Here is a 288,358-nt window from a genome sequence, read left to right on the forward strand (position 1 = left end):
TTGGGGGGCATGAGCTCTAGCAGTTATGCTTAGGGGGCATCAAGCACAGTTTTATCTCTATTTCAAGCTTGTGAAAAAATGAAACTGCTTTGAAGCACAGTTTTTCTCTGTTTCAAGCTTTTGTAAAAATGAAACCTATCTCGAGTCAATTTCGGTTATTTTCAAGACTCGTTAAACTCATGAAAATCTCGAGATTATTTTGCTATTTTTTATTCTCGTAAAACAAATGAAAATGCCGAGTTCTTTCTGTCTTTTCCTACTCGTAAATTAAATTGAAAGTCGGCCATATGAGTACATTTTTTATCATTTTTTCGAACTCATTAAAACTTACGAAAAAATGAAAACCATGAGTACATTTTTATCCCTTTTTCGAACTCGTTAAAACTTACGAAAAAGTGAAACCTTGGAGTTCTCTTTTAAGCCCTTTTCAGACTCTCAAAATATGAAAAGATTGTCGAGCGTTTCTTTTACACTCGTTAAAACGGAATTAAAAGACGGTCCCCTTATAGCCCTTTTCTGACCGTAAAAAACAGGAAAAGATTGCCGGATTTTTGTCGTTTCAAATTCGATACTGGAAATAAAACGACGTGTCCTTGATCGCTTTTTACTTTTCAGGTCAGTGACACTAATCATGAAAGTACTCCTTGGTCGCAAGATCGAGCGGTTCCCCCAGGTATTATTTTATACTTTTTCGGGCTTGAGGGACACAAATCTACGAAAAAGTTCAACTTGGAGTCTTCTTAAGTTTTTCAGACTCTCTAAAATTGAAAAACACCGAGTTTCTCCTATACTGGACTCGTTAAAATTTCACAGTAAAGGACCTGTTCAATCACAAACAGGAACGAACCACTCCTTCCTAGGGTTCGAATCAAAACTAGGTTGGACTCATCCGAAGGATGAGCTTATAATCAAGCATATGTTATCCTCCTCAACCTTGTTAAAAATAAAGAGGTACTTGCCAGAAATGGTGGGGGAAAAGAGAGAAGAATGAGCCTATTTGTTATCTTTTGTCTTAGAAGAAACTTTATTACCACTCTTGAACACGACACTTTTTCATTCACCTGGGTTGGGAAATCTTTCACCTCACAGTTGATCAAACCACTTTGAAAGTCTTCAGTCGGGTTCCGGGGATTAACTTTGAGTTATTCATCACCAAGCCATCTGTCATGTCGTTATGTGTTCAAGAGGTCTGCAAGCAAAATTTTCATCTGCAAAATACTTATCATCCATTTGACCATCCCTGAGTCAGTCCTTACAGCAACATTTCTTCAACTTGAACAATGATTTCGTGTTGTGGGCTTGCCTGCAACGGGTCGCTTTCTATCGACATCAGCACATTATCTAGAGAGATGACTTAGGAATCGTCAGTACCTTGAAGTCTGCATGCATCAATGGCAGGTTTCTCGCCTTTGACGTCAGTTTACATCATTGACTTTCGATCGAAGGACTCCGTGAAATGTTCGACATCAACTCATTCATTCACATCTCATGGATTGTACTGGGTACTTTGAGAACCATTGACATTACTGGTGGTTTCTCTCACACTTGTTAACAGTTTACATCATCCACTGGTAATCAAGTGGTTTCTACCATGTTCGACATCAGCTCATTTATTCGCATGGATGGAATCGTACCAATTCGGGAAGTAGAAGTGAAGATCCTGGATCTAGTTTCCACCATCCAGGCTGCAAGGAGTTTTGTATTCATTATCTAAGTAGACTAATCATAAACAGATGGATGCACCCATACTGTGTCTACAAAAGTCTATGATTATGATGTACTACAAGATCATTCTTGTATCAGAGTAGTTAGTATGTTAGTTAAAGTTTTAATCTGAGAATGGGAATGCCTACCTCAGTGATGATATAATCTTATACATGTATTTTGTGTTGAAAATTGCAGGTTCTGACCAGGCTCTCCACGAGATAATCCTTGAAATGATAAAGGGATTCACCCTTCCTAGATGATACAAAACCCTAATCTATTTCAGGCTTCACACTTTAGGGGGCAATCTGTTACACTAAAAAATGTCACCATGACTATTTACAATTAGTATGGCCCTATCAACAGTCATGCTACCCTCTTAGGCAAGTCTTATGCCTCTGCTCTCCATGTCAAACTCCAAAAAAGAGAGAAAGTCTTTACAAATGTATTTATCTCTGGGTACGCAGGTTCTCTCAACCTTACCTGCGGGTACGCACCCAATGTTCACAAAAACTGCGTCTTTGGACGCTCTGTATGTAAAGGGGCAGGTGCGTCCCCCTGTAAAGGTCAAAATGCGCAAGTTTCATCTTTAAAAAGTTACTTGTGGTCATTTCTAGAGCATTCTAGAAGGTTGTTCGACGTGTATTGAGCGCCTCCAGATGGTTCATGTACCCCTATCAAAGAGGAACTTATCCCATCAATAAGGGAGCTATCCCATCCAAAGAGGGGATTATCCCATTGATGGTGGGCCTGATTAACTTCCTCTTGAGCACTATAAATACAGGCATTGGGCCAGAAGGAGGGGAGGTTGGAAGCTATACATTTCTAAGGGTAAATGCTGCAGGAATTAGGACTCCCATTTAGAAGCTTGTGAGGAGAGATTGCCATCTTTGCTTGTTCTATTTGGAAGTGGGTGAGCTTTGTCAAAGTAAAGGAGAACTCTTGATGGACCCTGGGAGGGACTTGCACAACACCAAGGCTCAGGTTGTATTTGTTCCTTTTGTTACCTATTAATGCAAATGAGTCCATTCTTCTCAATAACTTGTTATTTATGAGTTGTTTCATGTACTCCTTGGTCTATGTGTTACATATGTTTTATTCTATGAGATTATCAAGTGCTATTTAATCGTTTGATTGTTAGTGTATGCAGGTTTCAAAGTGAAGTAGGAGCTCATCCAGATCAGCGGAGCTGGACTGCTACAACAGCGTTGGACTACAGGTAGGATCTAAACACTTGATTTCCCATATAGTAAATGCATGTTTAGAGAAGGATTGCTCTTGTTTGTCTTGTTTGTCACTAGAGAGTCTTAGGCTCCTAGGGAGGTTGGTTGTGTCCGCACAATCGACTCCTTCCGCCTGACACATAATGATTCTCCATCAAAAAGCATTGACAATTTTCAACACATATATAAAGTAACAAGATAATATTAATAATATGCTCGTCATCTTTAATCAAATCAACTAAGATTCAAATGTGTGATTATCATATCAAAATCTTTCGTGAACACCATTATTCTAAGGTAAATTCACAACATCCATCAAAAGATAGTAATATCATCATACATAATAATTCTCCATCAAAATAATGTTGATAATTTTCAATATATACATAAAATAACAAGATAAAAATGATAATATCATCATCATATTTAATCAAATCAACTAAAATTCAATGTATGATTACCAAATAAAAATGTTTCATAGATATCATTATTCTAAGGTAAATTCACAACATCCATAAAAAAATAGGAATCTCATCATACACAATAATTCTTCATAAAAAAAATGTAAACAATTTTCAACATATTCATAAGGTAACAAGATAGTACCGATAGTATCATCATCATTATTCGAATCAACTAAAATTCAAATGTATGATTACCATATTAAGACATCCCAACTAAATATAAAAAATAACACATGGCTAGCTAGCACCATGAAAATCATAGTCAAGATCATCCTCATGATCATTTCCATGATCATCATCCTGACCATCCTGATAATATCATCCACATAATCATCACCAACGCCATCACCATCCTTGTCGTCATCATCTTTGATATATGATGTAATCTAAACATAGTCTGTATCATCTTCTTCGTGGTCATTACATGTAGCATTCTGGGAAAAAAAATCAATATTACATGTTAGTACTAATTCTATAGCACAATGCATATTTTTATTACAATGATAACCATAAAATGAGGTGGGACATAATAGCATTTAATAGTACTAAAAAATAAAACGAGAATATGGCTTAAGATATATTGGAGATCCAACTAAGATTACACTTGTAATTCACATTAAGTAGTAGAAGAATTTTTTAATGCATATGAAGTAGGTACCCATTTGTTCTTCATATTATATTGTGAATGTTTCTTATGATTTCCATGCACGATTGGTAAATTAAGAGTTACTAGAAGCTTTGTTTCAAATTACAATTGTAATTCAGATTAGAAATAGAAAAAAAAAAATAACAAAAAAAGAATGTCACATGAAAAAGTAAATTGTTTTTAATGAAAATTTAAGTCACATATAATATGAATGTCACGTGAAATATTGAGTTGTTTTTAATGCATGTACTTTTCTCTATGATAAAATGGATCCTAATGTTCGTTCAAGAATAAATGCTCACAAATAATTACTTCATTTTATCCATTATCACACTTAATCCATTATACCTAGTGACGACAATGATTCCATTCAAATTGCTTTGAACTCCCTAAATATAATGTAAAAGAGAAAACTCCACGACCACGACCGCAACCCCCTCCCTTGCCTCTTGTCCACCATCAAAGGCATTGAACTTGGAATTAAGAGTACTCATATTTTCTTTGCTCTAATTAATCTCCAAGGAATCAAAACTTGATCAATATATCAAGGACTCCATCAAGGAATAGATATATCACATGCAAAGCTCAATAGGCTTTGCCAAAAGAGTGTGAAATAACACTTATCTTTGTTTTATGAAATAACTCAAGTGAGTGGAATGAATGGTGGGAAACACTTACTAGGGAAAGGAATTTTTTGGTTCATCCTTATTTCTATTATTATTTTTTCTTCTTAGAATGGAGGGAAGTGTTTAAAAAAAATTATAAAAATTAATATATATGTGTGTGTGTGTGTGTGTGTGTGTGTGTGTGTGCTTATATTTTAGTTTTTTTTAATATATATTTAGTTTTAGTATTTTTTTATTTTCTAAAAAAATATATTTAGTTTTTGGTATTTTTTTATAACAAAAAATATATTTTGTTTTTATAAAAATGGATTTTAAACATTCCATTCATGCTAAATTTGTGATTTTATGATAGAAGTTTAAATTATATATATATATATATATATATATATATATATAGATATAGATATAGATATAGATATAGATAAGTAACTTAATGCCATGTGTTGTGTCGCTGAGATGGGTATGATACATCTCTTCCTTGCTAAGTTATAGAATGGGCTTGGGTTTTCTTATTGCAATAAAATTAATTATGCTCTTCATTATACCTTGAGATGTTCAACTTGCACCTAATAAAACAATAAAGTTAAAATAGGTTTTCCTTTGTCCTTTGTAGATCTTTGTCCCCATTAATCTTGGTCTTAATAGATTAATTGTCTTATGGTGGCCTTGACTGGTCACTCCCATTATTTGCATGGTTTTTAGTTTTCTGTTAGTGACATTTCTTAGGCTTGATAACATGTTATTTAATTTATGAAAATGTGTTATTGTCCATATTATTGTTAAATATTAATCTTAAATGTGTTGGTTTTGAGCATGGTTTAGCAAAAAGTTCCCAAAAGGTTTATAGATTATATTTTATAATGTAATGATTCATTGCTTGATGAAATTGTTTTGGATATATATTTTTAATGATTCATTGATTGATGAAATCATAATGGATATTTTTTTTAGTATATTAACTTGTATGTGATAAATTGAAGTCACCTCTTTTTGAGATTTTCATTGATCAATTTCCCGTAAGTTCATCAAGTTCACCATTCGGTCCCAGGTTAAAGAAATATAGGAGTCATGAAGTGGCATTGTCCAAGCACTCAAATCTTGAAACATGTTTTTTTCTAGTCACATTATACTTCCTTTCTATGTAAATTCTCCATGAAAATAGTCTCATGGAACATAAGAGGCCTCAGTAGTAAAGGAAAACAAAGACTCCTAAAATAAAAATGGTATGAAAAGCACCCATCAATAATGTTTATATAAGAAACAAAATTATTAAGTGAGGTTCTACCTCATATAATTAGAAAATGGGGAAGGAATTGCCAAGTAATAGTGATTGATGCTTAGAGATACTTGGGTGGAATGGTTATTATTTGGAATGATCAGGACATCAAGGTTACCAATATGTTTACCTCTATTCGCATTATGACAATACAATTTTAGTTCATTGACATCGAGGACTACTACCATGTATCCAATGTCTATGACTCCAATATTGCAAATGGAAAACCTCTATTTCTCAATTCTGTTTCCAACACAAGTAATTTATACTCCCCATCTCCATGGATTATTGGGAGTGAATTCAATATTATCAAGTGTCACGAGGAAAAGAAAGGATGAATCACAATGTTTACCAAGATATTTGTAAGCTATACCATCAAAGCCCTAAAGTAGTCTCCATTAAAGTTCTCAAGCAATGAGTCTCCAACTCACACATGTGGATCAATGAGATGTAATACATGTGTGTGTGGTGACTAGCTTAATACATTTTTCTGATAACTCCACAAACTTAAGTATTTCACTTCGTCACACAAATTTACCATAGTGTGACATAAGTAAACCAAGAGTATACATGAAACCCTTAGGAAACAAACATTCCCTAGATCCTCAATTAGGTGCTTAAATGATGAAGTGAAAATTCAAGGGGAAAAGAGGACTTCATAATTTAACCATCACAAACATGTGATCAAGTGTGACTAGGAGTGTATATATTCATATGTTTTCCAAAGAGGGAGTGAATACATAAGTTACCATTCATTGGGCCTTATTTTTCTTTCTTTTTATTTTTCTTATATATAGGACTTAGGGAATAAGGTTTTCATAAGTTTGGCACAATTCATAGATATAACATTTACATGAATTTTCACTTTAACCTTAGAGTTTAGACTTAGATAAATAATTATAGTGTATCTTTAATGATTTTGGCTTTCAATTTTTTATTTTCTTTCATCACAAATGACAAAAAGGGAAATATTTTTCCACAAATCTATGAATGCTTAATCATAAAGTTGTCATGCGATGAAAATAAATTAATATTGTTATTCTCTATGAAAACAATGGGTATTCTTGAGAAAAGCTTATGCTTGTGGATGTCTCCTCCCCAGTTGAGAGGGAGTGACTGTGGACACCATAGTATCTATGTGTCATGTACTATGGCCAGGATTAACAGTCATAAGCCTAATAAAGACACTAGTAGGGATTGGTGGATTGGATAAAAATCCGGGACCAATATTCTTTGAGAATTTGTACTTTGACTAGGACTAACCTCCATAAGTCAAGTACATTAATCCAAGATAAGAATAGTCATGAGGATCAACATTTCCTGGTGTCAAATATTAGGATAGTGGATTAGGAAATGATCATGTGAGGACATACCTAGTAAACATCCCGGTGGGGTAAGTGCCTAGAGAGGCAGTGGTGTCCAAATGTATGCCTCCCAACATTGTGTTCTAATCTAATGGAGAGATAGAACTTGTTAGTCAAGGCCTTGCTATTTTGACAATGTTGGCTATGATGATGTAAATCATCGTTGATGCTTGTCAATCCAGATCCCTTCTTATATGCATATTTCAACTTGAGAGTACCTTTTTGTCTCATTGTGAGTACCTCCCTAGTTTAGAGGGAGTGTCATCATCTTCATTATCATCATCATCACCACAATCATCATCATCATTATTGTCATCATTGCATTATCATCATAATCATTGTTCATTTCGTCATCGTCATCATCATCATAATGATGATTATGGATATTGTCATCAATTATTCATAGTTATAGGTGTCGTAAGAAATATCATCAACCTAAAAAATGTTACAAGTGCTCGAAAGGGTTGTTAGGACACATTATATATGCAAGAGAAATAACAACTTTCTTTTTGAGAGATGATTGATGATCATCATCATCACTGCCATTATCATATTCATTATAAGTTTCATCATCCCCATCATCATAATTAATGTAATTTCTATCATCATTGTTGTCATCTTCATCATGAACATCATAATCATCATTCATGCCATTATTGTTGTTGATGATGACCAAGATTAAAATAATGATAATGATGACTTAGAAGACAATGCCAAAGATAATGATTATGACTATGACCATAACAACATTTAAAAATTGGGAATATTGGCCAAGGTCATTAGCATCATCATCATCATTGTCATTGTAACCCCCATCTTATTTATCATCATTGTCATTATCATAATAATCGCAATTCATGTCATCATCATCATCTTCATTATCGTCATCATCATAATTATTGGCATTGTTATCAATTGTTCATAATTTTCAATGTCATAAGAAATATCGTCAATGCAAAAAATATGATAAAGTGTTGGAAAATGGATGCAAAAGTGAACAAAAAAAATGGGGGAAATAATAAATGTAAAATTGGATGAAGAGTGGACACAAAATAAGTAGAGGAAAAACAAGATTTAAAAAAAAATATAATAATAATAATAATAAATTAATTTAAAAAATAATAATAATAAATAAATTAAAATAAAAATAAATAAAAAATAAAAAATAAAAAAAATTGACACAAAAGTGGATGAAAAAGTAGATGCAATAGTTGATGCAAAATTGGACACAAAATAGGATGCAAACATGGATGAAAAAGTGGAAGAAAACATGGGTGCAATAGTAGGCATAAAACTTAGCATGAATTGTGGTGAAACAAATGTGGATACAACAACAAACACAAAAAAGGACACAAACTTGGATGAAAAAAGGAGGAAAACTTGGATGCAAAAAGGGATGTAAACATGGACCAAACATGGGTGCAATAGTGGACACAAAATTAGATGCAAAATTGGACGTATTAGAAGTGGATGTAAAAGTGGATGCAAAATGGGATGCAAAAAACATAAACAATATTTGATTCAAACTTGGACACAAAAGAGGATGCAAATGTGGATGCAAAAGTGGAAGAAAATGTGGGTTGCAATGATAGGCACAATATATGGCACAAATTGTGGCACAACAAAAGTGGATAAGAAAGTGGATGTAATAATAGACACACACACAAAAAGATAAAAACTTAGATGAAATACAAGATGCAATAAGGGATGTAAAAGTGGATGCAAACATGGGTGCAATAGGAGAAACAAAATATGGATGCAGTGGAAGTAGATGCAAAAGAAGATACAAAATGAGATAAAAAACCCAACACAAAAGTGGATGCAGAAATAGATGCAATATTTGATGCAAAAGAGGATGCGAAGAAGGATGCAAATTTGTAAGCAAATGTGGGTACAACAGTAAGTACAAAACATGGCACAAATTGTGTCACAACAAAAGTGGATGTAATGATAGATGCAAAAAAAGAAGAAAATGAATATGCAAAATAAGATGCAAAAGTGGACATAAATATGGGTGCAACAATGGATACAATATAGGATGCAAAATTTGTTGCAACAAAATTCGAGGCAAAAGTAGATGCAATATGAGACAGAAAACCTAATGCAAATATTGACGCAAAAGTGGATACAAAGAGGGATGCAAAAATAGATGTAAAAGTCGATGAAAACCTAGATGTATATGAGGATGAAAGCGTGGATGCAAATTTAGAAGAAAAAATGGGTGCAAAGGGAGGTGCCAAACTAGGTGCAAATTATGGCACAAGAAAATTGGATGCAATAGTGGACACAATAATAGATGAAAAAGAGGATGTAAATATGGATGAAAAACAAGATGTAAAACTGGATGCAACAAAAGTAGATGCAAAACTAGACACAAATCTCGATGCAAAACTTGGCGCAAAGGGGATGCAAAAAATGATGCAAAAACGAATGCAAAAAAATATTTAAAGAATGATGCAAAAGAGGATGCAAGTGTAGGCGCAAAAAGTGGATGCAATAGAGGATTCAATAGATGATGCAAAAGTTGGTGAAACAAAATTAGGTGTCAAACTTGATGCAAAACATGGTGAAAAGGATGGCACAAAACTTGGCATAAAACCTAGTGTAAAATCTGGTGCAAAACCTATTACAATACATGGTGCTAAACTTGGTGTAAGACTTGGTGCAAAACTCGGTGAAAATTTTGCATCAAGTTTTGCACCATATTTGAAAAATGGACACAAATAGAACGAAAAATGGGCTCTGAAGCAAAAAAGGAAGCAAAAAGGGATGTTAATGACAAGGTTTTGTTGTAGTGTAGAGTTTGAAATTCTCCACATTCATTATTGAGTAAATGCACAAGTTTGGAGGCAAACCGAATATAGAGGCATTATCTCCTACCTTTTCCAATATATTGAAAGGACTATATTATACAACCTTGGTCTTTTCATCAAGACCCTATAATATTCCTTGTGCTAAGAATGAATTTTTTGTTTATGTGTTGATCTTGTCTAGCCTTATATTTTCCTATGACTTCTTTAGCATCTCCTGTACTTTTCTACTCTCAATGCATCTCCTATGAAGTCATCTCTCATTCCTTCTTGTTGTCCATTTACAACATCCAAGGATAAAGGTGAAAAATATTCAAATAAAGTTTCAAAAGGTGACTTACTGGTATAAATGTGGATTACTTTGCTATAAGAGTGTTGTATGTAGATGATATTTTTATCTCGGCTCTTCAAATGCTTTTGATTGTAACCATTCAAAGGTTGCACCAAAGGCCTATTGACTACTTATGTCTACCTATATGTATGTGGATGGAATTTTGTAGACCTCTTCTATTTAGTGTCCATATTCTCCCACAATGTCGGCTAAAATGCCTTAAAAAGCCTGGTATCCCTTTCTTGATACGACGCTTCTACATATCCCAAAATGCACCCAGAACTATTCAAATAACATGTTTTTTTCTTCTTGTCCTTTGATGGTATTTTTATATTAGCATGAGAATGCACATCTTACTAAAAACCAACATAAAAAGATAGTCATGCCTCTTCATGGTTGTTGGTAAACTTCACACAAAATCCATGAAAATGCTTTCCCAAGGTTTAGAGGGTACCAATAAGGGATGGTATAGACCTTGATTCATATTACTGGTCTTGTTGGAAGAACATACTATACTTCCTCTAATATATCATGATACATACTCTTACATTTTGGGTTAATACACATACCTCTTTAAGTTGGAAATTATCTTCCCAAGACCAAAATGTCCTGCAACCTTGGAGTTGTGCACCTCTCTGATAATCTATAATGTTCCACCTTTAAGAAGAAAACGCTTGTACATCTTGTAAAATAACATATTCTAGAGATGATAAATAATCTTTCTATCACCATTATCTACGTGAATCTTTCCATGTGGTTGTTGAAACACATTCGTGAAGTCCTCATTTTCTATGTATTCCTCTTTGTATGTATCATGGGTAAATGTATCCACGTGAATAAAAGTTCCAATAGCTATAATATTTGTTGTGGGTAGCCTTGAAAGCATGTTTTCCAACCTATCCTTGATTCCCTTCTTATACTTGATGACTATATGATTTTTTTCTAAAAACCCCATCCACTTGTAATGTCAACTAGTTTATTGTAGCTTATTCTAGGCCTGAAAATATTATAGCAACTAGTGATCTATGTGGATGATGGTCTTGTTTCCCATAATATAGTGCTTTCTTTTCTTAATAGCTTTAATCAAGGCATAGATTTCCTTGTCATAGGTAGGGTAGTTGAGATCTACCCCATGATATTTCAAAATGATAACATACAAACCTTCCTCCTTGCATGAATATTGATTCCATTACATACCCAACTGCACTTATCTCCACTTCAAAGGTCTTACGAAAGTTTAGTAACACAAGAATTGATGCTTATATATATATATATATATATATATATATATATATATATATATATATATATATATATATATATATATAGCGAGAGAGAGAGAGAGAGCTCATCAAAAACATTTTGTTGTTTCTTTCCCTAACATAAACTCTTACCACTCCTTGTTAGGGCATGTATTGGTGTATATACTACAAAAAATAAAGCTATGAGCTTCCACAAGTAATTTTTTCCCATAAAAAATCCTAACTTCAGTAACATTTGTAGGAATTTTTCATTTCATGATGGCCTCTATCTTTGTAGGATTTATCTTGGGATCCCCTCCATTGATCACATAACCTAAATACACCAAATACTAACATTTCTTGAGGTTAGCTAGCAATTGGTGCCTATTTAGAGTGTTTAACACCAACATGGGATCTGAGAGGTGCTCCTTCCATGTAGCACTATAAACCAATATATCATCCAAATAGAATATATTAAATGACTCTAGATATGGGCATAATACATCATTCATCAATCTCATAAACATATTTGGTTTTCTTGCATAAAGAAATTGGCATTATCAACCATTCAAACAAACCTCACCTTGTCTTGAAGGAAGTATTCCAAGTGTCAACTTCTTTGATTTGAACTTGGTGGTATCCAAATTTCAAGTATAACTTGGTGGAATACCTAGCATGCTACAACTAGTCCAACAAATCATCGATCCTAGGTCGCAGGTACTGATGCTAGAGTGTAATCTCATTCAATACCACGTAGTTGATACACACCCTCCAAGTCCCATGATTCTTTGGAACAATGATAATAGGTCACCCACCATGTGAGGTACTTGGTAAAACGACTCCATACTCTAGTAATTGCTACACCTACTTCTTCACTTCATATCATTCCAGGATGGATTATCTATACAACCTAATATTTAGTAATGAGGATTCATGAAATAATTGTATTTTGTGATTTACTTCCCTCTTAGGTGGTATCCCTTTAATCTCCTAGAACACTCATCTGCATACATATAACAACTCAACTGAAGTTTCTGCTCTTTATTACACCCCTCCAAGGATGCCTTTACTCTTACCAATTCACTATCTAACTGATTTTCTCTTAATAAAAGTAAAACATATTTCTTACTAGAACTAAGCAACTTATTAACTTGGTTGGCACCTACCAGTCAGATCTTTGACTCTCCCTTGTGTGCATTTATGATGTAGGATTTCCCATCCTTGATCATGTAGTATCGGTTTTCTCTCTACATGAATATTTCATCCCTTATATACATGTAGATGCTTACAAGCACTACTCCATGTACGTCAAGGGGTATTACATCCAATTCCACTTCATCATAAAATAAAAAATTACAAAAAATTTATTCTTCCATTGTTTCATTATCCTAATCTCCACATCCATGTTTATCCATCCCAATGGATATGGGCTAGGATGATTATAAACCTATAATGCAAGCTTGTTGATTAGATCAACTCGTATGATATTAGTCCACGAACTAGAGACGAAAATAGAATTTACCTTAGTCTAATTGACCTATATCTTAATTTAGAAAAGTTTGGTCATCTTCTTCTCTTATTGATGATAAAGGATATTTATATTCACCTCCTTCTACATTGATATGTAGGGAATCTTCTCATCCACATCAGATCTACTTTCAACTTGATTGCTCAAATCTATGGCTAGAAGATTCTTTTTCTTTGCATCCTTTTTGTGGGTTTTCAAGTTCATATATGGATGTAGTTTTTAATATTTTTCCTTAATGTGACCATCAATATTGTAATGGTTATAATGGTTGCTCGTATATTTACAATGATATGTGATTGATGCCCACTTCTTATCCTTCCGCCTTCCAACATTTATTCCCCTTCCAAATATTGTGCATATACACATGCCCATTCATTATCCTTGGCTTAAGAAACACCACTTGAATTTTTATATGGCTATGTAGGCCTCCCGTATACTTAAAAAGTACATATAGGTTCTTGGGAAAGATACCTAGCATGATGGCTATCATTCTAAACCCATAGGTGTACTCCTATACACATTTTCCTTGCCTCTATTTGAAGCGATTCCATTATATCCATTGCGTGAAAATTTGGGGAACCCCGAATCCTACTGCAGCAACTGATAATAGTTCTCCTATTTGTTAAATTTACTTAAACAAATTATTTACAGTTTTCTACGGAAAATATCGAAATACATACACTACATCCTTCACAAATAAAAATGTTGCGGAAGAAATAAAACACTGAAGAATAGATGCACACACATATATACAGAAATATTTTTGAATCAATGTCCCCGGAAAAACCCAACTTGGGAAAACTGGTGCAACAACTGAGGGTTTGATTATTATGCAATAGTAAATCTAAGTAAAAATCTATGGAAACTTAAACTAGGTTTCCATACAGAGAAAATGACTGACATAAACCTAATGAGAAAAAACTCGCTTCCACCGGTGATCTGACATTGACCTTGGCTCAAGATGAGTTGTTCCTTGTTGCTTTTGTGTTGCCTCTACATCACACTACTCAGTTCTACATCACCCAGTTCAAACCAGTGTCTCTCTCATTGAATGATCAGATGCTACTCTGGAAACTCGATCCTCCTAGCCTCCAGGCTGCCACTCCAGCTTCTGGCTTTGAATTTCAACCTCTCTTCAGCAAATAACAAATTTTCGTATGAAGCATTGTGTTGCCTCTTTGCATTGCATCAACCTCTCTATGGAGTTCTCTGTATCTCTGCTATGCACTCACTGGACTGGAAAAAATTCCTTTCGACCTTACTATCCTTGCCCCTCTCTTACTGCTTCGAAATTACTAAATCACTCTGTCAACTAACTGTTGCTACTTTGGAGTTCGATTTCCCGGCAATATCAAATTCCTTATCTCTCAAATGCTTTTCTCCAACCCTAGCGACTTTCCTCTTATAATCTCTCGTTGAGGCATCAACGACAAAGATTAAAACATAATCGATGGCCAAGGATAACTAGAAATTGGTCCATGTCATTTTATAGAAGATTCCCACCATGACTTAATTAATACCCTTTAATTAATCAGTTTTCCTAAGTTTAGACTTAGGTGCCTTTAAAAAAAGATTAGTCATTTTAATTAAGTCGTCTCTAGCTGGAATTTCCAAAAACTATTTCTGGGTTTTGGAGAATACATGTATTCTATCCTCTCCACAAAATTTTGTGGCTAGAACACATCTGATGCTACAAAAACTAACACTCCCTCTTAGCGAGGAATGTGTTCTAGTGCTACAACCAACTGAAGCAACACCCTGCCTCTGCACCACCTCCTGTCACATTGTTGATGTATGGCTCTACTTCCCACCAACTACTGTGCAACTTTGATATGAGTTACATCTGTGCTACTGCTAAACTATTGTCAACCACTGCATCTGCACTGCAACTCCTCCAACTGTTGGTGTTGCAAATACAACAACTGCAATGGAAAAGTATCCAAAATATTGAACCAATTGTGGTCAGTATGATGCATCTGTCACCTGATTCCTGACTACTTCTAGACTCTACACAATTACTGAAGCCTCTGGGATGTTGTTGACTCTGCTATATGCCAACTGCATTGCTGCCAATTCTGCTCTATGATGCTTAATATCTGACCGCTACTAGCTACTACATCTATCACCCTGGCACCTAACTACGCCAACTGCCACTAGTCCATCCTACTACTCTGTGTTATGGGCTCTGTAGCAAGGTATTGATTCATGAGGTGGACCTCCTCAAGAATCTTTCCCATCTTGTAGTTCTCTGGAGCTACAACACCAAGTCACCCCACTTGACTCCTGGATGTATGTTTGTCGTCATCGTGAAATCCGATCTACTCATACTGCTATTGTTACTACTCTATTGATGGATCTGTAGTGTTGTTGCAACTGCTGCAATAATGAGTCAGATCTCCCCAAATCATGAAGTATTAGATTTCATAGGTCTGCTCCCTCTGAAACTAGACTCCCTCTGAGTCTTGATCTCCCTATGGGAAATCTCTTTGCTCCCTCCTAAAAACTCACATTGTCCTCTTACGCTAGAAATTGGACTGCATAGCTTTGCGTTAGGAATCTCCTAGCTGGAACTGCACTTGCATACTGCAATTGGGCAATTCACACTACTTGTGTCACTGCAACTAGTTTTGCAACTATACCCCAAGTGCTGACTGCAACTACTTATGTAGTTGTCATAAAAATGACTGACTACACCTATTGACACTATGATCCTCTTTCTACTAATTATGTTGGGCTCCCATGGCAAGGATATTGATCCATGTGATAAATCTGCAGCAATTGGATTTAATGTGCTACTCTTACATAGATCTTGCCCATCTGTGTCCATCTCAGCAAAATAAGTTGAAATCCTCCTCTTCTCTTCTACTCAACTATTGCTAGGCTCTACGCACTCCCTGCTGGAGTGAGTAAATCTGCTCACAACAGATGCTGACCTGCAAGAGAAAATTAAAATTCTAAAGCTAGAAGTCCCCTGAGGAAAATTTCCCTCAGTATGTGCTCTTTCTTCCTCCTGATCTTATTTTGCACTAGCAAACCACTGCAATATAATTGCTTCCCAGCTGAAGATCTGCTCTGCAAGGAAAATATTGCTTCTCCCTCTTCCTCTAGTAAGATTTGAACTGGAAAATTAATTCTCTATCGACTCTCTCAGAGAAATAATTTTTTCCTCAAAAATTGACTACGTTGGCCAAAGGAATTATGCTGCCTCTTAGGGTTTCGAACTATTGCCTACACAAAGATTCAAAATTCCTCTTCCCTTCTGCAATTGTGCTCTCCAGCTTCTATCTGCACTCTGATACCATGTGAAAATTCGAGGAACCCTGTGATCCGGATTTAAACAGGAACGCAACAAATTACAGAGATAACCATAAATACTGAGATGCAGCGGAAATAATACTTCATTTCATTACTGTAAAATACTGAAATGTGCTTACAAACAGAAATGGAAATAAATCAGCTAGGGCGATGGTAGCTTATCTCTGAGAAGAGATGTGGCGGCTACATGCCTCTGAACTGTGTTACAATGAGGCTCGAAGGCCTATTTATTGTTGAGAAACAATGGAAAACCTTTCACATCCTGAAACATAACCATAGAAGATGAAACGCCAAATTGTGGGCCCCGTTTGGGTAAATTGGTACATCAATTTCCCGGGGTTGTAACTTTGGCATACGAACTCCGTTTGACGCGTACAATAGCTCATTAGAAATATATATCCGAGCACTACCACTTTGGGGCCATGGAACCATGTTGCCCCAGATTTCCCAAAAAACGTCGTTTAGGGCCTCAAAACAGCTCCAGAAGTTTAGGACCCGAAAAACTGCTAAAAATAATATATTGTGCTACAATTTAGGAAACTGAAAAAGCTGAAAGAGACAGTTGTGGGGGGTCCAAATGGGATAGGTGGGTGGCCACCAACATCCACCTGGATCATTCCTCCCCACTTAGGAAGCAATGGTCCCCATTGCATTGAGTTCCTCGCTGAGATGAGGAAGCTTCTGCTGAGTTGGGTCTCTGGTGAGTTGTTCTGCAATCTCTGATGTGTCCAGAAATGGTGGGAAGCATGGTCGACGATGGTCCACATTGAACACTCGGTGCAAGCCAAGGAATGGAGGAATGTTGTGCTTCAAAGCATTGCTGCCCATAGCCTTGGTACTGGTATAAGGACCATGTCGGAGTCGCCTGAGTTTCTGATGGGTTCTGGTAAGGCGTTCTCTCTGTAGATGTAACCAAACTTTTTCGCCCACCTGAAACTTGTGTGGTACCCCTGTGGCTGAGGGGAAGTTGTTCCTGTGCCTTGTCATGACTGTATCCCTTTGTTGTTGTTGCTGCATGGAGGAACCCTTCGCGGGGGTCATGGATGTGATGAGAATCTTCCCCTTACTTTGGGAGTGAACTAGACAGATGAATTTCCTGGTCTGGGAGATGAGCTTGCTGCCTTTCTTAGCGGTGATCAAATATGTGGCGGTAGGTGGGGCTACCTCCGGTATCCTGTATAATGAATTATTCAAAGAAATAATGACAGCACAAGGCCTTGGCTCATACACAGCATGTCGTCTCCACAAGTATGGTTGGCCTAGTAATACATCACAAACATCCAGAGGTGTAACATCACACAATACCTCGTCTGTGAATGGTTTGATGATGTAGGGAAGGCAGCACTGCTGGCGAACTTTGAGATCTCGTCCTTCATGAAGCCACCCGATACTGTACGGTTGTGGGTGTGGTGTAGTCGGTAGGCCCAACCGCTTCATGACCTCTGCTGAAATAAGGTTCTTTTGGCTGCCACTGTCGACAATGAATTGTAGTGGCGAACCCTTCACCCATGTCTGTGAGTGGAAAAGACGCTCCCCTTCCTCTGGATTTTCCGGCTCATTTTTCTAGATCTTGGCGGTGGCAACAGTGGCGCTGGGATCCGCATCAATGATTTGCTTCCCCTTTCCATTCCCCTTGTCGAGTTTTGGCTCAGGGTCAGAACATGCATCTGATTTAGAAGCCTTCAACTCAGCCACCAGCGACTGCTTGGTCCAACACTCACTTGTGTTATGAGTGGGACTCTTATGGAACTCACACCACTTTCCTGTGTCCTTCTTCGGCTTCATGGTGTTGTTCTTTTCTTGTGGCTTTGACGGGTTGTCTTGGGTCACCCCGCCTTGGCTTTGTCCTTTGGGCTTCGGATTTGCAGATCCAAAGTCTCGCTTCTTCTGTTTGAACTTTTGCTCGATTTTGACACCGTATCGGTATGCTGTGCCGAGTGAGGAGATGTTCAAGAACTCCATCTATTCCTGGATGTATCTGTGCAGGCAGTCGCGGTATTTGAGTACCAGATGTAGCTCAGAATCTTTGATACCCAACTGTGTGCGAAGGGTATGAAAAATGTTTGTGAACTCTGGCACATCTTGGTATCGTCCCTACCGCAGTGTGGTCCATTTGATGTATTTGTCCTCATAGCTTTTGACAGGGTAGTACTGGTCCTTGATGGCATCCCGGAAGTCATTCTAAGTGGGTGCGGCTGAAAATAGTGAGCCTGTACTTTCATCCTTCTGCTCGCAGTAGGTTTCCCACCAGTACTTGACGTGGGGGGCTGCTTTGAGAAGAGCGAAAACAATCTTTTCCCGACTCGAAAATTCATGAACAGAAAAATAACCCTCTAGCAGATTTAACCATTTATCTACGGCATCTGCGTCTATCTGACCCTCGAATACGGGGATTTCAAAATTAACTTGTACCTTAAAGGGCGTGGCGTTTCCAGAGTAGTTGTTGGAAGCCATGCGTCACTTTTGGGTAGCCGCTGAAGGATCTGGGCAAAGCTATCCATCATCGCATTCCTTGTCGCTCGAGGGCTTCTTTGAGCAAGATTTTGATAGGATCTCCTGCTCCCTCATCTTTCTTCTCATCCGCCATGGGAGGCCGTCAGGATTTGCGAGGTTGGTCTTGCAAAGGTTCGACCAGTTCAAGCCCTAACTCCTTATATCCCGACCTCGTTGGGGACATGCAAAGAAAAACAGAGAAAAAGCAGACCGCTCTGATACCACTGATCCGGATTTAAACAGGAACACAACAAATTAAAGAGATAACCATAAATATAGAGATGAGATAACCATAAATACTAAGATGCAGCAGAAATAATACTTCATTTCATTACTATAAAATATTGAAATGTGCTTACAAACAGAAATGGAAATAAATCAGCTAAGGCGATGGTAGCTTATCTCTGAGAAGAGATGTGGCGGCTACATGCCTCTGAACTGTGTTACAATGAGGCTCGAAGGCCTATTTATTGTTGAGAAACAATGGAAAACCTTTCACATCCCGAAACCTAACCCTAGAAGATGAAACGCCAAATTATGGGCCCCGTTTGGGTAAATTGGTACATCAATTTCCCAGGGTCATAACTTTGGCATACAATCTCCGTTTGACGCGTACAATAGCTAGTTAGAAATATCTATCCAAGCACTACCACTTTGGGAGGCAACATTGGTCCATGGATCCATGTTGCCCCAGATTTCCCAAAAAAACGTTGGTTAAGGCCTCAAAACGGCTCTGGAAGTTTAGGACCCGAAAAACTGCTAAAAATAATAAACTGTGCTACAATTTAGGAAACTGAAAAAGCTGAAAGAGACAGTTGTGGGGGTCCAAATGGGATAGGTGGGTGGCCACCAACATCCACCTGGATCACCCTGAATCCTACTGCAGCAACGGATAATACTTCTCCTATTTGTTAAATTTACTTAAACAAATTATTTGCAGTTTTCTACGGCAAATATCGAAATACATACATTTCCACCTTCACAAAATAAAAATACTGTAGAAGAAATAAAATACTAAAGAATAGATGCACACACACATATACACAGTTATTTTTGGACCAATGTCCCCAAAAAACCCAACTTGGGAATACCAGTGCAATAGCTGAGGGTTTAATTATTATGCAGTGGTAAGTCTTAGTACAAATGTATGGAAGCTTAATCTAGCTTTCCTTATAGAGAAAATGACTGACAGAAACCTAGTGAGAAAATCTTACTTCCACCGGTGATCTGACACTGACCTTGGCTCAAGATGAGTTGTTCCTTGTTGCTTCTGTGTTGCCTCTGTGTCACACTACGCAATTCTGCGTCAACCATTTCGACCAACATCTCTCTCGCTCACTAATCAACTGCTACTCTAGAAACTCGATTTTACTGGCCTCCGAGCTCCTACTCCAGCTCCTGCCTTTGAATTTTGACCTCTCCTCAGCAAAATACAGATCTCCCTTTGAAGCACTTTGTTGCCTCTCTGCACTGCGTCAACCTCTCTTTGGAGTTCTCTGTCTCTCTATTATGCACTCACTAGATTGGAAAAACTTCTTTTCAGCCTTACTATCCCTGCCCCTCTCTTACTGCTTAGAAATTACTAAATCACCCCGGAAACTGACTACTGCTACTCTGGATTTCGATTTCCCAACAATATCGAATTCCTTGTGTCTCGAGTGTCTTTCTCCAACCCCATTGACTTTCTTCTTATAATATCTCGTTGAGGCATCAACGGCCAAGATTAAAACATAATCGATGGCTAAGATGAACTAGAAATTGATCCAAGTCACTTTCTAGAAGATTCTCACCATGACTTAATTAATACCCTTTAATTATTCAATTTTCCTAAGTTTAGACTTAGGTGTCTTTAAAAATATATTACTTACTTTAATTAAGACGTCTCTAGGTGGAATTTCCATAAACGATTTATGGGTTTTGGAGAATACATGTATTATAGCCTCTCCACAAAATTTTGTGGCTATAACACATCTGATGCTACAAAAATTAACACATTGGTCTTATACATACTTGATAAAGTAGAATTTGGACTTAATGAGGGTTTTAAAGTCCTCCCATCTAGTTACTAGTATATTAAAATCTAGAATAAGTGTTTTTGTATGGATTTGCCACTCAGGTAAAACATGGCCCTATATCTTCATACTAGAAAATGATATCATTTGTTCTTCATTTATATGGTGATTTTTGAAATAAACTTCTAGTTGTTACAAACAATGATTTAGTTTTAGTGCATTGATCTCACCTTGGTATGGATTTATGTCCACTTTCACTTCCATATTAAATAGGGATTGTAAAGGGTTAACAACACTCAAACTTGACTACCCTTTCTTAGGTTCCTTCCTCAAATCCTTTTCTAAGTCTTCATTGTCTCCCACTTTCCCCTCCGCTCTAAACTTTGAGTTAGAACTTTCAACCTCTCCCAACGGTCCAAGCTTGCTTGCTAGATCTGCCATGAGGAGGTTCATATTGCAATTGATGTCAACAATTTTAGCTTCCAACACCACAAATCTATCTTTTTTCAAATCTTAAGGGTTATTGTGAACATACTCATTGGCCATGGATAGGGTTCTACTTTTTTCTTCTTAAGATACTTCTTATATCCTTGTAACTTCCCACAAATACCCCAAAGGAACCTTCTCTTATATCAATACAAACTATAAAGTACTATGGATATTCCATTGGAATAGTTCATCACAACCAATCTGGTACAAATACTATAAAATACTAAAATATTTACTATGAATGTCAATTTTCTTTAAATCTTAGATTCTTTAACTATCAGTTTTATGCATAAATGTATGAAATAGATTAAATGAAAAAACTAGAGGACAAAAAAGTACACACACTATCAACAAATCAAGCACAATGTTTTCCATGGGAAACTTGTATGGGATGAAAATCAGCTAGAAGATGAGGCACTTTTCTCTCTTTTCTATAATATGGAAATATGAAAATGCAAAGAAAGAGGTACTCTCTATGGAGTAACTGAGATATGTGGCCTATGAGGCTGCTACATAATCTTATTCCCCTTTGTTTTTGTCTCTAACTTCCCAATCCTATATTCTTTGCTTATCTATGCAAATGATAGAAAGAACCATCTTATTGCTATGCTAAAACTAACTTTTCTAACTTATCTTGATCAAGAGAGGGAATAGTCCCAATTTCAACCAAGAGAAAGGTGAATGGACTAAAAATGAATCTAAGATTAAAATGAACTAATAAATCACAGAAATAGTTCATGTGACTCACAATAATTAGGACACATTTGCATATATGATTAATAGAGTAAATATTTACCAAACCCATCTACATACATACTTTGATTCAAATAGTAGTAATTGAATTCAAAATAATATATACTATTGTATCATAGAATTTTTTCATATGAAACAACAATAATTGGAGTAGAAACAAGTGTGTAATTAAATTGTTAAACAATTATTAACCAACACATAGGTTCTCTGGAATCCAACATTCAACTTTAATTTAATTCTAACCAACCATGAGAATATATACCTTTTCATTGGTTTTAAATGAGCATGAAATTAACATCAATGCCAAAATCATATAATGAATACTAATTTAGAATAGAAATAAACCAAAATTGAATAAGTTTAAAAGGTCTTCAAATTTAGTTAACAATGTACAAAATTGAAGATCTGAATAGAAATAAACCAAAATTGAATAAGTTTAAAAGGTCATCAACCAGTCTTCAAATTTAGTTAGCAATGTACAAAAGTGAAGATCTGGTACTAGCTTCGGAGTACAAAAGGTTTAATGGTTTTTTCATTTGCATGAGCATGAGCTTCTCCCACCCTTAGTATCTCCCCTCTAGTCTAGTCCTATAGGTTTCTCAATTTCTTCGAAGAAATAACTTTACAACCGTGAAAATACCCTCTGTAATTTGAAATCGGACCCCGCCTTCTCAGAAGGTTTAGAAATTTTTTAAATGAAAAATAGTGAGATCTCAAGGTGGCAGGGAGGGAAAAATTTACGTTGGTTGATGTGACAATTCATGTCTTCTCGGGTCTGTCAATTGATGCATATTGGGACGAAAAAATTCTGGTTCTAAGACACAAAAATCCTCATTCCGAGACATACAAATTCCGGTTTCGAGATATGAAAATTCTTGTTTCTCGAAAGTTTAATTCTCGGGAATTTAAAGTGGAAAAGTGATGAGACAAATTCCTTTGCACTGACGAGATCTTAGAAATGGAAAATTTCCATTTAGTTGACGTAGTCCATATTGGGATAGAAATTTCAAGTGATTTTAAAACTTTTCTATCTAAATTTGGTGAGATCTGACATGAACTTGCATCCATGTTGTGGGTAGAGTGGTGACGTTTCATCTATGTGGAGGTGTTAGGTAGCATGTGGAAAAGACGATTTTGGGGTGCTAATAGGGTGAAAATGACACATGGCAATGATATAGAAGTGCCAAGTGTAATGTTTGACATGTAGGCTATGCCAAGTCAAAAATTCCATCTCAGCATGTCATGTAGGTTTCCATGTTAGCATGCTACCTCAACATTTCGCATGCCACTTTATCAGAACAGGGAAAAAAATGCAAAATTTCAGAGGGCCATAAATTTTGATCCAAGAGTTGAAATGAGACAAATTTTATATTACCAGAAATCTCTCGAAGAGAGGAAGATGATAGAAACCTCAAAACTTGAAAATTAAAAAACATATAAATTACTAAAAATTCAAATTCAAATGGAAATTAAAGTAACATTTTCAAAATTTACTTGGGAGACCCATTTATTTTTCGAGAAAAATTAAGGAGAGTTGTTGAGGCATCAATAGAAAGTCATAGAGTTATAATGGATAAGGGTTAAGGATCACAAGTATTTTAAGAGTTCAAGTTTACGAGGTATAGATATTAAGGGTTATGGATTTAGGGTGATATGAATATATCAGTTAATGGATATGGGTTAATGGATAAGGGTGAAAGGCTTTATCATGTTTAGGATGATATGGCTTATCATGTTTAGAGGTTACATTTTATTATGGTTATGCCTTAGGGAATAAGGTTTATAGGGATAAGGTATTATATAAGTCATAAGTTTTATGGATTTAAATGGATTAATTAATATTTAAAAGGATCATGGGGTTAGAATGGTTATATGCGATAAGGGTAAAGATTGATATAATAGGTAAAAGATAAATTTTATAATTATAATAGTTAGGTGTTATTCGGGTTTCATGGGTTAGGGCCCATGGAATATGGGTTATAAAATTTATGGATTTTTGTGTTATAAGGGTAAGGGATTAATGGTTTCTGGTTTTAAAAATGATATGAATTATGTATTATATGTTTTGTAAGGGTTGGAAGGGTTAGGGGTTCAATCTATAAGGGTTAAAGGTTATTGATTATAAGTGTAAGTTAGTGTATGATATATAGGCAAATAATTATAAAGGTTACATGTTAGAAACATTAAATGTATCATAGAGTAAACTTTTATAGGATTAAGGCTTATGGGATTGGGGAATATAATTAGGGGCTATGAAAATGAATATAAAGGATATAAAGGATATAAGGTTAGAGGTTAATATTATTAGGGCTTATGGTTCTAGCATATGAAAAAAATCAATATGGATTAAGAATTATAAGGGTTATAACAGATAGGATTTAGGGATTACAAAGGTTATAAGAATTAATATTTGTAGAGTATGAATATTAGGGATTATGGCCCTTTAGGGTTATATCAATATATGGATTGATACTTAGATTGTTAGGGTTATATGAATGTATGGATTAATACTTATATTGTTTAGGATTTATAGGGGTAATGGATAAGGGTGGAAAAGGTTATCATGTTTAGGACTATAGAGTTTATCATGGTTAGGGATTAGATTTTAACATGGTTATAATGTGTTCATAAGCAATTATAAATGTTATAAAGTTATGGAGTTTATATGTCTTAGCTAGTAAATTTTTCTTTTTCTTTTCTTTTCTTTTTTCTTTTTTTCGTAGGTACAATTATATACATTACATATGAGGAATATACATATACTAACTGTAAAGATCCATATTGTCACTTGCGGGAATTGAATCTGGGTGGGGAGCGTTCCATTCCTTCCTCCCAATCACCTTAGATAACCCCATTTTATAGGTATTAACTAATAATTAAATAGATAACGAGGTTTATAATGGTTATATGAGATATGGTGAAGCTTGATATGCATTACAGGGTTTGAGGGTTATATAGTTAAGATTTATGAGTGATATGAGTTGTAAGGGTCTAGGGTCATACTCAATATATGTCTTTTATTGGGTGTCAAAGGGGTTAGGTTTGGGTGTTATATTTCTTAGGAGTTAAAATTTGCAATTTATAATCATTAGGGTGCAAGGAATTAATGGAAAAGCATTATAAAGCTTAATCATTATTGGGGTGAGAAACTATGAAGGTTATAGTGGTTAAGATTTTGGGGTTAAAGAGGTTAAGATATATAGTGGTTACGTGTTGCAATGGTTATGGTTGCTAAAGGTTGTATTGTTTATGCATGAAAGGGAATATATGTGTTATTTGTTGGGGTGTTTAAAATTTGTTAGGTAGTATGTTTTAATTGTGATAAGAGAAAATATGGATTTGTAGTTATGAGGATTTAGGATTAATTAGTTAGAAGTTAAGAATGAATGAGGTTAAGTATGGGTTGAAGATCCTCCACCATCTTTGGTTTCTTGTATAAGGTGTTATTTTCTGGCTATGGCGGTAGCATCAGACATGTGATCTAGTCTTATATGATGCTAAGAGGCTAAGGAACACAGGAATTCCAATACTCATAAATGGTTTCACAAGATATGGATCTGAAACACCTTAATTAAATTAATTAGCTAATAATTAAATTATTTCCTAAGTTTAACTTAGGAAAGTTGGTTAATTAATTAATGATGTTTGAGATTGCTCTAGAGACTTCTATTGATGAAGTCTAATTGATATCGGTTATTAATGGAGAGTTAATATTGGTCGTTAAAGTGTCAATGAAAAATTATAAGAGAAACTCAAAGGGATTTTTAGAGATACAATTGTGAAAGCATCATTCATCTAGGAAGATCGAGATACCTAGTTCATAGCTTCATGAGGGTGTAGTTTGAGCCAGAGGGAGAGCATTAGAGATAAGGAGCAACAACAAGTTAGAGAGGAGGATTCCACATAATTTCCTAGCAATTTTCTAGTGTCGGAAATGCAGGAAAAGGGAGATTGAATTCTTCTGCATAGATATTTGTACAAGCAGTGTGAGTTATCAAGTCCATTAATGCAAGTTGTTGGAAGAAATTTGTTTCAGTTGCCGCATGCCAAATCTGAGCCTGAGAGGTAGAGCGAAAATTTTCCAGAGGCAAGGGGGAGGCTAGATGACCCAATTTGAGGCAGATCTAGGGCTGTGCATATTTCCTAGAGCCAGTAGTGTGAGTTCTATACAGAGTGATTTTATGAGTTTGGGGTTAGAGCAGACCAGTATAGGTTAAAATGATTGCAAGGGAGAAATATCTTCTTCATATATTTTTCCAGTATATTTTCTAGAGGATTTCCAGTTGGGCATCCAAATTGTTGTACTCTCAAATTTTTTGCATAATAATAAAATTAACCTTCATCTGCTACATTAGTTTTCCCTTCGAGGTTTTTCTGGGGACGATATAGTCCAAAATGGTCGTGTCAAAATTTTATTGTGTGCGTGTATTTATTTCTCAATTTCTATTATTTTCAACAACATGTTTTATTTTAGTGAAGATTGCAATTGTGAGTTTATCGATATTTGTCGTAATAAAAAATAAACTGTAGTCAGTAGGAGATAAATTTCTAGTTAAGTGAAATCGTGTATTTTTCACAAAAGGTTTGCCAATACATCAATTAAACATTGCTTAAGTGGCATTTATTAGCCATATATTAGTATAGTGATTGAAAAATAATTCAAAATGTGCATTAAACATCAAATTAAGAGACATTTGTAATCATCAGGGAAAAAACATTATATCTACAACATTGATTAAGTGACATTTGCCAAGGGAAAACAACAAAAATAGCAAATATCATGAATTTTGATTTATTTTTACGTTAAAAAATTATAATTTTGAATAAATAGTGATTCAAACATTGTATTTTGACCCAAAATGTAGTAGAAAGAGGTTTATATTCTAAATTTTTCCTAGCTACCCAATTGATTATTGAGCAGTGGCAACTTGTCTCATATGCTTTATTGCAAGCAAATATATCTTAGTCATTTTAATAGTTGTGTGATAATTAGATTATCATGATTTACTTAAAAAAATTGGTCATATGATGAAATGTGATGTGGGTTACACCATGATATTATGTTCCTTATGTTTCTTATCATGAGATTGTTGTTGGTGGTGAGTCATTTTGAGAGGCATTATGATAATTTTTGTTAACACCATGGTTGCAATACTTGGACTTAGCATTGTGGTTTTGTATGCTCTATCATCTAAAGTATGTGAATGTAGATTTAGATTATAATTTATATCAACATTTATATTACTATATGTTGGAGCAACTTTCCTTTTATAAATGTAGGTGAATACCCATTTCTTAGACCTCTTGACCCTTGAGTGGTCCTTTTTTTGCTTAATCTAAGATAGGTAAAGAATGTGAAAAGGTGGACACTTTTACTAATTACATTTTTCAAAGTTACATGTTTGAAACAAGGCCTATTTTTTTACTCACCTTAGTTATTGAAGATTCTTAAGCTACATATGTGGCTTGTCTAAGGCCCTACATGTGAATATATGAAATGCCTTAAACCTAACTACCCTTTTATAAGCAATTTTTATTTAATACCCATCTAAGTATGATTTGGGTGAGGAAAAGGTGATTAAGAAGATGATTTACAAAGGTTTAATGTGAGCTATGGTTTTCCGCACTATGAGATTCATAGACTACTAGGTTGTGAAGTTATAAAGTTGGTTGTGAGTTGGGGCTTGTCACTATGAGGGATCTATGAGTTACTTTGGATATGATGGAGGAATCTCTTGATCCAAAATTATCAACCCTTTACATTGGTCATAATAGGATGGCGGGACTACTCATCCTATAAGTTGTTTGGCATATGAGGTAAGAGTAGATCCCAAATTACTCAATCGATGATTGGAGGTAAATGGTTGGTGATACAAACTTACCATAGTGGGATTATTGTTAGGCTATAGAGTGGCTCTTGATTTGATAGAGGTACAAGGGGTCTAGTGGAATGTGGTGTTTCAGAGCTTGGTTCACTAATTTGATTAGGAGAATACCTAGAGCATTGATTACTGAGGAGCATAAGATAGTTGTAGGAGTTGATAAGTGGCATATTATTACCTATAAGTCCTATAAATATAAACTATATAGTTATATGAATTACATATAAAATATTATGGAATAATTTCATTTCTATATTTGAACATGATGGAAATGAAGATACTAAAATCAATATGGTTTTTACAAGTGAAGAGTTCCATGAAAATAATCAAGTTATGAAACAAAAAAATGTTACATCTCATTATTAAGGGTATGTATTTTTAAAAAGAGACATTACTGACTTGTCTTCAAAAATTAACATTGCTTAGTTTTCATAATCTGCACCTTCAACTTTAATTATTTTTTCCAATTTCAATTATTTTCCCATGTGTATCATTATATATTCTATTGGTTGCAATTTCATTTGAAAAATGATTTGAACATTGGGTTGAATTTCTAGTCTTAACCTTTATTTACACTTAACTTTTCTTATATTTATGACATTTATTAAATTGTATGCTTAATTATTCCCGGGATTTGGATGGGCTAATGCAAAAAACAATGTTTACCCCCTAAAGATGACATCTTGTCTTTTATATACACAATGACTTGTTCACTATAGTAATGTTAGTATTATTATTTAAAGTTTAAAGTTTTATTTTCAAGGATTGATTATCTAAATATACCTTAATTAAAACATAGCAATCCCATGCAGCTACATAGTTGTGGGAAATTATTGAATCTAGACAACTAGCTAGGAAGGTTGCTATGGCTACACTAATTCACTAAACCTAAACTACCTGAAGCAACCATGGAGTTTGATAAAATAATTTTAAATTGTTAACACAATAATTTTTTTGTTTTGTTAATCTTGGCAGGTCCTCTCTTTTTTCTATTCATTTATAGGAAAATTTACACCACATAGGTTGGCTAGGTGGCCTCAACTTGCCCATTGGGCAACCAAGTCAGTTGGCCACCTATCCGCATTGTATGTCATCCAAAAGCAATAAAATTTCAGTCTTTCTAGCCAAGCTATATATGTCTTTGTTTCATGACCATACTTTAGATTTCTATCTATACATATACTTTCAAGACGAAAAGTAAATGTTATCCGCATAGAAAACAAAAATAAACATGGGTGATTATCTAGTCCTTCTACTCCTCTGACGCTGATTCCACTGGCACAAGGTCCTTGACATTTGATCCAGGCATCTCAGACAGTTCCAGGATACATGGAATATGTCTCTCAATTCTGTCCAGCCTAATATCTTGCTTATGGAGCTGAAATTGAATTTTTTGGAAGTCTTGTTTGTAGCTTGGCATACCTTGAAGAGAAACAACCATGCCCACCAAGATTTTTTCCATAGCTTTGCCCATTAGGCTTTTCATTAGCCATTAGAGATACAAGGTTTTCTTAAATTGTGCTATCCTGCCTCGAGTGTTACCTGGGTCTGGGACAAGGGTCCTCCAATTTTCCATGTCCTCCTGAGTCGCGTTGTCTTGCTCAACTTCATCCTCCTATTCCTCTAAGATTTTTTGGATGACTTCATTAGTACCCTCGTGATATGCCTCAACAGCATCGCAAATAAGATGATCAATTGATTTTCTCCCCCTACGGGGCTCGGACGTGCTCAAGTCCTTTTCATTTCTAAGCACCCTATCCCCATGTTCCGTGTCCATGGCCTTTCATGGGTCGATCCATGGTGAAGGTGCCCAAAACTCGTGGGAATTTGCAGGTTGTCTATGAGCTTGAGGCTGAGGATGGCGTCGCCCTCTCTTTCCCGTGCACCAGTTCCTTCGTCTGTGATCAAACACACCAGCATTACCCATCTATTCACCCTTAAATCCTATACGACCTGCGCCTCCACCTGTGCTGCCACCTTGCCCACCATTCTTGCATGTAATCATGCCAAGGGCCACCGCACCCATCGCCTTGAGCATGTGGGGTGATGTGGTACAAAACTCAGGGGTACACTTCATTAATCCCCACCTGTTGTCCCAACCACCGATCGGGGTGTTAACTCAATAAGTATAACTAAGAAAGGGGTGAGGTATAGAATTTGATGGTGATAGTCTACCATTTGTTGTCTCATTTAATCAATGCTCCTATGCTTCTTCACAACCTCTAGTATAAGTATTTTCCTTAGCAACTTGGGGAACCAACTTCTCAACTTCCATGTTCCACCCTAACCATGTGTTCTTCTATAGAATACCACCTCCCACATTGACTTGTAAGTAGGTGAAAATAACTAGAGTGAAATGGGGAAGCAACTATATAACCTAGTAGTAATCCTATTATAATAAGTTTGTCTCATTGACCATATGCCTTCACTTAGTGGCCAATAAAGCTAGTATCTCCTCCCACCTCTTTTTCCAACACATTCAAACACCGAGGAATCCCTATCTCATTTTCCAACCAACTCAAAGGATAAGGTATCCCTCCCTCATATATTAACCAACTCAAATGACTCTATTAGACACAAGGTCTGACCCATAATTAACATGAGAATCTCACAACTTAATGGGATTTAACTTTCAAAAGAAGGGAAACCTTAGCCCAAATAGAATCTTAGAAAAGAAATTATTGTGCCTCTTTAATAACCTCCCCCTTCCCTCTTCCCCGCAACCCAACAAATCATACCTAGATGGGTATTAAATAAAAATTACTCATGAAGGGGTAGTTAGGTGTAAGGCATTTCACTTAGTCACACATTGTCCCTCCAATGGATTATGTAGGTAGCCTAAGGGGTTTAATGATCTAGGTGGATATTGGTGGCCACCTGCCAAGTCCACCTGGACCCCCACCATTGTTTTTCTCAGCATTTTCAGTTTCCTTAATTGTAGCACAACTTACTATTTTTAGCAGTTTTTCGGGTCCTGAACTTCCGGAGCCGTTTTGAGGCCCTAAACGACGTTTTTTGGGGAATCCGACATGGGTCCATGGAATGGACCGATGTTGCCCGTTCCAACAATGGTAGCGCTCGGATAGATCTTTCTAACGAGCTATTGTATGCGTCAAACAGAGATCATATGCCAAAGTTACGACCCCGGGAAGTTGATGTACCAATTTACCCCAAACGGGGCCCACAGTTTGGCGTTTCATCTCCTAGGGTTAGGTTTTGGAATGTTAAGGGTTTTCCATTGTTTCTCAACAATAAATAGGCCTTCGAGCCTCATTGTAACACCGTTCAGAGGCATGTAGCCATCACATCTCTTCTCAGAGATAAGCTACCATCGCCCTAGCTGGTTTATTTCCATTTCTGGTTGTAAGCATATTTCAGTATTTTCCATTAATGAAATGAAGTATTATTTCCGCTGCATCTTTGTGTATATGGTTATCTCTGTAATTTGTTGCATTCCTGTTTAAATCTGGATCATTTAAATCACTAGGATGAGTAAATGAGCAGGTTTTATTCCAAAAAGGTAATTGATTAATGTTTCCCCACTTACCAAATTCCTTACCTATTTAAAATTTAATAAATAAAGGATTGCGTAGAATCAACACGGCTAAGAACTAAGTATCTAAACATATTTGTTAAGACGTGAATTGCTCTAAACATTCAATGAATGTTGTGTGGGTCTCAATTATCATTCTAAATTTGCATGCAGATAGACCAACTAGTAACCACAATATACTATTGGATTAATATACCAACTCAAAGTAATTTCATTGGGTATTAACACAAAATGATCACAATGCATGTCAAAATGAGTCACTAATAACAACTATCTTAGAATAAGAAACATAACATCATGATCTAACTCAAATCATTGTTCATTGTATCATCAATGCATTCAAATAGAACAATATAAGCTAACAAAGCATTATGCAACTATGGAAATGGCCAAGAAAAAGCTACATGTAATCCAAGAATTGAGACAATTTCAATCGATCTACAATCAAACAATTGAGACAATCTCAATATGATGTCTAGACAACTAACATCACATCAATGCCATATAGGAATCGAGGTAGAAATCATTACATAGTTGCTACCTAGGAAACACATCACATGAAAATGTGTGTTACAATTCCTCCTCCCTTGGAGGTGACATCTTCATAACTAAATCAATCAAATAAGATCTCATCATTATATTGACACCTACACAACAAACCATATATTTCGAATGATGTCTATCATGTAATAATAGACTATAATATGATAGATTGATCAAATTGACAAGTGACCACTACTGAATAATTATAAGCAATTATAAAACTAAGAAAAATTTAAAAGTTACACCTCTCTCCCTTATATGCTTACCAACATATGGGTTGAGGCATCTGGGATCTACTCCTCACATAACTTATTTTTCCAAAATTTCAACCATTTTATATTTTTTTGAGATAATTTTCAGATTCTCACAAAGTTTTTTTTATACTAGATAATAACTATGTTTATCATAGGTAATTGTTGTGCATATCGTAATCTTTGAAACATATTTTAAAATAAATGCCATGCTAAGTGATATGAAGGTGTGTGTACCTATAATTATATTCATAACTGCATTTAGTTGTATAGAAGATTAAAATTAGGTTCATTTCAAAGAATTTGAAATATTGTACTAGTGACATAAAAATGTCTACAAATGAGTCTAAAAGTTCTATTTTCTTTACTTTTCTAACAAACATGACAATTTAGAAATGAAATTACAATTTTACATTATTTAAATTATTTTTAAGTATACATTCTCAAAACAATTTAAAACATTCGAATTATGATATTTTAACAATTTAAATATGGAACTATGGAATTGTACATTTTCATATTAGTTGGAAAAATATATTACAAAAATCATCCAAAAAAAAAATTGTTTAGACTATGTTTATATAAGAGGATATTTTTACCTACCACTAAAATTATAAACCATATTTTCTATAAAAGAATCATAGTAATTTTTTTTTTATTAGACTAACCTAAGTACCCACAGGGGATTTTAACCGGTGACCTATAGCAAGGAGTGCCTTAACAGCGCACCCATTCACCGTCAATCCAAAGCCCCATGGGCATAAAAGAATCATAGTTTACATATTACATTAAAATAAATTTATATAACAATGTTCCATATTCCCATTCCATTTTAAAACATATAATAAATAAACATATAAAAACTTTATAAATTTAATTAATAAGCATATAATTAAAAATAAAAATAAGGATTATATATATATATATATATAGAGAGAGAGAGAGAGAGAGAGAGAGTAAAATTAACATAGATTTATTTTAATTTGGAATCTATCAAGGAAATTTTGAGGTCTAAAATGGGTTTCCTAAGGAAATTACAAAATAATAGTGGAAATAATAAAATATGATTAGATTACATCATTAAATTTTAGAGATAAAAAGAAAAAACTATTTTTCAACTAGTATTTTCAACTTATCTCGCTATGAGTTTACTCAAATTTCGAGCGGGAACACTCATTGGATGCATAATTTGATTCCTCATTGAAGGAGTACCAATGCTAACGTTTTTTCATGTATTTCTCATTTTTGTGTAGCAGGGCCCATCGAAAGTATGCAATATGAGTACTCCTTGGATGAAAAATTAAATTTTGCATCCAACGAGTACTCTCACTTGAAATTTGAGTAAACCTTAAGGAGATAAGTTGAAAATACAAGTTGAAAAAATAGTTTTATTATTTTTTTTATTTTTTTACCTTTTTACCCAAAAAATGGTGAAACATCCCCCTTGTTGACATCATCATCTTGAATCATAATGGTTCTTATAAAGTTTATTTTGGTTGTACATTTTTCTTAGGAGACTCATTTTAGACCTCAAAAGTTCTCTAATGGTAGAAAGGGATCAAATTCCTCAATATGCTTTTTTTGAGTGCAAAACTTGAAGAAAAGCTTACACGACAAGAAATTTGATTCTTTTGAATGTTTGGTAGATTTGGAATTAAAATAAATCTATGCTCGTTGTTTTTTTTCTTTTTTTATTTATTAAAACCTTAATATTACATATAATTATGTCTATATATTTATATTCATATTTGCTTGGCATTTTTTTCACATTTTATAATTTTTATAATTTAACTTTTAATATAAAATGTATAACATTGATTTAATGTTTGACTACAACACCTCATTTAAAGTATCATATCTTTCCGATGCTAATTCTACCCAAAGCCAAGAGGAATCATATCTCTCTAGGTGCAACTTTTCCTCAGCTTTTTCCTTCAAAAAGAGGTTTTCATATTGACATCTTTGATCTCTCTAACCACTTATCCTTAGAATGGAGGTAATTGCTTTGTTCTATATGTTTTTTTTAATATTTAAATGAATGGTTATTTAACCATAATTTATAATAATGATTACTAATATAATGAAACTTAATTAAACTATAACCATCATAGATCCATTTTAACTTCGGATCTATCAAGCACTGAGAGGGATAAAATATCTCAAGGTGCAAGCCTCTTTTTTGAATGCAAAACTTGAGAAAAGGTTTGCACCTCGAAATATTTGATTCCTCTCCGCCCTTGATAGATTTATAATTAAAATGGATCAAGATTGCTTTATATATATATATATATATATATATATATATATATATATATATATATATATATATATATATATATATATATATATATATATATATATATATTTTAAATTTTATTTTTATGTATAACATAATAGGACATTACAACATCTCTTCCACACTGGGTTGGAGAAGCGCAATAATCACACCTATCAAGGTGAACTCATTTATAAATTTATCTAATTAAATAAGTTGAGTTAACTTAAAAGAGTAATCATGATTAATAGTGCCATATTAAAAAGTAGTCAAATAAGTGCCGTTTCATTGATTTTCAATATAATTCATTCATATATTATTCTAATAGTGATGAGAATATTGTATTAATTCAATATCTTTGTTTGGATTGTGACCTATATAGTACAATGAAAATCTTTCTAGACCAACTATACTTATAACATCAGGATAGTCTTTATTCACAAAAACTATTATTTGTCTTATTATCCTAAAGGACACATCGTCTTTGTAGTTGTAGATTCTCCAAAAGACCTTTAGATACAGAAGAAGAAAAAAAAATGTAGTGCATAGCAACCCATTGTTAAGGAATAGTTGTGAGAGAATGAATACCATTTATCATTAGAACTCATGCATCCAAGTTTACACATTTTGTTGGCAAGATCATTTGCGACATAATTGTTCATTCTCAACACATTAAAGTAGCTAATAGTAGAGAATGCTAGTTTCAAATTCTTGATTCGATCCATAATGCTTCGCAACTTGCAATCCTTAGGTAAGGATCCACAAACAAGGTGACGGATGAAAAGTTGTGAATTTCTGAACTCCACCAAATCTTCAATGCTTTTTTCTTTGGCCAGAAGGAAGACATTGCGATAATCCATATACCTCTGTCACATTATTTGTATAGTTTCCTTACCCCCCAACTATACTCAATTAAAAAATTTCCATCGGGTTGAGAACAACCCCTTCTGCTCCTACCACCTCTTTCAATATAATTCATTCATAAATAACAATAAAAGGTAAGGTTTATCATAGGTGGTTGGGAGGAATAATTGTTATCGTCTCCATCTAAATTCAATTCTTGGAAGTAACAAAATGAGCTTTGAACTTTCCTCAATTGAAAAATAACTTTGTTGTAATAATTTTTAAATATTATGAAGGTTAATTTTCTTTTGTATCTCAAATTATTTTAATAATTATTTTTTTGCATGAATGACAGAGTTGAAGTGGAGAAATAGATAACATAAATAAACATACACACATCCACATTAGACACTATTCAACTTTCTGCATGAATGAAAGAGTTGAAATGAGAGAAATGGATAACATAAATAAATACACACACATATCCAGACACAAGTTTTACCTTTGAAGACTTAGAAAAAAAACTAGCTAGAAAGTGAGGCTTCTCTAGTACCTTTTCTCTAGTATGGAAATATGCAACTACAAAGATGTACTCTCTAAGAAGTTACTTATGACCTATAGGTTGTAAAGATACTATAAAACCTTAACCCCCCTTTGTTCTAATCTATAACTTCTCATTCCCAATTGCTTTGCTCAACTATGGAACAAAATACAATAGCATATGATGAAATCTCTATTGCTTTTAGAGGCTCAATTTTTAACAAAGCCTTATAGCTAAGTAGGGTAAGGTTTGACTATCTCAACCCTCAACCAGAGTTGTGATTTTGGACATTCTAGAACCTTTTTGAAATTCCACACATGGAGAACCATGTGTGCATGAGTAATGGGGTTGATGATGGCTAGTCCTATGTGCATGATGTTGACATTGTACGTCAACTTGCAGAAGGAAAAACTTTTGCATACAAGCATCGGGGAGATAAGAAGGATCTCCTCTACTACCACACTGAGTTTGGGAACTTAAAGAGGGAAAATGGTGAGTTGCTATCTGATTTTAATAAGAAGTTTAATCGTATGTACAACAAGATACCAGCTGAAGTAAAACCCACTACTACCTCTGCTAAACTCACCTATGCCAGTGATTTTGATTCTGACTTCTGACTACTGTTGAGAGAGAGGCGATGTGCTACTTTGGCTGACATGCAGGATGCAGCCTTGGAAGTGGAATCAAACATCATGGCTGCAGAGAAGCTCAAGGGAAATGTTGATAGAAGAAGACAGAGGGGCGAGTCATCATCCTCTGATCCTAAGATAGATAAAATGACCAAAATGATCGAGTCATTAACCTCTGAAATCTCCAAATTGAAGGTTGAGCAGCACCCAAGGAAAGGAAGAGTTCCTAATACCTTTGCTCCTAGAAATCCAAATCCAAATCCATATAGAAGAACTAATGACCAGTTGCAGATTTTGAAAAGAAACAAAGATGCAAATGAAGACCAAAGGGTGAAGGCTCCTTTTCAGAATGTAGTCATGGAAGAAGAGAAGTTTGAAGAAGATGATGAGATCCATTGTCTGGAAGACAAAGGCAATGCTTCCTTTTTGACCTCAGATGCCTATGAAAATTCATTATGCAATGACCAGATCAACCAATAATGGGATGGTAAAGCTATTCTACAAACTGTAGATCAGCAAAGATATAATTTGAGGTCAAAGATAAATAATGCCAAGGAAAATCCTGTTCAAATAGTTGTTGTCCCTGTAGTATAGCAAGCTAATAAGAAAAAACAACTGGTAGTTGATCCCATCGTCCTCAAGGTTCCAGCTCATGAGGTAAGAGGCCTTGACAAGTCTCCTTCTCCTTTCAGTTTTCAATCAAAAATTCAGAAGCTAAGAATACATATGCCTCTAATTGAACTAGTGAAGAATGAGTCCTTCAAAAGATCCATCCTCGAGGCCCTTGATTCTAAAGCCATCCAAGCCTCCACTAACCATGTAAATCTACAAGATGACAAGCCAGCCATTATGCTCAGCCCAATGATTGAAAATTGTGAAGACAGCTCCCCATCATTCTATGTCTCTCTGACTATTCATAAAAAAATCTTTCACAACTGCCTTTTGGACGCTGGAGCCAGCCATAATCTAATGCCTAATATTGTCATGGATGAGTTGGGTCTTGACATCACTAAGCCTTATCATGACCTGTTTTCTTTTGACTCTAGAAAAGTGAATTGTCTAGGATTAATCAAGGACCTAGCCATCACTTTGTCTCAGCTGCCTATGAAAAGCATGATGATGGATATTGTGGTGGTTGATGTACCCTCCAAGTTTGGAATGTTACTTTCTAGAGGTTGGATCAAGAGATTAGGTGGATCATTACAAAATGATCTATCTTATGCTACTGTCCCAGTTTTCGGAGGTAAGAGAAAGAGATTATACAGAGAGGCACAATTGGCTTATATCATTAGTGATGAAAAGAACCCTACTAATCATCCCATCTATGCTATTGACACTAATTTTGGAGCATGTATTCTTCATATTCACGCAGCTTAAAAAACCAGTTTTCCAAATCGCTGAGGAAGAAGGCCCACAGATTTGGGACATGTTCTTTGATGGAGCTTGCTCCAAAGAAGTTGCAGGGGCAAGTGTAGTCCTTGTGTCCCCAACACAGGAATACATTAATTTATCTTTCAAATTAACCTTTTAGGTCACAAACAACATAGTAGAGTACGAAGCTTTGATTCTAGGCTTAAGCGCTCCTAAAGAAATGGGTATCAAAGGCCTGAAAGTGTTTGGAGATGCAGACCTCATCATTCAACAGGTAAATAAAGCGTTCCAAGCAAAGCATCCAAGGCTGAAAGCATACAGAAATGAGGTATGGAGGCTCAAATATTCTTTTAATGATTTCAACATTTCTTATATTCCAAGAATGAAGAACCAGCTTGCCGACTCCCTTGCTGTGTCTGCTAGCACATTTATTCCTCCTTTGCCTCCTAAATTGACATATGAAGTTCAGATAAAATACAGACCGTCTCTGCCTGACAATGTCAAATATTGGAGAGTTTTTGAAGACGATGAGGAAATTAACAGGTTTTTACAAGCCATTGGGGAATTTGTTGAAATGCACATCGACCAAGAAAATGAAACCATGGAAGAATGTGGCTAGTCCAAGCTAAAAAGGGAGATCGCCCGAGGAAGCATTGTCTAGCTGCCTAGTAATCACATACCAAAAGGATTGGTGCCTCTAAAGAAGATTTTCGATCATAACGACGTGCCTTATAAGCTGGCCAAAACAGAAAATGAGTCTGCTATTTGTAAACATAATATAGGGAGCCCAACCCATCTAAAATTCATCAATCTATCCACTCATTTGTCTTCTGCCCAAAATTCCGAGTATTGCACCCTCATGAAGCAATTCGCTGATATTTTTTCCTGGGAATATAATGATCTTAAACCTATGATGCAAACATCATTCAGCACAAGATCCCACTGGAAAAGTACACTACCCCTTTTAAGCAGAAATTAAGACCTATCAGCCCTCTCTTATTGCCTTTGATTGAGAAAGAGATCAAGAAGCTGTTGGATGCCAAAATTATAGTTCCCCTAAGGTATTCAAAATGGATAGCTAACCTTGTGGTAGTGAGAAAGAAAAATGGAGAAATCAGGCTTTGTGTTGACTTCAGAAATCTAAACAAGTGCTCTAAAAAAGATAACTACCCCCTGCCTAAGATGGAACACTTGCTGCAAAGAGTTTCAGGGGCCAGAGTCATGTATTTCTTAGATGGATTTTCAGGTTACAATCAGGTTGATGTACATCCAGAAGATCAGGAAAATATCGCCTTCACTACTCCTTGGGGCATTTTCATGTACTCTAAGATGCCTTTCAGACTGATGAATGCTGGGGCTACTTTTCAGAGGGCCATGGACACAGCCTTTGTGGGAGAGAAGGACAAGCTTGTCCTTATTTATATTGATGAAATAACAATCTTCTCCAACAGCCACAAAGACCATTTACAACATTTGAAGAAGGTCTTCCTAAAGTGCAGACAATTTGGAATTTCAGTGAACCCAAAGAAGTCACAATTTGCTCTAGAAGAAGGCAAACTTCTGGGACATATTGTTTCTGCTGAAGGTGTGAAGATTGATCCAGCAAGGGTTCAAGCCATTTAGACATTGTCCATCCCAAGGTCAAAAAAGGACATTCAATCCTTCTTGGGTAAGATTAACTTCATAAGGAGGTTCATTCCAAACTTTGTAGAGCTTGTTAAGCACATCACTTCCATGCTGAAGAAAGGATCAGAAATAAAATGGACAAATGCTTCAAGAAGCTCTTTTGAAGCCATCAATTAAGCTATCATGGAAGCTTCCACTCTAATCAGCCCAGATTACACTAAGGAGTTTTGTATCTTCTCTTTTGCATCTTATGATACACTTGCAGCAGTTCTGTTGTAGAAAAATGATGAAGGCATAGAGCACCCGCGGCCTTTTTCAGCAAAACTTTAAGGGATGCTGAACTATGGTATGACCTTATTGAAAAGCAATCTTATGATCTCATAAAAATTTTAAATGCATTCAGAATTTATATTTTGCATTCCAAATTAATTGCCTATGTACCTTCAGCCTCAGTAAAAGATGTCTTAACTCAGCCATATATTGATGGAAAGAGAGCTAAATGGATTGCAAAATTCATAGAGTTTAACATAGAGGTGAAGCCCACTAAGCTTGTCAAAGGTCAGGGCTTGGCTAAACTTATGGCTGAAGAAAATTGCAGCTTGTTAGACATAAATTCCATGGGTCTAAATTCAGATGATGAGTAGATAGAGGGAGCAGCAGAAGAGAAAAAGTAGAATCAGTCTTTGGCTAAAAATCTAGCCACATGTGAATGGTATTACAACATAGTTCATTTTTTGCAAAAGCTAGAAGTCCCTCCAGGGCTTAGCTCAAGTCAAGCTCGTGCCATTAAACTCAGATCAACCAAATTCTGCATTAATAAAAATCTGCTTTATTGGAAAGACCCATCAGGAATCCTCTTGAGATGTCTAGATAAAGAACAATCTGTGGAAGTCATACACCAGTTCCATTCTAGCATCTGTGGAGGGCATCATTATTGGAAAACCACAGCTCACAAAATCTTGAGGGCTGGATATTATTGGCCTACTCTATTCTCTGATGTGTTTTCTTTTGTAAAAGCTTGTGACAAGTGTCAGAGGTTTGCAGGAAGACAACAACTAAAATCTCTGCCCTTGAAGCCAATACATGTCAATGGTCCCTTCCAATAGGCGGGCTTGGACTTTATAGGTGAGATCAACCCACATTCCAGTGGCCAACACAAATGGATCTTAGTAGCCACTGATTATTTCACCAAGTGGATTGAGTCTATACCCACTAAGAATGCCAATCATCAAGTTGTCATAAATTTCTTGAATGAGAATATTTTCCCTAGATTTGGTTGCCCAAGCAAACTAGTCACTGATAATGTAGAAGCTTTCAAGGAAAAAGAATTGGTGGAAATGACTAAATCCATGGGCATTCACGTGGTGCATTCTACCTCATATTATCCTCAAGGCAATGGCCTGGCAGAATCATCTAACAAGAGTCTGGTAAGGGTAATCAAAAAACTGTTAGAGGACAACAAAAAGAGCTGGGATTCCAAATTGAAGTTTGCACTATGGTCTGAAAGAGTTACCATCAAAAAGTCCATAGGGAATTCTCCATTCAAATTAGCTTAGGGCGCTGATGTTGTTTTCCCCATCCAGTTGATTCTCCTTGTGGCTAAGTTCTTGCAAGAAGAAAAAGATGAAGAGAATGACATGGTAAGAAGAATAAATAACCTGGTTGAACTACAACAGATCAAAGAGCAGCTGGTTGTGAAGTCAAAATCTCATCAGAAGAAAATCAAAGAAACCTTTGACAGGAAGGAAAAAGTGGATAGTTTCCAAGCAAGGATAATTTTAGGGGCGAATGTTCGCCCTTTGGCGAAATTAAGGGGTTTTAAATTTTTAGTGGGCGAATATTTTGTATCATAGTACATTTTTACAAATCACCTCAAATAGCCCACCTTATTTTAAGGGAGAGGGTAAAAAAGGTAAAATTAGCCCTTGAAATTAGGACTTAAAACCTTCCATTCGCCCATTTTCAAGAATAGGTTTTACTTAAGTGAATCCATTCGCCCATTTTCAAGAATAGGTTTTATTTAAGTGAATCCTATGGGCCAAATACCATATTTATAAAAGAGGTATGGTAAATTAATAAAAATATAAATAAATGAGAGGTATGGTAAATAAATAAAACATTTTTTATATTTACTCCATAAGTCACCTTATATACATGTAAAGGTGTAAACAAATAAAAATATAAGTAAAGTGGAGGTATGGTAAATAAATAAAACGTCTTTTTATACTTACTCAAAAGGTATGGTAAATAAATAAAAATATAAATAAACTAGACGTATCGTAAATAAATAAAACCTCTTTTTATATTTAGTCCATAACCCTCATTCTATTTATGAAGCCTCAAGAAAGAGGTTTTATTTAAGTGAATCCTATGGGCCAAATACCATATTTGTAAAAGAGGTATGGTAAATTAATAAAAAATATAAATAAACCAGAGGTATGGTAAACAAATAAAACATTTTTTTATATTTACTCCATAAGTCACCTTATATTTACGAACACTTAAAAAATGGGTTATATTTAGGTGAAACCTATGGCCAAAATATTATGGGAAAAATACCATGGACTAGATTGTTATTAATACCATGCAAAAAACCATTATTAACCCTAATATTAGAATTAATAAAAATAAAAATGGCACATGGTATTGACCCATGGTATTCACCAAAATGGCACATGGTATTGACCCATGGTATTCACCCGGAATGTAGCCTATTTAAATGAGGGAATTAAACCAGCATGTAGCCTATGCTAAGATTCACTAGGACTTTACAAAGTTTTATTATTTAGTGAAAGGGTCACCAAGATCTTACAAGATTTTATAATTGAGTAAAATATTCGCCATGCCTGGTGAGAGATTCGCCAAAAAATAATATATACATATTATATTATTGATAAAATCGCCTTCCATTTTTCCTATATACCATGGAGATTCGCCCATTTATTATATTTATAAATTTAGGGGGGTTCTTAAAATTTTCCCTGTTTCCAAGTTGGTGATTGGGTGCTTAAATGTGATGCTTTTAAGGAAATAAAGGTAATCATGGAAAGTTTGACTCCTTATGGATAGGTCCGTTTGTCATCGCTCAAATTCAGTAGAACAATACATTCATTTTGCATAGTCTGGAAGGAGGAGATACTTTTGGTAGCCCAATAAATGGGCGGTTGTTGAAAATTTATTTCGTTTAAGGCTATAAAGCCTTGTCATTGTAAATATGTTTTTCTAGTTTTTATTTCATTACAAAATAGACTCCATGCCCAATGGAACACTAGAAGGAAGATTTGACTTTGTTTTTCAGGAAAGGCATTGATCTGTGATCCTTGAAACCTCACAGGGAGGATTTCATCCTCAGAAGGAGCTAGTGTTAGCCTTGCTGGAAAAACGCACAAAAATGGATCCATATAGGCTCTTAGAGTCTCCAAATTTGCTTAAAATCATGCCAATGGATCCATTAAAGCTCTTGAAATCTTTAATTTTTTCTCAGAGATCATCCAATGATCAAAATCAACGTAAGAGGAGAGCCCTTGGAAGGGTGGAAATACACTATCGGGAGGCAAAAACGCTTGAAAACCATGAAAAACCCACAATCACAGGCTTAAACGGAGGAATGAACAGCAACCGTTAGATCTGTCCAATCAACGACTCAGATCTAAGCAGCTAATCACAATCGACCGAGCAGAAGGGACAATTTAAAATTGGGCACATGACACTGCCGATCAGCGATCGTCGATGATTGTATCGGAGGGGAGCATATGATACATTATATAAAGGACCCGGGGAGTGAGCAACGCATGATTGCAATTTATCGCATCGCTGATATCGCATCGGAAATATACCACGGGCGGGGCCTATGCACATACATATGGGCGACCCGATGAGTCGGACCCGACAACATTATAGTTGGGAATTCATAAATTTTGAAGTCCGCGCCCAAGCAATTTTTAATGTATTTTCCATGTATTTCATTATATAACAAAATACAAAGGGAAACAGGGGCAGTGTGATAGCGATGGAACCTAGACCCGATGGGTTTTGGGAAGCAAAATATATATGTTTTCAAGTCCGCAAAAGCCCATTTTTAATGTTTTTCGTGTATTTTCGTTATATAACGAAAATATGAAGGGAGCATTGGCCAACAGCGATTGTGATGAGTCCCAGACCTAAAAGGGTCTGGGAAGTGAAATAGATAATATCTGAAGTCCGCCAAACCCATTTTCATGCATTTTTCAGTGTTTTCGCATATTTCATAATATAAGGGAAATACACAGGAGCAGGCCTTTTGCGACTTGCGATGGCGACAAGGCCAGACCCAATAGACAATTAAACCATATTTTAGGACTTTTGAAGTCTGAAATGAATAGTGATGGGCGAGATTTATCAGTGTTGCAACGTTTTCGCTATTTATAATAGAAACAGTCACTGTTTGCAGTTTAAAGGGAAAAACAAAGGCCCGAAGACCCATTCCACCATATAACAGAGCCCAGGAGACAGTTTGCTGGGAAACAGAGCCCAGAAAGGGAAAGAGAAGGGCCACAACACGCTGCAGCCCGAAATAGAAAGATCAGGGAGCACAGACAGTGCAACAGCCACACCAACAAACATCATGGAGCATCTCTGGCATAGGAGAACTCCCAAACAACACAACAAGCCACCAAAAATATCTGAAAGTGGTTGCTCTGCTGTTAGAAGCAGAAAACTCTAATCCCATGCTTGCCTAGAGGGAATCAAATCAGTTAACAATGTAGATCAGATAGATTAAGACTCTGAGCCTCTTAGAGCTCAGGAGAATTGTAAACATGCTATAAATAGCTGAAAGTAAGATGTAATAGAGGTTAAAAATCTCGAGATTATTCCTCCTCTGTTCTTTCAACCTTCTCATCTTCATTCTAGAAATATAAGCTTCTTTTGCCATTATATGTTCAATTTCTATTCTCTTTGTTGTTCTATGCTTGCACTTGAACAATTTGTTCATGTTTTCTTTGTGTCTAAGGCCAGATAACTATCATCTTATCTCTGCTTTGATAAATTAGATTTGCAAGCTTCTTTGCTGCCTGTAGCTAGCCATCCATATGTGGTCATACATGCATCTGCCAGTATAGTCAGTATTCTCTTTTACTGCCTGTAGCTAGCCATTGATTTATGTTTATGTATGCAATCTGCTGGTATAGTCAATATTCTCCATCTATCCATTGAATTTATAAATTATTGAGCATTAGTGGTCTAAAGCCTTGTATTGGTGAGAGCGTTCATGCATGCCTTGAGTGAAAACAGAGCTGAAATGGTTATCTAACTTGATCCAAACCATCATTTATTCCAATAATTCAAAGAACAATATTGAAGATTATATGTTACCACGCATCTCCGATCTACAACCTAGGAGAGTTTCCTGGAGTGATAACACTAACAAGGGTGATAGTGATAAGATATTTTAAGATGCAAATATTTTTTAGAGTGAAAAGAGCTTTGATCCCTCTTGACTTAGTAGATCTAAAGTTAATATGAATATAGGCTAGTTTTTAAAATAATAAAATAATTATTTTTAAAAGCTTTATAATAAACTGTAAGAGAAAATATAAAAAAATTAGGCCTAGGTATGCCCTAAAACCATTTATGGCTGGCTAGGAACTTGTTCCTCTTATAGGTTAATGGTAAGAGTGGAAGTATGCCCAACGTTTAGAGAAACATTTATAAAAGACACATTTTTTTATGTGTCTCTCTTACTATTTTTTGAGGAGGTTTTTAAAAAATATTTTTATTTATTCAGGGCTGCTATAGGTATTTGAATTGAAGATTTTTTCTTTTGAGACTAGGTGGATGGGACCACCCACCAGTGATTTGTATTGATAATCTATCACAATGCATACCTTAACAGTGCCACTGATCCAAAGCCCCATGGCCTATTTGAGTCAAAGATTAAAAATAAGACTATACCTTTAGATGAAACACAAAATTTATAACAATAAGGATATTAAATTGGAATGAAAAAGCTCTATTCTCATACAATAGGAAAAATTCTATAGATAAAATAATACTATGAAATAAAAATTAAAAATCATCTTTATTGTGAAATCTAGAAGAGGCTTTTTAGACTCGTACTCCTCATTCTCATTGAATGATTAATTAACCACTTCCTTACACTCTTATACCATGGAACTCGATACCTCTTTGAAAAAATGTGTGCAGGTAGTTAGATCAAGTTTTGGTTGAGCTGGATATCGATGAAGGCCTAGAAGAAAGGATTAATATAATCTTTGGTATATTAGTGTTCATACAAACCTTGGAATATAAAAATATCCCTTGTAGTTGCATATATCTAAGGACACATAACTTAGGAGCATTATCTACCTTTTCAAGGAAGGATTTGAAAGGAAAAAGTGGAAAGTAAGGAATGGGTTGAGGAAGATATGATAAAAAAGGTGGGAGAAGTAAGGTTGAGAGTTGCCTCAAAAATTAATAATTCCTAACATGATTTAGAGAGGAGGAAATTATATGGCACATCTCTTTGGAGGGAGAATGTCAAGTTGGAGGTAGCAGAGAAAGAATAGGAGACACACTTAACGGTTTCAAAAACTTGAAAGGGAGAGTAATAGAAGATCAAGTGACAACTTGTTTAGAGGATTTGAAGGCAAATGAACATTATTTTTATTTTGATAAGTCTATTGTTTTCTTTTTTGAGAGTTTTCCTCCCTCAATGAATTTAGTGTTGGATTTTAGGGTTAAATATGTGTGGCATACCCCTTGGAAATGCTTTATATCCCAATGGATAAATAGTGGGGCATCCCAAGGGAGAAGCAATGGGGTAGGAAGGGTTCTAAAATATTTGGTTTAGATCATGAATTTTCTCATGATCTTCCTTGTAAAGAAAATGTACACCATTCTATAGTTTCTAGGAATTGTTTTAATGAAGGATCTTTTGATAAGGGATTGATTTTGGGTATAGGTCAATGTAGGGGAGGTTTGGAGGTTAGAGTAACTATTAAGTACATGTTGAGATAAAGAAAGGGAGAAAATGTCTAGGGTGATAAGGAACTTTGGGGGTTTCTTGGTATGGTTCTAGCAAAGGATCCAGGCCCATCTTTGAAAGGACATAAGAAACCCACTCTACACCATCCTCAAGATACAAAATTAAAAGAGCTTCAACAAGGAAAAAAAAACAATAAATATTAGGATCCTTAGAGTAGGAGAAACCCCAAGGGATGATTTGAAATGATCATTCTATATATTAATATAAGGGGTCTTGTCAACCCTTCCAAAATACTAGCATTAGCAGAATTCATCAAACTTCACAAACTAGATGTAAAACTAGTGTTAGAAATAATGGGGAAAGGTAAAAAGGTGATTAGGTGTTTGAGTTATATTTTGGGATTTTGAACTTCATACATAACAATTTTATTTGGTGGGGTTATTACTAGGTGGAGGAAGCCCATCTCATTGATTAACTCATCTATTCTTATCTTAGATATATGGATCAAGTTTATGTTTAAAGAATTGGGTTAGATCAACTGTTATGGCCCAAATCATGAGAGGTGAGATTTATAGGAAGTTTTCCTTTCCTTGAATTGTTTATAAATGGATAGATTGATTATAGGTGGTGATACAAACTTTACCTTGAGTTGATCAAAGATCTGGGGTGATGTTACTAGATAAGATATACTAGAAAATTACTTCTAACAAAAAATTGAAGGGTGGATCCTATGAATTTTTCTCCAATCAAGCTTAAGAATATTTGGACGAATAATATGCTCAATGGTGAAGCATATTACAAGATATTGGAAAGGTTATTTTTTCCAAAGAACACTCTAGTTGAAGTTCACAAGATTAAGTCTCAGGCTGAAAAAAGGGGTTCCCATATCACTCTCAAATGAAGACTAAACCGAACAAGCTAGCAAGTCCATTTAAATTTAAGCCAAATTTGTTTGGATGAGGAAGAGTTTATAGAGTTGGTCAAAAAATAATGGCAAGGTTAGTGTTTGCAAATTTGTGTGGTGATGGTCTTTAAACTGTGATGTCGGAAATTGTTCCACAGTAGACATTTTTATCGCCAACGTTTTTGAGTCTAAACCAAGACCCATCGTCAGTACAATGGGTCTTCGTTTAGACTCGAAATGTCGAAAAAAAAATGTCTAATGTGGAGAAATTTCCAACATCACAGTTTTAATGGAAAGGTTTTTATGTAAACTCTAGAGAATCTTCTAATCATTAATTTGAAGCCTCCTTGAAGAAAGTTTGGAAAGTGGTTGTAATTGGGCAAAAAAAAGCTATAGGAATTGAAATAAGAAATTTAATGATAATGAAAGGGAGGTATATGAGATATTTGAAAATAATGAAGAAATTGTATTTATTGATGAAAATAGGAAATGAGTTAAAGTACTAGAGGAGAAATACAATAAGTTACCATATTTGAGAGAATCAAAATGGAGGATGAGGAGTTGCGGCTATATGGTTGGAAAAATGAATCAAAATTACAAAAATTTCCATCAATATGCTAATTATAGAAAAATAGTGATTACTATATGGGAAATGAAGAATGATAGAGGTAATTATATTACCATATGGGAATTGAACAATGATAGAGGTAATTGTATTAATATTCTTTTAGAGATATTACGAGGTTGTTCTTTCCAATCTATGTAGAAAGAGATAGATAGGGATAATATAGTGAAAATTTTAAAATTATCCATGTATTTCCCTAGTTTTATCATTAATAAGACAATCCAATAATGATCGAGAATTTCTCTAAGGGGAAACTCTCAATTGTATTGGCTTCTTTTAAGAATGATAAAATTGTGTGGTTGAACATGTGAGTAGTTGAAATTTCATTTGGTTCTATGAGCTTGTAGAGGAGGATTTCTTAAGGGTGGCAGAAGACATTCAAAGAAATAGGAATGTTTTAGAAGCCTTAAATTCTACTTTCTTACCTTTAATTCCTAATAAAGTGAAGCTATAGTCAATTGATGACTTCAGGACAATTTCTTTATGCAATTGTATATGTGTATATATAAGATCATTTTTAAGACCTTCATAATTAAACTTAAAAAGTTTTTCAACTATTTTTTTATTTTGTTTGCTAGGTAATGTGAGTCCTAAGATGATTAACACACCTAACCTGTGCCTTGAATAGTTGCAACCCGTTGAGGCCCCGAAATTTCGTTGCAACAACATGGGGGATAAACACCCGGTCCGAACCTTGGAAGCAACTCCTTTTCCGTTTGGTATGGTGGCTTCGACTGGGGATAATGGGACCAGTTTCCCAACAACAATTGATATGATGATGATGTTGGTTTGATATAATGTATGATGGGTAATGATTTAACTAAAATGATCTATTTAAATAGTGAAACACATGCATCCATTTATTCTAACATTATCTTACTATATACCTGGGAATAACTCATTTCAGCTTTTAGATGTACTCATTTGTCACAGGTAGAGCCTTTGTTGCTAGCAGGTGTCCATAGCCTCGACAGGGTTACCTTTTAACCAACAATGATTTAGTGTCCCATCCAGATAAAAGTGCATTTTTTAGAGATAAATTCAAAATCATATATTAAGCAAAGTCTTTCGATAGAAATCACATAAGAGAATTTTTTGGCCGATGCGTTTCAAACCAACAAGTGTGGTTCATCATCAGGACCATATGAAGAGGTAGACCATGGCATAGGCTTAAATAGAGAGCAATGCAGAGACATAATTTCAAGTAACAACTATATTTGAACAATAATATTTAAATTATAATATTAATTTTTTTTTGACAGAAACGAGTAGGTTGATGTATTAATTCTTGGCTGGAAAGCCATAATTCAGTTTACATAGAGATGCACAGTGATCAGATTTCTCTTCTATCAGGATCCAGTTGGTTTCCCCTCCACTGAGCTTGCGTTTTTTACTAGCTGTAGTTCTTGCAACTTTATCTATCTTTCCTAGACTGCTGATACAAACAAACTGCTTCATTAAAAGACAATAAAACATTTTAAACAGACTGATTTAAGGGATGGGGTCCCAGCTTTCCTCTCCATCTCTTAGGAGCGTTCCAGGGGGGAGAAACACCGCTTTGTTGGCTTCTGCATCGGCTTCTTTATTATTTTCTCTCTTAACATGCAGGAACTCCAGATTCTGGAAAGTGTTTATCAGAACTCTAATTCTGCTGAGGAGTCTTGCTAATCTTAAATCTGATGGAGAGGTTTTATCCACCATGACCTTAATTATGGACTGAGAGTCTCCAAAGATGATTGCATCTTTGATGTCCAGAGAGATGAGCATCTTGAGTCCCTGAAGGAGAGCCAAGGCTTCAGCTTGGATGCTGGAGTTGAAGCCCACTCCCCAGGCATATCTAGATTCGATTCTGCCATCTGCATTTTTAATGACCCCACCAGCTCCAGAGTTGTCGGGATTGCCCTTTGCGGCTCCGTCAAAGAACAGTATTTTTCTTGCCTTTATTTTGCATAATTCATCGAGTTCTTCAGTATTGAGGCAGATTTGCCATTGCTTTAGGGGAGAAGGAGGCCTGATTTTGTCAACGAATTGGAGGCCCAGAGAATCTCCCCAAGCTGCGTCTTGATCACTAAGGCCTTCTCTGTCCATCTGATCTCCCATACAGTCCTTCAAGTGGCTTTTGATTTTGATCCAGATCATTGTAGGGTCGCTCTTTTTGTCATTAAAAATCCTATTGTTTCGTTCCAACCAAATGTGCCAACAGATGATTTTTGGCAGAGCGAGCCAGGCGGTTTTAATCTGCTGGTTCTGAGTGCCACCAGGATACCTGTATAACCAATTAGCAAACAGATCTGAGCAATGATTAGGCGTGGTAAATTCAGCGTTCAGGGGACTTAACGCCGCCTTCCAGAGAGCAGATGCGAAATTACATGAAAGCATCAGATGGGCGGCTGATTCTTCATAGTTTTCGCACAGTGAGCAGCGTGAGGGACCATTGACTCCTCTTTTGCGCAATCTGTCTTCCGTCAGTATCCTGTGATGACCAAGAAGCCAACATAAAACATCTATCTTGGGGATCGTAGGATGGGACCAAATCCCCTGCCAGGGTCTCGGGTCAGGCGGCGCGTTTGGTTGCTGAGTGAGCTGCTTATATCCCTGCGAGACTGTATACTTACCTGGGATCAATCCCCATCCTCGTGTATCTGCCTTGCTGATATTTAGAGGAGCTTTGCCTTTTAATTGATTAAGGAGATTGGAATAGTCTTTAGACAGGTGCGATGGCACCTCAATGTTTCTCCAGCGCTGCCAATTGTTGCTTTCCCACTGTGATAAATCCCACAGTGTTTTGACTCCAGCGTTGTCCATCCACTCTTTTAGCAGGGTCAGAGAACAGTCATCCACAATGGGGTCGCTGCCCATAATGCGGTCCTCCCATATGTTAATACGCTTCCCGTTTCCAGGGATCCAGTGCATGTGCTGTTTGATTAAAGCAGAGGCTCTGTCACACAGTTTATGGATCATAGTTCCAGAGGTGGTGATAGGATTGTCAAGACAGCGGGTTCTCTGCCCACGGAAGTACTTTTTCCACAACACAAGCTGAGCCCAGCCCGGCTTTGGCGCGATTATCCTCCATAGCAGCTTTGCGCCCAAGGCAATATTTTGTTTGTTTATGTTCTTGAAATGCAGTCCCCCTTCCATTCTGGGCAAGGAGATTGTGTCCCAGCTTATTAAAGGAATTCTCTTCTCATTAGCTTTCCCTCCTTTCCAGAAAAAATTCCTGATATACTCCTCAATTTTCCTTGTGATGCCAAGAGGAGCCATCATCACTGCAGCCTGATAGATAGGAAGACTATTTAGTACAGCTTTTATTAGCACAGTCTTACCTGCTAGGTTGAGCCAGTTGTATCCCCAAGAATAGATTTTTGACTTGATTTTTTCCAGCAGAGGCAACCAGTCTTTGCTGAGGGCTCTTTTTTGGAAGATAGGGAGTCCCAGGTATTTGAAGGATGACCAAGCAGAGGAGGCTGCAAAACCAAAACAGTTAGAAATGGCTTGGATCGTTCTGGCCTTTATATTCCAGCAGTAGATGTGACATTTGCCTTTATTGAGATTACTTCCTGAGTCCTCACAATAGACATCCAGCACTTCCTTGAATTTTTTAGCTGAAGGAAGGGAGGCAGCGCCCAGGAGAAGAGTATCATCCGCGAACAGAGCATGGTTTATACTTTTGACGCCTCTTGCGATGTTTATTCCCATTATTTCTTGATCAGCCTGCTTTTTGTTCAAGAGGAAACTAAGGACGGAGGCTTGGATAACGAAGAGCAAGGGTGATAAAGGGCACCCTTGCCTCAGCCCTTTGGAGGCCTTGAAAAAGTCTGTGGCCCTTCCATTCACCAAAGGGGCGATCCAAGGCTCACTGATACAAGCCTTGATCCAGGTGATGAATTTGGGACAAAACCCAAATTTGTGCAAGACATCCAGCAGAAATTTGTGCCTTACCCTATCAAAGGCACTTTCAAGATCTAATTTGACCACCATGCCTTTCTATTTTCGAGTCAAGCTTGAGTGGATCGCCTCTTGGACCAGGTGATGAGCCCCAAATTTGGTAACATTTTGGGCTCATTTGGCCTAACTACCCTTGCTCAACCCTTCATTTTTCATAACTTATGCATCATTTTTTAGTATGTTTATGTCATTTGTACGAATAAGGGCAGTCACTATTCCTAGGTGGCTAACATGTGCTTATTTTAGGTTTTTTGACACATGTTGGAGCAAAACCATGCAGATAAGGGTTAGGAGACAACCAAGATGGGGTTGAGGATTCGTAGGAGGGTTGTCCACAGCATTAAATGGCCTTCCTTGGGATCTTCACCCCCAACTCCGAGCTCCAACAACCACCACAACTGATTTAGAAGGCAACCAAACGGATTTTGAGGAAGCAACAGTTCACTCCTAGTTTGGTCAGCCAAGTCCCACTGATTTAGGAGGCCAGCTTGGGGCCTCGTGATGTATAAATGATGAGGCTTTAGCCTTCGAAAAGGACTTTTGAAACATTGTTGCACATTCTGCACTACGAGCTGCTAGCTCTGTTTTTGCTCTTTTGTAGCCATCATTGGCATATGTTTTGACTTATGATTATTATGGTTTAATGGAAAGCAGTCAGATTTGAGTTCAGTTCTGAGTTTCTAAAGGAGCCATAGCTCTCGGGGTTGGGCCCAACCTGAGAGCCTAAGGCCTCCTTCTTTTGTATTGATATCTTTCCTTTCAGCATTATGTTTTTTTCTTTACATGCATTTGAAACGCAGTTTGCTGAGTTAGATTTCTTGGTGTGGTTAAGTAGGTCAGTGTTATAAGACAGAGTTGCTTCAGCTGTTTAGAATAGAGTGAAGAGATTGGAGTTGATAAAAGTTCCAAAAAAGGGTTGCCTGCACACTCATTTTCACCTCTTTCTAGGGGCTGGAATTGCAGACAGTGCTACCCACCAAAAACATTGGTTTACGTATTCATGCAATCTTTGGTGCAATATTTTCGTTTGTAGAAGTTGTCCATGCATTCAGACCTCTTGGAATGATTCTTTGCTTCAGTACCATGCATGATTCTCCTTAGAAATAACGTTGTTGTTCATTGGTTTCATTAAACAGTTAGAATAGGTTAGTAATATTTTGGTTAAGTGCAGGACGTGGATGATTTGGTTTCGTTTACACTGTGCAGTGCTACTCCCTCACTCTCTTGTCCTTCTAAGCCTTGCCCAGGCCACTTGCTCATCTCCCAATTAGACCCCTTGTCTCTTAACTATTCTATTGCCCACGTTATCCTACCTTTTTCGGCCTTCCATTCCCTCTACCCTCCTTCAGACAAACTAGCTTAGCACACCCCCTCTTCATCTCATCTCTCTGTCACTAAGTCATTACAAACCCCTCTCCTACCTCCCTATCCACCCATGCAGCCTCTTCCACTCACCCATCACCCAAAACCCGATTATAGAACATCCTGTAGGAATTACTGAACATCCTGTAGAAATTCTGAACATCCTGTAGAACCCCTGCAGACTTCCTGTAGAAGCTCATAAACACGGTTGCTTGGCACCCAAACTTTGTGAAACTCTCTGAAAGGATGTTAGGGACTCCTTAGACCCTCTCTGAGCCTTCCCGACCTCTTCCAAGCATTTCTCCCCTTGATCTACCCCTGCACAGTAAAGACCCAGTTAGAAGCACATGCATGATAATTCCAACAACTTGAACAAAAATACAAAAATATGTTCTCTTCAGATAGAAGTAGTCTAGACACATGCATCGCACCTTCATAGAAGTAATGGCATCTCTTTCAGTAGTTTGCATCCCCATCTTTGCATCAGTAGGACTAGCTGGTAGAATTAGGGTTTGCTAGGGTTTGCGTTTCTTGTTGGCTTTCAGTTCCTTTCTGCAAGTAGGTTAGCTTCCTTTGAGTTAGCTTTCGTTCATCAGTTAAAAAGCTTCTTCTAAGAGCTCATAGAAGTTGGCTTGAGCCCCTAGCGGACTTGTGCCAGCTGACCAAGTGACAGCTGCGGCAAGAGCTAGTACTTGTGCATACAACACCGTCGCTTCCAAGTTTGTTACGAACTACCGGGTTGATAAAATTAGAGAAGGAAGCTCCAGGAGTTGTAGCATTATTGCTACAATATTGGAGCCCACCACTAGGATAAAGTTGTCCACAATCTGTCTTCCCTGAATGAAGCCTCCCTGATTCTCTGGAATGATGGAAGGAAGAATAGATTTCAACCTATTGGCAATCACTTTTGTTATCAGCTTGTAACCTATGTTACAAAGGGAGATAGGGCGAAATCTGGAGAAAGTGTTGGCTCCTTTTTCCTTAGGGATAAGGGCTAAGAAAGCCGAGTTGGTACCTCCTCCTATTTTCTGGCAAGCTTGAGATTTTCGAACCATTCTGCCTAAATCTTTTTCCACAATCTGCCAGCAAGTTTGCAAGAATCTGGCAGTGAAACCATCTGGGCCCGGAGCCTTGTCAGGCTCCATGGCGAATAGGGCGGCTTTAATTTCCTCATTAGTGACATCTGCTTCCAATAATTGGTTCTTTCTGGCCGAGATCAGAATTGGTACCTCATTCACTAAGGATGACATCTGCCCCTGGTCCTCTTTTTCACTATACAGGCTTTTGAAATGACGGAAGGCGGCATTTTTTATGCTTTGGATATCTCTATGGGTATTGTTCTCTTCCTTAATTTCAGAGATGGAGTTAAAATTTTTCCGAGCCTGGGATTGCTTGTGAAAGAAAGCAGAGTTCCTATCTCCTGCCTTGAGCCAAAGCCTGCGAGATTTGACCCTCCAATACTCTTCCTCGGCCAAGCTTGCTTTTAGAAGCTTTTGCTGGAGCTCAGCTTCCTTATCCAGGACTTCTTTTGTGATCACTTCATTTTCCGCATTCAACTGATGGATCTCGAGGCATTTTTGAATCTTTTTCCTTTCCACTGCTGGATTGGGAAGGGATTTAGCCCAAGTTTTCAGTGCAGCCTTCACTCTCCTGAGCTTTTCTTCCCAAACGAAGAAGGCAGAGCCGTTGACAGGCTGCTTCCATGTATTTTTTACTAGCTGCATGAAGGTCTGCTCCTTGACCCACAGGGGGCTGAATTTAAAAGGAATGGGGCCTTGATCCATATGGGCCACGAGGTCTAGCTTGATGGGTCTGTGATCAGACACGCTGCAAGGGAGAATGTACATTCTAGATTCTAAACCAAGAAGAAGAAAAGAACTTTGAACAAAAAATCTGTCTAACCTTGCAGCAATGTGACCCGGGCCGAGCCTTCTATTGGACCAGGTGTATTTGCCCGATGAGGGTTTGATGTCGATCATGTCCCAATCCTGAAGCAAGTCCTCCACCCATTCGCGCGCCGGGTCCCTTACTATGCTTCCTCCGCGTTTTTCGGCCAAGGATAAGGTGAGGTTTAGATCTCCGGCAATGATGATGTTTTCCAGAGCTTCAGAATCTGCCAATCCTCTAATGGATTCCCAGCAGATCTTTTTCTCTCCAGCGCTGACTGGAGCATACACATTAATAAGGCAAAGGGTCTCATCTGAGCCCACATGCTTCAGCTTTGTGAACAACCAGTGAGAGTTGGCGATCTCTTGAACCTTCGTGAATTTGTTTGTGTTCCATAAAGTGCCCAGGCCTCCTGAGGCACCCCGGGCTGAGACTGCTTGCCCTTCACTTCTTTTCCATAGATTTTTGCCTATGTGGAGGAAGGCCTTATCCTCCATTTTAGTCTCCTGGATGAGGAGTATGTCAGGAGAATCGGATCTTATCAGACTTTTAATGGCTTCTTCTTTTATTTTTCTCCCCATACCCCTGCAGTTCCAGGAGACGATCTTCATCATTTGCTTTTGGAGTGGGGAGCTCCTTTGGAGCTCTGGATCTGATTTCTAGTCATCTTCGGAGTTTTAGCCAAGAGTTTCTCGAGGGTGGGCTGACTTCCTTGCACTTTGTCTTTGTATGTCTCCTACTCTCTCTTTTCTCGGGCGGATTTTCGGCCTCTCATTGACCGTCTGGGCGAAGCTTGTGCACCTGCTATTTCTCCTTCTTCTTCTGAATCCTCCGAACTTTGCCCATCCTCAGTCTCTTCTGAGGGTATCTCTTCCGTTATGACTGTATTTTTTTCGGCTTGCTTTGACTCCGGCGGGGGCTCATTGTGAGATGGTCCTTCATTTTGTATCTCTGTTCCTTGAGAGTTTTCTGTTGCTGAACTTAATTGAATAAATTTATTTCCTTGATCCTCCATGTGAGGGGTTTGAAGCCCTGAGCCGGTCTGTGGGGCTTTGGTATTGTTATTGCCGGATCTTGGAGCTTTGTTTTTGGCTCTTTTAACCTGAGTCCATCCTTCCTCCTTACCCTTCTCTGTATCACTGTTCTTCGGACAACCTCTAGCAAAGTGGCCGTAGACGTGGCATTTCCTGCACTTAAACGGGAGCTGCTCATAGTCTAGTTTTTGGACATGCGACCAGCTACCCACTTTAATCTTTATCGCCTCCGGCAGACCGATCTCCAGATCAACTTCAACACAGATTCTAGCGCAGTCGAATTGATCTTTGTTGTTGGCACGATCAATGAATTTACCTAGGGTATTTCCGATGTGCATGAGGGATTCCCAGTTCCAGCAATGCATTGGCAGGTTTGGCAAACGAACCCACACAGGGACGGCTGAGGGGACGTCCACTGCTGGATCGAAATCAGGCGTCCATTTGTTAAGATACAGCCCTTGAGGGCCCATGAAATAAGGGCCATTGCGGAATATCAGCTCCTTGTCTTCTTTTTCAGCAAATTCAAACAGGAAGAAACCCTTCCCCAGAAAATACGAGGTAACTCTGCTCTTAATGAGTGGCGCCCAGTTCCTTGCGACCCAGCTCTCTGTGGATTTGGGAGAGGGCCAGAGCCCAGTGAACTGTCCAACCAATGCACGCTCAGCAAGAGAGAGGGCGACCTGGATCGACTTCTCGGGAGGAAGCGAGATCTCAGGGATGTCATCCAAGCGTTTTACAAATTTCGCTGCCTCAGACGTTTTCTTTTTAGGAAGGGATCTCAGCAGGTTGACAAAAGCCTCGGCTTCAGAAGGGGCCGCAGGAGGCTCCATTGGATCAACTTTTGCTCGTTCCAGCCGAGCTCAACCTTGAGCAGCGGGCATAGCCCCCAGATCAGCTCAGATCGATCAAGGGGCAGGATCCGGATCACCAAAGAAAGGAACTACGTCGCGCAGAGGGCCGAGGCGGCGGTTCAGCAGTCGCCAACCCTAGATCGCAGCGCGTAAGTATTCTATCCTTTCTAATATTAATTTATTAATATATTAAAAACAAATATTATTAACGGCTATATTAAATGACTAGTTTTTGAAAAATAATATTTAAATAATGATATTATTTCATTAATTTATTAAAAATATTAATAAGTAAAGGTTATATTAAACGAGTAGTTTTTGAAAAATAATATTTAAGTAATGATATTAGTTTATTAAAAATATTAATATGTAACAACTATATTAAATGGCTAGTTTTTGAAAAATAATATTTAAATTGTGATATTAGTTTAATAATTTATTAAAAACAAATATTAATAAGTAACCGCTATATTAAATGGTTAGTTTTTCATATATATATATATATATATATATATATATATATATATCAAAGTCAATGTTTAAAGCAAGGGAGTAAAAATTATAAAAATGAGTGAAGACCCTAATCAAGACAAGATCATTTGATAAATAAAATAATTAATGGAAAAATAAATAAAATAAAACAAAAATATACACAATTCAAAAGAAATATATATAAATAAATAAATAAAAATAAAAACACACACACACACACATATAGGAGTCGTCTAACGAGGCGGAGGAATTGCCCGGACGACCAAAAGTGGCTGGAATCCGGGCAAAAAAAATTTCAAAAAATCTTGTAGAGGCAGTGTTTGAATCGTGTTTTTGATGGTGGAAATGGATTCAGCACCATCAAAAACGTCTAGGACACCTAAAATTTTGAAGTTTAACAACTATAACTTGGATTTACAAAAATCCTGGCCGGATTTTCTCTAAATATGACCGGAATTTCCATAACTTTCCGGGCAACTCCTCTGCCTTGTTAGACTACGCGTATATATATATCTCCAAAGAAAAATAATCAATAAATAAATAAAATGGGGTCAATAATAAAATATGGGGCTCGGGCCCATTAAACAAATAACAAGAATACTAAAAGGAGTTAAGAACGAATAGGATGATAAAATACATAAAAAACATGAAGGATTGAGAAACTAAACTCTAATGAAGAATAAATCAACAACAAATACTATAAAAAGGATGCCAATACCTACATAGATAAACAAAAAAACAAAATGAATCCCAAAAAGAAGCCTAAAAAACTAGGAGGATAAGATATGGACCCAACTTCTACTAATATTCCAACCATCATCTCTATTCAAATTATTGGGTCTTTTTTCAATTTCTAGGGCCTCCCTCAATTTACGATGATGGAAATGACTAACCCTGGCAACGAGTTGGCCTCCTCAATGTAGATGTGATGTTTAGATTTATCTATATTAAAAGGGGAGATACTTATTCTCCCCTTTTTTTCTTTTTTTAAACAGTTTATTTTTTTGCAAAATTTTTCTTTTTATTACTTAAAAGTCATTGTCTTGGTTTGGTGACCAAATAGTGACAATGCCATTCACTTGTTGTAATTCAACTGGACAAGCTAGCTCGTGATGATACCCCTTGTATTTTGATTAAAATAATCTTGAGCCATTACCCTCTTTTGGTATGCAGTATCGGTAATGTCAGTCTATTATTTCCATATGAACATGGTAAGAAGGCTCTTGATGAAACCTCTTATCTTTTAAGTTTCAACATATTTTAGAATTACACTCTAAAAAGAAAAAAGTTTACTAGATGGGGAGAATCATTGACTCTTTAAGAGTTCTGGATGACAATTATAGAGTTGAAGATGCTTATTTGTGAAGAGTCTTTACTTTGTTAAAGATACTTTTCTTGACTGATAGTAGAACAAAAGTTTCTTTATAAAGTTGGAGGTTTCTCAAAGAATAAATAATTTTGGTGGAAACAAGAAAATTTCAGAGAGATAGAACCTAGTTAATTTTCAAATGTTATAATTATTTCCTTAATAATCTCTACTTATAAAAGCGAAAAATCAAAATATTTCAAGAGATTTTTTATTGTAAGGCCAAAAGTAAATACTATTTAACTTTTTATTTTCCTAGGAAAAGTAAAGGCGATAATGTATAGGGGATAGAAGAGGTTATCTCTTATGGAAAATGTTTTTTCAAAATCTTCCCATTCACAAGCAGAGAATCTCTCTTTCCTGATAAATCTTGCAATAGAAACGTTGATGGGATAATTTGTTCTGTAATCTGAAATGGTGGAAGCTGCATTCTTTGGAATTTGGTATGCTTACCCTTTTCTTCATGTTCTTTATCCCACTTCAATATACGGTCTTCAAGTTGAAAGGATTTTGGACTTACAGAATTTGCATCAAAGGAAGATTTAGCTAACTGTTCATGATGGGCATGTACGATTTTGGATTTCTCTCTTTCTTCTTCGAGTTTGAGGATTTGTGATTGCGTTAAGTCCAAAGAAGAAGAACGAGTTTCTTCAATAAATTGAATTAGGGCTAGAGAGGGAATAGCTACATTTGTAGGAAGGACAACTTCTTTCCCATATACCAGATTAAATGGAGAAGTGCCTATTGAGGCCTTCTGTGTTATCTGATCTGCCCATAGAGAAAATGTTAAAGATTTATGCCAGTTTCTTTGACTTTGGTCAATAGTTCATTTAATGATCCTAATGAGGTTTTTGTTGGTTGATTCGGCTAAACCATTTCCTTAAGGATAATAGTTAGCAGAATACTTTAGCTTGAAACCTCTTTTGAGAGAAAATTTTGCGATAGTGTTGCCTGTGAAATAAGATGCATTGTCAAACATCAACGTAGTTGGTAGGCCAAATTTGGTAATGATAAATTGATTAATGAATTTGATGATTTTCTTAGAATTGGATACCTTTAATGGAATTTCTTCCACCCATTTAGTAAAGTAATCGGTTGCTATAAGGATGTATATATGTTGCTTTGAAGAGTGAATAATGATCTCACCTATTATGTCCAGTCCCCATTTCTCAAATGCTTGTTAAATGTTGATCGGCTGTAATGGAAATGTAGGTTTCCTTTGTCCCAACGGTAGTTTGACAGGTTTCTCACTTCCTTACGTATTCATGTGAAACTTTGAACAAGGTTGGCTAGTACTAGCCAGCATGCAGGATTTTATGTGCTGTTGGGTCTCCTCCAAAATGTCCACTAGCTATTCCATCATGGAGTTCTTGCAAAACCTTTTCTGCCTCAGATTTTTCAAGGCACCTTAGTAAAACAGAATCATAATTCTTTCTAAAAAAAACATCATTGATGATTTCGTATTGCTTTTCTTTTAACCTCAAATCCCTTTTTCTTTTGTAACTGAGCTGCATAGGGGCATATCCATGTTTTAAATAAAAGATGAGATCAACATATTGAGATTTAGTATCATTGAGGCTTACCTCAGATATTTGTATATCATCACCTGAATCTTCTTCTGCTGGTAAGTTGGATGCTCCAGCTAACATTCTGCAAAAACCTTGACCCCTAACAATTTTAGTTGGTCTAATTTCGACATCATATTCTTGTAGTGCAGTTACCCAGTTGGCCCTTTTTTCTCCTACTTCCCTTTGCACCAGTAATTTCCTTACTATTGGGAATGGAACTATGATTTTGGTGTGAGTTTTAAGGAGAAATGGTCTGAAATGCTTTATTGAATTAAAAACAACAAAGGCTTGTTTTTCCATAGCAGATTAATTTAATTCGGCACCTTGTAGATTTGAACTAAAAATGAGATTGGTGCTTCTATCTGTTGATCATTGAGTTGTGTCAAAATGACAGCATATGATGTTTTTGATGCAAATGTGTATAAAACAAAATGATTAGAAAAATTGGGAGTTGTCAGGGAGGGAGCGTTGATAATAGCTTGTTTGATTAGATCAAATGCTTCTCTTTCATTGTGACCCCACTTGAAAAATAAATTTTTCTTAATCATGGACTGTAAAGGTAAAACTATCTGTGAAAAGTCAGGGACAAATCTTTTTACAAAATTTATTTGACCAAAGAAAGACAACATTGATTTCTTATTATGGGGTAAGGGGATTTTCTCAATTTCTTTAATCCTTTCTGGATCAATATAAATACCCCTTTTTGATATGACAAACCCTAAAATCTTACCTTCACTTAAGGAAAAATAAGACTTTTTTGGATTGAGAAAGATCCCATATTTTTTACATCGTTCAAAGATCTGCTTGAGGTTGTTTAAATGGTTGCTTCTTTTCCTGGAATATATAATGATATCATCCAGGTAAATAACAACTGATTTTTTAATGAGTCCTTTAAAAGCTATATCCATAGCTCTTTGAAATGTGGCACCTGCATTAATCAAACCAAAAGGCATTTTCTGATAAGCATATGTTCCCCATTTAGTTCTGAACGTGGTTTTTAATCTATCATCTGGATGAACCAGGATTTGGTTATATCCTAAAAACCCATCAAGAAAAGACATGAGCTCAGAACCAGCTACTGACTGTAGCACTTGTTCCATGGTTGGCAGTGGAAAGTTGTCTTTCTGACATGCTTTATTCAAATTTATGAAATCTATGCATATGCGAATGTCACCATTCTTTTTTCTAATAGGCACTAAATTGGACACCCATTTCGAATTCCTAATAGGAAATATGATTTTGGCCTTAAGGAGTTTATTTAGCTCTAATTTGATTTGACTTTCGAGGTTCGGGTGAATTTTCATTAGTTTTTACTGCACTGGTTTAACATTAGAGATCATAGGAATGGTGTGTTGTATGACAGAGGTATCATAATTTTTGAGATTAGAATAATCCCAGGCAAAGATACCTTTGTATTTCTTCAACAATTGAATGAATGATGATCTTTCATCAGAGGATAGACCGAGACCTAGATTAATGTTCTGAGGCTTTTCATCAGTTCCAAGGTTCACTAATTCAAATTTCAAGGTTGAGCTTTGGATTTTGGCATTAGTTACCTTCTTAAATCTGTCTTTGAGATCATAAAGATCTTCTAATTTGACTATAGATTTAGGTATTGGATTTTCATCAGCCTTCTTCTTTAACTGAAGGTCATGCTCATTTTCATCTATGATTTGGTCATCGTATGATCCTTTTGATGTTAGAAAATATACAATATCATAAACATCGTTGAATACTTGCCAATTAGTGACATTGTCAAGAATGGATGGTCTAAAAATTAACTCAATGGAAAACCTATCAGGACTATAATCCTCATATGGTATGAGTTTTGATGCAACATTAGCTAACAAATCGGCACTGGCATTTTTCATTCTAGGTACAGGAGAAATATTGAATGCCAAAAAATGTGATGTAAGATCCTGGATTAATGATTGGTAATGCTTAAGATGTCTAGAGAGGTAGTGAATAGTATTTCGTACATATTTAATGATAATTTTTGAATCTCCAAAAACCTGCAGATATTTGATGTCGAGGCCAATTGATTTGTATAATCCTTGAACCAATGGACTCGTATTCTGCGGTATTGTTTGTACATTCGAATTCTAATTTGCAAGTTAACATGGTATTTTATCCTTCTAGTTTGATTAAAATGCAACCAACTCCTGCATCATCGTTAGATTTTTAACCATCAAAGTATAATGTTAGGCCCCTATACTACTAGTGTAACCCCTTATTGTTATTAGTATAACCCACTTATTATATTGATGTACCCATGTAGTGCCCATATTGTTACTATTATGCCACATAGAAGCCCACCATTGTTACTGTTGTGCCCTACAATATTATTGTTATGTAGGCTTTGATTGTATTGGGACCACTTAGACTCCTATATATAGAAAGGAGGTATTTTCATTTGTATCATCCAAGAATTGTTCATTTATGTAAGGTAAAGGAGGTTGCCCCCTCGAAGAGGCTGAATTCTAAGGCGTGGATCTCTCTTTTCTATCTTTTTGTGAGTTGGTTTCATAACATTTGGTATCAGAGCTTTGGATTCTAGGGTTTCGCTGCTCCAAACAAATCATCGTGGACTTTTCGCTATAACCTTTTTTCGGTGACGTTTCAGAAGTCACAAAAAAAACCCATTTGAGAAGAATTGGCGCTGAACCTTGGGTCCGAATTTCAGATCTTTTTGCGTGATATTTTTGGAGATATGATCTGCGGAAGTTGGTCTTTTTGAAGACTCCTGAATTACACTCAAAACAGGTGACCTGGGGAAAATCGTCATAACTTTCTTTCTGAGCATCGGATTGAAATTTCGTAAGAAATTACAGAAAGAGGACGGACTGTAGTTTCTGTTTATATATTTTTCAGAGTCAAAGGTTGAAACAGTGACACGTGGCACTTCGTACAAGTTCGCTCTACTGAACTAGTCTATAATCAGGTCACTGCGGGAGATTGTGCATAACGTTTTCTTGGAGAATCCAATTTGGATCAGACTTGTGGCATTGGAAAGAGGACATAGAGGGCTACTACAGGTCACAAGTTTAGAACTTAAAGATCCAAAAGTACAGAGTTACAGTCGTTTCAAGGTAGAGCTCTTAAAATCAAGAAAAAACAAGATGAGGAAGTTTGATGGCAAGGATCCGGTAAATTGGATACTTCAGATGGAACAATATTTTGATATACATGGTGTACAACTGTTACAAAAGGTATGTATTGCATCTTCATATTTAGAACCAGATCAATTTTTATGGTACAAAGGGCTTTGTTCTCGTAAAAAACTTGTTACGTGGTCAATTTTCACGGAGGAAATGATAGCACATTATGAGGATATAAAGAGCAACACCTTCTTTAGAGAAACACCACAACAGTTGGAAAGAGTAAAAGGGCTTTGTGACATAATGGAAAGCAAAATTATGGAAACCAGGAAGCATACCCCTCACAACTATAAAGATGGAAGTGTTGTTTCTCCCAGCCTTCCACAACCTACAAGGGTTACACCACAACAATTGGAAGAAAAAAGAGAAAAAGGGCTTTGTTACAATTGTGATAGCAAATGCACTAAAGGTCATAGGTGTGCTGAGAAGAAATTATTTTACATAAAATATGAAGAGGAGGAAGAAAAGGATCAAGAAACATCAAAAGAAGAGGATATACGTCAGGACACCACCCCAGAGAAAGAAGAAATGAATCAGACCATATCTTGTAAAGCATTGGCAAGAATTACCACTCCTCAAACTCTCAAGATAGAAGGACATATCAAGAAGAAAAAGGTGCAAGAAGTGAAAGATCACATCGAGAAAGAAGAAATGAATCCAACCATATCTTGTAATTCAATGGATGAAATTACCACTCCTCAAACTATCAAGATAGAAGGACACATCAAGAAGAAAAATGTTCAAGAAGTGAAAGATCACATCGAGCATCAAGAAATGAATCCGACCATATCTTGTAAAGGACTGGAAGAAATTACCACTCCTCAAAAGATAGAAGGACATATCAAGAAGAAAAAGGTTCAAGTAGAGAAAGATCATATCGAGCATCAACAACAAGTTCTCCAACTTTTAAAGGATAACGCCACTTCGATGCAAAATCAAATGAAACAACAGGTAGATCAACATCATAGTGAAAAATGTTTTGATGTGAGTGATTGGGTATTTTTACTGCTACATCTCAAGCAAGCTATTTATGAGAAGGAAATGTTGGCAATACTACATGCACTTAAAAAATGGCGACCTTATCGAATGGGAAGACGCTTCAAGGATGAGGATGTGGAAGCATTGTTTTGTGCTATTTATATTATCCAACCAAATTGGATAAACGAAGCAACGGATGAATGGAAGAAGAACGAAGAAGTATGGCCACTTATTCAAAAGTTGCAAAAGATCCCAATTCAAGCAATATTGCCAGAAATTGAAGAGGAAGGAAAAATCATATTGGAACCTGGAGCAGTCAAAGAAACAAGAACCCGACAGCTACGAAATCGATCAATTTCAGAGTATCTCATCAAGTGGAAGAACTTACCCGCTGAATATTCCACATGGGAGGACAAGAATTTTCTATATAAGCATCAAGAACTACTCAAGCGTTGAGGACAACGCTTTTTGAAGGAGAGGGGCATGTTAGGCCCCTATACTACTAGTGTAACCCCTTATTGTTATTAGTATAACCCACTTATTATATTGATGTACCCATGTAGTGCCCATATTGTTACTATTATGCCACATAGAAGCCCACCATTGTTACTGTTGTGCCCTACAATATTATTGTTATGTAGGCTTTGATTGTATTGGGACCACTTAGACTCCTATATATAGAAAGGAGGTATTTTCATTTGTATCATCCAAGAATTGTTCATTTATGTAATGTAAAGGAGGTTGCCCCCTCGAAGAGGCTGAATTCTAAGGCGTGGATCTCTCTTTTCTATCTTTTTGTGAGTTGGTTTCATAACATATAAAGTACAAAATAAAGTATTAACTACAGGTTTATTTACAAAAATTTACACTTGGAAGCATTTGTCTGTGAGAAATTTTCAATCTGTGAGGTGACAACATTATCTAGAAAGGGAGATTCATGTGCTTTAAAGTTCCCTAAAAATGACTCAGTTGAATAGTTTCCAATAATGTTATTATTGAATGCTACCGGCTCATTATCACCTTCAAATTTAGTCACTGTGTGTTTCATGTGTTTTTCTCGGTCAACTCAAATTTGATTTGGCTTTCCATTATATGGCAGCCATATGTGAGACTAGTCTATAGAAAAGTATCCATGGAGTTTTTCAGACCAGTCTCTACTTAGAATTAGACCGTAGAATTCAAGAATGTCAATGACCAATATATCAATTATTTGACAAACTTTGGGATTTGAGGAAAGTCGAATGCTAACTGAATTTATTTCCCCTAAGACCTCTACCTTGGTTCTGTCAAGTTGTACTATATGAACAACAAACTTTTGAGGAGTGACATTCAACTTAGCACAAACTGTTGTCGGCATTATATTAGAAGAGGCTCCTAAGTCAATCAAACAATTGTGAAGATTCCTATTGAAAATTTCATAAGTTAAGAGGAAAGGAGGCATGTGTGAGAGAGATTTGTCATCGATAAGGATAGAATTTGTAGGGTTGACTTTGTTTGGAGTGGGGGGTTTACCCATGCCTTTAACAACTTGAGATACAACAATAGCAGGTAGGGGTGAAGTAGGAACTACATTTAGTTCTCTAAGTAGTATTTTCTGTTGTTGTTTTAACTTGCTTTGTTCATGTAGCGAAATATTGGCCTTAGTTTTCTCCATGTCTTCCACAATGTTATACTCCATGGTATCAGTAACTACCAGGTTCTTTGATGTAAATAGAAGATTTGATGAAGTTGGATTTGGCTGTGAAGCCTTAGGCGAAGATGTTTTGCTGATTTCTTTCTCCTTAGCAGCAGGAGTTGGAGTTTTTTGCTTTTGATTTGACTGAGTCGTATCAGTAGGCCATTTGCTTCTAGTGCTAACGGGAAAATCTTCTTGTTCTTCTTCTCTTGGAAGGATAAAGTCCCATGTCTCATTTAGTTCGACTACTTCTTCTTCTTCATTTTCTTCATTGGTCATTGTGTTTTCCTCTTCCTCTTCCTCTAAGTCTGACTCAACATTAGATATAGTATTTGGTGGCTGAGAACTAGAAGACTGATTCCTCCTAAAAGATCTAAAAGGTTTTTTAGCAGAATAGGATTCAACAACTCGTTTCTTCATTTCAATAATTTCATTAGACATGGTTTTTCAATACTTTTTGAAGGCCTTCAAGATCAAAAAGATCTTTTGGGGCTATCTTTTTAGAGTCATCTCTGAAAGTAACTTTTTTAGATTTCCTGTCTTCCTGAGAGGTCTTCTTTTCAAGAGAAATGATGTGTTTCTCTACAGAAAAGGATTCCTTCATATCCTCATCCAATGTGGCCAAATTCACTCTATCTACAATGTTATGGAACCAGCTCAAGAAAAGATAGAAAGGATAGATCCACGCCTTAGAATTCAGCCTCTTCGAGGGGGCAACCTCCTTTACATTACATAAATGAACAATTCTTGGATGATACAAATGAAAAAACCTCCTTTCTATATATAGGAGTCTAAGGAGTCACAATATAATCCAACCGAACTAACAATAATAATATAAAGCCACAAAAATAACAATAGAGGGATTCTATGGGGCACAAAAATAACAATAAGGGGGTAATAGGGGCACAACAATATAAATAAGGGGTATAACTATAATAGTAATGGGGTAATCACTAGTATTATAGGGACCCAACATGCCCCTCTCCTTCAAAAAAGTGTTGTCCTCAACGCTTGAGTAATTCTGGATACTTCTGCATAAAATTCTCATCCTCCCATGTGGAATCTTCAGCGGATAAGTTCTTCCACTTGATAAGATACTCTGAAATTGATCGATTTCGTAGCTGTCGAGTTCTTGTTTCTGTGACTGCTTCCGGTTCCAATATAATTTTTCCTTCCTCGTCAAGTTCTGGCAATATTGTTTGAATTGGGAGCTTGTCACCTATAACCTTCTTTAAACATGAAACATGGAAAACTGGGTGCAATCGAGAAGCTGCAGGAAGCTCCAATTTGTATGCCATAGTACCAATCTTTTGCAACACCTTGTACGGACCATAATACTTTGGTGATAGTTTATTATCCTTCTTAGCTTGCTTTAGGGACATTTGCTTATATGGTTGTAGCCGTAGGAATACCCAATCACCTACATCAAAACTTCTTTCACTGCGATGTTGATTGCCTGTTGTTTCATTCTATTTTGTGCCAACACGAGGTTATCCTTTAAGAGTTGGAGGACTTGTTGTTGATGTTCGATGTGATGTTCCACTGCCTGAACCTTAGAATTTTCTCTTAAATATGATGTGATGGATGGTGGTTGATACCCATAAAGTGCCATAAATGGGGTCATTTTTGTTGCTGTATGGAAGGAAGTGTTATACCACCATTCAGCCAGAGGCAACCATTTGACCCATTGTGTCTGTTTATCAGATACAAAGCAACGAAGATATCCTTCCAAACATTTGTTTACTATCTCAGTTTTCCCATCAGATTGAGGATGATAAGATGAGCTATGAGCTAACTGAGTACCAAGACAAGAAAATAATTCTGTCCAAAAATTTCCAGTGAAAATGGGATCTCTGTCACTTACAATAATCTTTGGGTTTCCATGTAGCTTTTGAAATGTTTCCATAAATGCAGTAGAAACTGTACTGGCTTTAAATGGATGTGATAATGCACAAAAGTGTGCATACTTGGTAAGTCTGTCAACTACCACCATGATGACACTCTTTCCCTCAGACTTGGGTAAACCTGTGATAAAATCCATTGAAACCTCCTCCCAACGTTGGCTTGGAATGGATAAAGGTTGTAATAGACCCGGTGTCTTAATTGTTTCAACTTTATTTTGTTGGCAAACCAAACATTCCGCCACAAACTTTTGAATATCTGATTTAAGGCCATCCCAAAAAAATTCCTTCTTAACCCTGTGGTAAGTTTTTAAAAATCCTGAGTGCCCTCCTAAGGGAGAAGTGTGCAATTCCATAAGAATCTTTTGTTTTAGCTGGGAATTCTTACAGAGGTATAAGCGATCTTTGTACCATAACGAATCATTTTCCAGCTAAATGTATCAGAAGTACTGGAATCTTGTTGTAGCTTTCGAATAAGTGCCCACACTTCTTCGTCATTCTTCCATTCCTCCCTTGCTTCGTTTATCCAATCTGGTTGGATAATAGAAATGGCACACAACAATGCTTCCACATCCTCATCCTTTCTTGAGAGTGCATCTGCCACCACATTTTGCTTCCCTTTTTTGTAGATGATTTCAAAGTCATAACCCAACATCTTTGTGACCCACTTTTGTTGCTCTTCAGAGGATAATCTTTGTTCTAAAAAGTATTTAAGGCTATCATGATCCGTTTTTACCTTGAAGTGTCTTCCCATTAGGTAGGGTCGCCATTTCTTAAGTGCATGGAGTATTGCCAACATTTCCTTCTCATAAATAGCTTTGCTTAAAAAAATTCCCTTGATTGGACGACTTTCAAAAGCAATGGGTCTTTCATCTTGCATTAGAACAGCACCAATTCCATTTCCTGAAGCATCACATTCCACAATAAAGGTTTTTGTGAAGTCCGGTGTAGCTAAGACCGGTGCTTGGCACATTGCCTCTTTAAGATGTTCAAAGGCCTTTGTTGCTTCCGGAGTCCATGAAAATGAATCTTTCTTCAATAATGTTGTTAGAGGTGCTGCTATTCTCCCATAATTCTTAACAAACTTGCGATAATACCCTGTCAACCCAAGAAATCCTCGCAGATGCTTTATGGATGTGGGGATTTTCCATTCCTTAATGGCTTTAATTTTGCTAGGGTCTACCTTAACTCCTTCATGAGATACAATATGACCCAAATATTCCACCTCCTGGACTCCAAAGAAACATTTGGATCTTTTTGCATATAATTGTTTCTCCTCCAATAGTTGTAGCACCCTGTCAACATGTTCAACATGATCCTTCCAAGACTTGCTGTAGATTAGTATATCATCAAAAAATACTAACACAAATTTTCTAAGGAATGGTTTGAAAATTGAATTCATCAAACCTTGAAATGTTGAAGGTGCATTGGTAAGGCCAAAAGGCATGACCAAAAATTCATAATGACCCTCATGAGTTCTAAATGCCGTTTTCGGAATGTCTTCAATCTTCATTCTGATTTGATGATATCCCGAACGAAGATCCAACTTGGTGAAGTAAATTGATCCATGCAATTCATCCAGTAATTCATCAATGACAGGAATGGGGAACTTATCTTTAATAGTGAGCTTGTTGAGCTCCCTATAATCCGGACACATGCGCCATGATCCATCCTTCTTGTGCACCAATACTACTGGAGCTGAGAAAGAACTTTGACTTGGTTGAATTATACCAGCCTCTAGCATTTCTGCAACCATACGTTCAATTTCACTTTTTTGGACATAGGGATATCTGTACGGCCTGATGTTTGGAGGAACACTTCCTGGAATCAGATGAATAGCATGATCATGATCACGCATAGGTGGGAGACCTTTGGGAGTCTCAAATACCTTGGAATGATTGTCCAAGACTTTTTGGAGATCTGGAGAAATAGATGATTCCAATGTGGAAACATCTAGCGAACATAATTGTGCAATTACACCTCTTTGCTCCTTTTTTAGAAGCTTTGTCATGCCATTAGAGCTGATTATCTTTCCTGGTTTCCCTGCAATACCCCTTAATTCAACTTCCTTTCCTTCCATAGAAAATTTCATGAAAAGTTCTTGAAAATTAAAAGCTATTGTACCCAAGGATTGTAGCCATTGGACTCCTAGTACAACATCGACACCTCCCATTGGAATGGAAAGCATTGGGCTAGTCAATACATATTCTCCCATGGATAGCTTGATATTATGGCACTTTCCAGAGCAATTTATTGTTCCTCCATTTGCAATCATCACTTGACACTCTGGTGCTGGATATAGGAAGCAATTCAATTCTTTTGCTACCCTACAATGAATAAAATTGTGGGTGCTTCCTGAATCAATCAACACTATTACCTTTTTCTTCTTGATTTGTCCTTCTATCTTGATGGTTTGAGGAGTGGTAATTCCCGCCAATGCATTACAAGATATGGTCGGATTTATTTGTTCTTCATCTAGGCTTTGTTCCTGGAATATATCCTCTTCTTTTGACCTTTCTTGCTCCTTTTCTTCTTCCTCTTCACAATCTATGTAGAATAATTTCTTCTCAGCACACTTATGACCTTTTGTGTATTTGCTATCACAATTGTAACAAAGCCCTTTTGCTCTTTTTTCTTCCAATTGTTGTGGTGTCAACCTTGTAGGTTGTGGAAGACTAGGGGCAACAACACTTCCGTCTTTATAGTTGTGAGTGGTATGCTTCCTAGTTGCCATAATTTTGCTTTCCATTTTTCTTGCTAACCTGAATGCCTTCTCTAATGAATCAGGTTCCCAAAGGCGAACATCATGTTGGATATTATCCTTTAAAGACCCTATGAACACATCAATCCTATGCTCCTCTGGAATATCTTTTACCCTTATGTTCAATTTTTGGAACTCCTCAATGTGCTCCATTACTGAACCCTTTTGTTTGAGACTTATCAATTGGCTAAAAAAAGTGTTGCTTTTTGTATCCTCATAATGTGCTATCAATTCTTCCGTAAAAATTGCCCAAGTGATAAATTGTTTACGAGAACAAAGCCATTGATACCATACAAACTGATTTGGTTCCAAATATACAGTTGCCATACGTACCTTTTGTGCATTTTGCACATTATTGAGATCGAAGAATTGCTCCATCTGTAATATCCATGTGGCGGGATCCTTGCCATCAAACTTCCTCATATCAATTTTTGGAATATGGTGATTCTTCGATCCAACATTAGCATCTATGGAATCATGATTAACATTTCTTTTGTTCTCATCATGAGTTTCCTTTACTACCTTTTCACCATTAGTAAGTATTTCTTGTAGAAAATTTGTCAAATATGTCTTCAATTCTGCCATGCCTGTCTTCAAATTTGTGTTCAAATCTATCTTCAAATTGTCCATCTTAGCTTCCACGCCATTTATCTTAGCTTCCACGCCATTTATCTTAGCATCTGTTAGCTTTTGTGAGCATGACATTTGTTGCACTTGTTCTTGTAATTTTGATATATCATGTAGCATTTCTTCCTCTTCTTCATGAGTCATGCTAGAGCTTTCAGGTTCCTTACTAGGTGTTTTCATTTTCTTTCCTCGGGGCATCAGTTACCGATAATAATTCTCTACTATGCCCTTTGAATTCCTTCAAAATAAATTTTTAAACTAAGCTTAAGCAAAAATTAAAAAAAATCTACACACCTTTTTTCACTTCAAAGAAGCCTAATATTGAATCTGATGTATCTCTGTAATTTCGAATCATCTAGTTCTAAAATTGCTACCTGTAGTAGCCTTCTGCGTCCTCTTTCCAATGCAACAATTATGAGCCAAATTGGATTCTCCAAGGAAGAGTTATGTGAAATCTCCCACAGTGACTTGCTTTTAGACTGGTTCAGTAGAGCGAACTTGTACGACGTGCCACGAGTCACTGTTTCAACCTTTGAATCTGAAACACACACACAAGAAACTACAGTCCATCCTCTTTCTGTACCTTTTTACGAAATTTCAATCCGATCCTCAAAGAGAGAGTTATGACGATTTTCCTCAGGTCACCTGTTTTGAATGTAATTCAGGAGTCTGCAAAAAGGCCAACTTCCTGAGATCATATCTCCGAAAATATTGCTCAAAAATCTCTGAAATTCGGACCCACGGTTTAGCGCGAATTCTTCTCAAATGGGTGTTTTTTGTGACTTTTGAAACGTCACAGAAAAAAAGTTATAGCGAAAATGCCACGATGACCTGTTTGGAGCAGCGAAACCCTAGAATCCAAAGCTCTGATACCAAATGTTATGGAACCAGCTCAAGAAAAGATAGAAAAGATAGATCCACGCCTTAGAATTCAGCCTCTTCGAGGGGGCAACCTCCTTTACATTAAATAAATGAACAATTCTTGGATGATACAAATGAAAAAACCTCCTTTCTATATATAGGAGTCTAAGGAGTCACAATATAATCCAGCCGACCTAACAATAATAATATAAAGCCACAAAAATAACAATAGAGGGATTCTATGGGGCACAGAAATAACAATAAGGGGGTAATAGGGGCACAACAATATAAATAAGGGGTATAACTATAATAGTAATGGGGTAATAACTAGTATTATAGGGACCCAACATAAAAAAATGACTATATTGGAAGGAAGTGAATATATGTACCACTCGATTTGAACATCAACACCAGGGGCTAACGCAGTTGGAATTTTATTGAGTAGTTTGTTAAATCTGGAGTTGAAATATTTAACCTTTTCTTCTGTTTTAGCCTTTAGATTGGGAAATTCATTAATGAACGATGCAGTAGTTCTATCATCTCCAAACTTAGCTAGGAATTTTTCTTTGAACATATCCCAGCTAGTTATGGAGTGGAGATGGGGGGTGGGTAATGAAAAGTACCAGGATCCAACTGATCTTGTAAGAGTATATGGAAATAATCTGACTACATAGTCTTCTTCATCGACTCCATTTAAATTTATGGCCAACATATAGTTATGAAGATGTTCCTGAGATGGTAGGCCTTCATGAGGATTAAATTTGGGCAACCATCTTTTAGGATGCTTAGGGAGAGGGCGAAGAGCAGCTGCCATTGCTATAACATCGAGATTATTCCATGGTTATACTCGTGGTTGTTGTCCTGCCATTGGATTTTGAGTGGATGAGATGATAAGAGGGGTTTGAGTGGAGGAGGATATGGATGGAGTTTGAGTTGAAGAAGAGGCAGGTTGGGAGCTTGGACTAGAAGAACTAGCACCAGTGGTTGGAATGGAAGTTGTTGGAATCAGTGGAGGGAATGAAGGGGTTTGAGGTGGAGAATGAGATAAAACCTCACTAGTGGATGTCTGTGATTTAGACTTCTTGGTTTTCTTTTAGAAAGAAGATATGGTAAATTCAAAAGGAGGAATTTCAGTCTTCTCGCTTTGAGAACGAGTAAAGATTTGCCTTGGTTGTAGAATAGAGGAAACACTTCCTTCAGATGACTGAGATTTTGTAGGATTTTCAGCTGAAATAGAGATTTGCTCTAACTTCTCTATCAAAGTCTGAACTTCTGGAGATTCAGGTCTGTATTCTGAAGAATTTATTCTGTGAGATTCACTAGTATATTTTGGAGAGGTTTGCTCAACTTCTGATCTTGGAATTGTAGTTCTAGATGGGGATCTAGAAGTTGGAGGAGATCTAGAAGGTGAGCAACTCTTAAGATGGTTTTTTTCTTTATGATCAGTTCTCTTTTCCATTCACAATCATGGCCCTCCTTCTAGTGCCAAAATGTTGAGGCCCTAGAATTCCATTGCAACAACATGGGGGATAACCACTTGGTCCATACCTTGGAAGCAGGTCCTTTTCTGTTTGGTATGGTGGCTCCGACTGGGGATAATGGGACTAGTTTCCTAGCAATAATTGATATGATGATGATTTTGGTTTGATATAAGGTATGATGGGTAATGCTTTAACTAAAATGATCTATTTAAATAATAAAACACATGCATATATCTATTATAACATTATCTTACTATATACATGGGAATAACTCAAATCATGCGATATACAAAGATATCTTAAAGAAAAAGGTAATAAAGATCATTCAATTTCTATAAGATAAGAAATTGTTAATGATAATTATTTTGACTAAATAGTTAGGAAAAATAATTTTGGAAACTATATTGCATATATCACTTGATCATGTATTCAATAAGGAATTACAACTGAAAAATTTATGCAAAAGTGCTTTTATGTCAAACTATAACTCAGATTTCATACATAACACAATATAAGAAATATCACTGCTAATTCATAAACAAAACACAATCATAAAGATAGAAGTACCAGATATGAAAGGTCCTACTCATGAGGTCAGCAATATTGATCTGCTTCTTTTCAACTAAATATACTCTAAGAGTACAGAAGTGCAAATTCAACAGAGTATGCTTCAATCCATAAGAAAATTAAGATCTATTCCAATTATCTCATCAAAACAATCACAAAAGTACATAAGTGCAAGCTCTTGCAAAGTGTTTTTGATAAAATTATGGACCCTTCTCTAAATGCACGAGAGGGGTTTAAATAATACAAATTATGTATCAAAAATATATTATTACATAAAAAGTTGAGGACGTTTCAAACAACCTTCCTCAGAATAAGTAAAATAAAACTATAATGGAAAATAAATGATGACAAGCTTCTTTAAATTGAACGGTTCTATTCATCCATTCGGTCCTTGAGTTCGCATATGTCTATCATTGGCTTCACTTGGGGTGGCTGTCCAATTCTAGATCTCAATTGTCCCGTGAATACAACATCAGTGAGAGGTGGCACCATCTTTTGAGCAGAATTGGTTAAACAACATAGAGTCATCCAATCACTGTGTGGTTTTACCAGAAACTACCAGTAGGTTTCCCAGTCAAGCTTAGATAGTTGTTTGATTGCCTCTACATTTGTTTTGGAAGTCTCTTTCCATTGTTTTTCTAATTGTTTGATGTTTGGGAGAGCTTATGGCTTGCATTCTTTGATAATATTGGTAATGTGAAGGTTTTCGTTCATTGCCTCAATTATATTGTTAGTTGTACTAGCTGCTCTTGGTGCTTCCCTTTCTGCTTTATTTAACTATATGTCCTAATCTCTGAATAAGATATCCTTGTGGGATTCCTCGATATTTGGAAGATCGACTTTTCTTCCTTCTTCAGATTCTTGACAAGAAATAAAATCTGAAATCTTCTTATTGATCTCTTCATATTCTAATCTTTGATCAACCATTTGATTGGTTAATTTATCACTTGTTTCATAATAGGGATTGATTGATGAGATTCTTTGGCAGAACATTTCTTGCTGTTGTGACAACAGAGAATTTAATTCAAGTGCCTCTTTAATGAATTCATCTGTTTGAGGGTTGTCTTTGAATTTATCCATTATAGCCTACATTTGGTGAATCTGTGAGTTCTTCTTTGTAATTTATGTTTGATGTTGTACTATCATTTGCTCAAAATCTTCTTGAAGTTGTGCCATCTGCATTTGCAATTTCCTGTTGGTACTTTGTCTTTCCTGCTCAAGTTGTTGTTCAAGCAGCTGAACTCTTTCTTATTTTTCTTTAAGAAAAAGTCGAACTTCTTCTTCCTTATCAATTGTTGCAGTTGCATAGGCGCTTGCAAATTGTGATAGCTTTGTAAGATTTTCTTATGGATCAATGGGGGTGTCTTTCCATACTACCTCCATTGATTCACTTTCAAGAGTTGTTGCTACCATTACATCCAATTTTCTTTTCTTCCTTTTCATTTTTACTATAGCCTTATGTGTTGGGTTGTAGAATATGTCCAGTTATGGTATTTCCTCAATCTTTAAAACAATTTCTGAAGTTGTGTGTGCTGGGATGACTTCAATATCTTGAGTAGTTATAATTTCTTGTATTGTTATTATGGATTTATAACCCGCCGAGTGTGTTGTGGAGTCTAGAATCCAGAAGTCCCTTCAAGACTAGTCTCTCTTTGGAGTTTTTTATTAAATTTCTCCCACTCTTGATCCAGATCAACAACTCTGATCTTTTCCATTTGAACCTATGTGGAACCCGTCTCCATGTCCTCCTCAGTTGAGACCTTTTCAGTTGTTTCTTAAACATTTTCCTCTATGTCATGTTCATGGTCTTCCTTCCTTATTCTCATATTGGTGTTCAGAGTCTTCTGAACCTTGAACTGACTTCTCTTGATCTTCCTCATCAGAATTGTGCTTGGAACCTTCCTCTAGGCTTACGATGAGAGTAGGTTCTCTAATTTCTTCAATCTGTAATAGGTCCAAAGGGACCTTTGTTAGCCTTGTATTTCTATAGAGGTAGAAGTGGTTGAGATCCGCTGGGTCCAGTTTTATTGATGCTAAATGTAAAATCTATGAAAATGACTCAGCTTGCTCAAAGAGATAATCAAGCTCATCATTCTCATGAATACTTTTTCTAATTCTAACCATCGCAATGAAACTATGGTGACCTTGTTAGGTTCATACTGACTGCCAGACATGGTGGTCAGATTTAGAGATGTGATGTTCTATATTTCTTTTGTCACGTGCCCAATGTCATGTAATGTGAAAGCACCACATTGCAATGGGAAGGTCGGCCAGATGGATTTCTTCTGTTCTTTGAGGGTTTTGGTTATACCATCACCCACTATTTGATAAGCAATCTCTCTTTCCAGTAATTTATCTGAAACATAATATGGAAGAACATGGGGAGCTGTAATACTCCCAAAAACTCTGATATAAGTAAATAATTCCTCACCAAACCATCTTGCCACTGACAAGATGTCTATCTTTTATTCTTCTAAAAGCCTGGGGGCTTTCTTATAAAAATGGTCTGATAAATTGGAAACATATCGTTGTGACAAATTTTATAAAAATGGGAGCTAAACTGTGATTCCCATAAAATTTTATGATAAACATGGATGGGTGTAGGATCTTTTAAAGTCCATTTCCAACCCATGTTTGGAAAATTTGTAAAAAAAGCATATAGCATACAGGACATAAACACTCATGTAAAAGGGAGGGATAACCCAAGTGGAGACAATTCTATTACACATGTATTCTCTAATGGTCATAGCCAGATTGTCTGGCAAAATATTATTCATAATCATAGCATTTACAACCACATCAACCAATGGAACCCATTCAATAGAAAACTTGGTGGTATCAACTTTTCCAAATATCCTACAAAACATTACGATTGAAAAATTGTGTGGGTTGACAGAGATGCAATGGGGTACATACTAGTTTTCTCTCGTCTGAACTTGTTAGAGACAGACCTCCAATTCTGCATAATGTCCATCGGGTCTTCATTTTCTTTGGTAAAATGCTCAATAAAGGCTTTATCATAGATCTTATGTGGTTGTGGCAGGTGGTACATTTGGCTTAAATTGTCTGGTTTGAATGACCCCATGACTTCATGCATGGAATTTCTGAATGTTCTATCTGAAATGTCCACATTATCAATAATCCATCTTACCATATCTGTGTATGGTAATATTTTCAACCTTGCAGCTATCCTGTGCAGGAAAGAACATGTTGCTTCAAAATAAGAAGCATCAGAACTTTCCTCGGCATTTGTTGTTGCTTTGGTTTCCAGGACCTTTGGGTCTTCTTCCTCCAGTAAATTATACATGGCCTCCCATGTTGTAGTCCTGCCATCCTTATTGCATGTGGTATTGGAGAAGAGTGGAAGCATGTTTGAATCCTCAGATGAAGTAGCCTCTGCAGTCTTTTTTCCTTTCTTAGCCATTTTTGCAAGTGTTGTCTTCTTCGGAATTTCCTGAAATTTGGGCAATGGAGAAAATAGGATAAAAATGCAGAGCAGAAAATACAAGCGGAAACACAATAGCACAGTAAATTATGAAAGAATGTAAGGATGGAGCTTTTATTTCAAACACAAATAAAAAATATATCTATCTTCTCAAGTCGTTAAAATAGTAAATGTAATTTAAACCTCATTAACTATGCATTAAGGCCTACGTGTGATTTCCTTCATGACTCATCAAAATATTGCATCGCAAGTTTCAAAATGATATTTCAAATTGGTTTGTGTTATGCACAATATCAATCATGCGATTGTGATGAATCGCAATATCACAAATCATAAATCACAAATATCAGAAAGATCACAAATCAGAATATTGGAAAGATCGCAAATCAAAATATTGGAAAGATTGCAAATTGCAAGTCACAAATCAGGAGTAGACCAATTTAAAGTTGCTTTGATATTTTGTGATTTGCAATTATCGAGCGTGTTTTCTTAAAGGAATGATTATTCAAATGAAATGGCCATTTTGCAATAGGCTAGACTTTATTTAAATTATAACAATATTTATTGTTCCGTCGGGTATGGACCTCATCGTATTTTGCAGTTTTTTATGGTTTACATGTTTGCACCCTTTGTAAAAGCCGCAATGAATTTGCGATGAATACTTTATTATATAAGAAATATCTTAAGCCTTAAATTTTATAGAAAGTCGAATGCTGCCTTTGGTCTTTTAAGGGGGTCTTTTATGGCCTCTCGCAAATTCCAACTGATGACTAATCCTTGTTGCTTTGGACCATGTGATTTGTGATGAAGCAATATTTCCGAGTACTAAAGGGACTTGGCTTGATATCTTAGGTTTATTTAAGGTTTTATTCCGAATGTTTTCAAAATGGAATATTTTATTTTCTAAGTTTATTTATTTATTTTTAAAGGGTCCCCATTTATTAATACAAATACTAACTATTTATATAAGTAAATGGGGGGTTGTTGAATCAATACAACACAACCCAAGGGAATCTAAGACGTCAAAATCACTCGGGGATCACACCCAGCTTGGGACACTCTAGCCCTGAACATGGCTATATATTATCCCATGGGGTTTTGAACCAGTGACCTTTTCAGCACAAATTTCCTTAATAGAACACCCTGAAACCGTCTATTCTATGCCCCATGGGCTAAAATATTTTTCATCTATTATCTCACATAAGCAATATAATATTCAAGTAGGAAGCCATAGTCATAAATAAATATCATGGGTAGTTTAGAAATGTATTCGTACCATAAGAAATAAAAAGTCAAACAACCATGGTTTTGTAATTAGATTTATCAAAGATGTATGCTAGACCAAGTTGGTTATACCTAAGATTAATACTATTGCAAATTGATTTCAATTTACTAATGGTTAAATGGATAATAGGGTGTATTAGTCTAGTGTCATTTGTAATCCTTATTAATGGAGAAACCTCAAAATTTACTTAGCCTAAGAAAGGGTGAAGGTAAGAGCAGGTAAGAGTGCTCATTCTCTCCTCTATTGTTCTTATTAGTGTCTAAATATTCGAGTAGAGCCTTATGAGAAGCTAGAAGAAATGAGTGGATCGTTATTATCACGATTGAAAGAAAAATTTGTATAACTCATTTGCTATTTTTTGATGATATTTTACCCTGTAAGAATGGTTATATAGGGAATGTGAAGAAGCTTAAGGATGAAAAATAAATATCTAGAAGTTAGTTGTTTGTTACAATAGAACATTGAAGAAGAGAGTAACTTGTTGCGGATCTTTGCTTACAATCATATTAGTTTTCAATATGGGTTCAGATATCTTGAATATAATATAAACTAAATGTATATGGATGAAAGGATTGAGGTTTGTTATTGGATATAGTTGAGATAATAATCCACCATTCATATTGTAATTGGATTTCTAGAGTGGGAAACATAGAATAGATAAAACATCTATTCTCATATAAGAATAACAAAGTATGACTACGGATTCTATCATCATCAAATCACAATACACACACTGTAATCATCCATGTTGTAATATTCATAAATACATACTTTATAATCCATGGCCCAGTTACTCTTGTTATACTCTCGAACCATAGTACATTTAGTCTTATCATACTCTCCCTTGTTCTTGACATTATTAAAGGGAATACTTACTCCAAAATATCAATCTTCATGGATAGAAAATTATTTAAAATTATGATTTTGTTATATATATATATATATATATCATCTAATTTATCTATTCAATATTTTTTTTAATCTAAAGGAATCAATGAATGGGTGGGTCTCGAACTTGAATAACACGGGATTGATTTCAACTACTATCTCTATAACCTCTAGGTGCCTACATATTTTCCTTCCACAAACATAGGTGAATTGGGGGGATTTGAACCTCAAACCTCTGCAAACATAACACTTCATTTTCATGGCCATCGTCAATTGAGTTGCCCCTGAGGTTCATTTATTTATTCAATAATTAAATAGAAATTACAATATTTTATTATTAAATACTTATATAAAATTGAAAAATAAAATTCAATTTGATCCATAAACTGTCATGGATATTCCATTGGATAGTTCATCACAACATATCTAATAATATTATATTAGAAATCTGAAAATTCTACACTATTACAGTTATATTAAACCTCTAGATATGTAAATTTAATTGTAATTAGTTCACGCATGCGAATGGAATTTATGTAGAAAAGTAGGGAACGAAAAAATAAGCTCTCTCTCACACACACACACAAGATACAAAATATGCTTTGGGAAATCGTTTTGGGAGAAAACATGGCTGGAAGGTGAGGTTGCTTCACTCTCTTTCTTTGTCTGGAAAATATGGTTGCAGGTACAAAGAAGTAATGCATGTGGCCCATTGGATGCTATAATGCACATATAATCTCTATGTGCTCTACCTCTTATCTCTCTTGGCTATCTTTGCTTAGCTATGGAACAAAATGCTCTTGAAATAATGGAATGCCTCTTCCTCCTAGTGGCCTAGTTCTAACGCAACCCAATAGCCTACTAGTGGTTAATTTTGACTACATCAACTCTTAACTAGAGTTTCAATATAGAATATTCTAGAGACTTTTACATCAAAAATATGTGTCTAGCACATTTTCCATGAATAATGGGAACTGACATGGTATCCTCCTGAATTATGGGCGAGAAAATAGGAAGGGAAACTCTGAGTGGCATACCTTTTGTATACGGAATCCGATTGACACGCTTTTTACAACGTTGGAAATATCTCTGTGTGTAGAAACAAATGAAATAGTGCAAGCTAAAGAAACAAAGTTTTACCCCCCAAAAATGGCTTTGGATGCCTCAAAAGTCTCTCGAAAGATTTGAAACCTCGTTTTCCAAATAGGGTCCTTCCGGTGAAAATGATCCCATGAGATCATTCCTCCACTTTTTCCATTCTAAATGCATTAAGATGGATGACAAATAATATAATGATCCAATCTAGATCACGCCTCCAAATTTTCTGAGGCTTTGGTCCCCAAAATCGTTTACTAAATGAGGTGAGGAATTTTTTCCTCCACCTTCTCTCTAGTGTACCATTTAGCTTTTCCTAGAAGTTGTCCCTTCAATCCAATCTACCAAAGGTAATGTTTCCCCTGTCTTCTAGTTCTGGACCTCTTCTGTAAAATTGTATCTTATTTCAACTATGCATGAGCATCTAGTGCCAAATAGTCTACAAAATGTAGGACATGTTCCTCTTCTTGATCTAGCATGGAAGGCTCATAGGTTTAAAATTCTCTACATTCACAATTGAGTAAATGTGCATATATGGTGGCAAATTGATTCTATAGGCATTATCACCCACCTTTTCTAGTATCTCAAAGGGACTGTACCTTAGAGCCTTGATTTTATTACTAGGCCCATGTAGCCTCTCCTTATTCAACTATAACCATACTCTATCTCCCATATTGAATGATTTCTTTGTTCTATGTTGATCATGCCTAGTCTTATACTTTTGTTGTGACTTATGTAGTGTTTCTTGTACCTGTAAATGGATCTACCTGATCTTCTTTATAAAATTTTCAACCCCCAAAGAATCTCCTGTAAGATCTTCCCTCACTCCACCTTGCTGCCCATATGAAATATCTAAAGGTGAAGGTGGAAAATATCCAAAACAAGTTTCAAATGGGGACTTTCCTATAGAAGTGTGGACTACTATTTTGTAAGAATTTTGTATATATACTAGATTTTCATCCCGGGTCTTCAGATGATGATACTTGTATCCCCTAAGAAGTTGTACCAAATTCATGTTGACTACTTCTGTTTGCCCATCTGTCTATGGATGGAACACTATATACCTCTTGAAATTTGTTTCCATCTTCTCCCACAATGTAGTCCAAAAAACACTAAGAAATCTTGTATCCCTCTCTAAAATAATGCTCCTTGGTATCCCAAAGTTCACCCAGACCTTTCCAAAGAACAAGTTTGAAGCTTCTTTCCCATTGATGGTATTTTTACAGGGCATTAGAACACACATTTTGTTGAACCTATCAACTACTACGAATAGGTAGTCATGTCCCTTCCCGGTCTTTGGTAAACCTCCCACAAATTCAATGAAAATGATTTCCCAAGGATGAGCAAGTACAGGTAAGGGATGATATATAACATGTTTCATGTTACTAGGCTTGATGGTACAATAAACCATGCATCCTTTTATGAACCTAGCTACCTGCGTTTGCATCTTGGGCTAATACACATAACTCTTCATGTTAGCCATAGTCTTACCTACACCAAAGTGCTCTGCAACCTTGGAGGTGTGAGTGTCTCTAATCAGTTGCAATCGCTCACCTTTAGGAACACATAGATTATCCATCCTATAGAGTAATCCATCTCAGAGATGGTAGTCAACAATGTTGTCACCGTCGTGCACATGACTCTGACTCTACAACTATTGATACACCTCTTTGAAGTCCTCATCCTCTTAATATGCCTCTCTATATGAATCATGGGTGAATGGCTCCATGTGCATAAGAGTCCCCAAATATGTAATATTTGATGTAGGTGGCCTTGAAAGCATGCCGACCAACTCATTTGTGTTTCCCTTCTTATATTTGATTACTAAATGAAATTTTTGTAAAAACCCAGTCCACTTGTAATGCCTAGTCTGTTGTAGCTTACTTTGGGCTTGCAATTACTGTAATGACTGGTGACCTGTATGGATTACTGTCTCATTTCCCATCAAATAGTGCTTCCACTTCTTCGCAAATTGCACCATGGCATAGAGATCCTTGTCATGAGTAGGGTAGTTAATAACTTCCCCATGAAATACTTCATAATGGTATCATACAACCTTCCTACTTGCATCAAGACAACTCCCATAGCATACCTACTCACATCAATTTTCACTTCAAAGGGTCGCTACAAGTTTGGTAATGCCAGAACTGGTGCTTGGCTGATCTTCTTCTTTAGCTCTTCAAAATCCATTTGCAGACCTTTTCCACACTGGAAACTCTTCCCACTTGTTGTTATGACATGCAGTGGTGCTGCTACTGCTGAAAACAAGGCTATGAATTTCCTCAGGTATTGTGCTACCCTAATGAAACTCCTAACCTTAGAAGGCACTGGCCATTTCATGATGGACTCCATCTTGCAAGGATATATCTTCATCTCTCCTCCACCGATCACATACCCTAGATACACCAAATACTTCTATGCAAAATGGAACTTCTTGAGTTTTTCTAGCATCTGGTGCTCCTTCAATGTTTCCAGCACCTGTTCCAAATGTGACATATGCTCTTCCTAGGTAGAACTATATACTAGTATGTCATCCAAATAGAAAATAACAAGTGGATCTATAAAATGGCGTATTACATCATTCGTTAATATCATAAATGTAGATGATGTATTACATAGGCCAAATGGTATGACTAACCACTCATACAAACCTATTTTTTTCTTATGGGGGCCTGACCTAGGTTTAGCGTTAGTTAGCCAAAAAAATCCCTACACTACTGGCCCTTTCAACATCAACCCGTAGAGCACGGACTGAAGTCTCACCCGAAGCAATATGGGGGGATGCTAGAACCATGTTTTTGCACCCTTGAGATGGTTGTGATGTCGGTTTATTCCAACTATACCTACCTTCACGCAGGTTGCTTCATGCTCTGCTCCACCCTTCAATACCCTTGCGTGTTACAATCGGCCTTCGCACAGCCCTAACCAGGGGTTGAGATGCTTTTGCACTGCTAGGGCAGCGAACTGCGTTATTTCCCAAACTAGACTAAGTATCTTACTTATCTTATTAACAAGTATTAATTATCTTTGCGTAAATAGATAGTCTAACTTGTGTTCACTTAACCAATACAGTTATACATGTTCGCGCATCATATAAGCATTATAAGTGAAATTTATACCCAATATAACAAATGCATAAACAGGAAATAAAGACGTAGAAATGATAGAAACTTCTTTTTATTAATACTTCCAGATGATTACAGACTCGACTCACCCTACGCACTCAACTACGAACTACTAGCCCTCTTCTCACTCAGTTGCAGAGTCTCTACCTACGCTATGACCCAAAACTTAGACTTACACTTCAGATCTATCTCGCATACATCTTCATTGTTCGATCTATGAATTATGCTATCAAACTACTTAGAGCTTAGCTCTATTTATACAATCCCATGGTCCATGGACCATGGGTAGATCTTCTACAGCCAACATTACATTATCAAAATAAGGGCAGACAACCCTATGACTCTTTAACAACTACGTGCTCCGCGCCCACAAAATGCGGAGTCTTTACATTGGAATTACAAAATTGGACCAAAATCTGGGCTCTAAGCCCCAAAACTGCCCTTGGGGGATCCTGCGCCCAACAGGCCCCCAACACAAACATCGTGACTCACCCTTGAGTCACTCTGCAGGTGCGAATATCTTAGCGCGAAGACCTCCCAGTTCTGTTTGGATTGCTGCAAGTTCGACAGTGCACTGAGCGATTGCCTGCTGAACTTCCTCTACGCGTTGTTCGGTGACCACTATTTCTGAACTGCTACCCTGAATCCTCTCCTGAGTTGCTTACAGTTGCGCGAGCTTTGCTTCAATGGAGACTGTAATTGTATAAGCCTCGTCGATCCACGGTTGTAGGCGCGCTTTCAAGACTATTGTTTGGTCTTTACTTACTAAGGTAAGTGAATCTTTAATTCCTTTATCAATTCATGAAAGTACACTTAGAGGCACTCATCTAATGTATATAGATCTAGAAAGTTCTAAGGTTCTAACGATAGTCTAGTGAATTGAAATTAACAATGCTCTCTTACAAGAGGTCCTTCCTTGTCTTTTCAAGCACTTAAGCATCAATTTAGATGAAAACAAATCTAATGAAATTCTGATTGCCTAAGTAACAAAAAACAGAGTAATAATTCTTTTGTTAGGGGTTCTATAATTCCTTTACAAGAATTTTGCTCTATAGAGTCCATTTCAAAACAATTTCTAAGACTTAGCTATTCAAAACAATATTTAAGATGAGTAGTACTAGAAGTCAAATAGTAAGTGATTCTTTTACAAGATTCATTCAGCTACTTACTAATTGAATTCTGAATTCCAAATCATGAATTATGAATCAACTTCTAAAATAAAATAAAAAATCATGAGATAAAAAGCATGTTTGTTAATCCTTAAGATGAATATTGGTTGAGTCATTTTAAAAGGCTCTTTCACAACAAATACAAATCTTTCAATTAACATTTTCAAATGACATAAACTTGTAGCACATAAATGAAATAACAAACTCTAAATATCAGATTTATAGATGCAATTTAGAAAGAAAACTAAATAAGGAGTGTGCCAGCTCTGTAGTGGGGGCCCTTCCACACTTTGCAAGCACAATGTAAGCTAATTCAAGTGAAGAAGATTATTAGATCTGAAAGCATAGACTGAACTCAATGCTGTAGCTCTGAATTTAAGTTTGAAAATCAAAAGGCACACATAGGCTGTTCCAAGTTCTTCATACTTCAAAAGCTAAACTATCTAGTTCTCCCTTTGAGCGATTTATCACCAATTTCCATAACAAAAAGAAACTATTCATCCTCCCCAATATCCTAATGAAATCTTATCAGTTACATCAAAGGAGGTTGAAATTGGTTCAAATCCTCCATTTAGTCAAAAATACCAAAGAGAATAGAAATTTTGTTCACAAAATCTGGAAATTCTGTTGAAGTGGTTGGGTTTGACTAGCATTGACCGGACACCTATTTCCTTCAAATTCAAAAGTGGATAGGTAATCCACCATCTGTGTACATTTATCTCCATGTCCAAAATCTTCAAATTCGCCAACCTATTATGCAACATGTCAAACCTTGGAGCAATTACAGGAAGTTACAACTTCTTGTAATTTTCTGGAAAATGTCATTTTTAACACAATAATTTCAAAAATTAGTTTCAAACAAAAATAATGATAATGACATCATATCGTTTAGTTTCTAAGGTTTATGGATGAAATATGAAGGTTAGATGGTCAAAAATGATGAACAAAAGAGGATTTTTAAGTGAAAGGGACAGTGATAATTTGATACCAACATTCCCCCAAACTCAGGATTTTGCATGCCCTCATGCAAATGAATTCTAACCTGTCAAATTCTACCTTCTGCCTTTGCTTCTACTATCTGAAGTAAAGCGTTGATGTTTATTTGGGCTTCATACTCTGTCTTCAAAATTTGATACTTGGTTTTGATTGCCTTCTTTTGCTTGTAAAGTTTATAGGCCTTCCTACAGATTTGTATTTTATAAGCTTTGAGTTTCTTAACCTTCCTTTTCAACTTTTCATTCTCATCTTGAAATTTCTTGCTTTGTATTTTGAGTGTTTCATTTTCTCTTTTCACCACTCTTTCCAAAACTTCGGACTCCATAAGCTGCTGCTGTAATTTCTCAACTTTCCTTTCCAACTTTCTTTTCTTCTTACCTGAGAATTTTTATTCTTGTTGTTCCTTTTCCTTGTATTTTATTTCCAATCCTTGTATGTAATCATATTGGGGTTGTTGTAGAATGTCATCTTCCTCCACCATTTTCCCTTTCTGACCAAACTTAGTCTTTCTAGACTTTCTTGTGTAGGTGGTAAAAATTTTATCCTGCTTAGCTTTCTCAGTTTCCTCTCTTACCATTCTTCTTGTCTTTATACTGCTGCTGGATGGAGTAGAGATACTAGGTCTGTGTTCTGAAAATTCTTCTTCTATGTCATCCACATTAATCAATAACTTTGGATGTTGCTGCCCTTCTTGTGGATTTTTCTGCCCTTCCTGTTCTTCATCTGCTATAAATTCATTAGTCACCAATTTTTTTTCCATGACACACCTATCTTTTGCAATTCAAACTCAATTAAGATTTTTACCAAACCAAAATGATATAGGCTCTTATCCTTGTTCTTTCTTTGTTTTTGTATGGTCTTAGACATCTTAGTTAAGCTTTGCAAAAGAAAATAAGGCAAGCTTATAACACAGTCCCCTCTTAGATGCATTAGCAGTTTGATATGATAGAGGAACACTATACTATATCTGCCTTCACAAGTTATGAATTTCTGAATTACATAAACTATTTCATCCCATGGATGAATGAGCCAACTCCTAGGAATCCCTGATTTCCAGTTAACTGATGATACCCTTGTCCTAGATATGAAATGTGTCCATGTTTTCTCCTTGAACTGCTTTGTTTTAAAATACTTTTCCCCTTCTAGGCTTATGCCTGTTGCTTGAGCAATTGTATCCTCTGATATTCTAAAAGATAAGTTTCCTACAATAGCTCTTTCCCTGGTGAATGAAGAGGCAAACTCCATGGTTGTTAATTCATTATATCCACTAAATTTTTCTAAGAGTGTTAACCATTGATTTGCACTAAATATTTCTATGCAGTCGCTATGCACTTTGGAAGGGTCGAATCATTCTAGCTCTGTTCTTTTTTCCATGAAAGAAAAAATTACCTCTTTTTATCCTATGATGTAAGAAAAATTTACCAAAATTCTGCGAGAAAACTACCTGGAACTGTGTTATGTTGAGTGCTATTCGTATTACCTTTTTTTTATCCCAAACTGCTTTAAACCTTACCTTTTTGTCATTTCACGACCTTTCACATTTCCCAATGCTCACCTTTATCACATTCAACCTCCACCGTTGATTTCACTCCATCAGATCAACGGCTAGGAGCAAGTGCGGTACTCCAACTAGCATGCGGGTTAAAATGGCCTTAACCCCCATTGTTGATCGTGATTAAAAAGGTTGACCATAAGATCTACAGTTAGGAACGAGTATGGGTATTCAGCCATGATCAAGGAGATCCTTATTCTTCTACCCCCGCAGTTGACTGCTATTTTTGAATTGACAACTCCCTTTCAACCGATCTCGTCGATTTTTCTTACGCTGTGGCCCTTCTATTTGTATGTTGACATTGCTATTGTCAACATACTCATAACCGTATACACAAATCTCCAGAGACAAGGTTCTTCAGTCATTCGGGTTTTGTTTTTAAGGAACAGAGCAACATTTTCTAAATTTGACTTTCAACAATAAACATGACACAACATTCTCTTACCTCATCGTTTGCATTAATGATGAATTCCTCTGTTCTCATACAGCGTGAAATTATGGAATGAACCCTTGGTTTCTTCAATCAACATCTAGATTTCCTCGGCGTAAATCACATGATATTACATTTGTTGACGCGTTTCGAACCAACCAGTGTCGTTCATCATCAGGAGAAGTTGAAGAATCAGATCTAGGTTGCATGTTAAATAGTTAGATCAGGACCTCCAACAATTATATTTGACCAGGCAACTACTAAATTGACCAGCTAACGACTATATTTGACTTGGAAACGGCTAGCTGTTTCCAAGTCAAATATAGCCATTAACTGGTCAATTTAGCCGTTGCCTAGTCAAATATAGCCGTTGGAGGTCCTGCTCTAACTATTTAACATGCAACCTAGATCTGGTTCTTCAACTTGTCCTGACGATGAAGAATTTCTCATAAACTTGATATGGATCACAGAAGCCTCAATTCAACAATCTAAATTTCCTTCGATTTCTTCACACAACATCTACATGATGAGTCTCTGGTTCCCTCATACGGCATTTTATATGAATGTTGAGCCCCTGTCTACACTCAGTGTTTAAATGATGATAAGCTTTGCCTACACAGCGTTTTGAATGATGATAGTCCTGATGACTTATGAGTAGCAGTCATATATAGTTGAAATGATGAGATTGGGTGTGTTATAATAAACTCAGGCAACAAATCGTGAGAGCGTTGGATCATTATGATTTCTCTGAACTAGCCGTTAATCCTTATTATGATGACATTTTGTCATCATACCCTTTTTCGATCATATTTCTTAAATTTTTAGGTTGAAAACCATAATTTTTTTATAAATCCTTCATCTTTTTGACCTGATCCCGCTCTTCAAAATTAGTTCTGAGTATGCATACTTAGTTTTAGTAGGTCTATTGGCACCTATGACTGTAGGTTGAATTGATTGAATTATAAAAGTATGTATAGGATAAAAGATAGCCTTTAGGATATAAAAATGAGCATGCATAATATAAGATCGGCTGGATATTAGAAACTAAAATCAATTAACATCATGAACCACTATTTAAAAATGGGAATTAATAAAAGAAATTAATAGTATTAAAATGAAAATTCTTATAGCCCTCTCATATTTCTTTGTTTGGAAGCTAGCTTTTGTTGTTTGATATGTGCATGCATAGCAAAATGTGATGGTGTCCATTTTTCTCTTAAGTGTAGTCTCTTCCTTCTTAGGTGCAGTCCAATCTTCTTCTTTGCAATCCTCTTCTTCTTAGATGCAAACTTCTTCTTTGTAGATGCAATCTTCCTCTTAACAGATCCCATTCTGATAATGTGCATAAAACAGGTCCCTTTTCTGAAAATGAGAATTTGTATATAATAGGTCCCTTTCTGAGATATTTGATCAAATCCTTTGAAAAATACTGAACAACAATCATTTCTTGTTGAGAATCCATTAGAAAATGTAAAGACAAATCTCTTCCTCTGCTGGAGATGAAATTAAGGAGATGAAAGCATGAACAAGTTCATACTTTCTCCTCCCCTACTGATGGTTTGACTTGTCCTAGAGTCATGTTTCTGATATAGAAATTGGAAAATGATTTTATTTTGAACTTCAAATTGAATGAAAAGGAATTCTTACAGGCCAATTGCTTGGTTTTCTCGTAAGAATTCATGTTTAGAGTATGCCATATCTAGTTTTCATATCTAAACATTTATTATGTTTTTTTATTTTTTATTTTTTAGTTTATTTTTTATTGTTTTTTTTTTTAACTTTTGATAAGAGAAATATAAAATGATTAAGGTTTAGATATTACTACTGATTGTTGTACTATCTGTACCTCCTTTTGCTGTGATAATGTCTTCATAAAATCTTCTTTGCTGACAGGCCTATGATAGATCTTTAGCCTGTGTCCATTCACTAGATATGTTTGTCCTTCTTGGTTAATTGTGGTGAGTTTGATTGATCCATTCTCAAAGACTTCAATGATTTCAAAAGGGCCCATCCAATGGGCTGTAAATTTGGCTTTGTAGTCTTTGAATTTTGAGTCAAAGAGTAATTCCCAGTCACCAACTTGAAATTCTTTCTTCTTAATTAACTTATCATGCCACTGTCTCCTTTGCTGTTGTATCATTGTTGTCCTTTGCACTGCTTGCTGTCTCATCTTGTCTAGCTATTTCAATTGCATGATTCTTTCTTGTTGTACTTCAGAGAGATCGATTCCTAAGTCTGCAGCCAGTTTGTAAGTATGTATTTGAAATTCTATTGGCAACATGACTTCTTTGCCATACACTAGCTAGTAAGGTGTAAACCCTGTTGTGTTTTTCTAGGTGATTCTATATGCCCAGAGTGCTTCATTGAGCTTATCTGCCCAATCTTTCTTGTTTGTTTCCACTATTTTAGTCATGATCCCTTCTAGTGTCTTGTTTGTAGATTCCACTTGGCCATTGGCCTGTGGATCGTAGGGTGTACTTCTTCTGTGTTTAATTTTGTACTTGTCAGTGATTTATTTAACCAGTCTAGAAGTGAATTGAGTCCCTTGGTCTGTTACTATTTCACTAGGCACTCCATATCTAACAAAGATTTCTTCAAAAAGGAAATTGACTACTGTTTGTTCAGTTACCCTTACAAGTGCCTTTGCTTCAACCCATTTAGTCACATAATCAGTACATACAAGAATGTACTTCTTACCTTTGGATGGTGGATTGATGGGTCCAACAAAGTCGAGAGCCCATTTTTCAAATGGCTCTAGATGTACTTGTGGCTGAAGTGGCATCTCATCTGAGGTGGTTGGTCTGCCCATGCGTTGGCAATTGTCACAAATTCTTACATACTTCTTTGAATCTTTGAAATTGATGGCCAATAGTAGCCAAGGCTAAGAATTTTTTGTGTTGTCCTTTTGGCTACAAAATGGCCACCACAAGGTTGATCATGGCATGATTTTAGTATGTCAATAATTTCATCCTCTCTAATGCATCTTCTAATAATCATATCATAACCAGTATAAAACAAATCGCCATTAACCCATGAATATCTTGCACTTTGTTTGATGAGTCTTTTCTTCTCCTTTGAATTGAAAGATGGTGGTACCTTTCTCGTGGAAAAGTAATTAGCTAAATCAATGTACCATGCAGTTAACACTGAAATTGTAAACAAGTTTTCATCAGGAAATGAATCTTCAACTGGAACAACTTCACCTGGATTTTGTAGTCTAGAAAGGTAGTCTGCTACTTGGTTTTCTTTCCCTGGCCTATCTAGTATGGTGATATTGAATTCCTACAATAAGAGTAACCACCTGGTGATCCCGCCATTAGTAATAGGTTTGTTCATTAAGTATCTAATGGTGGAGTGGTCAGTGTGAATGAGGACTTCATATCCAATTATGTAGTGATGAAATTTGTTCACCGAATGTAAGATTGCAAGCATTTCCTTTTCAGTTACTGTGTAATTGAGTTTAGTAGGAGTAAAATTTTTGTTGATAAAGTAAATGGCATAAGTTAAAGAACCTTCTTTCTGCCCTAATGATTCCCCTACTACTGTATTAGATGCATCAGTGGATATGTGAAAATGTAAAGTCCAATTGGGTCCCCTTAAAACTGGAGCAGTGCTTAGTTTCTCTTTAAGTTTCTCAAAAGCATTTTGACAAGCCTCATTCCAATTGAATGATACATCTTTTGCAAGAAGCTTAAACAAAGGCAAAGCTATCCTACTAAAGTTTTCAATAAATCTCCTATAATAGCTTGCATAACCAAGAAAGCTTCTTACATCTTTTTGATTTGTTGGAATTGGCAATTTAACAATAATTTGAATTTTGGTTTGATCTACCTTGATTCCCTCGGGAGAAATATGATGTCTTAAGACTATTCCCTCATTCATCATCATATAACACTTTTCATTGCTTAAGGACAAGTTGGTTTCTATACATTGTTGTAAAAATTTCTCAAGATTCTGCAAAGAATGGTCAAAGGAATCACCATATACTGAAAAATCATCCATATATACCTCAACACATTCATGAACTAGATCAAAAAAAATTGCTAATACTACTCTCTGAAATGTTGCTGGAGCATTGGACAAACCAAACGGTAGCACATTGTAAGCATAAGTACCCCAGGTATAGGTAAATGTTGTTTTGTCTTGGTCTTCTGAGGCTATGCTGATCTGATTGTAACCACTAAAACAATCCAAGAAGGAAAATGAAATTTTTCTATCTAATGTATTCAAAACTTGGTCAATAAATGGTAGTGGAAAATAGTCTTTAAGGGTGGCTTTATTCAGTTCTCTGTAGTCAACACAAATTCGCCACTTACCATTTTTCTTGGGGACTATTACTAGTGGAGATACCCACTGGCTATTAGAAATGGGGTAAATGAACTTTAATTTTAGTAACTTTTGCAATTCATCTCTTACCATATCTTTAAGCATGGGGTTCATCCTTCCATGTGGATGTCTTACTAGTTGAATACTAGTGTCTATATAGATATGGTGAGTGCAAGTTTCCGGGTGAATTCCCTGCATGTTAGTGTAGTCCCAAGCAAATTCTTTTTGGTATTTTATGAGAAAATCAAGCAATTTCCGTTCTAGAGATGTTTCTAGAAATGCCCCAATATTCAATGTTTTTCCTAGGCTAATTTCTATTGTCTTGCTTTGTGTGTTTGTAATGGATTTGATTGGAAAGATATCTTCAAATAATGTTTTCAGAGAATACATGGTACAAGTCTCTTGTAATCTTTGTGCCAATATTTGATCTGCAGCGGTGTATTGTTCATTTCTCAACTCCTTCGAAACATCAGGTTGAGAGATAAACATTTCCACTAAATCCTCATTATTGTCTTCCCCAAAATCATACATTTGATTGATGCTTAAAAGAGAGTATATTTCTTCCCTATCATTATATTTATCATCAAGCCATAGGTTTTGTGTTACTGTTGGAGCTTGTGCTGATGGGTACAAGGTAAGTTGTTTCCTCCCTGTGCCTCTAGAAATGATCATGCTACCAGATCTACACCCAATGAATGCATCAACAGTTGCCAACCATGGTCTGCCAAGTATGAGTGGGTTTTCTCCTAAATTTGATTTTGGCTGGAGTACTAAGAAATCAACTGGATACTCCCAAGAGTCCAGTGAAACAATTATATCTTCCAGTATCCCTTCAGGAATGACTTTAGAGTGATCTGCTAATTCGAAAACAATCGGTGCTGACTGTAAATTTATTAGCTGTAAAATTTTCATTGTGTCCAATGTCATAACATTTATTGCAGCTCCTAAGTCAATCAGAGTGTTTGGAATTGAAATTTTGTTGATGATTGTTGTGACTCTTGGTATGCCCGGGTCAACATATTTTTCCATGGAAATAACATTTGACATTAAGCTAGCTAAATTTCCAATAAACTATAATGTTTGTGGATCAAATATTTTCTTTGTGGGCTTTTTGACACAGAGTTCTTTAATGGTTTTGGTATAAATCGGAATATCCTTGATTGCCTGGAGTAATGGAATTTTGACATACACATTTCTCAATTCATCAAGTACATTGAATTGCGGCAATGGTGTGGGTAATTTTGGTTGAAGTAATCATTCTGGAAATGGGGGTGATTGTACTGTTTTGATTTGTTGACCTTGTTCTAGATTGTTTTGTGTTGGATCATTTTGTTTACTATGTGTTGGTTTTTGTTTTTCATCTATTTGACTCTCTTTTTGTGACTGAGTTGGAACAGGTGGAGGTTCTTTTTGCAGAATTCAACCTGACCTTAGTTCAATGTTTTGTAGTGGTAGAGTTGGGTACAATGGTCCCTCATCCACATTGTAAGATGGTTTATCTATTCGGTTGTTTCGGTTAGCTATGGATTGAGCTGGTAACTGTGTGGGTTTAGGAGGTTGATTGGATGGTAATTATAGTTGTGGTGAATTTATTTGTGGAGGAGAAGATAAGGTTTTCTGAAGGGTTTGTTGTTGATAAGAAACTGGTTGCTGAGGGTATTGTTGTGGATATGGCTGAGAATATTGCTGCTGATACTGTTGGGGATATGGCTGAGGAAGAGGTTGATGATATTGTTGAGGTTATTGTTGAGAAAATTGCTGAGGGTAGGAATATCCTTTCCATCCTTGTTGTGGATAAGTTTGTTGTTGTTGATTAAACCAATTTTTCCAAGGCATAGTAACATTCCAAGAATTTTGAACAGGCATGTAATAATTTGCTGGATTTGGATTTTGAAACATACCTGGAGGTCTTGGCTACCATGGCCTTTGAGCTCCCATGAAATACATGTTCTCCATTTCTACGTTGGCTTCCAAATTATAGTTCTGCAAAACTTTCATCTTTGTACAATCCTTAGTGTCATGATTTTCTGTACAAAACCCACAAATCCACACATTATCTAAAGGGCATTATTTCAAAGCATGTTTTCGTCTGCATTTGGGACAGAATATAGATAACTCTTGTTCGTGTTCATCTTTCCTTTTATTTTATTTTAAAGTGTCTATTTGATTCCCCAAAGTACTTAAAAGGTCCGTTTTAAAATCTTCAAATAGATTGCCTAGTTCTGCTCTAGTGATATTTCCTGTGGCAGATTACTGATCTTAGATGTCATAGCTCTTCTTCCATTTTGTGCTCTACTTCTGGAATATTTTTGACACAAGTCAACAATTTCTTCTAATTAGAAATATCCCATTTTCCCATGAGATTGAGGTCATATAGATATTCGTCCCTGATGCCCTTAAGAAATATTGTTCGAATAAGATAAACATACATGGTTCTATGTTTTGATTTTTGCAGATTGTATGAAAATATTTCCAAGTATTCCTCTAAGCTCTCATATTTTTGTTGATTCATTATAAAGATGTCATCTTTAGAATCTTTTGATTGAAAGTAAGGTTGATACTTATTCAAAAAGATTTTTCTCATGTTATCCCAATCAGTGACTTTGTGTTCACCTAAACCCATGAACCACCCAAGCGTTGTTGCTTTAAGGTGGCAGGAAAGGGTCTAAGTCTTTGAGCATCATCTGTATATCCATAGGTTCGGAATACTATATCAAATTCAAACAAAAATGAATTAGGGTCTTCGGATGCCATACCATAAAAGTTTGCTAATACAGATGGTGGGATATTTTTCATTTTAATTTCCTCATCCTTGTACTCTCCTCTATCTTGAATTGGAAATTTAAATGTTGATTTCTTTTCCTTTGGTGGATTTTGATTTCCTCCAAACAGAGTATCATTTCCTTGTTTTTTCCTCATTCTCTCTTTATCTTCTCCTTTCTTCCATTTGTCTCTCATATTCTCTAAGTTGTTTTGTTGTAGGTCCTCTGGATCCTTCATCTTCAGCCATTGTGATATGTGTCTTGTCTAAGGTTTCTGTCTCTTCTTCCTATTTTGGTTCTTGAGGAACAATTTGTTCAAGGATGGGTTGTTGGATGCTTGTAATACTCTCTTTTAATTTCCCTACTGTAGAAGTCTCAGGTATATATCTTTTCTTTGCCTCATGAGCTAGTAGGATTTGTCTTTCAATGAGAATAAGTCTTTGGCCTGATATTTGTTTTTCCTCAAGTTTTTCCACAGTAACTTTTCCAATTGGTGTTGTGTACTCAATCCTTTCTAATGGTTGTGCTCCTAATGGTGGGTTAGTTTTTGGTTGGGGGTTTTTTGTGAATCTTCCTTTCTCATCCCTAAATCTAGACATAAATAAACATGACTAGAAATTAAATTCAAATCTATGTATTTGTTGTTTTGTTGATTTTAAGTTTTTTTAGATTTTTTTGCTAAATCTTTCAAGTTGCACCTCCTCGGCAGTGGCACCAAAATGCTTGGTCTTTACTTACTAAGGTAAGTGAAGCTTTAATTCCTTTATCAACCCAAGAAAGTACACTTAGAGGCACTCATCTAATGTATATAGATCTAGAAAGACCTAAGGTTCTAATGATAGCATAGTGAAATGAAATTAACAATGCTCTCTTACAAGAGGTCCTTCCTTGTCTTTTCAAGCACTTAAGGATCAATTTAGATGAAAACAAATCTAATGAAATTCTGATTGCCTAAGTAACAAAAACAGAATAATAATTCCTTTGTTAGGGGTTCTATAATTCCTTTACAAGAATTTTGTTCTATAGAGTCCCTTTAAAAACAATTTCTAAGACTTAGCTATTCAAAACAATATTCAAGATGAGTAGTACTAGAAGTCAAATAGTAAGTGATTATTTTAAAAGATTCATTCAGCTACTTACTAATTTAATTCTGCATTCCAAATCATGAATTATGAATCAACTTCTAAAATAAAATAAAAAAAATCATGAGATGACAAGCATGTTTGTTAATCCTTAAGATGAATATTGGTTGTGTCCTTTTACAAGGCTCTTTCACAACAAATACACATCTTTCAATTAACAACTTCCAATGACATAAACTTGCAGCACATAAATGAAATAACAAACTCTAAATATCAGATTTATAGATGCAATTTAGAAAGAAAACTAAATAAGGAGTGTACTATCTCCATAGTGGGGGCCCTTCCACACTTCGCAAGCACACTGTAAGCTAATTCAAGTGAAGAAGATTATTGGATCTGAAAGCATAGGCTAAACTCAATGCTGTAGCTGTAAATTTAAGTTTGAAAATAAAAAGTCACACATAGGTTGTTCCAAGTTCTTCATAAATCAAGAGCTAAACTATCTAGTTCTCCCTTTGAGCTATTTATCACCAATTTCCATAACAAAAAGAAACTATTTATCCTCCCCAATATCCTAATGAAATCTTATTAGTTACATCAAAGGAGGTCGAAATTGATTCAAATCCTCCATTTAGTCAAAAAAATCAAAGAGAATAGAAATTGTGTTCACAAAATTTGGAAATTCTGCCGAAGTGGCTGGGTTTGACCAGCATTGACTAGACACCGATTTCCTTCAAATTCGAAAGTGGATAGGTAATCCACCATCTATGTACATTTAGCTTCATGCCCACAATCTTTGAATTTTCCAACCTGTTATGCAACATGTCAAACCATGGAGAAATTACAGGAAAGTTACAACTTCTTGTAATTTTTTGGAAAATGTCATTTTTAACACAAAAATTTCAAAAATTAAATTCAAAATAAAAATAATGATAATGACATCATATCATTTAGTTTCTAAGGGTTATGGATGAAATATGAAGGTTATATGGTCAAAAATGATGAACAAAAGAGGATTTTTAAGTGAAAGGGACAATCATAAATTGATACCAACAACTGCCTCTTTATGCCGAGCGGCATCCACCTGTTCCTTGAGAGCCTTTGCCTAATGCATCCTTGCAAGCCTCTATGTAAGGGAAATCATCTGCGCGGTCCCTTTTACCTCATCGTATTTCTGTTGCATCTCGCGCACCTTTGTCACTAGGCACTCTATGTTCGGGTCCTCTTGCAGGGTGGTTAGGACCTCGAATGATTGTTCAAACAGCTTCATGTAGTCTATCACTGCACTATCAACCGCCGCCATTGTTGTTGTGACCGCAGTGGTACGCTGTTCTCTGACCTTCAATGAATTTGAAGGCTGAGCCTTCAACTGTAGTTTTTCTATCTTAAGGTTCAGCTCCAGCTGAACCCTGGCCATTTCTGCTCTTGCGTCACGCACCCCTGTGGCTAACTTTCGGATGCGCGCCTCCACCGGTTCCTCTACTTGAATGGAAAACTTTGGGACCATTTGGTAGGCTTCCTCCACACCCTGCATTATCTATTTATTTTGCTCCACTGGCTCGTTGCACTGCAGGCTCAACTCCTCAATGTTGATGCGCTGCTCACTCATTACCTGTCGAGCGTGACTCTCCCTGGCATGAAGTTATACGGTGACTCCATTCTGCAAGAGATAGAACATCTCTCAAGGGAGCACAACCATGTTTAATCTGACCCCTTTCAAACTGCTGACCATAGGCCTGTCAGCTTCATTCTCTGTAATGAGTTCTCCATCTGGTAGCACTATTGTGTTGGTCACCCTGGCGTGCAACATTTACTTGGCAGCTGAAGTGTTGATTGCGAGGCTGGTGGACACTGTCCCAACCTATGGAGTGCACCCATGTAACTCCTGTATTTGTGTCTTGAGAGCCCTAGATACCAATTGGTGTTGTTCCTCAAACTACTGCATGGCCTTCGCGGTGACATCCCTTACCTTATCTTCGATATCATGCAAGTCCCCTTCAGTGAGGGTGATAGGGTCGAAAGATGTCTTCAAGGCATTTGTTTTCTTTCACGGAGTTACCTGCTCTTGTGGTCATGAATGTTTGAGCTGGGTGGATGTCATCTGCGGGTCCAGACCACCTTGTTCTCTATCAGTCTCTAGTTCGGGCGAAGGTGACTTCTGTCCTTTGCACTCCTCTTCTATTGTTTTCTGGTGCTCTGCCAATGTCGCAGCGTCATGTGCTGCTTGGGCCTTAGCTACTGGTTCTTCTTTCCTGTGCTTTTCCACCAACTGTGCCATTCGAAGTTTTGTATCTTCCTTATTCCGCTGCATGGTGGACTTCTCTGCTTCCACTGCGGAGCCAGCCAGAGTACATCACTCTGGCAGCCAAGACTCAACGACTGTGAATATCACATCATCAGTTGCTAAGTACAGTAGATCATGCCACGTCTTCATAAGGTCCTTCCGTGCCCTGATGAAGACATGGTGGAAATCAACTTTGAACTCCACAAAGCTTTGCAAACTGTTGTAGACTGTGGGCGATAACCACGGCTTGCGATTGATCCCCATATTGATGTTCATCTCCATTAGCACCCAAAATATCTTGCTTTCTCTAATCCGTTATGCATCCTTGGTCACCCATAGTGAAGCGTACTTCACTGCCTCTAGAAGGTCTGGCACGACCGAAGGGAACTGGCTATCTTTGGGCAGCTCCCATGCCACTAGTACGATTGAAAACAGGAGCCATGCGTAATGAAATGTTTTTCCCTACTCCTATGCCTCGCAACAGTTTGCAAGGAACTCACCGCATAGGTAGTTCACCCAGTTGAACTGGACCCCTTCTGCGCATTGCGCCGCTAGTGAAACCACTAGCACGGGCACCTCATCCGCGCGGCACTTCTGCATCATCTTCCCTGCCAATATCTGTGTCATGACCTTAACTATAGGGCTGTTGATGCTGGAGATGGCATACCCTTGCTTCTTCTTCTCCAACTTAAACTTCTTTTTCATTGCCTTTGCGAGGGCCAACTCGCCACCTTTTCCCTCTGAAATGTTTGCTGGATCCACCCCTAAGCAAGGGAGCTGTGTAATCTGGTGAATCAAATGGTCTATGATGGGGATGGGCTCCTCCAGCCACAAGCACCCATCATGCACCAAGAAGAGAAGCTGCCTAATGACAAAAATGGTCACTGGGGCACAATGGTAGTGTGGCACCCAGAGCAGGTTTAGCAACCCTGCTTTCTATACACCTCTAATCCATTTGTGTAGCTCCAATTCAATCATTCCAGTCGGCGCATCTATCTTCTAGCACATTAGCTTCACAGTCGCTAAATGCGGGAACTTCTCGTGGTCTGCGAGGTCCCAATCTTCAAATTTTAACATGGGAACCTGTCCCAAGTGTGCTCCTTCAAAAATAATATCATCTGGGAGTAGCGGGGTTTGTAGAGAGCTCTTGCTCTCATCTATATCCTTTGGAACCTTGGCTTTACCCTTTCGTGGAGGAACATATGCAGGTAACCGTGTGATAGGGTCCGTGCCCTAGGTTTCGACTTTCATCTCTACATCCTCCTCCTCCCCCTTGATTTCCTCAAACTCTTCCTCCTCATCAGCCTCCAAATTAATGGCCTTCCCATTTTCCTACAATGTGAGCTTGGTCCTAAGTGGATTTCTAGGTGAGACACGCACCGGGATCATGGCTTGCTTATCCTTCTTAGGTCTCGGTGTGCACGGTGATTTAGGGACCTCAGTGATTATTCTGGCACTCTTTGGGGCTTCTACTTCCACAATTTCCTGAGTGGCTTCCTCGGCTGTCACTACTCCTGTGTCCATGGATTATTTGGGTGCTGACATCATTATAGTTAGGAGGTCCTGCATCTCCTTTGGCAATGTTTCAAACACTGAGCTTGCTCTCAAAGCCTCAAAGTTCGAAAGGTCCATACACAGTTAATAACGCAATAGCTCAGTTCTGAAAATGGCAAGTGTTGTTCGCTGGACAACCACTTGTAATTTATAGTGCCTTTTGAATTTTAATTCGACCGTTCACCCCACATTCAGTCCATTAATGCTAGATTGGCGTCATATTTTCAAGAATCTAGCCCATAAAGTTCGCCTTAAATGCCTGCCGCCTGCTCCATTTTGCCTCAAACCAAGCATCAAATCGTGAATAGTGATTTTAATGGTCACTTTTTGGCCGACCCATGTGCCAGTGTAGTTGTCCTCGTGTTGTCGTGGACCCTGTGACACTTCGCTACTACACGTAGTCCTGTCATCACGCAGTTCCTGAGCAGAGTAGTTTATAGTCCTGCCCCTCCTTTTAGCTCTGGAGCACTAAGACTATGATTATGTTGGTTAGTTAAATGGTCAGGCAACCTGTGTATGGCTTCAAATGACTGCCATTCACTTTTCCTGGGAAGGGATCTCCATTTAACTTAACCAGCTGGACCGCGCCACCATCGGTAATCTCCTTAATAACATACGGCCCCAGCCAATGCATTCTGAGTTTCCCTGGAAATTTATCAAACTTACTATCATACAACAACACCAAATCATTCACCTTAAAGGTGTGCAGCTTAATATGTCGGTCATGCCATGCCTTTTCACGCTAATTTTGGACCTGCTGGTGAAATCCAGCCAAAACGCATTCTTCCTCAAGCTCATCCAGCTGCACGAGCCTCTCCTCCAGGGCTCTGCGATTAGTCATACCTAGACACGGCATGATGTATTCCATAGGAATTATGGCTTCCACTCCATAGACAAGCTTAAAAGGTGTTTGTCCTGTCAGCTTCTTGCATGTCGTCCGATAAGCCCATAACACTGCTGGTATGCGTAGGTCCCAATCACTTCATTGCGCATTGCATACCTTGTTTAGCGCAGTTTCTAGTACTTTTTTGAACTCTTCTACTGTCTTGTTAGCCTGTGGGTGATACGGTGTGCTCTTCTAATGATACACCTAAAACTCTTTCGTCAGCGTGCTGATCGTTTTGTTCAGGAAGTTTATACCACGATCGCTCATCATGATCTTTGGACATCCAAATCTCTTTAGTACATGTTCAAACAGAAACTTTGCGGCAGTCACACCTGTGAAATCCTTCACCAGCTACGCTTCTTCCCAACGAGTCAAGTACTCTGTCGCAATGATAATATACCTCACGCCTGTCTTTCCTTGAGGCTGAATAGGTCCTACAAAATCTATTGCCCACTTTTCGAAAGGTTGCAACGTCATTTGTGGATTCAAAGGCATTTCATCCCTCCGTGATGGCTTACCTGTTCTTTGACATACATCACATGCCTTGCAATATGCTTTTGAATCTTGATGAAGGGTTGGCCACCACAACCCTGTGTGTAGAATTTTCTGCGATGTTGCTCTCCCTGTGTAATGTCTTCCCAACGTTAAGAGCCATTTGAAAATTTGCCCTCCCAACACATGCTTATTGACTAGGTATTTTAGCGCAGAGTACATGTGCATTCACGCAAGTTGGGGCTCTTCTCCATAGGCTGGCGTCCACTTGCCCAGATGCGCCCGCGGATCGTCCTGCCCATTGCACTTTTCTGTCAGTCATACCTTAGTGTTGTAGGGAAAAGTATCCGACACGGAATGACCCTATCCCACTCTAAGGGTGACAGTACCTCAGCAACAACTGAAAGCAAAGCTATCTAAGATTTCTTCTTTATGAAAGTAAATAGGGGAGAAAGAGATCCACCAACCGATTTCTTTCGCTAGTGTTGATCCAGTCTTCTCTCCTTGCTGCTTGCTCCCAGCTCCTTGCTCTTTCACTGGCCCAGCTACACAAAGATCCTGCAAAAAGGCAAGAGAGGGAAACTACAAGAAGCATACATTCATAACTGATTCAAGGATTATAATAAATCAAATACACAAGTACAACAATACATCATTGTAACACATGCATATAGAAGAACCTCAAATGCTTTATTAATGGAAAAAGTAAAGTTCTGAGAGTGTTACAACCATAGAGGCCCAATCCAGCAACACCTCCCAGCAGAAAGAAATCTCCTCTTCACCTCCTTCAAAGAAATCACCCAATAGCTCTAAACTCAAACCAACAACACTTCCTTGCTTTCACAAAATTCCAGCCTCCTTAGACCTCATGAGAGAGCTCTATATATAGGATATTTGGAGAAAGGATGAGTCAGCTTGAGACTGACATGAAGCTGACTTGTGTCCTCTCCCTCTTCAGTTATACTTCAGTTCTTGAGTCCACTTGGAGATCCTTGCTTCCACTTGGAGTTTAAGGACCTCTTACTCATCATAGGGCGAATTTGCTGAACCAAGTGTCATTTTAGAAGCTTCCTGGGCACCTGACACCTTGCAGAATGACTGTGCCACTTGGCCAATCTCGCCCAGCGCAGGTAGCCTTCATTACTGTTGACATTCAGCGCAGGTACAGAGTGGAGCAGTTGACATTCAGCGCAGATGCTCAATGGGGCAGCTGACATGATCCTGAAATTGCTTGTTTTTGAGTGTTTTCAGGTGGAGAACTGATCTGAAGTGCTGTGGTTTGCTGACCTTGTTCCTCTAGGGGTAAGAACAACATGTTTAGGGACTTTGGATCCCTTTAATTATTGACATTTCATGCTTCATGCTGTAAGGCACAAAAATGTCTATAACACTTAGGCTTCCCAAATCATACTCGCATCATTCTCCTACATTCGTGGAAATCATCAAAACTTCCATTGTGCGTACCCCACCATATTGTGGGCGTAGTGCGTAGTACCCAGTCCAAGGCCTGGAAACGTTGTTTTTCTGACACCTCCCTTTCAAATGCATCCAAGAAGGTATCTACCTCATTTAGACCATCATAAGTAGGTAGATCTCTTACTTCTGTCGACATGCAGTGCAGCGACCTGGTCATCATATTGCAATTCAGTGTAGTTACTTCATGTAACTGATTCTGCCAGCGTTCTATTTCCTCATCAGAATCTGAAGTGCAGGAGCTCTCATGCTCCCATGTAATCCACCCATCCATGATGGGATTTACCCAGTCTTGGTCTCACGTTGTTATCTTATAGATATAGTCCAGATCATCATCACTTTCATAGTCACAAACTGGATCTATATAGCGCGATCCTTCAGCAGGGTCCATGGGTATAATTACGCACAATGATTTCTTCTCAAAGATCATTTTTCACTTCTTCAGTTTAATTACCCCATTCATGTAAGTGGCCCAGTCAATTCCTAATAGTGTGGGGTAGGGATTGCTATCATCAACAATCTCTATTACTTCAAAGTCTGCGAGCATGCTCTCTCCTTCAATATCCACAATTATTCCCTGCAATCGCCCCATAGGTATTATTTTCTATTGATTCACCATCCTTAGTTGAATTGGATACCATTGTAGCATGGTCTCCCCATTCGCTCCCATGTTTGTTTCGGTAGAACATTCGCATCTGATCCCAAATCCAGGATGACTTGATCCATTTCGTATTCTTCGATTTGCACTGTGAGTCTCATTTCACGTTCTATCCTTGTCTTATGTTTTCTCATTTTTTGGACTACGTGCGGTTCACCTGGAATGGTCCCAGTACACCTATTGATAAATTCCTGTAACCCTTTACAGCCTTACTGTCACGCAGTAACTTCGTACATGTTTCGAGGAAAGTTTTGAGCATGGAGGGGTCCATCTCTGGTTGTGGTTTATCTTTGCTTCCTGAAGTGGAGGCCTCAGCAAAGCTCTTCTTAGCTTCCATGAAGGTTTCCTGAGCGCTCTCCAAATCAAACTTAGCCTCTTTTGCCGGGGCTTTGTGAACCCATGTACTATCTTCTGGCTATTTTCCTTTATCATCTCCCATCACGATTCCACTTTGGAACAAAATGTTTACACTCGGATCTTCCTCACGCGACTCAGACCTCATCATCTACAGGTTCTAAGTTGGGGGAGGTGGTAGCGTGCCTTTGTCACGTATCTTAGCTATCAATGTAGGAATATATTTCGTCTCATGATCAAACGATGTGCAATACTTGCATGACAGGTGCGTTGGATCAGTGCAATCGCAGGCATAGTGTCCTGGCCCTCTACAATTGTAGTAAATCAATTGTCTGTGACCTCTACCAGGTCCTCCTCCACCTCGGCCTCATCCTCACCGCTGAAATCCTGTCCATGCCATCCCTGCATTCTGGTCAAGGGGTCACATTTCGGTCTGAAGCCTGTAGGCAAGCGTTCTATCCATCATCAATTCATAGGTCCTACAAGTATGCTCATCACGTCCCACCGACCTACAAAAGATGCAGAACAACTGTTGAAGTTTGTGTATACTTTTGTAGTAAGTGGCAGTTATCCGTGGCATGTTTTCCTGCTATTTGATAGATAGTGCACCACAAAGCAGGTGCAGCGGTAGGTCCTGTTTGAGCTTCTGGTGTTAAAGGCATCGTTCCTCCTCTTGCAAGGTAATTTTTAAAGACTGGGAAGTGGTCTTTGTAGTCTCATGTAGCATCATATCAATCTATAGGGCCTCTGCCTCAGTTGTTATCTTCTGCTGCGATAGCGCACTCCTTAAATGTGGTAGTACCAAAGCTACAAACTACTCGTGATGCTTTCCATCTGTCAAATTCATATTAGCTTCACGGATCTTACATTTCAGCCTCTGATCTAGTTCCCAAGGAGTCTCACCTGGTAGCATTGTGATCTGTTTGAATCCCACAATCGACTGCACTTCGGATTTAGGCCTGCTAAATTCTCTATTTAGTGCTGTTTGGATATCTGCGACTCTCGCATTCGGCTTATCGTTGGAGTACTTAATATACCAGGTCAGCACATGATCCTGTAGGGCACTAACTAGTGTCGCTTTCTTTATATGGTCATTTGTAACACCTTGCGCTTCCCATATAGCTCTTACAACGAACCAGAATTGGTCTAGATCCTCATTTCCCAAACCTTTGAAGACAGGAAACTTCACTGTGTTTGCCATGCTGAATTGCAGTGGAGGTGTAGTTGGTACGGGTGAAGATGGAGGTGATGGTGGTGAAGCCGATGGTTGTGTGGGTGGAGGTGGTATTCACAGAATTCTTTGTCTTATCAGCTGAATAGCACTTCGCGGAGAGACCTTCGCGAGCTCTTCCCCATCCCCTCATGGAGGTGAAATCAAGGGGCTATTCTCTAGACCCTTATTTCCTTCATTCCTATAAACCTTTCTGCTTCACGTAGCCCCAAACATCAAGGTAACTGCATAACTCGATTTTTGCACAACAGTGTTTTAATCCAAGTATCAAAGACTTTACATACTTACCTCACGGTCCTTTGAGAAAGCGTTGCTCTACCTCAATGTGGCTAACTGATGTGTCAACTATGAACTCAGTAAAAAATCATCCTATAATGTGATCGAGCCAATGATTGAGAGTGTGCATGATCTTATCCTCCGATGCTTCCAACCTTTGCACTAGCTTTGGGGTCCACACAATAGGACCGTCAAGCTTCCACCTTCCTTGGCTATTTTTTAACTTCGAGATCCACTCGTATAGTTTAGTAGGGAAGGACGCGACAAAGATTTCATGGATCTTTGAATACAGGTAGCTGTCTAGCCACTCTTCTTTTGACAGTCGCAGGTTTCTGTTCTCCTGCCCTGCGAACTCGTGAATTCTTCTGTCCAACCAGCCTTTGATTTCTTTCTTAGTTGGATTCTAATGATACGAAATCACACATCTCTTATGCAGATTCTGGTCCTGGCAACAGAATCATTTGTTGTCTTATGGGGGCCTAACCTAGGTTCAACATTAGTTAGCCAAACAAATCCCTACACTACTGGCCCTTTCGGCATCAGCCCGCGGAGCGCGGACTGAAGTCTCACCCGAATCAGTATGGAGGGGTGCTGGAACCAAGTTTTTGCACCCTTGAGATGGTTGTGATGTCAGTTTATTCCAACTATACCTGCCTTTGCACAGGTTTCTTCGTGCTTTACTCCACCCTTCAGTACCTTCACGAAGTGTTATAATTGGCCTTTGCGCATCCCTAACCAGGGGTTGAGCTGCTTCGTGCTGTTAGGGTAGCGAACTGCGCTATTTCCCAAACTATACTAAGTATCTTACTTATCTTATTAATAGGTCTTAATTATCTTCACGTAAACAGATAGTCTAACTTGCGTTCACTTAACCAATATAGTTATACACATTCACGCATCATATAAGCATTAGAAGTGAAATTCATACCCAATATAACAAATGCATAAATAAGAAATAAAGATGCAGAAATGATAGAAACTTCTCTTTATTAATACTTCCATATGATTATAGACTCGACTCGCCCTGTGCACTCAACTGCAGACTACTAGGACTCTACGCACTTAGCTGCAAAGCCTCTACCTACACTACACCCCAAAACTTAGACTTACACTTCAGATCTATCTTGCATACATCTTCAGTGTTTAATCTATGAATTATGTTATCAAACTACTTAGAGCTTAGATCTATTTATACAATCCCATGGTCCGCGGACCATGGGTAGATCTTCTACAGCCGACATTACATTATCAAAATAAGGGCGAAAACCCTGTGACTCTTTAACAACTACAGGCTCCGCGCCCAAAAAATGTAAAGTATTTATATTGGTATTACAAAATTGGACCAAAATCTGGGCTCTAAGCCCCAAAACTGCCCTTGGGGGATCCCGCACTCAACACCTATCCTCGCTTTTAAGGAAATTTTCTAGGTATCTTCTTCTTTAACTCGAACTTCATGATATCTAGACTTCAAGTCCAACTTGGTGAAGTATTTTTCATGCTGCAGCTAATCCAACAAATCATCTATCTTCGGTAGGGGTATTTGTTCTTAAGCATGATTTTGTTCAATGCACTGTAATCTATACACGTCTGCCAAGTCACATCCTTCCTTAGCACAATGATGATGGGTGACCCACATGGTGATGTACTCAGTTGAATGACACCCTGTTCCAAAAACTCATGCAACTGTTTCTTCACCTGACTTTCTGCTATAATAAACTTCATGTAAAACCAAATATTTGGAAATGGGGAGTTTGGAAATAGTTGGATCTCGTGCTCCACTTCTCTCTTAGGTGGTAACCGTTTAGGCTCTCGGAACACATCCCTGTATGCCTGTAAAAAAATCCTCCAATTGTTGTTTTTGTTTCGTAGTTCACCCCTCCAGGGATGCCTTGCCTCTTATTGACTCCTCTACAAACTGACTTTCTCTGAAAAACAATAAAACACACTTCTTCCTGGAATTGATCAATTTCTTGGCTTGGTTAACACTTACCAGGGAAATTTTTGACTCCCCTTTGTGCGCACTGATGATGAATGATTTATCATCCTTGACAATCTGGTACTAGTTAGCTCTCCTCATGAATATTTCATCACACATGTACATGTATGCAATCCCAAACATGATTCTACATATATAAAGGGGAACCACATGTAGATGTACTTCATCAAATAAATCATCACTGATAGAAAATCTAATTTTACATTGTTTTGTTACCTTCAACTCTACATCCTTATATACCCATCCAAATGGATATGGGTTTGGATGATCATGAACTTCCATCCCCAACTTCTTGACTATCTCTTCTCCAATGAGATTCGTCTACAATCCTAAGTCACATAGAGCATCAATCTTTGTATTCTTGAATTTTATCTTTACATGGAAGAATGTGGTCATTTCCTTCTCTTCTTGCTATTGAAGGCTACTTAGATTAACCTCCTTCTCCACTGATGTACAGATTATATTCTCATCCACATCCAAGCTACTTTCAACTTGGTTTCTTAAATCTGTGGCCATGAGATTCTTCTTCTTGTTATCTTTCTTCTTGTTCTTTGGGTTTAGCTCTAGATGGCCATCAATGTTTCAATGGTTGTTAGGATATTTACACTGGTGTATTGTGGTTGCCATATTTTTATCTTTCCCCCTTTTTTCTTCTTTTTCCCCTCCTTGGAAGCATCTTGTTTCTCCTTCTTCTTTGATCCACTTGATTGTGCTCTCTTTAGGCCTATATTTTCTAGGTATTTTTCCCATACACAAGCCTCATCCACAAATTTGGACTTGAATAACATCACTTGCTCATGTAGATGGCAATGCAGACCCACTAAATACTTAAGGAGTACATCTAGGTTATTTGGAGAGATACATAACATTATATTCATCTTTCCAAATTCTGTGATGTAATCCTACATGCTTTAGCTCGACTCTTGCCTAAAGTAATGCAACTGGATCCACTAGTCCTCCACATATCCAATGAGATAGAACTATGACTTAATAATGGTTTTGAAATCCTCCCACTTAGTTACTAGAGGTTCTCCCTCCAACCTTAGGGTTTTATTTTGGCTCTCCCACCAAATCAGTGCATGGCCCTCTAATTTCAACTTTGCTAATGAGATATTTTTCCCTCCCTCGACCTGATGGACACTAGAACAAAATTCTCATTGCTGCAACCAGTTGTTCAGCTTGAGAGCTTCGATATCACCTTGGTATGGCTTGATATTGACTTTTGCTTTCATTTTGAACAGGGACTATGATTGGCTCACAACACTCAAACTCGATTGATCTTTTTTTGTTCCTTCCTTCGACTGGTTCTCCATTTCTCCCTGATATTTTGATCCTCGTTCTATTTTTCCCTTTGCATTCAATTCCCCATCTTCTCCAAGTATCCCCAAATTTCCATTCAAGGCCACTATAAGGACGCTTACATTGCAGTTGATATTTGTGACTTGTTGTTCCAACTGTGTAAGCCTCACCTCTGTAGGATCATGAGGTTTGTTTACAAACTCATTGGCCATGATTAGGGTTTTACAATTTTCAGTCCCCTTGATCTAGATCTTTGTAATCTCCACAAAACACCCAAAGAAATCTTCTTTGACACTATAACATCCCTAGGTGAAAATTTCATGTAATAAAACTTAATAAACATAAAATAAGACCACAAGAAAGGGACACTTATTCCAAGTTGAATGTTAGGAAAAATATCCTAGTGGGAATCACTTGTTGTGTTTATGGCTAAGAGAAATTGGAAAAGGAAATGGTTAAAGATTTGGAAAGGAAAAAGGTAATTTTAGCACAATATTTATGAAAGTAATGGAAATTAGGAGAAAAGGAAGGTGAAAGGTCACAGGCTGCATGTGAGGAGGAAAATGAGGAAAATAATGGAAAATTCAAGAAATTAGAGGCCTCATCAATAAAAACACCTCAAAGCATCAGTTGCCAGGCTTTTGTCAACCTTTTTTTAATTTAGAGTTACAATTAGTCTTAGAGAGGAGAAAGCACCAAGAGGAGAAAGAAAGAAAGAAAGCAAGAAAAGGAAAGGAAAATCAATGAAAGGAAAGGAAAAGAAAAGAAGGATAAGGAAAAGAAAAGGAAGGAAAGGATCAAGTAGTTTCAGCAGGAAACCTTGCAGGTAATAGATCGCATGTGTGATTTCCTTGCTAGTTTTGACATGCATGGTATTTGAATGTTGGTATATGGTTCTATTGTTTTCATTGGCATGGATTTTTCTAGTATTCGACAGTGGATTTTAGTGTAGCCTTTCCATTCTAGATAGCCATGGTGTGATGGGATTGTTCTTGGTTTTAAATTTTGGATTGCCGGATGATTTTGGAATCTAGGGTGAGGAAGTCTCAGGAAAATTCCCAAAGGCCTAGGAATCTCTTGACTGGTAGGGATATACGATAAATCCCGAGGATGGAGACGAGAAAATTCCTCAAGGATGGTGAAGAAATTCTAAAGCGTCCAAGCTCTGTTCGGTTTTATGATCTCGGCACTGGTTTAGGTGTGATCACGATATGGAGAGGGTGGAGGTTCTTTAACCTCTTGATTCCCTTGGTTGTCCTTGGATTATTTTATCCCATGAGATCCCACATTCATGCTTGGAATATGGCATGGGGGTGATATTCTGAACAGAGATTTGGCTTAGCTAATCTATGGTATGGTGGAACGTGGAAGTCACAAACCTGTTTGGTATTTTACTATGTTTAATAAATATAATTTTTTCTTTCTTTTGGAAAGGAAATGTACTAGTTATTATTTGAATTTAATGTTTATTCTCTCATTGTTATTCATCTGGTTATAAGCATGGTTTTATGACAGGTCTTAGTCATGGCTCTATTTTTGTTTTCACTCATAACTAAATAAGTAATGAATGTAAGACCTAATTTATGTTAAGACAAATAATGAGAGAAGGTAGGGACCCTTCTTGTTAAACCTCAAATGATTTTCTAGTCCCTCATGTTTATACTTGCATTCATGACCTTTAGGTTTCATATATACCAAGTGTTTGACAGAATGCCAATCCTAGTTGGGGAGGATTAGGTCAAGTCTTGGTTCCAATTTTTGGTTTACAAGCATTGTCTTCATGTATTTTATGAGTTCGGGAAGTTTCATAGCTTTCTGGGTAGAGGCCTAGTCCCAACCCTGTAAAATAGCCTTAATTCTCATAGTAGTTGGCAATACACCAGCGTATAAAGGCCACAATCGTATTGATGCAAGTCTATGGGAGTGACTGGGAACCCATAATTGATTGGAGGCATTGGCAAGGGAGCGACTGGGGCTCTAAGTCAAGAAAAAGGTGAGTTTTCACAAGGGTTAGATACCTGGAGGGGTTGGGTTACTCCTGGAGGTCCTATGGCACTTGAAGAAATTTAGTAAGGTCTTGTTGTGTCGACTCCATTTCCTTAAAATCATCTAGGAGTTTGAGTCATATCATAGTGACCCTTAGCTCATGTTTACCCCAGGCAAGCCAATGAAAGTGGGTAAATGTGGGAGGAGGCATTTTAGACAACAGATGATCCGTAAAATACCCTAGATATTCCACTGGACAGTTCATCACAATAGATATGATGATATTATATTAGAAATATGAAAATTCTACACTATTACAATTATATTAAGCCTCTAGTTTAGAAATTTAATTGTAATTAGTGCATAGATGCGAATCAAAATTATGCAGAAAAGTAGAGAATGGAAAAATAAGCTCACACACACACATTAGACACAAAATATGCTCTAGGAAACCCTTTTGGGAGAAAACACAATTGGAAGGTGAGGTCGCTTCACTCTCTTTCTCTGTCTAAAAAATATGGTTGTAGGTACAAATAATTAATGCATGTGGCTCGTGGCATGCTAAATTGCATATATCCTCTATGTGTGCTCTACCTCCTATCTTCCCTAGCTATATTTTCTCATCTATGGAATAAAATTCTCTCAAAATAATGGAATGCCTATTCCTCCTCATGGCCTAGTCATAACACACCCACATAGCCTACTAGTGGTTAATTTTGACTACATTAACTCTTTACTAGAGTTACAATATAGAATCTTATAAATTATTTTACATAACAAACATGTGGCTAACCCCTTTTCCATGAATAATGGGGGCTGACGCAACATCCTCTCGAATTATAGGTGTGAAAACATGAAGGTCAACTTATGAGTGGCATAACATTTGCATACGAACTCTAATTAATGTGCTTCTTGCATTGTTAGATTTTTTTTTGTGTATAATAACATGAACTGGTGCGGTGCTAAAGTGGTAAAGTTTTACCCCCAACAAATGTCGTTTGATGCCTCAAATTCTCCTGGAAGGTTTTGAACCCCATTTAGCTAAATTGGGTCATGTCGTTAAAAACGGTCCCATGAGTTGATTCCTCCACTTTTTCCACTCTAAATGCATCAATATGGATGAAAAACAATATAATGATCCAATCCATATCACAATTAGGGTTATCTTGGTTGTTTGATCAAAATGGTTGTTATCTTCCCCACCCAGGTTCAAATCCTTGCTAGTGACATGATGAGCTATAATTCCTTGATGCACTCTTAAGTAAGTATACTTGTGGGATGGTCTAGTACCAACAACCTCACTCTAGCCCTCAAATGTAGAGAGAGGATGATTTATTTATTTGAAAAAAAATGAAATTAAAAAATAAAAAATTTAAATTATAAAAATAATAAAATTATTATCAATATAAAACTAGATTTTATTATAAAAATATGTTATTATAATGACATCATTTTATAAATCAACACAAATGGGTCTATATTGAATTATAGACCCTTTTTCCAGGAAAGAAAAATTGAACATTTTTTCATTAAGAATGTTATTTTTACATAACATTTGATAAGCATATGTATATATTACATGTAATACTAAAACCCTAGGGGTCGAAAACCTTAGCCTAGAGAACTGTAAAAACAAATATATGGGCATGCAAGCCCACCAATGATTTCAAACTGAAACTCTAGGGGATGAAAACCCTAGGACAAAGAACTATAAAAAAAAGATATGGGCACGTAGGCCCACCAATGAAGACCCTGAAGGGAAACATATGCAAAGCCCAAAAATTAGTCGTGATAACCCAAGAACGGATGACGCAAATGGGACAAAACACCGAAATGGTGCCAGTCCTAGAAAAAAAAACTCCAAGGGGCGTAGACATACTAGAAGAAAAATTCCAAGGCTAGGAAACTTCTAACAAAGCTAGAAAGGCCACAACAACCCACGACAATCTTCAATAAAAAATGGTGACCAAAAATGCAGCTCAAAAACTAGAGACCACAAAAAACAAGGAACTGGTGGTGGCAAATATTCTGAGCAAATGAAACCTCACACAAAAGAACACACGACAACATTGAGCAATGAATGACAAAATCCCACACGCAACAGAACCCCCGTGTTGTAGCAAGTCCTACGCACCAACATCCATGTTCGCACCTGTAAGGAGAAGCCTCAGTGGAAAGGAGAACCAGGGGAGGTATGAAAATAGAGGAGGAAGCTAGGGTTTAGCCATCCCGCCCCACATTAAATTATAGACCTTGCCTAGTTAATATCTTCAAAATTGTGATTAGTATCCTTGTAAGATAGTCATTCCTAAATTGTCGAGATTTGAGTTATCATACTTATTGTGAAATGATAATATTATTATGTACCATTCCTTTTTGATAAGTGGTGGATATCACTATTAAAATTTGATGAGAAAAGAAAAGTAATTAGCATGAAGCATTTTGTCTATTAAAAATGATTCATTTTTTGTTATACATTTTCATGAAGAGAAAAATATTCATTTAAATGTTTATTATTATTATTATTGTTATTATTATTATTAAATTATGAATACAACATTTTCTAAAATATCTTTATACTATAAGTAAATATATACCTCATATAACATTACACTATGCGTCTATATTATATTTTTTATATAATAATATGAAGTTATTATGTAGTTATCAACAACTATTCCATTAAAAAAAATCAAAATAATGAAGTTTTCATGGGTGTCATTTATTTTTAAATAAAAAAATAATTTGAATTAATGATTTTTCCATACTTATAGGTAAGTTATTGTTTAATATTCATTATAACCTTATTTCAATGGAAAGTGTGCATTGTTTAATATTCATTGTAACCTTTTGCATCAAGGATATATGTATTTCAATTGAAAGTGTGTTCTCTAGCATGTTGCAAGAGGTAAATCATTTGGAAAATTAGAAAATGGAGGTGTGAAAGAGAGTAAAATACATATTATGTTTAACTTTAGTCATAATTATCAGTGGCTCAAGCAAGGATGATATCAAGATGCCAAGTATGGGTTAAGGTATTGCGGAATAGAGGAAAATGTTATTTTGTTGGATATTGATAATATTAAAAGTATTATTACATCTAAATTTAAATAGATTTAGTGGTGCAAGAAAGATTTAGAAAATGAAATGAATCTAAGATACTACAAATAGGTGGTTATACTTAATTTAGAAAATAAAAAGTATTTCTTAATTCTACATAACACAAATAAGAAAGTCAACATTGCTAAGACATGAACCAACTGGGGAACACAAAATATATCTAAAACATGAAACACATTCACACATAGAACACAAACTATATTTGGGGAACCCAACTTGGAAAACCCCCTTTCTTGCATTAAATCAACTAAGCAATCTGATCTATTACATAGAATCTGCTTCAAGCCTGAAGCTCTTTGCAATATGATCGATTCTCTCTCAAGGCTTGCCCAACACCTAGGCAAATAAGGCCTGCTAGGAGCTCCTATTTCTTAGCACAAATCTGCCTCTAAAAATGGGAATTTCTCCTATTTCCTTGCACAATTCCCAAGATAAATGCTCTACCTTTATCCTCAAGCCTCTACACAAAAACCTGTGTACAATAAATTAATACAATTGTGCCTTCATACAATCTCAATAGGAAATTGCATGACCTACTAGGGATAAATTTAGTAGTTGTTATTGTTAATTGAGAGTTAGTTGAGTTAACACAAAGTCAAACTACTCAACTAAACTCATGTCTATCTCTATTCTAGAACTAGAGATCAATTAACTAACATACACTAGAGTAAACTCCACTATATAGCTAATTTTAGCCATCAACTAGTCCACAATTCACTGAAAGCCATCTAACTTGAATTAACTGAAAATAAATCAGTGATAGGCCACATCACACATGTTAACTGAAAAATAACTCAAGTAACTATGATACTAAATTCGAATTGGCATCTTTGACTGAGGCACAAGTCAAAGAAGTCATTCCTTGCTACATTTTCAACACTCCCTCTTAGAGAGGAAGGGATTCTTGGAAGAACCTTGTCCACCTAGATCTGTCTTCAACTCTACCAAGTTCTCTGTTGCTGTAGTTTCTCCCTCTGAACTAGAATATTTATTTTCTTCCTTCTTGGGAACCTACTTTGAAGACCCATTCTTTCCAACCATGCTCCATGAGTTTACGACTTTAGTCATAAGTGCCATGTACCCTGTGTACTTGGGTGTTTTCTTCTTAATGTTGGGAGACTCAACTCTCTTCTGAGCTCCCTTAACCAAATCCTCTGCCTACTTGGCTTGAACTCTCCTTATAATGGAAGTCTCTGATTGAGTGGATGCCTCTACTCACCCTGGGTTATGGTCCTCATCATCATCCTGCTGGTTAGCCCAACTACCAACTAGCTTAGACTGAAATTGAGATATTGGTTGAGGCTCCATCTTGAGAGCTCTATCCTTCTCTCACTCAACCACCACATCTCTACTCTAAGAAATATCTCCCTTTATGCTCAAGGATGCACATGCATCAACCTCCAATTTTTAGAGGTTCTCGATCCTGACACCAATCTGCTTGACTTGTCGTGAAGCAAAATGCTTAAGGTAGGTCTTCCCTTTGTTGAATACTACATCATACCATTTTTCTTCAAGGACTGCTATTGAGACAAGGTTTCTCTTCAATCCTAAAACATACATTACATTCCCGAGATGGAGAATGGAACCATAATCCCTATTAAAGCTTACTGTACCAACTCCTTTGGTCATGTATCGACCATCATCTCCAAGCTCGATATGGAATTGCATGTCTTTTTCCTCCAAAATGCTGAAGAAATATTTATTCTCTTTCATGTTGAATGAAGCCCATGATTCAATGTACCACTCACTACCTCAAACCGAGCTTACCATGCAAGCTAACAAAGAGAAATCCAATTCAAATTGAGAAGAGAGTGCTTCTCCTCTTGCTGTTGCTGCAATATGCTTATTGCATTTCTTGTTTGGACATTTTGTAGCATAATTTCCAAACTCATGACAATGAAACACTTAATCTTGCTAAGGTCCTTCTTTTTATTTCCTCCATTATGAATAGACTCAGTTTTTCATGGGCCTTATTTCCCTTGGCTTTCTTCCCTTTTCCAGATAAGTAAAATTATTCTCATCTTTTGTCTCAGATGAGACTCCATCCCTTGTGCTCCTCCTTATCTCTTCGTGCACAAGATCTAACCACAGTCTCTCCCAATCAGGGAGTTGATCTCTCTCATTCACTGCATCTTAGAAACTATACCAAGATTTTTGAAGCCTAACAAGAGCAAGGCTCACAAGATCTACTAGTGGAACTGTCTCTCCAACACCTCCAAGTTCATCCCTCACTTTAGAAAACCTAGATAGATATGTAACAATGGGATCATTTTTTTCCATTCGAATGTTCCTCAATTTTTCCTTCAAAGTGAATTTTATGGCAACATTACTACTTTCAAATAGATTAGTAAGGGCCCCTTCCACATAAGGAATCATGTCTCCTTCCCATGCAAATTTGGAACAATATGATCTCTGACTCCTTCTAGTATCATCATCTTAGCTTTGGAAATGCCATTCTTCCATTGAGACAATTGTTGTGCATATGATGCAAGAGTTTAGGAATACCAGTCTTGATGTATTCCAAAACCCCATTATCATCTAACACAACCTCCATTTTTTCCTTCCATGTACATAAATTCAAAGTCCCTTTTAGGACATGCTCTATCCTCAAACCATAGACTGACATGATTCCTGCACTTGTAGAATTCTTGTACTAATTGATCTTATCTTCAATGCGCTTTAAATCCGATCAAGGAACTTGGTATCTATCTTGTTTTCATCTCTAATACCATGTAGAAAATACTTGAAACCTTGCAACTGCTAATGAGAGAAAACTGATCACAAAAGACACAAAATTTCTTGACCAATAATTTGCAGAAAGAAAATAATGAATAGAAACACAATCACACATAGAACACATAATATATGTGGGGAACCAAACTATGAAAAACCCCTCTTTCTTGTATTAAATCAACCGAGATATCTAATCTATTACATAGAGTTTGTTGCAAGCCTAAATCTCTCTGCAATACTGATCAATTCTCTCTCAAGGCTTTCCCAATGCTTAGGCAAATAAGTCCTGCTATGAGCTCATTTTTCCAAGCACAAATATTCCCCTAAAAAATAGGAATTTCTCTTATTTCCTTACACAATTCGCAAGAGAAATGTTATGCCTTGATCCTCAAGCCTGTACACAAAAAATTGTGTACAATAAATAAATGCAATGTGCCTTTGTAACGTACCCAACCCCTTCATTTCACATTCGAGGAATGGGGTCATTTTTTTTATTTTACTAACTCCGGGACCCCAACACACCTTGAAATTTCAATTTGGAGTCCCCTCTGAAATCCCGATCTTTCGGCTAGTGTGTCAGTACTCTAGGACCCTCAAATCATCCAAAACTCTTAAGTTGAGGTCCCCCCTAGAATCCATCCTTCTGACTAATGTTTCATGACTCTGGGACACTTAGCACATATCAAAATCTCAATTTTAGGTCCCCCAAAATCTGACCTTTCGGTTGAAGTGTCACAACTCTGAGACCCTCAGAACATATTAAACTCTCGAATGGATGTTCCCCCTAGAATTCGACCCTCTAGGTGACATGTCACGACTCCGTGGTGATGGCCAGCTCTCCCCCCGATGGCCGACTGCATTGGTGTGGGTCTAGCCACCCATCCTCTATCCACCTCATTACCCCGGCTCTTCCGATATTTCTTTCCGCAATATTTATGGGTTTCAGGTATCTAGGGATTCCACCTAACCCTTCATGCACTATCCTTTGATGTCCCTGTAGGCCCCACAACCTCGAAGCCTATATAATAATACCTTTGATTTAACAACCCCAAGTGATAGAGAAGTTCTTCGTCAACTAGTGCACCATCAACTAACGATCCCTGGTACTTTTGGTTCCCTAGGACATTTAGCCATTTTCATTTATGAGTTTTCTAACCTCTATGGTCTAACCATCGCCCAACTGATGCCATGTAGACATCATCCACAACATGTATCAACCTACGATAGGTCCATGTGTCACCCATATATGGCTCCTTTTGGTACCCAAAACTCCCAAACTACTTGCCACATGTCCTTCAAGACGTCATGCTAATGTCATCTCTACCTGACGATAAGTCGCCATCTGTCTGGTTTAAGGAGAGTGAGGAATCCCTCGATGACTTGGTTCACATTTGGTTTTACTTAATAAATGGGAACCATCAAACCTGGAGCCCTTTAATAAATCATTCTCACAACACTCTAGGGTTCTGACCTTTTGGGCTTTTGGGGTGATCACCTCCAGCAACTTCCCTACCTGACAGATATGAGTGATGGAAGAAGTTTCCATCATTGTCACTCAACATAACCCTGACACACTTTACCATTGAGTCCCCGACTCTAAATTAAATTTCTTCTTGGCTTTCATGCTCTATGGATTTTCTATGCCATCATTCCAGCCAATCATGCGAGGGGGGATCTAGTTCCATGAATTGGAAGCCTCCCTTTACTATGGTTTTGACTATCCAAATGATAAGGTTATCCCAAAATTTCCTATAATTTCATGGCCTCACTCTACACTGCAACAAGGCCTTCCTCATCATCCCACCATGAATTGATCAAGGAACCTCAACTCTGCATTGCATAGTATCTTATTTGAAGAGTTATGTAACCTCCCCAACTACAATATTTGTCGTTGCAAGGCTTCTTTGAGCTAGTCTTGCTGACTATGGATATATCTCATGAATTTGGTAGACTCCTAGACACGCTTCACGGTTTAATGATGATGTTCTTGGTTGCTTAGTATGATATTATCACTCCTAATCTTGGGTGATAGATTCTCCATTGGGTTCTTGGCCTGTGATTCTTCCCTTCACACTAGCAGGGAATGTCGCCCAAGGCGGCATAGGTGCTCCTACATCGCTTACCTAGCATGGGCTTGGTGTGGGCTCCTAAGAGATTCCTACCTATCCTGCCACACACCGATAGTACTAGATGCTATGTTGGGCGTGTAAGAAGCTCCATGGTGCTACAGAGAGAATTTGGGCACCTTGGAAGCCACTTTAGGACACGAACAATAGGTATCCATCCTACTGAGAATGCCAAGCTGAGGGTTATTTAGGTAAAGCTGGCAGCTCAGCTGGTCCCAGGAAAACCTCCCTTGAAATTAATGCATTTCTTTCCATGTAACACAACAATTTGTAACTTGGAAAACAAATGACATGTAAGTGAATACAGACCCTACTACGCAGAGGGTGTTCCATGTAATATTCATATTAATAAAAGGGTCTCAGAACCCACTATTTTTCAAGTTTTAATCAAAGATCTCATGGCTTGACCATGACATGTAATGAGTTTTATCTCTTCCTTAATAATTTATTTATGTGATGCTTGTCACGTTGTTAAACATGTATGTAGATTCACACTCAGCACAAGGTTGTGGCTTAGTCTTTGTTATCTTGCAATTTTTTATGCATGAGATGTTTTGTGTCTACCATTAGCAATCATTACACACATTTTTCTTTCATATTTCACACACATGCATCTATATATTCAACACACACAAACACACACACACACACACACACACACACACACACACACACACACACACACACACACATATAACACATCCCCATAGAGATGCACCACATATGAAAGTGTTAGGTTGTGTTTTATTCTTTCCATGACTAGCCCACGTAGTTAACCGTGGGGTTAGAGGGGGGGCGGAGCCCCCCCCCCCCCTTCGTTGCGCCAATTGCGTAGCGGGGGGGTCACAGGGGGTTTGAGGGGTGAAGGTAATCCCACTCTATGGGGTCCGGGGCAGCGCCCCAGAAAATTTAGGTTTTGGAACCTATGTTAGGTTGGGTAGACCCACCTATGGTTTTGTGCATGATTTTCGTACATGCTTTTTGGACGCGATGGTTTTCGGTCCATGGTATTGGATGCTTCGGCATGTATAAATATGTATTATAACATTGAAAGGAACATAATGAAAAATCAAGCTAGTAGTCCCAGTTTTGGGATCCAGGGGAAAATCTTTGTGTATATGTGTTTTATGTGTTATGCTCTCACATTGTTTATTTTTTGTGTTTTAGAATTCGTATGCAGGTAATTTCTGTACGAGGTTAAAACCTACATTTGGTATCAGAGTTGTTTTAGCTTCAAGGGGATGCCTTTGTTGCTGAGGGGTTTCGCTCGGGCCTGTGGTAGACCTTGTTCAGTGGGAGATCTGTAAGATCAATTCAGGTGGTGAAAGAAGATGGCGGGCCGTGGAAATATAGAGATTGAGAAATTTAATGGTTAGAGTTTTGAGTTGTGGAAACTCAAGATGGAGGATCTATTGGTGGATAAAGATCAGTGGATCGCAGTAGATCTGGGTACTAAACCAACGAGAGTGTCCGATGAAGAATGGAAGAAGTTGGATCGGAAGGCAAAGAGCACAATACAATTGTGTGTCTCAGATTCAATATTGCTGAATGTATCAGGGGAAGCTACGGCAAAGGCTTTGTGGGTCAAGTTAGGGACTTTGTACCAATCTAAGTCTCTGGTGAATAAATTGTTCCTGCGGAAAAAGCTGTATAACCTGAGGATGAAAGATGGAGACTCGGGGACAGAGCATATGAATGACTGTTGATATTTAAATTTTAGATGAAGATAAGTGCATCAGTTTTTTGTGTTCTCTAATAGATTCGTGGGATAGTCTGGTTATTGCAATAGGTAGCAATGCAACTACCTTGCAGTTTGATGAAATTGTCTCATCCTTGCTGACGGAGGAAATGAGATGGAAACATATGGAGAGCCAGAATGGTGATGCCTTGTCTGTACGAGGATGGTCCCAAAAAAGAAACAAAAATAAGTCATCAAGTGGGAGATCTAAATCTAGAGGGAGATCTAAATCTCTAGAAAAACCTGTAAAGGTGGTGTGCTGGAAATGTGAAAAGGAAGGGCACTACAAAAGGGACTATAAATCTAAAGCTCCTAATAAAGGAAAGGGATCTAATGATGCTCCTTCTACAGAGGCAAAAACCACCTCAGATGAAGGTGGGGATGTGTACTTGGCTTCTTCAAGTACACATGTAGATCAAGAGGCATGGTTGATTGACTCAGGTGCATCCTTTCACTTCACTCCCCATAGAGAGTGGTTTTGCGAGTATAAGAAATATGATGGTGATGATGTCTTCTTGGGGGATGACAGGAAGGCTAGAATCATTGGTCGTTGAAAAGTAAAGTTGAAGTTGCAAGGTGGAAGGGTTAGAACACTTCCAGATGTTCTGCATATTCCTGCATTAGCCAGAAATCTAATTTCTGTAATCACGTTGGATGATGCAGGTGTAAAAACAATGTTTGAGAAGGATACCTGCAAAATGGTTTGGGGGGCACTAGTATTGATGGGGGGAGTTCGAATCGGAACTCTATACAAGCTACAAGGTAGCAATGTTGTTGATGGGTGCAACAGTTCTGTGGTTCCTTAAAGTGGAGCAGAAAATCTAGTGGTCTCTGGAGAGAAGACCATGCTGTGGCATCAAAGGATTGGACATATTGGAGAGAAGGGCCTTCGAATACTTCATGGTAAAGGTATGGTAGAAGGTATGAGTAATAGCTCTCTGGACTTTGATTTCTGTGAAAATTGTGTATATAGAAAGCAGAATCGGGTGAGTTTCCCCTCTGGTGGTAAGAGGGCGAAACAGATATTAGAGCTTGTGCACAGTGATGTGTTTGGACCTGTGAAGGTTCCATCACTGGGTAAGTCTATGTACTATGTATCCTTTATAAGTGACTTCTCAAGGAATACATGGATATATTTCCTTAAGAAGAAATCTGAAGTCTTTGAAAGGTTTAAAGAATTCAAGGCTCTGGTGGAAAACTAGACAGAGAAGAAGATAAAGGTGCTAAGGACAGATAATGGTGGAGAGTTTTGCAGTAAGGAATTTGAAGAATTCTGTAAGAAGTGTGGTATAGCACGGAAGAAGGCTACTCCATATACACCTCAGCAAAATGGAGTTGCAGAAAGAATGAACAAGACGTTGATGGAAAGGGCAAGAAGCATGCTCAATGGTGCTGAGTTAGGATAGGAATTCTGGGCAGAGGTGGTGGAGACAGCATGTTACCTGGTCAACAGATCACCTTCATCAACGTTGGAGGATAAAACTCCACAAGAGGCATGGACTAGTAAGAAACCCTCTCTTTCACATCTGAGGGTATTTGGATGTGATGCATATGTACATGTTCCAAAGGAGAAACGAACCAAGTTGGATAGTAAATCTAAAAATTGCATCTTTATTGGGTATAAGGATGGTTTAAAGGGTTATAAGCATTGGAACCTAGTAACAAGGAAGGCTATGTATAACCGAGATGTGGTGTTCAGAGAGGTGAAATATGTTATTAAACATGAAGTCCAACCAAAGGAACCAGAGAAGATAGAGTTTGAGCTAAAGGAGGAAGAATCAGACTCTACAATAGAGGAGGAATCAGAAGATGAAGATCCACAAACTTTGGGTGTGAGAAGATCAGTTCGAGAAAGAAGGCAGCCAGAAAGGTATAGTCCATCTACTTTCTGTTCAAATTTTGCTTTATATATTACTGATGATGATCCTAGAACTGTGAAGGAAGCAGTAGAATCAGAGGATGGAAAACTCTGGAAAGAGGCCATGGTTGATGAAATGGCATCTTTGCACAAAAATGAGGCTTGGGATCTAGTGGAGTTGTCGGCTAGAAGGAAACCCATTGGCAGCAAATGGGTGTTCAAGAAGAAGACAAATGCAGAAGGAAAGGTGGAGAAATGCAAAGCTCGTTTGGTAGCAAAAGGTTAATCCCAGGTGCCGGGAATTGATTTTGGTGATATTTTTTCTCTTGTTGCCAAGGTAACTTCTATTAGATTACTTTTATCTGTTGCTGCTACTTTTGATTTTGAGGTAGAACAGATAGTTGTGAAGACAACATTTCTTCACGGGGATCTGCAAGAGGAAATCTACATGAAGCAACCTAAAGGCTTTGCGGTGAAGGGTAAGAAAGAACTGGTATTCAAGTTAAAGAAGTCTTTGTATGGGTTAAAATAGTCACCAAGGATGTGGTATCCGAAATTTGATACATTTATACGGGGACTTGGCTTCACCAGAAGCAAAGCAGATCACTGTGTGTATTTTAAATTAATTGGTGACCATGTTATTTATTTGGTCTTGTATGTGGATGATATGTTGCTGGTTGGAAATGACAAAGAAATTATCTAGGATTTGAAGACCCAATTGTCCTCCAAATTCGACATGAAATATCTTGGTGTTGCAAACTATATTTTTGGCATGGAAATTAAAAGAGATCGAGCAAAGAGGAAGCTCAGGTTAAACCAGAGGAAGTATGTTGAGACAATATTGCAGAGATTTAATATGCAGGATAGTAAACCAGTGTAGGTTCCTACTCCTGTAGGTGTAAAGTTATCTGCTGAACAGTGTCCCAAGACACAAGAAGAGGAAGAGGACATTAACCGTATTCCATATGCAAGTGCAGTCGGTAGCCTAATGTATGCAATGGTTTGTACTAGACCAGTCATTACACATGTAGTGGGAGTATTGAGCAGGTTTATGTCAAAACTAGGAAAGGAGCATTGGATAGCAGTGAAGTGGGTTTCAAGTATTTGCGTGGCACTAATGATTATGGTTTGTGCTAACAAGGAAGACCAGGATTGGACAAAGTGTTGGATATTCGTGGCTTTGTTGATGCAGACTGGGCTGGAGATCTGGATTAGAGAAGATCTGCAAATGGGTATGTGTTTAACCTATTTGGAGGTGCAGTTAGTTGGATGAGTAAGAAACAATCTGTAGTGGCACTATCAACTACAGAGGAAGAATACATGGAAGCCACTCATGCAAGCAAGGAAGCAGTTTGGTTGTAGAGATTGTGTTCAAGTATGGGGTTAGTATAGGGAGCTATAAGGATAGACTGTGATAGCCAAAGTGAAATTTTCTTGGCGAAGAACCCTGCATATCATTCAAAGACAAAACACATTGATGTTTAGTATCACTTTGTGAGGGATATGATAGAAAACAAAAACGTGTTGCTGGTAAAGGTGGACACTTTGAAGAATACTGCAGATGCATTGACAAAATCTGTGGGCTCTGAGAAGTTCTCTTGGTGTAGAGAAACAATGGGCGTTGCAGGGCTGGATAAATGAGTAAGCTCTCTTGTGGCCCCCTATGGAAATAAAACAACAAGTGGGAGAATGTTTGGTTGTGTTTTATTCTTTCCACTACTAGCCCATGTAGTTAACCAGGGGGTTAGCGGGGGGGCAGAGCGCCCCCCCCCTTTGTTGCGCCAATTGCATAGCGGGGGGGGGGGGGTCACAGGGGGTTTGAGGGGGTCACTTATGGTTTTGTGCATGATTTTTGCACATGTTTTTTGGACGCGATGGTTTTTATTCCATGGTTTTGGACACGATGGTTTTCAGTCCATGGTATTGGATGCTTCGGCATGTATAAATATGTATTATAACATTGAAAAGAACATAATGAAAAATCAAGCTGGTAGTCCTGGTTTTGGGATCCAGGGAAAAATCTCTGTGTATATGTGTTTTATGTGTTATGCTCTCGCATTGTTTATTTTCTGTGTTTTAGAATTCGTATGAAGGTAATTTCTGTACGAGGTTAAAACCTATAGAAAGCATAATCAACACAATTCACTCCCTGAATCCAAAACCATTATCTACAACACAACGACATGATTCATTAAAAGATGAACAACATATATAGATAATTATCTTTGAACTTATAGGGAAATTGATTCTGGGACAAAGACTTGCCACCCATCCCTAGATAGTTGCATCCACACTTGTAATTATCACCTCGAGATAGATTCCAGAGTCTAGGGGGGTTGCTTTCTTTCGGGATGATCACACCAATTGCCACTAAATCAGTGACTCCAAAGGACTTGGTTCACAAATCCCACTAACATATAGCTACTTGCTTGTTCAACACAGGTATTCCACAGGCACATAACCTCACCCCCAAGTGCACACACAGTGACTAACCCCCTTTTAGGGAGTCCAGAATCCACTCCACCATCTGGGAGGTAACCATAAGTATTCATTATTGTCTTTCTCTTCTTCTACTCCAGGATGGTCTCTTTCCAAGTTGTTACAGGACTCTAGAGTCTACTATCGAAACCCACATCTTGTAGGGGACCCAAGTTGTTACAGGGATCTAAAGATTCGATCCCAACCTACAACCTCTAAGGACTTAAGTTGTTACAGGGCTCCAGAGACCTTTGTCTCAATCCACAACCTTCAAGGACCCAAGTTGTTACGGGGCTCTAGGGATCCTATCTCAACCCATAGCCTCTAGGGATCCTAAGATGTTACAGGGCTCCAGTGATTAGCAACTCAACCCACAACCTCTAGGGATCAAGAGGCAATCCCCTTCTTATCTCTTCTCTTCAACACTGCCTGTTGTAAGCTCTCATTGAATCTTCCCCTCCATACCACTCTTTTTCTGTCTCTGTATATCCTCCTCCTTTGTGAATATTTCTCCCCCCTATCTCCTCCTACCTCTATCTTTTCTTGGCCTCTTCCTTGGCCACAATTACTGCAACATCCTTGCTGGCCTGTAGTGCATAGTCCCTCCATAAAATTCATGTCCTTTTTCTTGTGGTTTCTTCTCAAGTAACATGGGCTTGCATAATTCCTCTTGCAACTCATTTAATTTCAAGGGATCCTTTATCAATTCATGCACCATCCAACCTTTAATCGTTGTCATGTATTTCAGGCTTCTTCTCTGCACAATAAACCATGACATCCCAAGCAAGCGACCTCCTCCCCAGCTCTGGAAACTATGTTCCTTGACTCAGTCCTCTTTTTCTTGATTTCAAATGTTGCAAAATATTTACAATACATTTACAATGCACCTTATACGAGGACTTGGGTGGGGTTTTAATAGTCCCCTCCCCCTTGATGGAACATCACCCTTGGTGTTCAATTTCCCATATCCAACATAGAATCAAAATGCAACACATATTTTTTATGGATCTTTATACACACAACTATATACAATATTTACAATTATACATGCTTTCTCTAACCATCAAACAAGAAGGGATAATCAACTTTCATGGCATTATCTATTTCCCACATGGACTCCTCTAGCCCAAAGTAGTTCCACTATATCTTGACTTGCTATATGGCTTGGTTCTAGAGCATGAGACTCCTCCAGTCTAGAAGGCATATTGGCTATAGTTGGAACTCTACTTATGTTTCCACCTGTATCACAGACCAATCAATCACATGATTAGAATCATGTACATACTGTTCAAGTAAAGAAACATGGAAAACATCATGAACTCTAACTGATGGAGGTAAAGCTAGCCTATATTTTATCAGTCCTATACTTTCAAGGATTTCAAATGGCCCACAATATTGTGGTTCTAGCTTGGCACATGTCCCCATCCTTAAGGAACTCTTCTTAGGCTTAATTCTCAGATAAACGTGTTCTCCAACTTGGAACTCTTTTTGAACCCTATGATTATCTGCATATAATTTATGTCTATCCTGTGCCACTTTCAAACTTCGCCTTATGATCTGAACTTGTTGTTCCATATCTTTAAGCATATTAGGTCCTACATGGACCCTGTTAACTAGATCACTCTAGCTAATAGGAGTACTACATCTCCAACCATATAATGCTTCAAAGGGGCTCATGTTTATTGTTTCTTAGTGCCCATTGTTGTATGAAAATTCCACAAGTGGAAGATACTCTTCCCATTTCTTCGATTGATTTATCACATACATCCTCAACATATCCTCAAGGATCAGGTTGGTCCTCTCTATTTTCCCTTGTCTTTGTGGATGAAAGGTGGTACTGAAAGCTAATTTAGTTCCCAAACCTGTAAATAGTTCCTTCCAAAACCTAGAAGTAAATCTAGCATATCTTTCTGACACACTCTTCTTGGGGATGCCATGTAGCTTAACAATCTATTTTATGAATTTTTTTTCTATATCACTGACATAATTGGCGGATTTGACTGCCAAGAGATGAGATATCTGTTGGAATTATGATACAGGTATGACACAAGTGCTGTCCTTGATAGCAACTCTCTCAGATGGAAGATCATAGTATAGCAGGTAAATAGAAAGAATGAAGAAAGTAACATATACGTAGGTTCACTATATACCAAGTCATGTATACACGCTGGTTCACTATATACAAAGGCGCATATATCATACTCATGCAATTTCACAGAAGGAAAGGCACGTACATGTTGGAAAACTAAGTTTTGGTCCGTGGTATTTGGTCCATGGTATTTGGTTTGAGGTATTGACCCCAGGTATTGGGTCCAAGGTATTAGTCCTACATGGTTTTGGACCATGGTATTGAGAGAGGCCTAAACCTATATAAGGAGAAGAAGATCATTAGGCCAATGTGCAAGTGTGCAAGTGATGAATATCTGATGAAGTGTGAGATCTAGTATGCTGGTTATGGGTTTGTGATGCTTTGCTTGATCTGAACCAAGGATGCACCTATGCAGTTGATGATGGATGATGGATCGGGATCATAAGGCTTGGAATGTATTATCATTATGTGGTTTGATCATGGATAGACTAGATATGAATTATTGACACATGTTTTATTGTATAAATGTTATGATCGGCGTATGACTGAAGTTTGGAATAGCTGCAAAGTTATGAGTAAGTATTTGCAGATCTGTATGCACGTTGGCTTTGGTAAAAGTGCATATACACACTGTTTTGGTTCATCATAGTAGCGTATACATTATGAGATATGATATTTGAAGTTGCAATTCAATCTGGTTGTTGTTGTAGAGTTCTGTGGTCTGCTCTATATTTTGGTGATTGTGTTTCTATGATTCAGTATTGGGTGATTCAGAGATTGATGATGTAGGTGTAGGTGATGGTTTTATTATAGTGGTGATTGATTTTGTGCTTCAATGTTGTTGATGGGTCCAATATGAAAATTGGATGAAACGTGGTCTTCAGATTATGGTGTTGTGCTTCAGGAGTATCCAGTATGAAAATTTATGAAATGTGGTCCCTGGAGGAAGTGAGAAGGTCGTAGCCATGTATAGGCCGACGCTTACGTACTGGTAAACATATCAGCCAGTACAAGAGCCAGGGGGTTGGAGCTCCCTTCCAGTGGCAGCTGGAAAACAAGTGAAGGTTGTAGCCTTCAGTGGGCCGACGCCTATGTACTAGTAAACATATCAGCTAGTACAAGAGCTAGGGGGTTGTAGCTCCCTTCCAGGAGAAGCTGGAGAATAAGAGAAGGTTGTAGCCTTCTGCAAGTGGGTGCCTGCGTACTTGTATGAGTCTGCACTAGTACACGATTGTAAATAGGTTTTTCTTATATTAAAGGAAGACGACAACAGGTGGTTTTTGTCCCACATTGGGTTTCCACCTTATATCATGGTGTTCATGTGTGATTTTTATGTGTGATGATCTGTTCTGTTTTACTGCACCTGTTTACTGTTCACATGGTTAATGAAGTTCTGATGCACTGATTAAATATCAACATATAATGGATTAACTGAATCATAAGTTTATAGGATATATGTTAGTTGCATTAAACATAGTTGCGTGTACACGTGAGCTCCCTTAACAAAAGTAGCGTATATGAATCTAAGTATGGAAATGAAAAATATTTAGTGATTTGCTAATACTGATTCACCCCCACACCCCCCCCCCCTCTAAGTATTATTTCCAACAATATCTTGCTAAGGTTTTCGACCACTACAATGATTGCATCATGCTACTTAGCTATTTTGGGAAATCTTGTAATGAAATCCCTAGAGATTACCTCCCACTTCCATTATGGAATAGAGATAGTTTGTAATAATCCATCCGGGTTCTTGCATTCGACCTTTACCTGCTGGAATTCCATGCATTTTTCCATGAAATCTGCCACTTCCTTCTTTAAATTTGGATATTGGTAGTATGTTTTAATGTCTGTAAGGGTCTTTTGATACCTTGAGTGGCCTAAGTAGGTATTAACATGGAATTATCTCATTTTCAATGTTTTTACTTAATCATTGTTAGGCACATAGATTCTAACTTTGAATCTGAGTAAGTTGTCCTCAGTGAGGTGGTATTCTCCATCCTCATCGCCTTGTTGAAACCTTTCCTTGTTGGTATGTTTCATCCTGCTGTCTGACACTTTCGATCCTTTCTTCCATATTTGTTACAAATGAGATTACAATTTCCAAGTGATTCACTTGGATTCTCCTACGCAATGCATGAACACCTTTGTTTCCCTTTCCCTTTATATACTTCATATCGAAGTCAAACTCACTGAGTGTGGCCATCCATTTGACTTTCCTAGAATTCAACTCGGTTATACAAAAAAATATGTGAGCCCACTATGGTTTGACATGAGTGTGAACTTTCGACCAAGGAGGTAGCGTATCCACATTTTAAAGCATGAATGATGGCAGCCAATTATAAATCATGTGTAACGTAATTTGCCTCATGTTTATTTAATTTTCTAGACTCATAGCACATTACTCACCCTTCCTACATTAAGACTCCAATGAGTCCCTCTTTTCATACATCAGTGCATGTTACGAAATCCTTGCCAGTGTCTGCGATTCTCAACACTGGTGCATTGGTGATAAATTGCTTTAACTACTCAAATATTTCTTCACATTGTGCAATCCACTCAAATATTTTCCATTTTCTATCTAAGGCTATAATGGGATGTCCTATTTTGGATAAATTCCAAATAAATCTCCTGTAATATCCTATGAATCCCATGAATGATATGATCTCATCCACATTCTTTGGATTTGTCCACTCCCTTATGGATTTGATCTTATCGGGATCAACTGATATGCCCTCCTTGGAGACGATGTGCCCTAAGTAGTGTACCTATGACTAGAAGAAGTCACACTTACCAAGATTTGCATAGAGCTTATGTTCTCTCAATAATTGTAACATGGCTGGAAAGTGTTGTTCATGTTCTTCTTCCTTTTTTGAATAAACCAATATTTCATCAACGAATACAATGAAAAACTTGTCCAAGTATGGTTGTAACACTCCATTCATCAGGCACATGAACATGGCAGGGGAATTCATAAGCCCAAAGGGTACCACTATGAATTCATAGTGCCCATACCTTGTTCTGAAAGCAGTCTTATGAATGTCCTCTTCCTTGATTCTTACTTGATGGTATCCTGACCTCAAGTCAATTTTGGAGAAGATTGTTGCTCCCCTTAATTGGTCAAAGAGATCATCAATTCTTGGTAATGGGTACCTATTCTTGATGGTTACCTTGTTCAATTATCTGTAATCAATTCATAATCTCAGGGTTCCATATTTCTTCTTTACAAACAATATTGATGCTCCCCAAGGAGACACACTTGGCCTTATGTATCTTTTATCGAGCATTTCCTTCAGCTGTAGTTTTAGCTCAACCAACCCAGGGGTGCTCATTCTATATGGAGCCTTAGATGTTGGTGTTTCTCCAGGTACCATCTCAATAGAAAAATATATCTCTCTATGAGGAGGCAATCTAGGAACCTCCACTGGAAATACATCTACATATTGTTGCAAAACAAGGTACCTTTGAAGCAATTCATCTTCCTCATATGTTGTTGCTCTATCGACTCCCTCATTCTTGGAAACTTGTACTACAAACAACATGCATCCCTTCTTACTACTGCATTTGGCTTGCATAGCAGTGATCAACCTCACTGATATGGGATTTTTATTCCCTTGCAACTCTCTTTTCATTCGTTTCTCATCCAAGCATGCTATTTCCTTTTCATACAAATCTACCTTGGTCAGGTTTACATATATCAAGTCCATGCCCAGTAATATGCCATACCCACCTAATGGTAGCACATTCAAGTGGGATGTTGTAGGCATGCCACTGAGTTCAAATGCACATGAATTCACCCAATGGTTGATTCTTCTACTTGTCCCTATTTACAATTGAACCAACCAAGGCCCTTTATGTAATTCCTTCTCTAATCGACACTTTTTTACAATCTTTGGGATAGCATAGCTATAATTAGAACCTAGATTAGTAAAAAAAATAAAAAATAAAATTCTTGTATCTTACCTTCCATCTCAATGATGGATTCCTAGTGGTTTGCTTTGTGGTTATTGATGAGCCCCAGAAATGGGTAACTATATGGGCTCATTTTGCCTATTGTTTCCATTTAATCCACCATTCTCCATATTTTTGTGCATGTTTTTTAATATATTTATGTTAATTGAGCAAATGGGGATAGTCACTTTACCACAAAGTCTAATGAGTGTTTATTGCAGATTTTTGGACATTTTGGACCAAGACCAGGAATTTATGAGCAGATTGACAGCCAAAACTCGAAGAAACCAAGCTGAGGAATTATAGGAAGGGTGTTTCCTACGTTTATGACCCCTTTCTCTAGTTCTCTACCAGCAGCTCGGAGTTCAAGGGCCACCACATCGATGATCATAAGGGCAACCAAGCAGGGCTAGTGAAGTTGTTGTTAACTGCAAGTTTTGGCAGCCGAGTTCCTAAAGTTTAGGATGACTGTTGGGGTCCTGAACTTGTATAAATAAGAAGGCCTCAGGCCTCAGTAGGTTAGCTATTGAACAATTTATTTTTGCACTTTAGTGCAGCTCTGCATTCAACTCATTTTCGAGCTCTTTCTGTAGACAATTTGTGATATGACTATTATTTTTTGAGCAATGAAGATGAATCCAGCTTTGAACCAGCACTGATCTTTCTAAGGGGGCTGTAGCTCTTGGGGTTGGGCCCAACCCAAGTGCCCAGTACCTCCTTCTTGTATTTATATGTGTTTTTCTTGCATTCATGAAATAATTTCTATTGTTTAGATTAAATCTTGCTTTGTTACTTAGGTTGTTTTGATGACTAGAGTAGTTGTTCTAATCTCAGGATTGGTTTAGATAGTTTGCTATAGTAATAAAAGAAGACTCACAAAAAGGCCACCAAGCAGGCCTTGATCTCATTTCTCCCTTTGTGGGACCATGAATTGAGACCAAGGCACTCTTGCTGCCACCAAAACACTATTTTTGCTTACCAATGCAATTGCTAGTGAGAGATTTCGAGTTGGAGAAATAAATGTTAGTTGTATTTACATGATTAGATCTGTTCTTGTTCAATTTCTATGGTTTTATTGCATCATTTCCTGTCCATAAAGTTCTGTTCAACACTTTTCTGGTTTTTAGGGCAGAATTAGGTTAAATTAGGTAAAACTTTGTTTTTTTAATTCAACTTGAATCAGTTTTTAGGAGCAGGTGTGCAACTCACTCGAATACCATTGTAGCTTATCATCCTTTCATCACCCAACCTTCTCCAGTCCATCTCTCAAGGTTTTCTCCACTCATTCACCACACTTTCCCAACCAGCCCTAATTTCTACGTTTTTGTGCAAAATAGATTTCTTATCTTTTGAACAACTCCCACCATCTCCTTCACCTTTGATCTTCATTGACAAAGTCCTAGACCCTCTAACACCCTCATCCAACCTTCATTTCCTTTTTCCCACCATTTTTCGTCCTCTAACCCTTCAAAAATCACTTTTGACCTGCTCCTGTAGAACTTCCTGTAGAATTTCCTGTAGATCCCTTGCAGACTTCCTATAGAAGTTCATGCGAGCAGTTTTTTAAAGTCTGATCGCAATGGAAATCTCTAGAAGGATTCTAGGGACTCCTTAGGTCTTCTCCACACCTTCCCAACCTCCTGCAAAAGCCAACTCCATCTCCCTTTTCCACCAAACCTCTGCACAGTCACAAATAGTTAAAACACAAGCATAATAATTCTGCATAAAATTGCTCAAAAGTACAAAAAGATGATTTTTCCACATTTCCCTTCAGAAGCAGCTTGAATACATGCATTTTTCCTTTTCAATAGTTAATGGCATCCATTTCAGTAGTTTCCTTTCTTTTTCTTGCAAAAGTAGGGTTAGTGGGTAAAACTAGAGTTTGCTAGGGTTTGCATTTCCTTTTAGTTTTCATCTTCTTTCTGCAAGTAGAATAGCTTCCTTTGAGTTAGCTTTCTTCCATCACAACTAAAAGCTTCTTTTGAGAACTCATAGAAGTTTGCTTAAGCTCCTAGCCAACTTGTGCCAACTAATCAAGTGACAGTCTGCAGTAAGAGCTAGTACTTGTGCATACAACACCGTCGCTTCCAAGTTTGTTACGAACTATCGAGTTGATAAAAGTAAAGTAGGGATTCCCAGGAGTTGCAACATCATTGCTGCAATACTAGATCTCACCATCATTTTGGCGCCGTTTCCGGGGAGGCGTTAGAGTATTTGTGATTACTGCTTCTCTTCTATTTTTTTTACTGCAACCTTCTGCTAAGTAGTTTATTTCAGCAAGAGTAGAGTAGTTGTTTCATATCAATTTTGCAATTTCAGTTCTGCAATTTCAGTTCTGCAATTTCAATTCTGCAAAAGTAGATTAGGTATTTCCTGCTTTCATTTCAATTCCGAAATTTCATTTCAGCAAGTGTAAGTTAGACATTTCCTGCTTTCATTTCAATTCCGTAATTTCATTTCAGCAAGCATAGATTAGCTATTTCCTACTTTCATTTCAATTCAACAAATCCATTTCAGCAAGCGTAGATTAGTTATTTCCTGCTTTCATTTCAATTCTGCAATTTCATTTCAGCAAAATAGATTAGTCCTTTCCTGCTTTCATTTCAATTCTACATTTTCATTTCAGCAAGATAGATTTGAATTAGTTGCAATTTGCTGTTTAATCCATTCCAGTTTTGCAAGTACAAGCAGAAAAAGAAACCATTTTTTATTTTTATTTTTATTTTTTATTTTTATTTTTTTGAAAAGAGATTTCCTTTCATGCCTCGTAGGAATAGATACAATTCCGGAAAATTCCTACCCAACACCCCCACCACATCACTAAGTCACCCTTCTCTCTTCTTTGGTGGCAGTGATCCAGAAGAACCTATAGGTGAACCTCTAGAGATATACGAAGATCTTATAACAAAAGAAGGGCAAGAAAACATTCCTCCTGAGACAATGGCTGAAAACAGAAATGGTAGAGGAAATGGGGAGAGAATAGAGGGTACCTTTCCCATCCAAGAGACCAATGGGGACACAAAGATGAAAAACATAAGTCCCTCAGCCTTACCTCACTTCCATGAATTGACTACTGAAGACCCTGATACCTTCTTGTTTGAGTTTGTTGTCCTTTGTCGAACCTATGACTATGCAGAAGATGAGCAAAAGTTGAAACTCTTGTCCTTTGTCGAACCTTTGACTCTGAAGATGAGCTCAGATGCAGCAAGCCTTTAACAACAAATACTGGGATTATTGTAGGTCGAAGGAAACAAAGGAAGAAATCTTTTGGATGACCATGGGAAGTGATGAATCTTTAGAAGACTATGAAGAGAGGTTTCAACTCAGTTATAAAAGGTTCCTGTGCATACTTGACCCTGAATCTTTGAAGTTGGTTCTGCTCCGAGGAGTCCCTAAAGACCTTCTAGATACCCTCCATTTTCTTGCTGGGGGAGACATCTACCAGCTACCTTATGATGACATAAAGACTATGTTTAGAAACCTGTTAGGCCCCTATACTACTAGTGTAACCCCTTATGGTTATTAGTACAACCCACTTATTATATTGATGTACCCATTTAGTGCCCATATTGTTACTATTGTGCCCCATAGAAGCCCACTATTGTTATTATTGTGCCCTTACATTATTATTGTTATGTCGGTTGTGATTATGTTATGACCCCTTAGACTCCTATATATAGAAAGGAGGTCTTTTCATTTGTATCATCCAAGAATTGTTCATTTATGTAATGTAAAGGAGGTTGCCCCCTTGAAGAGGCTAAATTCTAAGGCGTTGATCTATCTTTTCTATCTTTTCTTGAGCTGGTTTCATAACATTTGGTATCAGAGCTTTGGATTCTAGGGTTTCGCTACTCCAAATAGGTCATCGTGGCATTTTCGCTATAATTTTTTTTCTGCGACATTTCAGAAGTTTCAAAAAAAAACCCATTTGAGAAGAAATCGTGCTGAACCTCGGGTCCGAATTTCAGAGCTTTTCGCGCTATATTTGCGGAGATATGATCTGAGGAAGTTGGTCTTTTTGCAGACTCCTAAATTACATTCCAAACAGGTGACCTGGGGAAAATCGCCATAACTTTCTCTCTGGGGATCGGATTGAAATTTCGTAAGAAGGTACAGAAAGAGGATGGATTGTAGTTTCTTGTATGCATTTTTTAGATCCAAAGGTTGAAACAGTGACTCGTGGAACGTCGTACAAGTTCGCTCTACTGAACTAGTCTATAATCAAGTCACTGTGGGAGATTTCACGTAACTCTTTCTTGGAGAATCCAATGTGGATCAGACTGGTGGCATTGGAAAGAGGACACAGAGGGCTACTACAAGTCATAATTTCAGAACTTAAAGATACGAAAGTACAGAGTTACAGTTGTTTCAAGATCGAGCTCCTAAAATCAAGAAAAATCAAGATGAGGAAGTTTGATGGCAAGGATCCGATAAATTGGATACTTCAGATGGAGCAATATTTTGATCTACATGGTGTACCACTATTACAAAAGGTATGTATTGCATCTTCATATTTAGAACTTGATCAATTTTTATGGTATGAAGGACTTTGTTCTCGTAAATGACTTGTTACGTGGTCAATTTTCACGGAGGAAATGATAGCACATTATGAGGATACAAAGAGCAACACCTTCTTTAGAGCAACACCACAACAATTGTAAAGAGTAAAAGGGCTTTGTGACATAGTGGAAAGAAAAATTATGGAAACCAGGAAGCATACCCCTCACAACTATAAAGATGGAAGTGTTGTTTCTCCTAGCCTTCCATAACCTACAAGGGTTACACCACAACAATTGGAAGAAAAAAGAGAAAAAGGGCTTTGTTACAATTGTGATAGAAAATGCACTAAAGGTCATAAGTGTGCTGAGAAGAAATTATTTTACATAGAATATGAAGAGGAATTATTTTACATAGAAAAAAGGATCAAAAAACATCAAAAGAAGAGGATCTATGACAGGACCCCGCCCCAGGGAAAGAAGAAATGAATCAGACCATATCTTGTAAAGCATTGGCAAGAATTACCACTCCTCAAAATCTCAAGATAGAAGGACATATCAAGAAGAAAAAGGTGCAAGAAGTGAAATATCACATCGAGAAAGAAGAAATGAATCCAAATATATCTTTTAATTCATTGGTCGAAATTACCACTCCTCAAACTCTCAAGATAGAAGGACATATCAAGAAGAAAAATGTTCAAGAAGTGAAAGATCACATCGAGCATCAAGAAATGAATCCGACCATATCTTGTAAAGGATTGGAAGAAATTGCCACTCCTCAAACTCTAGAGATAGAAGGACATATCAAGAAGAAAAAGGTTCAAGTAGTGAAAGATCACATCGGGCATCAACAAGAAGTTCTCCAACTTTTAAAGGATAACACCACTTCGGTTCAAATTCAAACGAAGCAACAGGTAGATCAACATTGTAGTGAAAAATGTTTTGATGTAGGTGATTGGGTATTTTTATTGCTACATCTCAAGCAAGCTATTTATGAGAAGGAAATGTTGGCAATACTACATGCACTTAAAAAATGGCGACCTTACCGAATGGGAAGACTCTTCAAGGATGAGGATGTGGAAGCATTGTTTTGTGCTATTTCTATTATCCAACCAGATTGGATAAACAAAGCAAGGGATGAATGGAAGAAGGACGAAGAAGTATGGCCACTTATTCAAAAGTTGAAAAAGATCCCAATTCAAACAATATTGCCAGAAATTGAAGAGGAAGGAAAAATCATATTGGAACCTGGAGCAGTCACAGAAACAAGTACCCAACAGCTACGAAATCGATCAATTTCAGAGTTTCTCATCAAGTGGAAGAACTTACCCGCTGAAGATTCCACAAGGGAGGACAATAATTTTATGTAGAAGCATCAAGAACTACTCAAGCGTTGAGGACAACGCTTTTTGAAGGAGAGGGGCATGTTAGGCCCCTATACTACTAGTGTAACCCCTTATGGTTATTAGTACAACCCACTTATTATATTGATGTACCCATTTAGTGCCCATATTGTTACTATTTTGCCCCATAGAAGCCCACTATTGTTATTATTGTGCCCTTACATTATTATTGTTATGTCGGTTGTGATTATGTTATGACCCCTTAGACTCCTATATATAGAAAGGAGGTCTTTTCATTTGTATCATCCAAGAATTGTTCATTTATGTAATGTAAAGGAGGTTGCCCCTAGAAGAGGCTAAATTCTAAGGCGTTGATCTATCTTTTCTATCTTTTCTTGCGCTGGTTTCATAACAAAACCATTCTAGGGCAGCCAGAAAAAGAGGTAGGGGAAGTCAACTTTTAGCCAATGCCCCCTTATCCAAAAACAAATTTGCAAAAATATGGAACTAGACTTCAAAAGCAAGATGAGATAGACCATTGCCATGCAAATGGATACCTTGCGAATCCAAAAGAAGCAAGAGGAAGCTGAGAGGGCTTTGGCCATCTTTTGTCCCAGATGCACTAGAAAGCATCCTAGGAATGAGTGTCCATTGCACTCCATAGAGGTGTGTTTTGTCTGTGAAGAAGACCATCCTACAAATCAGTGCCCATCCTTACCCAGATTTAAAGCTATGTACCAAGGGGCCACTGAACCACTCTACTTCATGAACCAAAGGAGGCCACATGGACCCAGACCTTACCAGCAGGGAATGCAAGGGACATCCTAGACTTATTACAACCCCAATCAGTCCACTCACATACCTTCTTGGGGTCCCCCTGCTCATCCTTCTTGGTCCACACCCCCTCCTTGGTCGTATCCATCCCAATACCATACTCAACCTACTGCTCATTTGTTTCATTCTCATGCTCAACCACAACCTCAGTGGAATGCACCTCATCAGGCGTGGAGGCCCCAATACAACTCTCCTCCCGCTCTTTTTCCTCCACCACCTGCTCAACCACAACCATTATCTCCTGCTCCTCCAAGACAACCCCAAATACTTGCTCAACCGAACCTGAACCCCAATAACAGACAGGTCCAGCAGGTATATACTGGAGAAACAACATGCCCTACCTATGTCTTGGAGATTCAGGAGATCAACCTATGATCTGGGAAGGTCCTCCTAGACAACCAACCTCCTCCTAAGGAGGATGAAGAAGAGAAACAGGAAAGTGAACCAAAATCCATTCCACCCTTTCCTGAGAGACTAACTGGAACCACACAACCAACCCCAGAAGAAATTGAACTTCTCGGAGAACTAAAATAGTTATGTGTAAAAATACCACTTCTCCAGGCCATAAAATATGTACCAATCTACAACAAGTTGATCAAAGAGAAGTGTTTTAGGCACCTAGGTAGGTACAAGAGAGATGCCCCAACTATCAATGTCATAGAACAACTGTCCGACCTGATGTTGGGACAGGTAATCTGTCCAAAATATCTAGACCTTAGGAGTCCTGTAGTCGATGTCCACATCAATGGCACCATAATCCCCCAAACCTTAATTGATCTAGGGGCTACCATCAATGTAATGACCAGGGACACTATGCTCAAACTCAACCTTTAGGGTTCCCTAAGAAAGACCTCAACAATACTGCAGTTGGCAGATCGCTCCACCATGACCCCTGAGGGGATTGTGGAAGATGTCATGGTCTCCATTGATTCCTAGGAGTACCCTGTGGACTTCTTGGTTCTCTAGACAAAGGCAAAGCTCACTGGGTATCCTCTCATCCTAAGAAGGCCTTGGTTAGCCACTGCAGATGCTTACATCAATTGTCGAGCTGGGAGCATGACCATCAAGAATGGACAGATGTCCAAGTAGCTAGTCCTCTATCCTCCTGCCCAACCTCTGCTAGAACACGACTTACCTCTTTGGTTGGAGGAGGAAGATGAGGATGAAGTCTACTCTGCACCATTGTGCACAGTGGAAGCTACCAAGGGGGGTCCTCAAACCGAAGATGATCTTATTGAGGATTTGATCCAAAATCCGCCCCCCAGTGAGTTGCCATTAGAAGAGATGGAGGAAGAAACCCAAGACAATTCTTTAGTTGATCTTTGTGTGGCTGATCCGACCTCTCTCTGAGTTAAGAATGAGGAATTTGGCCCATAAATAACCTGTTATGAAACCACCTCAAGAAAAAGATAGAAAAGATAGATCAACGCCTTAAAATTCATCCTCTTCGAGGGGGCAACCTCCTTTACATTACATAAGTGAAGAATTTTTCGATGATTCAAATGACAAAACCTCCTTTCTATATATAGGAGTCTAAGGAGTCACAGTATAACCCAGCCGACCTAACAATAATAATATAAAGCCACAAAATAACAATAGAGGGATTCTATGGGGTACAGTAATAACAATATGGGGACAATAGGGGCACAACAATATTAATAAGGGATACAACTACAATAGTAATGGGGTAATCACTAGTATTATAGGGACCCAACATGCCCCTCTCCTTCAAAAAAGTGTTTTCCTCAACGCTTGAGTAGTTATGGATGCTTCTGTATAAAATTCTCATCCTCCCATGTGGAATCTTTAGCGGATAAGTTCTTCCACTTGATAAGATACTCTGAAATTGATCGATTTTGTAGCTGTCGAGTTCTTGTTTCTGTGACTACTTCTGGTTCCAATATAATTTTTCCTTCCTCTTCAAGTTCTGGCAATATTGTTTGAACTGGGATCTTTTCGCCTATAACCTTCTTTAAACATGAAACATGGAAAACTGGGTGCAATCGAGAAGCTGCAGGAAGCTCCAATTTGTATGCCATAGTACCAATATTTTGCAACACCTTGTACGGACCATAATACATTGGTGATAATTTATTATCCTTCTTAGCTTGATTGAGGGACATTTACTTATATGGTTGTAGCCGTAGGAATACCCAATCACCTACATCAAAACTTCTTTTGCTGCGATGTTGATCTGCCTGTTGTTTCATTCTATTCTGTGCCAACATGAGGTTATCCTTTAAGAGTTGGAGGACTTGTTGTTGATGTTCGATGTGATGTTCCACTGCTTGAACCTTAGAATTTTCTCTTAAATATGATGTGATGGATGGTGGCTGATATCCATAAAGTGCCATAAATGGGGTCATTTTTGTTGCTGTATGGAAGGAAGTGTTATACCACCATTCAGCCAAAGGCAACCATTTGACCCATTGTGTCTGTTTATCAGATACAAAGCAACGAAGATATCCTTCCAAACATTTGTTTACTATCTCAGTTTGCCCATCAGATTGAGGATGATAAGATGAGCTATGAGCTAACTGAGTACCAAGACAAGAAAATAATTCTGTCCAAAAATTTCCAGTGAAAATGGGATCTCTGTCACTTACAATAATCTTTGGGTTTCCATGTAGCTTTTGAATTGTTTCCATAAATGCAGTAGAAACTGTACTGGCTTTAAATGGATGTGATAATGCACAAAAGTGTGCATACTTGGTAAGTTTGTCAACTACCACCATGATGACACTCTTTCCCTCAGACTTGGGTAAACCTGTGATAAAATCCATTGAAACCTCCTCCCAACGTTGGCTTGGAATGGATAAAGTTTGTAATAGACCCGGTGTCTTAATTGTTTCAACTTTATTTTGTTGGCAAACCAAACATTCCACCACAAACTTTTGAATATCTGATTTAAGGCCATCCCAAAAAAATTCCTTCTTAACCCTGTGGTAAGTTTTTAAAAATCCTGAGTGCCCTCCTAAGGGAGAAGTGTGCAATTCCATAAGAATCTTTTGTTTTAGTTGGGAATTCTTACAGAGGTATAAGCGATCTTTGTACCATAACGAATCATTTTGCTAGCTAAATGTATCAGACGTACTGGAATCTTGTTGTAACTTTTGAATAAGTGCCCACACTTCTTCGTCATTCTTCCATTCCTCCCTTGCTTCGTTTATCCAATCTGGTTGGATAATAGAAATGGCGCACAACAATGCTTCCACATCCTCATCCTTTCTTGAGAGTGCATCTGCCACCACATTTTTCTTCCCTTTTTTGTAGATGATTTCAAAGTCATAACCCAACATCTTTGTGACCCACTTTTGTTGCTCTTCAGAGGATAATCTTTGTTCTAAAAAGTATTTAAGGCTATCATGATCCGTTTTTACCTTGAAGTGTCTTCCCATTAGGTAGGGTCACCATTTCTTAAGTGCATGGAGTATTGCCAACATTTCCTTCTCATAAATAGCTGTGTAAAAACTTTCCCTTGATTGGACGACTTTCAAAAGCAATGGGTTTTTCATCTTGCATTAAAACAACACCAATTCCATTTCCTGAAGCATCACATTCCACAATAAAGGTTTTGTGAAGTCCGGTGTAGCTAAGACCGGTGCTTGGCACATTGCCTCTTTAAGATGTTCGAAGGCCTTTGTTGCTTCTGGAGTCCATGAAAATGCATCTTTCTTCAATAATGTTGTTAGAGGTGCTGCTATTCTCCCATAATTCTTAACAAACTTGCGATAATACCCTGTCAACCCAAGAAATCCTCGCAGATGCTTTATGGATGTGGGGATTTTCCATTCCTTAATGGCTTTAATTTTGCTAGGGTCTACCTTAACTCCTTCATGAGATACAATATGACCCAGATATTCCACCTCTTGTACTCCAAAGAAACATTTGGATCTTTTTGCATATAATTGTTTCTCCTCCAATAGTTGTAGCACCCTGTCAACATGTTCAACATGATCCTTCCAAGACTTGCTGTAGATTAGTATATCATCAAAAAATACTAACACAAATTTTCTAAGGAATGGTTTGAAAATGGAATTCATCAAACCTTGAAATGTTGAAGGTGCATTGGTAAGGCCAAAAGGCATGACCAAAAATTCATAATGACCCTCATGAGTTCTAAATGTTGTTTTCAGAATGTCTTCAGTCTTCATTCTGATTTGATGATATCCTGAACGAAGATCCAACTTGGTGAAGTAAATTGATCCATGCAATTCATCCAGTAATTCATCAATGACAGGAATGGAAACTTATCTTTAATAGTGAGCTTGTTGAGCTCCCTATAATCCAGACACATGCGCCATGATCCATCCTTCTTGTGCACCAATACTACTGGAGCAGAGAAAGAACTTTGACTCGGTTGAATTATACCAGCCTCTAGCATTTCTGCAACCATACGTTCAATTTCACTCTTTTGGGCATAGGGATATCTGTACGGCCTGATGTTTGGAGGAACACTTCCTGGAATCAGATGAATAGCATGATCATGATCACGAATAGGTGGGAGACCTTTGGGAGTCTCAAATACCTTGGAATGATTGTCCAAGACTTTTTGGAGATCTGGAGAAATAGATGATTGTAATGTGGAAACATCTAGCGAACATAATTGTGCAATTACACCTCTTTGTTCCTTTTTTAGAAGCTTTGTCATACCGTTAGAGCTGATTATCTTTCTCGGTTTCCCTGCAATACCCCTTAATTCAACTTCCTTTCCTTCCACAAAAAATTTCATGAAAAGTTCTTGAAAATTAAAAGCTATTGTAGCCATTGGACTCCTAGTACAACATCAGCACCTCCCATTGGAATGGAAAGCATTGGGCTAGTCAATACATATTCTCCCATGGATAGCTTGATATTATGGCACTTTCCAGAGCAATTTATTGTTCCTCCATTTGCAACCATCACTTGACACTCTGGTGCTGGATATAAGAAGCAATTCAATTCTTTTGCTACCTTACAATGAATAAAATTGTGGGTACTTCCTGAATCAATCAACACTATTACCTTTTTCTTCTTGATTTGTCCTTCTATCTTGATGGTTTGAGGAGTGGTAATTCCCACCAATGCATTACAAGATATGGTCGGATTCATTTCTTCTTTATCTAGGCTTTTTCCTGGAGTATATCCTCTTCTTTTGACCTTTCTTGCTCCTTTTCTTCTTCCTCTTCACAATCTATGTAGAATAATTTCTTCTCAGCACACTTATGACCTTTAGTGTATTTTCTATCACAATTGTAACAAAGCCCTTTTGCTCTTTTTTCTTCCAATTGTTGTGGTGTCAACCTTATAGGTTGTGGAAGACTAGGGGCAACAACACTTCCATCTTTATAGTTGTGAGTGGTATGCTTCCTGGTTGCCATAATTTTGCTTTCCATTTTTCTTGCTAACCTGAATGCCTTCTCTAATGAATTAGGTTCCCAAAGGCGAACATCATGTTGGATATTATCCTTTAAAGTACCTATGAACACATCAATCCTATGCTCCTCTGGAATATTTTTTACCCTTATGTTCAATTTTTGGAACTCCTCAATGTGCTCCATTATTGAACCCTTTTGTTTGAGACTTATCAATTGGCTAAAAAAAGTGTTGCTTTTTGTATCCTCATAATGTGCTGTCAATTCTTCCATAAAAATTGCCCAAGTGATAATTTGTTTACGAGAGCAAAGCCATTGATACCATACAAACTGATTTGGTTCCAAATATAAAGTTGCAATACGTACCTTTTGTGTGTTTTGCACATTATTGAGATCGAAAAATTGCTCCATCTGTAATATCCATGTTGCGGGATCCTTGCCATCAAACTTCCTCATATCGATTTTTGGAATATGGTGGGTCTTCGATCCACATTAGAGTCTATGAAATCATGATTAACATTTCTTTTGTTCGCATCATGAGTTTCCTTTACTACCTTTTCACCATTAGTAAGTATTTCTTGTAGAAAATTTGTCAAATCTGTCTTCAAATCTGCCATGTCTCTCTTCAAATCTGTCTTCAAATCTATCTTCAAATTGTCCATCTTAGCTTCCACTCCCTTTATCTTAGATTCCACACCATTTATCTTAGCTTCTATTAGCTTTTGTGCAAGTGACACTTGTTGCACTTGGTCTTGTAATTTTGATGTATCATGTAGCATTTCTTCCTCTTCTTCATGAGTCATGCTAGAGCTTTTAGGTTTCTTACTAGGTTTTTGCATTTTCTTTCCTTAGGGCATCAGTTACCAATAATAATGCTCTACTATGCCCTTTGAATTCCTTCAAAATAAATTTTCAAACCAAGCTTAAGCAAAAATTTAAAAAAATCTACACACCTTTTTTCACTTTGTAGGAGCTCAATATTGCCTCTGATGTATCTCTGTATTTTCAGATCATCCAATTCTAAAATTACGACCTACAGTAGCCCTTTGTGTCCTCTTTCCAATGCCACCAGTCTGATTCAAATTGGATTCTCCAAGGAAGAGTTATGGCAAATCTCCCACAGTGACCTGATTATAGACTAGTTTAGTAGAGCGAACTTGTACGGCGTGCCACGAGTCACTGTTTTGATCTTTGGCTTTGAAAAATATATACAAGAAACTACAGTCCATCCTCTTTCTTTACCTTCTTACAAAATTTCAATCTGATGCTCAGAGAGAAAGTTATGATGATTTTCCCCAGGTCACCTGTTTGGAATGTAATTCAGGAGTCTGCAAAAAGACCAACTTCCTCAGATCATATCTCTGAAAATATAGCATGAAAAGCTCGGAAATTAGGATCCGAGGTTTAGCACGATTTCTTCTCAAATGGGTTTTTTTTTTAGCTTCTGAAATGTCACAGAAAAAAAGTTATAGCGAAAATGCCATAATCACCTATTTGGAGCAATGAAACCCTAGAATCCAAAGCTTTGATACCAAATGTTATGAAACCAGCTCAAGAAAAAGATAGAAAAGATAGATCAATGCCTTAAAATTCAGCCTCTTCGAGGAGTAAACCTCCTTTACATTACATAAGTGAACAATTCTTGGATGATTCAAATGACAAAACCTCCTTTCTATATATAGGAGTCTAAGGAGTCACAATATAACCCAACCGACCTAACAATAATAATATAAAGCCACAAAAATAACAGTAGAGGGATTCTATGGGGCACAGTAATAACAATATGGGGACAATAGGGGCACAAAAATATTAATAAGGGATACAACTACAATAGTAATGGGGTAATCACTAGTATTATAGGGACCCAATAGAACCTTGAGGATCATCTCGGCCCTATCCACCTCTCAGGAGAAAGCGTTGTGTAGCTTATTGAGCAGCCATTTGGATGCTTTTGCTTGGAGCTAAAAGGAGATGAAGGGAGTCTACCCTTTAGTCTATACTCATCAAATTTACATTAAAGAGGATTGTGAACCAGTCAGGAAGCCTCAAAGGAGGATGAATCCAACCCTCAAGGACATTGTCAAAGAAGAACTGCAAAAGTTGCTGGATGCAGGATTCATCTACCCCATCTCTGACAGTGAATGGGTTTCTCCTTCGGTGCTAGTGCCAGAGAAAAACGGGAAGTGGAGGATCTGTGTAGATTATCGAGAGCTTAACAAGGCCACCAAGAAGGACCATTTCCCTTTACCTTTCATAGAGCAAGTGTTAGATGGCCTTGCAGGGAAGAAGTTCTTTTCCTTCCTAGATGGGTTTAGCGGGTACAACCAGATCCAAATCAGCCAGGAAGACCAGGATAAGACCACTTTCACTTGTCCATGGGGTACTTTTGCCTATCGGGTCCTTCCCTTTGGGTTGTGCAATGCTCCTTCCACTTTCCAGAGAGCAGTACTGAGCATATTTGCTGAGCCGGTTCATGATTCAATGAAAATCAATATGGATGACTTTACCCCTTATGGTTCTAACTTCCAAGAAGCATTAACTAACCCGAGGAAAGTTTTAGCCAAGTGTATTGAAATGAACCTGTCCCTCAGTTCTGATAAATGTGAATTCCTAATGACTGAAGGGACCGTGCTAGGTCATACAATTTCTCAGCAAGGATTACAGGTGGATCCCAACAAAATTTCTATCATCCAAAGGGTCCCATCTCCTCAAAAGGTAAGAGATGTTCGGAGTTTTCTAGGCTTAGCAGGGTATTATAGAAGATTCATTAAGGATTTTAGCAAGCTAGCCTCTCCATTGTTTGGCCTTTTGGGAAAAGATGCTGAGTTCATATGGACTGACAACTGTCAAGAGGCTCTGGATGCTTTGAAAGGTAAGCTGGTAACTGCCCCAATCTTGAGAGGTCCAAACTGGGCCCTACCTTTCCACATTCACACAGATGCCTCGAACAAAGCTATAGGAGCAGCCCTAGGACAATTTGAAGAGAAGCTACCATATGCCATATATTTTGTCAGAAAAAACCTGTCCAAGTGTTATAGACATTTTTGTGCCTCGCAGCATGGAGCATGAAATGTCGATAATTACAGGGATCCAAAGTCCCTAAACATGTTGTTCTTACCCCTAGAAGAACAAGGTCAGCAAACCACAACACTTCCTATCAGTTCTCCACCTGAAAACACTCAAAAACAGACAATTTTAAGTTCATGTCAACTGCTCCACTGAGCATCTGCGCTGAATGTCAACTGTCCCACTCTGTACCTGCGCTGAATGTCAAAAGAGCTGAAGGCTACCTGCGCTGGGCGAGATTGGCCAAGTGGCACAGCCATTCTGCAAGGTGTCAGATGCCTAGGAAGCTTCCAGAAGACACTTGGATCAGCAAATTCGCCCTATGATGAGTAAGAGGTACTTGATCTCCATGTGGAAGCAAGGATCTCCAAGTGGACTCAAGAACTGAAGTTTAACTGAAGAGAGAGAGGACACAAGGCAGCTTCATGTCAGTCTCAAGCTGACTCATCCTTTCTCCATTTACCCTATATATAGAGCTCTCTTATGAGGTCTAGGGAGGCTGGAATTTTGTGCAAAGTAAGGAAGTGCTGTTGGTTTGAGTTTAGAACTATTGGGTGATTGCTTTGAAGGAGGTGAAGAGGAGATTTCTTGCTGCTGGGAGGTGTTGCTGGATTGGACCTCTATGGTTGTAACCCTCTCAGAACTTTACTTCTTCCATTAATAAATCTTTTGAGGTTCTTCTATATACATGTGTTGCAATGATGTATTGTTGTATTTGTATATTTGATCTATTCTAATCCATGAATCAGTTATGAATGCATGCTTCTTGTAGTTTCCCTCTTTTGCCTTTTTACAGGATCTTCGTGTAGCTGGGCCCGTGAAAGAGCAAGGAGCTGGGAGCAAGTGGCAAGGAGAGAAGACTGGATCAACACTAGCGAAAGACATCGGTTGGTGGATCTCTTTCTCCTCTCTGTATTTTCATAAAGAAGAAATATCAAATAGCTTTGCTTTCTGTTGTTGCTAAGGAACTATCACCCTTAGAGTAGGGATAGGGTCATTCTGAGTCGGATACTTTTCCCCACAACAAATTGGCGACTCCGCTGGGGAGAAGCTGTATCTTGTTGGTTAGTTGTGTTTCTTGCTATTCATTTCATAAACAAAGGGAGTACCGAATCGAACTGCAATTGAATCTTTCAATTGCAAAGTAGAGGGCAGCTACTCTAGCTCAGTTTCTGGGCAAGTTTATGATTTGAAGAGCTGATCCACAAGGACTCTTGAGCTCTTAGTGATAGATTTTCATCCTCCTAATTGTCCCTTAGTGTGTACTTGACTGATAGCTTCTGATTTGAGCAAAAACTGTGAATTTTTGAGCATTTTATGACCCGGAAACTGTAGAAAACGCAACTCTCGTTCTTCAGTGCAGGCTGTCCAAAGGCAGTCTGCATTTTAGCGCAGGCAGCCCCTTCGGGAACTGCGCTGAAGGTCAATCTGACAGACCAGAGCCTGCGCTGAACCAGTTAGGCAGTGTCTTACTGAGGTTTCCCACTGTGTATTTGCCCTGTTTTCACTGTTGTTTTGCTGCTGTTGCTTGTCATTGTACCTTGCTGAAACCAACTGTCCTTGCCATTATTCCGCCTCAGTTGTATGATGAAACTGTGATTGTTCTTTGTGTATTTCTTGTTTCATTTACAGTTTCCCGTTTTGAAAAGCGAACCAGTCTAGCTGTGGCCTCTTAGATCCAGATCTGTGAAAGTGTCGTAGTGGTCTTAAGAGTTAGTTTTATTGCTGTTCATAGCTGGTTGAGTTTGTTTGCTTTCATCTTATGGTTTGAATTTATACATTTCTAGTGTCAAAACAATTAAATCTTAAGGTGTCTTTTGATTTTGGACAATCTTGTTTGCTTTCACTTGAAATTAGATTCAAAGTTATACAACAGCTTTCTTTTTGTAATACATCAACATTAAGAAAGAGAAAAGAAATACCTGCATTGTGCATATGCATTATTGACAGCTTGCATGTTGATTTAGGAAAAAGTGCATTAGTGTGTGTTCTATGATCTGTGTGAAAAGTTGATGTCTTTCTTTTCCCTCAGTAGTTAAGATTTTCAAAGTTGAAAGATTGAAAAGCTTGCTTCTCATCTTAGATTGCATCTAGGAAGTTGTATATACATCTCGTGGTGATCCTTAAAGGCAAACTGCTAAGCAAGATCAACATTAAAATGAATTGAATTTACATAACAACGCATTGAAACATAACGCAAACACATAGAGGTCTAAGCTAGAGACGTGTTCTGGCGTCGTTAAACGTGATATCTTAGCGTTGAGTGGTTGGGTGATTCCTCCACGGTGAAGCGATAAGTATCAATACGGACTTGTGCTCCCGCGTACCGTCGCGTATATTGGGAGACCCCTATAGGAACAAAGCCTTTATCCTTAGGAAGCCGTGTCGGCCGCCCTACTGATCGCGATGCAGTGAACACATCATTCACGAAGATCGACCACCCGTACCGTAAAACGTATTCTGTGGTTTCGCGAAAGGTTTGGCACACCCTCTGCCTAGATCTCCAGAGCAGTTTCTTTTGGCCTTTTTCAAACTCTATAACTGAAAAAGTCCATCCGAGCAATTGTCACTTCGGGCTCGTTAAAACATCGAAGGAGACTAGAGTCATCTTTAGCTTTTTCTCGACTCTTAAAAAGTGAAAAAGCAAGTTGTGTCTAAAAGCGTCGTTATAAAATTCATTTTAAACGGAACATAATCACACCTCTTATTCCCGCGTTGATCTGTAGGTTGAGAACATGGAACGCCCCAACCAAGGAAGTCCACAAGATGGAAGTCCTAGTCCTTTCTCCTCTTGGGGAGAAGTTGGTGCGCCCCATATGGCCACATTGTCGCTTCCAGGACTGAAAATTGGCCTGCCAGTTTGGCTTTTCTCAACCAATGTAGTTCAGGCCACCATGGTTCCTGATCAATCGAGTCAACAGTTAGATCAGTCTAGAGCTGCCCACCAGCCTTCCACTTCCAATAACTCTTCCTCCAATCCTTCATCTTCGCAAGGTAGAGCCGGCGAAAGCCAGCCTCCCAAGGAGAAGAAGGAGAAGAAGAAGAGAGAGAAGAAGAAGAAGGAGCCTAAGGCGACTGGGGGCAAGCAAAAGACATCTGACAAAAATCCACACACAGCACAGACCGGGCCTAAATCGCCATGTGTCATATGTAGAGGAGACCATTTCCATAGAGATTGTCCCTGTATTCCCCGGATACTAAGGGACTGGTCCCCTCGTCTGCACAATTCGGGAGCATCAACTTCTGACAGTCAGGTTGAATGCTTACCCTCAACCAGCGAAAGTGAAGGATCAAGACAAAAGGGAGGAGTAAGATCCCCCTGCAGATTGTGTGAAGGCGGTCACGCCATCCACCGTTGTCCCTTCTTAGATGAAGAGAAGAGAGTTTTGGAAGATCGTCCGGTTTCACCGGTAAGACTTCCTCCTGGATACAAAAAACCCGTGCCAAGTCCTTCGTTGGTTGAAAATACAGCTGGCCCGCTCAAGTGATCGGCTGAAGCGTCAGTCACTGAAAATGAACCTACTGAATCCAGACCGGATGAAAGTCCAAAGGTCGATACGGCAGTTGACCCGGTTCTACCTTTAGAAGTTTCATCTTCAAATGACACCGTCGCCGAAGAGTCATCTTCAAGCGACACCCTCACTGAAGAGAGTAAGGATGACACCATCCAGGTTCTTTTCATCAGCACCGACTCTGATGAGCGTCAGGGCAATGCGCCCATTCCTTCATCGCAGGAAGGAACATCATCAGGGTCATATCCGGTCGTATATTCGGTCCCACCACCAAGCAACCTGGTTGTATCCTTTGATTGGAATCAACTAGGCAGACCCCGGTTACCAGCCAGTATACCATTCAGAATCATTGTCCAGATCTATAGAATGATTATGGCTGGTACTATCATTGATGAAGGGGCGTCTGTGAGTATCCTTTCCTCTGTTGCTTGGAAAGCACTGGGTTCCCCGGCGCTTTTACCTGAGTTAAGAAATCTCTCAGGTTTTGATAAAGGAACCAGTCGACCATTAGGGATCCTCCCCAATGTGCCTGTTACATTGAAAGGGAAGACCGTTAATATGAACGTGATGGTCATCCAAGGACCCTTGGATTATAACCTACTCCTTGGACGTGACTATATTTATTGCATGGGAGCGATAATATCCTCACTCTTTAGAGTAATGTGTTTTCCACACGAAGGAAGGGTGGTCAAACTCGTAGACCAACTTTCATTTCTGGGATCACGCATCGCAAATAGTCAAATACCAACCCTTAATGGTCTATTCACTCAAGAAATGTCTCCACCCCCAGTCCTCCTTCCCGATGAGTGCGAGTGATTCGGAAAGATGGACTGGAACCCAGGGGGCATGCATCCTGGTCTGCTTCGGGCAGAAGAAACCCTGGGTATAAGGTAGAATTTCCGCAGAAGAATATGACTAGTCCGTACCTCGTCCGTGGATGGAAGAGGGGTTGTTCTAGAATAGGATTCTTTTGTTAAATTTATGTGTTTGGCAAAAGAGTCATTCACCTTTGTCTAAATAGGTAGGCAATACCAAAGAAGGCCATTCCCTTATTGCAACGATCTTTGGATAAAAGGCAAGCCTCACCCATTAAAGCAAATGTTTTAAAGGATAAGTAGGGGCAGCCTCCAAAGAAAGGGGTTCCTTTGTTGCGACAGAGGGTAACCATCTTTGAGTAACCTAATGATAGACATCGCCGAAGAAAGAGATTGATTTGCGGCAGCAAATAGAACCGTCTTTGGATAATAAGAAAGAGGCAAGCCTCCCTCAATAACACCAATGTTTTGTCTTTGAGTAGTGTTCTTCTCTTGTCACAAATAGATGTTCATTAAAGTTTAAAATAACGAGAAGATAAGTATCGTTAACATTAGATTGGCAAGATGAAAAGTAGCTGGGAACACCGAAAGAAAAGCAGAAGTGGGGGAGAGGAGGGGCAGCCTCGAAATTCTATCCTATACCTGGGGGCATGCAAACCTTTTGGAGTGCAAGCTAGGGGCGGTTATTTATCTGGTTTTAAGATTAGCCGTTTTCTGAACTTGCATAAAGGAAGGATGAGTTGGAGCATAGCTTTGGTAAGGCGCAAGCTCTATAAAAAATGGAATCTTACAGGAGACATTCTTATTTCATGACTGGTATTTCGAGCAGTTTTAGCATAAAGTTCATGCTCGTTAAAAAATAAATGCAGGAATCGAGCAGTTTTACCGCGGAATTTATGCTCGTTAAAAAATAGAAAAGCGTGAGCAAGAGTTTCCACCAGAGTTCAAGCTCATTAAAAAATGAACCTATCCCGGTAAATAACCATTGCGATCGTAAATTTGTTAGCCTTAAAAGCCTTGGTCGTGTTTTCATCCACCACCTCCACCGTCATTTGGCCAATCGTTCACCCCCATATGATTGTTTACCCATTTTGAGGAACATCTGCGAAGAGTGATTTCACCTAGCCATCCTTGTGACACTGCCGTGATTGGAAAATTCCAACTTGTACCTGGAATCAGTTGCTATCCCTGTTTATCACTCGTTCCTCAAAAGACGAGTCATCTTTGAGCTCTTTTCTGACTCGTAAAATATGAAAAGTTTGCCGAGTTTTGGCCTTCCAGCTCGTTAAAGGGACCGGAAGAGCTATCCCTCATTTAGACTTTAATCTTTTTGGACCTGAGGGATTATTACACAAAAAGATCGAGCGCTTGTCTTGTTCGGCTCGTTAAAAGTACCGAACACTCATCCCTTCTGTATTGTTTTATACTTTTTTGGACTTAAGGGATTAGATGAAGAAAAAGGAATTTTGGAGTTAACTTTCTGTACCTTTTCAGACTCTCTAAACATGAAAAGGACCGAGTTTTCCTTGTCGTTAGACTCGTTAAAATGATTAAATAGCGACAAACTTGTCTTTAGACGAGAACGAGTTTCCCTATCGCTAAGCTCGTTAAATCATAGCGATGGGCTTGCCCGAAGGGCAGGTTATAGAACAAGCATATGTTATCCTCCTCAAGCTTGACAAAAATAAAGAGGTAATGGTCAGAAATGACTGGGGAAAAATTGGGAGAACCTCAAAGCTTTAATGGTAGCAAGTCGCTCTTGAACATGACACTTTTCCTCCGTACCACATCGGGTTGGGTTGTTTCATTCACCGGTCTCATCACCATGGTCTTCGCCAAACCATCCACATTTGGGGTAATGCTACCGATCCATCGCATCAATGTTGTTATATGTTCAAGAGAGGTCAGTCTGAAAGTGTCAACCGTGTCCCATCCACTGCCATACATTATCCTTCATCCGTCCATGATCACCACCCTGAATCATATGTTACAGTTTGTTTTCACCTCCACTAAAATCATTAGCTCCGTTCCGTGTCATTGATGTGGGATTCATTAAGGCCCTCCTTTGACGGATCGCTTCTTGTCGACTTCAGCTCATTATCCAAGAAGTTGATCTAGGAACAACCCCTTCAGTACTTTGAAGCTTGCATGCCTCAATGGCAAGTTTCTCACTTCCGGCTACAGGTATACATCAATGACCTTCGACCAGAAGATTTTGCGTGGTGTTCGATGCCAAGCCCTTTATTCACGCCACGTGAATTTTACTGCAGTACCTTGAGGGTCATTATCATTATCGGTGATTCCTCTCGCGCTTGTTAACGGTTTTCATCATTGACCGGTAATCAAGCGATGTCTTTCCATGTTCGACTTCAGCGCAATTCTCACATGGATCGACTTGTACTTAGAGTGAAGATCGAACGAGTTTTGAAGACCCCGGATCTAGTTTCATCCATCTGGGTTGCGATATATATTCAGGAAATATAAAAGCATTTGTCATGTACATCATTGCAGCAGATGATCATCCTATTCAAAGGATGATAATTTCAGCAGAGGATTATCAGTCTATCATCAGACGATCGTCTGTTCTATGTACCAAAATGTATTTATAAAGCTGAGCATGGGAATGCCCGCCTCAGCTAGATCATGAAAACAGAATGAAAAATAATGTATTGTATTGTATTTTATTACAGGGCACCTCTCAGCACTTGAATGAACTTCGGATCCTCTGGATAAAGCATTTCACCCGATAAACGACCTCATACTTTAGGGGGCAACTGTTATAGACATTTTTGTGCCTCGCAGCATGGAGCATGAAATGTCGATAATTACAGGGATACAAAGTCCCTAAACATGTTGTTCTTACCCCTAGAAGAACAAGGTCAGCAAACCACAGCACTTCCTATCAGTTCTCCACCTGAAAACACTCAAAAACAGGCAATTTTAAGTTCATGTCAACTGCTCCACTGAGCATCTGCGCTGAATGTCAACTGTCCCACTCTGTACCTGCGTTGAATGTCAAAAGAGCTGAAGGCTACCTGCGCTGGGCGAGATTGGCCAAGTGGCACAGCCATTCTTCAAGGTGTCAGATGCCCAGGAAGCTTCCAGAAGACACTTGGATCAGCAAATTCGCCCTATGATGAGTAAGAGGTACTTGATCTCCATGTGGAAGCAAGGATCTCCAAGTGGACTCAAGAACTGAAGTTTAACTGAAGAGAGAGAGGACACAAGGCAGCTTCATGTCAGTCTCAAGCTGACTCATCCTTTCTCCATTTACCCTATATATAGAGCTCTCTTATGAGGTCTAGGGAGGCTGGAATTTTGTGCAAAGTAAGGAAGTGCTGTTGGTTTGAGTTTAGAACTATTGGGTGATTGCTTTGAAGGAGGTGAAGAGGAGATTTCTTGCTGCTGGGAGGTGTTGCTGGATTGGACCTCTATGGTTGTAACCCTCTCAGAACTTTACTTCTTCCATTAATAAAGCATTTGAGGTTCTTCTATATACATGTGTTGCAATGATGTATTGTTGTATTTGTATATTTGATCTATTCTAATCCATGAATCAGTTATGAATGCATGCTTCTTGTAGTTTCCCTCTTTTGCCTTTTTGCAGGATCTTCGTGTAGCTGGGCCCGTGAAAGAGCAAGGAGCTGGGAGCAAGCGGCAAGGAGAGAAGACTGGATCAACACTAGCGAAAGACATCGGTTGGTGGATCTCTTTCTCCTCTCTGTATTTTCATAAAGAAGAAATATCAAATAGCTTTTCTTTCTGTTGTTGCTAAGGAACTATCACCCTTAGAGTAGGGATAGGGTCATTCCGAGTCGGATACTTTTTCCCCACAACACCAAGGCTGAATTAAACTACACTGTAACCGAAAAAGAGCTCCTAGCTGTAGTCCATTCCCTAAACAAGTTCAGACACTACATCACTGGTTATCAAATATTCGTACATACTAATCATGCTGCAATTAAGTATTTGATGAATAAACGAGATGTAAATGCTCGTATCATTAGATGGTTACTTTTGTTGCAGCAATTTGATTTGACTATTGTTGATAAGCCAGGCAAGGAAAATGTTGTTGCTTATTTTCTGTCTAGACTAGATCTACCTGTAGGTGAAGAAGGAATGGTGGATGATCAAATGCCAGATGAAAACTTGTTTGCTATTTCAGTACTCTCTCCATGGTTTGTTGATATAGCAAATTACTTGGTTTCAGCACAGTTTCCACCACACCTGTCCTCAAAAGAGAAGAGCAAGATTGTGAGGAAAAGCGCCCCATTCGCTTAGATTGGGGGCAACCTATTCAAACTTGGCCTAGATCAGATTTTGAGGCGATGTGTCAAGGAAGAGGAAGTCTTTGACATCCTCTTAACCTGTCATGATGGACCTTGTGGGGGCCACTTTGTAGCAAAGAGGATTGCTTTCAAGATCTTGCAGGCAGGTTACTATTGGCCCACTCTTCATCAAGATGTCAGGAGATACATCAGCCAATGTGACCGATGTGAAAGGATGGGGAAACCGACTCCAAGAGATGACATGCCCCTGCAACCTCAAGTGACTTTCAAGCCATTTGAAAAGTGGGGCATGGACTTTGTGGGTCCTATCAACCCTCCTTCAAAACAGAAGTCTTACATCATTGTGTGCACAAACTACCTAACAAAGTGGGCAGAAACGGAGGTGATCAAAGCAGCAACTGAAGAAAAAGTAGCTGAGTTCTTAAGTGAAAATATTTTCTACAAGTTTGGCTACCCAAGAGAGTTAGTTACAGATCAAGGGAGTTAGTTTACCTCCAATTTAGTTGAAGACCTGCTCACACACCACAATATTAAGCACAAAACTTCCACCCCTTATCACCCACAAGAAAATGGACAGGTGGAAGTCACTAACAGAGCTTTGGAAGAGATTTTGACTAAGGTAGTGAGCAGCAGTAGAAAAGATTGGGCAGACCGATTAGTTGAGGCCACCTAGGCCTATAACACTACTTGGAAAACCACCACAGGTTTCACACCCTATGAGCTGGTCTATGGGAAGAAAGCTTTGTTGTCCATAGAATTTGAATATAACACATTAAGGCTGGTAGCTTAGCTGGACCTAGACCTTAGCCATGCACAAAAATAAAGATTGGTTCAGCTAAATGGATTAGATGAACAGAGAATGCAGGCCCTTCTCCACTCAGAGGTAGTCCAGCTTCAAAGAAAAATATGGCATGATCAACACCTCAAAGAGAAACAATTTCAGCCGGGAGATTGGGTGCTGCTGTATGATTCAAGGTACAAAGTTTTCAAGGGAAAGCTGAGAACCAAATGGCTAGGACCATATATAGTAGAAAAATGCAATTACAATGGTTCAGTCCTTATCCAGGCCATTGATGAAGAAGCCATCCCCATGCTCATCAATGGGCATCGATTGAAGATCTACAAGAAGCACCTTTCCAAGCAGGAGTTCATTGAAACTCTGGGTAAATCAGTGCTGGTAGTGGAGCAGGTTCCTGTCTCCACTCCACCCACACCCTGAATTAAAAAAAAAAAAACCATAGAAAATGGAATAAAAGATCCCTAGGTAAAAACCTCTTGGAGGTGCCCAGGGCAGGCAGTGAGGGTGAAAACCTCCTAGAGGCACCCCAGCTGTCTCAAAGAAAGAAAAAACCTAACTTATTTTGAATAAATTGTAGGTTGCAGGAATGTCATTGTAGGAGGGTTGCACAAGAGGAAAAGACATGACAGGCTGCATGCACCCTTCACAGTCCATCACCCCATCACTGCTATCCTTTCCCAAGTTTTTGGCCTCATTTGTTCTGAAATTCTGCATCCTACAGGAAACTCTGTGTTTTCTACAGGAGGATCCTGTAGAAATTACAGGAAGGCCAAAATCCATTGTGAAACCGAGCCCGAGGGTTGAAAATTCGTCTAGCAGCCCTGTGAAACTTTTTACCACCATCCATCTTCCCATTTACCCATTCCATCCCTGTACACCTGCATATCCACTCGTTTTTGTCCCTGCATAGCCACATACGGATATTTTGTTCCTGTCATCCTGCAAACACACAACAAAGAGAAAAAATGATAAATAGAGACAACAATAGTGTCACTCATCCCTACCTGATACCCTCTAGCTGTGACTTCTTCTCAGTCGAGACCTTGTCACACAGAATCAGTCAACGGTGCGGACACAACCGACCTTCTTAGAAGTCTAAGACTTTCTAATGACAAACAAGACAAAAAAGAGCAATCCTTCTCTAAATATGCATTATACTATGAGAAATCAAGTGTTTAGCTCTTACCTCTAATGCAACGCTGTTGTAGTAGTCCAGCTTCGTTGATCCGGATGAGCTCCTCCTTCTCTTCGAAACCTGCATTCACCAATAGTCAAACAATTAAATAGCACCTGATTATGACATAAAATAAAACATATTTAACATATAGACCAAGGAGTATATGAAACAACTCATAAATGACAAATTGTTGAGAAGAATGGACTAATTTGTATTAAAGGTAACAAAAGGAACCATTACAACCTGAGCCTTGGTGTTGTGCAAGCTCCTCCCAGGGTCCACAAGAGTCCTTTACTCTGATCAGCTCACCCACCTCCCAATGGAAACAAGTAAAGATGGTAATCTCTCCTCACAAGCTCTCACAAGGAAGTCCTAATTCCAGCAGCATCTACCCTTAGGAATGTTCAGCTTTCAGCCTCCCTCCCTCTGGCCCAATGCCTGTATTTATAGTGCTCTAGAGGAAGTTAATTAGCTCCACCATGGATGGGATAAGCCCCTCTTTCAATGGGATAGGCTCCCCTCTTCATGGGATAAGTTCCTCTTTCTTTGGGTACATGAACCATCTGGAGGCGCTTCATACACGTCAAACAAGCTTCTAGAATGCTCTAGAAATGACCACAAGTAACTTTTTTAAGATGAAACTCACGCCTTTTGACCTTTACAGGGGTACGCACCCACCCCTTTACATACAGAGCGTACAAGTACGCAGGTATTGTGAACTTGGGTTGCGTACACGCAGGTAAGGCTAAGAGAAACTGCGTACCAGAGATAATTGACTTTAAATGACTTTTCTCTTCTTTTTGGAGTTTGACATGAAGAGCAGAGGCATGAGACTTGCCAAGGAGGATAGTATGACAGTGGATGGAGCCATACTAACTGTAAATAGTCATGGTGACATTTTTTAGTGTAACAGATTGCCCCCTAAAGTGCGAAGCCTGTAGTAGATTAGGGTTTCATAAGATCTAGGAAGGGTGAAGTACTTTATCATTTCAAGGAGTATCTCGCGGAGAGCCCGGTCAGAACCTGCAATTATTCAACACAAAATACATATATAAGATGATATCATCGCTGAGGTAGGCATTCCCATACTCAGATTGAAAACTTTAACTAACAATCTAACTACTGCTCTGATACAAGAATGATTTTGCAGTACATCACAATCATAGACTTTTGTAGACACAATATGGACGCAGCCATCTGTTTATGATAGGTCTACTATATAATGAGTACAAAACTCCTCGCAGCCTGGATGGTGGAAACTAGATCCATGGTCTTCATCTCTACTTCTCGAATTGGTACGATTCTATCCATGCGAATAAATGAGTTGATGTCGAACATGGTAGAAACCACTTGATTACCAGTCGATGATGTAAACTGTTAAAAAGTGTGAGAGAGACCACCAGTGATGTCAATGGTTCTCAAAGTACCCAGTACAATCCATGAAATGTGAATGAATGGGTTGATGTCGAACACGTCACGGAATCCTTTGATCGAAAGTCAATGATGTAAACTGTCGTCAAAGGCGAGAAACCTTCCATTGAGGCATGCAGACTTCAAGGTACTGACGATTTCTAAGTCATCTTTCTAGATAATGTGCTGATGTCGATAGAAAGCGACCCGTTGCAGGCAAGCCCACAACACGAAATCATTGTTCAAGTTGAAGAAATGTTGCTGTAAGGACTGACTCAGTGATGGTCAAATGGATGACATGTGTTTTGCATATGAATGGTTTATTTGCAGAGACCTCTTGAACACATAACGACACGACAGATGGCTTGGTGACGATTGACCCAAAGTTAATTCCCGGAAACGGTTGAAGACTTTCAAAGAGGTTTGATCAACTTTAAGGCAAAGGATTTCCCAACCCAGGTGAATGAAAAGTGTCGTGTTCAAGAGCGGTGATAAGGTTCTTTTGTAGCAAAGGATAACAAATAGGTTCATTCTTCTCTCTTTTCCCCCACCATTTCTGGCAAGTACCTCTTTATTTTTTACAAGCTTGAGGAGGATAACATATGCTTGATTATAAGCTCATCCTTCGGATGAGTCCAACTTAGTTTAGATTCGGACCCTAAGAAGGAGTGGTCCATTCCTGTTTGTAATCGAACAGGTCCTTTACTGTGAAATTTTAACGAGTCCAGTATAGGAGAAACTCGGCGTTTTTCAATTTTAGAGAGTCTGAAAAAACTAAAGAAGACTCCAAGGTGAACTTTTTCGTAAATTTGTGTCTCTCAAGCCCGAAAAAGTATAAAATCATACCTGAGAGAACCGCTTGATCTTGCGACCAAGGAGTACTTTCATGTTTAGTGTCGTTGACCTGAAAAGTAAAAAGCGATCAAAGACACGTCGTTTTATTTCCAATATCAAGTTTGAAACGACAAAAACCCGGAAATCTTTTTGCGTTTTTGGGGTCGGAAAAGGGCTATAAGAAGACCATCTTTTAATTCCATTTTAACGAGTGTAAAAGAAACGCTCTGCAATCTTTTCATGTTTTAGGAGTCAGAAAAGGGCTTAAAAGATGACTCTGACTTGAAAAATGATAATTTACCCTAAAGTCCCTTTGTCCTGCACAAAAACAACACATTACTCATACCTGTTTAAGATGGGCAAAAATACATTGAAAAATATCCTTTCACGGTAAAAAATAAACAAACTTAGCATTCATTTATCCAAAAAACCTATAAAAAGACTTTTTACCATGTCATTTTTACCATTTTACTGTTGAGGTTGAGAAAAGGGATTTTGGCAAGAAACTTCTCGTGGACATTGCGGAGAATCCGACCGTCAGAATCGAGCGCCATCTCTTTCAGGTATTTCACAACATCCTCCTCTTCAATTTCATCCGTTTAGAATTTCATTTCAAGTTCTAGTTTGATTTTTTAGAGGGTTTAAGGTTTTAGGGTCCGCTTTTTGGGGTACGCAGGTGCCCCATGGGTGACCCGCGTACCCCGACATTTTCCTACATAGGAAAATGGTCAGAGTACGCAGCCCACCTTCAAAACAGCTGCGTACCCCCACTCTATTTTCTGAACGCGGGGTGCGTACCCCGTGAAACGCGGATTTTCAAACCCCAAACCCCAAATTTAACCAACCAAATTTTGTTTAATGAATTCTAATCATTGTTTTTTGGTGTGTAGGTCACCCACCATGCTAGATTGGCGTGAAAGAGAACATGAAGACGTTGATTTGGCCGCAATAGGTCATCAACCTTCTATTGATGCGTTAAAAGCATGCGGTCTGTACAAGTACTGGGCCATACCTGGCATGAGGGCCCAGGTGCCATTCCTAGAGTGGCTGGTTGAAAGGTGGAACGTTCAGGACCAATGCTTCTACATCGGAGAGCACCAGCTCGAGATAGAGCCCTCCGACATATATTTTCTCACTGGCTTGCCTAATAGGGGCGAGCAACTATCTCTATTCGGGACTAGGCCGGGTGGCCAATCCCTTGCTAGTCTCCGGCTAGAGTGGTGCAACAATCAAAACCAGGAGAAGGGGATAGAAATCAAATACATATCCTGGCCTGAACTTATGGTAATTGTCTTTACGGTTACCAGACTCTACGGTGCTGCCGCTTTGCACAATGCCACCGGGTCCCAAATGCGGATGGCTGTAGATTGCTTCTGAGGCACCATTTTCAACTGGTGCGATGCTGTGCTGGCCAATATGAAAGGCCAACTGACTAGGGCAAAGAACGGACAATTGAAGACCTTTGGATATGGGCCTTTGGTTGTGAGCTTTGCCCTAGAGAGAGTTCCTATGTTGATCCCCCAGCAGCTTACTGTTCCAGTTGGGGCTCCTCGGGAGCCTAAGTTGACGAGATGGGTTGCGGTAATGGCCCGACATCCTGATGAGGGCGCGACAGTTGTTCGATTTCCTGACGGTTACTTTCACTGGTTGGAAAACCAGGTCTTTGCTATTCAGGATTTTCCTTATGCCGGAATGGATTTTCGGAATGATCCGGACATGGTTCTTCCACAGGGAGAACAATGGGATGACAGAGGTACTTCATTTTTCACAAGTTTTTAAATTATCTATTTTTTTTTGTTTTTTATATATATCGTCTCAAACTGACAGTAAAAATGTTCAAAATGCAGATGTAGGCCCACGGCGTCCAGCCAATCTCCGGGCTTTTGAGAGGAGACATCCAGTTGCACCGGCACCGGCCCCTCAGGACACGGCCGCAGAGACACTAGCTGAGTTGGAGCAGGATCTAGAGCGTCTGACGACGGGTATACCAGAGACCACTATAGATGACATTCCTATCAGACTTCAGCGCTATGTGGTCGCAGTCCCGGGACCTTTTAGGAGGTTTTTATGTAGAGTGGCCCGTGCAGTGGTGTCTTACAGGGAGCATCACCAGTGACTGGATGGTCACTTTGTAGACACATGTGACATTTTGGTTTTTTGTACTTATCATTTTTGCCGATCATAAGGTGTTTTAAACCTATGATCGAAGACGATGTATATTTTTTGACACACTCCTATCTATATATATCATTATTACTGGCTTATTTTGTTAAACATGTGTGATGAAATGTTTATAAATTTACAATTATTGCAAATATCTATTTAACACTCGAGACGCAATTGCATCTGCTAATGTGTTTAAAGACCTTGGAATATGTTGATATTCAATGTAATCAAATTCAAGTTCCAAGAGACGCACCCTCAAAAACAATCTTAGTAACACTGGATTTCTAATGGCATAGAATCTATTAAGCTGTAATACAACGAGTTCAAAATCTAACCTCACTATCAAACTCCGAATCCCAAATGAAATAGATTCAGATAATAACTCTGTTATCACTTAGAACTAAAATTGATATATGTAACTTTTCATCCTAGCCCGATGATAAAGGTCAGTGCTAGTTTATTTTTGTTTTAATTTTCTTCCCTTAGAATCTGAAGTTTTGAAGAGTTTTTGAGTCAAGTTATTCTCAGCTCCCATTGGTTCCCCTCCATCTACCATTGTTTTATAGCCACCTGTTATCTTATGTCAGTCACCGTGCCCTTTTGTAGTTTCGCAGCGCAATTTTGATTAGGCAGTTTCGCAGCGCATCATTCAAATTTAAAACTGACAGTGCTGCGAAATCATGGATTTGTACATTTCGCAGTGAATCTTTCCCGAAATTTCAAGTCCGTTAGGTGAGTCATAGGCCGTGTCTTCTCAGGTCAGCTCATGTACCCCTCTTATCACATTTCACCACTCATTGCCACTATCACCACCACTAGATCTGTTGATTACGCACGAATCATCATTTCCAAGAAAGACCACCTTGCATAAATCTTAATGACGGTCGTAAGTCTTGCATGAATGACAAATCTGCACGATTACAACTTGAAAGATTTTAAACGGAAAAATTTAAAATTCAACTGCAAAGATAATCAAGCGAGGCTGCTAATCAAGCGAGGCTGAATTCAAATAGAAGCTGAATCACAATTCCAACCGGAGCTGGTAGTCATTGTTTGCGAAGATTTGGAAGAATCAATGGAAGAAAAGGAGCACAGATCCGGCAAATGTCTAAGGACTGAGCTTGAAGGCTTAGATATAACGCTGAGAAATAAAGAGGTGGAGAAAGCATTTAAAAAGGCCGGGTGCTGGAATTTTTGCAAAAAGTTACAAGGAGGACACGCACAGGTAACTAAAGAATTTGCACTTAACTTCACAGGCGTGAATTCAAAAGTAACCATGATAGAATTGCAGGTTTCGCCAGAAGTGATATCTACTGTGACAAAGATCCCACGAGGACAAGAGCAATGGTTTAAAAACTTCAAGTTTGACATGAATCCTTGCAAGGAGTTTTTGAAGGATGAAATTGTAAATGAAGATTTAAGTAAGGCAGTGCCCAGGAGTTATGTCAAAGAATATTATGCTCATTTACTCACCTGCATACAGAAATATCTGACTTGTGAAGGAAGGTATAACAAGGTTTACTCTTACCATTTTAAACTCCTTTTGCATTTCACCGGGAAGGTCTCCATAGACTTACCGTATTATCTTTTCCGTAGTTTGAGTAAGATGTGTGATAAGGTACAGCTGAGGAAAGAGGATTGTGAAACCTCTTTGTTTCATCATGGTTTGATCAAACTACTGGTTTTAGATACGCTCCAAAAGGTAGACAGAGATTGGAATTCATTCATTTTTATGGCTGGCTTCAAAAGCCAGACTGGCCTCACTCCTCTACCTGCTAGAGATTTTACAATAGCTGAGCTCCAAACAGAAGCAAGAGCTAAAAGAGTTCTAAAGTCACAAGTAAGAAAACAAGTGAAGCCACTCATCATCCAAGATCAACCTCAGCAATCAACTAAGGAAAAAGCTCATGGTAAAAAGACTGTACCTGAAACAAGCACATCTGAAGTAGTCTCAAGGATAAGAACAAGAAGCCAGATGAATAAGGAAAAAGGTAAAGCTATAGCAGTCGAAGAAAGTTCAGTGTCCAAGGCAAGTTTAAATGACTTATTACAGGCTATTGAATTTGAGCAGTCTCTACCAGTTCAAATTGAGTTGATACAGTCAGAACAAGAAAGCACCAAGAAAGCCAAGGCCTCAAAAAGGCTTAAATTTGATGAGCCAGCTGAAGAGTTTGTTTTTAAACCTAGAAGACCTATGACAAGGAGATTCCAGCAAGTACAGGAAGCACTGCCAAGAACAGAGGAAACAGGGGAAGGGACACAATGTTGGCAAAAGAAAAACACAGGCAAAACAGTCATTACATCTAAAGAAGATAATATAGCAGACCTGAAGAGCCAATTAGAATCAGCTAAGCATGAAATTTCCAAATTGAAGAAAGCTTCTAGAAGACATGCAGTCATACAAGCAAACTATTATAAAACTCTATGGGAAGGGAATGCAACTGTAGAAGCCCAGGTGAATTCAGTGGTTGATGGCCATTCACAATTTCACACCTGGACAGTACCAACAATCAAAGAAGCCAAGTACATCAGAAGGATCAATATGCAACTGAGAGCTGGGAATAAGGTTATGAAGAAACAAATTGAAGATCTGAAGGCACAGCTAAGCCAGCTTAAAGGACCTGCTAAATGAGTTTTCATTTCAAGTAAGATTCTGTTTCAAAATTTTGATAATTTTGCTTGATCTTATCTTTCTGAAGAAATCTAAATCCCTATTCGGCCTTTGGAAATTCTAAAGAAGTTTTTGGCAATCAAGCACTCGGTTAATAAAGGTCTCAGGTTAAAAACAAGTTGTTTTAATAACTCAGCAGTTTCGTAGCGTGCTACGAAACTGTTGAAAGTGATGATTTCAACATAAATCAAGCAGTTTTGAAGTTGAAGCGAGAAAATTTTGAAGGACAGTTGTATACAACGAGAACACCTGAAGTTACAACAACCAATCAGACTAGCACAAGTGGAAATAAATAGTTTGAATCAAAAAGTGGCATTTTGTCATATCATAAGGAAATTGAAGCATGTATCAGGCAGCTTGAATACGTTTTCCTTTTTGTTTTCGAAACAGTGGATGACACATCATCAAATCAGGTTTCATAACAGCGGACAACACATCAAAACGTGGCCACCGTCATATTTTGAGGGACAAAAATTAAAAAAAACCGACTTATGAAGATTTGAAGATCATAAAGCCGAGAAGCAAGGATAGTCTCCTAATTTTTCTGGGGAGTGAAGAAGATACAGCATCCAAGGTTAACATGGAGCATTAAACACCCATCTCAGCCAAACTGAAAGAGAACCAGATGTCATAGAAAGGAATCATCTTAATTAAAGCCATCATGCATGTAATATGGAGTTAGAGTCATAGTTGATTTAGATCTCTAAAAACTCCAGTCAACACTTTGTTGTATTTATTAAGTAGTTAGAGTTGTCAGTAATAGAAGTAGTTTTCGAATTCCCCTCATGCTTGAGGAGGAATCTCGATCTGTTAGAATAAGAGCTCTATATATAGCTGAAACAACAATGTAATTAGGGTTGGAAATTTTATGGAAAAGCTTGTATTTGGCCTATGTAAGACTCATTTTCAGTAATACATGCTTGACTTTACTTCTTAGGATTCATGAAGGATTTTTTATGTTCAGAATATGTGATGTTGTCCGTTTCTTAATTCTTACAGTGGTATGGATGTATAATCACTCAGAATTCACTGAATGTGCTCTGACTTCCTGTATACATTTATAAACTGTGTGGTCCCATATGAGTTTATGTTCTGAATATTTAAATGCTGAATGCCCTGACTTCCATGTAAGGTTGAGTTCATTGTTATATGGAGGTGTTGTTGACTCCATAAGCCCAATGGATAGTTGTTTAATATGTTCCCACCATTCATATTTTTCACAGTTGTTCTATAAGAGTTAGCCATCTTATCTTTAATCAAAATCATTAACCCATCAAGAGAGAGCCCTCTCAGGTTGAGGAGGCTAAGCCTCAGCCTAAAGTAGGTTTGAAATAGTTACTTAGAGTCAACCTGACCAGCAGCCTATCAGGATCTGATTTTGAGATAACAAACTCAATCACTGCACTGTATTCTGCAATGTTGTTTGTTGTTTGACCGAGGCTCACCCCATGCATAGAAACTAACTTTTCAGAGGGCGAATAGATAACCCAAGCTGCGGAAGAGATATTCCATGTACTACCACAAGCACCATCAGCAAATCCAATGTACGTTTGGAGAGGCGTCGACATCTGCAATATCAAGAGTAAAACCAAGATAAGCCAGAATAATGACAAAAACCACACTCTCTAAAACTAAGCACACTGTCTTAAACTAAACACGCAGTCTAAACTAAGCACACATAGTAACTAGAAAGAGAAAACTAATCCTAACTAAAATCTCCATACCCATCATTTAAGCATAATACCTCTTTAGGTAAAGTCCATTTCTGGGTTTACCCAAAGAGTCCCCGTCAAAGTCTACCAGCTCATAGGCCCCTTTTGCTAGCTTTCGCTTGACAATGTAGGGCCCATGCCACATAGGAACGAATTTTCTAGCACCTAACTTATCATTAGCTTGATCATATAATAACACTAGGTCTCCTTCCGAAAAATTTCGAGGGGTCACATTCCAGTCATACTGAGCTTTCATTCGTTTTGCGTGAGTCTCGATTGCTAAAGCAGCTTCACGTCGAGTCTCATCTAATTTAGCTAAGTATAACAGACGCTTCTCCTCTTCGGAAGTAGCTGGGAGAAATTCGATGGCCATTTGCAGTGACGGGATTTCGCATTCAATGGGTAGCACGGCTTCCAATCCATAAACTAGTTGGAAAGGAGTGAACCCTGTTGATGTTTTCACTGAGGTTCGGTATGCCCACAGCGCCGAAAATAACATGTTGTGCCAATTCGACTGATGAATACCAATGATCCGTCGGATCATGATAACTAGAACTTTGTTGATAGACTCAACCAGACCGTTCGCTTGGGGATAATAAGGAGTAGAGCTATCATGACGTAAACCAAGCTGGCCTGTAAGTTCTGTCATCATAATGTTTCGAAAATGGCACCCATGGTCAGTGATTATCTCTTGTGGGATACCAAACCTAGCTATAATGTGATTGAATACGAAAATCGCTGTTGTCTTGCCATCTGCCTCGAATGTAGGCATCGCCTCGGCCCACTTAGTAAAATAATCAACCGCAAGGATGATATACGCATGCCCCCCGGCCGAGTGAGGGTTACAAGTAATAAAGTCGATACCCCATTTGGCAAAAGGACCAACGACAATTATAGGGTGGAGAGGAGAAGGTGGCGTGTGCATCTTTCGATCAAACACCTGGCAGTTGTGGCATTTTCGGACCGCAATAATACAGTCTTTAAATAAGGACGGCCAGAAATAGCCAGCGCGCAATATTTTTTGGGCAGTGGCATACCCAGACATATGACCGCCACACGCTCTAGAGTGACAGTCATTCAAAACCCTTTCAGCTTCCTCATGAGTTAAACAACGTCGAAAAATCAGATCCGCCCCACGACGATAAAGAGTATCTCCAATAATTTTGTATTGTTGGGACTGGAATCGAATTTTCCGACGCTCCAACTTTGAGATTTCAGGCCGAAAAGATTGGGTCTGGAGATAGACGATTATATCCCCATACCACGGATCTACAGTGTTGATAAGAAACAAAGATTCGTCCGCAATGGGCTCCTCTGCCACTGTTTCTGTGTCAGCACGTGGGAAATCACACATTAACTCGGCAAAGACTAAGGATTTCTTAGACTTGGATTTCTCGAACTCCAAATCGAACTCCTGCAGGATAACGATCCATTTGGAGTACTTGCCCCCTAGCAATTGTTTAGTCAGAATATAGATCATAGGGTTGCAATCCGAAATCACTGTAGTTTTGCGAAGAAGAATGTAGTGACGAAAACGCTGGACAACTTGAACGGCTGCCAGGGCCAACTTTTCCACATGTGAGTACTTTAACTCGGTTGGATTTAAGGTCTGACTAAGATAATATATCACATGTTCCGTTCCGAATTCATCTTCCTGAACTAAGACCATTCCAATAGTGGAGTGGGAGGCGGCGAGATACAAAAAGTAATCCTGGTTGTAGTTGGGCGGATGCAGCGACAGTGCATGGGTCAACGCGTGCTTAAGTGCATCAAAAGATTTCTGAGCTATCTCATCCCAAGAGAATTGAGCATTTTGTTTTAACAACCGGGTGAAACCCTTTGTAACCTCGGCGTAGTTAGGAATGAATCGACGTAAAAAGTTTGCTTTCCCTTGCAAACTTTGGAGTTGGCGCAAACTCGAAGGAGGAGGCAATTTGATGATAGCTTCTACCTTCGAGGGATCGACGCGGATACCGGCTTTTGAAATGACAAATCCTAGCAATCGTCCCACTTCTATGCAGAAGACACATTTGTGTGGGTTCAAACGAATTCGATAATGCCGACACCTCATAAAGATAGCTCGTAGGTGGACAAGGTGATCAGCTCGATGTAAAGAGTGAGCAGGCAAATCATCGAGATACGGTTGCACAATGTGCTTGATGTCATGAAACGCGTAAGACATTGCCCGTTGGAAAGTGGCTCCGGCATTCTTAAGTCCAAAAGGTAATTTGGAATAAGCAAATGTCCCCCAAGGACAAATGAAAGCCGTTTTTGGTTGATCGGCAGGCAGAATATTGATTTGGTTGTAACCGGAAAAACCGTCCATAAAGGAAAATATTTCACTGCCGGCACAATCATCAATTATTTGATCGATATAGGGCGTGGGATAGTTGTCTTTTGGACAAGCACGATTTATATCCCTATAATCGATGCATATTCTTATTGTTCCTTGTTTATTGTTAACCGGAACAATATTCGATACCCAATCCGTTAACGGGATTGGATAAATGAAACCTGCTTTCAACAGCTTCTCGACTTCTGCTTTAATCGCAGTCGCTTTCCTAGGGTGTATCTGACGCAGACGTTGCCGAACGGGTTTAGCGTCCGGGTAAGTCTTGATTTCATGAACAACAATGGAGGGATCAATTCCTGGCATTTTCTCATAGGACCAGGCAAACACGTCGCGGAACTCTTGGAATAGGGCCTTGTAAGTTTGAATTTCGTCATCTGTACATGAGGCACCTATATGAATGTTCTCAATAGTTCCGGTTTTAACTGAAATGTCAATGGCAATAGTTTGAGAAATGTTTGCCAAATTCAACTCTGAATCAGGATGTTTCATGGGATTCTGAGCATCCTTGACATATTCAGCTGTAAAAATGGATGAAAAATCGTTTTCAAAGTCATTAGCCTCAGGTAAAAATGAAGATCTGTGATGGAGATCTTCCCATGGTAGATCGTCTACACTTAGGATTTCGCGAAGTTGTTCGTCAGATGACACGACTTCAGGAAACGTTATCCATTCTGAGGTTGATGTAAAAATTGATTCTTCACCGACCACATTCATTTGGTCAATTTGGGTTGAACTCGGGTTGGGAAAAGACTGCACTGCTTCATAAGCAATTTCATATGGACTCAAAGGCATAGCATCACCGAATGAGTCTATCTCAGATTCAGATGGGACAATCCAAGGATCATCGTAAATAATAGTGTCTGAAGTAATCATATGAATGAAAGCAAATGAAGGGTTTGCGTTGAGTGGAGGAAAGGGAAAAGTTCCCAGTAAACCGGAATCTTTAGCTAATCCTACACCAACATCCTTGTAAGGGATAGTCGTTTTACCGACATGCTGGATACTCTCTGAAGAGGCTGGGTCGGATGAAAAATAAGCCAGATGGTATATGGTCACGATCTTGCCATTATGTGGAAACTTTATAACTCTGAAGACCGATGACACGACCGCTGTCATAGCGTAAGACCAACTGCGACCCAAAAGAAGGTTGTAGTCTAGAGGGGCATCAACCACTTCCACATCTAGACTAATGGTTTTTCCTTCAACCCCTATAGGCAAATCCTGTAGAATGTCAAACGGATGAAACCCATGGCCATCAAAGGCCTTAAGAATCGTCGGGGATTGGTTCAGTGCAGGAGAACCAAGCGATCGCCAACACTGAATCGACATAATACACGTAGAAGCTCCTTCATCAATTACAGTCCGATGAATAGGCCTGTTTTTGACTATCACTGGGATCTGGAAAGCCATTTGATGAGGGAGACGTGGTGTACTATTTTCTAGATCAAAGATTATCAGGTTCGGGTCCTGAATATCAACAGCTCCTATAGCCGACAAAAGTAATTTTCGTTGTGCTGGACATGATTGCAGCACTTCCAAAGCCGACATTGCTGAGGGTGAAACAACTAAGTCCTCAACAATGTTATAATTCTGAGCTGCTCTCGCATGTGGATTGAAAGCAGACTTTCGAAGTATACCCTTAGTGGGCGGTTTGATTACTAAGTTCGGGTTAGGTTTCTCGATCTGTAGTGGATCGGAACCGGGAGCTGAGGTTGATGGATTAGAATGAGAAGATTATGCTTCTTTTCCATCAACATGACTCTTACTACCATAATCTTTCGTTCGAGTCGCAATCCGTACATGAGACATCATCAATATGGGTTCTTCACTGGCACTCGAGGAAGAACCTATCATCTTACTCTCCTCCTTTGGATATGGATTTGTCAAAATAGCAGGAGTTGGGGAACCCTTAACGATTTTCACAACCTCCGCCCGATGAGGGCAATCTCTTGTGAAATGATCTTCTTCACAAATTAAACAAGGATAATGAGGTTTGCACTTCTCGTCGTTAGATTCTGACTTCTCTTTTTTCTCCTTTGGAGCCTTATCTGCCTTTTCCTTCTTCTTACCTTTCTTCTTACCACCGTTTTTAGATTTAGCCGTAGATGACTCCACAGCGTGAACGTCGGCGGTAATTTCAGGAGAAGACTCTCTTGTCGGGGAGTCTGGTAAAGTTATTATTGGAGAAGAATTCTTTGAGGATTTCTTCTTACTTTTAGTATTTACCGTACCAATCATGCCATCAGCAGCATGAGACCCCGAAGGAGAAGCAATGATTTGATTCGACTTAGGAAGATCTGGGATCTTCTCGTGCAACGTACCCGACTGAGTATAAACTAAGTCAAGGTACTGGGCTTGAGCAATGACTTGCTCCTCAGTAACTACTCCGGCCTTAGCTACATCTTCAGTAATCTTCGGTAATAATGATTTTACAAACCATTCAGCTAAGATTTGGTCCGGGATAAAAACTTTCACTAAACGTCTTCGACGTCGCCATTCATGAATATGATCGGAAATATAAGTGGACGTCGATTGTTTTAATGAAGTTAATAACTCAGTACCATTATCGTATCTGACCGGCAACTGAAAATGAGTAAGGAACGAGGTAGCTAACTGGCTGAAATTATAAAAAGAGGACCGTGGTAACTCAATGTACCACTTGGCCGCGAGACCAATGAGCGTACGCTGGAAAAGACGTAAACGGATCGAATCATCCGAGATAGAATTTGAAGCACACCAGAGGTGGTAAGTCATCACATGATTTGATGAATCCTCTCCAGACTTACCTTCGAACTTAGGTATATCACTGGGCAACTTATTTGGCATTGGCGGCCAGAACGGAAGATAATTGATTGGATCGTTCGTTAGGCGCGTCAAGTCGGGTAAATCCAAAGTTGCGATAAACGGCAATTGCCGGTTAGGATCTCTAAAACTCTGGGTCACAATACCAGTTCCAGGAGGAGGATATCCAGGATAACTAGGAATAGGAATCGCATTTGGGATATTATATCCTCCTGGAAAACCAGGATTAACCGGACCGTACTGGGGCTGTTGGGGTTGTTGATAAGTATACCCAGGATACGGTTGATACTGGTAAACCGGTTGTTGGACAGCAGGACCGAATTGATACTGTCCCTGGTACTGTTGATACGTAAATTGAGGTTGACTTGTTACAACAGTACTTAAACCAGGCTGCCCTACAGGCATCTGAACCGTGGTTTGAATCGTAGATCCGGACAACGGTAAAGATGTCTGAGGAGTGGTTGCAGAGACAGTAGAAACCGGAGCTGTCGATACTCCAGAAGTAAGTGCGGTAGACTGGACAGATGGTGCGGTAGTTGCAGCAGTCGTTTGAGATGGAGTACTAGGCGCAATTGGCGACTGAGTAACTACCGAAGTTACAGAAGTTTGAATAGTTGACTGGACAGGTTGTGGTTGCTGGGGTGTACCAGAAACTACGGGTTGTCCAGTTTGAGGTAACAACTGTATACTTGGCTGCATCACCTGTTGACCTTGTGATGGATCCCACACTATCATTCTGGGGTATTGACCCGTAACAGGTTGAGGATACTGAGATCCATAACCAGGTTGAGGGTAGGATTGATAATTGACAGGTACATTTCCTATACTTTGAACATAAGTTTGACCTTGAGGTGGTAGATAACCTTGAGTCGAGTACTGACCCTGGGGTTGATACCCTTGAGGCATGTACTGATACTGGGGTTGACCTTGACTCGAGTACTGACCTTGGGGTTGATACCCTTGAGGTAAGTACTGATACTGGGGTTGACCTTGGGGTACATATTGAGGCTGGGGTTGACCTTGAGGAATGTATTGTACCACAGGTATATACTGTCCTTGAGGTTGCCCCCCAGACACAATTTGTGTACCTTGAGGTTGCCCCCCAGGCGTTACTTGAGGTTGCCCCCCAGGCGGTAACTGCCCACCTTGAGGTTGAGAACTAGGAGTTGAACCTGACATCATGTAGATGTCTCCTACACCCAACGGCTTATTACCATTGTTTCCAGCTAATAACCCATGTTCAATGGGTTGAGGAGATGCTCCTGCAAAAGTACCAGCAAGTGACTGATACCCAGTAGGAACAGAAGGACCGCCATACAAAAATGATTCAGGTGATTGAGTGAACATGGACGACTGACCAGACATATTTACAGGAGTATAAATACCTCTAGGTGGAAAAGGAGTACGAGGTGGAGAAAAACTTGTACCTGAGTTGTCTAAATAATTAGTTAATGAAAGATACCAAGTAGTACTTCTAGGAGGACTGTAAAAGATAGATTCACGCTCTCTTAGATCAATGGTAGGTTGATCTTCAAGAAAAGGGCCTACTTCTTCTTCTGGAGCAAGTTCTTCAATAGCTATCAAACCAGAAGGAAGATTTTCGGTTATGACTCTTTCTACCCTAGGTGAATCAGGAACACTAGAAGTTGGAGTAACAGGTTCAGATATTTCAGGTTCTTCGCCTACGTCACTAGCAGATGAAAAACTACCAGCAAGCTCAGAAACTGCAACAGCTTCAGGATTATAACCTGTCTCTAGACTTTGGTAATCTTGATGGACTACCAACGAAGACTCTCCTTCTTCAGGTGAACCTACTCTACTGCCACTAGGAGGAGTTACAAGGACTTTCAAACCTTCGTAATGACTCGGAACCTCTTCGGGAGGTTCACCCCGAATTCTACGGGATGTCCTCAACAATTCGGCCACGGAAACAATCTCAGGAGACTGGCCCCGAAGTCTACGGGACTGTCTCGGTAATTCCGCCACAGTTAAATATTTTTAACTACTGCACACGCAAACAAAGTAAAATCTCAAAGCAAACTGCCTAAAGTCTCTAAAGAACCAAACAAATTTGAAGCACACGCCTAAAGAATCTAGGGCGTCAAACCAAGCACAAACAGTAGCCTTCCGGACCAAAAGCGCTAGTTGGTGATGAAGTCCAACATCGCCAGATTCAGTACAGAAGTGGCGGGTGGAACAGTTACCCCGACAACCTGCTTAATGAATAGACCGGCACAAGTTCCTCCACTTTAACCGTCTTGAGTGAAGTGAACCCCCCGGAAAATCCAAGTGAGTCTAGCCGACGTCTGCTCCAGGTATAGTGGGATCTTCCCTCCACCGTCACCTCAGTAGAATCCTAAAGATTATGGTCACTAGGGTTACCAACAACAACAAATACACCTGGGGGAACAGTCTACACTCCGACAGCACGCAAGGGCAGAGTATCAAGCTCAATCCCCTTGCCGGCTCCTTGACAATAATCCAAGGTTTACCGACAAGTGACCCCTGGCTCCTCGACAATGGTTAATCCGAGGTTTACTGTTTGTAATACGTGCGTGTCTGGCATCGTTCCCAACGAGGGAGGATTGATCCCCTCACTGGTTCGGACACGAGCTCGTGCTTCTCCTTTAAGAGGAGCTTTCCCAGAGTATAAATGAAACAGCTGGATTTAATTTATCACAAGATAAGCTACTTGTTTGGTTTTGTTGTCTTGGAGAGTTTATTACTCTCCTACTCCAAGACACTAGCCTGATCTATATTGGTGTTTCAGAGCCCTAGTAAATAAAAAGTTACTAAGTTGATTTTACTTTAAGCGTTAATTTTATGGCTTCCTTAAGACGAAAGGTAGTGGAGATGAAACTGGTGGTGTGTAGACTTGACTCGCAACCACTACAAAGATGCACCTAAGATGATTTACACTACTTTTCTTTTTCAATGAATCTCCTAGCTAAGAGAGTTGAGAAAATACAAATTTTATAGAAAACGACTTTCTTAACAAAGACAATCAAAGAAACAATTCTCTTTATCTTTTCAAAACATGCAACTCATGACCACTAATTATTCACGAAATTCCCTTTTCTTCAAAAGGCTACAAATACCAAAGCAAACTTGTTTCCAAAAGAATTTTTGTATTTTTTCTATATTAATCAAGCATATAAAACTATTTATCAAAAATCAAATTTAACAAATCTAAGGCAATCAAATCAAAATCACTCAAAAGCAAATTAAAGGGAAATTTACCTAAAAGCAAAAAATAATAAGGACAAAAGCCTACAAGGATAATTCCCGGATGTTTTACTTAGTCAAAATGCAACTAAGGATCAGTCCATGCAGAATCATAAACTAATCGAAAAACAAAATCGAAATCTTTTTGTTCTTTTTCACAAAAATGAAATTCAAAGCTTTAATCAACAAACTTTTTCGAGATTTGCAAAGAGAAGACACAAAGGTAGATCTCTCACAAGGGTGATCTCTACGACAGGCCCGACTCCTAAGAGGGTTGAACAAAACCAGGGAGATCCAAAGTTTGACAACCTCTAATGCCAAAGTCACTACAGGACCAGTTAAAAATCAAACCCTAAGGCAAAAACTCTATGAATTCCACCAAAAACTCTCGACACTAACGGAACAAGTTCAGGTGAAGATCTCTGACAGTAAACCAATGGATCTGGGCAGGAAAAACAAATTTAAAGCAAAATCTAAAGAGCAAAAAAGCAAAAAATTGAAATTTTCTCAATCTTGACAGGGTACGCAGGCAACCTATTTACACAGGTGCGGGTACGCTCTGTGCACACAGTCGCAGTGCGTACAAGTACACACTGTGCTGAACTCAGAGCCTGCGTACTTCTAGAAAAACTAAGAAAAATGGAAATCTAAATTAACCCTAAGCTAACCCACCCAAACACACAGTTAAATAGCCAAAAACCAGAAAACAAGCGATTTTTCTCAGATCAAAATATGAACTCAAAAAGAACTCAAACACATCCATGGTGTCCCCAGTATGGTCGCCATTTTGTCACACGGAATCAGTCGACGGTGCGGACACAACCGACCTTCCTAGAAGTCTAAGACTTTCTAATGACAAACAAGACAAAAAAGAGCAATCCTTCTCTAAATATGCATTATACTATGAGAAATCAAGTGTTTAGCTCTTACCTCTAACCCAACGCTGTTGTAGTAGTCCAGCTTCGTTGATCCGGATGAGCTCCTCCTTCTCTTCGAAACCTGCATTCACCAACAGTCAAACAATTAAATAGCACCTGATTATGACATAAAATAAAACATATTTAACATATAGACCAAGGAGTATATGAAACAACTCATAAATGACAAATTGTTGAGAAGAATGGACTAATTTGTATTAAAGGTAACAAAAGGAACCATTACAACCTGAGCCTTGGTGTTGTGCAAGCTCCTCCCAGGGTCCACAAGAGTCCTCCTTTACTCTGATCAGCTCACCCACCTCCCAATGGAAACAAGTAAAGATGGTAATCTCTCCTCACAAGCTCTCACAAGGAAGTCCTAATTCCAGCAGCATCTACCCTTAGGAATGTTCAGCTTTCAGCCTCCCTCCCTCTGGCCCAATGCCTGTATTTATAGTGCTCTAGAGGAAGTTAATTAGCTCCACCATGGATGGGATAAGCCCCTCTTTCAATGGGATAGGCTCCCCTCTTCATGGGATAAGTTCCTCTTTCTTTGGGTACATGAACCATCTGGAGGCGCTTCATACATGTCAAACAAGCTTCTAGAATGCTCTAGAAATGACCACAAGTAACTTTTTTAAGATGAAACTCGCACCTTTTGACCTTTACAGGGGTACACACCCACCCCTTTACATACAGAGCGTACAAGTACGCAGGTATTGTGAACTTGGGTTGCGTACATGCAGGTAAGGCTAAGAGAAACTGCGTACCAGAGATAATTGACTTTAAATGACTTTTCTCTTCTTTTTGGAGTTTGACATGAAGAGCAGAGGCATGAGACTTGCCAAGGAGGATAGTATGACAATGGATGGAGCCATACTAACTGTAAATAGTCATGGTGACATTTTTTAGTGTAACAGACCTTCTCCAACAGTTTTAGCCCCACTCATTATTAGCTTGAATTTCAAGAGGAGAAGCAGCTACTGGAGATCCTACAGGATTCCTGTAGCAGCTGATCCCTTTGAAAAACATACTCCAGAGACAGGGTCAGCACAGCAGGATGTATGAAGAGCAATGTCTGAATGGGAGATCATCGAAAAAACCAAAGGCTGAGCATGCAGAGCGCGAACAGCAATAGCAACGAGGAAACGAGATGCGAAAATCCGAAATATGAATAAAACACCACCGAATGAGCAGGTAAGTGCCTAAACCTATTCCTCGATTGCATGAATAATATTCCAAAATTGCATGAACTGTGGGAATGGTCAATTACGTGGAATCGGTGGCTAGCTAACTGGCCACCCTTGTTTAGTTCACACCCCTTCGCAGAATTCAGTTGAGCTACGTCCAAACTCAAACTGCTGATTGGATACGCAGTCAGCACGTGTGGCATGTCAACTCGGGAAGAAGGCATTTGAAACCGGTAGTGGTGGTGGAAAATGACTGGAGTAAGGGAGGTGATGGTGGTCAGGCGGCATGTAGAACCATTATGACCATGATGTAGGACCAATGGTCCGGATGGGGATAATGTACCCATCCGGCCACCTCATCTCCTCACCACGGATTACGCCAGTTGTTAAGTACAATTCACTCCAAGCCTCCACCACCCTTTTGGTTCATTTGCATGTTACAAAGCTCTCGACCACAGTGTTCGTCTACCACCTTCAGAGTAGCAAACCAGTCGTCCTCTTCCAGTTTCTTGCCATTTTTTTCGAGACCCTCCTACCTATCAGGCTCTACAGGAGCCCTGCTACATTCTATAGGAGCCAGAGAGTTTCTACAGGAAAGGCAGAGAGCATCCAGCAGAAGGAAAACCTGGTATTTTTGTCGAAATTCGAGCTTAAAACGAGGTAGGCTCGGGAAACCTCCCTGCTTATGACTTATTTATATAAGGTGGTGGGTTAAAAACACAGAATTTATTGAAAGAAAGGAGAATGAAGTTTAAAAAACTACCTGCATATTTTCCCTGAGTTCTACACAGTTCTATGTTTCTTCTCTGTATTCGAAGTTTCTCATATTCCACTGTAAAGAAAACACTTGCAATGGTAGAAACCAGTCTATGTGAAAAAAAAATTGAATTTGCATATCTATCTATTCTCTGAGAAAAACCTTGTGTTATTTATCCTCTATTCTGTCAAGAAAAATATCTCCTTTCCAACAGGATAATAGCAGTTTGAAACAAGGGAAATATTGCAATTTGATGTCATGAGAAGGAGCACATGGAAATTCCTCCTACAGTTTAGAGAGAAAAAGAATCAAAACTTAGCTATCCCTCTGCCTCTGGTTTTCTTTGAAATTGCTATTTTTCTCCTCACCTAAGCACTTCAGATACCAATCAACACCATGCCAGGAGGGTTTATGAGGAAGGAGCCCCTGAACTCCAACAAATTACATGAGCACCCTGAGGTGGTGGCCCTTTTCACCAGGGAAAATTGGATGATCTTCTTCGAAAGAATACATGGATATGATGATGAGGTAACTGAAGAATTTCTAATGGCCTTAAAACCCCATTCGAGGACACATGCCATAGTCAGTTTTAGGGGTATGTCCCTAGAACTCACCCTTGATTTTATCAGTCGAATTACAGGCCTTCCACCTAGGCTCCCTTGGAGCAAGGAGGAAAAAGCTTTGAGACAAGTGGCCAAGAAGACATTTTTTCAACTTGGGGAGGATTCTGTAGAGGATAAAAATGGGGCCAGGAGGACAAGCTTGCCTCCTCCATGGAATAAAGTTAGTTACCAAATAATGAAATATATCACTTGTGAAGGAAGGTTCAACATTATTTATGGTTATCACTTCAGGTTACTACATGAATTGAGGTATGGAATGGACCTGCCTCCAGTTAGAAAACTGAGCGTTCCATATTTCCTCCTCTAGTCTTTAATAGAATGTATTACTAAGCTAAATGAAGGAATCCTAGACCAGTTGGCCCACCATGGGCTCATCAAATTGTTAGTAGATACATACATATACCATTCCCATAGCTTGGGAAATTTTCAGAAATATGTCCAGAGATGATGACATCAAGACTTTGACTGAGGATATCAACCCCTCTAGCAGTAAGGAGGAGGGAGAGAAAGAGGAAATTGAGGAAGAAGTGCATGAGGAGACACCACATATTCAAACAGGGGAAGAGCAGGAAATAGAGGAAGAATAGGAAGCAGAAGAGAAACTTGAAAAACCCACTATAGAAAAGAAGACCACCCCAAAGACAGAGAAGAGGAAAAGAACAGGAAGTGAGAAGAAAAAGCCTAAGAAATCCCAAAAGAAGACTGCCACAAGCAAAGCAAGAACCCAGCAAGAAACAAAGAAGCCATTGCTAGAAATAGTAGAAATAGAAGCAGAAACAACAGGCATGGAAAAGACAACAGAAGATGAAGGGGAACAGCAGCAGGAAGAAACATCCCCTGAGACATTGGCAAAAGAAGCAGCAGTTGTGCTGGCTGCATTAAGCACTCCAACAAAACAAAAAGGAAAAAGAAAAAGAGAAACATCAATGTATTTTAAAGCTAGAAGGAGCACCAGGATAAAGGTGGGCAAGCCCCAACCTCCACCAAAGGAACCTATAATAATCACGGATGCACCTACTGAGAAGAAGGAGGAATCCCCCTCCAAAATATCTATCACTTATGAGAGAGGAAGTCCCAAAACTTCCACCTGGAAGGAGAAAATCAGACTGATGGACACCAAAACAGTTCTATAGGAAGCAAAGACATCTCTACAAGAAACGTTGTCCCAGCTAAAGGAGACTGAAAAATGGGAAGAGGAGGTAGAAAAATAGTCACAAGAAGAAGACAAGATCGAGGAGATACCTGAACCAAGCCCTCAACCCAATTTGGGCTCATATTACAACTTGTTAGAAGGTGGGAAGATCATCCCCCAGAAATTCGCTGTACCACTTTTCCTTGCATTGGAATAGGAAAGGGTTAGAACCCACACTTGGATGAAAATTGCTAAATCCAAGGGAGTTGCAGACATAGGCCACATGGAAGAACAACAGAAAGAATTAAGAAGAGAGTTAACAATGGTTAGAGATATTGAGAGTAGTAAAAGAGCCTAGCTACAGGAGGAAAATGCACTGTTGAAAGAGCAGTTGCAGCAACAGGATACTCCGGGGGCAGACATAACACAGATTTCTGAAGAGCAGAAACTACAGGAAGGTCCCTTAAGAGACAAGGAAACAGCAAAAACACAGTAGCAAGGGGGGGTGTTATAGACATATTTGGGCACTGCAACCCCAATCACATATGTCCATAAAACCAAGGGCTTCTAAGTCCCTAAAATTTTTGTGTCATACCCTAAAGGAGCAAGGTCAGCTAATTACATCACCTCCCAGAAGTTCTCCATGAAAAACTACTCAGAACTTGTCAAAACAGGACCATACAGACTGCCCAGTGCTAAGGGTGCGATGCATCTCACTTGCCACATGCAAAAAGTGTGATGCATACTGGAAAGCCCTTCTGTAGGGTGCAATGAGCGAGAGCAGACAAATGGCAGAGGCAGTTGGCTAGGTGGAAACCCAGAGAATCTTCTGGAAACTGCCCATTTGACACTTGCCTCTCTGAATTCAACCAGGGATGAGTAAGAGATCACGAAATCTCCAAGTGGAACCAAGAACTATCAGAGAGATGACCCTAATCAAAATCCTAGAAGCTGACTCACCCACTTGCAAACATCTATATATGGATCCCTCATCCTAGAGATCCAGAGGCTGGAATTTTGTATTTTGTGAGGAAGTGTTGTTGGTTTCTCTGTGCAACATTGTACTGTTGGGTGATCTAAGCTTTTCATGAGGTGAATAGGGCTTTCATGCTAGGAGGATGGCACTGGGTCATACCAATGGGTTGTAATCCTCTCTTCTACTACTTCTATCAATAAAGCTATTTGAGTTTTCCTCCATATTCTTATGTATCTCTGAATCTTGTATTGATATATGCATTTGTATGGTTAATATATATCTGATCCTATATTGTTTATGATTATAGATCTCTATGCTTTGATGGTATTATGCTGCTTTAACTCTACAGGTGTTCTTTGAAGCGAGACAAGCGAGGAAAGAGTGGCAAAGATCTGTTAAAGGGGAGAGGAAACAAGCAAGAAGCCAAGAGAAAGACTAAGGTTGGTACCCTCTGCTTCTCTCTCATCTATTTCTCATAAATGAAAACACAAGTGACTTTAGTTTGTTTGTTTCTAAGATAGCTACCCATCTTAGTGGGACTACCAGCTCTGAATGGACACTAGTTTTCCCGATAACAAAATGGAGACTCCACTGGGGAGCGAATATCTTGTTTGCTTGTTTATATTTGTTTTCTTTATAAACTACAGACGGAGCCTGAAGTTATCCAGCTAGCCTTCAAACTGCATTTGCTATGCAAGTGTAAAGTAGATCAATGCTGCTTCAGTCCATCTCCGGGTTTTGTTTATAATCTGAACAACTGACTTGTAAACATCCTAAGTGCCCTAATGGTGGCTCAAGTAACCTCATTAGATCAGCCCCTATGTTTTGTATTTACTGACTATCATTAGCTCAACCTAAATCCCTGAACTAAGCTGCAAACTATGACCAAAAACCAAGCTCAGTCTCGTCCCTGGACCATCGCACTGTCTCTCATTGGTAGTCTGGATGCATCGCACCTCCCGTGTGCTGTAGGTGAGATGCATCCCTGTTTTCCTGTGTTACAGGTACGATGATCAGATAAGACTGTTTCTGCCTCCAGATTTTTGTTTTTTCTTCATTGTCTTTAGCTTTATTCAGGAGCTTTGCTGTCTGTGATCAGTATATCACTATTGAAACTCCCTTCCTTTGCATTATTCAGCCTCCATTGATAAAGAATTGTGAATGTTTTAATGTATATTTCGCCATTTACAGTTCTCTTGTGCAAACAATAGCTTAATCGAACTGTAGTCTGTTGATTTGAAAGTGTCACAAGTGTCGTTTTCAGTCAAAGGAAAGAGTCTTCCTCTTGTTGATATTCGATTACACTTTTGCCATTGTATTTGATTTGAATTAATAGTATTTCAAGTGTCGAAAGCAATTTTAAATTCAAAATCGCAAACTTCCGTCTTAGTCCTCCTTTCGTTTTTTGAAAAGAAAATTGTTAGTACTGTCACTTTGAAAGAAAAATAACTCAGATCTCTACTTAGCATTCTTTTTGTCATTCACACATTAAGAAAGCGGAAAACAAATACATGCATGTGCATTTGCATTTAGATTGCTTGTTGATATTGATTTAGGAAAAGTACATCTTAGTGTGTGCTCTCTGCTCTATGTTGAAAGATTTCTATTTCTCTTTCCTTAATAGCTAGGATTTTCATTGCGAAAAGAAGAGTAAACGACTGTTTATCATCTTAGATTGCGTATTTAGGAATTTTATATCTACATCACACGGTGAACCTTAAAGGCAAACTTCTTAAGAAAGAGCAACTGTAAAATAAATTTAATGAACATAAAAACGCTTTGGAACCTAAAGCACAACATTTAGAAGTCTAGGCTAGAGACATATTCTGACGTCGTAAAGCCTGGTAACTGTCGCGTTCATCGTAGGTTAGGTGATTCCTCCTCTTTGAGACGACAAGTGCCAGTATAGACTTGTGCTCCCACGTACTGTCGAGTATATGTTGGGAGACCACAATAGGCTATATCCTTTATCCTTAGGAAGCCGTGTCTGCTGCCCTATCGATCGCAATGCATTGAACATAGCATTCGGGAAGATTGACTGCCGTACCGTAAAAAGTATTCTGCAGTTTTACGATTGGTTTGGTAATCACTCTGTCTATATTTCTAGAGTAGTCACTTTCATTCCTTTTCAGACTCCTTAAAAGAAAAGGTCCATCTGAGCACTTGTCACTTCAGTCTCATTAAAAATCGAAGGCGATTAGAGTCATCTTTAGCTTTTTCTCGACTCTTAAAAATTAAAAAAGCAAGTTGTGTCAAAGCATCATAAAATTCATTTAATTCGGAATAACATTTTCCCTTTCTATTTTGAGTTGATCAAATAATCCTCAATCGTGGAAGAAAGTCAATCAAAACCCCATCGTTCGCGGAGACTAATGAGTCAACCGTCTTTGACTTCGGAAACGAAGCCATTCCAGGCCAAGCAAACTCGTTTAAATGGGTCAAAGTCTCCTGGTTTGTTTGAAACTTGTGTTTCAACATCCTCAGAGACTCCAGTTACTCCAACCATTTTTGGTATCCCTGCCTCTACAGAAGAAGTTCCGTAGTCACAAGAGGACATTAGGACTGATCCTAGTGTAATGGTAAACACTTCTATTCCTGAACCGACTCCATCTAGGGCTGATTCGAAAGGTGTCACCCCTCCAACATCTATTGCTGCAGAGTCTACACCTTCTGTGGCACCAGAAATATTTTACGGACCTGACGGTCTACCTCTTCCACCTGGATTGATTGCTATAGAAGAGATTACGGAGGATCTTCCATCCAATACCCCATTGCATTTTGGAACTGGGATCCATCTATATCCTTCTACGACAGAAGTTAGTCATCCTTCATCGCAAGTTCCTGTAGAATCGCTAGGAAATCTTTTGGATAGACTCGATATGTCTGAACAACCATCGACATCTAGGACTGTGTCATCTGACACAGCAACAGTAGAACCTCTTGCCACCACTCTAACAATGTTCGCTGGTATACCATCTGTCCCAACTAGCTCTCAACTGCTAGATGGAGTCCACCCAGGGACTATTTCGACAGTATGGTCTGTTCCCATTTGTTCGTCCGGTACCTTATCTAGAATCTCTTATGTTGAGTCTCAGCAAATTGATCCTTCGCAACAATATCAATTTGGGCAGTCCAGTCTCCAAAGGCCAATTTTCCCTTTGAACACTGGATTGCAACCATATGGGGGGTAGTATGCCTTTTCATTGTTCCCTCCAGGAGAAAAACCATATGAGAGTTCACAACAGAATTCGGGTCAGGCTGAAATCGCATCTAGTGGTTGGATACCAATGCTACCTCAACAACCAAGGGTTGTATATTCTATACAACTGAATCAACCTGTGTTGAATATTCCCACTACACCGGCTATTGTGACGGTGTCGCAAGTACAAGCACTGCTTGTTGTATGTCAACCTCCAGTCTCTCAGGTCATAATACAACAACCTCTTGTCTCTGCGACCCAATCACAACCGTCGATTAGTGGATCCTTAACTGAAGCGACCCAGGCTCAAACGGGTACTATAACCCCTCATCTTGGTCAAACATCCAGTATTGGGCAACAGCAAATGGTCTCACAGCCATGGCTGGTGCAATATCAACAACCACAATTCCAGCAAGCTTACCAAGGACCTGAGCAACAAAGCTTTGCAGGTAATGGGCAGCCATATATTCAAAATGGTCACCATCCATCATATCATAATGGTTATGCCCATTAACCTTATCAAAATTATCAGCATCAAATACAATATGCTGGTGTACAAAGACCCATTGCTCAGGCGATCCTGTCCTATCCTGGGTATGCTTCACCAAACCTAAATCAACAGTTGCCTTTCATTGCAACTTTAGAATTACCAGATCTGAATCGGCTAACAAATGATCCAATTGCTTACGCCCATTGGTGGCCAGCGATTCCTCATAAACTTCCGTCAGATATTCCTAAATTCAATGGAAATCCAGGTGAATATCCATCGAATCATGTGATGACCTTTCATCTGTGGTGTTTGTCCAACACTCTAAATGATGATTTAATTAGGCTTCACCTTTTCCAGTGAATGTTAACTAGTCTGGCAGCAAAATGGTACATCGAATTGCCTAGAGCTTCATTCGATAACTTTAGCGCCCTTGCCACGACCTTTTTAACCCATTTTCAGTTACCCATAAGGTACGAAACAGGAACAGAGCTTCTTACCAATTTTAAGTAGAAAATAGCCACTCACATATCTGATCATATTCATGAGTGGCGACGTCGTCGTCGAATGGTAAAAACATATGTCCCTGATCAGATGCTAGCTGAATGGTTTATTAAGTCATTGTTACCTTCTATTACAGAAGATGTGGCTAAAGGGGGGGGTTGTCACTAAAGAGCAAGTTATTGCTTGTGCGCAATATCTAGACTTGATCTATACTCAGTCTGGAACGCTCTATGACAAAATCCCTGATGCTCCTAGGCCAAAGTTTTTCGTTCCTCCTCCTCCTAAATCAAACAAGGACTCTCATGCTGGCGATGGCGTGATAGGTACGACTAGCATGAAATCCACAAAGGCTACATCTAAGAAAGCTCGTAAGGTTTCTGGTCAAAATGAAAATGAAGAACTTCTTGCCTCGGAGGTTAATGCCGTGTCAACAGACAAAGGCAAAGAACTGAAGCAACCAGGGGGAAAGAAGAAAGGGAAAAGAAAAAAGAAGAAAAATGATGATTCGTCTCCTGAAAAATATTCTGCAAACCCTTCTGGGCAAAAGAAACCTCCTTCGGGGTGTCAGATATGCGATGAGGATCATTGGACGAGAGATTGTCCACATAAAGCTGAGATTAAGAAATTCTTTAAGAGTTCAAAAACTTCAATGGTATTGACTGATCCATTTCCAAACCTAGAAACCAATCTGGTTGCTAGCGACAATGCTTCCCCATCCCAAGTGCTTATGTTGTCCATTCAAAATAGCAAAATGATGCTTTGATATCGACAAGGAATAAAGATTACGAGAATCCATAGTTGTCGAACAACAAGGCTACTGATAAACCTAGTAGTTCGACAACAACTTCAATCAAAGTTGTGCCACCCATCATTCCTGAGCTAACGATAAAGCCGCCAAAGGGAGTAGTACACAAATCGACATTTAATCCTCGTGCCAGATTAGCATAGAATTATAATATAGTAGAGGACCTGGCCCAATCGCCGTCCGCTATGTCGACACTTGAAGTACTGCAAAATTTCCCCTCCCAAAAGCAAGCTCTATTATCAACAATAGATGGGATTGACCCGGTGGATTCCAATCTCGTGGCCTTTAATCATAAATGATATGAACCTTAGCTACTAGCTCAACTCGCTTTCCTCATTCAAGTGAAAGCCCTCAGCAAAACTGTTCATCAAACAATTATTGATGAGGGGGCATCTACCTGCATTATGTCAATGAGTTGCTGGAAAACTTTAGGATCACCACCCTTGTCAAGATCATCAACGACATTAAAAGCATTCGATGGATGAACATACACCCCATACGGGATTTTAAGTAACTTGCAAGTTGAACTGGGGGGAAAAACAGTAGAAATTGATGTTGAAGTTATCGATGGAAACCTCGATTACAACATCCTACTGGGAAGGCCATGGATTTATGCTATGGCCGCTGTTGTGTCAACATACTTCAGAAAGATTGCATTTCCTTTTCAAGGAGGAATCACAATCATTGACCAACAAACCTTCCTCCCCAACAGTTCACAAGTTACGAGAAGCATCCCGATGATCCATGGAAGCTCTCAATTGCTTCAAAATATCAGAGTAGGCCTCCTAAAAGACCCTACATTGATGGGTACTTTTTCCCTACCACCTCCAAACAATTTGGCGGAAGTGGCCATGGTGGGAACCTGCAATATGGTATCTTCTATTTAGAGGATTTCCAAACATGATGTTAACATGGATCATCACCAGGTATTGCCTCCAAGCCCAATAGAAATATTGTAGCAATCAATGTTCTTGGCCTGGGCAGCAAACCCAAATCAATGCTCATCGAGTGTTTGGATAGATAGGTCTAAGGAATATGGTACCTCTTCGGATCCTTGGTCGCATGTACATTCTACAGACGAAGGAATTGTTCAATCAATGATGATAGGAGAGGCACCATGGGAATATTACCACCATCGTTCCCATCTTCCAGATTACAACGAAGATTCTTCCGACGACCTTAATCATCCTCCAATTTTTTATTTCCTATCAAATACTATAAATATGGTGGATTCCGAGTGAAATCTGTCCAATATTGAAGAAACTATCACCATAAATATCTCGATCAAACCAGATGTTGTAGAGAATAATCATGTCGGCAAATCTTGTTCTTCATCAGAACTGGAAGTATATTATGCTCTCTTTCGCGAGTTCAGAGATGTCCTTGCATGGTAATATGAAGAAATGCTAGGCATTGTCTCGAGCATAGTTGAACACGAAATTAAGATGTATCCAGATGTCAAATCGGTATGACAACGGCTTCGGCAGGTGCACCTGAAGAAAGCCGCTGCCATCAAGGTGGAAGTTGAAAAAATTCTCCATGCTAGTTTCATTTACCCGGTTCCTCTAACTGATTGGGTATCGAACTTTGTTCCTGTGATGAAAAATCAAGGAACGATTAGAGTGTGCATCGATTACAGGGATGTAAATCAAGCTTGTCCAAAGGACAACTACCCTACACCCTTCATCGACCATGTTAGCCTCTTGTTGCAACAGGTATTCATCTTTCATGATCAACATTTTTACATGCCAAATATGTCATACTTTGCATGTTGCAATGTTCCATATTTCCTTAAGAGGCCATGATAGTGTGCTAGTCTAAATGCCACTGCTGTATTCCAAATTTTGATGAGTTTTTCAATTAAGGGAAGTACAAACAACTTAATCTTGGCTTCCCTAGGTTTAAATTACTTGTTTTAGAAAATAGAGAATGAATATCTGTCCAAACAGCTTAAACTTGGCAGATTAGTAGCTAGGTAGAGAAATGGAGGAGCCCAACTGCTTAATCTGGGCCCTTGGAAGATATAAGGGTACATTTAGATAGGAGGGCAGTCAAAAGAAAAGAAGATAATCAGGGTCTGCAAGTCTAAATGCACCCAAACCTAAAAGAAGAAAAAAAAGTAGTTTTTGAGGTTGCAGAATGAATAAGTGTGATCAATTTTGTATTTCAAAAGTGTTATTTTACTTCAGATCACAAGTGCAAGGCAATTTTCCCTCGGAGCAACTCAAGCGAGGCATGTCTAACTCCCCTTTCTTCTTATTCCCCAAATCACTCACTAACATCCCCTTGAGGACCTTGGGATCTACCCAACCAGTCCTGTTACCACTTCATTTTTGTAAAAAACTAAGTCAAGCTTTGACTTTCTTCAGTGAAAAGAAGCCACATTTCTTGTGTAAAAATCATTTCTCCACAGTTCAGTCACTTCCTGTGTTTTAAAGTTTCAGTTCGAAAACTTAGCCCCTTACACTTCACCTCACAAACTCATATTAACTTCTAAACATTATTATGTAAATCCCTATCTATTTCCCCTTCCCCTTACTAAAAGCACTAAATAGTTCCCCTATGTACATATTCCCATCCCCTCGCACTATAGCCCTATAATATCTGTTTGGGGAAATGCTCATTTCATTTGGGGCTTAGCATTAGCCTTCCGTGTCCTAACCCTGGGATTAACTTAACATTTGGTTAAGGTTAATAACCTCTTTCCTCACCCCTCTACCCATAAACCTTAAATATTTTACCCTGCGCGCTCACATTTTCGGGTTTGGTTTAAATATTTTGATTAAACTTTACCCCCCGGTGCACAAACCATGTATAAAACCCGCAAACCCAAAGTCTAAACCACCGCAACATTGTATAAATATTTGAATATTCCAGCGGGCCCCGCGCACAAACCGTCGCTAGCACCGTGCTCCGTCAACCCTCCGATCCGCCCTCCCAGATCCGATGGCTCTCTGCGATTTCGGAGCCGCCCCGTCACTCGATAGTTAACATCCGATAGCCTGGCGGTTTTGCCTTTGTACAGAGGGACGCGTGTCCGCCCTTGATTGCATCGGAGCCCCTTTGACAAATACCACCGTCGTACAGGAGGCAGTCCAATGAAACCACAAATCGCCTTCTGTCTCTCCTCCCCTGACGACAGCACCAGGTCAGCGCCACATCACCTCTGCGTCGACCTCCCACTGCTACGTGTCACTACCACTACATCACCCTGCCACGTCACCCTGCTGATGTCACCCTGCCACGTCATTGCCAGACCATGACCCACCGCTGACATCATGCTGATGTCATGCTGATGTCATCACCAAAAAATGGCGCGAAGGGCGAAAACGCAGCAAAGGATGCCCGAAATGAAAAACTGAGACAATTTTTGATGCGCGATTAGCGCTTCGCTAAGAAAAAATGATCAAAATGGAAAGCTACCTGTGGCTAGGCTACCAGCAGGCCCGAAAATGCGCAGTTTTACAGGATTTCTTCATGAAGGTTCAGAAAAGGGACGATTTGACAAATTCAAGAATATCAGAGGAAAGACGAAGCTCAGATTAAATTAAAAGAGTATCAGTGAAGCGGCAAAGAGTATCATATCGGCAATACCAAAGCAGGTGAACATTAAAGACCCCCAAAGCAAAGTCAAAGAAAATGGTGAAGCCATCTAAGGCTATCAGATCACAGTTAATGCACATCAAAACCACTTGAGAGCAGGGGATCAAAGCCCAATGCACAGTTATGGCTAAATGAACAGCACAGAGCCAAAAGGACACCATATTAACTCATTTTGATACTGCTGCCTCCAGCGCAGCCGAAAGATATTTTCCCGCATTAAATTCAGGACAAAAATTAGGTTAAGAAGTTATTTCCCTCAGACCTGTTTTAGGTCTGCTGTAATAGATATTTTTAGATATTTTCCCTATATAAACCACCCTAATTCATTGTTTAAAGGGTTGGTTGGCTAATATTCCTCATGCTGGACTTGCTTTGGATGAAGAAATGACTGTTGTGTTATTAATGGTTAAAGAGTGACTGTGGAATTCCTGTGCTACTACATGGCTCAATAAGTTTTTCTACCTCTGTTTACAGTTTTATTATGTTCATGCACAATTGTGTTACCATCTAAATAGCAAGAAAAAAGAATAGCTTAGGTTTTGCTTGACTGCACCTTATGCTCAGTTCTTGTTATTTCTATATGTTTTCCTCAGAAATGGTTATGAATATGCATACTTAAATGATCATGTTTACCCTATTTCTTTCACATATGGCTGTTTTTTAGGAATTCTTTACTGCTCCTAAACAAACTTTCATCCACCTTCCCTCTATGTTAGCTAATGAAAGATTCTTAGTTTCCTTTCATTTCTGACCTTCATTCCATCTTTATTCCAGCCTGATATTGTTCTATGTGTAGCTATCCTACTCTATATTCCTCTTGTGACCAAGAAAACGCAACAGCAAGCCCTAATCCATGACTCCATGCCCAATGGTTTGAACTTCTCACAGTATGCATCCCAACTCTGCTTGAAAACATCTCCTTCCCACCAAAATCAAAACAAAACCCTTGTACACCATAACTAGCCTAAAATCAACCCAAAACAAAGTTAAATCATGAAGAGAGAGCCCTCTCTGACTGCAGGTAGGCTAGGACTTGCAGCCCAAAGATTGGTTTGTGGTTACCTCGGCCGTATCCCTTAAAGAGCTAAGGGACAACCTGAGTGTTAACATGGCGACTCCACTGGGGAAAATCTTCAGATAATTTCACAAATCAAGTTGGAAAGCTCCACTGGGGATCAGAACGAATTTTTCAATTGTTGTCTATTCTTTAAAAACTACAGATGAAGCCTAAATGTCAACCAGGAAGCCTTTGAAACTGTTCTTGCTTTGCATTTATAGGAGTAAATAAAAGCTGCTTCAGTCAATCTTCATGCTAGTTTTAAGCTGCAGATAGCTGTTCCAAAATTTGATCAGTTCCTTGCTAATTCTAAAAGCATTCCCAGAAAATACCAAAACAAATTTGGAAGCTGGCTCCCAAAAGGAATTCACGTTATACAAGGTCAAATCCAGACCCAAAACCCCCAGCTGCTTTTGAAAATCCCAATATAATCCCAAGGAACCTCAGGAAGCTAGAGCGAAGAGAAGATTTTACTGATTCTAGTCTTGAAACAGTCCAGCCAAGCTGTGTTCCAACCCTTGTCAAAGTTTTATTTCGTTCAAACCCTGCTTCCCCTAGTTCATCATCCACCTCTCAAAGCACTCCTTCCACACCTCCATTCACTGCACATACTCCCATTACCACTATTATTACCGCTGTTCCAGTCGTTCCATTTATCCCTGCTGCTCCACTTATCCCTGTAAATATGGCTAATAGATATGCACCGTTGCAGTTGCCAGCAAATCCAGGGGCTATGCCTTAGGATTATCAAACTAAAATCACATATTTTGATGGTACTGGTTCTTGCACAACCCTGCAACATACCAAGAAGATGCAAGACTATTTTGAGAACTACGAGATAGATGATGACAATGTAAGAATGAAGATTTTTGTCCAAAGTTTAACAGGAGATGTAAGGCCCTGGTTTAGAAGCCTTGCTGCAAATTCCATAGCTAACCCAGAGGCCCTTTACCAAACATTTCTTAACAGATGGGAGAAAAAGAAAGATCCCTTGCACATATTATCTGAATATGACACCATCAAAAGAGGCCCTCAAGAGGCTGTCTTAGACTATTGTGCAAGATTTAACAATGTTTATAATGCAATACCACAGAACCTCAGACCTCCACCTGATCTTGCTTTGTATAAATTCCCCGATGGTTTTGATACTGATATGGCTTATCAATTAAGGGAAAGAGCCCCTCAAAGCCTCGCAGACATGCAAAATGTTGCTGTTAGTGTGGAGGCAAACCTAATTGCCAAAAGAAACAGAGCTAGAACTGAGAGAAGAACCACCTTTAAGGAAGAACCCTCAGCCTTAGACCAAAAGCTGGATGCTATTATCAGTGGCATGCACAGGCTGGGAGATAGAGTGGAAAGCGTTGAAAGGAAATCTACATGGGAAGGACAATAGCCCAATACCATAAGGAACCCAAATTTCAGGAAAACTCAGAACACAAACACTGGTAGGTTTAGCCCAGACCAGGATATAAGGCCTCCTTTCCAAGAAAACTATACAGAAGTATCCACATCTAGTGAGCAGACAGAAGACACTCATATGAACTTGATGGATTTGAAGGGTGAGAAACAAATTTTTCTAACCCAACAGGACCAAGATGAGCATGACTTTAATCAATTTCAGACTTAGTCTGGTGAGTCTTTTGACTTTAAACAAGGTTATGATTCAGCTGTTTATGAGGTCCACAAACAATATAAACTGAGAACTAGAACAATTGATGTGCCTGAGGCCATCAAACAGAAGGAATCAAAGCAGCCTAAGAAGATCAAAGAAAAGGCTGCCCTCATAGAAACTGATAATAAAACAGTCCCAAATCCAAAATAAGTGACCATAGAGGATATCACAGATGTTCAGCCCTCTGAAAATCAGCCTTTTGTATCTTTTCCCTCAAAGGAAAACATAAACAACACTCCTGAAAGCCTTTCCAAATCAGAAATAGTTCAAGAAATCAATGAAGAACAAGAGCGAATCGCTGATACTCCCATGGAAAAAGGGAAGCCTGCCTATCACAACACTAAAACCCAATCAGAGAAAACATTTGATTTAGAGGCAGAAATAGGTAAACTTAAGATATCCATCCCTCTATCTGAACTTGCTAAGCATGATGTATATAGACAGCAAATCAAAAGATCGCTGCAAATCCCCGAGAACAAGGATGATGTGAATGTTCTTGATGATCAGCCTGAGCTGTTGTTCGGTCCAGAAGTTAATGGAAAATCAACATATGGATCTGTTCTACCCTTTTATGTAAGCCTACACATACATGATAAAGTCTTGCACAATGCTATGTTCGATTCAGGAGCATCACACAATCTTATGCCCAAAGAAGTTATGGAGAAGCTAAACCTTGATGTCACAAGACCCTACAAAGATCTATTCTCCTTTGACTCAAGTCAGGTCAAGTGTTTAGGCTTAATCAAAGACTTATGTGTCTCCTTAGTCCAATACCCAAACAAGACAATCCTCATGGATGTGGTGGTTGCTGACATTCCACCAAAGTATGGCATGCTATTATCAAGATCTTGGGGAGCAAAACTCCAAGGATCTCTCCAATTAGACCTCTCTTATGCCACTATATCTGTCTTTGGACAACCAAAGAGACTATATAGAGAAACACTCATGAAATATATGGTAAGTAGTGAGGAAAAGCCTCAAAACTTCCCTATCTATTCAATCCATTCTGATATGGATTCCTTTATATTGTTCAATGATGATAGCTGCCCACCCACTGATGAGAAGCCTTTGCTTTTGGAACAAGAAACATGCATCAATGAAGAATCGGTTGCCCATACTTATGAAACTGTCAAAACAACCAATGCAACCAACATACTAGAAGAACCTCCCCAAACATAAATTTCAAATCTGCCCAAACCTAAAATGGTTGAAACTCTTAGTACTAACCACAAGCAAGAAATCACGTGGTATTTAGAGTTTGATGGCTCTGTCAACAAGTTAGGAGTAGGGGCAGGGGTATGGATTCACAATACACATAACAGCCATGCAGAGGGTCATGCTTACAGACTAAACTTCAAATGCACCAACAACATGGCAGAATATGAGGCTCTCCTTTTAGGCCTTAAACTGCTCAAAACTCTAGGAGCTGCAAAAGTTTCCATTCTAGGTGACTCCGACCTCATCATCCAACAAATAAAAGGCAACTTTGTCACAAATGACAATAGGCTGAGAGCCTATAGGTCTGCTGCCACAGAAATACTCAATTCCTTCACTGAAACCAAGCTCGCCAAAATTTCTAATATCATAGTCTAGCTACTTTTGCCAGTACTTTCAAGCTACCCTTTGAGCCCAATCACCACTTTACTGCTGAGATAAAGCACAGGCCTGCTGTCCCTAACAATATCAAAGATTGGCAAGTGTTTGAGGATGATGCTCAAATCAACAATTTTCTTACTTTACAGCATGAATTTTCAGGCCTAAACATTGACATGGATGCCATGGATGATTCCTTACAGCAAACAAATGAAAATCAGTAGGCTGTAACAACCAAACAAATGCTAAACCCAACTGTTTTTGACAAAGCAAACATGGAAGAGCTGAAACAGATGCATTTGGAGGAAATAGCCAAAGCAGAGGCCGAGATCATTGATTTAAAGGACAACTTTCTGCCCGCTGGCCTCACTCCATTAGAAGACATGTTTGATGCTAATGATGTCCCCAAAAAGCCTAAGATGCAGCCCTTAAATGCTGCCATAGAAGAATACAACATTGGGACAGCAGAGAAGCCCAAAATGATTAAATTGTCCAAAAATTTGCCACCTGATCAAAAACCAAAGTATGTGGACCTGTTCAAAGAGTTCCAAGATGTATTTGCATGGAGTTATGAGGACTTGAAGTCCTATGACACCTCAGTTATTCAACATACCATTCCCTTAAAGCCAAATCAAAAGCCCTTCAAACAGAAACTAAGGAGAATCAATCCCGTGCTCCTCCCTTTGATTGAGAAGGAAGTGAAAAGAATGTTTGAGGCTGGCATAATAGCACCCATCAGATTTTCTGAATGGGTATCAAATCTTGTTCCCACAAGAAAGAAAACAGGTGAGATTAGACTTTGTGTAGATTTGAGAAATTTAAACCAAGTCTCCCTTAAAGACCATTACCCCTTACCAAAGATGGACCACATCCTACAAAGAGTAGTGGGGTCATCTAGAATCTCTTTGCTAGATGGCTTTTCAGGTTTTAATTAAATACTTGTTCACCCGGATGACCAAGACAAGACAGCCTTTACAACACCGTGGGGAACATTTAAATATGTCAAAATTCCTTTCGGACTTAAGAATGCAGGTGCTACCTTTCAAAGGGCAATGGACATTGCCTTCACCAAGGAAATCCATGATTTCCTGGTTGTCTATCTTGATGACCTTACTCCTTTCTCCAAATCTGATCAAGAGCACCTAAAACATTTGAGACAAGTGTTCCTAACATGTAGGAAATATGGCATTTCCTTGAACCCCAAGAAGTCTTTATTTGGCCTTGAAGAAGGCAAATTACTAGGCCATATCATTTCAAAATATGGCATTAAGATTGATCTGGAAAGAATTCAAGCCATCCTTCAAATCCCATATCCAAGAAATATAAAATAGTTGCAAGCATTCCTTGGAAAGATCAACTTCCTAAGGAGATTTATCCCAAACCTGGCTGAACTAATAAGAATGCTAAGCAACATGTTAAAGAAGGATGCCAAGGTAAAATGGTCTCTTGAAACCAAGCAAGCCTTTGAGAGTATCAAAGTTGCCTTAACCCAAGCCCCTGTCCTCACAAGCCCTCAATTTGATAAGGATTTCATCATTTTTTCATTTGCCTCCGAACACACCATTGCTGTTGTCCTTTTGCAAAAGGATGACCAAGGAAATGAAAAGCCAATTGCTTTTTTCAGCCGAGCCCTTAGGGATGCCCCTTTAAAGTACCAAATCATGGAGAAGCAGGCCTATGCCCTTGTTAAAGCAATCAAAGACTTCAGAATCTATATTTTATACTCACATGTGATTGCTTATGTGCCAAATGCTGTTGTAAAAGACATATTAACCCAAGAGGGGTTAGAAGGCAAAAGAGGCAAGTGGATTGCTAACATCCTTGAGTATGACATTGAAATAAAACCAACCAAGCTGATAAAGGGACAAGGTTTAGCCAAACTAATGTCCGAAACAAACTTTCAAGCCTTAGACATTAACCAACTAGAAAATGAACAGGAGCTGGCGACTCCATAGATCAGTGAAACCTTTTTGCAATCCCCATGGTATGTTGATATTTGTTATTATTTGTTAAACCTGTTTGCTCCCCTAGGATTATCCAGAACCAAGAAAAGATTTTTAAAAATGAAGGCTTTAAAGTTTTGTGTCTTAGATGGTGCATTATTTTGGAAAAATCATGAAGGCATATTGCTTAATTGTTTAACCAAGAATGAAACTAACAATGTCATGAAAGAATTCCATGCAGGGGACTGTGGAGGACATCTATATTGGAAGTCCACTGCTGGTAAAATTTTAAGGGCTGGTTTCTATTTGCCCTCTCTATTTACAGATGTAAAGAAGTTTGCTATCTCATGTCACAAATGCCAAATCTTTGAGGGCAAAAGAAAGTTGTTACCTTTGCCTCTTAAGCCCATCTCAAACGAGAATCCTTTTCAACAATGGGATCTTGACTTCATTGGAGAAATCCATCCCTCTTCCTCAGGCCAGCACAAATGGATTCTAACAGCCATAGACTATTTCACCAAGTGGATTGAGGCCATCCCATGTAGGCAAGCTAATGACACCACCATTATCCAATTCCTCGAATGCAAGATCCTTTCTAGATTTGGCTGCCCTGAGAAGATCATCACAGACAACGCTGCTACCTTCATATCCAAAAAGATGATCAATTTTTGCCATAAATTTCATATCACCTTAGGCCACTCCACAGCCTATTACCCTCAAGGTAATGGCTTGGCCGAATCATCCAACAAAAGCCTGATTAACATCATTAAGAAAGTGCTAGAGGAAAACAAGAAGAACTGGCACAAAAAGCTGGTAAATTCCCTATGGGCAGACAGACTCTCAGACAAGAGATCCATTGGGATGAGCCCTTATGAGCTAGTATATGGTATGGAGGCCAGATTTCCCTCATCCTTGGGCATCCCTGTTATCAAGCTGTTACAAGAAATTCAAGCTGAGCCAAATGATATACAAAGGAGGATAAATCAAACAATTCTTTTGCAGCAAACAAGAGAGCAGGTCTATGACAGAGCTCAAATTTTGCAAGAGAAGCTCAAAAGGATGTTTGATAAAAGAACAAAGGCTGAAGATTTCTGTGTTGGCAACAAAGTTCTAAGGTGGGACTCACGAAGGGAAGACAAGGGAAAGCATGCAAAATTTGATTTCCTTTGGAAAGGGCCATTTGTTATCTCTACTATTCAGGGCAATAACACATATTTCCTCAAATCTACAGATGGCAGCACAGCTGTAGAAGGCCCTGTAAATGGCCGAATGTTGAAACATTATCGGGATCCCTTTTAAGGGATACAGTGCCCCTGTGTATATATTTGTATATTAGTGTTTGTATATATGTCAGCGCTTTTCTTTTATGTTTGTATAAGCAATCTGATTGCTTGGAACCAAGCAACGAAGTTATGGAGACAGAGCAAGGCAGTCCTCTATTTTTATAATCAGTCACAACATCATTCTCAGGAGAACAGTGCAGCAGAATTTATAAGGCACAGCCCATACAAATCATCCATTTCAAAGGCTCACTCTTTGCATTGGTGTCAGCATAAGTGCGCTGCGCAGTTTTGAGTGAAAGGAGCAATAGAACCCAACACCCAGCTCTCTGTTCTTATGAAATTGATTTCAAAAAGAAATTATCCATATTCGATCCCTGTTTTCAAACAAATGACAGAAGGATGCTCAGGGCCAATTGAGATATAACCTAAGGTAGCACTGTATTTTTCAGCGATTCAGTTAAAAGGAGGTTGCGTTCATAGTTCTAAACTTCAAACATCTGACAGCCAGCAAAAGGGAAGTGCTCCAGTTTTGTTCCATGTTTTGAGACTATTTCAAAGGGCAGTGCTCAGGCAACATTGTACATAACATTAAGCACGCGGAAGAAAGCAGGTGATGCTATATAGTTCACATTAATTCAGTTGAGGAGAGTGTTGTTCAGATCTCAAAATTCCAGTCTTTTGGCAGCCAACAAAGAATTGTTTTCAGTTCCACAGCGACAATAGAAAATCAAGGCAGTCTGACTTGTTGTTCTTGGCTTTTCACAAGGAAAAGCCATCCCCAAGTGGAGCCACTGTTAGCCTCCTGTTGCAACAGGTATTCATCTTTCATGATCGACATTTTTACATGCCAAATATGTCATACTTTGCATGCTGCAATGTTCCATATTTCCTTAAGAGGCCAAAGAAGAGGCCATGAGAGTGTGCTAGTCTAAATGCCACTGCTGTATTCCAAATTTTGATGAGTTAATCCATTTTGATGAGTTTTTCAGTTAAGGGAAGTCCAAACAGCTTAATCTTGGCTTCCCTAGGTTTAAATTACTTGTTTTAGAAAATAGAGAATGAATATCTGTCCAAATAGCTTAAACTTGGCAGATCAGTAGCTAGGTAGAGAAGTGGAGGAGCCCAACTGCTTAATCTGGGCCCTTGGAAGATATAAGGGTACATTTAGATAGGAGGGCAGTCAAAAGAAAAGAAGATAATCAGGGTCTGCAAGTCTAAATGCACCCAAACCAAAAAGAAGAAAAAATGTTAGGTAAGCAGGCTGGGTAAGTAGTTTTTGAGGTTGCAGAATGAATAAGTGTGATCAATTTTGTATTTCAAAAGTGTTATTTTACTTCAGATCACAAGTGCAAGGCAATTTTCCCTCGGAGCAACTCAATCGAGGCATGTCTAACTCCCCTTTCTTCTTATTCCCCAAATCACTCACTAACATCCCCTTGAGGACCTTGGGATCTGCCCAACCGGTCCTGTTACCACTTCATTTTTGTAAAAAACTAAGTCAAGCTTTGACTTTCTTCAGTGAAAAGAAGCCACATTTCTTGTGTAAAAATCATTTCTCCACAGTTCAGTCACTTCCTATGTTTTAAAGTTTTAGTTCACAAACTTAGCCCCTTACACTTCACCTCACAAACTCATATTAACTTCTAAACATTATTATGTAAATCCCTATCTATTTCCCCTTCCCCTTACTAAAAGCACTAAATAGCTCCCCTATGTACATATTCCCATCCCCTGGCACTATAGCCCTATAATATCTGTTTGGGGAAATGCTGAGTTCATTTGGGGCTTAGCATTAGCCTTCTACGTCCTAACCCTGGGATTAACTTAACATTTGGTTAAGGTTAATAACCTCTTTCCTCACCCCTCTACCCATAAACCTTAAATATTTTACCCTGCGCGCTCACATTTTCGGGTTTGGTTTAAATATTTTGATTAAACTTTACCCCCGGTGCACAAACCATGTATAAAACCCGCAAACCCAAAGTCTAAACCACCGCAGCATTGTATAAATATTCGAATATTCCAGCGGGCCCTGCGCACAAACTGCCGCCAGCACCGCGCTCCGTCAGCCCTCCGATCCGCCCTTCCAGATCCGATGACTCTCTGCGATTTCGGAGCCGCCCCGTCACTCGACAGTTAGCGTCTGATAGCCTGGTGGTTTTGCCTTTGTACAGAGGGACACGTGTCCGCCCTTGATTGCATCGGAGCCCCTCTGACAAATACTGCCGTCGTACAAGAGGCGGTCCGATGAAACCACAAACCGCCTTCTGTCTCTCCTCCCCTGACGACAGCACCAGGTCAGTGCCACGTCACCTCTACGTCGACCTCCCACTGCTACGTGTCACTGCCACTACATCACCCTACCACATCACCCTGCTCATGTCACCCTGCCACGTCATTGCCGTACCAGGACCCACTGCTGACATGATGCTAACGTCATGCTGACGTCATCACCAAAAAATGGCGTGAAGGGGGAAAACGCAGCAAAGGATGCCCGGAATGAAAAAATGAGGCAGTTTTTAATGCGCGATTAGCGCTTCACTAAGAAAAAATGGTCAAAAAATGGAAAGCTACCTGTGGCTAGGCTACCAGCAGGCCCGAAAATGCGCAGTTTTACAGGATTTCTTCATGAAGGTTCAGAAAAGGGGCGATTTGAAAAATTCAAGAGTATCAGAGGAAAGACGAAGCCCAGATTAAATTAAAAGAGTATCAGATCGGCAATACCAAAGCAGGTGAACATTAAAGACCCCCAAAGCAAAGTCAAAGAAAACGGTGAAGCCATCTAAGGCTATCAGATCACAGTTAATGCACATCAAAACCACTTGAGAGCAGGGGATCAAAGCCCAATGCACAGTTATGGCTAAATGAACAGCACAGAGCCAAAAGGACACCATATTAACTCATTTTGATACTGCTGCCTCCAGGGCAGCTTAAATATATTTTCCCGCATTAAATTCAGGACAAAAATTAGGCTAAGAAGTTATTTCCCTCATACATGTTTTAGGTCTGCTGTAATAGATATTTTCCCTATATAAACCACCCTAATTCATTGTTTAAAGGGTTGGTTGGCTGATATTCCTCATGTTGGATTTGTGCTGTATTTTTTAGAAGCTCTCTAATCAAAGACTGCTGGAATGCTTTGGATGAAGAAATGATTGTTGTGTTATTAATGGTTAAAGAGTGACTGTGGAATTCCTGTGCTACTACATGGCTCAATAAGTTTTTCTACCTCTATTTACAGTTTTATTATGTTCATGCACAATTGTGTTACCATCTAAATAGCAAGAAAAAATAATAGCTTAGGTTTTGCTTGACTGCACCTTATGCTCAGTTCTTGTTATTTCTATATGTTTTCCTCAGAAATGGTTATGAATATGCATACTTAAATGATCATGTTTACCCTGTTTCTTTCACATATGGTTGTTTTTTAGGAATTCTTTACTGCTCCTAAACAAACTTTCATCCACCTTCCCTCTATGTTAGCTAATGAAAGATTCTTAGTTGCCTTTCATTTCTGACCTTCATTCCATCTTTATTCCAGCGTGATATTGTTCTATGTGTGGCTGTCCTGCTCTATATTCCTCTTGTGACCAAGAAAACGCAACAGCAAGCCCTAATCCATGACTCCATGCCCAATGGTTTGAACTTCTCACAGTATGCATCCCAACTCTGCTTGAAAACATCTCCTTCCCACCAAAATCAAAACAAAACCCTTGTACACCATAACTAGCCTAAAATCAACCCAAAAAAAAGTTAAATCATAAAGAGAGAGCCCTCTCTGACTGCAGATAGGCTAGGACCTGCAACCCAAAGATTGGTTTGTGGTTACCTCGGCCGTATCCCTTAAGAAGCTAAGGGACAACCTGAGTGTTAACAGACCAGATAATTGATGAATGCGCCGAATGCGAAATCTTTTCGTTTATGGATGGATTTTCCGGGTATCATCAAATAAATATCCACCCATAGGACCAATCAAAGACTGCATTTATTTGTCTGTGGGGCACATTCGCGTACCACAAGCTACCTTTTGGTTTAAAGAACGCAGGGGCAAATTTTTAGAGGGCTATGAGTTATGCCTTCCATAACATCAAGAACATCGTTCAACCATATCTCGATGACCTTCCGGCTCATTCGTGAAAGCGGACTGATCATCCGCAGCACTTGAGAGCTATATTTCTACGTTGCTGACACTACAAGATATGACTCAATCCACACAAATGTGTGTTTTGTGTCAGTTCTGGTCATTTACTTGGCTTTGTGGTTTCATAGGACGGGATTCATCTCGAGCCATGTAAGGTTTAGGCGATCATCGATATGCCTCCACCTTCAAATTTGCTTCAGATTCAGAAACTCCAAGGGAAAGCAAACTTTCTACGGAGGTTCATTCCAAATTACGCCGAACTTGCTAAATGTTATACGCGTATTTTGAAAAAATAAGTGCCCTTCAATTGGGATACGGTCGCACAAGCTTCCTTTGATGCTCTAAAGGAATCCCTAATAAAAGCATCATTAATGTACGCTCCTGATTATCAAAAAGATTTTAACCTGTATCTGGTTGCGGCAGATACGACCATTGCAATGGTTTTAGTTCAAGAATACAATGGAATCGAACATCATGTCTATTATTTAAGTTGAAACTTAAATGATACAGAAAGCAATTACTCCTATGTTGAAAAGCTAGCTCTCGCAGCTGTTCAAGCAGTGCAGAGATTTCGACACGATATCCTCTTTCGTAAAACTACCATCTTGTCAAATTGCAACCCTATGACTTACATCTTGTCGCGACAGTTGCTTGGGGGAAAATATTCGAAATGGATAGCAATTTTTCAAGAGTTTTATCTGGAATTCGTAAAATCCAAATCAAAGAAATCTCTAGTTTTCGCAGAGTTACTATGCGACTTCCCATCGTCGTCCAACGATTCAACATCCAAAGCAACAATCGTGGATGAATCTTTGTTTATGATATCTTCAAGTGATCTATGGTATGGAGATATAATCATCTATCTCCAAACCCAAACATACAGGCCTAATACCTCTCACTTAAAACAACGACATACTCGATACCAAGCAAAAGACTACATGATCGTTAGTCATAGACTTTACCGTCGTGGTATCGATACAGTTTTGCGAAGGTGCCTCACCCACGAGGAGGCCGAAAAAGTCTTGAACGATTTTCATTTAGGCGCGTGGGGGGGGGGCATCAATCTGGTTACGCTATGGCACAAAATATCTTAAGGGCAGGCTACTTCTAGCCAACAATGTTCAAAGGTTGCATAACCACAATCAAAAGTTGTCATGCTTGTCAAATCTTCAACCGAAAAACCAGAATACCACCCGCACCTTTGCATCCAATAGTCGCTATTGGGCCATTCGCCAAATGGGGCATAGATTTCATGACATGTAACCCCACCTTGGCCAGGGGGCATGGGTATATCATAGTCGCAGTTGATTATTTTACGAAATGGGCTAAGGCAATGCCTACATTAAACAACAACGGCGAAACGACTGCTCTTTTCTTTTTCAATCATGTATTCTCCAAATTCGGTGTTCCACAAGCTATAGTCACAAATCATGGATCGTATTTCCGCAATAAAATGATGGTTGAATTGGCTGCCAAATTAGGACTGTCCCACGACAGCTCTACTCCGTATTATCTGCAAGCTAACAGGCAAGTTGAAGCAATCAACAAAGTCCTAAAGTGCATGCTGCAAAGGATGATTGGAGTCCATCAACGGAGTTGGCACCTAATCCTGTACTTGGCCTTGTGGGCATACTGGACATCGGTAAGAAATTCAACCAGATTTACACCCTTTCAGTTGGTGTACAGCCTGGAAGCAGTCTTACCAGTTCAGTGTGAAATTTCATCTCTTAAGCTCACAGTCGACCTTCTCCTCAGAATTTCAAAGGAAGAGGATCATTTCTTGGAATTAATCCAACTGGATGAAACCCATCGTGACACCGCCTTGGCTAACGAAGTGCATAAGAAACGAGTCAAGGTGCAATTTGACAAGAATGTCAAACCCCATGTCTTCTCAAAAGGTGACCTGGTCTTACTTTATGATCAGGAATCCGATAAATTGGGAGCAGGTAAGTTCCAGTCTTTATGGATGGATCCCTATATTGTTAAGCATGTATTAGCAAAAGGAGCCTACGAGCTAGTAGATTACAATGGGATTTTGCTGTCGCAACCTCGAAACGGGTTGTACCTTAAGTGTTACTATGCTTGACTAAGCATAGTAACCTCTTCATATGCTTTTTTTACATTTTCGTTTTCGTTAAGAGTGATCATTTTGGTTAGGTAATCCACTTTTGCATTTGTTGCAAATGTCGAACCTATTGGAGTCATTTGTTGGATACAGCGACGGAGCGAGTCATAGTACGCAAAACCTATCTTCTGCAGCCTGGGCCATCTTTGATCCAAGCAGTGAGTTAGTGAGTTTCAGAGGGGTATGTATTGGTCGATCGATGAAAAACATCACTGAATATAGCGCGTAGATAGAGCTCCTCTCTGATGCCATCGCGCATAGCATACACCGACTTGTCGTTAGGCTAGACTCACATCTCGTCATTCTACAGCTTACCGACATCTATTCTGTTCGGAATCCAACTATCTATCGTATGTTCCTAAGGGTCAAGATTTTGGAAAGGCAGTTTGATTCTATTCAATATCAACACATTTCCAGAAACTTAAACACATTAACTGATTCATTAGCAAACTATGTGTTAGATAGACATTTGCAACATTTATAAAAGAAAGGCATTTCATCAATATTTGGATTAGGATCATATAACTTAACCAAAATAAAGATCCGAAAATCAAAAATATATATAACTGTTTATAGTTTGTACATAGTGTTCTGTGTCCAGGACAAAATCGGTCATATGACCCAAAAACTCCAAAATGCAAGGGGGCACCCTAGACTAATGGTGCTAGTGATAACAAGTCACCGCTTGTGCAATCATGTGTAAGAGCCTAGTCCATCGGCTCGACACGCCAGTAGTATGGCACTGTAATCTCAGAGGTAACTCATCGGTCCTCACATCCTGAATACCAAGGGTGAGACCCTCGATCTGATCTTGCAATACTGCAAGGGTCTTGGCTACGTCCAGATCGTGAAGGACAACCCTCCCTACAGCCTCTCCCGCTGGAACAACAGCTGCTACTCTCGAGCGCACTGCTGGTCGCACTAGTCCGATATCTGCACACACATGAGTTTTGATTAGTCTTGATAATATAAAAAGAAAAACCACAAGAACATTATAAAAGCAATAAATAGAGATATGGTCAGAGATTTTTACCTATGACACCCCACTACTCACCAGCCAGCAGCACCAAATCTGGGTCACCCCGGAAATCCATCCCGGCATATGGATACTTGGCATAAACCATCTGTTGATGGTTGAACCACTCGAAGAAGGCATCAGAGAATGAAACCTGCAATTGACCAGCATGTCTGGCCATAAGGTCAACCCATCTCTGCATCTGTGGCTCAGTCGGTGGTGGTAGGCCGAGTGAAATGTACTGTGGCTGCATCAATGGGATCTTCTCCAAGGCGAAAGCAGTCAGAATAGAAATGTAACCAAAGTTCTTGGATCTTCTGTTTTTCACCTTGGTAAGCTATTCTTTTATCACTGGAAGTACTGCATCACACTAGTTGAATACCTTTGGTTCAAGGCATTCCAAGGCGTACTGCATATAGGACCTGTTGGCCAAGTGAAGGGCTGCGCTACCAGCCAATCTAGCAAAGGTGAATAAGATAGTCCTCAAGGACTGGTCAGTGACATCTTGGATATTGATCTTACCATCCCTGCTTGGCTGAGATCCATCTCTACAGTATCGGCAAATATAATCCCTCACGGATTCGCCCCCACGGGCGGAACCTGATAGTGAGAGAGGGGTGCCACGCCTCGATAAACCGGTCAAAACGTAGATGTCCTCAACAGTCAAAGGGATGGATTTGTCTCTAATCTGGAACACTTGGTTAGTAGGATCCCATGCATTGAGGAAATATTGCAACAAGTTGATTTGTTGCCTCATGCTAGATATGCGGAAGAACTTGAGCAAGCCACAATTCCGCAATGCAGTTACCGTACCCAGATCATGTAAGGGAACCATGTCCTCTTCTTCATGCTTACGTTTATGCCATGTAACAACCATTTTGCTTCGATGAATCTTTGAAAAACAAACAAGAGAAGAATTAGGATCCTAATTTGGCAAAAAACAGGCAAAATTTCCATGAAAAATCAGTGCAAAAATTTTCCTCCTTGTGCCCATCGCACCCTAGCTGTGTACTGGGTGGGATGCATACTGACTGGCCAATGGCTAGCCTAGTATGCATCACACTTTTCGATGTATACTAGGTTCGATGGGAACAGAACGAATTGTTCAAACCCCAGAGGCTCAGAAAAGCAGGAAAACATGCTCAGAATTCAGAAAGGAAGGAATGCAATTTAAGAGCTTAGGTTTAGCTCCTACCTGGTCCAGACAGCACCGAAAATCATCCACAAAATCTCCCGGAATCAGCTGATGAAAATCAAGGGGGAAAACACCTCCAAAGCTCCAACAATCCCAAATTTGAATGAAATGGTAAAATGAGAGGTAAAAACCACTTTTATGTTATTACTCATGTAATTCAAGTAAGGTATTAGTTTTTTACTCATTTTCAAGCATGTATGTACATTTCTAATTAGTTTGATGGAGCGATTGAATAGGTAGTACGACCGTCAAGAGAACATAGTGTTAACGATGAATCGAATATCTCTGACTATTATCACGAGCAGTTTTACGCAAAGTTCCAGCTCATTAAAAAATAAACCTAGCAATGAGCATATGTTCCACCAGAGTTGAAGCTCGTTAAAAAATGAACCCACCTTCGGTAAATAACCATTCTGATCACATAATTATCAGCTTTTAAACCTTGGTCGTGTTCTTACCATCACCTCCACTCTTTTTTAGCCGATCATACGCCTCCATTTGATTGTTTACCCCTTTTGAGGAACAACTGCGACAAGTGATTCTATTAGCCACCTTCTTTACACTGTCGTGATTGAAAAGTTCCAAGCCTTACCTGGAACCAACTGCTATTCGAAAACAACACTCGTTCCTCAAAAAACGAGTCTCCTTTAATCTCTTTTCATCTAACTCGTAAAATATGAAAAGATTGCCGAGTAATTGGCCTCTCTAGCTCATTAAAGTGATGGGAAGTGCCATCCCTCCTCTAGATTTTAATATTTTTGGACCTGAGGGATTATTACACAAAAAGATCGAGCCTTTTTCTTGTTCTGCTCGTTAAAACTATCGAAAAGTCATCCCTTTCGCATTGTTTTGTACTTTTTGGGACTTAAGGGATTATATTACGAAAAAGGAATACTGGAGTTTCCTTTCCGTCTCTTTTCAGACTCTCTAAAATTGAAAAGAACCAAGTTATCTTTGTCATTAAACTCGTTAAAACAATAGCGACAAACTTGTCCATGTAGACAAGAGCGAGTTTCATTGTCGCTAGGATCGTTAAAACATAGCGATGGGTTTGCCCGAAGGGAAAATTATAGAACAAGCATATGTTATCCTCCTCAAGCTTGACAAAAATAAAGAGGTACTGGTCAGAAATGACTAGGGAAAAATTGGGAAGAAAACTTGAAGAAACTTTATTGGTAGTAGGTTACTCTTGAACATGACACTTTCACTCCATCACCACGATCGAGTCAGGTTGGGTTATTCCGTTCACCAGTCATATCACCATTGGTCATCCGTACCATCCATATTTGAGGTTTACGCTACCAATCCATTTCATTGTTGCTGATATGTTCAAGAGAAGTCGCTCAGAGAATTCACCAACCCAACTTATGTCTCAACTGCTTCAATACCTTCACGCTTCATTCTTTCATGACCGCCACCCTGAACCTTGTATCATCAGATCATTTTCACCTCCACAAAATCATTTACTCTGTTTCATGTCATAGATATGGGATTCATTAAGGCCCTCTTATGACGGGTCACTTCTTGTTGACAACAGCTCATCATCCAAGAAGTTGACCTAGGAACAACCCTTTCAGTACTTTGAAGCTTGCATGCCTCAATGGCAAGTTTCTCACTTCCGGTGACAGGTTCACATTAATGGCCTTCGACCGAAATATTTTGTGTGAATTGTACTGTAGTACCTTTAGGGTCATTATGATTATCGGTGATTCCTCTCACGCCTGTTAACAGCTTACATCATTGGCTGGTAATCAGACGATGTCTTTCCATGTTCGATGCCAGAACATCTTTTCACATGGATCGACTTGTACTTCAGGTGAATATTGAACGATTTTTGAACACCCCGGATCTAGTTTCATCCATCTGGGCTACGATATATTCAGGAAAATAAAGACATCAAATGTACATCATTGATGCACAGATAATCATCCAAGCCAAAGGATGATGGCTCTACTAGAATCATCAGTCTGCCACACAGAGGGTTGTCTGTCCTATGTACATGAAAATGAATTTATAAAGCTGAGCATGGGAATGCCTGCCTCAGCTAGATCATGAAAATATTATGAAGATAATGTATTGTATTGTATCTTATTACAGGTCACCTTCTAGTTCAAAAAACCTCGGATCCTCATGATAAAGCATTTCACCGGACATAAAAAAGATTTACAACCTCATTGCTTGCTTTCACCAAGTTATTGACATTCCTGGAAATCTTCTTTATGGGATTTTTCTTCAATTTGATGTAGCAGCCGCTGTTGTTTAAATGGTCTAGCATCTTCTCATTGTAGTCTTCAGTGTTCATAACTGTCGCACCCCCTTTGTCTGCTTTTAGGACTACAATGTCTGGGTTTTGGTTTAAAGTTTTGAGAGCCATCATTGCCAATTTATTCATGGAACATTTTGAAACCAAGGCCATTGAGTCTGCCCCCCTAAAACCTAAATTGTGGAAAAGATTTGTTGATGACACTTATGTCATTTGGCCTCATGGAAAAGAAAAACTAAACGAATTTCTTGAACACCTTAACAGCCAGTCAGATTCCATCAAGTTCACCATGGAAGTGGAAGAAAATGGTTGCCTTCCCTTTCTTGACATCCTCATCAAAAGGAACCAAGATGGCACTATTTCTCACCAAGTCTATCGCAAAAAAAGCTCACACCGAACACTACCTACATGCTAATTCTCACCATCATCCAGCGCAAAAGCTTGGGGTACTAAACACCTTAGCAACAAGAGCAATTCGTATCTCAGATCATGATAATTTTGAGCAAGAAAAGAACCACCTCTTAAAAGTCTTCAAGAAGAATGGATACAAGAGACACCAAGGGATCAAGGCTTTCAAGAAGATTGAAAATCCCATGAACAAGCATCATAGGGATGATTATGCTGGTACAGTTCACCTCCCTTACATTCAAGGCACCACTGATAAAATTGCTCACACCTTAAGGAAGAATAAAATAAAAACCACATTCAAACCTCTGAAAACAATCAGTAGATGCCTTAAATCAGTGAAAGATCCTATTGACCCTAAACACCACAAAGGGGTCTACTTGGTCCCTTGTTCATGCGGAAAGTCATACATTGGGGAAACCGGTCGATCCATAATAACAAGGATTCAAGAACATGCTGCGGATATTAACCATAACCGCTCCAAAACCTCAGCCCTAGCTGAACACTCAAGCAAAACCAATCACCACATTTGCATCGAAAACTCTTGTGTCATGGCCAAAATTGAGCACTACCACCATAGGAAATTCAGAGAAGCTATTGAAATACGAAAACACCCTGATAACCTAAATCGCGATGACGGTTGGAAGATAAGTGACAATTGGATTCCCACAATAATAAAGAATCCCACCACTTCTTAGCCCCCTGTTTCCATCCCCCTCTCATCCCTGTGTCTAATCTATTTCCCTTACCTTCATAACACAATATACCCTTCACCATCCTATTAATTTAGGTTCCACAATAAAATTAATTTAATTTCCATAATAAAATTCTATATATTAAATATTATCCACATCATAACAATATTAAATTAATAAAGATATACATAGCATAATATATTAAATCAACCGAAAAAGATGTATACATCGTGATACATATCATAACAATATTAAATTAATATAGGTATTTAGATCATAATAAAGAAATATATATCATAACAACATTAAATCAACCAATAAAGATATTTATATCACAACAATATTAAACTAATGATATATGTACATATTAAATCAACCAATACGCATTAAAACTATTTATAAAAAGAAATACACTAAACTTTCATATTAATAACAATATAGGTAATTACAACAAAATCATAATACACATTAAAACAATAATAATACATCACAATACAATAAAACAAAAATACACATATAAATCTCAACATAATAAATCAATATACATATCTCAATTTAATTTCCATAATAAATCAATAGATACATTTATTAATTTAATTTCCATAATAAAATTCTATATATTAAATATTATTTATATCATAACAATATTATATTAATAAGGATATACATAACATAATATATTAAATCAACCTAAAAAGATATATACATCTTAATATATATCATAAAAACATAAAATTAATATAGGTATAAAGATCATAATAAAGATATATATATCATAACAACAGTAAATCAACCAATAAAGATATTTATATCACAACAATATTAAATATGTATATATTAAATTAACCAATATACATTAAAAATAGTTAAAAAAGAAATACACTAATCTTTCACATTAACAACAAGGTAGGTAATTATAACAAAAACATAATACACATTAAACCAATAAAAACACATCACAATACAATAAAACAAAACATAATATAAATAAAATCAAAATACATATACATAACACTGATCAGTACACATATATAGGTATAAAGAAATAAGCTTAAGTCACAATACATAATAAATCAATATTTATATATAATAAAACAAAGCAGCAAGATATATTAAATCAAAACAAAACAAAGCATATAATATATATATATATATATATATATATATATATATATATATATATATATATATATATTAATACATTACATCAAGTACATGTAATTAATTTAATAAACAAAAAAAATAAAAATAAAAAATAAATAAATAAATAAATAAATAATAATAATAAATATAAATAAACATTTATATATAAATAAAATAATAAGTCCACTCATAACAGAAATAATGATTAAGCCAAAAAAGATTTAAACACATTTCAAATAAATAAAAAGATAAATGATAATAGTAATAAAATATTTATAAAAATTAAAAATTATTCATCCTAAACCTAATTAACAAACCACTCTCATTTAAATCTTGTCGGTCCTGCACTCCCCCTCATCTTCACCTATTTATTCACCATATCCTGTCTCTGACTTCTTCAAATAATTCTCATCCTGATGATGAACCACAGAGGCTGGTTCGAAACGTCGATGCACTCAAACAACAGATGTGATGAATCCGGAAGATACAACCACACAGGGAAAATTGTTATAGACATATTTGGGCACTGCAACCCCAACCGCATATGTCCATAAAGCCAAGGGCTTCTAAGTCCCTAAAAGTGTTGTGTCATACCCTAAAGGAGCAAGGTCAGCTGATTACATCATCTCCTAGAAGTTCTCCATGAAAAGCTACTCAGAACCGGTCAAAAAAGGACCATACAGTCTGCTCAGTGCTAAGGGTGTGATGCATCTCACCTGCTACATGCGAAAAGTGCGATGCATACTAGAAAGCCCTTCTTTAGGGTGCGATGAGCGAGAGCAGACAAATGGCAGAGGCAGTTGGCTAGGTGGAGACCCAGAGAATCTTATAGAAACTATCCATTTGACACTTGCCTCTCTGAATTCGACCAGGGATGAGTAAGAGATCATGAAATCTCCAAGTGGAACCAAGAACTATCAGAGAGATGACACTAATCAAAATCCCAGAAGCTGACTCACCCACCTACAAACATCTATATATGGATCCCTCATCCTCGAGATCCAGGGGCTGGAATTTTGTATTTTGTGAGAAAGTGTTGTTGGTTTCTCTGTGCAACATTGTATTGTTGGGTGATCTAAGCTTTTCATGAGGTGAAGAGGGCTTTCATGATGGGAGGATGGCACTGGGTCAGACCAATGGGTTGTAATCCTTTCTTCTACTACTTCTATCAATAAAGCTATTTGAGTTTTCCTCCATATTATTGTGTATCTCTGAATCTTGTATTGATATATGCATGTGTATGGTTAATATATATCTGATCCTATATTGTTTATGATTATAGATCTCTATTCTTTGATGGTATTACGCTGCTTTGACTCTACAGGTGTTCTTTGAAGCGGGATAAGCGAGGAAAGAGTGGCAAAGATCTGTTAAAGGGGAGAGGAAACAAGCAAGGAGCCAAGCAAAAGACTGAGGTTGGTACCCTCTGCTTCTCTCTCATCTACTTCTCATAAAGGAAAACACAAGTGCCTTTAGTTTGTTTGTTTCTAAGATAGCTACCCGTCTTAGTGGGATTAACAGCTCTGAAGGGACACTAGTTTTCCCGATAACAGGGGGAGCCACAACATGACGTGGCAAATGATGATAAAGCAGCAGCAAGAGAGGGAGTCCTAGGTAGCAGCTGAAATACTGATGTTGAAATAGCAGTTGCAGGGAAGAGAAGGTCAGCTGGCTTGCATGGCTAGCTAGGCAATGGAAGCTTGCAATGTAGACAACCAACCAGATCTTATGCATTGTACCTTAAAGACCAATGGCTCTAGGTCCAAATCAAAACATTGGCCCAAAGGGGCATAATCCCTTTCCAAAGTTATGGTCAGTTCATGCATCTGTGTGATACTACTTTGGCTGAGGATAAGGCCAAATTAGTAGAGTTTTACTTACATAATATGGCACTCCATGATATGAACTTTCGGGACCCCAATGCTGCATTAGGAGATGTGCAGCTCATGGCTATGGCTTCCTGGATGAGCCATGAGGAAAAAAGAGTAGTGGAAGTTTAACAGATCATGGCCAAAGAACTAAATGAGCCCCTGCTGATCAGGGAAGAACTAGAAGATCCCTCAGCTCTCATATATGCTCATCAACACCTTGCTAACAACCCTCAAGTTCTCCTGGATTATGTCGAAAGGAAACCGCAAGCTATCGCCCATTTTGAGGATATGGAAAGATTATTTGGCTATGATTGCCTTCATGCTTGCACAAGAATATGAAATACCTTGTCCCATAGCCTAAAGATAAGGGAGTATCACTCCCCCACTAGAATGAGGGAGGCTTTGGTGAGAGTGCCTCTGTACAAACAATCAATGTAGAACTTGAAAGCCAACTGGATTGGCCTTAAGTTCAGTCCTCCACTACTCTTAGGACTATTGGAAGGGGTTAAGGAAGAAGAAGAACACAGGCAATGGGAGGAAGTGGATAGAAAGGCAGGTTTTCATGACAGGGAAGAGGACATCACCTAAGAAGCTTGGGATGTCAGGGAAGTTGTTCAGGCTATCAAATATGAAGATCTGGATTAGTTTCTTAGAGGATGAGCAACCCATTCAGCAAGGGGGTGATGATGAGCCCCAGAAATGGGTAACTTTATGGGCTCATTTTGCCTATTGTTTCCATTTAATCCACCATTCTCCATAGTTTTGTGCATTTTGTTTAATATATTTATGTTAATTGAGCGAATGGGGATAGTCACTTTACCACAATGTCTAATGAGTGTTTATTGCAGATTTTTGGACATTTTTGGACCAAGACCAGGCATTTATGAGCAGATTGACAGCCAAAACTCGAAGAAACCAAGTTGAGGAATTATAGGAAGGGTGTTTCCTACATTTATGACCCCTTCCTTGAGTTTTCCACCAGCAGCTCAGAGTTCAAGGGCCACCACATCGATGATCACAAGGGTAACCGAGTAGGGCTAGTGAAGTTGTTGTTAACTGCAGGTTTTGGCAGCCGAGTTCCTAAAGTTTAGGAGGATTGTTGGGGTCCTCAACTTGTATAAATAATAATGGCTCAGGCCTCAGTAGGTTAGCTATTGAACAGTTTATTTTGGCACTTTAGTGCAGCTCTGCATTCAGCTCATTTTCGACCTCTTTCTGTAGACAATTTGCGATATGACTATTATTTTTTGAGCAATGAAGATGAAACCAGTTTTGAACCAGTACTGATCTTTCTAAGGGGTCTGTAGCTCTTGGGTTTGGGCCCAACCCAAGTTCTCAGTACCTCCTTCTTGTATTTATATGTTTTTTTCTTGCATTCATGAAATAATTTCTGTTGTTTAGATTAAATCTTGCTTTGTTACTTAGGTTCTTTTTTATGACTAGAGTAGTTGTTCTAATTTCAGGATTGGTTAGATAGTTTGTTGCAGTAATAAAAGAAGACTCACAAAAAGGCCACCAAGCAGGCCTTGATCTCCTTTCTCCCTTTGTGGGACCATGAATTGAGACCAAGGCACTCTTGCTACCACCAAAACACTGTTTTTGCTTACCAATGCAATTGCTAGTGAGATATTTCGAGTTGGAGAAATAAATGTCAGTTGTATTTACATGATTAGATCTATTCTTGTTTAGTTTCTATGGTTTTCTTGCATCATTTCCTGTCCATAAATTTCTTTTCAACACTTTTCTGGTTTTTAGGGCATAATTAGGTTAAATTAGGTAAAACTCTGTTTTTTAATTCTCCTTGAATCAATTTTTAGGAGCAGGTGTGTAGATCACTCGAATACCATTCTAGCTTATCATACTTTCATCAGCCAACCTACTCTAGTCCATCTCTCAAGGTTTTCTCCACTCATTCACCAGACTTTCCCAACCAGCCCTAATTTCTACGTTTTTGTGCAAAATAGCTTTCTTATCTTTTGAACAACTCCAACCATCTCCTTCACCTTTGATCTTCATTGATAGAGTCCTAGACCCTCTAACACCCTCATCCAACCTTAATTTCCTTTTTCCCACCATTTTTCCTCCTAAAACCCTTCAAAAATCACTTTCGGCTTGCTCCTGTAGAACTTCCTGTAGAATTTCCTGTAGATCCCCTGCAGACTTCATGTAAAAGTTCATGTGAGCGATTTTTCAAAGTCTGATCACAATGGAAATCTCCAAAAGGATGCTAGGGACTCCTTAGGTCTTCTCCACACCTTCCCAACCTCCTGCAAAAGCCAACTCCATCTCCCTTTGCCACCAAACCTCTGCACATTCACAAATAGTTAAAACACAAGCATAATAATTCTGCATAAAATTGCTCAAAAGTACAAAAAGATGTTTTTTCCACATTTCCCTTCAGAAGTAGCTTGAATACATGTATTTTTTCTTTTTAGTAGTTAATGGCATCCATTTCAGTAGTTTCCTTTCTTTTTCTTGCAAAAGTAGGGTTAGTGGGTAAAACTAGGGTTTGCATTTCCTTTTAGTTTTCATCTTCTTTCTGCAAGTAGAATAGCCTCCTTTGAGTTAGCTTTCTTTGATCATAACCAAAAGCTTCTTCTGAGAACTCATAGAAATTGGCTTAAGCTCCTAGCAAACTTGTGCAAGCTGATCAAGTGACAGCCTGCAATAAGAGCTAGTACTTGTGCATACAGCACCATTGCTTCCAAGTTTGTTACGAACTACCGGGTTGATAAAAGTAAAGTAGGGAGTCCCAGGAGTTGCAGCATCATTGCTGCAATACTGGAGCTCACCAGTTATCCAATTTTGTGTAAACCCTTGGCATACTCCAGGCTACTTATCCCACCATGCTTGCCTCTTGAGCATTGTATAGCTTGCGTCAAACATCTTGTCGTTGTGGTGTTATGTCCCTATAATACTAGTGATTCCCCCATTACTATTGTCATTGTAGCCCTTATTGTTATTGTTGTGCCCTTATTGTCCCCATTTTTTTATTATTGTGCCCCATAGAAGCCCACTATTGTTATTGTTGTGCCCTTATATTATTATTGTTATGTCGGCTTTGATTATATTGTGACCCCTTAGACTTCTATATTTAGAAAGGAGGTTTTTTCATTTGTATCATCAAAGAATTATTCATTTTTGTAATTTAAAGGAGGTTTCCCCCTCGAAGAGGTTGATTTTGAAGTCGTTTCTCTATATTTTCTTCTATTTTGTGAGCCGGTTGCATAACAATTGGTATCAGAGCTTTGGATTCTAGTGTTTCGTTGCTTTAGGTAGGTCATCATGGAAGTTTCTCTATAACTTTTTTTCGATGACATTTAAAAAGATAAAATTAAAACACATTTGCGCTGAAATCCTGATGAACCTTAGGTACGAATTTCAGATCTTGTTTCGCTATATTTTCGGATATATGATCCAATGAAGTTAGGGTTTTTCCAGGCTCCCAAATTATATATCAAACTAGCGACATAGGGAAAATTGTCATAACTTTCTCTCTGAGAATCAGATTGAAATTTCATAAATAGTTACAGAAAAAAACGGCATGTAGTTTTCTGTGTATCGATTTTAGGTCCAAAAGTAAAAAAAATGACACATGGAACTTCATACAAGTTCTCTCTACTGAACTAGTCTATAATCTGACCATCGTGGGAGATTTGACATAAATTTTCCTTGGAGAATACATTCTTGATCAGAATTGTGGAGTTGGAAACAGGACTCAGCGGGCTACCACAAGACTAAATTTCAGACCTTGGAAATCTAAAATTACAGAGATACAATAAATTTGATATCGAGCTCCTAGAAAGTGAAAAAAAAAGTGTGTAGTTTTTTTTAAGTTTGCATAAGTTTGGTTTGAAAAAATAGTTTGAAGGAATTCAAAGGTCATAGTGAAGCATAATTATCATTAATTGATGCCCCGAAGAAAGAAAATGGAAACACCTAGTAAGAAACCTGAAATATCTAGCATGACTCATGAAGAAGAGAAAGAAATGCAACATGATATATCAAAATTACGAGACCAAGTGCAACAAAATTCACTCTCACAAAAAGTAATAGAAGCTACGATGGATGGTTTAAATAAAGGCATGGAAGCTAAGATGGATGGTTTAAATAAAGGCATGGAGGCTAAGATGGATGGTTTAACGAAAGACATGAAAGCTAAGATGGATGGTATAGAAGAAAAACTTAAAGGCAACATGGAAGATTTGAAGACAAATTTGACAAAGTTTCTACAAGAAATGCTTACTAGTGGCGAAAGGGTAGTAAAGGAAATTCATGATGAGAAAAAAAAAGAGAAGAAATTGTAATCATGATTCCATAGAGTCTAGCATTATATTGAAGACCCACCATGTTACAAAGATTGATATGAGTAATTTTGATGGAAAGGATCTTGTAACATGGATACTATAGATCGAGCAATATTTTGATCTCCATAATGTGCAAAACACACAAAAGGTACGCATTGCAACTTTATATTTGGAACCAAATCAGTCTGTATGGTATCGATGGCTTTTCTCTCATAAACAAATTATCACTTAGGAAATTTTTACGGAAGAAATGATAGAACTTTATGAGGATACAAAAAACAACTCATTTTTTAGCCAATTGATAAATCTCAAACAAAAGTGTTCAATGATGGAGCACATTGAGGACTTCCAAAAATTAAATATAAGGGTAAAATATATCCTATAGGAGAATAGGATTGATTTGTTCATAGGGACTTTAAACGATAACATCCAACATGAGGTTCGCCTTTGGGAACCTGATTCATTGGAGAAGGCATCCAGGATGGCAAGAAAAATGAAACGCAAAATTATGGCAACAAGGAAGCCTACCACTCACAACTATAAAGATGGAAGTGTTGTTTCCCCTAGACTTCCACAACCTACAAGGTTGACACCACAACAATTGGAAGAAAAAAAAGAAAAAGGGCTTTGTTACAGTTGTGATAGAAAATACACTAAAGGTCATAAGTGTTCTTAGAAGAAACTATTTTACATAGATTGTGAAGAGGAGGAAGAAAAGGAACAAGAAACATCAAAAGAAGAGGACATACACCAGGAACAAACCTTGGAGAAAGAAGAAATGATTCCGACCATATCTTGTAATGCATTGGCCAAAATTACCACTCCTCGAACTATCAAGATAGAAGGAAATATCAAGAAGAAAAAGGAATAGTGTTGATTGATTCGGTCAGCACCCATAATTTTATTCATTGTAAGATAGCCAAGGAATTGAATTGCTTCATATATCCAACACCAGAGTGTCAAGTGATGTTTGCTAGTGGAGGACCCATAAATTTCTATGGAAAGTGCCATAATATCAAGCTATCCATGGGAGAATATGTATTGAATAGACCAATGCTTTCCATTCCAATGGGTGGTGTTGATGTTGTAATAGGAGTCCAATGGCTACAATCTTTGGGTACGATAGCTTTTAATTTTCAAGAACCTTTCATGAATTTTTTTTCGGAAGGAAAGGAGGATGAATTAAGGGGTATCGCAGGGAAACTGGGAAAGATAATCATGTCTAACGGAATGAAAATATTATAAAGAAAGAAAAACAAGGTGTAATTGCACAATTATGTTCGCTAGAGGTTCCCGCATCGAAATCATCTATTTCACCATATCTCGAAAAAGTCTTGGACAATCATTCCAAGGTATTTGAGACTCCTAAGGACCACCCACTTATTCATGATCATGATCATGCTATTCATTTGATTTTAGGAAGTGTTCCTCCAAACATAAGGCCTTATAGATACCCCTATGCCCAAAAGAGTGAAATTGAACATATAGTTGCAGAAATGCTAGAGGCTGGTATAATTAAACATAGTCAAAGTTATTTCTCTACTCCAATAGTATTGGTGCACAAGAAGGATGGATCATGGTGCATGTTTCTGGATTATAGGGAGCTCAACAAGCTCACTATTAAAGATAAATTTCCCATTCCTATCATTGATGAATTATTGCATCGATTGCATGGATCAATTTACTTCACCAAGTTGGATCTTCATTCAAGATATCATCAAATCAGAGTGAAGAATGAAGACATTCCAAAAACAACATTTAGAACTCATGAGGGTCATTATTAATTTTTGGTCATGACTTTTGGCCTTACCAATGCACCTTCTATATTTCAAGGTTTAATGAATTCCATTTTCAAACCCTTCCTTAGAAACTTTTTGTTAGTATTTTTTGATGATATACTAATCTACAACAAGTCTTGGAAGGATCATGTTCAACATGTTGACAGGGTTCTCAAACTATTAGAGGAGAAACAATTATATGCAAAAAGCTCAAAATGTTTCTTTGGAGTACAAGAGGTGGAATATATAGGTCATATTTTATCTCATGAAGGTGTTTAGGTAGACCCTAACAAAATTAAATCCATTAAGTAATGGAAAATCTCGACATCCATAAAGCATCTGTGAGGATTTCTTGCGTTGACAAGGTATTATCGCAAGTTTTTTAAGAATTATGGGAGAATAGCAGCACCTCTAACAACATTATTGAAGAAAGATGCATTTTCATGGACTATAGAAGCAACAAAGGCCTTTGAACATCTTAAAGAGGCAATGTGCCGAGCACCGGTCTTAGTTACGCCAGACTTCACAAAAATCTTTATTGTGGAATGTGATGCCTCATGAAATTGAATTTGGTGTTGTTTTGATGCAAGAAGAAAGACCCACCTCTTTCGAAATTCATCCAATCAAAGGAAAGTATTTACACAAAACTATTTATAAGAATGATTTGTTGGACATACCACATGCACTTAACAAATTGTGAACCTACCTAATGGGAAGACACTTCAAGGTAAAAACGGATCATGATAGCCTTAAATACATTTTAGAACAAAGATTATCTTCAGAAGAGCAGGAAAAATGGGTCACAAAGATGTTGGGTTATGACTTTGAAATCATATACAATAAAGGGAAGAAAAATGATGTGGTAGATGCACTCTTAAGAAAGGATGAGGATGTGGTTGCATTGCTTTGCGCCATTTATATTCTCCAACCAGATTGGATAAACGAAGCAAGGGATGAATGGAAGAATGATGAAGAAGTGGGGGCACTCATTCAAAAGTGACAACAAGATCCCAGTACATCTGATACATTTAACTGAGAAATGATTTGTTATGGTACAAAGATAGCATATACCTATGTAAGAATTCCCAACTCAAACAAAATATTCTTATGGAATTTCACACCTCTCCCTTAGGAGGGCACTCACGATTTTTAAAAACTTGCCAAAGGGTTAAGAAGGAATTTTTTTTGGGATAGCCTTAAATATGATATTCAAAATTTTGTGGTGGAATGTTTGGTTTGCCAACAAAATAAAGTTGAAACAACTAATACCCCAGGTCTATTACAAACTTTATCCATTCCAAGTCAACGTTGGGAGGAGGTTTCAATGGATTTTATCATAGGTTTACCCAAGTCTGGAGGAAAGAGTGTCATCATGGTGGTAGTTGATAGACTTACCAAGTATGAACACTTTTGTGCATTATCTCATCCATTTAAATCCAGTACAGTTTCTACTGAATTTATGGAAACAATGAAAAATCTACATTGAAACCCAAAGATTATTGTAAGCGATAGAGATTCCATTTCTAATGGAAATTTTTAGACATAATTATTTTCTTGCCTTGCTACCCAGTTAGCTCATAGCTCATATTATCATCCTCAATCTGATGGGAAAACTGAGATAGTAAACAAATTTTTGAAAGAATATCTTCATTAATTTGTGTCTTATAAACATATGCAATGGGTCAAATGATTGCCTCTGGTTGAATGGTGGTATAACACTTCTTTCCATATTGCAGCAAAAATGACCCTATTTATGGCACTTTATGGATATCATCCACCATCCATCACATCATATTTAAGATAAAATTCTAAGGTTCCAACAGTGGAAGATCACACCAAGCATCAACAACAAGTTCTCCAAATCTTAAAGGATAACCTCACTTTTGCGCAAAATAGAATGAAATAACAAGCATATCAACATCGTAGTGAAATAAGTTTTGATGTAGGTGACTGGGTATTTCTATGGCTACAGCCATATAAACAAATGTCCCTCAAGCAAGCTAAGAAGGATAATAAATTATCACCAAAGTATTATGGTCCGTACATGGTGTTCCAAATGATTGGTACTATGGCATACAAATTGGAGCTTCTTGCAGCTTCCCAAGTGCACCCAGTTTTCCATGTTTCATGCTTAAATAAGGTTATAGGTGACAAGCTCCCAGTTCAAACAATATTGCTAGAACTTGACGAAGAAGTAAAAGTCATATTGGAACCTGAAGCAGTCACAAAAACAAGAACTCGACGGCTATGAAATTAATCAATTTCAGAGTATCTCATCAAGTGGAAGAACTTACCTGCTGAAGATTCCACATGGGAGGATGAGAATTTTATACAGAAGCATCCATAACTACTCAAGCATTGAGAACAACACTTTTTTGAAGGAGAGGGGCATGTTAGGTCCCTATAATACTAGTGGTTCCCCCATTACTATTTTCATTGTATCCCTTATTTTTATTGTTGTGCCCCTATTGTCCCCATACTGTTACTATTGTGCCCCATAGAAGCCCACTAATTTTATTTTTGTGCCCTTATATTATTATTTTTATGTCAGCTTTGATTATATTGTGACCCCTTAGACTCCTATATATATAAAGGAGGTTTTTTCCTTTGTATCATCAAAGAATTGTTCATTTGTGTAATGTAAAGGAGGTTTCCTCCTTGAAAAGGCTGATTTTGAAGTCATTTCTCTATATTTTCTTCTATTTTGTGAGTTGGTTGCATAACATGTGGAAAATCACTTCTACTATGGTTCCCACCCCAAGTATATCACTTGAATGGTTCTAGGCCTTCAATCTTGGGTTCTTCTGACGCTGGTTGCTAAACATTTCCCTTAACGACAACTTTTGCCTTTTGCTAATATTGTCTTGTCTGAGTTGGGTGTTTCCCCTCTTTTCTTTCTAGGTTCCTCCTAGAACAATTCCTATTTCATCCAGTGGTGTTTTTGGCTGGCCAATTAATTTTAATATCATGCCTACACTTTTCTTGCTCATATTAATGTTCTAACTTCTTAATCACGTCCTTCAGGGTCTGAGGTTCCAACAATTCAATTTTAAATCTGAATACCATAGGCAACCCACTGATGAACCTATGAATTTTAACTTTCTCATCCTTGAGATATGGTACATACCTCAGTAGTCCCAAAAACTTGGTGACGTATTCATCATTGGTCATCTGACCCATTTTTAATTCATATAACCCTTTTTCCTTATTGTCATAGTAGCGTTTAGACAGGTATTTCTCTTTGAATAACTTCTCAAAGTCCTCTCATGTCAACTCCTCGGTAATGGCTCTAGTATTCTTCAAGTCCTCCCACCGATGTCAGTTTTTCCTTTTAAGTTGTAAGAGGAGACTTTGACTTTCATATTCTCAAAATAATCATGTATCCTAAAGAACTTCTTCATCCCTAGTAGCCATGCTTTAACGTCCTCTTCCTTCTTCACATCCCCATCAAATGTGGTCGACTTTTCCTTTTTAAATTATTTAGGCATATGCTCCTTTTCCTAGCTCTTTGAGTGATGGTGATGGTGAGAGTGGTGGTATCTCCGAGTACCAGAACTAGATGGTTTGCTTGAGCAAGGCACCTACATTCTAACCCTTTCTCTTGGAGTACTCAAAGGTTCTCCCCTTGGTTTATTGTCCTCACTTCCCTACCTGGGCCTCTTTCTGGGTTTGCTGCCATATGCTTTGTTGGTGATTTCTTCTAACTCATGAAGGCTTTTTTTGTCTCTATGACTGGTCCTCATTTTAGATTGCCTTTGCCTCTGCTAGTTTGAGAGACTTTGTAGGATGACTACATTGATCTCAACCTACCTTTCTTGGGCTCTTCCCAACCTCTCATTATCAACCTTAAAGCTCCTAACCTCATCCCAAAGGATTCTCAAGGTGTCCATCCAATACAGGGAGTGATTCCCTCCCCCTTTCCAAACTGATCTCTCTTCTTCATTGGTTCTGACTCCATCATTGTCATGCTAGGACTAATTGGAACTATATTCATCCATTTTGGTCCTCATCACTGTATCTTTTCTATGTTATGTTGCTTGTGATGTGTTTTTAATCACACACATTATTAGACATTTTAAAACATTAATTAAACACAAAATCAAGATCATGAGCTTGCATTCATGGATTTTTCATGGGGGTTCCTGCAATAACAAACCAACCATGTTAACATACAAGACATTTACAAATATATGCAACATTCATTTGATTGTGCAATTGGTACATAATTAATGATAACAACATATTCACAACCATAATAATGATCCCATCAAGCTTTTAGCCATCCACTAACTTACCTTAGCACAATTTCATTAACAAACAATAAGCACAATCCAGACTGACTCAGTACCCTATAATTACTTAATAAAATTTACTCACTTTCCCATGAAAAAACCCATCCAATCCAAGTATTGAACCTGGATTCTCTGATACCACTCTGTAATGCACCTGACCCCTTCGTTTCACATTCAAGGAATGGGTTAGTTTTTTTTTTAACTAACTTGGTGCAACTCCAGGACCCCAACAACCTTAAATTGAAATTCAGAGTCCCCTCCGGAATCCTGTTCTTCTGGCTAGTGGGTCATAACTATGGGACCATTAGATCATGTTGAACTCTCAAGCTGACATTTCCCTAGGAATTCTACCTTCCAGGTGATCTGTCATGCTTACGAGACCCTCATCACATCCCAAAATCTCAAGTTGAGGTCCCTGCTAGAAATCGACCTTCTGGTTGGCATGTCATGACTCTGGGACCCTCAAAATGTCTCAAACTCTCAAGTGGAGGTTCCCCCTAGAATCTGACCCTCTGGCTGATGTGTCACGACTCCACGATGATGGCCAACTCTCCCTCCAATCGCTTGCTGCATGGGTATGGGTCTAACCACCCATCTTCTATCCATCCCATTACCTCAGCTCTTCCAATATTATTTTCTGCAATGGTTATGGGATTCTGGTATCTTGGGATGCCACATAACCCTCCATGCATTATCCATCAGTGTCCTTGTGGGCCCCACAACCCTGACGCCTATATCAAAATACTTCCAAGTTAATGGCCCCAAGTGACAAAGAAGTTCTCTATCAACTAGTATGTCATCAACTGACAATCCATCGTACCTTGAGTTCCATGGGACATTCAACCATCCGCATTTATGAGGTTTCTGACCTCCAAGGTCTAACCATCTCCCAGGTTATGTCATGTCAATGTCATTCACACCACGTGTTGGCGTGCAAGAGGTCCACGTGTCACCTATATATGACTCCTTTGGGTACCCAAAATTCCCAAACTTCTTGTCACATGTCCTTCAAGACTTCATGCTGACTGTTGGCATTATGGCACAGGTGTGGCGCTATGGTACAGGTGTTGTCCTTGATGGCAACTCTCTTTGGTGACAGATCTCAGTTCAAGCTCTCAGAATGAAGGAAATGTTATATACACAGGTTCAAGTTGATGAAGACACGTATACACGCGGGTTATACGTTACAAAGTCGCGTATGCGTATACACACATTTTCACGCACATAAAAGCGCGTACATGGTGGGAAACTTATTTTTGGTCCGTGGTAGTTAGTCCTTGGAATTTGGACCTATGGTTTTGGACCATAGTATCTCGACAAGTGTGTTGACCCTAAGTATTCGGTCCATGGTATTGTTTTGTTATGGTTTTGGACCTTGGTATTGAGAAAGGCCTAGCACTATAAAAGAGGAAGGAGATCATTAGGCAAAGTCACCATCTGATTTATTGAATATCTGATATTGTGCTAGATCTAGAATACTGGTGATTGGGTTATGGTGCAGATCTAGATCTGAATGAAGGAGGAACCTGAGCGCAAGAAGGATAAGGTCTATTGATGGATCAAAATCTCAAGGCTTGAACATTGGTATTTCTGTATGATTTTGATCTGTTATATGTGGCGCACTCTTGATCTATAAATCTGATAATCTGGGTTAACTAATCACTGAATGTTTAAAAGAATGAATTATCCTTTATAGATCTGTACGCAGGTTCAGTGAAGTGCAGGTGCGTATACACGCTTTTTCTGTGAATGAAAGAAGCGTATACGCAGGTTGGTTGTGATACAGAAGCGTATACATGCAGGTTGCTGAATAGTGAAGTAGCGTACATATCTTGATTTATGTTCTAGCTGCTTCTGTCTTATTGCTGCAGTGTTCTGGGTTCAGAATTGGTGTTTGATTACAATTACTGTGTTCTGGGTACAGCGGTCAGAGAAGTGTTTATTTGATTCAGCTTTTGATTGGTGAAAAGGAGTTTGGTTTATGCAGAAATTCTTGATGTTTGATTGATGTTACTTGTGGATATAGTCTGAAAATTAATGAAACGAGGTCCCTGAAAGAAAAGAGAAGGTTGCAGCCTTCTGCAGGTAGGAGCCTGCGTACTAGTATCTCGAGCTAGTACAAGAACTAAGGGGGTTGGAGCTCCCTTCCAGGAAAGCTAGAGAACGAGAGAGAGTTGTAGCTCTCTGCAGGTTGTAGCCTACATACTGGTAAAGACTGCACCAGTACAAAACATTGTAAAGAGAAGTTTCTAATTAAAAAGAAGATAGAGACGAATTGCAGCAGGGGGTTTTCACCCACATTGGGTTTCCTCCTTATATCTTGTGTTCTTGTGTGTGACTGTCTTCTGCTCTGTTTCACTGTTTCTGGTACTGTTTATTTGCTTCTGATTCACAGATTAATAACTGACATCTGAAAGATAAATCAAATTATAAGTCTGCTTTATATACGCGGGTTTCTTTATCTGTAGTTGCGTATATACGCGGTTTTTATTAACTAAAGTAGCGTATATTATCTGGAGTTGAAAAGGAAATATTTGACTTGATAATACTGATTCACCCCCCCCCCTCTCAGTATTATTTCCAACAATTGGTATCAGAGCAGGTCCTTCTGAAGAAGCTTGATCGCTTGAAGGAAGATCTTTCATCATGAGCAACTACGAGAGGGAAGCATCAATCAGGCCACCAGTTTTTGATGGGACAAACTTCGTATATTGAAAGGTAAGGGTTACTACCTATCTTCAATCTCTGGGTACAGAAGTCTAGGATATCATAGATACAGGGTATACATTTCCAGCAGCAACTCCTACAAATCCGGTCGAGAAGAAGAAATATGAAACAAATGCAAAGGCGGTCAATACTCTATTGGGATGTCTATCGCAATCAGAATTTGTCAAAGTTATGCAGTATAAATCCGCAAAAGAAATATGGGACAAGATTGTTCCGAGCTATGAAGGAGATGATCAGGTAAAACGAGCAAAACTTCAAACCCTCAGAATTCAGTATGAAAATCTCAGAATGTACAATAATGAAAGTGTGGCTAACTATTTTCTTTGTGTAGATGAGATTGTTAATTGTATGAAAAATTTGGGTGAAGAAGTAAAAGAGGCTGTTGTGGTTGAAAAAGTTCTAAGATCTTTGTCCCCTAGGTTTGAATCTAAAGTTTCTGCTATAGAAGAAAAGGAGAATCTTCAAAACCTTAAAATGTCACAGCTGCATGGAATTCTAACTGCTTATGAAATGAGGAAAGGAGGACCATCAGACAAGAGAGAAGTTGTCTTCAAGGCTCCTGGCAAAGGAGACTACTATGAGTCAGGACACATATCAGAAGAAGAAGAAGAATCAAATTTTGTCAAAAATCTTCAACGGGGTGCTAGACGATTCCGAGGTAAGTTACCTTTCAAATGCTTTGCTTGTGGAAGAGTAGGTCACTATGCTGCCAAATGTCCTCATAAGGATAAGAATGACAAGGGGAAGGAACCTGTTAGATGGAACAAGAAACAAAATGCAAATAAAAAAAGATATTACACTCATGAAGATAGTGATGGACTTTCAAATAGTGACGAAGATGAACGAGGTAATGATTATAAAATTTTAATGGATTTTGAAGATGATGACTACATGGATGCTATAGATGAAGAAGGTTTTTATGATGAGATGTCTAATCTCAAATTTTCTTAGAAGAGAAAAATGTGATTATTGATTCTCTGCAATGTCAACTGGCTGAAATGGAAAAACATCTTGAAAAATTGGAATGTGAAATTGTTGGTCTTAGAAAAGAGATTGAGAAAACAAAAGCTCTTAATCTTAAATTTGTTAAAGGATCTGAAACTCTGGATGAGATCATCAATGTGCAACGTTCTCCACTAATCAAGACAGGTCTAGGATATAATGGAGAAGCGATCCACCTCCAAAAGCTATATTGATGCAGCAAGGAGGAGCGAGCAAAGGCCAAATAGAAATCATCAGGTAAATCATGGACAGTTTACCTCAAGGACGAACAAATACTATCAAGAAAATCTGGGCAAGCTACTTTAAGGACAAACAGAAGCTATAACCAGCCACAGGTAAAATCTTCCCAATTTGCCTCAAGAATGGATGTCAGTAGAAACTACAATCGGTTAGATAGATTTGATAGTCGCAGGAGTTTCTTCAATGGCCAATGTTTCTCATTCCATAACTTTGGTCACAAAGCAGCTCAATGTGTTGCCTATAAGACAATCATGACTAGAGAAGCTCAAAAACAAAGAATTATGTCTGGAATCACAAAGAGGACCTATAACAACTTTTCTGCCCTTGAAAGTGAAATTGAATGTTCTATTTGTAATAACTTTGGTCATGAAGATTCTGAATGCAGGAGCAGGTTTTGGCAGACAAAGGAACAAGCATCAAGTAGCAGAACATGGAGAATAAAGGAACCAAAACCAGAAAGATGTGGGATAGCCTTTTATGCAGAAGGACAGGAAAATTTATGGTATATCGACAGCGGATGTTCGAAGCATATGACAGGTGATAAAGAAAAACTTGAATCATATACTACTTTAGAAAAGGGAAAGAAGGTTTCTTTTGGAAATGATACCCCTGCAGCCATAAAAGGAAAAGGCACTGCTCAATTGAAAGAAAAGGTCAAGGCTGGAAATGTTTTGTATGTTGATGGATTGAAGCATAATCTACTGAGTTTCAGTCAAATGTGCGATCAAGGAACAGAGGTAATATTTCGATCAAATGGATGTAGTGTTCATGATCTTGATACAGGAAAAACAGTGATCAAAGGCAGAAGAACTCCAAATAATCTATACATATTTGAAGAAGGACAACAACAATGCTATTTGAGCAAGGATGATGAACACTGGTTATGGCACCGGAGGTTGGGGCATCTAAGCTTTTCACAAATAAGGAAAGCATGCAAATACCAGGCAGTTCGTGGTCTTCCGGATATCAAAATTCCAGACAACACCATATGCAAATCATGTCAGTTTGGTAAGCAAACCAGAACTAACTTCCCTGAGAAGGAAGGATCAGCCAGCAGGCCTCTTGAACTAGTCCATACAGATGTATGTGGTCCATTTAGGACAAGGTCACCTCGAGGAGAAGAATACTTCATATTATTCATTGACGACTTCTCCAGGATGGTTTGGTTGGGACTTATGAAACACAAGGATGAAGCATTCGAAAAATTCAAATCTTTCAAAGCCTTGGCTGAAAACAAATCAGATTACAAAATTAAGTGTCGCAGGTCTCACAGAGGAGGGGAGTTTACCTCAAATGAATTTTTCGATTTCTGCAAAGAACATGGAATAAGAAGGGAATTCTCTATAGCTAGGACTCCTCAGCAAAATGGAGTGGTGGAAAGGATGAACAAAACGGTCCAACAAATGGCTCGGGCTATGCTTGATGAGTCTGGAACTCTCGCAACCTTCTGGGGTGAAGCTGCATTTGCTGCGGTTATTATTCTAAAAAAAACAAATGTCCAAGTGAACAGCACTGAAACTCCTCATGAGCTCTGGTATGGTGAGACTCCTTCGGTAAATCATTTCAAAATTTTTGGGAGAAAATGAAATATTAACAATACTGATGAACAGCTTGGCAAACTTGAACCTAGAGCAGATGAAGGCATTCTCCTTGGTTATTCTCCCCACAGCAAAGCATATAAGTGTTACAATAAAAGACTTGGAAGAATTGTTGACAACAATGGTGTAGTGGTTGATGAAAAAGGATACATCCTTAGGCAAGTAAATCATGAAAATATCGAAGAGAATGAAGACTACTCTCCAAATCAGACAGATGATGAAGAAGAACCTCAAGAGGCACCAGAGGAACAGATAAGGATAGAAGAGAAGACTCCACCCAGGTACGTTCAGAAGAATCATCCAGAATCTCATATTTTGGGGCAGAAAGAGGCAGGTATACAAACAAGAAGAACAATTGCAGAAGCTTCAAGCTATTTGGCATTGCTCTCTTCCACTGAACCGAAAAATGTAAAAGAAGCATGCAAATATGAGTGATGGGTTAAGGCAATGGATGAAGAGCTTGAGAAGATCGAAAAGAACAACACTTGGGAATTGGTTCCTAGACCAAAAGACAAAAATGTCATAGGGACAAAATGGATCTTCAAAAATAAGTTGAATGAAAATGGGGAAGTGATTAGAAACAAGGCCAGACTTGTTTGTAAAGGGCATGCTCAACATGAAGGAATAGACTTTGAAGAAACTTTTGCTCTCGTTGCTAGACTTGAGGCCATCAGAATGTTCCTTGCTCTCTCTAGCTTTCAAAAGTTCAAAGTATTTCAAATGGATGTGAAATTAGCCTTTCTGAATGGAGACTTAGAAGAAGAAGTGTACTTTGAACAACCAGATGGTTTCATTTTTGGGAATGATCCAAATCTTGTATGCAGACTAAAAAAGGCTCTATATGGTCCTAAACAAGCTCCAAGGGCTTGGTACTACCATTTGGACAAATATCTTCATCAACAAGGTTTTTCAAAAAGATCAGCAGATAGCAATCTTTATATAAAAATTGAAAATGACAAATTGCTAATACTTGTTGTGTATGTAGATGATATTATCTTTGGCAGCAATGAAGAGGCTATGAGTCAAAGCTTTGCCTTGGTGATGCAGAAAGAATTTGAAATGTCCTTGCTTGGAGAACTGACATATTTTCTTGGATTGCAAATCCAACAAAATAAAGGCGATATCTTTTTGTCTCAAACCAAGTATCTCAAGCAGATCTTGAAGAAATATGGCATGGAAGATGCAAAACCAGTATGTACCCCCATGGTTACAGGATGCAGTCTCAGTGCAAATGATGAATCAGCAGCAGTGCATCAACCAACCTACAGATCTATGATTGGAAGTCTACTTTATTTGAAAGGTACCCGACCAGACATCATGCATGCAGTGGGAATAGTTGGAAGATTTCAGGCAAATCCAAAGGAAACTCATCTTCAGGTAGTCAAGAGAATCTTCAAGTACCTTCAAGGAACTCAAAACTATGGCTTATGGTATCTGTTATCACAAAATCAGGTACTAAGGGCTGCTACTTAGCAAGATCTCATGCAACTATTTCAGACCAGGCTTTAGACTAAGGCTTAGCCTCCTTAGTCAGAGAGGGCTCTCTCACAGATTTTTGATATGAATTAATAACAAGAAAAGATGCCTAACTCTTCAAAAACACATGAAAATAAGCTGGTTGGAACAACAAAATAACACTTCTTCCATTGAGTTCATGGAGTCAAACACTTCTGCAGTAAACTATTAACTACTCAATCATGGAAGCCAAGGCATATAATGTTTAAACACTCAGAACATTTCTCAAAAAGAACCTCAACTCATAAACATACACAGGAAGTCTGAGCACTAGGTGAATTCAGAGTGATTGCATGTCTATTGAGCTGTAAAATAGAAAGGATAAAGACAAAACACATATATTCTGAGCCATTTGAACATAAGATGAATCTTGGGAAGAAAAAGTAATCTTTCTATTACTGTCACAAGTCTTTTTTACATTAGCCAATATAAAAACTCTGTTTTTTGTATAAATCTCCAACCCCTATTACATCAGAGTTTTCACTATATATAGGAAAACAAACTAAACTACTTTGAGTCTCCTCCCTCCAACATGAGGGGAGCTCGATGACATATTATTAACTACCCTTATCTATTTTTAAACAAACTCATTAAATACATAAGGTATTGAACTGTAATTACGTAGAGTTCTAATCACACTGAAACTCTAACTTCATCTCCTCGTATGCATGATTCCTTCCTTGATCTTTGACAGCTGTCTTTTGTTGGTTAGGCTCAAGATGATTGAGCTACAGATGCAAGGAACGCTGACTTTGGATACCTGTAAGCACTGATAGATCATTTATCATCAGGACCAACACCCCTATTTTTATGGTCCCTATCTCCTAACATCCTTCGAAAGTTTAGCAACATGTCCCAGCTCTTTTATTGACCCCAGGTATGGAATGCTGCCATGTTTCCAATGTGCTGTAGGTTGTATTGATGGACAGGTGTCTCTCTTCCACAACTCCCGCTCACAGTATCACAATAGCTGCTCTGCGTTTAAAATCACCACCTACAGCAGTTTCGTAGCACGCTACGAAACTGCTGTGTGATTTAAAAAAAAAACACAGTCTTCCTCTAAACTCCTCACAAAATTCACTATGCATAGTTGATGCTTTGGACGAGGTTATGAGAACAACCTGTAAATGAGCATGGTTAATAGCCTCAACTTTTCTGCACAGCGTTTAACAACATTTACAGTTAGTGCAAGGGCAGCTGGTGAAGTTTTTTGCTTGTCTCTTATCAAGCTATTCAGTAAAACAGATAACAGCTGTTGTGATATATCTTCATTCTTATTCAAACCGAACTCATAATTGTTTGCATTGAAGCAGATACGTTTTCAGTGTGATTCTCATTAATGCAAGTAACAATAATGAGCCGGACATCTTCATCTTGGTATCTTAGAATCTCTGGCTTTACCAACGCACTTATGGATGGAATCACTGCATCCTGTATCATAATACATAACCTGTTTTCTGGAGATACCTTGGCTGGAACTTTCTTTTATGTAATGATGATTTCCTCCTCTGTTGGTATCTTCAGATACATATTTGTTATGGTTTTGTTCACTAAGACAGCATCGGAGGTTCAAATCTATCGCTGGTCCACAAAGATGTTTCCCCACTGCAGCATAGTAAAAACCTTTCAAAGATTCCACAGTTTCCAATTTCAAATCTTCAATGTTTATTCTCAGGTGCTCCAAATTAATGGCCTCTGTCTACTGTTTATCAGATGACAATAAAAATTTATCTGCTCCAAGAATGCTCAATGCTTCATCCTTCTTTGATGCAGATGTACTCAAAATTGTTACATTCAGTTCAAAAGCCTTTCCAAATTTTACTGCCATATGACCAAAACCTCCTTTGGCTCCTTTCAGGAACTTCCTGTCTAGCTACAGCAAGGGAACGAAGTCCACGCTCAGCAAATTTATTAATCACTGAATGTACTTTATTTCTCACGTCTTCCTTGCAATGGCAGAGGTCAAGAATCTGCTCTGGTGCTCCTTTACTAGCACGATGCCATTTTCCATGAGCATCAACATATGTAAGTGCTGTACGTTTGTCAACCGGATTAAAAGGTAAGAAATGGATCTCAGTAACCCCCGCTCGAGCCTCTTTTGGATCTGCCAACATTCCAACAATAGCAGCATCAATGGCATCTTGATCTTCAGTTCTGGAGGCTCTAGCTGCAAGCAAAACCACATGGTCTTTGTCCACATCTTTCACAAATACCTCAATAAGATTTTTATCGACGCTCAGCTTGTTCAGAGTAAGTGTTCCAGATTCAAGGACCTTGACTTTCTCATTCCGAATGTGCTCAGGGTAAAGGGAAACTGGCTTCTCCATAAATATCAAACAAAGAATCTGCACTAATTCCTTTCCAAGGCAATGATCAATCCGATAAATCGGCTTTTCACTGAAAAGCTTCCCTAGCTGTTTACTCAAAACCTCTGCTGATGTTAAGTCCTTTCAAAATAGGATGGGAGCCTAAATTCTCCCTGAAATTTGACATGGAAGGAGAAAGGCTTGAGCTTGGAAGATCTCCAGCTTCATCAATACGATGAACCGAAGAGTTCAAACCATCAATTGATCCAGTAGAATGTGCCATTGAAGACACTCCAAAATGTTGAGACGGTGCATTATTTGCATTGTCACTCCCATCCTCTAGAGTGGTATCATTATTTGAATCTTTAGTTATCCCCTCCTTGTCTTTTTCTGCAACTACCTCGCTGTTAATCAAACCCATAAAGTCCCTTTCAACAATCTTCACCCGTTCCATTCTGTGCGTGCTTCGCACAAGCTCATTTACTCCAAACCCAGATAGAACTCGCGCTTGGAAAGTAATCATGCATTTTTTCTGTAGAGCTATAGTGTTTGAATATCTAGCGGTTTGCCGCTTTGAAAAAGATCCAACGACATTTCAATAGCGAGCAGGTTTGAGAAAATTGTCGTAAGGGCTTGCCGGTGGTAGCCTGAAAGATTGCCAAGAATGCTGGGATTCTTCCAAGGAAGGATGCAACAAGCTAGAAGTGATGTTAAACCACTCTGGGTTGCCTACATCGATAGCTAGTTTCTGTCTATTGAGGGAATTATTTTTTAATCTTCCGCAGGTCTTGATCAGCTTTATACACAATCAATTCACTCAAATCATTTTTTTTTTCGGTGCAGGGAGGAGCAAAGGATCTGGATTTCTCTTGAAGCTCATGACGACCGACATTTTCCTTTGTTTGCCAATTACAAGAGCTTCACGCTGGCTTATCATTTGGGTGTAAGGTACAGGGGTAGTCGAGGTGGATATACTACTTGCCACATGTCGTGCTGTGTCCAAAGCCGTTTCTAATAGTTGATTAACACTCAGCACATGTACATTAGCAATATATCCTCCCTTCTCAACCGCTTTAAGAAACCATGATAATGCATTTCGCATGGTCACGGGGAACCCCCTTCAAACCAAAGTAGTAGAATACACCAAGTTTATACATTGCCACTGCATTCCCGTTCTGGGCCTTTGCATCACTCTGCTCATCATCAAAATTTAGTATATGAACCTTCTGCTGAAAACTCGAGCAAATCCCCAATTTCGTAGCGCGCTACGAAACCGCCTAAACATGTAGCGCTGCGAAACTGCTAAAAAGTCATGCGCTGTGAAAACACCTTGTCCTTAAGCTAGGCTAAAAAATTTTGGCAACAGAATTTTCAGTGATAACAGTATCCTAGAGATACAGATCTCACACTTCATGCTTACACAGATGCAGATTGGGCCGGAAGCGTGGATGACAGGAAGAGCACAAGTGGTGGTGCATTCTTTATGGGTTCCAGATTAGTATCTTGGTTCAGCAAGAAACAGAGTTCGATTGCTTTATCTACAACTGAAGCGAAATATGTGGCTGCTGCATCTTGTTGCACTCAACTTCTTTGGATGATGCAAACCTTGCAAGATTTTCAAATCACTTGTACTCCACCTGTCTCTATCTTATGTGATAATACAAGTGCAATAAGCATTTCAAAGAATCCTTTCATGCATTCAAAGACCAAGCACATACCTATCAAATATCATTTTCTTCGGGAACAAGTGCTTGAGCAAAAAGTCAAGTTGGAGTATGTTCCTTCTAAGGAACAAGTTGCTGATATACTCACCAAACCACTGCCCAGGGAAACTTTTGAATATCTCAGACAGAAGCTGGGAGTAGTTGATGCTTCATCCTGCTGTTGAAGCTTGTCTGTTTCAAAGAAAAGTTGGTGTATGCGAGTTGGATGAGGGGCATCCGCGTACATACGCCGATTTATGCAGGTGCAGTCGCGTATATGGAGTTCTGAAGAAAATCAGCAAGGACAGACTCTGGTTGAAGAGAGTCTGATATGGGTCTGACAGAGACCATCTGGCACAGGTTCAGGGGGAGCAGATAATCTTCTAATAATGCATTGTTGGCATTACCTTAGAAGCTCTTGGTTCAAGTACTCAAGCGGTTTTGGTTCAGGTGGATTAGCTGCAGAAAGAAGAACAGAAGGAGAACATGGTTGCTGATATATACAGTGATTGTCAGATGCTGCTGATAGTAGTTATTGGTGATTTGCATAGTCTTGATTTTTTCGTCTCTATGTCATGTATATCTTCTTTTTATCAAGGTCATGTAACGGCCTATTTTGGTTTCCCCACTATGCCTGGGATGATTGATGCAATGTAATTGGTTGTCATATGTAAATTTCTGATGTATCCCCACTTGGTTGGGTGGATGATCCCCACTTGGTTGGGTGATGAATGTATGTATAGAGTCTTTTGGTGATAGGAAGGTCATTTATGATGTGTACGTCATGGTTCTTTTTAAAGAACACCTTTTTGCGGATCTTGCCTACAGTCAGGGGGAGCATGTTTAGCACAGCAAAGCAGAGATATCAGCACGTACTCAGGGGGAGCACAGCCCTTTGCCCTTGATGACAAAGGGGGAGAATGACTTTGAGGAGTTTGGGGTTGCCATCAAGTCCAAAGGGGGAGATTGTTGGCATTATGGCACAAGTGTGGCGCTATTGTACAGGTGTTGTCCTTGATGGCAACTCTCTTTGGTGACAGATCTCAGTTCAGGCTCTCAAAATTAAGGAAATGTTATATACGCAGGTTCAAGTTGATGAAGATGCGTATACATGCGGGTTATACGTTACAAAGTCACGTATGCGTATACACGCATTTTCATGCACATAAAAGCGCGTACATGGTGGGAAACTTATTTTTGGTCCGTGATAGTTAGTCTTTGGAATTTGGACCTATGGTTTTAGACCATAGTATCTCGACAAGTGTGTTGACCCTAAGTATTTGGTCCATGGTATTGTTTTGTTATGGTTTTGGACCTTGGTATTGAGAAAGGCCTAGCACTATAAAAGAGGAAGGAGATCATTAAGCAAAGTCACCATCTGATTTATTGAATATCTAATATTGTGCTAGATCTCGAATACTGGTGATTGGGTTATGGTGAAGATCTAGATCTGAATTAAGGAGGAACCTGAGCGCAAGAAGGATAAGGTCTATTGATGGATCAAAATCTCAAGGCTTGAACATTGGTATTTCTGTATGATTTTGATCTATTATATGTGGCGCACTCTTGATCTATAAATCTGATAATCTGGGTTAACTAATCACTGAATGTTTAAAAGAATGAATTATCCTTTATAGATCTGTACGCAGGTTCAGTGAAGTGCAGGTGCGTATACACGCTTTTTCTGTGAATGAAAGAAGCGTATACGCAGGTTGGTTGTGATACAGAAGCGTATACACGCAGGTTGCTGAATAGTGAAGTAGCGTACATATCTTGATTTATGTTCTAGCTGCTTTTGTTTTATTGCTGCAGTGTTCTGGGTTCAGAATTGGTGTTTGATTACAGTTACTGTGTTTTGGGTACAGCGGTCAGAGAAGTGTTTATTTGATTCAGCTTTTGATTGGTGAAAAGGAGTTTGGTCTATGCAGAAATTCTTGATGTTTGATTGATGTTACTTGTGGATCCAGTCTGAAAATTAATGAAACGAGGTCCCTAAAAGAAAAGAGAAGGTTGCATCCTTCTGCAGGTAGGAGCCCGCGTACTAGTATCTCAAGCTAGTACAAGAACTAAGGGGGTTGGAGCTCCCTTCCAGGAAAGCTGGAGAACGAGAGAGAGTTGTAGCTCTCTGCAGGTTGCAGCCTGCGTACTGGTAAAGATTGCACCAGTACAAAACATTGTAAAGAGAAGTTTCTAATTAAAAAGAAGATACAGATGAATTGCAGCAGGGGGTTTTCACCCACATTGGGTTTCCTCCTTATATCTTGTGTTCTTGTGTGTGACTGTCTTTTGCTCTGTTTCACTATTTCTGGTACTGTTTATTTGCTTCTGATTCACAGATTAATAACTGACATCTGAAAGATAAATCAAATTATAAGTCTGCTTTATATACGCGGGTTTCTTTATCTGTAGTTGCGTATATATGCGGTTTTTATTAACTGAAGTAGCGTATATTATCTAGAGTTGAAAAGGAAATATTTGACTTGATAATACTGATTCACCCCCCCTCTCAGTATTATTTCCAACATTGATGTCATCTTTACTTGACGATAAGTCACCATCTGTCTGGTTTAAGGAGAGAGAGGAATCCCTTGGCGACTGGGTTCGTATTTGGTTTTACTTAGTAAACGGGAACCCTCAAACTTGGAACCCTTTAAGAAATCATTCTCACAAAACTTTGGGGTTCCGACCTTCTAGGTTTCCATTGTGGCCACCTCCGACAGCTTCCCCACCTTATGGATCCAAGTGATGAAATAAGCTTTTGTCGCCTTATCTCGACATATCCCCAACACCATTTACTGTTGAGCCTCTGGCTCTAAATTAAACTATCTTTCGAGCTTGAGGCTCTACAAATTTTCTGCCCCATTGTTCTGACCAATCACGTGAGGGGGGATCTGGTTCCACCAATCACAATCCTCCCTTGACTAGGGTTTTGACCATCCAAAGGATAAGTTTATCCCAATCTTTCCTATAAGTTCATGCCCTCACTCCTTTGTGCTGCAACAAGGCCTTCCTCCTCATCCCTCCATGACTCAGTCAAGGAACTTGAATCTACATCACGGAGTGTCTTAGATGGAGAAATCTACAACCTCCTTGACTACAAGCTTTTCCACCATATAGGCTTCTTCAAGTCAGTCGTGCCGACTTTGGCTCTATCTCAGGAATCTAGTAGACTCTGAGACGTGCTTCACAGTTTCATGATGATGTCCTTGGTTGCTTAGGGCGATCTATGACATTATCCCTCCTGAGCTTGGGTGATAGATTCTCCATTGGGTTCTTGGCCCGTGAGTCTTCCCTTCCCACTAGGAGGGAATGCCACCCAATGTGGCATAGGCAATCCTACATCGCTTACCTACCATGGGATTGGTGTGGACTTACCTACCACATATGGAAGCATAATTAACACAATGTTGTCCCTGAATCTGAAACCATTACCTACAACACAATGACATGATTCATTAGAAGATGAATGACATACACAAATACTTATCTTTGAACTTACAAGGAAACTGCTTCCCAGAAAAGGAATCTCCACCCAACTGTAGACAGTTGCAACCATAGTTACTTGCAACCATCACCCCCGAGCCAAATTCCAGAGTCCAGGGGGTTGCTTTCTTCTGGGACTAGCACACCAACTACCACTGAATTAGGAATTCCTTCCTCAATCCCACTAACAGAAGACTACTTTCTTGGTCAACATCAGGAGTCCAAAGGCGACCAACCTCACCCTCAAGTGCACACATAGTGATTCACCCCATTCTAGAGAGTCCAAAATTCATTGCACCATTAGGGTGGTAACCACAAGTCTTCATTCCGGTCTTCATCTGCTTTTGATCTAGGATGGTCTCTTCCCAAGATGTTATAGGGTTCCAGAGTCTATTATCTCAACCCACAACCTCCAGGGGACCCAAGTTGTTATAGGGCTCCAAAGATTCCATCCCAACCCACAACCTCTAGGGACCCAAGCTGTTACAGGGATATAGATACCTCTGTCTCAACCCACAACCTCCAGGAACCCAAGTTGTTACAGGGCTCCTAAGACCTTTGTATCAACCCACAACCTCTAGGAACCCAAGCTATTACAGGGCTCCAAGGACCCGAAGTTGTTACAGGGATCCAAAGGCTAACAACTCAACCCACATCCTCTAGGGATCGGGAGCCAATTCCCTTCTCTTCTCTTCTCTTCAGCGCTGCCTGCTAGAAGCTCTTGCTAAATCTTCCCCTCCATACCACTCTTCGTTCGTCTATGTATCTCCTCCTCCTGTATGAATGTTTCTCTCCCCTATCTCCTCCCACCTCTATATTTTCTTGGCCTCTTCCTCGACCACAATTACTATTGCGTCCTTGTTGGCCTGTAGTGTGGAGTCCCTCCATAAAATTCCTATCTGTTTTCTTATGGTTGATTCTCAAGCAACATGAGCTTGCATACTTCCTCTTGCAACTCATTTAATTTCAATGGTTGCTTCATCAATTCATGCACCAACCAACCTTTAATGGTTGTCCTACATTTCAGGCTTCTTCTCTGCACAAGAAACCATAACGTCCCAAGCAAGCAACCTCCTCCCTAACTCTGGAATCCGTGTTCCTTGACTTAGTCCCCTTTTTCTTGATTTCAAATGTTGCAAAATATTTACAATACATTTACAATGCAGCTTATACGAGGACTTGGGTGGGGCTGGCACAACCTTCATCCAATCCCAATAGGAAATTCGAATTGCATGACTTACTAGGGCTAAATTTAGTAGCTGCTACTGTTAACTAAGAGTTAGTTAGGTTAAAACAAAGTCAAACTACTCAACTAAACTCAAGTCTGTCTCTATTCTAGAACTAGGGATCAGTTAACTAACATACACTAGAGCTAACTCCACTAGATAGCTAATTTTAGCCATCAATTAGTCCACAATTCACTGAAAGCTATCTAACTCGAATTAACTGACAATAACTCAGTGTTAGGCCACATCACACAAGTTAACTGACAACTAACTCAAGTAACTATGAGACTAAATTTTAATTGACATCTTTGACGAAGGCACAAGGCAAAGAAGACATTCATTTCTACATTTTCAATAGAACTTTCTGTAGAGTGCCCCACATATACCCAAAATAAAAACTCAAATTAAAAATACAATTAAGTTAAAACAAAGTCAAACTACTCAACTAAACTCAAGTATGTCTCTATTCTAGAACTAGGGATCAGTTAACTAACATACACTAGAGCTAACTCCACTAGATAGCTAATTTTAGCCATCAATTAGTCCACAATTCACTGAAAGCTATCTAACTCGAATTAACTAACAATAACTGAGTGTTAGGCCACATCACACAAGTTAACTGACAACTAACTCAAGTAACTATGAGACTAAATTTGAATTGACATCTTTGATGAAGGCACAAGTCAAAGAAGCCATTCATTTCTACATTTTCAACAAAACTTTCTATAGAGTGCCCCACATACACCCAAAATAAAACTCAAATTCAAAATATTTGTTAGAACATTCCTAACCTCTCAAAGTCATCAAAAATATAGTAATATTGGAACTCTTCTCTTATTTCTTTTTGAATACAAATATAAGATTTTAAAAGAATCTAAGTAATCTCTTCCCATTTTTAAGGCTATAAATCAATTATTAATCCATTGGTTATTAATCATCATCAATAATATCAAAGGTGTTGATTTATAACATTAAATAGATTGGAAAATGAAAAAATAAATGACTTACATGCACATTATAATTATTTGACATAAACAATAATTAAAAACAATTAATTGCAAATTAAAACCAATTTAGAAAACATGAAATTAAAACTATTAATAATATTAATATAAAACTGAAAATATTAAGAATCTAATTTTTTTAATAAATGTTGAGATTAGTAACCTACATTCCAATCATTTTAAAATCAAGTTTTATATATATGATTAGTAAAAGAAAATTATATATATAGAAGAAGAATATTCTAAGTTTATAATATATAATAATTATTAGTAAAAGAGTTATCCTTGTATTATTTTTTAATAAATAATAAATCACTTGGGCATGCCATAGACATGCCCACTTTAATGATGGTTTTGTAAATGGTTGTTTGAATTAAGTGTTAAATAATGAGGAGACGTCAATTAAATAAACTGATGTGGGAGAGATTTTCCGTGTTTAAACGATGACTTTATGTGAAGTAAATAAATTATTTAAAAACAATTTTAAATAAATTTGTTGAATCTACTTTCTTGAGTGCACATTTTTCTGGTCTTTTATGAATTATTGCTCCGCAAAGACCGTTGCGGATTCTAATAATAAATTAATTTGTTGAATTTACTTTCAACACCTTCAGTGACACGCCCATTTGCCTTGCTTTTATGTGCTCCACAAAGACCAGCATGGGGTGTGGTCGCCCATTTCAAGTCACTCATCACAACGACCTGGGTCAATGCCTTCCGCTTAACACGCAGATTCCCCCTCCTCTCTTCATATCTATATTCCCCCCTTGGTCTGGTCGGCCATTTGATATCGCTCCATACATTAGGACTCACTTCCTTTTATCTACCACAATCACAATTCCCTCACCCAGATTCCAATATTAACCTGTGGATTTAATATAAATTGCGTGTGTTTATAATGATAGTTAACAAAAATCTAATATCATAATGAGACAAATATTTTATTATTATGAAAATGATTAATTAATCATCATAGAGCATCTAAATGTGGAAAAGATTATCTCAATATTTAAATCAACTTTGATTAACCATGCTTATTTTATAATTTATAATAATTATCTAAAAGTTTATATATTTAGGGTTTATAATATAAATCATTTAAGTTTAATATTATTCCCTTAGGTTTATAAACCCTTGGTTTTTTAGTATTAATCCATTGGGTTTGTTATTTCCTTGGGTTTGTAATATCAATCGTTGGGTTTATTGATCTTAGGGTTCATATTCCAAGGGTATAAATTATTCATAGGTTTTATAATATTAACCCTTGGGTTTAATATAAATCTTTTGTGTTTATAATCATGGTCAACCATGGTCCAATGTCACATTGTGATAAATATTTGGTCAATATGAAAATCAACCATGGTGGAACATCACATTGCGACAAAGATTGTCTCAATATGAAAATGGGTCATAGTCAACTATGTTTATTTTAGGGTTTATTAGTTCCTTGCGTTTATAATATTAATAATCCCTAGGCTTTATTAATCCCTTGAGTTTAAATATTAATTCTTAGGGTTTATTAATCGCTTGAGTTTTTAATATTAGTTTGTTGGGTTTATTGACTCCTAGGGTTTATAAATCACTTGGGTTTATTAATCATTTGTATTTATAATATTGATTAGTTGGGTTTATAATATTAATAATCCCTTGGGTTTATTGATCGTTTGTGTTTATAATAATAATAATTCCCTGAGTTTGTTGATACATTTGGCTTATAACATTAATCCCTTGAGTTCTCTAATTTTTCTAGTTGGTAATATTAATCCATTGGGTTTATTAAACCTCAATATTAAGGGGTAAATATTAGTTAGAAGGTTTAATACTAATCCCTTCGGTTTGTAATGTTTATCCCTTCAGTTTACTAACTTTTTGGGTTTATAATATTAACAATCCCTTGTGTTTATAATATTAATAGTCATGTGGGTTTATCAATCCTTTGGGTTTAAAATATTAATTCCTAGGCTTTATTAATCCCTTTTGTTTTTAATATTTATCCCTTGCGTTTTTTGATTCTTAGATTTACAATAATTTTCCCTTGGGTTTACTAATTCCTTGGGTTAATAATATTAAATGCTTGGGTTTATTTGTTCCTTAAGATTATAATATTAATAATTCTTTTGGTTTATCATTTAATCCCTTGAGTTTAAAATATTAGTTCTTAGGGTTTATTAATGCTTGGGTTTTTAATATTAGTTTTTTGGGTTTATTGATTCCTTGGATTTATTGATCATTTGTACTTATAATATTAATGTCTTGGGTTTATTGATCCCTTGTGTTTATAATATTAATAATCCCTCGGGTTTATAATAATAATAATCCCTTGGGTTTTTAATATTAATAATCGGTTGGGTTTATTAGACCCTAATATTAAGGGTTAAATATTAGTCTTAGGGTTTAATATTAATCTGTTAGATTTATAATGTTTATCCCTTTAGTTTATTAATTCATTGAGTTTATAATATTAACAATCCCTAAGGTTTATTGATCACTTGAGTTTATAATATTAATAATCATGTGAGTTTCTCAATCCTTTGTGTTTAAAATATTAATTCCTAGGATTTATTAATCTCTTGTGTTTTTAATATTGATCCCAAACCCTTGGGTTTATAATATTAAACCCTTGGGTTTATTAGTTTCTTGGGTTTATAATATTAATAATCCCTTGAGTTTAAAATATTAATTCTTAGGGTTTATCAATCTCTTGGGTTTTTTATATTAGTTTGTTGGGTTTATTGATTTCTGGGGTTTATTAATCTCTTGGGTTTATCAATCATTTGTGTTTATAATATTAATAACTCCTTGGGTTTCATGATCTATTGGGTTTATAAGATTGATCCCTTGAGCTTTCTAATTCTTTGGATTGGTAATATTAATCCCTTCGGTTTATTAAATCCCAATATTAAGGGTTAAATTTTGGTCCTACAGTTTAATATTAATCCCTTAGGTTTATAATGTCTATCCCTTCAGTTTATTAACTTGTTGGGTTTATAATATTAACAATCCCTAGGGTTTATTGATCTGTTGGATTTATAATATTAATAGTTATGTGGGTTTATCAATCTTTTGGGTTTAAAAAAGTTAATTCCTAGGCTTTATTAATCCATTATGTTCTTAATATTGATCCCTTGTGTTTTTTGATCCACTAGATTTATAATATTTTCCCCTTGGGTTTACTAATTCCTTGGGTTTATAATTTAATCCCTTGGGTTTATTTATCTCTTGAGTTTAAAATATTATTTCTTAGGGTTTATTAATCCCTTCTATTTTTTATATTGGTCCTTGGGTTTCTTGATTCCTTACGTTTATAATAGTTATCCCTTGGGTTTTCTAATTCGTTGGGTTTATAATATAAATAATCCCTTGGATTTAAAATAATAATTCCTAGGGTTTATTAATCCCATGTGTTTTTAATTTGATTCCTTGGGTTTGTTGATCCTTTATTATCCTTTGAGTTTACTAATTGATTGGATTTATAATATTAAACTCTTAGGTTTATTAATCGTTTCAGTTTATAATATTAATAATCATGTCTGTCTATTAATCCCTTGGGTTTAGTTGATATTTTTAATTTATAGAAAGTAAATATATGAAAGATATTAACAACTATATTAATACATATATAAAAATTATTGACGATATTGGTAAGAGATATATACTTATTATAAATAATAATAAAATACTATTATTATGTTATATTTGAATTATATTATAGTTTGAATTATAATTATAATTATATATATATATATACCCTGGGGAAAAATCGTAATTTTCTATTATATATGAAAAATTACATGTTGTAGATGCCTGTGGCATATGCTATACGTGTGACCGTAGTCATCAAATAGTATAAGTCTGTACATATTACCCATGTAGGGTGGACCTTCAGAGATCAGTAAGTGTTTTACAAGAAATATTACAAAATTTCAAAAATAAAATTCTTTGTTGTGAATTTTTTGTTTGCTAGTGCATAAAAAATCTATGATAAATTAGGGCCTATCGGCCCTTTCATGTACCTGTCTTTGTTCATGTATCAGCCATTCACCCCTAGGTTGATGCGCTACCTCTTTTGAAAGCTGATCCGCAGATTTGTTGCGCTCCCTGTAAATATGTATACATGAAATCTGATCAAATTGTGATTTTAAAAACAAAGCATCATCCAAAATGTTCCTGAGTGAATGAACATGGCATGCAGATGTGAAATTGAACCAATTTATGACAATCTTAGAGTCCCCAAAGATGTGTAAGTTTCTACAGTTTTGGTTTAGTGAAAAATATAGTTGTTGGGCACAAAACTTCAAAAATAAAATTCTTTGTTGTGAATTTTTTGTTTGCTAGTGCATAAAAAATCTATGATAAATTAGGGCCTATCGGCCCTTTCATGTACCTGTCTTTGTTCATGTATCAACCATTCACCCCTAAGTTAATGTGCTACCTCTTTTGAAAGCTGATCTACAGATTTGTTGCGCTCCCTGTAAATATGTATACATGAAATCTGATCAAATTGTGATTTTAAAAACAAAGCATATCCAAAATGTTCTTAAGTGAATGAACATGGCATGCAGATGTGAAATTGAACCAATTTATGACAATCTTAGAGTCCCCAAATATCTGTAAGTGTCTATAGTTTTGGTTTAGTGCAAAATATAGTTGTTGGGCACAAAACTTCAAAAATAAAATTCTTTGTTGTGAATTTTTTGTTTGCTAGTGCATAAAAAATCTATGATAAATTAGGGCCTATCGGCCCTTTCATGTACCTGTCTTTGTTCATGTATCAACCATTCACCCCTAAGTTAATGTGCTACCTCTTTTGAAAGCTGATCTACAGATTTGTTGCGCTCCCTGTAAATATGTATACATGAAATCTGATCAAATTGTGATTTTAAAAACAAAGCATATCCAAAATGTTCTTAAGTGAATGAACATGGCATGCAGATGTGAAATTGAACCAATTTATGACAATCTTAGAGTCCCCAAATATCTGTAAGTGTCTATAGTTTTGGTTTAGTGCAAAATATAGTTGTTGGGCAGCGGAGGCCCCATAGCGAGTTTTTTGGGCTTGAAGCCAGAGTTTTGGTCAATATAATGTAAAGACCCCACAAAATGTGAGCGCACAACGTGAGAGTCTAGGGTTTTCCGCCCTAAAATAATGTAATTTAATGTAAAGTGTGTCAGCCTACCCATGGTCCACGGACCATGGGATTGTATAAATAGAGCGAGGCTCTAAGTGTAAACGTTAATCTGAAGGAAGCTTGAGATGGAATAGATAGATGCGAATGCATGGTTAGAGAATAGAAGTAGATTTGAAGGTATTGGGTCATAGTAGAGGATAGAGGCTCTACAGCTGAGTGCGCAGAGGCCTAGTAGAGTCCACAGCTGAGTGCGCGGACCCCTACAGCTGAGTGCGCAGGAAGGAGTCGAGTCTGTACTGAATCAAGCTTTGAAGACATTATTAATAAAGATCAGTTGGTTTGATATCTTGTGCATTTGGTTCATAGATCTGTAATTGAATGTTATGTGTTGATAATACCTGTTTATTTATCTGCGTGCACTTATATGTATGCCTATGATTGAGAATCTTCTTAGTAATTAACGAACAAACCCTAATTAAGAAAGAATCGGGTAATTAATGTTGATTGCACTGTGGCCGAAGCTGCGTGAAGAACACCAGAAGCTTTTGGGTATGCGTGATCTAGTAAGCGTGAAGGCTAGATCGAGCACCGATCTCCCACATCCAGACATCCCTAGGGTGCGGAAACTTGGTTCTAGCACCCTCCCATACTACCTTGGGTGAGACCTCAGTCCACGCTCCGCGGACTGTTGCTGAAAGGGTCGGTAGTACCGGGATTTTCTTGGCTAAACTCACTGCTGAACCTAGGTCAGGCCCCTAGTAGCCAACAAATGGTTCCGTTGTTGGGATCGGGATCTGCCTAAGGGATGTCTGATGTCGTGCCACTGGAACCTAACAAAGAAGGAAATTGAAGAGTGGTTGGATCAGAAGATTCAGGAGTTTGCAACACAGGAAAACAGAACTTTGCAGCTATCTGAGAAAAGGTGGTTGGATCACTACATGTATATGGAAATCCACGAGATTTTCTTTACATCCTTTCCGTCTGAACTGTATGATTGGATTGCGAGATTAGCTGACAGTCAGGGAAGGTATAAGCTCGACCAACCAATAGTGTGGACCCCAGAGTTGGTGCATAGACTAGAAGCATCAGAAGACAAGATTGCACAAGCTGTGGACCACTGGCTTGACCGGATAATAGGGGGATTCATCACTGATTTCGCAATAGACACAACCGTGAGCTACAATGAAGCTGAACGACGGTTTCTAAAAGGATCATGAGGTAGGTACATCAAATCTTTAAATACTTGGATTAAGATGTTGTTATGTGAAAAGAGGGTTATGTGAATACATTAATGTTTGGGACGACGCAGAGCGGAAAGATCTACAAAGGTAGCGAGGAATTAGAAAACAGTCCCCTGATTTCATCGTCACGAGAGAGTGAGGAAGAGCTCGCTCGGTTCTCTCCGAGAAGTGCGGTCCGGTTGATAAAGCAGCGCATTCCGCAGTTACCACCTCCACCATATGCCACTTCCTTGCCTACCCATGCAGCGGCGCAGCCTTCTACGTGCGGCCGAAACCCCGGTGACATACTGACTCTACGCGTAACCTCCTTCTCGCGCAACTCTCCTACAAACTGGTTTATAGTCCTGCGGTCACTTTCAACTGCTTGGAGCTCTGAGACTGTGCTTTCTACATAAGGTGGTCACACCACCTGTGCGAGGCTTCCTCGCACCTTCTAGCTTAGTCCACAGGCACCCCTCGATTACCCTTGTGTCAGACAGCGCGTCGCATTCTTCCTTATATGATGCACTCCCTTGGTTCTTTTGTCTGGTAAGGTGCGGCCATAGCCAGGGTAGCAAAGCCACCAATTCTTCTAATGCAGTAATATGGCTACCTGCCTGTGTGATTTCGGTTTCCCGTTCGTTGCTTTCTTCGTCCTGGTCCCTTCAAATCGTTTCAATTACGCCCGTCATTTGCAGGATCGTCTCCACGCTCAGATTCTTGCACATGGCCCTAGGGGCCCATCGACCTGCTGGTACGCGTCGGTCCCAATTAGTTCGTCTGGCCTGGTGAACCTTGTTCAGGATCCCGCATACCCTTTTGAATGCTGGTGTGCGTCACTTTGCCTGCTACTGCAGCTGGTTCCGAGTGTCACTCCATAGTCTGGAGTGTGCGGTTGCGAACGACACAACCCATGTTTGTACCCATCGACCCAGGTGCACACACAGACTTCTCGGTCTTGGCTACCCGATTCTTGTTCGGCGACAGGGGCTTCCAACCAGTTACTGCCTCCACCCACGCCACCACCTGCTTCACCTCCCTCACCTCCATCCCCTCCCACTCCACCTTCATCAATCCCACAGTTCAGCATGGCGAACGCGATCAAGCTACCCATATTCAGAGGAGTAGGAAATGAGGACCCAGACCAGTTCTGGTTCATGGTAAGAGCAGTGTGGGAAGCGCAAGGGGTCATAGATGATAACATTAAGAAGGCTACATTGGTGAGCACGTTGCAGGATCACGCGCTGACTTGGTATATCAAGCACTCTAACGATCACCCAAACATAGGAATAGCAGAGATCCAGAATGTGTTGAATAGAGAATTTAGCCGGCCGAAATCCAAGACGTAGTCAATCATTGGGTTCAAAGAGATTGCGATGCTCCTGGGTGAGACCCCCTGGGATCTGGATCAACGATTGAAGAGTACGATCTGCGAGGCTAATATGATGCTCACAGACGTGCAGCACTGTGCATGGTTTGTGGCATCTCTGACACCGCACCTGAGGACGGCACTGTCACAGCAGAAGCTTTCAACCCAGGCTGAAGCATTGGAAATGGCGATGAGGTTGCATGAGACCCCAATACAAGATCCTGGGTTGGGAGTTCAACAAATCCACGTGCAACTATAGAATCTATGCTTGGAGATGCAGAGTTTGAAGCAGGATAGGGCACCATGGCCAGAGGCGCGCGAAGAAGTATGGTGTATAAAATGTAAAGGTCAAGGTCACGACAAGGATCATTGTCCAGTGTTCGCGAACTACTAGTAGGAGGGGGGCCAATGTCGTTAAGACTAGAAGCACAGGCAAGAACGAGTGTGATACCAGTGTTATGGTGCATGATCTATCAGATAGGAGGAAAACACACGAAAGACAACTATCACTTGTTGAGGAAGTATACGCAGACTCCCCAGTAGCTGTTTTGTAATTTCTGTAGGTCAGTAGGTCAAGACGAGCGCACTTGTCGCAGCTATGAGCTCATTATGGAATGGACCCCAACCTATATGATGCAGACAAAAACGTGAAGCCTTGACCCAGCTGCGGGGATGGTGCGAGCTGGATTTCAAGGGCGAGATCGAGGATGAGGAGGAATGGGACCAGGAAGGGGCTGCGGACAGTTAATTTGTTACAATTGTGGAGGACCAGGGCACTACGCCCCTGATTGTGCTAATCCGATGAGGATATACTATTCATACTGTGCTCAGTTTGATCATGAGCCAGTGGATTGTCCTACGTTGATCACACAGATGCACAAAAAAGGGGTACTCCAGCCTTCTCTGACTCAGAATATCCAAATGATGAGATTTGAACCCTGCGAAGAAGACCCCAACGTGAATATGATGCTCAGAAGTGGCATGGCCATAGGGGAAGATAAGGGGAAGCAGCCTGAGGAGGATACATGGGTTCACAAGGCTCCTGCAAAGGAACCTGAGTTTGACTTGGAACGTGCAAAGGAGATGTTTATGGAAGCTAAGAAGAGCTTCACGAAAGCCTCCACTTCAGGTAGTAAGGACCAACCAGAGCCAGAAATGGATCCTTCCATGCTTACTACCTTTCTGGAGACCTGCATGAAGCTGTTGTGCAACAATAAGGCAGTTAAAGGACTACAAGAATTGATCACTCAGTGTGCGGGGTTGGGAGAGCCACGCATAGTCTGAAAATTGGGAAAGCATACATTGCGCACTGGGAGGGAGATGAGATTAACAGCGCAGATTGGTGAATACGAAATGGATCAAGTTATCCTGGACTTGGGGTTGGACGCAAATGTGTTACCTAAGCAAACCTGGGAATGCATGGGTAGGCCCACGTTGCAATGGTCCCCTATTCAATTACGAATGGTGAACCAATAAAAGATCATGCCTATGGGAAGGTTGCAAGGAGTAACAGTCGATATTGAAGGCGCGAGCACACAGACGGACTTTGAAGTGATAGAGATTGTCGATGACAACAATCCTTATCCTGCGTTGTTAGGAATAGACTGGGCAACTGATATGAATGGAGTCATCAATCTGAAGAAGAGGAAGATGATATTTGAGAAAAAATCACTATGCGTAGTAGTCCCGTTAGACCCATCCGAAGGAGCATGCTACACTGAACCCGTGCACGACAAGGAGCTAGATTGCATTTGCCAGATAACTACGCAGGACCAGGATTGAGTGAACCCGACTACAGATGGGAGAATCTCGTGGGAGCGTGATAGCTCCTGCACTTTGAATTTAGACAACGGAGTCGAACATTGGCAGAACCGGTTGCACGAGGTGGCGATGCTAAATTGCAACATGATGATTAGATCATTCCGTTGCGTAACGGCAGAAGCAAGGGAACTGCCAACACATGATGACGTGATGGTGGTAGGGGAATTCCTGGACAAGTTTGAAAGTGTAGTACTAGAACAGCAATGGTACGTGACACCAGAAAGGGCACGGTGCACGATATCTACACGTGGAGGGAGTACACATCCAAAGACCATGGTAAGTTGGCGCAAAGGTAAAAGGTAGATGTGATTACAGGTTGGAAGCCCCCATCGCCGAACAAGAATCGGGCAGCCAAGACCGAGAATTCTGTGTGCGCACCTGGGTCGATGGGTATAAACATGGGTTGTGTCGTCCGCAACTGCACACTCCAGATTATGGAGCGACACTCGAAACCAGCTACAGCAGTAGGCAAAGCGATGTGCACCAGCATTCAAAAGGGTATGCGGGATCCTGAACAACTTCACCAGGCCAGATGGAATAATTGGGACCGGCGCGTACCAACGGGTCAATGGGCCTCTAGAGCCATGTAAAAGAATCTGAGCACAGAGATGATCCTACAGATGACGGGCGTAATTGGAATGATTCGAAGGGACCAGGATGAAGAAAGCAGCGAATAGGAAATCAAAATCACACAGGTAGGCAGCCATATTACCGCATTAGAAGAATTGGTGGCTTTGCTACCCTAGCTGTGGTCGCACCTTACTAAACAAAGGAACCGAGGGAGCACACCGTATAAGGAATAACGCGATGTGTTTTCTGACGCAAGGGTAATTGAGGGGTGCCCACAGACTAGGCTAGAAGGAGCGAGGAAGCCTCACACAGGTGGTGTGACCACCTGACTATCCGTAGAAAGCACAGTCTCAGAGCTCCAAGCAGTTGAAAGAGAGCGCGGGACTATAAACAAGTCTGTAGGAGAGCTGCACGAGAAGGAGGTTACGCGGAGGGCCAGTATGTCACCGGGGTCGCAGCTGCGCGTAGAAGGCTGTGCCGCTACGTGGGTAGGTAGGGAAGTGACCATTGGTGTCACTGTTCATCACAAGAGGTCCAATTTAAGGCAAAAATGAGCGGGTGGTGGGCAATTAAGACACGAATTAAGAACGAGATTTGGGATGATCTGCCACCAAAAGGGCATTAATGGCTCAGAAGTGGGGGGAAGGGTCGAATTCAAATTCCAAAGATGCTATAAAACTGCTAGGGCTAGCCACAGGGCAAAACTTGGTTGTTTGAGAATTAAGCAGGTACAGAGCACTGAGCATCACGTACTCTTACCACCCTCAACTGTACACACGATGACGACTGCGAGAACAAGAGTACGATTCGTGGAAGTAACCCCAGAGCCCCGTATGGTCTAGGGGGATCCTGGAGAGGCGACAGCTGCACCAAAGGTTCCAAAGTCACCACGCACGCCGCGACCATAGAAAGACAAGAAAACAGTGGGGCCAGTTTGGGTATCACCACAAAACCCACAATTTAGTAAATTGTCAATGGAAGAGAAGGGCAAAATTGTCTCCCTTGAAACAGAGGAGGAGGAGGAAGATTTGCAAGCTCTGATTGCCCAAATTGAAGCACAGGACGATGAGGTGGGAATGTCTCCCAAGTGCCTTCGGCGATAAAATCACCCCCCTACATCCCCCCGTGGAAGGGAAAAGCCAAGATACCGAAGGACCTGGAGGCCACGAAGAGTGCGCTCCAGAGCCCGTTCCTTCCTGATAAAATAAGGTTTGATGGTCTATCATTGGGACGGGTACCTAATATGATGTTCAAAGACTGGGACCTCATGGATAGCGAGAAGTTCCCACAATTGGTCGTGGAGAAATTACTGAAGCAGAAATGCTACGTGGTGTAGAGAGGGATAGGCTACTCAATCTACGATGGATACCCCACTACCACCGCACCCCCATCACCATTTTTGTCATGTGGAAACTACTGTGCCAAGTACATGATGGGTATCTATGGCTATAGGAGCTGATTCCCATCACAGCCGATCTAATTCATCAGATATCTTGGCTGCCCATCAAAGGAAATGACCCCACAGCCATAACAGGAAAGAGCAGTGACTTAGCCCTCGCAGAAGCTATGAAGGCCAAATATAAGCTGGAGAAGAGGAAGCGAGCATACGCAATCGCAAGAATCAAGGACCAAGGGGTGCATGTAGCCACCTAATTGTTGGCCAGCAAGCTGATGAGGAAATGTTGTGCAAACGAAGTGCTGGTGTTTGTAATTGTGTTGGCAGAGTAATGCGCAGAGGGGGTCCAGTTCAACTGTGCACAGTTCCTCTGTAACGAGTTTTTGAAAAACTGCAGGGAGGCCCAGGAGCAGGGTAAGACCTACCACTATGAATGGTTGCTCTTATCCATCCTGTTGGTTGCAAGAGAGCTGCTGAAGGATATCCAATTTCCCATAGTTGAGAATAACCTGCCCAAAGCCGTGAGGTACACCTCGCTATGGGCTATGAAGGATGCGACAAGGATTCGTGAGATAAAGGTGCTCTGGGTGTTCATGGAGGCAAGCATACGAACCTGGATTGATCGTAGGCTGTGCTTGTCCCTTACCGTGCATAATATCTTGCAAAGCACGGTAGAATTCAAGGTGGATATGCATAACCTATATATCTGGGTAGCAAGGATCTCGCACGCAAATGGGTGATGCTCCCGTTTATTACAATGGACAATGCAATCTTTGTGGTGATGGAGTCGTGGCCTTCAGAGTGGCGTGCCCCAAACTTGGTAGCAATGGAGAAGATCGTTGAGCAGCAACGGAAAAAGGACACCATGTTGCGCCTCGCGCAGCTGGCTGAAAGAAGGTGCCAGGAACAAGAGGTGGCCACGCAGCTGAAGGAAGCTAAGTCAGTAGCGACAATGCAGATGGTGGAAACTACAACTGCACCAGTCAAAGAGCTCAAGGAAGGCCAGGAAATGTCCACGGAGCAGGACATATAGGGGGAGGATCAGACACAAGAACGCATGGACCCTGCACCAGAATCGACTCAACTCAGGTGGCCGCGTGTCTAGGAGAAGTCAGCCCCGCAGAAAAAGACTAAGGTATCAAAGACAAAGGATGCTTTTGAAGAATTAATGACGGAGCAGACAACTGTGTTGGGGGCGCTCAGAGCATAGTTGTAGGCATTACAGGTGTGACCCCCAGGAATGATGATACCACACATTGCGCTAGGTACGTCTGAAGCCAAAAAAATGGTGCGCATCCGCACAGTGAACACTTTTCTGTTACCAGAAGGCGCACTCTTAGCAGTAGCCGAGGGTGACAGGGCCATGACAAGCCAACGAAGGGCTGGAGGTTGAATTTGGCTGCCCTTCCCAAAGAAACCCTATACTAGCTACAAGATGGGGTAATTTCTGAGCTCCGCACTAGGGAGGGTTGTGCCCTCCAAGTCTTGAGCGAGTAGAAGCAAAATATTGAACAACTCAACTTACAGCACGATGACCTAGCTGCATAGAACCGGGGATTGGGAGAGGCTGTGGAGGAGGCCTGTAGCAGTATATCAGAGTTAGTTGTGCCGTCGGAACTCGCTACAACAGAAAATATTCACCAAATGGCAGCTAGAGTCTGTAAGGCCCAAGAGGAGGCGACAAGGTTCACTTGGAGCTGAACCTGCAGATCGCTGAGCTGTGACTGAAGGCGCAACCCTCCACACCCCCCAAAGTCAGAGAACAGCGTGCCCATGAGGATATCCTATTCGTACTGTGCTCAGTTTGATCATGAGCCAGTGGATTGTCCTACGTTGATCACACAGATGCACGAAAAAGGGGTACTCCAGCCTTCTCCGACTCAGAATATCCAAATGATGAGATCTGAACCCCGCGAAGAAGACCCCAACGTGAATATGATGCTCAGAAGTGGCATGGCCACAAGGGAAGATAAGGGGAAGCAGCTTGAGGAAGATACATGGGTTCACAAGGCTCCTGCAAAGGAACCCGAGTTTGACTTGGAACGTGCAAAGGAGACGTTTATGGAAGCTAAGAAGAGCTTCATGGAAGCCTCCACTTCAGGTAGTAAGGACCAACCAGAGCCGGAAATGGATCCTTCCATGCTTACTACCTTTCTGGAGACCTGCATGAAGTTGTTGCGCGATAATAAGGCAGTTAAAGGACTACAAGAATTGATCACTCAGTGCGCGGGGTTGGGAGAGCCGCGTGTAGTCCGAAAATTGGGAAAGCATACATTGCACACTGGGAGGGAGATGAGATTAACTGCACAGATTGGTGAATACGAAATGGATCAAGTTCTCTTGGACTTGGGGTTGGATGGAAATGTGTTACCTAAGAAAAACTGGGAATGCATGGGTAGGTCCACGTTGCAATGGTCCCCTATTCAATTACGAATGGTGAACCAATAAAAGATTGTTCCTATGGGAAGGTTGCAACGAGTAATAGTCGATATTGAAGTCGTGAGCACATAGACGGACTTTGAAGTGATAGAGATTGTTGATGACAACAATCCTTATCCCGCATTGTTAGGAATAGACTGGGCAACTGATATGAATGGAGTCATCAATCTAAAGAAGAGGAAGATGATATTCGAGAAAAAATCACTATGCGTAGTAGTCCCATTAGACCCATCCGAAGGAGCTTGCTACACTGAACCTGTGCACGACAAGGAGCTAGATTGCATTTACTAGATAACTGCACAGGACCAGGATTGAGTGAACCCGACTGCGGATGGGAGAATCTCGTGGGAGCGTGACAGCTCCTGCACTTCGAATTTAGACGACGGAGTCGAACATTGGCGGAACCGGTTGCACGAGGTGGCGATGCTAAATTGCAACGTGATGATTAGATCATTCTGTAGTGTAACGGCAGAAGCAAGGGAACTGCCAACACATGATGACGTGATGGTGGTAGGGGAATTCCTGGACAAGTTTGAAAGTGTAGTACTGGAACAACAGTGGTATGTGACACTAGAAAAGGCACGGTGCACGACATCTACACGCGGAGGGAGTACACATCCAAAGACCATGGTAAGCTGGTGCAAAGGTAAAAGGTAGATATGATTATAGGTTGGAAGCCCCCATCGCCGAACAAGAATCGGGCAGCCAAGACCGAGAATTCTGCATGCGCACTTGGGTCGATGGGTATAAACATGGGTTGTGTCGTCCGCAACTGCACACTCCAGATTATGGAGAGACACTCGAAACCAGCTGCAGCAGTAGGCAAAGCGATGCGCACCAGCATTCAAAAGGGTATGCGGGATCCTGAACAACGTTCACCAGGCCAGATGGAATAATTGGGACTGGTGCGTACCAGCGGGTCAATGGGCCTCTAGAGCCATGGACAAGAATCTGAGCACGAAGATGATCCTACAGATGACGGGCGTAATTGGAATGATTCGAAGGGACCAGGATGAAGAAAGCAGCGAATAGGAAATCGAAATCACACAGGCAAGCAGCCATATTACTGCATTAGAAGAATTGGTGGCTTTGCTACCCTAGCTGTAGTCGCACCTTACTAAACAAAGGAACCGAGGGAGCACACCGTATAAGGAATAACGCGACGTGTTGTCTGACGCAATGGTAATTGAGGGGTGCCCGTAGACTAGGCTAGAAGGTGCGAGGAAGCCTCACATAGGTGGTGTGACCACTTGAATATCCGTAGAAAGCACAGTCTCAGAGCTCCAAGCAGTCGAAAGAGAGCACAGGACTATAAACCAGTCTGTAGGAGAGCTGCGTGAGAAGGAGGTTACGCGGAGGGTCAGTATGTCACCGGGGTCGTGGCCATGCGTAGAACACTGTGCCGCTATGCGGGTAGGCAGGGAAGTGACCATTGGTGTGACTGTTCATCACAAGAGGTCCAATTTAAGGTGAAAAGGAGCGGGCGGTGGGCAATTAAGACATGAATTAAGAACGAGATTTGGGACGATCTGCCACCAAAAGGGCATTAATGGCTCAGAAGTGGGGGGAAGGGTCAAATTCAAATTCCAAAGATGCTATAAAACCACTAGGGCTAGCCACAGGGAAAAACTTGGTTGTTTGAGAATTAAGCAGGTACAGAGCACTGAGCATCGCGTACTCTTACCACCCTCAATTGTACACACGATGACAACTGTGAGAACAAGAGTGCGATTCGCGGAAGTAACCCCGGAGCCTCGTTTGGTCTAGGGGGAGCCTGGAGAGGCGGCAGTTGCACCAAAGGTTCCAAAGTCACCACGCACGCCGCGACCATAGAAAGACAAGCAAATAGTGGGGCCAGTTCAGGTATCACCACGAAACCCACAATTTAGTAAATTGTCAATGGAAGAGAAGGGAAAATTTGTCTCCCTTGAAACAGAGGAGGAGGAGGAAGATTTGGAAGCTCTGATTGCCCAAATTGAAGCGCAGGACGATGAGGTGGAGAATGTCTCCCAAGTGCCTTCGGCGATAAAATCACCCCCCTACATACCCTCGTGGAAGGGAAAAGCCAAGATACCGAATGACCTGGAGGCCACGAAGAGTGCACTCCAGAGCCCGCTCCTTCTTGATGAAATAAGGTTTGACGATCTGTCATTGGGATGAGTACCTAATATGATGTTCGAAGATTGGGAACTTGTGGATAGCAAGAAGTTCCCACAATTGGCCGCGGAGAAATTACTGAAGCAGAAATGCCACGTGGTGTAGAGAGAGCTAGGCTACTCAATCTACGATGGATACCCCACTACCACCGCACCCCCGTCACCATTTTTGTCATCTGGAAACTACTGTGCCAAGTACATGATGGGTATCTATGGCTGGAGTAGCTGATTCCCATCACAACCGATCTAATTCATCGGATATCTTGGCTGCCCATCAAAGGAAATGACCCCACAGCCATAACAGGAAAGAGCAGTGACTTAGCCCTCACAGAAGCTATGAAGGCCAAATATAAGCTGGAGAAGAGGAAGCGAGCATACGCAATCGCAAGAATCAAGGACCAAGGGGTGCATGTAGCCACCTATTTGCTGGCCAGCAAGCTGATGAGGAAATGTCATGCAAACAGAGTGCAGGTGTTTGTAATTGCGTTGGCAGAGTAATGCGCAGAGGGGGTCCAGTTCAACTGTGCACAGTTCCTCTGTAACGAGTTTTTGACAAACTGCAGGGAGGCCGAGGAGTAGGGTAAGACCTACCACTATGCATAGCTACTCTTGTCCATCCTGTTGGTTGCAGGAGAGCTGCCGAAGGATAGCCAGTTTCCCATAGTTGAGAATAACCTACCCAAAGCCGTGAGGTACACCTCGCTATGGGCTACGAAGGACGCGACAAGGATTCGTGAGATAAAGGTGTTCTGGGTGTTCATGGAGGCAAGCATACAAACCTGGATTGACCGTAGGCCGTGCTTGTCCCCTACCGTGCATAATAGCTTGCAAAGCGCGGTAGAATTCAAGGCGGATATGCATAACCTATGTATCCAGGCATGCAAGGATCTTGCACGCAAATGGGTGACGCTCCTGTTTATTGCAACAGACGTTGCAATCTTTGTGGTGATGGAGTCGTGGCCTTCAGAGTGGCGTGCCCCAAACTTGGTAGCAATGGAGAAGATCACTAAGCAGCAATGGAAAAAGGACACCATGCTGCGCCTCGCGCAGCTGGCTGAAAGAAGGTGCCAGGAACAAGAGGTGGCCACGCAGTTGAATGAAGCTAAGTCAGTAGTGACAACGCAGATGGCAGAAACTACAACTGCGCTAGTAAGAGAGCTCAAGGAAGGCTAGGAAATGTCCATGGAGTAGGACATATAGGGGGAGGATTAGACACAGGAATGCACAGACCCTGCACCAGAATCGACTCAACTCAAGCGACCGTGCATCTAGGAGAAGTCAGCCCCGCAGAAAAAGACAAAGGTATCAAAGACAAAGGATGCTTTTGAAGAATTAATGACGGAGTAGACAACTGTGTTGGGGACGCTCAGAGAGCAGTTTCAGAAATTACAGGTGTGACCCCCAGGAATGATGATACCACACATTGCGCTAGGTACATCTGAAGCCGAAAAAATGGTGCGCACCCGCACAGTGAACACTTTTCTATTACCAGAAGGTACACTCTTAGCAGCAGTTGAGGGCGACAGGGCCACGACAAGCCAACGAAGGGCTGGAGGTTCAATTTGGTTGCCCTTCCCTGAGAAACCCTATACCAGCTACAGGATGGGGTAATTTCTAAGCTCCGCACCAGGGAGGGTCGTGCCCTCCAAGTCTTGAGTGAGTAGAAGCAAAATATTGAACAACTCAACCTACAGCACGATGACCTAGCTGCATAGAACCGGGGATTGGGAGAGGCCATGGAGGAGGCCTGTAGCAATATATCAGAGTTGGTTGTGCCGACGAAACTCGCTACAACAAAAAATATTCACCAATTGGCAAATAGAGTCTGCAAGGCCCAAGAGGAGGCAGCGAAGGTTCAGTTGGAGTTGAACCTGCAGATCGTCGAGCTGTGACTGAAGGTGCAACCCTCCACACCCCCCAAAGTCAGAGAACAGCGTGCCCATGCTATCCAACTGGGGTTGGAACAGATTGGCCAGGAAACACAGGATTGCACCGGGTTGTTGGAGCAAGCACTCACCATGCTTATGCACCTGCAAGAAGACCTGAATCTATAACACCTAGAGAACAAGAAGCGTGAGTTAGAGCGGGAGTATGACAGTGTCCGAGGTACCGTACAGACGGTTACCCTTACCCAACGAGTCGCCCGACTGCAACAGGCAAGGGTGCTGAAGAACCAATTAGATGCCACGCACCAAGATGAAGTAGTGCCCAAGGACCACATCCAACCATGGATAGATGAAGCGTACACCATTACCGCTACCATTGAAGGGCAGCTGGCACAAATGCAGGCACTTTCTACAATTGGACAGGAAGGTGACCCTGTTTCCGAGAGTTCAGAGATTCGGATGTAGCAGATACAATAGACAGCCAAACAATGTACTACGGATACCCAAGCTGCGCACGACCTCCTAGATGGACTTCACACGAAGATCAACGCACTAGCTAAGTGACTCGGGACGAGTCACGATGATTGCGTTGGGGGCCTGTTGGGCAGCAGAGGCCACATAGCGAGCTTTTGGGGCTTGAAGCCCGAGTTTTGGTTAATGTAATGTAAATACCCCACAAAATGCGGGCGCGCAACACGAAATCTATGGTTGTCTGCCCTAAAATAATGTAAATTAATGTAAAGTATGTCGGCCTACCCATGGTCCGCGGACCATGGGATTGTATAAATAGAGCGAGGCTCTAAGTGTAAAAGTTAGTCTGAAGGAAGCTTGAGATGGAATATATAGATGCGAAGGCATGGTTAGAGAAGAGAAGTAGATATGAAGGTATTGGGTTGTAGTAGAGGATATAGGCTATGCAGTTGAGTGTACAGAGGCCTAGTAGAGTCCACAACTGACTGCACAGGAAGGAGTCGAGCATGTACTGAATCAAGCTTTGAAGACATTATTAATAAAGATCAGTTGGTTTGATATCTTGTGCATTCGTCTCATAGATCTGTAATTAAATTTTATGTGTTGTTAATACCTGTTTATTTGCAGTGGCATGATCCGGATTATCCACAGTATTGTGTTCATTCTGTCGACGTTTCAAACCCCAAAGGGGGTCCAATACTATGGATAATCCGGATCATGCCACTGCAAAAAACTACCACAGAAGCTTAAAACCTATTTATTTATCTGCGCACACTTATATGTATGCCTATGATTGAGAATATTCTTAGTAATTAATGAACAAACCCTAATTAAGAAAGAATCGGATAATTAACATTGATCGCGCTACGACCAAAGTTGCACGAAGAAAACCAGAAGATTTTGGGTACGCGTGATCTAGTAAGCACGAAGGCTAGATTGGGCACCGATCTCCCACATCCAGACATCCCTAGGTTGTGGAAACCTGGTTCCAACACCCTCCCATACTACCTCAGGTGAGACCTCAGTCTGCACTCCATGGACTGTTGCTGAAAGGGACGGTAGTACTAGGATTTGCTTGGCTAAACTCATTACTGAACCTGGGTCAAGCCCCTTGTAGCCAACAATAGTAGATGACGAAGTGAGATGAGCTTAGCATAATTGTTTGTGCCCACACCTAGGCCCATACTAATGCGGAAGAAATCTGAATCAGATAGGTGGAGTAGGAATCTGCCCCCACACCCTTGGTCTTGTGCTAAACCATCAAAATAGGCTTAGGGACGAGCATGATCTATAACTTCAGGGGTGATAGTTCAGGTCGAGGTGGGTTGGTCCTCATTTGGGATTTCATTAAAGTTGTGGCAGATTCTCGATATAATCAGTGGCCACCTGATTAGCTTGTTTTTTAAAATAATATTGTTCCTGCATAACCAGATATTCCAACAAAGGATCAAAGGGAGATTACATATTTTCATAGTGGGGGATGCATTCCACCAACTGTTCCATGCTTCCTTAATGCAATTCCCTTCCCATCTCTGATTGATGTTTAACATGGATAAATTCTGCTCCCATATTAGTTGTGTGATATTATAGGATAGAAATAAATGATCATTTGTTGCCTCATCCTAGTGACATAAAACACACCAAGATGGACCCTAAAAAGATCTTTTCATGATATTACTGTTGGTGGGTTCCCTATTCATGATCATATTCCACATGAATAGGCACGTGCGGGGCAGTGTCTTGAGTTTCCAGATCATATGCCACCAACTTTCCAGAATAGGGGGCTTATGAGTAGCGTGGATGATGAGGTATCCTTGTTTAGGTATGTATGCCCCATGTATTGCTGGAGCCAAATCAAAACATCTTCATCGTCTCTTATTTGCACATTTGATTCTAAAAATGCATTTGTATATTTCCTCCACTCCTGAATCCACAAATCAGGGATGCCGAGGTCAGCTGCAGACATCCAAGCTTGTTGATAAATAGTAGTATTTAGCCAATCCACTATATGAGATATGGTGACAATGCCTCTATTGTTAAGAAATGTAATCAAGTTTGGGGGAGTTGGTACAGATTGCCGCATCCAATCCATCGGTCAACCCCAATGCGAATTATTGTACCATTGCCGATTCGCCATGTTAGCCCACTCCTGATGGTGGGGAGAGTTTGTAAGACTGCTTTCCAGATAATAGATATTCCATGTTTGTTCCAAGATGGTAGACGAACCCAATCCATGATATTTTGAGGCCAAATATATTTATAAGTGACGACTTCAGTCCATAAAATTTTGGTCTTCAGGAGGAGCCAACCCAATTTGGCCACCAATGCATGAGCAAAAGCTGGGAGGTCCTTGAGGCCCCATCCTCCCCATTTTTTTGGCACAAAAATTCAACTCCATTTGACCCAGGAAAATGGTTTACCTTCCTTATGCCCCTTCCATAAGAAATTACAGCAAATCCTTTGTATTCTAGATAGAATTCCTTGAGGAATCCAGGCAAGTGACATCCAATAAACTGGGGTGGCTTCAAGAATAGGTTTAATAAGCACCAAACGCCCTGCCCTAGACAAATCCAGGAAAGTGACATCCAATAAACCAGGGTGGCTTAAAGAACAAATTTAATAAGCACCAGACACCCTACCCTAGACAATATATGATGGCTCCAGTTGTTTAACCTTTTTTCTACCTTAGCTACCAACTAGTTCCAGTCAACAATTTTGTATCCATGTGATTTAATTTGGAAGCCCAAGTATTTCAATCCTTCCTCTAGCTATAGACTCTAGAAGGGGAAATTTTGATGTGCATGACGACGTTCATGTGGAGAGCATGCTGAAAGAGTAATGGTGGATTTTGGTCGGTTGCTTTCCATCCCCTTGGCTATAAAAATTAATCATAGAACCTCAAAAAGAGTGTTGTAGTCATGTATGCCTCCATTGAGGAATATAAGTACATCATCCACGAACAGGAGGTGTGTAAGTACATCATCCTTTGAGAGATCAATTTTCAGTATGGCTCATTTCATATTCTTCAACTTGATGGAGTGGAGGGCTTCCTAGGCAGTACCAATGGCTTCATGGATCTATCGATTATGGAGAAAAGAAAATTGTTCAGAGGATATGTTATTAGATAGGATCGGCTTGTTACGATTTGCAATGGAATAATCTTGTATAGATAGTTGCAAAGGGACATGGGGCGAAAATCACTAAAGGATTGAGGGGACTCTACCTTAAGAATAAGGGCAATGAATGTAGTGTTAATGACTTCATACAATCTCCCAATAGTTCCGCATTCCTCGATTACCTTGAGAAGATCCGGACCAATGGTTCTGAAGAAGGATTGGTAAAATTTCATCGACCAACCATCTGGCCCCGGAATTTTATCCTTCTTGAACCATTTCAATGTGCTCTCCAATTCTCCCATAGTGACAGGTTTGATAAGATACTCCAGTCAGTCTGGATCCACAAATATAGGGAAATTTGAATAATTTTTCTAGTGTTTCTCCATGGGGCGCTTTGAAGAGCTTCTTGAAGTGAGTGTTCCCCAAATGTGCTAACTGATGAAAAGCATGAGACGGTTGCCCCTGTTCAGTTGGAATCTGCCATATAGTATTACTGGCCCTCCTCCCCTTAGCAAAGTTATAAAAGAATTTTGTGTTTTCATCCCCTACTTGAAGCCATATAGATCTAGTCCTAAGTCTCCATGTCTCTTCCCGATCCAGTAGAATCTTGGATCTTTCGGCCTCCAGCTCTGTCAATGTGGCCTTTGCTTCAATAGTGGTGTACCCTCTGCCTTGGTCATCAGTCAGATCATCAATCTGGCGCTCAATGTCACAGAGAGTTTGTTCATCCCTGACTCTTTTGTATTTAGCCCAGTTTATGGAGAGTATTTTAAGATTCACTAGGTTACGACATAAACCCTCTACCACATAGTGATCATTTGATAGTGGATGGTCTCTCCAATACTCTGTAACTAATCTGTGATAATCAGGGTCCTTTAACCAGGTCGCATTGAATTGAAAGGAGACCTGGGCTTTTGTGATGGGCCAGCCAGTTCTAAATAGATGGGGGAGTGATCCGAGATCCCACCAAAACCCACCCACTGCCTGTAATTTGTGAAGGAGACTAACAACTCTTCATTAATGAGAAAATGGTCCAGTCTTCTGCCTAATTCAACATCTCCAATCCTTCTGTTATGACAGGTAGGCATCTTTTTGTTCATAGGGATATCGATAAGGTGATGCTGCTCCAATAGTAGTTCCAGTTGGTCAGAGAGGGGATCCAACTGTGAGTGATGACCCCAGGATTCTTCATGGCCAATGGTGAAGTTTAAGTCTCCTCCTAAAATGGTAATGTTGTTGATCAGAGAGAGACCTAATAGTTTATTCCAGAATTCCAGTCTATAATGATTAGGAGCATATATATTGATAATGTGGAGATTCCTTCCCAGCTCCGAGGAGAAAATTTCCATTCCCAAGAATCCATGGCCACCCCAAGCAAAGATAGGTTTAATGGTATGGGAATTAATACCCAGAGCGATACCCCCCAATCGCCCTTGACATCCAAAGCTTGAAAGCTCCAACCAGGCTTCAAAGAGTGTAGAATCCAGGTAATCTGCTCTACCATACCTAGGGTCTCTTGTAGAAAAATAAAGTCACAAGGCTCAGAGTCCAAAAGCCTCTTCAAAGCTAGTTTTTTGGAGGGACTAGCTAAACCCCTGCAGTTAAAAGATAGCCACTTCATGGGGGAACCATAGCTAGGGTTTGTTTTTCTCTAAGTACCCTGTCAATGGTAATCTATTTTCCAAGGGCCACATTGACCCTTGCAATCCTAATGGCTTTAGAAATATTAGAGGGACACCCCCGAGAGGGTTTGGTCTCCACAGTCGAAGATGAGATACCTAATCCAATCGATTCCGAAAGTGCAGGGGTTCGAGATTGGAGGTTATATGAATGAGATCGAGAGGAAGAGGATGGCCCAGATGGATTGGACTGGTATAAAGTATACACAACACAGTGAGTGGTGGAATAGATAGCCGGTGGGGGGACAAGCGAACAGTTGATAGGAGTGGAGATCATACAAGGGATGGATGCAAATGCTGACATTGAATGCATGAAATTACTAAAATGAAAAACAAAGGAACAAAGAGGAGGAGATGTAGTCATGGATGGAGTAGTCGGTGCAGTAGTCTGGGATCTTATCATGGGCAGGGAAATAGGCGGAACTTGGATAGTGCAAGTTGGTTGAGCAGTGTCCCCATCCGCATCCATCGGACTAGCAGAGCGAGAAGGTTGATCTTCCACTTGTGGTTCATCTGGATGCATATGCTTTTTTCCCTTTGCAGATGGAGGAGATGATGGCGAAACTAGAGGGAATTCCTTGTACAGGTGCCCTACTTTGTGACATCTCTGGCACCGGAAGGGAACCCCTTCGTAATCAAGGATTTTCTTGCGAGAAAAATGTCTCCAGTGGAGGGTGATCTTCTCCTCCAATCCTTCCCTTGTATCTAGATGGACCAGGATTCACGCCATGGACATGTTGCTTGAAGATTTGTAAGTCTTGTCATGATCCAGATAAGTCCCCAGGGAGTTGCCTATGTGGATGAACACATCCTCTAACCAAAAATGCAGTGGTAGCCCTGGAAGTCGTACCCAAATCGGCCCTGCACCAAGTTGTTCCCTTTCTGGATCAAAAAGGGGGCTCCATCGTTTCAGCAAAACTGGGGCAAGTTCAATGTGCCAATATCACGAGAGGATCCAATCTGTATATTCCTCTCTATGGAATCTGAGAGAAAACCACCCGTGAGTGAGAACTGTAATCGAGGGCAGCTCTTTAAGAAGGGAACCCCATATCTCCATAGTCCAGAGATGAAGGCACTCCATAGTGTAGGTTCGCCCTCTGACTCGGCCCACCAAAACCCTGTTGGCCATGTCCACCACCTCTCCCATCATAAGATCTTCTCCCAGTGTGAGGTTGATGTCCTTGTCAGTCGCCTTGATGCACTTCCCTTTCTTTACTTTGTTGGACCTTGGAGCCATCGGGTGGTCTTGGAAGGGGCCCCTGCTACCCTGATATGCCGCCTGTGGGGAGTGAGGGGTGCTCTTAGGGTTAGGGATAGGTATACTGAAGCAACCCGAGGGAATGGGGAAACAGAGTAGTGGACAGTTAGGGTTAGGGTTAGAAATGCTAGCTGGTGTGGTGAAGTGGGGGGAGGAAAGCCCAGACTGAGTGATACCGGTAGACGAGGGGGTGCTGGAGGGAGTGGGTGGGAGAGGGAGATCAGGGAGCAGGGATTTGAAAGAAGGAGAGGGAGGGATGCAAGATGTGATGAGATTGAGGGTTGCAGGGGAAACTGGAGGAAAATCCAGACTAGAAGATGCATCTAGAGTGGCTGAATCCGGCAGGTGGGGCACAGATGATCCAGGGTGGTCTGTGACAGGTATCAGTGTAGACTACGAGAAAAGAATGTATTTTAAACATCAAAAAATCTTGAAGTATTGCCGGATTTTGGTGAATTCCGGTGAAGAAAGCTATTTCGTCTATAGATTAGACTATATATATATATATATATATATATATATATATATATATATATATATATATATATATATATATATATATATATCGAAGTATTAGTATAACATATTTTAGTTTAATATGTAGTATGAATATAGTTAATATTATTAATATACCCAAGTAAATATATAAAATATATTGGAAATTATATTCATAAATATATAATAATTATTATGGTAAAAACATATTTTTAATAAGAACTAAATTTTATTATTATGTTATATGTGAATTACATTAAAGTTTTAAATATAACTATTAATGTATTAGCAAAAATTTATGTAACAACTAATATTATATTAATGTACAAAATAATGTTAACATAATAAGTATAATTATATAAATATAAAATACTATGACTATTATTATTTATATAGTTATGTTGGGCAACAGAACCCCTCACAACATGTTTTTGGGGCTTAAAGCCCGAGTTTTGGTAAATGTAATGCAAAGACTCCGCGAAGTACGAACGCAAGGCGCGAAAGTCTAGAATGAGTCATAGGGTTGTCCACCCTAAGAATTGTAAAATAATGTAAAGTTGTGTTGGCCTACCCATGGTCCGCGGACCATGGGATTGTATAAATAGAGCGAGGCTCTAAGTGTAAAGATAGTTTTTGAGTAAGAAAGTAATAGATAGATGCGAAGGCATGGTCAGAGCATAGAGTGAAAGGTGAAGTGTATTGGGTCGTAGTAGTAGGAAGAGGCTCTGCAACTGAGTGCACAGAGGCCTAGTAGAGTCCACAACTGAGTGCACGGACCCCTGCAGTTGAGTGTGCAAGGCGGGTTCAGGTCTGTAAGTGGATTGTACTTGGATTTGAAAGCTAATAAAGAGAAGTTTATTTCTGTGCATCTATTCTCGAATCTGTATGTTGATGTTATACGTTACTTTACTCTGTTATTTACTGCGTGCAATTGATAGTTACATGTATGATTGCTTATAAGTGAATTTAATCTAAGTAATCAGCTAACAGAGACTAAATAAGGAAGATGGGTCACGTTGCAACTAGAAATACGTGAAGACAGTATCATAGGGTGCGGGGTGCCTGCAGATGCGCGTAGCATAGTAAGTACTAAGGTTGGACCACGTACCACTCATCACATATCAGACATCCCCAGGGTGCGGAAACCTAGTTCCAACACCCTCCCATACTACTTCGGGTGAGACCTTAGTCCGTGCTCCGTGGACTGTTGCCGAAAGGGCCAGTAGTATCGGGATTTGCTTAGCTAAATCACTTCCGAACCTGGGTCAGGCCCCACTAAGCCAAAAAATGGTTTCGTTGCCGGGACCGAGATCTGCATAAGGGATGTCTAATGTCATGCCACTAGAATGCAACAAAGAAGGAAATTGAAGAGTGGTTGGATAAGAAAATTCATGAGTTCACGACATAGGAAAACAGAAGTTCGCAGGTATTTGAGAAAAGGTGGCTGGATCGCTACGTGTATATAGAAATCCATGAGATGTTCTTTGCATCCTTTCTATTTGAGTTGTATGAGTGGATCGTGAGGTTAGCCGATAGCCAGGGAAGGTATAGGCTCGACCAACCAATAGTGTGGACTCCGGAGCTAGTGCGCAGACTAGAAACCTCAGAGGATAAGATAGCGCAAGTTGTGGACCACTGGCTCAACTGAATAATAGGAGGATTTGTCACTGCGTTCACGGTGGAAACGACTATGAGTTACAACGAGGCAGAACGACATTTTCTTAAAGGACCACGAGGTAAGTATATTAAATCTTTGAATACCTGGATTAAGATGCTCTTATGTGAAAAGTGGGTTATGCGAATAAATTAATGTTTGGGACTACGCGGAGTGGAAGAATCTACACCTTAATTTCACCCTCGTGAGAGAGCGAGGACGAGCTCGCGAAAGTGTCTCCTAGAAGTGCGGTCAGTTTGATAAGGCAACGGATTCCACGGTTACCTCCAACTACCCCACCACCCTCTTCACCTCCCTCACCTCCATCCCGCCCACTCCACCTCCACCACCTCCACAGTTCGGCAGGGCAAGCGCGATCAAACTACCAGTATTCAGAGGAGTAGGGAATGAGGATCTGGACCAATTCTGGTTCGTGGTAAGAGCAGTATGGGAAGCAAAAGATTTCACAGACGACAACATTAAGAAGGCTACATTGGTGAGCGCGTTGCAGGATCGTGCATTAATGTGGTACATCAAGCACTCTAACGACCACCCAAATGCAGGGATAGAAGAGATCCAGAATGTGTTGAACAAAGAATTTAGCAGGCCAAAATCAGAGACATAGTCAATCATCGGGTTTAAATAGATCGCGATGCTTCCAGGCGAGACCCCCTGGGATCTAGACCAAAGACTAAAGAGTATGATCTATGAGGCCAATATGATGCTAATGGATGCACAACATCGCGCATGGTTTGTAGCATCTCGAACACCACACTTGAGGATAGCACTGTCACAGCAGAAACTTTCTACCCAGGCTGAAGCATTGGAGATGGAGATGAGATTACATGAGACCCCGATATAGGACCCTTGGTTGGCAGTTCAACAAATCCACACGCAACTACAAAATCTATGCTTGGAAATGTAAAGTTTGAAGCAGGATAGGGCACCACAGCCAAAGGCGCGGGAGCAAGTATGGTGCATAAAATGTAAAGGCCAGGGCCATGACAATGATCACTATCCCGTGTTTGCGAACTACTTGGTAGGAGGGGGGCCAATGCTGTTGAGACCAAAGGCACAGGTAGGGCCGAGTGCGAAACCCACGTTATGGTGTGCGATCTGTCAGATAAGAGGAAAACACACGACAGATAATTGTCATTTGTTGCAGAAGTATACACAGACTCCCCAGCAGTTGTTTTGTAATTTTTGCAGGTCAGTAGGCCACGACGAGCGCAGTTGTCACAACTACAAGTTAATTATGGATCGGACCCCAGCCTATAGAATGCAGACAGAAACACAAGCCCTTGACCCAGATGCGGGATTGGCACACATTGGATTTCAGGGGCGAGGTCGACGACGAGGAGGAATGGGACCAAGAAGGGGTCGCAGACAGTTAATCTCTTACAATTGCGGAGGACCAGGGCACTATGCCCGCAATTGTACCAACCCGACGAGGATATCCTGTTCGTACTGTGCTCAGTTTGATCATGAAACAATAGATTTCCCTACGTTGATCACACAGATGCGCGAAAAAGGGGTATTCCAACCTCCTCCGACTCAAAATATACAAATGATGAGGTCTGAACCGCGTGAAGAAGACCCGAATGTGAACATGATGCTCAAAAGCGGTGCGACCACGGGAGAGGATAAGGGGAAGCAACCCGAGGAAGATACATGGGTTCACAAGGCTCCTACAAAGGAACCTGAGTTTGACTTAGAACGTGCAAAGGAGATGTTCATGGAAGCTAAGAAGAGATTCGCGGAGGCCTCCACATCAGGTAGTAAGGATCAACCAGAGCCAGGAATGGATCCTTCAATGCTTACTACCTTTCCGGAGACATGCATGAAGCTGTTGCACGACAAAAAGGCAGTTAAGGGACTACAGGAGCTGATCACTAGGTGCATGGGGTGAGGAGAGCTGTGTGTAGTCCGGAAATTAGGGAAGCATGCCTTGCGCACTAGAAGGGAAATGAGATTTATTGCGTAGATTGGTGAGCATGAAATGGATAAGGTAATCCTAGATCTGGGTTCGGATGCAAATGTGTTACCGAAGAAAACATGGGAACGCATGGGCAGACCCGCATTACAGTGGTCCCCTATTCAATTACAAATGGCGAACCAATAGAAGATTTTGCCGACGGGAAGGTTGCAAGGGGTAACAGTTGATATTGAAGGCGCGAGCACATAGATGGATTTTGAAGTGATAGAGATTGTCTATGACAGCAATCCCTATCCCGCATTATTAGGAATAGACTGGGCCACCGATATGTGTTATCACTCATGTTGTTCCCCAAAAGTTATAGAAAAGGGAATACGGCTGAGGTAACCACAAACCAATCTTTTAGACACAGATTATAGCCAATCTACATCTAGAGAGGGCTCTCAATTTATAATTTAGCTTTGTTTTGAAGTATGTTAGGCTAGTTATGAAGTACAAGGGTTTTTTTAATTTTTGGATGGTGATATTCAATAGAATAGGGGTGTAAGTCTGAGAAGTTCAGTCCATTGGGCTAATGGAGTCTATGAGGATAAACTGCTGGATATGTTTTCTTTGACAGAGGGTGGTACTATAGAGTGAGGTAATCAACCATGGAACAATTTTTAAGCTGGAATCAGGTGGGGTGGAGTCAGTGGGTGAAGGGCAATTAAGAATCCTTCATCATGTTGACAGAGGGAAAATGGATGATTATTGCTAGGGAGCAGTTAAGAATTCCTTAGCTATATTCAAGATGTAAGAACCAGGGGAAATAGGAGCAATTAAGAATTCTTGCTTATGCTAATTCTGAAGAAAACATAAATAATAACAGAGATTGAACACAGAGTGCAGTTAAGCAAGTTCTGGGTTATTCTTTTTCCCTGTTATTCAGATCATGAAACATATATGATATAGTAAACACAGAAACTGAAAACACAAGTAAGAAAGACTTATTGATCCACAAAATGATTTAGGAATTCTGTAGCATAGTCCTCTGATATCAATTCCACATCCAGACAGTTCAGCGACGATGGATTCCAACAACTTTTGTATTCAGATTTTTTTCAGAGTTACAGCACAGTATGAGAAATGTATCACCAACCCCTAATACTTTGCTTGGGGAGGTATTTGTACAAAAATGTTTACAAAATATCTCAAAGAGATAATATCTAGTAATAACTTCTTCTACCTACTTTACAGGAGAATTAAATGATCTTGGGAACAGGAAGAAATAAATGCAGAAGTAAATGTTGCTGTGCTGGCTGCTCAGTTGGTGAGAAGCGTTGACTGCAATCTCGGTGAATAGGCCGGTGGCTGTTTTTGCTAATATTCCGCGCTGCTGGCTCAGCCTCCTCGGGTGCATTTAATTTTGATTTGATAGATCGCAGCCCCGCGAGACTCTCACCCATTCCTTTTGTCCACTTTATGATATCTGATATATCCTGGAAAAAACAAAAATATGAAACCCGCCTACAGGATTCCCAACATACTTTTCCACTACTGTTCTTCTGGTAACTGATGTCTTTGCAGCTTTATCAAAGTCTCATCAGCGTCTGTGTACCTGTAGAAGTTAGGCTAGACTATAAAAAGATGCTTTACTTCATTTTCAATATAGAATAGGTTTTCCAAGTTGTTGTAGAGAGTTTGGCCAGATGGAAGGGTCTTCTCTACTGGAGTACTTGATGATGCATTTAGTTGATCAGTAGCATGTTTATTCAACCTGATCTGGTACTCCTCTTGCCTCAACAGGCGTTCATTGTTTCCCACTAGACTTGGCAAGCCCCGTTCATGCAAAACTGCAAATTTTTCTACAAAAGAATTTACCTCCACTTGCATGTCCTAGCTCTTTCTCTCCAAATTCTGCATTTGAGTTCTCATGGGCATAACTCTTTTGATTGTTAGGATGGTGCTTGTCCTGTCTCTGATGTCCAATGCTGCCAGTTATTCCCTAGTTTTAGTGTTCAAAAAATGGATTAGCCTGTTGGCCTGTCTGGGCTTATGTCCTAATAAATTTCTGCCCTTTTGAATTTCCACCTGGGTTGCTGCTATCAAGTCCATCTGCTCATATATAACCTGAATGGATCTCCATATATTACTAATGGATTCACTGATGTTAGCCCAAAAAATTCCCTTGATCTCTCCTAGAGGCTTATCTAAAGAGAGGTTCTTTTCCAATGTTTTTACCCTATTCTCTAATGCCTTTACCTCTCTTGTCCTTTCTGCCACAGTTATTTTAGATTTGTCATAACTCACTTCTAATTTTTCCAACTTCTCTTTGGCATCCTTTAATTATGATACTTGGAGTTTTAAATCCTCCATGGCTTTTATTAACTCCTCTGTGGTCATGGCAGTGCTGCCACCTGCTGCTGTTGTTGTTGTTGTTGAAGTAGCTGCTGCTGTTGCTGCCGTTGCTAATGCTGAAAGCGTGGGAGACACTGATGTTATACCTGTGGGAGGAGCAGTTGTAACTGCTGGAGTTACCTCAAGTGGCTGGGAGGTCGACACTCCCTGCTTTTCTTGTAATGCTTTCTCCAATGCTTGCTCTGTCTCACTTAGTCTTTGATTCATTCTTATCAGCAAGTCCATCATGTCCTCCTCTGTTTTTTCCTGCACAACCTCTGTAGTTTGTGGATGCATGGTAATAGGCAGCTTTAACTGTTTCCTGAGGGCAGCAATTTCCTCTTCCTTCTTCCTAATCAATGCTTTTATTCCTTTAGCATCCTTGGGATCATGTCCTAGCTCAATGATAATCTCTTCCAAGGACTTTATCCTGTTTTCCTTGGCTAAAGAATATGCCTTTTCCAAATCTAGTTGGGCAGATGTGTTGTTCAATGAGTTCTGCAATTTGTGAGCTAGCATTGCCTTATCTCCCAATGTAGATTAGACCATCTCCCCAGTTTGCTTGTGCAACTCAATATGGTCCATCGGATGAAAGTCTCTGGAAAGGACCTCCAGATTTGTCTTGATGAAGTCAGCTGTTGTCTGTGGCTGTTGCACTTTAGGCTTAAAGTGGCTCAAGATCAATTTTCCTTCTTTAATGTCGTATGCAGACATTAACCTTTGTTGTTTGGTGGGGGTCATCTTGAGAAACTGATCATAAAGTTGCAGTCTTATTGGCTCATTCTGGGCTTTGATGCCCGTGAATGTTCTTTTGATATCAGAACCTTGCTTGCTTTGCGGCCTTGTGGAGGAAACTTCCACACTATGCTGTCTCTACAATTCCTGCCTATGAGAGCTGGTGGATGTTTCTATTAGGCTTTCTATGGTTTCCTCAATAATTTCCTCTTCAGCTAGAGGATCCACTCTCTGCCTTTTTTCCTCTGGTTGCTCTGCTGGTCCACTTACAGGTGTGGTCTCTTCTCTGTCCCTTTTCTTGCCCTTTTCCTCATTTAGAGGAGTCTGTAATACTCGTATCTCTGGTGCTTTGGTCTGGACAGGAGGAATTTTCCCTTGGCCCTATTCCTTTGGTGATGCTGGCTGATCTGTCATTATGTGTCGTTCTGTATCCAGTACTTCTTTGCCCTTTGATGTCCCTGCAGTTGGTGTAGTGCTTTCTTGGGTAGGTTGTTGTGAAGTCCCAGCAGCAGATGTACCCACTCCGGTTTGCTGAGGCAGTTTGAAAGACACTTGTCCAAAAGAGTCTAGGTCAAGAGTCTTTTCAAGATTTTTCATAGCTTGTTCCATTTTTTTTCCTCAGTGAGTTCTTCTATCAATGTGCCCTCTACCCACTCATCTTGATTAGAAAACTGCTCTATTTCAGGGATCCTACAATGATTATAGGCTGATAGCCTATTTTTTACCTTTCTTTCGCAGATGAATCCATTTGGGTCATAGGGTACCCACCAAAAACTCCTCTTTAATTTGAGTTGTTCAGCCAATATCTTGTCAGCATCTTTCCATGCTTCTTTTTTTGTTAATAATGAAGGGGCCTAACTGGTTTCTTAATTTCAGCTGAGCCTTTTTCTTGGCACCATAAAAATGAGTCAAATCTGAATTGATAAATTGCCTGAAATATTCTAGAGCAAACAGTCTCATAGGCACATATTTTGGCAGTTCGTAAGGGCACAACTCACAGCCATATATCCCGATCTCAGTGTGATTCTGGTAGAAGTACTAGTCACCTATTTTGTAGCTTTTGGATAGCTGTAAAATTTTCTGCATATCAGCAGAGAGTCTGGGAGGAGTAGTTCTCATCAGCAGAGAGGAGACTGGATGTATAAACAAATCAATGAATTCAAAATAAGTGTAAGGAGAGTGAGAAGTCTTATGGAAGACTGAGGTCCAAAAAATCACAAACCTCCTTTCTCCTTTAGAGTCTAATTTTCTGATGGGAAACTGAAAACTGTCTGTTTGATAATAGAGAAACAAATGATATATATAACAAGTATACTTGAAGACTCCTCCTCTGTCTAGACTCATGAATTGCTCGTGTATCTTGTTGGCAATGAAAGTAACAAAGTCATATTTGACAACAGGAGGCTGTCCTGGAGTAAATATGGACAACAAAACTAAGATGGCTTCATCAACAAATTCACTTATCTTGAATCCTAGGATGTAGGATACCATATCAACAAGGAGTCTTCCTGCTTGAGTGAACCAAGAATGCAAATAAGGAGGAGGTTGTTGTGGCTGGCAGTTTGGTTTCATGAATAATTGAGCTATTCGGGTTATTTCTGAATTGGGCAGTTTAGAGCCTTGCTCAAGCAAGAGTCCCATAGAAAGAGGAGCCAGAGGCTGAATGGGTTTGAAGTGCAACATCTTATTTATGGACTCAGTGGTAATGTAAAAGAGGACAGTTCCAGATGGAGTCATAAATGCTCTCTGAGTAGGTTCATAATTGGCACAGCATAGGTGGATGACATCTGGGAATACATTTACTTCGGGGAGGTAGTACCTGAGCAGATTGGATTCCCATATCCCATAGAGATCAGTTTTTCTTAGGTGACTGTTTCTTATGTCACAGAATGCTTGGAGGTGGTTTTGGTCACCAATTAAATCTTGTATTTGAAAATCCCTATCAGCCAAGGGCAACCACTCAAGGTCCTTATGAGGAGCATTAAGGGGAGCAATGTTTAGGGCCACTGGAGCTTCCATTACTCAATTGTCTGTAATTTTTCAATTGGAATTTGAGTTTGTGTAGCAAAAATAGGAAAAATGACAACTCTGGGGCTTTTCTCTGGTAATTGCAGACCACAGTTGATTTGAACTTATCTTGCTGGATGAATTTACAGAGAAAAACGAAGTCTGCAGGGTTTTCGGTGAAAATGGGAAAAAGAGCAGTGGTTATGGTGTGTGTGTTTGAAGGCAGCGTGGTGAATTGAACTCAAATTTGCGTCCTTTGGGCAATTTGTAGAGAAAACTGAAATTCACAAGGTTCGAAAAACGAAATTTAAGGTAAATACCTCTTTTTATCAGCGCACTGTGCGAATTGCAGGTCGCGGGACGAGCTGGAAGACCGAACCGTGGGCTTGATTTGGCTTGGTGGCGGACTGTGTGGTTGAACACTACTTTGGACGTAAACGGCATGCACAGGTCGTGCAAAGAAAATAAGCGAAAATGAGTGAAAATGACGTTTTCACGCTTTTTTAACAAAAAATTGACTTTGGCAGGCTTTTGGCGCGTTTCGGTCGGATGACGTCAGCATGACGGAGTATTTTGTCGTGTAGCGGGGTGACGTGGTGCTGACGAGGCGTTGACGTGGTTGTGACGTCAGCTGATGACGCGAGGATGATGTCAGCAAGGAGGCAGCGGGGGCGGTAAGCGGTTTGGGCCCCGCACCGCTTTTGGGCAAAGGTGGTATCGGAGGGGAGGGCAGCGAGCACTGCGGGAGGCTGCCACCTGTCCCAAGGTACGGCGGGAAAACCACCATCCCCCGGGCGCTAAAGGTTGGCATGAAAGGTCGTCGTGATATCGCTGTGGGCCGTCCGATCTGCGGGCCATGATTGAACGACTGGCGGTCAACAGGAAACGACGGAGGGCTACGGCGCGGGGTCCACCATTATTTTAATGTTTTTCAACGGTTTCGGGTTTATTCATTGGTAAGGTTTGCGGGTTTGGTTATTTGTTTAACCAGAGTTTAAACAAATTCCATGGTCGTGCGTGCAAAGGGTTATTACATGGTTCCGGATGAACCAATAATTCCCATAAATACAATGATATGGTTGATATTACAACCGGGGCAGGATATTAAATTTCTTGGAGTTTTTTTATTATATATTTTTATATAATACGGGCATGGGGGAAAATATTATGTAGGAATTATAATATAAAGTTAATATGTTAATATGAAAGATATGTTCAAACAAAATCACTAAGTTTAAAGTGGAAACTTAGGCTTAGGGAAATAAAAGGGTGCCAAGCTATGAAGTTTGAAAACTTAGCATAATGGGAAAAAAACATTTTTACACAAGAAATGTGGCTTTCTTTTCCTAAGTAAAAACAGAGTTTCACTTAGTCTTTTTCATGAAGTGAAGTGAACTAGGAGTATTGGGCAGATCCCAACATCCTTGGGGGAAGGTTAGTAAGTGATTTGGGAGAAATGTGAAAGGAAATTAGTCATGCTTCATCTGTTTTGTAGTCAAACCATTGCCATTGTGCTTAAGATTTTCATGAGAGATGAATCACCTTTACAAGTCACAATTGCTCATAAACCTGCTTCTGCAACATCAAACTGCCTACCCAGCCTACTGTACCTAGCATTTTTTCTTCCTTTTTCCTTGGGTGCATTTAAACTAGCAAACCCTTACTCTCTTCTTTTCTTTCAATTGCCTTCCTAAGTCTGCTCTTATTTCTTCCAGGGGCTCAGATTTAATTGTTGAGCACCTTTGCTTCTCTACCTAACTACTTATCTTCCAAGCTTGAACTGTTTGGACAGATTTTATTCTCTACCTCTACAACAAGAAATTTATACATGGACTGGCCAAGATTAAGCTGTTTGGCCATCCATCAAGTGTGGCAAGAGTCAACTGATTGCAGAGAATGAAATTCTTTGCAAAAATAGAATAGTAGTGGCATTTTGGACTAGTACACTTTCCCGGTCTTCTTTATTTGGGGTTCATTTTCTTTTTTTTTGACCAATTCATTCTTTTTGCCCTTTGATCTTTCTTTTAGGGCATATCCTCTTTTCATTTTTTAATTTTTTGATTTTTTGAGAATATGGAACCTTTGCACCATGGAAAGGATGAACATATTTGGCATTTTACCAGTCAATCATGAAATATGACACCTATTGGTATAGGAGCATAACACTGGCTCCACTTGGGGATGGCTTTTCCTGGTGAAAAGCTAAGAACAGCCGATCAGATGGCCTTATATTCAATTCTTGTTGTATTATGAAATCTTCCCTTTGTTGTAAATAAACAACATTGTACCTCTGCAACATATATACATTTCTCCTGAACTTATTCAAACAATTGCAGCTCTGTTTTGGATAATTTGTTTGACTATTTGTCCTCACATTTACAGTTCCCAAGTCTTCTTCTTCAATTCTTCTGATAAACTAACAGGTAACACAAAAAAGGTAGGACAGTTTTTTGACTGTTTCTCAAAATTTGCTACATATTCCTTCCTATCTTATTGCTGTAATAAACTATAGAAAGTAAACATTCTTATGTACAAGTTATAGTACTGATATATCAACAAACTAGGTCAAAATAATGCTTCAGCATCTGACCATTGACTGGCCCATTTTCTGCTTCTGTACCATCCAGAATATTCAAAAAATAAGTGTTATTGCCTTGTGCAGCCTGGATAATGAAAGGCCCCTTCCATAGGAAGTCAAACTTTCCATGTTTTCCTTTATCTTCCCTTCTGGAATCCCATTTCAGTACTCTGTCTTCTATGAAGAAATATTCTGCCTTTGTCCTCTTGTCAAATATCTTCTTAAGTTTTTCTTGTAGAATTTGAGATCTTTGATACACCTCTTCTCTAGTATGCTACAAATGTATAGTCTGATTGATTCTTCTCTGAATGTCATTGGGTTCTGCTTGCAATTCTTGCAGCAACTTTATCACAGGGATTCCCAAAGATGACGGGAATATAGCCTCCATGCCATAAACCAATTCATAGGGGCTTGTTCCAATGGATTTCTTTGTAGTCAATCTATCTGCCCAAAGTGCATTGATAAGCTTCTTATGCCAGTTTTTCTTGTTTTCCTCCAATACTTTCTTAATGATATTGATCAGGCTTTTATTGGATGATTCAGCTAGACCATTACCTTGAGGGTAATAGGCTGTGGAGTGGCCTAGGGTAACATGGTACTTGTGATAGAAATTGATCATTCTTTTGGATTTAAAAGCAGTAGCATTGTCTGTTATAATCTTTTCAGCACATCCAAATCTGGACAGGATATTGGTTTCTAAAAATTGCATGATTACTGAATCATTAGCTTGTCTACAAGGGATGGCTTCTATCCACTTGGTGAAGTAGTATGTGGTAGTCAAAATCCATTTATACTGGCCAGAAGAGGGAGGGTGAATTTCCCCAATGAAATCTAAATCCCATTGTTGAAACGGTCTTTCAGTGGAAATTGATTTGAGGGGTAGAGGTAAAAGCTTTCTCTTGCCTTCAAAAATTTGACATTTATGGCAAGAGGCTACAAATTTTTTGACATCAGCAAATAGGGCGGGCCAATAAAATCCAGCCCTTAGGATTTTATCAGCAGTTGATTTCCAGTACAAATGTCCACCACAGTCCCCTGCATGAAATTCTTTCAACACTTTGTCAATTTCATCCTTTGTTAAGCAATTCAGTAAAATGCCTTCGTGATTTTTCCAAAATAAAACATTATCTAAAATACAGAATTTTGAAGCTTTCATTTTCAGAAATCTCTTTTTAGTTCTGGATAACCCTGGAGGAGCCTGCAAGTTGAGCAATACATAAATTATGTCAGTGTACCAAGGTGATTGTAAAAAGGCTTGATTGATCTGTGGAGTCGCCATCTCCTGTTCATTATCCAGTTCATTGATGTCAAGGGCTTGAAAATTGGTTTCAGTCATAAGTTTAGCTAATCCTTGTCCTTTTATCAGCTTTGTTGGTTTAATTTCAATATCATATTCCAAAATGTTAGCTATCCATTTGCCTCTTTTGCCTTCGATTCCCTCTTGAGTTAGAATATCCTTGACCACAATATTTGGCACATAAGCTATTACATGAGAGTATAAGATATAAACTCTGAAGTCCTTAATAGCTTTTACAAGTGCATAGGCCTGTTTTTCCATGATTTTATACTTGAGTGGTGCATCTCTAAGCGCTTTACTGAAAAAATCTATGGGTTTTTCACATCCTTGGTCATCTTTCTGTAATAAAACAGCAGCCATAGTATGTTCTGATGCAAAGGAGAAGATTATAAAGTCTCTGTCAAATTTTGGGCTTGTGAGGACTGGTGTTTTAGTTAAAGCTATTTTGATTTCTTCAAAGGCTTGTTTAGCTTCTATTGTCCATTTGACTTTGGAATCTTTTTTCAGCATGTTGTTCAACAATCTTATTAATTCAGCCAAGTTGGGTATAAATCTCCTTAAAAATTTGATTTTCCCTAGGAAAGCTTGAAGTTCTTTGATATTTCTAGGGTGAGGAACTTGTAGAATGGCTTGTATTCTATCTGGATCTATTATAATGCCAACTTTTGAGATTATGTGACCTAAAAGTTTGCCCTCTTCTAGGCCAAATAATGATTTCTTTGAATTCAGTGATATACCATATTTTCTGCAGATTAAAAACACTTGTCTGAGATGATCTAGGTGTTCCTAATCTGATTTTGAAAAGGCAGTGAGATCATCTAGATATACGACCAAGAAATCATGAATTTCTTTAGCAAAAGCTATGTCCATTGCACGTTGGAAGGTTGCCCCTGCGTTCTTGAGTCCGAATGGCATCTTTACATACTTGAAAGTTCCCCAAGGTGTTGTGAAAGCAGTCTTATCTTGGTCATTAGGGTGAACTAGGATCTGGTTGAAACCTGAAAATCCATCTAACAGTGAAATTCTAGAGGCTCCCACTACCCTTTGTAAAATGTGATCCATCTTGGGTAAGGGATAGTGGTCTTTTAAAGAGACTTTGTTGAGATTTCTCAAATCAACACACAGTCTTATTTCTCCCGTTTTCTTTCTAGTGAGCACTAGATTTGAGATCCATTCTGAAAATCTAATGGGTGAAATTATGCCAGCTTCATACATTCTTTTGACCTCTTTTTCAATGAGAGGAAGGAGTACAGGGTTGACCCTTCTAAGTTTTTGTTTGAAAGGTTTTTGATTTTCTTTGAGAGGTATGGTATGTTGAATTACAGAAGTATCATAGAACTTGAGATCTTTATAACTCCATGCAAAGACATCCTGAAATTCTTTGAATAGTTTAATATATTTCAGCTTTTGGTCAGTAGGCAAATTTTTAGACAATTTTAACATTTTAGGATTCTATTAAGTCCCTATGTTACAGTCCTCAATTTTTGCGTTTAATGGCTGCATTTTGGGTTTTCTAGGAATATGATTAGAATCAAAAATGTCTTCCAGAGGAGTTAATCTTGTGGGTAAAAAGTTATCCTTTAAATCAATCACTTCGGACTCTCCTTCAATAGTTTCATCAAAGTTTATTTCTTTGAGCTCTTGCAACTCTTTGCTGGTAAATTTTGTTGGATGTAGAATTTTATTTACTATTTCAACTGAAATATGAGTTTCAATTTTGTCTATTTGATCATTTTCACAAATGGTGCTTGTGTCTATATTTGTGCTGGAAAATTCTTCTTTTAAGGTCAGGAAATTATTAATCTGAGTGTCATTGTCAAACACTTGCCAATTTTTAACATTGTCAGGCACAGTTGGCCTATGTTTAATTTCAGCAATAAAATGGTGATTAGGCTCAAACGACAGTTTACAAGTGCTGGAAAATGTTGCCAAACTGTGAGCATGCAAATTGTGTTTCCTTGAAATCTTGGTAAGCTGTGATTCTAGGAAGGTATTGAGTATTTCGATTGCTGTTCCTCTATAAGCTCTTAACCTGAGGTAATTTGTGAGAAAGTTTCCTTTCATTTGTTGAATAACCAAATCAGAGTCTCCCAAAATTGATATCCTAATTGCCCCTAGACTTTTGATCAATTTGAGTCCTAGCAGGAGCGCTTCATATTCAGCCATGTTATTTGTGCATCTAAAATTCAGCTTGTATGCATGTCCTTCAGCATGGTCATTTTGCATGTTATGTATCCAAATCCCTGCCCTTGCTCCTAGTTTATTGACTGATCCATCAAACTCTAGATACCATAGGATTTCATGTTTGTAGTCAGTATTAGGAGTTTTAAAAATTTGCTTAGTAGGCAGATCTGGATTTTCAGTTTCATGTGGTTTCCCTTGTGTTCCTGTCATATCAATTATTTCAGCAATTTCTAGAGTTTGAGCAAGAGATTTCTCATTTATGCAATTTTTTTGCTCCACAGCCAAAGCTTTGAAATCAGTTGGGGAACAAATATAAGCATTGAACAGGATGAAAGAGTCCATATCAGAATGCATGGAATAGATGAGAAAATTTTGTGGTTTCTCTTGGCTGTTGACCACATATTTCATCAAAGTTTCCCGATACAATCTCTTTGCTTGACCAAATACTGAAATGGTAGCATAGGACATGTCCAACTGTAAAGATCCCTGGAGCTTTGCACCCCAAGATCTGGATAAAAGCATTCCATATTTTGGTGGGATATCAACTACCACTACATCCATTAAGATAGTCTTGGCCGGGTATTGAACTAGAGATACACATAAATCTTTAATTAATCCCAAACATCTGACCTGGCTAGAATCAAAAGAGAACAAGCCTTTGTATGGCCTTGTGATATCTAGGTCCAATTTTTCCATCACAGATTTGGGCATTAGATTATGGGAAGCTCCAGAATCAAACATTGCATTGTGAAGTACTTTGTCATGAATATTCAGACTCACATAGAAAGGAGGAACACCTCCATCTACTGATTTACCATTTACTTCAGGGCCAAAAATTAATTCTGGCTGGTCATCTAGAACATTCACTGCATCTCTGTTTTCTGAAATTTGAAGTGATCTGCTGATTTGTTCTCTATAGACATCATGTTTAGCCAATTCTGACAGTGGAATGGCTATTTTTAACTTGCCTATTTCAGTTTCAAGGTTGAAAGGTTTTTCTATTTGAATTTTTGCATTTTGGGCAGCAAGATTTTCTTTTTCTGTTGTGTTTTCAATGCTTTTTTCTTTATGAGGAGTGCTATTATGAGTTGAATTTGCTTCAAAATCAGTTTCAGGAGGTTCTTTTGCATTTTCTTTGAGAGGAAAGGAAGTGGAAGGCTGACTATTTGATGGTTGGCTGTCTGATATGTCCTCAACTATTGGTTCTTTTGGGTTGAGGTCTGTTCTAGTAGGGAGTTGTATAGGGCGATTATTAACCTTTGCTTTTTTAGACTACTTGGCATCTTTCTCCTTATTGGGTTCAGGAACATCTACTATTCTTCTTCTCAACTTATATTGCTTGTGGACCTCGTAGACAGCTGCATCATATCCCTCTCTAAAATCGAATAATTCCCCAGATTGAGTTTGGAATTGATTAAAAGTATGAGCTTCTTGGTCATCCTGGGTCAAAAATATTTGCTGTTCACTATTTAGACCCATTAGGTTAATCTGAGAGTCTTCTGTTGGCTCACTAGAAGTTGAAGCTTCAGCATAGTTTTCTTGGAATGGAGGTCTAATGTTTTGGTCAGGGCCAACCTTTCTAGTATTGGGATTCTGATTTTTTCTGAAGTTTGGGTTTCTTGTAGTGTTGCTTGGTTGACCATCCCAAGAAGATTTTCTCTCAATTGTTTCTACCCTATCCCCAAGTATGTCCATGCCCTTAATGATAGCATCTAATTTTTTCTCAAACGTAGAAGGTTCTTCTTTGATTGGTATCCTCCTTTCAGCCCTAGCATGAGCTCGTTTGGAAATCAAGTTGGCCTCAACACTAATAGCTATGCTCTGCATTTCTTCTAATCTTCTAGGAGCTCTTTCTCTAAGCTGATAAGCCATATCGGAGTCAAATGCATCAAGGAATTTGATCAAGGCCAAGTTTGGAGGAGGTCTGAGATTCTGCAGAATAGCATTGTATACATTGTTAAATCAGGTGCAGTAATATTGAACAGTCCCTTGTGGGCCTCTTTTCAAGTTTTCATATTCTGATAGAATGTGTAAAGGGTCCTTCTTCTTTTCCCATCTATTCAAGAAGGTCTAATAAAGGGCTTCTGGATCAGCAATAGTGTTTGCAGAGAGTGCCCTAAACCAGGTCCTTACATCACCAGTTAAGCTTTGAACAAAGACTTTCATTCTCATATCATCAGCATCAATCTCATAGTTTTCAAAATAATCCATCATTTTCTTAGTATGTTGTTGAGCTGTGTAGGTGCCAGTACCATCGAAATAAGTGATTTTGCTTTTATAATCTTAAGGCATAGCCCCAGGATTTGCAGGTAATTGCAGGGGAGCATATCTATTTGCCATGATTGCAGGGACAAATGGAACAACTAGAAGAAGTGTGACAGCTGGAAAAATAGGGACAACAGAGGAAATGTGTGTTGTAGATGGGGAGTGGAACATATGGTTGGAGATGTAGATGAAGAACTCGGGGAAGCTGCGGTATTGACAGAGAGATTTAGTGATTTTTCAGAGATAAGCTCAGATTGGATAATGTCCTGTCATTGTTTTTCAGAGTGTGAACTAATAGAATCTTCTTGACTCTCTTGGCTTCTAAGGATCCTGGGAGTTCGATTGGGATTTTCAAAGAAAGGTGGAGGATTTGGATCTGGATTTGATCTTGTGTAATGGATTTTCTTCTTTGGAGCCAGATTTTAAGTATGTTTTTTGGTTTTTCTTGATATACTTGGAGGATATAACTTTTGACATTATTTTTTAGGAAGTTCTTAAATGTGGAAGTTCTGAATTTTCCCAAAAACTATTAACAGAAGAAAACTGCTCAAGTCTTTGAGACAGCTTCTCATTGAAAGTCTAAAACTAGACTGGAGATAGACTGAAGCAACTTTTATTTACTCCTGTAACTGCATAGAAAAAACAGTTTCAAAGGCTAGCTAGCTAACTTCAGCCTCCATCTGTAGCTTTAGAAAATAGACAGCAGTAATAAACAATCATTCAATCCCCAGTGGAGTCGTCAATGATGTTATCACTCAGCTTGTTCCCCAAAAGTTATAGAAAAGGGAATACGGCCGAGGTAACCACAGACCAATCTTTTAGACATAGATTCTAGCCAATCTGCATCCAGAGAGGGCTCTCTCTTTATAATTTAGCTTTGTTTTGAAGTATGTTAGGCTAGTTATGAAGTACAAGGGTTTGTTTTATTTTTGGATGATGATATTCAATAGAACAGGGGTGTAAGTCTGAGAAGTTCAGTCCATTGGGCTAATGGAGTCTATGAGGATAAATTGTTGGATATGGTTTCTTTGACAGAGGGTGGTACTATAGAGTGAGGTAATCAACCATGGAACAATTTGTAAGCTGGAATCAGGTGGGGTGGAGTCAGTGGGTGAAGGGCAATTAAGAATCCTTCATCATGTTGACAGAGGGAAAATGGATAATTATTGCTAGGGAGCAGTTAAGAATTCCTTAGCTATATTCAATATGTAAGAACCAGGGGAAACAGGAGCAATTAAGAATTCCTACTTATGCTAATTCTGAAGAAAAAATAAATAATAACAGAGATTGAACACAGAGTGCAGTCAAGAAAGTTCTGGGTTATTCGTTTTCCCTGTTATTCAAATCATGAAACATATATGATATATTAAACACAGAAACTGAAAACACAAGTAAGAAAGACTTATTGATCCACAAAATGATTCAGGAATTCTGTAGCATATTCCTCTAATATCAATTCCACATCCAGACATTTCAGCGATAATGGATTCCAACAACTTTTGTATTCAGAAGTTTTTCAGAGTTACAGCGCAGTCTGAGAAATGTATCACCAACCCCTAATACTTCGCTTGGGGAGGTATTTGTACAAAAATGTTTACAAAATATCTCAAAGAGATAATATCTAGTAATAACTTCTTCTACTTACTTTACAGGAGAAGTAAATGATCTTGGGAATAGGAAGAAATAAATGCAGAAGTAAATGTTGTTGTGTTGGCTGCTCAGTTGGTGAGAAGCATTGACTGCAAGCTTGGTGAGTAGGCCGGTGGCTATTTTCGCTGATATTTTGTGCTACTGGCTCAGCCTCTTCGGGTGCATTTAATTTTGATTTGATAGACCACAGTCCGGCAAGACTCTCACCCGTTCCTTTTCTCCACTTTATGATATCTGATAGATCCTGGAAAAAAAAAAAAATCGGAAACCCGCCTACAGGATTCCCAACATACTTTGCCACCACTGTTCTTCTGGTAACTGATGTCTTTGAAGCTCTATCAAAATCTCATCAGCTTTTGTGTACCTGTAGAAGTTACGCTGGACTGTAAAAAGATGCTTTACTTCATTTTCAAAATAGAATAGGTTTTCCAAGTTGTTGTAGAGAGTTTGGCCAGATGGAAGGGTCTTCTCTGCTAGAGTACTTGATGATGCATTTAGTTGATCAACAGCATGTTTATTCAACCTGAGTTGGTACTCAGCTTGCCTCAACAGGTGTTCATTGTTTCCCACCAGACTTGGCAAGCCCCGTTCATGCAAAACTACAAATTTTTCTACAAAAGAATTTACCTCCACTTGCATGTCTTGGCTCTTTCTCTCCAAATTCTGCATTAGAGTTATCATGGTCATAACTCTTTTCATTGTTAGGATGGTTCCTGTCCTGTATCTGATGTCCAATGCTGCTAGTTCTTCCCTGGTTTTAGTGTTCAAAAAATGGATTAGCCTGTTGGCCTGTTTGGGCTTATGTCCTAATAAATTTCTGGCCTTTTGAATTTCCACCTGGGCTGTTGCTATCAAGTCCATCTGCTCATATATAACCTGAATGGATCTCCATATATTACTAATGGATTCACTGATGTTAGCTTACAAAATTCCCTTGATCTCTCCCAGAGGCTTATCTAAAGAGAGGTCATTTTCCAATGTTTTTACCCTATTCTCTAATGCCTTTACCTCTCTTGTCCTTTCTGCCACGGTCATTTTAGATTTTTCATAACTCACTTCTAATTTTTCCAACTTCTCTTTGGCCTCCTTTAATTCTGACACTTGGAGTTTTAAATCCTCCATGGCTTTTATTAACTCCTCTGTGGTCATGGCAGTGCTGCCACCTGCTGCTGTTGTTGTTGTTGTTGTTGAAGTAGCTGCTGCTGTTGCTGCCATTGCTGATGCTGGAACAGTGGGAGGCACTGCTATTATACCTGTGGGAGGAGCAGTTGTAACCACTGGAGTTACTTCAGATGGCTGGGAGGTTGACACTCCCTACTTTTCTTGTAATGCTTTCTCCAATGCTTGCTCTGTCTCACTTAGTCTTTGATTCATTCTCATCAGCAAGTCCATCATGTCCTCCTCTGCTTTTTCCTACACAACCTCTGTAGTTTGTGGATGCATGGTAATAGGCAGCTTCAACTATTTCCTGAGGGCAGCAATGTCCTCTTCCTTCTTCTTAATCAATGCTTTTATTCCTTTAGCATCCTTGGGATCATGTCCCAGCTCAATGATAATCTCTTCCAAGGACTTTATCCTGTTGTCCTTGGCTAAAGAAGATGCCTTTTCCAAATCTAGTTGGGTAGATGTGTTGTTCAATGAGTTCTGCAATTTGTGAGCTAGCATTGCCTTATCTGCCAATGTAGAGTAGACCATCTCCCAGTTTGCTTGTGCAACTCAATTTGGTCCATCGGATGAATGTCTTTGGCAAGGACCTCCAGATTTGTCCTGATGAAGTCAGCTGCTGTCTGTGGCTGTTGCACTTTAGGCTTAAAGTGGCTCAAGATCAATTTTCCTTCTTTAATGTCGTATGCAGACATTAACCTTTGCTGTTTGGTGGGGGTCATCTTAAGAAACTGATCATAAAGTTGCAGTCTTATTAGCTCATTCTGGGCTTTGATGTCTGTGAATGTTCTTTTGATATTAGAACCTTGCTTGCTTTGCGGCCTTGTGGAGGAAACTTCCACACTATGATGTCTCTACAATTCCTACCTGTGAGAGCTAGTGGATGTTTCTATTAGGCTTTCTATGGTTTCCTCAATAATTTCCTCTTCAGCTAGAGGATCCACTCTCTGCCTTTTTGCCTCTAGTTTTTCTGCTGGTCCACTTACAGGTGTGGTCTCTTCTCTGTCCCTTTTCTTGCCCTTTTCCTCATGTAGAGGAGTCTGTAATACCCGTATCTCTGGTGCTTTGGTCTGGACAGGAGGATTTTTCCCTTGGCCCTATTCCTTTGGTGATGCTGGCTGATCTGTCATTATGTGCTACTCTGTATCCAGTACTTCTTTGCCCTTTGATGTCCCTGCAGCTGGTGTAGTACTTTCTTGGGCAGGTTGTTGTGAAGTCCCAGCAGCAGATGTACCCACTCCAGTTTGCTGAGGCAGTTTGAAGGACACCTGTCCAAAAGAGTCCAGGTCAAGATTCTTTTCAAGATTTTTCATAGCTTGTTCCATTTTTTCTTCCTCAGTGAGTTCTTCTATCAATGTGCCCTCTAGCCACTCATCTTGATTAGCAAACTGCTCTATTTCAGGGATCCTACAATGATTATAGGCTAATAGCCTATTTTTTACCTTTATTTCACAGATGAATCCATTTGGGTCATAGGGTACCCACCAAAAACTCCTCTTTAATTTGAGTTGTTCAGCCAATATCTTGTCAGCATCTTGCCATGCTTCTTTTTTGTTAATAATGAAGGGGCCTAACTAGTTTCTTAATTTCAGCCAAGCTTTTTTCTTGGCACCACAAAAATGAGTCAAATCTGAATTGATAAATTGCCTGAAATATTCTAGAGCAAACAGTCTCATAGGCACATATTCTAGCAGTTTGTAAGGGCACAACTCACAGCCATATATCCTGATCTCAGTGTGATTCTGGTAGAAGTACTAGTCACCTATTTTGTAGCTTTTGGAGAGCTGTAAAATTTTCTGCATATCAGCAGAGAGTCTGGGAGGAGGAGTTCTCATCAGCAGAGAGGAGACTGGATGTGTAAACAAATCAATGAATTCACAATAAGTGTAAGGAGAGTGAGAAGTCTTATGGAAGACTGAGGTCCAAAAAATCACAGACCTCCTTTCTCCTTTAGAGTCCAATTTTCTGATGGGAAACTGAAAACTGTCTGTTTGATAATAGAGAAAGAAATGATATATATAATAAGTATACTTGAAGACTCCTTCTCTTTCTAGACTCATGAATTGCTCGTGTATCTTGTTGGCAATGAAAGTAGCAAAGTCATATTTGACAGCAGGAGGCTGTCCTGGAGTAAATATGGACAACAAAACTAAGATGGCTTCATCAACAAATTCACTTGTCTTGAATCCCAGGATGTAGGATACCATATCAACAAGGAGTCTTCCTGCTTGAGTGAACCAAGAATGCAAATAAGGAGGAGGTTGTTGGGGCTGGTAGTTTAGTTTCATGAATAATTGAGCTATTCGGGTTATTTCTGAATTGGGCAGTTTAGAGCCTTGCTCAAGAAAGAGTCCCATAGAAAGAGGAGCCAGAGGCTGAATGGGTTTGAAGTGCAACATCTCATTTATGGACTCAGGGGTAATGTAAAAGAGGACAGTTCCAGATGGAGTCATAACTACTCTCTGAGTAGGTTCATAATTGGCATAGCATAGGTGGATGACATCTGGGAATACATTTACTTCGGGAAGGTAGTACCTGGGCAGATTGGATTCCCATATCCCATAGAGATCAGTTTTGCTTAGGTGACTGTTTCTTATTTCACAGAATGCTTGGAGGTGATTTTGGTCACCAATTAAATCTTGTATTTGAAAATCCCTATCAACCAAGGGCAAACACTACAGGTCCTTATGAGGAGCATTAAGGGGAGCAATGTTCAGGGCCACTGGAGCTTCCATTACTCAATTGTCTGTAATTTTTCAATTGGAATTTGAGTTTGTGTAGCAAAAATAGGAAAAATGACAACTCTGGGGCTTTTCTCCGGGAATTGTAGACCACAGTTGATTTGAAATTAGCTCGCTGGATGAATTTACAGAGAAAAACGAAGTCTACAGGGTTTTCGGTGAAAATGGGAAAAAGAGCAGTGGTTATGGTGCGTGTGTTTGAAGGCAGCACGGTGAATTGAACTCAAATTTGGGTCCTTTGGGAAATTTGTAGAGAAAACTAAAATTCACAGGGATTGAAAAATTGGATTTAAGGTAAATACCTCTTTTTATCAGCACACTGTGCGAATTGCAGGTCGCGGGACAAGCTGGAAGACCATACTGTGGGCTTGATTTGGCTTGGTGGCGGACTGTGTGGTCGAACACTGCTTTGGACGTAAACGGCATGCACAGGTCGCGCGAGAAAATAAGCGAAAATGAGTGAAAATGACATTTTCACGCCTTTTTAACAAAAAATCGACTTTGGTGGGCTTTTGGCGCATTTCGGTCGGATGACGTTAACATGACGAAGTATTTTGTCATGTAGCGGGGTGACGTGGTGTTGATGAGGCACTGACGTGATTGTGACGTCAGCTGATGACACGAGGATGATGTCAGCAGGGAGGCAGCTTTGGGCGGTAAGCGGTTTGGGCCCCGCACCGCTTTTGGGCAAAGGTGGTATCGGAGGGGAGGGCAGCAAGCACTACGGGAGGCTGCCACCTGTCCCAAGGTATGGCGGGAAAACCACCATCCCCTGGGCGCTAAAGGTTGGCATGAAAGACCATCGCGATATCGCTGTGGGCCGTCCGATCTGCGGGCCATGATCGAACGGCTGGTGGTCAACGGGAAACGGCAGAGGGCTACGGCATGGGGTCCACCATTATTTTAATGTTTTTCAACAGTTTTGGGTTTATTCATTGGTAAGGTTTGCGGGTTTGGTTATTTGTTTAACCAGAGTTTAAACAAATTCCATGGTCGTGCGTGCAAAGGGTTATTACGTGGTTCCGGATGAACCAGTAATTCCCATAAATACAATGATATGGTTGATATTACAACCGGGGCGGGATATTAAATTTCTTGGGGTTTTTTTATATATTTTTATATAATACGGGCATGGGGGAAAATATTATGTAGGAATTATAATATAAAGTTTATATGTTAATATGAAAGATATGTTCAAACAAAAGCACTAAGTTTAAAGTGGAAACTTAGGCTTAGGGAAATAAAAAGGCGCCAATCTATGAAGTTTGAAAACTTAGCATAATGGAAGAAAAGCATTTTTACACAAGAAATGTGGCTTCCTTTGCCTAAGTAAAAATAGAGTTTCACTTAGTCTTTTTCATGAAGTGAAGTGAACTAGGAGTATTGGGCAGATCCCAACATCCTTGGGGGAAGGTTAGTAAGTGATTTGGGAGAAATGTGAAGGGAAATTAGTCATGCTTCATCTGTTTTGTAGCCAAACCGTTGCCATTGTGCTTAAGATATCCATGAGAGATAAATCACCTTTACAAGTCACAATTGCTCATAAACCTGCTTCTGCAACATCAAATTGCCTACCAGCCTACTGTACCTAGCATTTTTTCTTCCTTTTTCCTTAGGTGTATTTAAACTAGTAAACCCTTACTCTCTTCTTTTCTTTCAACTGCCTTCCTAAGTTTGCTCTTATTTCTTCCAGGGGCTCAGATTTAATTGTTGAGCACCTTTGCTTCTCTACCTAACTACTTATCTGCCACGCTTGAACTGTTTGGAAAGATTTTATTCTCTACCTCTACAACAAGAAATTTAAACATGGACTGACCAAGATTAACCTGTTTGGCCATCCATCAAGTGTGGCAAGAGTCAACTGATTGCAGAGAATGAAATTCTTTGCAAAAATAGAGTAGTAGTGGCATTTTGGACTAGCACACTTTCTTGGTCTTCTTTATTTGGGGTTCATTTTCTTTCTTTTTGACCAATTCATTCTTTTTGCCCTTTGATCTTTTTTTTAAGGCATACCCTCTTTTCATTTTTTATTTTTTTTATTTTTTTGAGAATATGGAACCTTTGCAGCATGGAAAGGATGAACATATTTGGCATTTTACCAGTCAATCATGAAATATGACACCTATTGGTATAGGAGCATAACAATATGAATGGAGTCATCAACCTGAAAAGGCGGAAGATGATATTCGAAAAAAAAGTCACTATGCATAGTAGTCCTGCTAGACCCAGCCGAAGGAGCGCGCTACACTAAACCCGTGTGTGACGATGAGTTGGATTGTATTTACAAGATAACTGCACAAGACTAGGATCGGGTAAATTTGACTGCAGATGGGAGAATCTTGTGGGAGCACGAAAGCTCCCGCACTTTGGATTTAGACGAAGGAGTAGAATGATGGCAGAATTGGTTGCACGAAGAAACAACACTGAACTCCAACATGATGGTTAGATCACTACGTTGCGTGACAACAGAGGCAAGGGCACTGCCGGCATATGATGGATTGACAGTAGTGGATGAATCCTTGAGAAAATTTGAAAGCACAATACCAGAATAACAGCGGTTCGATGCGTTGAAATGGGTACTGCACGCAACACCTGCACGA

At 39.1% G+C, this 288,358-nt stretch overlaps 1 pseudogene; it reads right to left on the minus strand.

Moving 5' to 3' along the window:
- Window positions 1-99,022: 99,022 nt before the first annotated feature.
- Window positions 99,023-230,771, minus strand: LOC149194143 (plasma membrane ATPase pseudogene; annotated as a pseudogene).
- Window positions 230,772-288,358: the final 57,587 nt, after the last annotated feature.

This window comes from Pinus tabuliformis, chromosome 2_2, assembly GCF_031772625.1.
Source record: "Pinus tabuliformis cultivar Carrire ecotype Pingquan chromosome 2_2, CPIR1, whole genome shotgun sequence".
NCBI lineage: Eukaryota > Viridiplantae > Streptophyta > Pinopsida > Pinales > Pinaceae > Pinus > Pinus tabuliformis.